Source organism: Triturus cristatus, chromosome 9 (genome assembly GCF_964204655.1).
Source record: "Triturus cristatus chromosome 9, aTriCri1.1, whole genome shotgun sequence".
NCBI lineage: Eukaryota > Metazoa > Chordata > Amphibia > Caudata > Salamandridae > Triturus > Triturus cristatus.
The window spans coordinates 347,364,367-347,652,724 of NC_140592.1; the positions used below are offsets into that span (position 1 = coordinate 347,364,367).

The following is a 288,358-nucleotide window of genomic DNA, read 5'->3' on the forward strand; positions in this document are numbered from 1 at the left end:
TGTTGATTGATGCTGAGGAGATGCTGCATTGGTGCCGAGTGATGCTGTGCTGGTGCTGAGTGATACTGAGGTGGTGCTAAGATGGTGGTGTGGTTGTGCAGAGGTGGTGCTTAGGTGGTGTTGAGTGATACTAAGGTGGTGCTGAGTAATGATTTGGTGGTGCTCAGGTGGTGCCGCACTGGTGCTGAGGTGATGTTGCGCTAATGCTGTGGTGGGGCTTCGCTGGTGCTGAGTTGGTGATGCGCTGGTGCACTGATGCATAGGTGGTGCTGTGGTGTGTTCATTGATGCTGAGGAGATGCTGCATTGGTGCCGAGTGATGCTGTGCTGGTGCTGATGTGCTAATGCTGAAGTGGTGCTGAGTTGCTCTTGAGGTGGTGCTGTGCTGAGATGGGGCTGAGCTGATGCTGTGGTGGGGCTTCGCTGGTGCTGAGTTGGTGATGCGCTGGTGCACTGATGCACAGGTGGTGCTGTGGTGTATTGATTAATGCTGAGGAGATGCTGAGGGAACTAACGCAGCTGTCTGGGAAGGTTTCTGCTAGTAACCAGCCTGACTGCAATACCTTTCAAAGGTTCTTTCTCCAGAAAGTTCAGGATATCATTAAGGATATCACAGCGACCTCAGTCGAGTCTTCGCTGTCCCCTTGTTCGGCTAGTCAAGAATTGTCAGGGACAGTGAGTGATTTCCCCGGCATCAACTTGGAGAGCCTGGCCATGTTAGTTGGCCAAGTTAAGTCAGGGTCCAGTACGGACCCATGTCCCCCGAGGTTCTTCCAAATGGCTTTGCCGGCCTTTCAAACTCAGTTGTTGAGTCTCCTGAATGAGTCATTAAAGGGGGGCTATCTCCCAGTTCAGTTGAAGGAAGCTAGGGTCTCCCCTCTGCTAAAGAAAGCAGGCACAGACACCATGGCCTTAAAGAACTATCGGCCTATCTCACAACTACCTTTTTTGGGTAAAATCCTGGAAAAGCATGTCCTGAATACTTTGGCTAGCCACCTGGAGGATCATGGCTTACTCCACCCTAGGCAGGCGGGCGTTCGACCCCAGCACAGCACCGAGCTAGTAATAGCCGCTGTCACGGATAAGCTGAGAATCAGGGCAGATAATAAACAGCCATGTGCCCTGGTTCTTCTAGACTTGTCAGCAGCCTTCGATACGGTCAGTCACTCCATCTTACTGAACCGTATCGCAAGGCTGGGAATTTCAGGACAAGTGCTTAAATGGCTTGAGTCCTTTCTGACGGATCGCACCCAAAGAGTGCAGTTGGGGGACCAGCTATCCGAGGCATGTGCTGTGACCTGGGGTGTGCCTCAAGGGTCCGCTCTTTCGCCTCTACTCTTTAATATCTATTTACAACCTCTGGTGGAGGAGCTAATGCATAGGAACTGTCAAATCTTCAACTATGCCGATGATACCCAGCTTCTGCTCCAGCTGGAAGACTCAGGGGAAGCACAGGAATCAATCAGGAACCTGCTTCGATCCTGGATGACCAGTAACACGTTGAAAGTAAATGCTGAAAAGACAGAGGTTCTGGTCATCACAAATCATGCAAACCCCTGGTGCGACCTGTTTTGGCCTCCAGAACTTGGTACAACTCCCATTCCGGGTAGGGTGGTGAAAAGTCTAGGACTAAAGATTGACGCTGACCTCTCCATGGCCCCCCAAGTCTCAGCTGTGGTGGGGTCCTGTACGGGGGTGTTGAGGCAACTGCGCAAGTTAGTCCCTATTCTTTCTGCCTCCTCCCTGCAGTCCATTGTGTCTGCCACAGTCGTTTCAAGGCTAGATTATGGCAATGCCCTGTATCTTGGCCTGCCACAGAGGCTGCTGAGGAAACTGCAGGTAGTGCAAAATGATGCTGCCAGGTTAATCTACTCACTACCTCGGAATTCGCATGCCACCCCTCTCTTACGGAAGCTACATTGGCTGCCTGTTAAATCCAGAGTGCAGTTTAAGTGCCTCTGCATAGCTCATAAGGCAATTTTTGGCAAAGCCCCAGATTATATTAAACAGCGTCTGAGGAAGTATACTCCAGCCAGAACCCTGCACTCGGGTACGGCCTCCAACCTCTGTCAACCCCGATTTAAGTTACAATCAAAAGGAGGGAGAGCTTTATCTGTACTCCTTCCGCAATTGTGGAATGAGTTACCAGCTAGCTTGAAGGCAGACCCGCAGCTGCTGTCCTTCAGGAAGAACTTGAAGAGTCACTTGTTTAACAAATAATTTCCTCACCTTATGTAGGACGGCTGGCGGAGTGATTTGGGCGCAGTTGGTTATGTTTCTCTCTGTGTAAGCGCTTAGAGACCGATGGTGATAGGCGCTCTACAAATTGATTATAACATAACATAACATATAACATAACATAACAGATGCTGCATTGGTGCTGAGTGATGCTGTGGTGGCACTCAGTGATGCTGTGCTGGTGCTGACTGATGCTGTGGTGGGGCTGGGCTGGTGCTCAGTTGGTGCTAATGTGATGCTGTGGCTGATGCTGAAGTGGTGCTGTGTTGGTTCTGAGTTGCTAAGGTGGGGCTGCACTGGTGGTGGTGCAATGATGCGGAGGTGGTGATGTGCTGATGCTGTGCTGCATTGGTGCTGAGTGATACTGAAGTGGTGGTGTACTTGTGCAGAGGTGGTGCTCCAGTGTGCGGAGTAATACTGAGATGGCTCTGAGTGATGCTTTGATAGTGTTTAGGTGGTGCTGTGCTGTGATTAGGTGGTGCTATGCTGGTGCTGAGTGATGCTGAGGTGGTGCTGAGTGATGCTGTGGTGGTGGTACAACACTGGTGCTGAGGTGGGGTTGCGCTGGTGCTGAGATTGGTATTGCTGGTGGTGGTGCTGTGCTGAAGTGGTTGTGCGCTGAGGTTGACTTGTGCTGCGCTGATGCTGAGGTGGTGGTGCACTGATTAGGTGGTGCTGTGATGGTGCTCAATTGATGCTGAGAAATTCTGATGTGGTGCTGCACTAGTGCTCAGGTGGTGCTGAGTTGGTGGTGAATTGCTGCTGAGGTGGGGCAGCGCTGGTGCTGAGGTGGGGCTGCACTGGTGCTGCCCTGGAAGTGGTGAACTGATGAGGAGGTGGTCCTGTGCTTATGCTGAGGTGGTGCTGTGCTGGTGCACTGATGCTGTTCTGGTATGGTGGTGGTGCTAAGTGATGCAGAGGTGGTGCTTAGTGATGCATTGGTGGTGCTCAGGTGGTGCTGAGTGATGCTGTACTGGTGCTGAGGTGATGTGCTCATGCAGAAGTGGTTCTCAGTTGCTGCTAGGTGGTGATGTGCTAGTGCTGAGGTGTTGTGCTGGTGCTGTGGTGGGGCTGCGCTGGTGCTGAGTTGGTGAAGCGATGGTGCACTAAAGCGGAGGTGGTGCTGTGCCGATGTTGAGGTGGTGCTGTGGTGTGGCTGTGCTGGGGCTCAGCTGGTGCTCGGGTGGTGCCGAGTCATGCTATGTTGATGCTGCGCTGATGCTGAAGTGGTGCTGCATTGGTTCTGAGTTGCTGCTGAGGTGGGGCTGCACTGGTTGTGGTGCACAGATGCGGCGGAGGTGGTGAAGTGCAGATGCTACACTGGTGCTGCACAGGTGCTGAGTGATACTGAGGTGGTGCTAAGGTGGTTGTGTTCTTGTGCAGAGGTGGTGCTCTTGTGGTGCTAAGTGATACTGAGGTGGCACTGAGTGATGCTTTGGTGGTGCTGCGTTTGTGCTGAGTGATGCTGTGGTGCTGAGTCCTGCTGTGGGGGTGCTGGTACTCCACTGGTGCTGAGGTAGTGCTCAGAGTGCTCAGGTGGTGCTGCATTGGGGATGAGGTGGGGCTGCGCTGGTGCTCAGGTTGGGCTGTGCTGGTGGTAGTGCACTGGTGCAGAGGTGGTGCTGTGTTGATGCTGAGATGGTGGTGCGCTGATGTTGAGGTTTTGCTGCGCTGGTGCTGAGGTGGTGTTGCGATGGTGCACTGATGAGGTGGTGCAGTGCTGTGCTGAGATATGGTGCTGTGCTGATGCTGAGGTGGTGGTGCTGTGCTGATGCAGAGGTGGTACTGAGTGATGCTGTGGTGGTGGTGGTACTGCACTGGTGCTCGGGTGGTGCTAAGTGATCCTGAGTTGGTACTGAATTGCTGATGAGGTAGTGCTGTGCTGGTGGTGGTGCACTGATACGCAGGTGGTGCTGTGCTGATGCTGAGATGGTGTGGTGCTGATGTTGCGCTAATGCTGTGGTGGGGCTTCGCTGGTGCTGAGTTGGTGATGCGCTGCTGCACTGATGCACAGGTGGTGCTGTGGTGTGTTGATTGATGCTGAGGAGATACTGCATTGGTGCCGAGTGATGCTGTGCCGGTGCTGAGGGGGTGCTGCATTGGTGCTGAGTGAGGTGCTGAGTGATACTGCGGTGGTGCTAAGATAGTGGTGTGGTTGTGCTGAGTTGGTGCTCAGGTGATGCTGAGTGATAGTAAGGTTGTGCTGAATGATGCTCAGGTGGTGTACAGGTGCTCAGGTGGTGCTGTACTGATGCGGAGTTGGTGCTGCACTGATGCTGAGGTGGTGCTGCACTGGTGCTCAGGTGGTGCACCGATGCAGAGGTGGTGCTGTGCTGATTTTGAGGTGGTGCTGCCCTGGTGGTGCTGCAATGATGATGAGGAGGTGGTGCTCTGCTGAAGCTAAGATGGTGCTGTGTTGATACTAAGGTGGTACTGTGCTGATGCTGAGATGGTGCAGATGCTGAGGTGGTGCTTTACTGATGCTCAGGTGGTGCTGTGCTGATGCTGAGGTGGTGCTGTGGTGTGGCTGAGTGATGCTGTGCTGGGGCTCAGCTGGTGCTCGGGTGGTGCCGAGTCATGCTATGTTGATGCTGCACTGATGCTGAAGTGGTGCTGCATTGGTTCTGAGTTGCTGCTGAGGTGGGGCTGCGCTGGTTGTGGTGCACAGATGCGGCGGAGGTGGTGAAGTGCAGCTGCTATACTGGTGCTGCACAGGTGCTGAGTGATGCTGAGGTGGGGCTAAGGTGGTTGTGTTCTTGTGCAGAGGTGGTGCTCTTGTGGTGCTAAGTGATACTGAGGTGGCACTGAGTGATGCTTTGGTGGTGCTGCGTTTGTGCTGAGTGATGCTGTGGTGCTGAGTCCTGCTGTGGGGGTGCTGGTACTCCACTGGTGCTGAGGTAGTGCTCAGAGGGCTCAGCTGGTGCTGCATTGGGGATGAGGTGGGGCTGCGCTGGTGCTCAGGTTGGGCTGCGCTGGTGGTAGTGCACTGATGCAAAGTGGTGCTGTGTTGATGCTGAGATGGTGGTGCGCTGATGTTGAGGTTTTGCTGTGCTGGTGCTGTGGTGGTGCTGCGATGGTGCACTGATGAGGTGGTGCAGTGCTGTGCTGATGCTGAGATATGGTGCTGTGCTGATGCTGAGGTGGTGCTCAGGTTCTGAGTGATGCTGAGGTGGTGGTGCTGTGCTGGTGCTCAGGTGATGCTGAGTGATGCTAAGTTGGTGCTGTGCTGATACAGAGGTGGTACTGAGTGATGCTGTGGTGGTGGTACTGCACTGGTGCTCGGGTGGTGCTAAGTGATGCTGAGTTGGTGCTGAATTGCTGATGAGGTAGTGCTGTGCTGGTGGTGGTGCACTGATGCGCAGGTGGTGCTGCACTAATGCTGAGATGGTGTGGTGCTGATGTTGCGTTAATGCTGTGGTGGAGCTTTGCTGCGGCTGAGTTGGTGATGCGCTGCTGCACTGATGCACAGGTGGTGCTGTGGTGTGTTGATTGATGCTGAGGAGATGCTGCATTGGTGCCGAGTGATGCTGAGGTAGTGCTGCATTGGTGCTGAGTGATACTGCGGTGGTGCTAAGATAGTGGTGTGGTTGTGCTGAGGTGAGGTGGTGCTCATTTGATGCTGAGTGATATTAAGGTTGTGCTGAATGATGCTGAGGTGGTGCTGAGTGATGATTTGGTGGTGCTCAGGTGGTGTCCTGGTGCTCAGGTGGTGCTGTACTGATGCTGAGTTGGTGCTGCGCTGATGCTGGGGCTGAGGTGGTGCTGCACTGGTGCTCAGGTGGTGCACCAATGCAGAGGTGGTGCTGTGCTGATGTTGAGGTGGTGCTGCCCTGGTTGTGCTGCAGTGATGATGATGAGGAGGTGGTGCTGTGCTGATGCTAAGATGGTGCTGTGTTGATACTAAGGTGGTACTGTGCTGATGCTGAGGTGGTGCTGTACTGATGCTCAGGTGGTGCTGTGCTGATGCTGAGGTGGTGATGTGCTATGCTGATGCTGTGCTGAGGTGGTCCTGTTACACTGATGCTGTACTACAGCTGAGTGATACTGGGTTGGTGCTGTTCTTGTGCGGAGGTGGTGTAGGGTGATACTGAGGTGGCGCTGAGTGATGCATTGGTGGTGCTCAGGAAGTTGCTGTGCTGGTGCTCAGGTGGTGCTGAGTGATTCTGTGGTGGTGCTGAGTCATGCTGTGCTGGTGGTACTGCACAGGTGCTCAGGTGGTGCTGAGTGATGCTGCGTTGGTGCTGAATTGCTGCTGAGGTGGGGCTGCGCTGGTGCTGAGATTGGGCTTGCTGGTGGTGGTGCACTGATGCGGAGGTGGTGTTGTGCTGATGAGGCGATACTGCGTTGGTGTTGGTGCACCGATGCAGAGATGGGGCTGGGCTGATGTTGAGATGGTGTTGAGGTGGGGCCGCGCTGGTGGTGGTGCACTGATGAGGTGGTGCTGTGCTGAGGTAATGCTGTGCTAGTGGTGGTGCACTGATGATTTGGTGTTGTGCTGATGCTGAGATCTGGTGCTGAGTGATGCTGAGGTGGTGATGCTGCGCTGGTGCTCAGGTGGTGCTGAGTGATGCAGTCGGTGTTGTGCTGAGGTGATGCTGCGCCGATGCTGAGGTGGTGCTAAGTCATGCTGTGGTGGTGGTACTGCACTGGTGCTTAGATGGTGCTGAGTGAGTTGGAGCTGTGCTGAGGTGGTGATGCGCTGATGCTGAATTGGTGCTGAATTGCTAAGGTGGTGTTGAGCTGTTGCTGATGCTGAGGTGGTGCTGCGTGATACTGAGATGGTGGCATGGTTGTGCGAAGGTGGTGCTGAGTGATACTGAGGTGGTGCTAAGTGATGCTGAGGTAGGGTTTAGTGATGCTTTGGTGGTGCTCAGGTGATGCTGTGCTGGTGCCAGGGTTGGATTGGCATCACAAATAGGCCCGGGCACCCTAAAAAAGAAAAATGGCGCACATTTGCGGATTGCCTTACCACAAAACACTGCTCTGGCAAAGTTTTATGAAAAGAAGGGGGGTCTCTGACAGAGGCATGTTTTCTCAACTTCACTTAGATAAAAAAAAAAAGCACAGATTTGTTTACACTGGTGTAGCACACCTGAATACGAATTAGGCCACTTCTGCTCAGGGTCCGTGCCCCTGTTCAATCTGCATATATTAATGGGCTGGCCCAGCGAGAGAAAGGAAGTGACACCTCGACCCGTTGGTAAAAGGGAGGTAATAGAGGCACATCTGCCTCCAGAAAGGCCGCTCAGGCCCACACTGAGCAGATGGCGGCATCCGAACAGCACCGACACCGCCCAAATTGGGCCCCCAGGCTGCCCAAAAAAGCGTCCCACAGCTGGAACTCGGATACCGGTCCCTTGGCCATTGCCAGAGGGCCTGCCTTACCAATCTGCCCCTGGCTGGTGCTCAGGTGGTGCTGAGTTGGTGCTACTCTGGTGCTAAGGTGATGCTGCACTGGTGCTGAGGTGATTTTGCGCTAATGCTGAATTGGTGCTGTGCTGGTTCTGAGTTGGTGATGCGCTGGTGCACTGATGCGGAGGTGGTGCTATACTGAAGCAGAGGTGGTGCTGTGGTGTGTTGAGTGATGCTGATGAGATGCAGCACTGGTGCCGACCAAGTAATGCTGCACTGGTGCAGAGTGATACTGTGCTTGTGCTGAGTGATGCTGTGGTGGGGCTGCGCTGGTGCTCAGGTGGTACTGAGTGATGCTGAGGTGATGCACTGATGCTGAAGTGGTGCTGCATGGGTTCTGAGTTGCTGTTGAGGTGGGGCTATGCTGGTGGTGAACTGATGTGGCGGCAGAGATGGTGCTGTGCTGATGTTGAGATGGTGTTGCTGAGGTGATGTTACGTTGGTGCTGTGCTGATCCTGTGCTGCACTGTCCTGAGTGATACTGAGGTGGTGCTGAGGTGGTGGTGTGCTTGTGCGGAGGTGGTGCTCAGGTGGTCTCCAGTGGTGCTGAGGTGGTGGTACTGCACTAGTGCTCAGGTGGTGCTGGGTTGGTGCTGAATTGCTGCTAAGGTGGGGCTGCGGTGGTGCTAAGATTGGGCTGCACTGGTGGTGGTGCACTGAAGCGGAGATGGTGCTGTGCTGGTAGTGGTGCACTGATGAGGTGGTGCTGGTGCTGAGGTGGTACTGTGCTGATGCTGCCCTGATGTTGAGGTGGTGCTGCGCTAGCAGTGGTGCACTGATGAAGTGGTGTTGTGCTGATGCTAAGGTGATGCTGAGTGATACTGAGGTGGTGCTGAGTGGTGGTACTGCGTGGGCACTCACGTGGTGCTAAGTGATGCAGAGTTGGTGAGCTGCGGTGATGCTGCGTTGATGCTGAGGTGGTGCTGAGTCATGCTGTGGTTGTGGTACTGAACTGGTGCTTAGGTGGTGCTGCGTGAGTTGGTGTGGTGCTGAGATGGTGTGCTGATGCTGAATTGGTGCTGTGTTGGTGCTGAATGACTGCTGAGGTGGGGCTGTGCTGGTGCTGAGGAGAGGCTGCACTAGTGGTGCACGGTTGCAGAGGTGGTGCTGCCCTGGTGGTGCTGCACTAATGCTGAGATGGTGCTGTGCTGAGGTGGTGCTGAGATGGTGTGGGTGTGAAGAGGTTGTGCTGAGTGATGCTAAGGTGGTGCTCAAGTGGTTCTGAGTGAAGCTGAGTTGGTGCTCTGCTGGTGCCGAGGTGATGTTGCGCTAATGTTGAAGTAGTGCCGAGTTGCTGCTGAGGTGGTGCTGTGGTCATTGTTGTAAAGGTATTGCTTGCCAACAAAAAAGGGAGGCCTGAGAAAGTGGATTCACCAATATCTATGTCTTAATGTATATATTTACACAATGAAAAACACCAGCGCTCATGTGACCACTAAAACTTAATATTCATGCACATTTTATTTGTACTACAGCCATATAATAAGTTGTACAATTGCATATTTACTGAACCATGCTAGTAAAATATACCCCATTGTTAAGTTGGCACAACAAACCAAGGATTTCAGAAGGTAGTAGTCGGCTCTTGTTGGTGTTAACTGTATTTCCCTGTCAAAGTCCTCCCACAAGAGGATCCTTGCACCTGTTCTTTAGTGGCTATCAGTTTCATTTTTGCCATATGTTCCCACTTCCATTCACTTGTAGTGAGAAAAAGTGTATAAATATAACAGAAAATATATGGTTGTGTTATGGGGCAAGCGCCAGTCCACTGATATTGCAATGGCCTTGCATTATTTTTGCTTGCTTACTTTTTTCTTTTACTGTTCTTAAGAGTTTTGTGCCGGAAGCACAAGGTTTTGAAGAGTATTCATTTGTGAACAGAAAGCCATGGTAGGTTCCGGAGATGCATGGACATGTACCTGAGATTGAAAGTTGTTGCTTACAAGAGTCACTAAAGTTTGTACCACATGTAACCAATGAGTCAGACTGACAGATATGCCAAGATAAAGGGCATTGCCACAATCAAGATGGGAAGTGAACAATAGACTTAAGAGAAACAAGAAACGAGAAGATTTTCTGTAACATTTTAAGTGTTGAGAAGCAGACGGCAACGACTTGATTTGCTATGAATAGATTACAGTCTAGAAGAACTCCTAGATTTCTTGCAGAGTCAACTAGAACAGGTTTGGGACCCTCGTCTGCTGGCCACCAGGAGGAGGACCAGGTAAAATATAGCCTACAAAACACAAGGACTTCCCTTCTATCACTGTTCAACTTCAGGCAATTCGTTGCAATCCAAGCAGTGATTGACAGCATATGGAAATGGAACTTGGCTTGAGTGTTGGATTACTTATTAGATATGGAGAGGAAAATCAGAGTATCACCAGAATATGAGGTAAACTTAAAGCCAAAATATCTCACAAAGACAGCTAAAGACGAAATGTAAATATAGAAAGAGTAGAACTAAAAGGAGGAGCCATGAGGAACACCACAGGAAACAGGGACTGCTGAGGAACAGAATGGTGGAAGAGGTACTGCTTGTATTCCAGAAGGAAGAACACAGCCATTTTAGGACCGGTTTGCAGATGCCAACATTGAATAGATGAGCAAGTAGGGTAGAGTGAGGTATTGTATCAAAAACCACTGAGATGCAAAGGAGGACCAGGGTAGCAGTCACCGTCCAAGATCAGCCAGAGGTTTTTGGTGGCGGCTAACAGTACTGTTTCAGTATTGAGGGCGGAGTGCAACCTCAACTGGAAAAAGTCTAGAACGTAATTGGACTTTATATAGTGAAATGGTCATTTGTTAACTTCTTTCTCTAAGAGTTTAGTGGGTAAAGAGGAGTGAGAGATTGGGCAGTAATTGAAGGGCGTTAAGTGTCTGTGGATATTTTTATTTTAATCAAGGTATACTCCCAGCAGTCCAGCGCAGAATGCAAAGATCTGTTGAAGTCTTATTGGTGCCAATGAGAATAAAAGGCAAAGAGAAATAAAAGGGAGGAGGGGGATCTAGAGAAGAACCAGACTTGATGGATGTTTCAGTGTGGAGAATGTCAATTCCAAATCGTTGGATGGACTCTGCTATGGATGCACAATTGAGAGTAGATAGGCAGAATCAAGAAAGGATGGCAAGGTTTATCAAAGTCTTTGTGGATCTTTGCAATTTCATATGAAAGTGAGAATGGTTATCGCATAGGTCAAGAAAGGGCTTTATGACATTATTATATGCTTTCCGCTGTATGAAACTATTTACTTTTTTCCAAGAGGAATTTCCGGAGTTGCCTATGGCATCAGTAAAAAAATAGAACAGTGAACTGATCTGATAAAACAGTAATTTCTAGTTGCAGATTTGAGCAACAGTTTGACATTCTCCAAATAGGAGCTTGTCCATCTGTGTTCAAGTGATTTGCAATGGTGTTTGGCAGTCTATAGCTCATCTCAGTAGTATGGAACATAGGAGATGTACGATAAGAAATTTGACACAAATGTGTTCCATAACATCAAAAGCATGGGAAATTCAACTGTTAAGTTTTAAGCTGCTGAGACATCTTAGTTGAGGTCCAAAGGGGTTTCTTTGAAATATTAGAGACGTTTGAGAGACCTAGGGGTGTAATGAGTATGAATTACACCTGTGGGCCTAGTCTGTTAAGTAGGTGCCCCACGAAGGGAGTGGATTCCAAGATAATATGAGCGACAACCAAGCACCTCATGTTCTCAATAGGAGCCAAGGAGTCCAGGTAATGCAAATTTTCTAAGTGGAACTGGAGGTCACCAAAATTAAAGAAATTGGCAGCCTTTAATATAGTTAGCCAGATGGTCTGCTATTCTAAAGCTAAACCAAGTGCCTGAACCCAAGAAAAGCGTGGGAGGATTGGTGAGGAAACCAGAGCTCCTGAGAAGGAAGTTGTGGAATTAGCTCGGAGGATAAATAAAACAAGCATTTGCAATGCAATAGGTCTCGCATTTACGCGAGTTTGAGCTATTGACATTGCAAATAACAATGCCTTTTATTTCTGTTTTCGTTTTTAAAACATAAATAAAAGGCATTGTCATTTACAATGCGAATAGCTTAAACTCGTGTAAAGGTGAGACCTATTGCATTGCAAATGCTTGTTTTGGTATCTTTGTGGGAAAACAATGCAATTTGTTTTGATAACGTAGTGCAAATGAAAACGGATTTATTAAGGAGTTTCCTCACTTGGTAAAATGTAATGTTACATATTTGTATCATGGATTATATTTGATGGAGAAAGTGTTTTATTTTAGGGCAGGGTGATATTGCTGTCCAGGAGGGCAGGATTCCACTCTCACTTCTTCCTGTAAGATCTTACAACTCTGTGCATCTCTCCTCACAGTATGAGCTCCCAGTGACACGTTGAAATGGAGGGCGGGACACTGATGTATACTCACTTTACACCTCGCTTTTGTCTCCACACTCTCTGTAGGCTGCATGCGGTGCACGAGCCAGGGTTGGGAACAAGCAGTGACACAGGGAAGGGCGGGTCACCAGCAGGTGTGTGACTGACCTCACCCCTTCTTCTAAGACTCACACTTATGTTCGGCCCTCTTCAGAGCACAAGCTCCCAGTAACACGTACGGAGCTCACCTTTCAGTAGAGAGAGGAGAGTTAAAAGCTGAAAAAAAATCTTCATTTCTAATATAGTTAATAGCAGATAAAAGTTGAATAAGATGCTATGCGCCTGAACAGGTACTTGAACCCTGGACCCTCAGATTAAAAGTTTGATGCTCTTCTGGCTGAGATATCAGTGCTTCAAGCAACTTTTGTCACGGTCCTAGTTAAGCTTTTTTCACGGGTCAGGACCATTTCATCTGCATGTTATAGATTTCATTCAAAATTGGACCACTTCAATTTGACCCAATTGGGACCTGATCACAGTAAATCACAGTATATTGTGTGAGTATCAGAACAGAGAAAAATTACCAGGTGATTTCTGACCCAGATGGCTTTAAACAGGTGTGATATAAATTTGCAACCTTTCTGCGCCGTGACAGATTAACACAACTAACACAGCCCTTCTATAGCAAACCTACCTGTGCAGTCACCTGTTTTCTGGAAAGTGGGGAAGGAGTTCAAACTGCCATGCACACTCTCATAGACATCACAGGCTCTACAGGCAGTGGTGCAACGAGATGTGCGCACATTCACAAACATCACAGACTCTACAGGTAATGGTACAAACTACCGTGCACACTCTCAGAAACATCACAGGCTCTACAGGCTGTGGTGCAAACAGCTGTGCACAAACTCACATTTACAGCAACACTGGCGCTAGAATGGTAGCCGTGATGTCCCAACAGTGAAAGTGAGACAACAGAACCCTGTGGCTACAGTGGGCATCAAAGAGAGACAGTCGCGGAGAGTGCGCGGGAGTGTGAGACACTGGCACAGGGCAAGACGTGCAAGTAAAGAAATGAGGGTGTTACAGCTGTGTCTAAATGTAACAGATGTAAAGTCTGATGTGTCTACATGGTCCAGCTGCACAGTTTGATGTGTCTTAAGTCGGACTTCCTAATAAGAATTGCATTGTTCTCATGCAGGACAGGAATCCTAGATTCGTTGCACATTCCAGTTCGCCAGTCACAAATGGTTTCTACAGAATCTACTTGCAGGGTGCAGAGCGAAAAACTCTCAGCTATGCAGACACTGGTTACTGATCTGCATTCAGTGAGGTGCTGGTTACCTGTGAAGAGAGACCTCTTATCTGTACTGCTGAGGGTTCAGTGAGAGGCCTATGAGATGTGAACAGAGATCACTTATCCGTGCAGCCGTCAGTAATGTCCATTCAGTAAGAGAAATGATGCTTTTACCATTCAGTTCTAAGATGCACCGCTGTCTCTAGCGCACTGCAGTCTGCGCTCAGCTTATTAAACAAGCACTCGCCATTCCCGCTGTTTATTTTTGCATCGCGCTTTCACTTTAAGTGAAAGTGCGATGCAAAAATAAACACGCGGCGCCCTGTCTCCTTTTGGTACGGCCCATCCGGACTGGATCTCACAGCTTGTTTATATAACAGCCTCATAAAGATAAGAAATGGCTTCACGGCAGCCGTGAAGCAGGCGATCCAGTACGGATGGGCCGGACCAAAAGGCGAAAGGGCAGCGGCTAAAAACCCTAATTTCCAATGGCAGGCCACCGTTTAGCATAAACGGTGACACCAGCCAATGGAAATGAGGGGCGGGGCTTCGAGTCCTTTTCTGAAAACCCCTCATCCACATAATCTCTCGCCGAGCGAGCAGCGCTTTGAGCTGCAACGCACGCGAGACCTAAAAATGCATTCGACCTAGAATGAATGAATGAATGTAGGTCGGTAGCACATTGGAAAAAAAGACCAGGGGATAATTTAAAATTTTCCACCAGGCTTATTGGGATGATAGCAATGCAGCAAAGAACACCGTTCCAGGATAGCCAACGTGATATCTTGGCTAGACGATTTAAGATCTCTGTAAGAAATGGTTGGGTTCTTAAGATGTGATGAAATCTCAGCTGTGTAACGTGTCTTGGCAAGGAACGGACATTAATGGTGTAGGAGCTCAATATTGTCCAAACAGACTAATGATGATTGACCCCACTCAAACGGTAGATACCTTCATAAGCATTATTAGATGTGTAGTATTGAGTATAATTATAAGGTACTTTTCTTATCTCAAGAAAAATCACTTGCCGGACCATGATTTATTGTATGCTATTTGATGCTGTATTGGGTTCTGTGTAACCATTTACCATTTCTCCGAGTAAGGTATGGATCAATCTGCTTTGCTACCCTGAAGATTGTGTGCTAAAGGAGTTTACTTGGTGCTCAGGTTTGGGTCCATTCATAAGGAACAACCCTAAGACACCAGAGAAAAAGGAACCCAATTGACAGAATTGGGAGCCCAGTAACAATTGTGTGCCTTGTGTCCCTAGAACCAGTTCCCACAACCGTCTTTCTGAATCCTGAGCCAACTCCTTAGATTCACATCCAGAACACCCAGGAAGAATGCAATCCCATCCGGTCTTCCACTTCATTTGTTGCAAACAGCCTAATCGCTGCCATCCTCCATTACTTCTTTCCCAAATTAGGAAAAAAGGCAAGCGAAGGTTTAATTTTCCTTCAAGCCCCGCGGGCTTTTTTAAAAAGTTTCCGCTCTTACAGCAGTAAGTCCAGCATCACATGCCAGCCCTCTTCTGCAGCAAGAATGCTTTCTTACTTTTCCCTTGATTCCCTCCTAAAAACAGCCCATCATGGACTTCCTTCTCCATCTAGGCTGTCATTCTTTAGTACAATCGATTGAACAGTCAAGGTGGAAAAGTTGCTGTGCAAAAAAAAAAAAAAGAACATTGAAAGCGGATAAGCACACAAACATTTCCAACTCTCCAGTCTGCCTGTTGAGATCAAATTCACCAAGTCTTTAAGACTAAATATAATTTCACAGCCCAGTGAAAATCAAAACTCCTTAGAGCAAACGTCTCAAACCTATTCAATAGTGAGGGCTAATTCTGATCAACAAATACCATCCTGAGCTACTGTCTAATAAATAAATGTCACGTGTATTTAATGGTCAATCAATTTCATCACTACCCTTACAGTACCCAGCATTCATCGCACAAGAGCTGTTTCTCTCAATTTTTTTTTTTTAAAAACCTTTATTACAATTTCGAAAAGATACAAGTATGGGCATACAACCAACAGGCCGGCCGCTAAACGCAGTGTAAACCTAGGCACGACGTAACATGCACATCAATGAAGCCGCAAAAGAGTTACTAAAGTGCTAATTATCGCAGTCAGCCACAGCCGCAGTCCCTAAACAAACAGGAAAGGTTTCATATTTTTGAAAAACAGAAAACATCAAACTCACAAGGCAGAGGAGGTTAATGGCAGAAACATGTGCTCCTCGTATCGAGGGAGTAAACCAACCCGGGTAGACAGAGGGGGGGGGGAGGGGGGCAAGGCAGAAGCGACAAAGTCGCATGTCGCAGGAGCATACAGGAATGCGGGGGCTAGGGAGACAGAGCGGCATCCATCTCACGCGTCTGGGGCGGGGCGTAAATACCTCCACGATAGGAGTTCCAGGGACCCCACACCTTAATCCACTTCCCAGGCTTGCCTCTCGCCACATACACCGTTTTCTCTCTAAACATACACCAGTCCATGTGTTCCTTTCACTCGGAGACCGTTGGCGGCCTCTGGGAGCCCCACAATTGTGCGATGTCACGCTTCGCTATCATATAGCCTAGAGTCACCCATTGCGTCTGCGTCACATTGTAATCAGTCGGCTCCCAGACATTCAGCAAGCATCTACGTGCCTCCGGCAACAAGGCAACATGCGTGACTTCTTCTAACACCGCATGCACTCTGCACCAAAACCGAGTCACCTCCGGACACTCCCACAAGATATGGAGAAAAGTCCCCAGTAGCCCACAGCCTCGCTTACACAAACCATCCACCGAATACCCCATACGCATCAGGCCAGGCCCCGTGACGTACACTCTATGCAGTATCTTAAGCTGGACGAACCGCAATCGGGCCGGGATAGCCACCTCTTTCGGGGAGGCCACCGCTGACACCCAATCCTCGTCGTCCAGTTCTATACCGTCTGCAATCCATGTCTCCCGCAATGAGGCCAGCAAACCCATTCGATCATTGATAAGCTTTTTATAAATCAACGAAATGGTGCTATCCGGCACATAGCCGTCCAATACTCTGTCTTCCAACGGGGAATGCTCCGGAATAGCCGCCACGTCTGAAAACACGGAACACAAGGCATGATGAACTTGAACATACCGATAGTATTCCCTATCATTCAACTGGTATTCCGTTTTCAGCATGTCGAACGTCTTAAATTTCCCTTTCGTCCAGAGATCCCCTACCGTGCTGATACCAATCGTATCCCACTTCTCGAAGCCTTTCGTAGTATACAGACAACCCAAACGCTGGGACGCGTACAATGGCGTAGCCCGAGTCAAGCGATCCCTCCACCCCATCGCCGCATTTGCTGCATGCCACACCTGCACCGCGACCCGCGTCGGGCCCGTCAACCGCGCATCAAGGGACCCCGAGTATAGTGCTCGATTATAGTCTCCGCCTGGCAGTAGCAATTTGTCCATCTCAAAAGCCGGGTTCAAAGCAGGGCCATACATTCCGTGATTGACGGCAGCCAACTGGGAGGCCCAGTAATATCGCTTAATGTCAGGGAGGGCGACCCCCCAGTCATACCACGGTAGGGTCAGTTTAGCAAGAGCAATCCGCGGCCGCCCATCCCAAAACAATCGACGCTGGAGACACTCCACCTCCCGAAAATAACGGGCCGGCACTACTTCCATAGTGTTCTGCAGGGCGTACAAAAAGCGTGGTAGCGACATCATTTTGAACAATGCTGCCCGGCCGAGCGGCGAGAGCGACAGCCGCCGCCAACCCGCCACATCCGCCCTTAGGCGCTGAAGGGGGGGGGAGAAGATTCCGTTTCTCTCAAATTTAATCTGCAAGTACCCAAGGATCAGTTTTGTCCCTTTGCTCTGTGTGGTAATGTGCATCCTTTGCTATTTTATGTACCTAGTGTAGTGCACTTATTCTTTATTCCACAGAGTATTAGTATGTTGCCCTTTGTTTCCCCAGACCTTTCTGCTGCTGCAGAGAATTCCAAGTTGAATGTATATAGTTAAATATGTGGTATGAAACAGTTGGCTGAGAATTGTTTCTCAGGAGGTGGCTGGAGTTTCCTATGGATGAATAAACCTTATATATTGGACTTCAATAATCCCAAGTAATCCAAGGAGATGATGGAACTTCACATTGGCGACGACAGGGTCATCGACCCACGTTCTTCAGAGGAAACTTCCACACTTATGTTGGTAGTTGTGAGTACCTCCAAATTTATGCTGAGAGAGCATTGAACTTTCATTCATTAAATGCTTATATCTGGAACTCTAAATCCTAGTGTACGCTACTTAAAACATTAACTTTTAACCCTGCTTGCCACCTCTGTGTTTTTCACCTGTATTGTTATTGAATCTACGTAAATCTTTACGAACCCTGAGTCTCCGTGGGACAACGTACTGGCTATTTTTCTGCTACTAAGCAATTTTTTTTCTCTTTGTTTAAAGAGGTGAATTTCAAGGTAAGTGAATTTCCAGTTAAGTTGCCTGGTCGAGCTCTTGTTCGAGACTTAGAACACCTGGCGCTCTGCATTTTCTCTGCGTGGTGTTAACATTTGCATTAGCACGAGCTCTATCCCTTGAGACGCAGAACCGGTGCGTTCTATTTATTTCCGCGCAGTTGCAGCCGTGACATCAGTTCCCATCGGCTGCATCATTATAACATGGACTACGTGGGCCTCAGCTGTCTCGACATGCTGCTTTGGAGGGAAACATAAATTTAGAACTTACCGTCTAGAAATTACTGGTCGTTCTTTTGATGAGTTGTTTTTTATCTCTGTTTGTCGTGCTGACTGTTCACCGGATTAGGGTAATTTGGAATGCTCTTGCAACAACAAAAACAAAATAGAAGAAGGACCTTCTGGTTTCGGGACTGAAGAAGGACCACATTTGGGAATTGCGATTCTCCTATTACCATGACTAGAGAATCTGGATTTCATTAGAGACACGGAGACTGACATTATGCATATTTCTTTTAATGCAGTCCAAGCAGCCGCATACATCACAATATAAGAAGGTTCCAGAACAGAACATTAGAAACATATAAAAGGCATGAGCCATAGACAATCTGCCTCTTTTAAATGCGGCTCGAGCAGATAAGTTGATCTTTACTTCTTACTTATTACTGTTTGTCCTTACAATTTCAAGGTACAGTTTGCGTGGCCTAACACCACCCCCCTTACCCCTGCCTCTCTACCGATCTCCAATTTACAGAGATCTCCTTCTCGCCTTTTCCCCATCTCAACCTTTAACTGCTATCAGGTTAATAGGTTTTTCCATACATCTCGCCGATCATTTAACTTCTGTCTCGCTGATAATACCCTTTATCTTAATTATTATTATGCTCATTGTTTAATTGTCGCTATGCGCTTGCCACATGAAGTGGTGTATGCCAGTTGCTACCGTTTTGATTTGTGCCATTTGTTGACTGCTACCGTTTTGATTTATGCCAACTTTCTCAGATCTTCTTACCGAGTCCGAGGTGCCGGCACTCTCGTGGGCTCGTCTCTCTCCCACACAGGCAACCCGGCTCCAGTGCGGCTCTGCGTGAAGTAAGGGATTAGAGAAAAGTTCCCTGGCAACGGGAATGCTACGTCCTCCCGTTGCAGGAACCCTTCTTCCATGCATTCTCCTCCGGCCTCCAGCCTCCAGCTGATCACATAGTGGATCGCGCTCGAGGCCGGATATTGCCATGACAGTGTAGCCACAGCTGATCGCTCGAGCCTGCACTTCAACGTTAGTTGAATCTCCTCGACGACCAGCTGCTGGCTAACGACTACCGCTTAACGAGTGGAAATACTCGATTACCGCAAGCTACACTCTAATAATTCCTGATTATAAAAAAAGGGGGAAAACAATCCTAGGAAAAAGGAAAATTGCTTTAACTTTTCTTAACCCCTAAGCAGATACACTCTGCACTGCTTAACCCTAAGCAGACACTCTGCTCATACCTTAGCATTGCCTACTCTACTGGCACATGTCTATGCTCTCTACCTGCGCCATGTCTGACACTGAATCACATGACGCTACCGCTCCCACTCCTAATATAAATAATGAAGCCTTTAAAAAAATCCTACATCAAGAAATGAGGTCCTGTATGATGGAAACCTTGAGGCAGGTGATGTCCTCCAAGAGGTTACCCCCCACCGAGGACGAGGTTTCAGAAACCCCGAACGATGATATCACTGAAATAAGGGGTAGAAGACTAAAGAAAAATAAAAACACTGAGAAAGTTACCCCTAAGAGCACAATGGGAGGTCCTAGCACCTCATCTTATCGTGGAGGTCTTAGCACCTCAATTAATAATGGAGGTCTTCGCACCTCGAACTTCCTAGGTGTCCCTAGCGGCACAACTTACTCTGGTGTCCTTGGCGGCACAAAATATCTGGGTGTCCCTAGCGACACAAAATATCATAGTGCTCATCACAATACGGGAGACGAGTTGCTTGATGATGATTCATCAGCGATAGCTGATGAATACGTCCTAGATCTGGACGAAGAAGATCAAGAATTCTATAGTCGGAGGAGCAGTGACTAGGGGAATCCCTCATTGGAGCGCTGAACCTGAAGGTACGTCTGCAAGGCTCTACACCACCCCGGGTCCCCGCTCAGACTTTGCCGACACCTTGGCCACCACAACACCACCTGGGGCTCGACGGCTGGCTTAGTTACTGAATAGAGGTAGGAATAGAGGATCCTACTGACGCTGGCCGGGTTGGCATCTTCTCTGCACCTCCTCATGATGACGAAAGACAAGGACAAGGAATCCAAGCAGTCCCGGCAGGGTAAATTAGATCGCTTCGCCAAAGTAATGCTGGCTGCGCTGGGTGCGGAGGGCGGCCCTGTTACACCCCCGGATACGGCGACCATACTGCAGGCCATTCGCGAGTCCAGGGAAAGTTTAGAGGGGAGAATAGCAGAGGTACGTTCTGAGGTGACACTGTTGCGCCAGGATCTCCCTGAGGTCTCAGAGCGGGTGACCGAAACTGAACACCGCATCTCGGAGCTGGAAGACACCTCCCAGGTCACACGCAAAGACGTTGCAGGTCTTTTGTCAACAGTAGCGGAAATGGGCTGGAGAGTGGATGACGCCGCAAATAGGGCCAGGAGAAACAACCTTAGATTTGTTGGTTTCCTGAAAAAGTGTAAGGGGTGGACCCAGGACAATTTCTTCTGACATTTCTGAAAAATATACTACCACAGGCGCCGTTCTCTACATGTTTTGTTATAGAACGGGCGCACAGAATGCCGAACCTTGCTCCTCCACCAGGGCCCCCCCCCCTCGACCCCTAATAGCATGTTTCCTGAACTTTCACGATAAGAGACTTAATACGGAGGGATATCCGGAAGGGGAGATCCGTTATGAAAATACTAAAGTGATGGTCTTTCCTGACTATTCCCGCGATGTACAAAAGCAGAGGCGGACCTTTGATCAAGTGTACTGCTCGATTTTCCCGGCTCTATTGTGTTGATGGGTGATTAGGGTGACTTCAGTCTCTCTACCATTCAAGCCTAAGGGTTAGAGTAGTGAATGAAGTCTATTTACTAGGCACTTCGACATGATCCTGTGTTCTTCCCCATAGATTAGGGTTTGCACACATATCCTAGGGGATAGATTCGTTAGTATTAGGGATAACCTGCCCTGTAGTGAGGGTATTTCATGGAGCCGTGCTGAATTCAGGCCTCGTAGGCCTCAAACGGGAGAGACTCCATCTTTCTTTCTGCTCCGGCAGCTTGAGATGCTTCTAGGTTAAAGGGGATGTTTTAGTTATGAGGTGTTATTCGCTTGGAGAGAACCGGTTCAGACCGGCCCTTATCGAAGGATTGTATTTTTCTTCATGCCGAAGACGCTACATCAGGCCGGCCGGCTGGGAAAGTGTCCTTGGCACGGGGAGGTACAAGAATTTGGTGGGCGGCAGGTTACGGGCCGGAATTTTCCATGAGGAAATGCACCTCTATATTAGCAAAAGTCTGAAGCAGTTACGAGGCACTTGCTTCAGTCCGTAGGCGGCACCTGGCCGTTAGCAGTAAAGCTACTACTTATTCCAGGGAAGACAGATGACAAACTTGAAGGTGGAGAAAAACCGAGAGACAGATTTTCTTCTAACAGAATAGCCAAAGAGAAGAGAGTAGCCGATGAGGAAGAGGTCCCAGTGACTCGGAGAAAAGAGAAGGGAGTAGATCCGTGACTGCGGAGGTGTGACTTCCAGGCGAAGCCGAGGCACAGACGAGAAGGGAACCTAGATGACCATTGAGTGCAGGCTATATACGACTAAGGTGATGTCGACCCCTTTTTATTAGAGTGTACAACCTAATCTTTCACTTTTTCTTTGCAGGTTATATGTTATAAGGTGATGTTATGTAATCGTGTATGTAATGAATAAATAAAGTATCCAGTTTGTAGTGAACCAACATGTGCTATGTATTCTTGCATGAGAGGGTAGCCTATTCTTCTAGTCAGCTGTGACTTGATATGAACAGATGTTAACCCTGATCAGGTAAGTGGTAGCTGAATAAGGGAGGAAGGAGCCCCTCGAACCAGAGGACAAGTTGTGTTCTAACTGGCAGTTCTTGTGTGATCTGATAAATAGTAACACTGATTCCCTTGTTGTATGTTATGGTAATTATAGGATGAACTCGTGCTAAGGCTGCCGTCTGGGTAGGAAGTCCTGGGTCCATCTAGGACCGCGAGGCTGAGGCTGCCGTCTGGGTAGGAAGTCCTGGGTCCATCTAGGACCGCGAGGCTGAGGCTGCCGTCTGGGTAGGAAGTCCTGGGTCCATCTAGGATCGCGAGGCTGAGGCTGCCGTCTGGGTAGGAAGTCCTGGGTCCATCTAGGACCGCGAGGCTGAGGCTGCCGTCTGGGTAGGAAGTCCTGGGTCCATCTAGGACCGCGAGGCTGAGGCTGCCGTCTGGGTAGGAAGTCCTGGGTCCATCTAGGACCGCGAGGCTGAGGCTGCCGTCTGGGTAGGAAGTCCTGGGTCCATCTAGGATCGCGAGGCTGAGGCTGCCGTCTGGGTAGGAAGTCCTGGGTCCATCTAGGACCGCGAGGCTGAGGCTGCCGTCTGGGTAGGAAGTCCTGGGTCCATCTAGGACCGCGAGGCTGAGGCTGCCGTCTGGGTAGGAAGTCCTGGGTCCATCTAGGATCGCGAGGCTGAGGCTGCCGTCTGGGTAGGAAGTCCTGGGTCCATCTAGGACCGCGAGGCTAAGGCTGCCGTCTGGGTAGGAAGTCCTGGGTCCATCTAGGACCGCGAGGCTGAGGCTGCCGTCTGGGTAGGAAGTCCTGGGTCCATCTAGGACCGCGAAGCTGAGGCTGCCGTCTGGGTAGGAAGTCCTGGGTCCACTTGGGACCGCGAGGCCGCCGATTATAAAAGGTATATGTGTATATATATATATATATATATATATATATTAGGAATTCCCTGTCCTTAGGTGGTATATATACATGTGTTTACTTATTGTGGATAGGCCCTAGGGGGGGGGGGGGGGGGGTAACGTTCTGGCTGGGTTAGAGAGGCTCTGATGAGCGGGTTCTATCTGATCCGAAAACCCAAGCAGAACATTTGGCGTCACGAACCGTTTTCGAAACCTGTGTGCGTCGTGTTGTCTCGTGTTTGTTTTTGGCGTGTGCGTGGTTTTGTTTGTATATTATTTGTGGTATAATTGTGTGTATAGTTTTTCTTTTTCTTTCTTTTCTTCTTTCTTTTTCGCGATGTTTTCTAGAAAGTCAAAATCTACTTTTAAGTTGCCCGTTGATATTCCCGGATGGGATTCAACGCCTTATGAAGCCTTAGCCCGTGAGTGGGCTGATTCTACTGGTTTGAGTGAGAATTGGAATTCTTCTTTGGAGCTGGCGGAGCCGGCTAATGTGATTACTTGTTTACAGAAGGCACCCATCTCGAAGGGTGAGGAGATTCCCATTTTGGGGCGCAGAGGTTGGATCATTCTGTCTGCGTACAGGATTCTGCATGAGAGGTTGTTGAAGCTGCAGATATCTCTTAAGGATGTGGAAGCGCACTTTGTTGAGATTCAGAATTCTCATACTTTGTTGCGGTGTCAAAATAAGTTGCTTGCTGACAAACTTGAGACTTACCAGACTATTGCCGAGAGGGCGGCTGTGCGAATTGCCCGTTATAAATACAAGAATCGGCGCGGTCGGGTTTCGACGCGAAAGGTGCGTCTGGTCGTGGCGAAAGCCGGACTGGATTGGAATCCTGATGAATGGGATGGTAATATCTGGAATTCGAGTGATTCTTGTTCCTCGGGTGAGGAATGTGTCAAGCGCGAGTCCTCCCGCTCCCGCCATGATTGTAAACCTGCTTCTCGCACCCCTGATGGTGCACCCCGTGATTGCGCTCGTCCTTCGAGTGGGGTTGATGCTTCTTCCACTGATTGTTCCTCTACGTGTACTGGTCGAGCTCCTTGTGATGCTCATCCCGCGGTCTCGGTGCATCCAGTTTTTCGTCGGAAATTGCAGCAGTCTCCCGCTGCTCCGCAGGGTGTTTCTTTAGACTCTTTAGAGGATTTTACTCAACAGGAAATTAGTGATATTTTGCAGCGATTTCGGCAGCGAGCTGGTGAGACCTTACTCACATGGATGGTGCGCCTTTATGAACTGGGCGCTGCTGGCATTATGTTAGATAATGGCGATTGTTTGAAGTTTTGTTCCTTGAGTTCGGATTCTACTGTACAGGATCATTTTCGCAACTATAATGGTGGTGGTCAAATTTCTTTACTTCAATTGGCGACTGAGGGTTGTAATATAAAGTACCCTACTGAGTCTGATTGGCCTGTGAATGACAAACAGTGGTATACTTTGCGCGACGCTGCACAACGTCTCAAAGAGGAGGTGATGAAAACGGCAATTTTTCCGGGTACTGCTGACAGGTTGCTTGATGGTTCGTTGACATCTTCTGTGCGGAATCGTATTATTCGTTCTTCCCCTGTTGCTTATAAACAGGTCATGATGACTTTATTGATTAATCAAACTGGTAACGTGTTATCTACAGTACTGGAATCGGTACGCCAACTCGGTGAGTTAGGCGAGTGGTTTAAACCTGAACGTCAGTCCCGGCCTGACACTCGTACTCCTGGTGACAATAAACTTACTAGACGTGATATCTTTTCTGGTCTTCTGGCCGATGGTGTGCGGAGGGAGGACATTGACGGTGAGACTACTGCTCGGTTGTGGGAGTTGTTTCGCAAACGTGGCTTGGATCGGAAGGAGGGTGCCCGGCGTGTTCGGACGACTGAGTGTGATCGTGGTGGTTCTGACGGTAGCGGTGATGACGACCGCCGTGGGCGCTCTGTTCGTCGTGATGACCGACGTTATGTACGTGATATGTCCCCCCGTCGAGAGAGAGACAGAGAGAGAGAAGAGGAAAGAGAGAGGGGAAAAAATGATTATATTTACAGCAGACGTAGAGATGATAGAGATCAATCCCCTGTGTTGAGGAGGAGAGAGGATCGTCATAATTTGGCCGATCGAAACCAGCAGTGTACTGCAGAAGACACGAATCCATTTCGTACTGGGAATGGATATGAACAGGAGGTACCGATACCTAAGAAACGTGAGAGTCTTTATCCTGATTTATCCTGGTACACAGAATGCGGTAAACATGACTAGGAAATAGGTCAAGCTCCAGTACACAGATGGGCTCACAGAGATAATAGACCCTATGTAGATATTGAAATTTATTGGAGACATCGTAATATCCAAAGGGCCCGAGCATTGGTAGATACAGGAGCGGAGGCCACTCTTATTCATGGAAAATCAAAGAAGTTTAAAGGTCAGCCTTTTACAATTACCGGATTAGGTGGAAAGGAAACTCCCGCAGTTCAAACCTTACTTGAAATGAGAATAGGTAGAATCCCTAGAAAAGAATACTCTGTACTAGTGGTGCCTCTCTTGGAATTCATAATTGGAATTGATATTTTGAAAGGAATGACTTTGCATTTAGATGATGGATGTTACCAATTTGGAACTACGCATTATATATCGTCCAGGCCTATACGGGTTGGTTGTTTACGAATGCCCCCCATAAAAGTTCCTCAGGCGACAAAAGTTGTTTGTCAGAAGCAGTATCGTATTCCAGGTGGTCATGAGGAGATTAGTACCACTATTCAGGAGTTGGTGGATGCAGGTGTTATAGCCCCAGTTACTTCTGCTTGGAATAATCCTGTTTGGCCTGTACGTAAGAGTGATAATTCTTGGCGTATGACTGTTGATTATCGAGAATTGAACAAACACACACCCTCTTTGACCGTTGCAGTACCGGATGTTATTACCCTAATTGAAAGAATCCAAAAACATCCAGGTACATGGTATGCGTCAATTGATATTGCTAATGCTTTCTTTTCGATTCCGATTGCCCCTGAGTGTCAGGAACAGTTCAGTTTTACGTGGAATGGGCGTCAGATGACGTTTAGAAGTCTTCCTCAGGGCTATGTACATAGCCCTACGATATGTCACCGGCTGGTGGCAGAGCATTTGGCTGAGGTACCGGTTCATCCGCAAGTTCAGATGTGTCATTATATTGATGATGTTTTGATCCAAGGCGAAACACAAGAGGAAGTTCAGACCCAATTGGACAGAGTCATTGGGTGCCTGCGTGAGAAAGGTTGGGAAATCAATCCAGATAAGCTACAAGGCCCGTCCCAGGCTGTAAAATTTTTGGGTATTAATTGGCATGAAGGGCACCGTGAAGTGATCCCTCAGGTTAAACAGAAAATTCTTGATTTTGCGGTTCCAAGGAATAGGAAAGAAGCCCAAAGTTTCATTGGTTTATTTGGTTTTTGGCGTCAGCATATTCCTCATTTGAGTCAAATATTGGCCCCCTTGTACCGTGTCACCCGTAAAAAGAATGCATTTGATTGGGATAAACCACAGCAAGATGCGTTCAACTTAGCAAAAGAGGCAATTCAACATGCTTTGGATTTATGGCCCGTACGTGATGGTGAGGTAGATTTGAATGTGTCTGTACAGGGCCTTTATGCGAATTGGAGTTTGTGGCAGAAGCAAGGCAGGAGTAGAGTGCCGTTGGGTTTCTGGACCAAAAAGTTACCTGATGCTGGTGAGCGTTATACACCTTTTGAGAAACAGCTACTTGCATGTTATTGGGCTCTGGTGGATACCGAGCAGTTGACTTTGGGACATGATATAGTTTTGCGACCTGAGATTCCTATTATGCAGTGGGTTATGAGTTCGCCGAAAACTCACCGAATTGGACACGCTCAAGAGGCGAGTGTGATTAAATGGAAATGGTATATACAAGACAGGGCACGTGTGGGACACAAAGGAGTTGCATCTTTACATGAGCGGGTGGCGCGAGCGCCATCGACTGAGACTGAGAGTGTATGTTCCGTACCTTTAGTACAGGAGTCTCCTGTCAAGTGGGGTAGACCTTTTGATGATTTGTCCGCGGAGGACAGGAACCATGTCTGGTTTACGGATGGTTCAGCAAGGTTCATAGGGCCGAAACGGCACTGGAAAGCGGTGTCCTATAATCCGATCACGCAAAAACTGCTGAGCACAACTGGTGAAGGTAAGAGCAGTCAATTTGCCGAACTGTATGCTGTTTATCAAGTCCTGAAACAAGAATTACCCGGCACATGTCATATTTTCACTGACTCTTGGTCTACTGCCAATGGACTGGCAGTTTGGTTACCGACTTGGCATTCCCATAATTGGGAATTGCATTCAAAACAGTTGTGGGGAAAAGAATTATGGCAGGAGATTTGGGAGATGCTCCCGCAGAGTACTGTTACAATCTTCCATGTGGATGCTCACACCCCTATAGATTCCCTTGACAAATTTTTTCATAACATTGCAGATGAGAAATCTAAAATTGCTGAGGCAGTGGTGGACAGGCAAGATTCTGATATTGCGGGATTGGCGAAATGGGCCCACCAGAAGGCAGGACATTTTGGAGAGAAAGCCACTAGCAGGTGGGCTGCTGATCGAGGAATTTATATTCCCTTAGATTTGATCAAGAATGTTATTTTACATTGTCCCATTTGTCAGCATATCAGACAGCGCAAAGTGCCCCAAATTGTTAAAGGTCATTTACATCGCGGGAAACTGCCCGCTCAAATTTGGCAAATTGATTACATCGGTCCACTTCCCATGAGTAGGAATTGTCAATATGTTTGCACTATTGTTGATACATACAGTGGCTTGTTGGTAGCCCTTCCCTGTAAGCAAGCTACCCAATTGAATACCATTAAAACATTGGAATTGATTATCATGTATTATGGTGTGCCATTCCAAATTCAATCTGATAATGCATCCCATTTTCGTGGAAGATTGGTACAGGAATTCTGTGTGGAAAACAATATTGACTGGGTGTTTCATGTCCCGTACTATCCACAGGCCTCGGGTCTTGTGGAGAGATTGAATGGTCTGCTGAAGGGGCAGCTGCGTAAATTAACTGATGACAAATATAAGAATTGGCGAGACTTTTTGTCCCAAGCGCTATTAATTTTGAATAATCGTCCTTTTCTAAATGCTGAATCTCCACTTATGCGTTTGTTCCCTCCGAATGTTAATGCTCAGCCAAATGAAATCAGAGAGACTGTGATGTACTGGGAGATTACTCCCAGAGCTTTGGCTCCATGTAGAGCGACCCCAGGGTCGGCAGGTTTAGACTTACATGCCATGGATGACACCGTTATAAAAGGTAAAGATCGGGTCATCATCGCGACCGGTGTTGGTGTTCATATACCACCCGGGAATTTTGGATTAATAGCCCCTAGATCGGGGCTGGCTGTAAAAGGCATTCAGGTACTTGGAGGGGTCATCGACAGTGATTATCAGGGAGAGATTAAGGTGCTCCTGCTAAATAGCAGTGAGGCTGATTTGCTGATCCATCGAACTGACCGAGTGGCTCAATTACTCATAATGCCTGTCTTCAGTGGTGGGATGGTAAAAGGCACTGCCCCAACTTTGCTAACTGTACGAGGCCAGAAAGGTTTTGGCTCCACAGATAACCCTGGGGCCAGGGTTTGGGTGCAGTCGCCTAAAACTCCCCCTGAACAGGCAGAGGTCATCACCACCGGTCATGATAACACCATTTTAGTTATGAGACCAGGGAAAGATAGCTGGGAAGCGGTCCCGGCTGACAAATGTTACTTACGAGAATGATTAATGCCTGTATTTGATTCTCTTTCAGATCATTCTTTGGACTGTTGCTGCAGGATGTGTCGTCGCGGGACTGTTTTCGGGTTGGTTCGACGAGAGAGGAGGACTCCCGTCAACCCCGGATGAGCTACGCGCCCGAGTGTCGCGTTCCCTCGCTGCGTGGGATTAGTCATCGAACTTTTGGACACTACTGGCGAAAAGGGTGACCGATGCCCCTCACTTTTGTTTGACGCCGATGAGATCTGTACACGACATCTTAGCGACCTGTCTGGTTGCTGTCCCTGCTTCGCTGGAAACTCTAACTAATATTTTCAACATTTCAAAGGCCCGCCCCAATGTTCTTCTGGGCGATTTTGCCACCCATACGTATTGCCCCTTATGTACTGAACTACCGGACCAGATACCCCCCGTCCAGTCCCAAATAGTCACCTATAATATCACACAAGGTGATATGTGTTTTTTCCTTACATGTAATCCGAGTGCAATTTCTGAATGTCTACATCTGAAATTGAAAGGTGCTACTTCCTTCACCATTCATGAGCGAACTTTGTGCTTTCAATGGACACCGAAAACATGTGCTTCGGTCATGAACAATATGACTTGCAAGAGTTTGATAGTTACCCCTAGTCATTATCGCACGATGTTGCTACCTGCCGGATGGCTTTTCTCATGTGGTAATACTTCTTGGCCATATGTCCCCGCAAATATTTCTGGTGGCCCCTGTGCCATTACGAGACTCAGCTTACTGATGTTCTCGTCACATCCGAATGCCAATTCTCGTGTGATTCGAGATACAGTGATGTTACAGGAGGATTGTGACTCATCTTTGCATTTATATTCCAGATCTGAATACCTTAGCCTGGCTATTTCAATTATTGGTGTTCCTGCTTTGGCGGTTTATAATGCTAAATCTATTGAGAAAATGGCCTGCTGGATGGTAAAATCCATTAATCATACTTCTACAGTCCTATCTGACATGCTGTTAGACGCCCAGGGTGAACGGAGAGCCATCTTGCAAAATCGAGCGGCCATTGATTATCTTTTGCTTAAGCATGGACATGACTGCTCCGATTTTGAGGGTCTTTGTTGTTTTAACTTGTCTGATCATACACAATCTATTCGCGCCCACATTGACAGGCTACATGATTTGACGGAGAAAGTTAGAAAACACATTGACCAGGGCTGGTTTGACTGGCTCTTTAATTGGTTACCTGACCTGTATCTGTTACGTCGAATATTAGGAGGTATTCTAATTACCATCGCTGTTTTGATTTCTATTTGTTGCTTTATTCAGTGTATTCCTTCACTACTTCAATTTTGCACATTTGGTACTAGACATAGATCAGTTAGCTTTGTTTCATATTATTCCTCCACAGATGTTAGTTCTGTTTAATGAATGTATAATAGACTGAAGTCAAGGGTGAAATGTACTGCTCGATTTTCCCGGCTCTATTGTGTTGATGGGTGATTAGGGTGACTTCAGTCTCTCTACCATTCAAGCCTAAGGGTTAGAGTAGTGAATGAAGTCTATTTACTAGGCACTTCGACATGATCCTGTGTTCTTCCCCATAGATTAGGGTTTGCACACATATCCTAGGGGATAGATTCGTTAGTATTAGGGATAACCTGCCCTGTAGTGAGGGTATTTCATGGAGCCGTGCTGAATTCAGGCCTGGTAGGCCTCAAACGGGAGAGACTCCATCTTTCTTTCTGCTCCGGCAGCTTGAGATGCTTCTAGGTTAAAGGGGATGTTTTAGTTATGAGGTGTTATTCGCTTGGAGAGAACCGGTTCAGACCGGCCCTTATCGAAGGATTGTATTTTTCTTCATGCCGAAGACGCTACATCAGGCCGGCCGGCTGGGAAAGTGTCCTTGGCACGGGGAGGTACAAGAATTTGGTGGGCGGCAGGTTACGGGCCGGAATTTTCCATGAGGAAATGCACCTCTATATTAGCAAAAGTCTGAAGCAGTTACGAGGCACTTGCTTCAGTCCGTAGGCGGCACCTGGCCGTTAGCAGTAAAGCTACTACTTATTCCAGGGAAGACAGATGACAAACTTGAAGGTGGAGAAAAACCGAGAGACAGATTTTCTTCTAACAGAATAGCCAAAGAGAAGAGAGTAGCCGATGAGGAAGAGGTCCCAGTGACTCGGAGAAAAGAGAAGGGAGTAGATCCGTGACTGCGGAGGTGTGACTTCCAGGCGAAGCCGAGGCACAGACGAGAAGGGAACCTAGATGACCATTGAGTGCAGGCTACATACGACTAAGGTGATGTCGACCCCTTTTTATTAGAGTGTACAACCTAATCTTTCACTTTTTCTTTGCAGGTTATATGTTATAAGGTGATGTTATGTAATCGTGTATGTAATGAATAAATAAAGTATCCAGTTTGTAGTGAACCAACATGTGCTATGTATTCTTGCATGAGAGGGTAGCCTATTCTTCTAGTCAGCTGTGACTTGATATGAACAGATGTTAACCCTGATCAGGTAAGTGGTAGCTGAATAAGGGAGGAAGGAGCCCCTCGAACCAGAGGACAAGTTGTGTTCTAACTGGCAGTTCTTGTGTGATCTGATAAATAGTAACACTGATTCCCTTGTTGTATGTTATGGTAATTATAGGATGAACTCGTGCTAAGGCTGCCGTCTGGGTAGGAAGTCCTGGGTCCATCTAGGACCGCGAGGCTGAGGCTGCCGTCTGGGTAGGAAGTCCTGGGTCCATCTAGGACCGCGAGGCTGAGGCTGCCGTCTGGGTAGGAAGTCCTGGGTCCATCTAGGATCGCGAGGCTGAGGCTGCCGTCTGGGTAGGAAGTCCTGGGTCCATCTAGGACCGCGAGGCTGAGGCTGCCGTCTGGGTAGGAAGTCCTGGGTCCATCTAGGACCGCGAGGCTGAGGCTGCCGTCTGGGTAGGAAGTCCTGGGTCCATCTAGGATCGCGAGGCTGAGGCTGCCGTCTGGGTAGGAAGTCCTGGGTCCATCTAGGACCGCGAGGCTGAGGCTGCCGTCTGGGTAGGAAGTCCTGGGTCCATCTAGGACCGCGAGGCTGAGGCTGCCGTCTGGGTAGGAAGTCCTGGGTCCATCTAGGATCGCGAGGCTGAGGCTGCCGTCTGGGTAGGAAGTCCTGGGTCCATCTAGGACCGCGAGGCTAAGGCTGCCGTCTGGGTAGGAAGTCCTGGGTCCATCTAGGACCGCGAGGCTGAGGCTGCCGTCTGGGTAGGAAGTCCTGGGTCCATCTAGGACCGCGAAGCTGAGGCTGCCGTCTGGGTAGGAAGTCCTGGGTCCACTTGGGACCGCGAGGCCGCCGATTATAAAAGGTATATGTATATATATATATATATTAGGAATTCCCTGTCCTTAGGTGGTATATATACATGTGTTTACTTATTGTGGATAGGCCCTAGGGGGGGGGGGGGGGTAACGTTCTGGCTGGGTTAGAGAGGCTCTGATGAGCGGGTTCTATCTGATCCGAAAACCCAAGCAGAACATCAAGTCAAGATCAAACTACGTGCTATGGGTCTCCAATACATGTTGTTATTTCCGGCCAAACTGAAAGTTATTTTTCAAGAGTCCACATTGTTCTTTCACACCCCTGAGGAGGCGAGGACCTGGGTGGAGGAGCGACCGCACTTACGGCGGCCGGCACTGAAAGATCCAACTCCCTCTCCATTAAAGCGAGGAAGCCAATCTCGGGATAGACCCAACGACAAACGTCGGAGGCGAGGATTGCGGGCCAGGACCTCAGCGGGAAATACTCCGGGCAGAACATTGAGATCCAGAGGTACAGACACACTCCTGTCGGAATCTGGAGACGATGTGATTCGTTCGCGATCAGCAGATCCCAGGATCGTGCCGGAAGACACTGGACAAACAGATCTATCTGAACGGGAGGACTCTGACGAGGTACCTAGTGATCACCCGTTACTCAACAGTATCCTGCGACTAGAAGCAACGGATCAAGACCTTCCAGCTCCCGATACGCAGGCCCGGCAGCCACCCGATGAAGGCGAGGGGAAATGAGGGGCGGGGCCCGCTGGCCACAACCGGACAGTAAGACTTTCCCGAGGACTGGTGGACGTCCACTGAACTAGAGCCAAGCCGGGAAAGCATTTTGTGTGCAGTTTTTGTTATAAGTATTGTGTAGGTAATTGGGGGGAGGGGAAGGGGGAGGGTAACAGACCTCTTAGCGGACTATCTGCTCCACAGTTGTCATGTTGAAGTGCTGGGGAGGGGTGGGGATGTCTGAAGAGTATGGGGAGGGGGTAATTACTGTTTTTTTTTGAGTAACGTTTTGAAAGTGTTCGATGGAAACGGAGTTAGTTTGACTCAAGGCCGTGATTACACCGCTGCAAAAAAATGGAGAGGGTGGTGGGGGGGTGGGCTCCCACCTAGAGCAAGCCCTGAAATAGATCCCAAGACTGAGTTACTATGTCAGATGAAGGATACGCAGTAATGACATGGAATGTCAATGGTTTAGGAGATAAAGTGAAGAGGGGGCTGGTAACCCGATACCTCAAGAGGTATAAACCCGACATAGTATTCCTGCAGGAAACGCACCTGCTAGGGTCCACCTGCTCTTTCCTGGGACTGGGTTGCTACACCACTCTGGCCCACGTGGGTTTTACCAAAGGCTCGAGGGGGGTGGCGATCCTTATTAAGAAATCCCCTCCCTTTCATGTCACACAAAAATGGGTGGATTCTGAAGGGACATATGTGGCAGTCCGGGGTGTTTGGAAGCGCAAGACATTCCTTCTAGTCAGCGTTTATGCACCCCATCGGCTCCAACAATACACGCTTGATAGCTTGACCTCGCTCCTTTTGCACTCTGGCCCAGCCATACATATATTGGGGGGAAGACTTCTACGATGTCTTGAGCCCCCTGATGGATCGCTCCCTCTCTCGAAAAGACACCCCCGACACCACACCTTTGGCCCGTTTTTTAGATTCATTGGGACTGTCAGATTTGTGGCGGCACCACCATCCCCATCAGAGGATGTATTCATATTTTTCGGGTGCCCACAGGGTGTTCTCCCGCTTGGATTATCTTTTGGCCCCAGCGGGAGAGATACATAGGGTGAACACTATAGATTACTTGACTAGGGGCATATCGGATCATTCTCCCCTTCTAATGAAGGTGGGTGGTGGAGGTGGTCGTCTCCTGACACAGTGGAGGTTAAATGCATGGGAATTGCAGGATGAGACTGTCGCTAAACAGCTCCGGATTGATTCCGAACTGTACTTCACCGAAAATGAGGGTTCTGTCCCATCAGCGGTCACTTTATGGGAGGCCTACAAAACGGTAATACGTGACAGAGCACAAAACGTACTATCTCACACAAAAACACGCGAGACACAAGAGCTTGAGAAATTGGAACAGACACTATTAGAACTAGAAGGGACTGACCCCGCCACATTGACTGAACATGCTTTGCGTCAACTTGATATAACCAGACAAGAGTATTTAGCATTAGCCACCAATGGGGTGAGAACGCACCAATTGGCAACTCAACATAGGCTCTATGAAACTGGGGACAGGGCGGGGAAGTTGTTGGCGTGGTTGGGACGGAAGGAAGTAGAGTCGAGATGGGTGCTGTCCATCAGGGAGCAAGAGATTACCCACACCAATCCGGAAGCTATTGCTGGAGCCTTTTGCACGATATTACACGACCCTGTATACCGCCCGCACTCAGGTGGGAGACCCACAGATAGGCCAATACCTGCAGACTGTCGACTTACTCTCGCTTACACACGATGACAGAGATAGCCTAGAGGGAGATTTGACGCTGGCAGAAGTGACCGCCAAAAGGCGGGTAAGACCCCGGGCCCTAATGGCCTACCAGGTGAATTCTTCAAAATGAATAGTGCATGGCTGGCTCCACATCTCCTTAGGATGTTTCTGGAATCGAAAGAGCCGGGGACTCTCCCACAGGATATTCGCCTAGCCACGGTAGTAGTTATCCACAAAGAAGGGAAACCCCCAGAGGAATGTGGGTCCTATCGCCCCATTTCCCTTCTTAATCTTGAAACAAAGATCCTGGCCACAATCCTTGCAAGGCGCCTCCTAAATGTGATTCTTCCGCTGGTGCACAGGGATCAGTCTGGCTTAATGCCTAAGCGTGCGACGCGTTTTAATTTGCGCCACCTGGCTAACTGGATGGATACGGATAAAGGCCGGGACAATCCCCACCTGCTTCTTTCGCTAGACGCGGAAAAGGCATTTGACACAATTCACTGGCCCTTCATGTGGCGTACTCTGGGAAAAATGGGCTTCGGCCCGGACTTTCTCGATTGGCTGGCATTGTTATACCACATGCCCGAAGCCCGGGTCAATGGCACTCTCTCCACCAACTGGCCGATACAGAGAGGCACCAGGCAGGGGTGCTTCCTCTCCCCTTTATTGTTTGCCGTTATATTGGAGCCGCTGGCCTGTATGGTTCACACCCGGCCGGATCTAGGTGGCTTCCTCGCTGGTTCATGTCCTTTAGAGGAAGAACGCATATCGTTATATGCAGACGATATTCTGCTTTATGTCACGCAACCTGAGGAAACGCTCCCCCGACTGCTGCGCATCTTTGAGGATTATGGCAACTACGCTGGATATAAAATTAATTGGACTAAATCCACCCTTTATCCATTGAGCGGAGACCCAGAGTCTTACACGTATCCCAGTTGCCTGCGCTGTCCACGGAGGGGTTTCTTTACCTTGGACTCTACATCACCGTTGACTCTGAGGCCTGAATGGAGCGTAATATACGACTGGTGTTGCTACAGTTTCAGGCAGATGTGAGGAGATGGAGGAAGCTTCCTCTGACAATTATGGGAAGGGCTGCCATGTACAAAATGGTGACACTTCCCCAGCTTCTTTACGTTCTGCAGAACACGTATCACAAAATACCGGATGTCATTTTTATTTCCATTAATAGTGAATTGCGCCTCCTCCTGTGGGACGGCGCTCACCCCCGAATAGCGTTGCAGACCTTACAACGGAACCCTTACAATGGATGGTTGGCTGTGCCAGATATCAGAGCTTATGATAGGGCGGCCCACCTCATAATCATTAATGAATGGACCCACGCACCTGGTGATCACCCGACATATAGGCTAGAAAGGCTTCAGTTTCAGGAACGCTCCCAGCTCCACTTCTTATACCGGGACCGCGACCACACGACTCCTCCCTGCTACCCAACGGGTAATAGAGGCATGGAGAAATGCTGGAAAAATGATGAGGTGGGAGGGAAAGCCTACGCGGGAGAGCCCCCTATGGGAAGGTGCTAGTCTTACTGAGATCAGGAAATTAAGGGGCTTCAGGAAATGGGATACTATCGGCATTTCTAAGATAGGAGACCTCTTGGAGAGAGGTGCTCTGGCCTCCTTCAGCTTCCTTCAGTCTAAATACCAACTACATAGTTCCCAAGCCTATGCATATCTGAGACTTAAACATGCCTGGCAAGCAGAAGGGCTAGACGGTATGAAGCTGCCAGAGTATGCTCCCCTTGAGGGCAGGCTCCTGCAGGAAGAGATCCCGACCCAAGTGATATCCCTGACATACAAAACACAAATTAATAACATGCCTGACAATCTTGGTTCGCTTCGCGCGAAGTGGGAGCTCACCACCGGGCCACTGGAAGATATAGACTGGGCCCTCATGCACCCACGTGAAGTGGCGATCAAACTCAGGTTGCGACTAATTCAGTACAAGATCCTCCATAGGGTCTATTTTGACAGGGAACATCTACACAAGATGGGGAGGGTGGAAGACCCTGCATGTCTCAGATGTCGGGCGGAGCACGCCACAAACATTCATACACTATGGGAATGCAGTCACATTCAAACGTATTGGCGCAGATCATGGGTGAACTGAACAAAATGCTAGGGAAGGGCCTAGGGCTGGATGTGAAATTCGTACTTCTAGGTATTCCCACAGATAATGACCTGCCACGTTATGGGCTCTTACTGGCCAATCTTGGGTTGGTGGTGGCCAAAAGGGATATAGCCAAGTATTGTGGGGCACAACACCTTCCTACACTTACGGAGTGGAAATCCAATATGGATCTCTACATTGCTGCGGAGAAAGTGGTTTATAAAGCGAGGGGATGCCCACGTAAATTCCGTAGAGCTGGATCTACCAGACGAAGGGGAAGTCCTCGCTCTGTCTCCGGGGGGGTCAGGATCAGGCCCTTAATAACCACCTTCTTACCCTATATCAGGAGCAAGGAATATGGGGGTTTAGACATATGTACCTGCAGGTTGATAATGATGATGTGAATCTGTGTTTAGTATTGAAAAGTCTGCAACATTACATATGGTCCATTGATGTAACTGTACGCTTGCTATTGATCACACTTCTTGCGTTGACCACTTCTTTTCCCATCTGTAAATTTTGCTTTTCAGTGGAAAAAAATAAATAATATATATATATATATATATATATATATATATATATATAGTTTAAAAAAAAAAAATAATTCTATAGTCCTTAGGAGGAACTCCCATCATCTTCAAAAGACAACATCCATGATCCCTTGGGGGAAGAAATGTTTTCTCCACAAAATATCAAACACCCCAGAAGCTCCGAATGGTGACCCCAAGACCACGTGGCTAAGTTCATTAAAAAATGGCTAAGAAACCTTCTAGAGAGAGACACTCGGAACATACATAGAGCCGAGTGCTCTAGACCTGCAATTAAGGACAAGACCTGCCACACTCCTTACTTGGATCCGAAACTGATTAAATTCCTTTTCGAACTCGGACGGGATCCAAGAAAAGGAATGGAAAGATCCCTAAAGGGTTGCCAGGACAGTCTCCTCGACGTCCTGGGTCCCTTAGCCAGAATCATAGATTCCGTTGAGGAAAGCCACATCAATGGCACATCTCTTAATACTGACTTAATCAGGGGCTGGAGCCAGAGAGCACTAATACTTCTAGGCAATGCCAACGCAAGCCTCAATGCTGAGAGAAGTGTCGTACTGACCAAAATCAACCTTAAACTCAGTGACATGGTGGACAAAGAGCCCTCACAAATCCCCAAAGAGTTACTTTTCAGAGAAGATCTTATTAAATCTCTGGGAAAGTACGTGTCCACATTTACGGCCTTGGATAAGGCCCAGCAAAATATGTGGCGGGTTTTTAACCCTAACCTTTTTGGCCGGGCCGGAAGAAGGGGTCTCTCTTCAGGCCGCTTCAATCAAAGGCCCTTTTCAAGACCCGTGGCTACGGAAGAGGTTACCAGCAGTACAACGCACCTCAATTCTACCCCCAGAGAGGGAGAGGACAACGCAGAGGGTTTAGATCCCACGGAACTTCCAACCCCATCAATCCAACAAGTGAGTACTCTCTCCCCTTCCCTTCCCCTTCTTTCCCCCTAAAAGCGGGAGGCAGACTCAAATACTTTCTTCAGAATTGGAGATTGATCACTACAGACCCTTGGGTTTTAAACACCGTCAAGGGATTTATGATAGATTTTACTCACACACCTACACAAACCTCTTTCCCGAGAGACATGCCTCTCTCTCTAGATAAACAAAAAATAAGAGGAGATCTCCTCCATGCTTCAACAAGCATTGGCATAGCCAATAGGTATTGCTTTTGGAGCCAGAGCTATTGACTTTGCCAAGGTCTTTAAGCTGTGCTGTAGAGAAGTGTGGCTGCTGTGCAGCATGCTGAAAAGTTGTAATTAAAAAGTGTCAGAAGCATTTTGTTACCTTATATATGACCAAGAAGGCATTATGTACAACTGAACGACCATATTAAAAAAAGTATTTACAATAAAAAATGTCCTCAGTTTTCTTTTGTTCTTGCAATGCCGGCAACTTGTTTCTCTGCCTATTCCAATGGTTGTTTGTTAAAGCTTTTTTTTGAGGGGGCATAAACAATCGGAGTATGAAGAGAAAGGCTTGAACATGAAGCACTAACAAAAAATGACATTACGAGCTTATTCTGTAACCGAGGCAACTGCAGTATACAATTTTAAGATTTCAGTGGGTTTTTAAAAAATATTTATATCCCTGAACGTCTTAACTGGGCATAAATATCTGCAATGGCTAAGTGCAGCAAGGACGAAAGGTGAACTTCTACGCCAACACCATCACATTCCATATAGACAGCAACTGAAAGGCTTTTATTTTTCCATTTTATGGTGCATTGTATTTTTCTGCATGAGCACATAGATTTCAATCGAAATGTCCTCATCGCTATCAATGCGATCTATTATGGCGTACGTCATTAATGAATATGGAGTTGCTGCAATACAAAAGATCGCGAATCGATTGCTTTGCCAGGACTAAATCAAATTATGAAAATAAATAAAAAACGAAGGTGTGGGATAGGTCAGGCTATCACATTGATCGCTCACCCGTGACTGAGCATAGATGCTAGGAATTTGAACGTTTGATCTATAAAATAGAATTGCTCTTGTGCCTAAAAACTTTGTGTGGACTGTGACAGCTCTCCGTCTGTTATGTGAGGAAAAGCACTCAAAGACAACTTTGAACACCAGCTATTAAGAGGATATAACGAGGTGAGAGCGCGGTGTACAATGTGTGGGGCGGTGAAGGGAGGTGCTTCTACTTACAAGGACCATCCGTGAATTCAGCCTCATGTCGGTCGCCCGTAGCCGCTATTTTAACGGGTGTCAATTGACCATAATTTTATCACTTCCGGGTCGCATAACAACCAATACCACGACTGAACATACTCTGAAGGTAGGGGAGGGGGTCGTGTTGGAGTAGGCGGTACTGCTACTGTGCAAGATGACCTATGATTGGAGCACTGTAGAACACCTCAGCCAATCCTGGTGCCGTCCATCTAGGAGCAATCTCTTAGGTGAGTTAGTCACGGTGTGTGTAGAGAGCCACAACAAGGTACGAAGAATCAGAGTGAGTACGAAAGCTAGAGGAGGAGCGTTGTATTTATGCATCCTCTAATCCATACGTCCACACAGAGATAATACATTCGAGTGTGAAAACTCAAACGTTTCAGTATAAACGATCCAAGCGCGAGGGAAGGCGCAGTCAAAATGGGAGGGGAAGGCAAAAGAAAATAATAAACAAGCATTGGCTGCGCGGCTGTGAAAGTGAAGCGGCCGCGAAAGTGATCTCATGCTTAATTGAGGAAGAGAGGGGGGGAGGGTTGTGTGTGTAGAGTTAATGAGCCATGACGAACAGATGGCGGCGGCGTGCGTAACCGCAAGCTTGAAGCCAGCAAAAGCGTGTGGTAGCACTTTGAAAACCCACTTACTAAATGTCTCGCAGAGCGGCGCATGCGCTTGCTCAGGCAGGACCAAAAAAGGAGCGATAATAGAGATCCCCTTAGAAGCGTTAAGATTTATAAGCACACTCTTTCTTGTGGAAAAAAAGGACAAGGGTTTGACACCTGTCATAAACTTAAGAGAACTAAACAAAAATTTGGTCTACAGACACTTCAAGATGGAGGGCATCCACCTCCTGAGGGATCTATTAGAGGGAGGCTGGCTAGTCAAATTGGACCTAAAGGATGCTTACTTCACCATTCCTATGGCCGAAACCCACCAACCCTTTCTTCAATTTGTGTGGAAAAACCATCTATACCAATTTCAGGCACTCCCCTTCGGATTCTCTTCTGCCCCTTGGTGTTTCACCAAGGTCATGAGAACTATCGCCTCATCCCTAAGAGTAAGGGGCATTCGTCTAATCATATACCTAGACGACATTCTTATGTCGCTAGACCTTTCACAAGTAGTCCAAGATCTGAAGACTGTGATGGATCTCCTAGAAAGCTTAGGTTTCATCATCAACAAAGAAAAATCAATCTTGACCCCTTCCAGAACTCTGGAGTTCCTAGGTTTCACAGTAGATACATCAAGATGTCTCCTTTTACTCCCTTCCCAAAAAATTGCAAAAATCAGGAAGGAAATAAGACATGCCTTGAAACAAGATTTATCTCGGAGGGAGCTAGCCAGTTTACTGTGTCTCCTCTCCTCCTCCATCCAAGCCATCTTTCCCAGTCCCCTAAACTATCGGGCCCTCCAAAGGGTAAAAATTAGAGCCCTAAGATCTGGATTCTGGTACGGAGATCGGATCACTCTGGATAAGGAAGCCCAATCGGAACTAACCTGGTGGCTTGAGAACCTAGACGCGTGGAATGGCAAAGCGATTTTTGGGTCAAAACCAGAATTGGTTTTAGAGTTAGATGCGAGCCTCCATGGCTGGGGAGCTTGCCTTCGCGATCAGAACACGGGTGGTATCTGCTCGCAAGAGGAATCCTCTCACCACATAATTTACTTGGAACTAACAGCTGGCCTTTACGCCTTGATGAGCTTCAAACACTCTCTGCAAGGCAGGTCAGTCATCCTAAAGGTGGACAACATGTCCGCTGTAGCCTATATAAATCACCTGGGAGGTACCAGATCTGCGGACCTCTCGAACATAGCCAAGAAACTATGGATGTTCTGTCTGGAGCACAAGATCGCTCTCAAAGCGGAATACCTCTCGGGGAAATCGAACATCTCTGCAGACTGGAACTCCAGATTCCTGTTAGACCACAGAGATTGGAAACTCAATGTTTCCATTTTCAGGACCCTAAACAGGATTTGGGGTCCCCTAGAGATATACCTATTTGCGAGCAGACTAACTTTTCAATTGGAGAAATACTTCAGCTGGATGCCCGACCCGGGTGCTCTGGCAGTCAACGCCTTCCTAGTCTTGGATAGGAGTCAAAGCGTACGCCTTCCCTCCCTTTGCCTCCCCAAAACAAACTAGAAGGACCTTCTGGTTTCGGGACTAAAGAAGGACCACATTTGGGAATCTTCAATACCCCATTCAGTACTTAGCCATAAGCAGAGTTCCACTTTGCATTGGATTTTTTCTCAAGACGTGATTATTTTTATTTATACTCTCACGTGTGGCTTATAATTCTCATTTACTGAGCGTGATAGAGTACTTTTACTTAATGGTTATTTCTTGCAGGGGGGAATTCAGATACAATTTCGTGTATCGGTGATTTATTTTTTAGTTTAAGTTTACAAACATATTTTTATATTTCTTAAACTTTCTGTGGGGATTATTTTAGTTATTAACATGCAACACATTACACCTCCTCCACTCTTTCTCTCCTCCCCTGGTGATCCTCCCTTATTGTGGTCTAAATGGCAAAAAGTTTTTCTCAATTATTTGAAAGTCACTGGAGCAAATGTATCTGCTGAAAGGAAAACGTCTTTGTTGGTGCATTGTTTGGAGGCAGAAAGCCAGGGAGTGTGTGAAAATTTACTTGAGCTTGTTGTGGAGGGGATGATGATGGCATAAGTAAATTTGAAACAGCACAGAAAAAAATTACTTGAGCTTGTTGTGGAGGGGATGATGATGGCATAAGTAAATTTGAAACAGCACAGAAAAAAAAATTGGACAAGCATTATTTGTCCAAGGTTTCTAGAATATTCCAAAGGTTTTATTTTGGTCAAAGAAAACAGAATGACGGAGAGCCTGTTGAGGATTTTGTTACAGCTCTAAGAAAACTTTCTACACCAAGTAATTTTGGTGGAAAACACTGAGGAGAGAATTCATGATCAATTTATGTTGGAGTGCAAGAGTGATAAAGTCAGGGAGGAGTTGTGGGGCAAGAGTAATCCTGATCTTACTAAAGTGCTCACCATAGCTAAACAGGTAGAACGCTCTATGGAGTGCACACGTGAACTTCAAAAGTAATGTTTTGGTGGCCATGGACATGCTTTAGCGGTGGCCTGAGGCAGGGGTTACTGAGATAGAAACTTGATGGCAGTATCAATCTGAGGTGTTGGCCAGAGAAGGTAATTCTATATCGATCTTGACAGATAACGGATTGCAATTTACCTCAACGGAAATGAAGAAGTTTCTTTGGGAGAGGGGTATTTTTCACAAAAAGACCGTCCTTTATCACCCAGAAACAAACTGAATGATTGAGAGGTTTGATAGAACTTTGAAGGAAGTGATACAGATTACTAGATACAGTGTGTGGATTGGGTCAAAGCTATTAAGAGACGGGTGGAGGAATGCAGATTCACACCACATTCCACCACGGGTTCTAGTCTATTTGTGTTGCTCAAAAAATGCAGACCTTATACGGTGGTGGATCCTCCTTGGGTGGGGAGTTATTGTAAGAGTGGTATGAATGTGGAAGAAGCCTTGAGAAAAACACAAAGGAGAGAGTTGTGTATGCAGGAAAGGAAAATATATGATGCTTTGCAAAGCTGTCAAGCCTTTGCTGATAAAGGTCAGTAATGTTGTCAAGGAAAGTTGCCAGAGAGTTCAAGGTATTTCTCAGTTCAGTAGATCATTTGTAGTGCCAACAGCATTTCATGGTGCAGCCAAGTTCAATGATGGATGCATCCGGAATCACAATTATCTGGTGGTAGTGAAGATTAATTTGGTTTTGGGTGCTTTAATAGAAAAGGAAAGTGTGTGGTACTGTGCATCCTCTGCTATGTTATGTACCTCTGTGGTGAACTTATTCTTTATGCCACTGAGTATTAGTATGTTGATCTTGGTTTCTTTACACAGACTTTTCCACTGCTGCAGAGAATTCTAAGTGGAATGTAGATAGTTGAATGTATGTAGTAAGGGACAGTTGGCGGAGAATTGTTTCTCAGGAAGTGGCTGAAGTTTCCTATGGATGAATAAACCTTATATTTTTTACTTCTATCTTCTCCTTGGATTACTTGGGATTATTGAACTTCACACTCGGGTTAATGAATGACCTCTGAAAGAGTAGTCGCTCACTGGTGCGTGTGTGATCTCTGTCATGCAATCCCTGGGATGACACTGCTCATAGGAAAGTGAAGACAAAAAAGTATTTCATAACCTGGCTTGCTCACCTTAAGTTCACTACTTGATGTCCAGAAACTGGCACCACAATAATGATTCAATATCAGTAATAACATTTAATGGCGAGAGCAGGGGCAGCCATGGAATTCTTGCTGCCCTAGGAAAAAGATCATATGCTAGAAAATTACTCCGATAGCTTAGAATTGAGTTTCAAACCTGGCCACGGCACATCTAGCCTGATAAACAATTGCTCACCTGTTTGATGCAGCTGATCATGACATTAGTGAGGGGTGGGGTTGAACACAATCTTTTCAATTGATAATTCCAGTGGATCAAAGAACAATGCACGTTATTGCCTGGCCATCAAAAAGAATACCAGTTTGCATATCTGCCAAGGTGAGCACATGGTCATATGAAACAATGCAGAGAGAATGTTTATTATGTGACTAATAAAGAGGTCTGCTGGCTGTGGAAAAGTGGGCAAATTGGCAGACAGCCCGCTGTTGCCTGTGGAAGAGGGCCTGCAGTTAATGAACACCTGCAACCAATGAGAGGCTAGGCAGTCCAGCTAAGATCACAGCCATGAGACATCCCTCCTACCCCCCCCCACCCCCCATCCTGGCAGTAGAGTCAAGGGCAAAGATGCTGCCTTATGGCTCAGGGAATGCAGACGATCAAGAAAGCACAAGACGTGCTTTCCACATGCTACCCAGCAGTCACCCAGAGACATGCCCACATTTGAATGGGCCACTGACGCCAAATCAGTGAAGGTTGATTCCTTGAACGTGAGAGGGGACGCACCAGTGACTTCTGTGGACCAGGTATAGGTGCATAACCTGGGTCTGCTGTGTGTGGCATAGCCAAGGCAATGGTGAACCACGCTAGGCCTGAGAATGAGGAGACAGAGCGAGACAAATTATTTTTCACCTAAGCAATGGCTCATGCTTCACCCGGGCTGCTAATAGTAGATTAGTATTCATGCTGGGTTTGTGGTTCACGTTTTTCCTACCATACCTTCTGCAGTCCGAGTAGTGGAAAAAGATGGCTCGGCTGAATGCAGCCGCCCAAGATAGCACTTATTTCCTGGTACCTATTGACACCCCACTGTCCTGGGAGGGAGGGAATATTTCCTTGCAGGGAGGAGTGTTGGACCTCAGGGCAGTCAAGAAGAAAACTACAAAATTTGCTAATGGCACACAGCTATGACTCAAGATGAAAAAGCCTTGCTACTTTGTATTAACTCCCTTCATAGCAACTTGAAAGAAGAAACAAACAACATTTAAGTTACAGTTAAACACACAGAATGATAACTTGTTTTCAGAGCCTTGGCAATAAAAAAGATGGAAAGAGTGGAGCGGTGGATGGCTACTGGTGCTGGAGGATCCAGATGCAGAGATTGATGGGCTGCTAGTAGAGGCAAAGAGATGAGACCAAGACTCTAAAGGAACTTGTGCAACCTGAAGAAACACAATCGAGACACTAGACCTCCTGTGAATGGGTACACAGCGCTAAGGAAGACTGCTGAGATTTGTGAAGTCCTTCCTGGGAACTCCAACAAGGTCCTTGATCCAGTGAGCCATAATTGATGCATCTCTGGGAAGGTGCCTGGAGTAAGGCGAGGGAAAAATGACTGAAGAGACATTCATGCTAACAAGTTAATCCTGTTTGTGCCCCTTTCTTCAAGCGCCCATTGAGAACCGCTAAATTTATTGAAGGGTTATGCTAAGATGGGAATGATCATTTGTTATTCACGTTACCAATTAATTTGGGGTGCCAAATTCTTGGCGAAAAATGACCTATTGGCTGTATTAGGCAGTTTGCTTTGAGACCTTTCCCAGGAGGATCTTTTAATAAACAAATTAAAACAAAGTCACTGGCAAGGCAAAAATGCTTTGGGAGCCTTCTCCTTCACAAACATTGTGCTGCAACCTAGGCCTTTTGAAATCCATATACTCATTTACTAATCATGGTTAGGATTCTTACAACAATGTTACTAGAACCAATTTCTCGAAATTAAGTGTAGCCCAATAATTTGTGACGTACAGTATGCATGAGATTTCTGCTTTTCTGTTATTCAAGTGACAAACCTGACATCAATGAAAATTATTTGTTTTATTACAAAAGGAGCCTGGGGCACAACTGATAAATTGTACAGAAAGTATGGGTTTTGTTTAAACAATTAAGATTTTAAAAAAACAGGTTTACAAATATTAGATGACGCAACTAAAACTAGACACCCCTCCGCTCAAAACTTTTCCAGAAAAATTCTGTAGTAAATGCAGTTCAGGGGTGACCTCGAACAAAGTAGAATTATAATTTAAAGAACTGTGATAGAAATGTAAAAGCAATTTGCTGTAGCAGTTGGATCGAAACAAATTGAGGGCCGTTCTGAAACCCGACATGAAAAAAGCGGATATAGAGCATCCATACATCGCAACCAAACACTCCACATTTTTATGTGGAGCGGTCCCATGCCTGTTTGAATTTGTAGATAATTGAGATTCAAAGTTACAACCAAGATTGTTCACTGAAAGACGTTCCGTGTGCTACATTTTAAAGTTAATTAGCCCTTAGTTTGTCAACTATCCCGTAGATCACTGCAGTCGGTACACAGCAGGGTACAGAATTACTTACCCTTTGCAGGGGGGCATACAATAAACGTGTGAATAAGTCTGAGGACCATGTACACATGTTGCTCTTATACAGCTCTCCGCAAGGCTCAGTGCCGGTCTAGCTGCAATAGCGGCACGGGAGACATATCTCTTAAGAATACATGGCTGGAAACCTTTTGGCCAGTATATTTTGTGAAAGCCTGGTAGATTCATTTTTAGGTTAATTTAGTACACCATCTGTCGCCTTAAGCTTAGGACACGTTGGAAGAGGCCTAGGCGTGTTCCTAGCGCTCGATCGGCAGTGGTAAATGATAAGCAACTTTATTTTAAAGTCCGGAACCCAAAGGCTGGGTTGCTGAGTGCAATAAAAAAAAAAAACTAAAAAAAAAACCTTGTTCTTTATTCCCCCCGAGTCGCAGTAAAGCGGTCAACGGTATTTCCATAGGATTCCCAATAGTCAATATTATGACTAATTTTCACTGTTTACAGTACGTTATTAGATGTTCATCCTCCCTGTAGTCGCGCCGCTTCCTAGCTGCTCTCCTGCTCGGCGCTCTTGTTCCGTACACTTACACTGCGATTGCCCAGTAGATAGAAACGTAAGGCTTTGGTCGCCCACTCTCCAGCCGAGCTGCCGATCCCTATACGGGTCGCGCTCACTATAGCGGCCTGCGGCTCCTGATCAGATTCCACCCAAGCGTCTGGGTCACTAGTCAGGTCCCTGCGATCGAAGCTTTTGTCTATGGCTAACGCTTGACAGATCTTGGAGGGTCCGTTGCAAAGCTCCCAGTCCCGAATAGGCTTGCAAGCCTCCTTACGGCGTGCACCCCGGGCTTTCCGCATACAGTCCAAGCCCTGCAGCGGTTCAAGTGCCCGCAGCAGCACGGCTGCCCCGTCGCCCTGGCTTGACACGTTCAAGCAGTAGTAAATACCATAGATCTGGTAAACGTACATGGTCCCCGGTGCCATGAACATGGCCACGTTCCTGCCCGTACGCCGTCCACCCGCGGAGTGCGATGCCTTGTCATCCCCGCCCAGATAGGCTTCTGTCTCCACGATTCGGCCGCGCAGCTCCTCTCCACCAGGCAGCCTTCGCGTCAGCACCTGCCCTAACAGGGCTCGAGCCAGGTTGACGCACGGACGATCAAAGAATTCGGGACCGAGTCGCGAAGGCTTGATGACTGGCCTGAGAACAGTATCCCCGTTCTGAGTCAACAAGCAAATGGTATTCGAAGCCGGGACCTGCGACTTTTTTCCTGTATCGGTAAACGCAACAGGTACAGTTTCCGAACGTGCTGCACATCTTCCCCTCCTCGCTGTTAACTTCTGACAAGCAGAGAGGGGCGCGGCCATCTTGTAGAAGAACGTCTCTAATGTCATATATTCATAGAGCTAGAAGAGAGACTATCCGGATCATCTCTTCCAGGCGCTGACATTTGTTAAATAAATTTAACTCCTAACAAAGACCTAAAATAACTGGTAGTGAAGACGGTGCAACAGCGTCGAATATGACGTAGGCTTTAACTTTGGAACACGCAACACGGGAAAATCCGCACCCAATATGAACCCTGCCCAACTGTTGCATCAATCAAATGCCTAGTCAGTTACGAAATTATACAACCCTTTTACATCTCGTCCAACATAGTAGCCATATTGGAATGGGGTGAAAGTAGTGTGTCTTCTCTTTTTATGTTGGCTATCATAGAGATGACAAAGGAAGATAGTGGCCGAACGGAGGAGCCATCTTAGGTTAGTGCAGTGACTGTACTGACCTATCGAGTTGTTTCTACGCAGTATATGCCCCCTGCGCGTTGATTTGTAGCGGGTTTAGCAACGATTTAAAATGCCACAATATTGCGTGGCTGTAAATTGTAGAAATCGCTGTAAATCTAAGTGTCTGGATGCACAGGGGAGGCCCATCACCTTTCATAGGTAAGTTTCAACACTTTTAGCGTCATTTGACGTTACGTCAGTCTTATTAGCCTGCGTCATCCAGCATGAGTAAGTTGAGGGAAGCAAGAATAGTGCAAAAGCAAACGGAATTCATAAGAACAGTTAAAGAAAAGGTATATGGATTTTGACAACATTTGTCCTCACTACTGATGAGCCGGAGGAAATGTGGCTTTTCATAAGGGGGTGGTGGTTTGTTGTTAATGTAGAGATAGTGATCGAAGATTAGTTTATAGGTGTTGTCACTGTCCACATCGTTGTTTGCGTTATTATTAAAGGATTTATGTGTGGCCACTGTAACCTTCGTGGTTGTACCCCACAAGTTACATGCTTATGTGTGTACATAGAATGCCCTGCATCTAAAAGGAGTTATTATTAGTATACATTGTGTAATAAACTGTAGGGCTTTCCAGAGTAATACGTTTGTTTTCAATGTATGCGAAATGCGTACTTATAATTATGTACTGTTTTGGAGTCCAGATATTCTAAATGCTTCAATCTGTTAATTAAATATTCGTGTTTTGGAAGGTAAGTACTGGGATAGTATAGAGGCACTTTTTATCCCTCCCTCTAATGTGGGTTTTATTATTTTGGTTTGAATGTTATTCGACATTTGGGAAAAAAACGAAGTGATCAGATGATGGTGTCACTTTTTGAGCGTGCCATTTTTTTTACATTTATGCATGCCCGTCAACTCACCGCTTTTTATTTGTTCACCTATTTCACAAACAAAATAACCCCCTAGGCTTTAACCGAATCACCAGGGCACAAGTCCTATGAAAAATAGTTCAGGGACCAATTTGTATATGTAATTTACAATGACATTACATGACGTGATATTACAACAAGTAATATCATGCCTTATATTATCCCTCACTTAAAATTGTAAGTTTACAAAACAAGTTAATATAATTGCAAAGAAATGTGAAAAAACGATTTTTAAAGTTTGTTTTACTTTTATAAGTCGTATGTAGATTTTTCATATATCTGTGTGTAATTTACCTTAGAACTGGCTGAATGTAAGACTGTTTTTAAAGAGATGTGTGGGATTAGGTATAACGTAGTTGAACTGCATTTAGAGTATACAAAAATGTGCTGGGTGTATTTTTTTAAAATTGGTGTTGATGCATATTTGTTTTTTTACTCAAAAAAAGGCAGGAATGTTTCTTTCCCATCGCACAGGCTCAAAGCCACTAGTACTTCAAAAAATATCAGTACTCCTCTCAGAGGTTCTACTGCCTAAAACCGCCTAAAGAACATGAATAAACATAAATAGGTGAAAAGCACTCCAATGTCTGATTTAGTCCTACTATTAATCATGATACATGCTGTCAGTCGAAATAGCGAGTGGTACCTTCTTGTTACTGGACCAGGGGGAGAATAATAATAAGGTGAATCTCAAAAGGACAGAAATAATACACATAAAATCTTCAATTGATTCCTTATGAAGTCCTTTTTAAGAGACAAAATGCATTGGCTGGGTTGACCATGTATCTATGGTATGTTTTGAAGAGGAATAAAGAATAACAAGCATTTACAATGCAATGGTCTCGGCAATATTATAGGTAGAGCTATTGGTATTGCTCATTATTTTTTTATCATTTTTGTATCCCTTAATAAATGGCATTGTCATTTCTATTGGCATTAGCTTTTTGTTTGCATATGTGATACCTATTGCATTAGCAGAGAGAGAGTGAGGTAGTGAGAGAGAGAGGTAGATAGAGAGTGAGGTAGTGAGATAGAGAGTGAGGTAGTGAGATAGGGAGAGTGAGGTAGTGAAAGAGTGAGGTAGCGAGGGAGAGGGATGTTGTGAGGTAGTGAGATAGAGAGAGAGGTAGTGAAAGAGAGAGTGAAAGTGAGTTAGTGAGATAGAAACAGTGAGGTAGTGAGATAGAGAGTGATTGAGGTAGTGAGTGAGAGAGAGTGATGTAGATAGTTAGGTAGAGAGAGAGAGTGAGTTAGTGAGAGAGAGTGATTGAGATAGTGAGAGAGAGAGAGAGAGTGAGGTAGTGAGAGAGTGAGGTAGTGAGAGAGTGAGGTAGTGAGAGAGAGAGGTAGAGAGATAGTGAGGTAGTTTTAGAGAGAGAATCAACTACATAGACATATAGACCTAGTCACATAGATGTAGACATACACTATGTCATTGATCTACACATACAGAGCCACCCATACACACATACAGAGCTACTCACACACATATACAGAGCCATACAGATACAGAGCCACATACATACACAGTCACCCACATACAAATACAGAGCCACCCAACATACATTATGAGGCATATGCGGAGCTGCATACAGCTTCAAATTAAACCAGATCATTTACAGGCAACCGTTAACAGCAAAGTGTACCACGGCCCAGCGGGTTCGGCTGTGGTGCGCCGTTGGGAGAGGATGTGATGGAATTCCGGCGATGGGCAATGCCGCCAGACCTGTGAAAAGGCACCTCTGGCATGTCGGCACTGCGCCTGCAGATGCTGAAGCAAGTAATTAATCAGCTTTACAGGCCAGGGCCTTACCACCCTGCATTCGCCTGATCTCGGAGCTAAGCAGGCCTGGTCCTGGCTAGTACCTGGATGGCAGACCTCCAGTTGCTCGAAGCTCGAGTTTTGGTTTTGATATTAAAGTGAGTTAATAAAGAAATGCCTGGGTCTGGATGTGCGTGTGCATGTGTCTGGTGGGGAGCCTCGGCCCGGTTTTTATGCCTCCTGTGGGGAGGGAGTGGCCCTGAGCCAGGCCTGGGAAGGAGCCAGTCCCGATGCTCCCTGGCTGCTTGTACCTGCCCATCGTGAGGTGAGGGCGTGGCGGTTCGGCGCTCGCTGCTGACATCTGCGGTCACTGCAGGTCACACTTCAGGATCAACTCCCAGCCCTCCTCCTGCCGGGGTCAGTATATTGAGCACCATCGCTCTGGGTCATAGTGACACCAGTTGTTCGTAGCACCTAGAAACAGCAGAGGTGCTATACCAGACGCTCTCTGTGTAATTACACAGTCTACGACCGGAAATACATGGCCACAAAAGACGTCTGCATTTCCCAAAAGGTGGCATTGACAGCCCGGGAGGGTTGAAACATTACAGCCCCCTGCTGCTGATAAGGACCGGACGGCCCCGGGTCACCAGGACGCAGTGCTAAGTGATGTTTGTTTACCAGCACTGTGCATTCTGGGAGTTGTGGTTCTGCTGCGTTCGGTTGGATCAATTGAAGTAAGGTCCCTGGATCCAGTGAAAGAAATGCCCGGGTCTGGATGTGCTTGCGCATGTGTCTGGTGGGGAGGTCCCTCTCTCAGATATAAGTCAGGATTTAGTCGTCAACTGTTGGGGGTCACAAAAATAGGAAAGGGGTCCTAGGTACAAAGGTATTCCTTGCTTCCATCCACTCTTCCTGTGTCGTGCATCGGAAGCTCTGGGACGCAATGGCCCAGAATTAAGAGGTGGGCAATCCACTGAAAGTTTGGACCAGGCTCGAGCCTGAAGCTCGGCTCTGGCTCGGCTTGAGGCCCTGTTGGAACCTCGAGACCACGACGACCCGAGCTTTCATGTGCCTTTTGCCACTCCCCTCCTTCTTCCTGGTCCTGGATGTTGCGGTTAGGGCCAGAGCTGCGGACTTCGGAACTTGGCAGCCAGGGTTGAGTCTCGGCAGCGCTCAACATCCTGTGATTCTGGGCAAATCACCTAACCTCCCCATCTCTATAAACAAAGAATGGTGGCCACGTGTAATGTAAGTGTTGGCAATGGAAAGTACCTGCGTTTCGAGTTTTTACAAAATACAAACTACAGCAAAATGCACATAGGTAAAAACAGATCTTTAGCATAAGAGAAGACAAACAGATAGCTATTTACTGGCTGCTTTGTACAACGTGAACCCAGAAAGGGTGGATAAATCGCGGCTTCCCCTCTTAAATTGTGTGAACTTAGGCAAATATTTATTTTCACCAAAACTCTCTTTCCTTCATAATCACCTATTAAAGCACTTTCAAATAGGTGCGTTCAGAGTATGCTATTGTTGCTCTATAATATTCTGGGCCACGTACAGTGTTTATATGACTCATATCCTGCCACTTATTTCAGTAATGGTTCATGTTTAAAAACTATCCCTTTATGTAGTTCTTGGCGCGGTTTCATAATGTGAGGTATCAATGGCAAAGTTTCTACATCTTTAAGAAATGCACTGTTTTAAATTTTGAAGGGACTTGATCACATTTTACATGATGTGTGTTGTACGAGTTACATCGCAGCCATTTTCAGGGCTGGGCTCGTGCACAGGCTCGAAGATCTGAGCCAGAACCTTGACTCGGCTCTGGCTCGGCTCTCCCTGTTCATTTGTTGGCTTGCCCACCTCTTTCCGGAGTGCTCAAGCCTGGCCGGGTCCACGGCTATCGGTGAGTGAGACTCTCGCCTCCTCTCCCCGTTCTGCTGGCTGCCAGCGCTCCCTTTCCCAGACCACGGATGCAAGATTTTTCCAGTACTACGGCCAAGTGTGGTGTGATGGGGACCCCGCTCTTCGGAGTGTATGGTACTCGGGGAGCCCCGCGGATGGGGCAGCTAGCAGGGCGGGGCTCAGGCTGGGAGCGTGAGAGAGGGGACACGGAGTGTGAGAGAAATTAGAAAGAGAGAAAGTCAGGGGGTTCGGTGGGAAGAAGAAGGAAAACAAAGACGCATGAGAGAAATTAGGAAGAGAGATAGTCAGGGGGGATTCGGAGGGAAAAAGAAAAACAGGCAGGCTGGGAGCGTGAGAGAGGAGACACGGAGTGTGAGAGAAATTAGAAAGAGAGAAAGTCAGGGGGTTCGGTGGGAAGAAGAAGGAAAACAAAGACGCGTGAGAGAAATTAGGAAGAGAGAAAGTCAGGGGGGATTCGGAGGGAAAAAGAAAACAAGGAGCCAGAAAAGGCGGGTCATAAAATGCAATAAGTTGGAAATGTTACTCATAGTAAATGACATAAGCCACCTAAATACACGCAGAGAACTTCACATGAGTATAAACAGTGCGTTCTGAAGGTGTTCAGGCTTACTTTTCCCACTTCCCCATGTCAACTTTCTTCTAATCAGCCCTTTCCAAGATGGCTGCAAAAATGACGTCTGCTTTCTGTTTTGATTAGACACAAGCCGGTAGTGTTGGGATGGCTGCATGATTTGTTTCTTCGTGCCTGGAGTCAGCCTGTATCGTTGCAAAAATGGCAGCGCCTGTCGAAGACGGTGTGCATGCACCAATGCCAGGCAGATGTGGTTTCTACGTGGCAAAAAAGAGCAGATTCTGCAAAATGATTGTGTCAGAAGGAAAGAGGTTATGCGGGGATCACGCAACGCACGGAAAGGAAGTATGGAGTATTTTTAGGTTGAGTTTAATATTAATAGACAGTGCAGCTGGTTGTGAAAGACGTATTGTGAATTTACCAGTAATGTAAATAAGCTATGCAGCCCGAGCAAAGTAAAGAGGAACAAGCCGAGGGCACCGGAAGACACCACCGCCTTTCTCCGAGGCAGAGCAGAAATGCCTCGGAGAAACGCAGCGTCCTTTTCGGATTTGGGGGCGTGTTTTGCTGTTATCTCCTCCTTGAGACTTCTTGCAAAAAACACGCCCCCCGATCCGAAAAGGACGGGGCCTGATCTGAATGACTGACCTCTTCTCCAATGGCTGGCCAGCATTCAAGAGGCCAGCCAATGGAGAACAGGGGAGAAGAGGGGCGGGTTCAAGCCCCTCTTCTCCAAGTCATTAAATCTCTCGACTTCCGGTTCTGCCTTCGGCAGACCGGATGGTCCCGAGACCTAAAAATGGACCATAAAATGAATGTCATCTGGGAGGTATTAATGAAGTGAGTTATTTTGTGATCATCATTGTTTTTTTTGTTTAAATTTTTTTATTAGGGTTTTGCATACAACATTCCATAATGGACATCAAATATATCATTGACGAACCACTTTTTACATCATTGTAAGGTATCATTCCTGTTTACAAAGGGTGATTGCATTAGTTGCCGAGTCTCTGGAACCTCTTGACATTACTAAGATCGTAAATCTACTACTGGTTTGTTCCAATAGGCTGTAGTGTACGCCATTGCGACTGTACCGGTGTGTCACGTGTTAGCTAGGGTTAGCTCGTTCTCCCCATTTCTGTCTGTGTAGCTCTTCCCTCATGACGTATGTAATCATCTATTCCGTTTAACTAGTGTATCGGTTTTTGAACTGCCGATGGAATTAACTATGAACTGTGGGGAGGAGAGAAATAACGGTAAACAAAAAATAAAGGAAACACTAAAAGGGGGGAGGGAAATTAATAAGAGGAACATGAGGGGGGGAGTAGATGTAGGGCGGGCAAGGATAAGCTGTCCTGGTGGGCGTTGCGTTGACTGAGTGCAGGCACGTTGGATGTGTCCTGAGGCGATCTAGGGAGAAAGCGGGCCGTTGTAAGGGCAAGCGATAAATTCGGGGGGTTTCGCCCATCTCTCCTAGTTGATTCTTCTACTTGTCTATTGTACCGCTATCGTTATCATTGGGTCCTGAGTGGCGGGGGAAAGGGAGGGAGTGTGGGGTGCGGGCTGCGTCATTTCCTGTGTTTCCCCTTCTGCGCGCTCCTGCTTGAAGTGGATTAGTAGCTGTGCCCATTCCATGGATATTGGATGTTTACGGGTGCCCTTTACCTCTTCCTCTCGTAGTGTCTCTTCCTCTGCTGCACCCCATTTGAGTAGTGCTCCCGCCCAAGCTGCCTCCGAGGGCCCCGCAGGAGCTCTCCAATGCATAGCTATATTCCTTCTCGCTAAGAGAATGGCCAGGGATGCGAACCTCCATTGTACTTCTGCGGTTTTCTTTTTCTGGAATATCCCCAGAGCGCACGTCTCCCACGTGGAAATGTTCAGGAGATTGGTCGTCGATCGGAGTGCATGGTGCACCTTGTCCCAATACCGCTGTATGGATGGGCAGGTCCAAAACATATGTTTGAAGTCTGCTTCTGGTGCTTGGCAGCGGGGGCACCGGAATTGCGTATCGGGGTAAAACCGGTGAAGTTTATCCGGTGTGAGATACGCTCGATGCAGGATATTAAACTGTATGTTTTTGAATCGCGCATTCCTGGATACCTTTTTGTGAAATTTTAGAGCTTGTCGCCATTCTGTGTCATGGAACGCTCGGCCCGTGTCGTCCTCCCACGTCCCCCTGAGCCCATCCAGGGAAACATCCGTCAATTCCCGGATCGCTTTGTAATGCCATGTGATTAGGTGCCCACCTGCCCCCATGCGCAGTATTGTGTGTAACACTGGATGAGTCGGGGGCTCCCCGTCCCGCAGATTCCAGTATTGGCTACCACTATCTAAGATTTGTCTGTGTCGTAAAAACTGTCCATGCGGCCAACTGAGCATAGGTCTTCAGTTGTCCTTCGTGAAACAACGCCTCCGTCTTTGTAATGTCGTGATTGGTCCATACTCGAAAGGCTCCCGCAGTGTAGTACCCACTTTTCCGGGGGAATCCCACCAGGGGGAGCAAGTGGGAGTATAGTGGTCGGCCCCTCGACATACGGTGTATCCGCATCATACATCTGCGGGCTACAAAAACCTGTAGCGGGTGCGTGCGTGCCGGTTTAGTACCTGGCAATAGCATTCGTCTGATCGCGTTGTGATCATCATTGTTGACAGATATTTCAAATATTGGTATTACGCAGGAAGCATTGATAGTAGGACTAAATCAGATATTTGAGTGCTTTTCCCCTATATATATTGTTTATTCACGTTTATTTTCTGCTGTTGTTCTTTATCCAGTACAAATGCCTGCAAATTTGCAGCTTATTAGACCATAGAAGAGTTACCATTGGGCCTCTTTTTCAATGGGATGCTGCCAGTGGGAAGGCAAGGAGGAGGTTTAAATACACCCTAAGGCAATGTTACACGCATGCCCATTTGTAAATGGAAACCGCTGCAGTGCTGGGGCTCAAGAGGACGCCTCTTAGCTTTCTTCAGCATCGGGTAAGGGGAACAGAGTCCTCTCTCTCGGAAAAAAAATAGTGGGAGGGCTCTGTCCACCCTCGTCCCCACTGACTTGTGCCCTGGGAATTATCCATTTTGCAATCTCCCATCAGCGTTTTAAAAAGTTTTCATTCTCCATCAGTCTTAATAGAATCACCCTCTTAAGCACATGCCTTAGCCCACATTTGGGCAGCAAGAGGTCAGATATGTTTATGTGTATGTACTTTGGTTCTGGAGACACGTTTTGTAGCATCCCATTTATTAGGTATTGCCTAAGGACAGCTTTAAGCTGTCTGTTTGGAAAAGACCTCTTGCGGACCTTCCTAAAAACTTTTATAGTAGGCTTAGAGCTCTCCCATTGGTAGGATTTTGTTATCACTTTAATGTGCTTGCTTCTTATTCAATTTCTTCTATTCCTCTCTTCTTGTGTTTGTTCCTTCCCCAGATCACAGCATATTTACCATCCTTTAGATTGGCTTGCATCCTTCCACTACTTACATATATTGTAGTTTCTTTAAGCACTCCATGAGGATACAAGTGTTTTCTTCCCCATCAAAAAATCCTGTGCTCTCCATATTGCTCTCTCCTCCTCCACTTGCTGTCTCCCTTGTGGGATGGGTTTTGTTCCATACCTGACCCCATCCCACATGCTCACTGGTGCTCCTTACTAGACTTTTAAATTTTAGATTTTGTTTGTAATTCTTCCTAATCCCCCCCCCCCTGTCAAGGTTGACCTTTGCTCACTGCACTCAGGTACTATACCCTAATTGTGTCGTTTTACCATCCTTTAACTCCAGGATGGAACCTGATTGATTTATATACATGTAAGACATCGAACCACCACTATTGTTCTACATTCATAAACATAAGGTATTATAACCAATTGAATGCATTGTCATTGATGTAATTAACTGCATTGTCACTGTCTCCTTGGATGAACCGATGTGTAAAGTGTTTCTTCAATTGAATGTAACTTTATTGGAAACACTGTATTGGACATTACACTGACTCTGTATTTGATTACCAGATAAAATGTTAATGTGCCAACTAGAACGCTGGATGTCTAAAAATCACAATTAATGTTATTTTGAAAAGTATATTCACGCCAAGAATTGTTAGTTTTGTTCATGTATAGTACTACACTTTGTTTATGTTCACTAATTGTTGCGTCGTGTCTGACGTTGATTGCTATACCTTTAACAACCCCATGGCCCCTGTCAGGGGTCATGTGATAAAGACCACGGCTGTGGTCAAAACGCGTCTTCTTTCTGCCGAATGAACACCTTTACCGCTGATCAGTGTGTCTGAAGGATCATCTTTTCCTTTGAATCTTAACGTGAAATATATATCTATCTACATATATATATTAAAAAAAGGTTAGTGATGTTATAGTTGGGTGAAAATGTCTGTTTAAATGTAACATTTGAAACTAAAAAATACACTGACATTAACCAGTTATAGTTATTTCAAGTAACTATAACTCACGCCCCCGCCATGCAGAGTGCTGTCGTCAATGATGCCCTTCCAGAAGTCTTATTTATGTTATCAATAATGTGATAGAATGTCATGGGTGATGTAATATGTGAGGTCATAAGCAGTGCGTGGTGAGGGTGTGAGTTATAGTTCCACCCCCTTTTTTTAATTGGTTGCCGAAATCCCCCGGGACACTTGTTGGAGTCAGCATGCTTTCTGCACTACTGTGAGACTCCTGCAGGAGAAGGGGAGCCCTGTTGGCTCAAGCGTGTGTCCTGCAAGATTGCAGCAACCCTAGAAAAGTTTTAAAAATAAATTTGGCCCCATTAGGATCTATCTGGAACCGAGTCTCTGTGTCCTGAAATTGCAGCTGCAACATTTCCCCTCATATTGCAGCCAGCCAATCACAGAGGGAGCTCTCTTGGGACTCGGGGGAGCCTCTCACTCCCACGGGAGTGAGACTGTAGACAAGAAAAAAGCCTCCTTGGCCAATCAAATCACACTTTTATTTGAAGTTGCGTGTCTGTGGGACTCAGGCAGAAGAACCCAATCGTCCAGATATACATACATTTTCACCTTTATTTCTCAAAAAGTACTAATGGATTTATACCAAGAAAAAGCACGCTTTCTGTCAAATTTGGTGCAATTCCGTTCAGCCGTTTTCCCTGATGGCGGTTCAAAAAATTCCTATGAAAACTTCACAGGGAAATTGTGTTTTGGCACCAACTTTTTTTTCTCAGCCCTGGCTTGAAGGTTCCCCCCGAAACCTTCAAGGAAGGAGCTGCGATTAATGTTTTTTTTTCTTCAAAAGTTTTGTGAAGATTCATCAAATGACACCAAAGTTGTTAGTAAACCAAAATTGTGTTTTGGGACCCCTTTTTTTTCCTCAGCCCCTGCTTGAGGGATCACCCTAAAACTTTCAAGGAAGGAGCTGAGATAGATGATTTTTTTTGTGTGGAAAGTTTTGTGACGTTTCGTCAAATGGCGCCATTGTTATTAGCAAGCCAAAAAAGTTTCTTCCTATGGTAACTAGATCCTAACTAGACATACACAGTGGCGATTGCCACACATATATATTAGTTAAAGTTAGGAATATCAGAGATGGGAAGTCCTAGGATTTTTGCTTGCTAATAACTTTGCCACCATTTGACAAATATTCACAAAACTTTAGACCTATTGCTTTTTTAGGTCTCGTCTAGGCATCATGCATGCGCTGTCTCTCCGAGACATCAAGTAATCTGTATCAGGGGTTAAACTCCGCCTATTGCCGGGTAATTTCTCCTGCTGCTTGCCATTTGTAAACTCCGGCATTGCTTTTGTTAGCGGGCTTAATATTGGCTGTGGATCTGATGCGTCACTTCTGTTTAATCCGGAAGCAGCACTGCCTAACTACAGTTTTCGTCCGCTTGTCGTGGTTCGTGTGTCTCCGAGGGGCTGCATCTTTTCATGTAAGGACTACTTCTTTGTTTTGTTTTTAAGCGCCATGTTTACCCGATGCCATGCACATATGTTTAAAATGCACGGGCCTTTCATCATTTGCTTATTTTCTGTGCGTGCGTATACGTGTGTGAAGGACACAGTGTTTGTTCATGTGTATGTTTGTCTGGTGTGTGCGTGTGTGTAGTCACCAGCTCCTCGGATAGTTACATCAACAGCCCTGTGCATGTCTTGTTTTGTTTAACGCTCCCTCCCCCGCCTAAGCTAGAGCTGCTTTGAAGGTCGCTTTATTTGACACTTTATATTTACAAAGTGCTCACTCGCCCCGACTTCGCACTTTAACTTTCATTATGTGTGTTCATTCCTTGTTTAACCGTTGCCAAGCTGTTCACCCCTTCCCTCCCCCTCCTAGGAGCCATGGCATCCCAGGAATGTCAGCCCCTGCTTTGTGTGAGCAGCGGTCATGCGAGGGGCCACTTGCCATTACTCCTAGAACTGGCATCTGTACTTGTTTTCAATTTTTGGTTATCGCTTCTTGTTTATCTTTATTGGTGATGTTTTTGGTGTTGCTGCTTTCCCACTTCCCCTGCAGCAGTCTTCTTTTGGCCCGTTGCCGTTTTCAGTCCCCTTCACATTATAAACCCTCCCACCACCCTCAGAGCGCGCACAGCCCATGCAGCCAGTGACGTGTATGGGGTATGCTCCCCAATGCCAGTCTATCATCAGTTTGAAGTTCAGTTATGACTCCAAGCTCTCCACCTCCCTCTCACACATTTCTTTCCTCTGGCCTTCTGCATCCTGTACCCATGCTTGCTGCGCTCTCTGATAGTCTCCATGATTGTGTGACCTAGTTGCTCAGAGGCTCCTGTACACATACGTGCTATTCTTAGCCAAGTCTGCTACTCGGATGATTTGGTAATTTAATGAATGAGTACCTCAGTCATTGCCTACGGTGTTACTAGTCTAAATTAGCCATCACTGCAGCTCTGTCTCATTTCTGATTTTCCCCGCTTTCTCTCTGCTTTGAAACGTAGCCAGATGTTATAAAAATTTGCTGCAACTAAGTTATGAGTAATTACGAGTCGTTCACAGTGAGCCTTCCCACCTATCTATTTTGTACTGTGTTCACACTTTTGGGATCTCTAATCTTTTTGGGCAGTTTATTTGCTGGAAACTCATGCAACAACAATGGAGTAAGATATGGTTTATTTGTTACTGTGTTTTAGTGACCTCGATCACAGGGCGTGGCATGTCCGTGCGCATTACTTGGCTTCTGACTGGATTTGTCCTTTTTGGACGCGGATGAGTGTAGGTTTGCATAAGTCATTTATGTTTTACATTGTGTTGAATCCTAGACTAAGACAGTGGATCCGAACGAACGGAATCTATGTACCGGAACGCTCTTCCTTGGGGCGAAGAGTGCTGTTACTTAGTTTCCAGTAAACTGAATTAGCTCCTTTTTCGATTATATACAGCAGTAAAGCAGCTTTATTTCTCGTTGCATCAGGCATGGGTGAACTGTTTCTGTCTAGGTTAGTTTCTGAGCTAGCATCTTACTCGGTGTGCTTCTATAAGTATATGGGACTTCAGACCACCCAGATTTTCGAGTGTACAGATACTCGACACCGTCCGATCCTCCACACAAAGCGGAAGCAGTAGGCATTACTTTGCTTTACATAAGCTCAGGGCACACGTCCTAAAACAAGCATTTGCAATGCAATAGGTCTTGCATTTGCGAGAGTTTGAGCTATTGGCATTGTAAATGACCATACCTTTTTTAAATCTGTTTTGAAAACCGGCAAAGGCTGTGTAAACCCACACTTTGTACTTGCAGTCCTTGCTTACGAGAAGCAAGGCTGCTAGTAAAACGGGCTCAGTTACTGCCAGTCTTGCTTCTCGTAAGCAATGACTATAAGTACAAAGTGCTTGTTTGCGCACCGCTTGCAGGTTTTCAAAACACATAAATAAAAAGCATTGTCATTTACAATGCCAATAGCTCAAACTCTCGCAAATGCGAGACCTATTGCATTACAAATGCTTGTCTACATTAGCAGATTGAAAAAAAAAAAAAAAAAACACGTGTCCAGGGATGGCTAATGCGACACATACTTTTTTACACACACCGTGGCATAGGCGTACTCGCCGTCGCCACTACATTGACCACAGTTCCTTGGGGCAACTTGCTGGTGTGACGAGCAGTGTGCGGCCAATTGAACTTGATATATTACGGCTCCCTTGAGCCAACGGGCTGACGAGTCCTGGATCAGCACCTGCGCGCCATGAGAGGTACTCTACCTGTTTTTAATTTTTGGCAGTCCACGCGGCACCCCTCTACACTTACCTGCTCCCTGCTGACGAGAGGCAACTACCTCGAAACACGTGTCCAGGGATGGCTAATGCGACACATACTTTTTTACACACACCGTGGCATAGGCGTACTCGCCGTCGCCACTACATTGACCACAGTTCCTTGGGGCAACTTGCTGGTGTGACGAGCAGTGTGCGGCCAATTGAACTTGATACATTAGCAGATGATGCAAAGTATTGCAGTGATTCATTAAGGGGTGTAAAAGAAATCGAGGGGTCCTCAAACTGCATTTTTCCACCAGTGCATTTTACATAGACTTTTTACTCGGCCATACAGTAAAATGGCTGAACGGATTTTAATGAAAATTGGCAGGAATGTAGCTTGTGTTCTGTAGATGATCCCTTTTGGTAGTATATGTAGTTTTAAAATTGTACGGCATTTAAACGTAGTGATGTATTATGCCACGGTATAACCCAGTATTTTCATTGTATTCTGCGGTACCTGCTGATGACAAAGCAGTATATGAATGGCTAATGACTGTATTTACAAATAAAAAAGGATTAGCTACAACTGTAACTCTAGTGGGACAAATTTAAACCCCTTAGTCTACAATTATACATAAATTATTATTGTACATTACCGTAATTTGTCATTAACTTTGTCATATATACTTTTTTCAAGACACCTTCTACTGTGTTGCTATATACAAATGATTTATTTGTACATACTTCTTCAAATCAAGCGACAAATTCATCCATAAAACTGCAGTCACACTGTCCTCATATAATGTCAAGTTTAGTTTATTAGTCAATTAAAACCATAAACAAAATCACACGGTTAAAAAGTACATAATGAATGAAAAGTAAAATGAATGAAAAAGGGGTAAGTCATACAGCTAGTACAACCTCGACTCTTCACGCTACATACCCTTTGCTTTCTTCAACTTTTCTTCCTGGAAATTTTAGTCAGGATACCAACACTAATCTATGTTAGATAAAAAATGACTAAACATGAATCATTCGTTACCCTGACATCTAAAAAGGCAAGCTTTAAGCACAGATAACTAAAATGTCCCTTAAGTAAATGAATATATATAATTAAAATGCCTATAAGCAGGACTAAGAAAAGGATGAATATGGTGCCAGATGGACTGTGAAACCCACTATTAAAAACAATTATACAAATATTCACACCATTAAGAATATAGAAATAGATAAAATAGTTATCTGAGTCTAACGGGATAGGAACCTACTAGTTTTAGTCCCTAGCAGCCCGCCCTTCACATTTACTGTGCGTGCTCGGTTTACATTAAAAGTTTCTGAGTTATTACAACTTAGAATTACATTCAGGGACCACCTCCAGATTACACATCGCATATCCTATTAACTGACCATTTTCTTAAAACAGGTCAACTGAGTCAGTCTAATGTTCAGCATGGTGTTGATTGGGTCCATGGACTCCACCAGTGCGTGCCTACAGGACCTAATTCCCAGTTCAAGGAGCTCCTGCCTTAATAGAGCTCTTCGTTGAACCATCAAAGCAGGACAAACACAGACAATGTGAAGCAGAGATTCAGGCCCTTGGTGGCATAGACGGCAGGACTGTTCTTCACTTTGACTGGACATCCTCCATTTTGGCATGAGGTCTAGCGTGGGTATTTCTCCAAATCTTAGGGCCAAAAATGACTGTTTGATCTTCCAGTGGTAAGGTGCAGCTAGCAAGGCTGACTCTCTTAGAGTAGAATACGATTTCAACACCAACCACCCGTGGCGACGTTTTGACAGGGTATCTTTGTCTGCTATCCAACTTTGCAGTTTTGTAGATTTATTTACAAGCTTCTTAAAGATTTTCCCAGAGATATTAGAGTTCCAAAGGTCACCCAGATCAAGCGTTGTAATGCTGTTTTCTAAAAAAGTCTTGTAAGCACAGTTGCCCCTTTGCTAGTTAATTTCAGTCCAGACTGGATTAGCCAGAGCATTTTCTGCTGCTGAACGCAAGTTATAACATAACTTTACAAACGCCGCTGGCCTAGCGAGTGTCTGTTTTGTAAGCTGTAATTCTAGCCGGATTTGCGCCGGTGAAGCCAAATTGGGGAGCCTAAAAATGTGTTTATAGGCTCTTATCATCAGTTTTTCCAAAAAAAAGAGGAGCATCGCCCAACATAATCTCCATTCCATATGCAAGGGTTGGCAACAGTTTGGCTTTCAGAACTGATCCTGTGGGCTTTAAATCGTGACCTTTAATAGATCTGGCCAGTGATGAGAAGCCGTAATTAAGGGCCTGCGCTTTCGCCCTAATCGCCTTCTTCTGGGAAACAAAGGAGGAATTTGCATCTATTTTCACTCCTAGGTATACGTAGAGTTTGACCTCCTCAATTTTGTTTCCGTTAATAACCCATTTTCGATTTGTCTTGACGGGACGATAGCACACCATCACACTTGTTTTTGAAAAATGTATTTCCATGCTGTTCTTTTCAGTGTAAGCTCCCAGAGTGTTGAGCAGTCTTTGGAGTCCTATTCGCGTGTTGCTGAACAACACCAGGTCATCTGCATGGAGGATATGTGACAATTGTTTGTCTCCTACAGACGGAGCATGGGCAATCTGTTCGTCAAGCTCCGTGGAAAGGTCTGCCAAAAATAAGTTAAAAAGGAAGGGGGCTAGGACACAGCCCTGTTTTACGCCTAGAGTTGTTTGGACCTTCCTTGATACACAAGAACCATCTCCGATTTTGATTTTGACCCAGGTGTCGGAATATACTAGCCTAATTGCTTGTAGGGTGCTCGATGGAATGCCCCATTGCTGAAGCTTAGCCCATAATTTGTCCCAAGGGACACCATCAAAAGCTGCTTTAAAGTCAACAAAGCATAAGTAAAGGGGTGTCCTGGTTGCTTTCGCTCTGTTTCTGATTAGACTCCGGGCCATAAGGTTGGTTACAGTACCTTGGCCCCTTTGGAAGCCAATTTGATTTAGGGGAATTCTGCCATTGCCATGTGCCCAAAACTCCAGATCGTGGGGTAATAACGTTGAAAAATATTTTAACTCAACATCCATCAGTGCTATTAGCCTATAGTTGTTAGGTGAACAAGCCAGGCCTTTTTTGAAAATGGGATGAAGGATGGTGCTATCGGGAATAACGTTGTTTTCCACAATGAAATTGAACATTGATGCTAGGAAGACAGCCCATTTTTTGGAAAAATGTTTGAATAAAGGCTGTGGTAACCCATTTGGACCAGGGGCACAGTTGGGCCGGGACTTTTTGATGACCATCTCTACTTCAGCTGCTGTAATTTTCCGCTGTACCACAGTGGTTTTATTTGGGCAGAATGCACTAGTCGGATGAATCAAATGGCTCTTGAAATGTGACTCTAAATGATTTACCCAGTCTGTCTCACTGATATTGGCATTATTTGCAGCTGCAGTGCCTTTCTCGTTCCGATTTATAATATACCAAAATCATTTCGCGTCATACGTTTTAGAGGCGTGTTGTAACTGGGCCCATAGTGTTTGTTTTGCTTGTTTGTACTTCCAGATCTCTTTTTTTAGCTGCCGTCTTTCATTACGGAGCTGTTGTAGTAGGTAAGGATCTCCTGGATGTTGGCATACTTGCCGAAAGAGTCTGCCTGTTTCCTTTCTTATGCTCCGAATTTGAATAGGCAGAATTATCAATTTGCCATGATCAAGTCGAGTTCCCTTCTTGTGACTCCTCTCACTTTGGGTTTTAGTCATATTGTTAGCGAAGGTCTACCAAGTCGCTATTGGATTGAGCTCACATTGGGCTAGGTCCTGTAGACTTGTGACCCCATCCTGCGCTAATGACTTGATGGAGCCTGGGCTCCACTTCAGGCGTTTCAGATTTTCTGAGTGTGTTTCTCCCAACAATGTACGAAAAGCCTCAAGTTTGCCCAGGGATGTGTTCACCTTGATTACCTGAGGGTTGTGGTTGCATTCCACACGATGGCATATCCTATAATCACAGACCTGATGGTAAAGGGGCATTGAAACGAGAGTATAGTCTATGATTGAGACCGTGTCGCCACAAACCCTTGACCAGCCAGGTGGAATATCAGATGGTTTTTGGTCATTTAATACCTGCAGACCCAATAGTTCTCAGGTTTTAATGAGTTCCTCACCTGAATTGTCCCTCCGTAAGATTGGTGGCATTGCTTGATCTGGGAGAGGGCCCACTTTGTCACTATGTTCTTCCGGAGGAAAATGAAAAAGGTTGAGGTTAAAGTCGCCGGAAACAAGCCATTGTGCCTTGTTGTGGCTATCTTTTAACTGGGATAGATGAGCTGCTATTCTCTTGGAAGATGTGACTTTCTGCTTTGGATTGATGTACAGATTTACGATGATAAATGAATCTTTATTGTTACTATCCTGACCTTCCAGATTTATTACCAGCATATTTGGGTCGTCCACATACACTAACACCGTTTCAAAAATTATATTTGTATTTATATAAATTGCCAGACTCCCTTTTGCCCTCCCATAGGCACTCTTTCTTTCAGCTAATTTTGTGTATTCCTTGTAGCCAATGAGAGGGGTAGACATCTGCTCCCAAGTTTCCTGGAACATTAGAATATCAAAGGTTCACAGAAAACCTGTGAAACCTGGGTCTGAAAGTTTTGTCTGTAAGCCGTTAATGTTCCAATAGCACACCTCCAGGCTGCTCGAAATTATTTTTGGTGGACTTCCCTCACATCAGTCTTGGCCACTCCCGGTTCGAGACAACGCCTGCGGTAACCAACTCCAAGAGGATTGTTGCTCGTTAGTTGTAACCAATCTTTGTGGCCGCTCAGCAGTTATGTCATTAGTTACTCTAACATACTTTTTTGTGAAATCTGAGTTTGATTTGTGATAGACCGCAGGGGAGGTCCTTCCACCAGCTCCTGTCCGCATATAATTATCTCAATAAACAGAAAGCCCAAAGCATATTTTTCGCCCAATCCGTCACACGATGGTCCACTTTCAATTCAGTATAGTTGTTGCCTAACATTCGCATACTAAACATCCAATGTCATTACGCCGACAGTCTTTGAATCAATCGTCCTTTTTAAATTATCTCCGTGGACTCCTCTCATTATGTAGTCAGCGCGTTTCGGCCCATTGCTTTCGGCCTCTTCTGGACTGTACAATGGATTGTAAAACTGCTTTTTAAATAAATCATTGTACGTAATATACTCAACTTCTTGAAATGTGTATATACATTTATATACACACATGCTTACACCTGTGCATTATGTATAACAAAAAAAATGCATCATATAGACCGCACGTCATGAAATGTGTGCCTTAAACAAATTGCAGCAGAGCCAACCCAACCTTACAAACCAATGTAAAGATATTGAAGATCGTGGTTAAGTCAGAGATGTCGTGCAAACAATGTATCAAACTCTTAAGTTCTCCATGGTGATGTAGAACATTATATGTAAATTTCAAGTGTATGTCCACTAGTAACTAAAAGTGAGCAAGCAACCACGTGCTCCTCTGAGGTTTAAATACACATGCCCTTGAATTGAACCTTAGACTAGTTACCTGGAGTGGCTCTTGGCTGTTAATATTCTTCTCTTTGGGGTGAAGGCATTCACAATCTCTAGCATCAGCTTTCCACGCCAAGATAAAATCTCATGAAGACTATTTTACTTTAATATCTGCAGCGCTGGGCTTCATGCCCTCAGCTTGAAGCAGTTTGAATATAAGTCTCTTGTCACTGACGCTGCCAAGAGCATGTATAGGGAGCAACAGGGTAGGTTGTATGATGCCGGGGACAAGGCGGGTAAACTGATTGCTTGGTTGGACAAGAAGGAGAGAGTGAATCGTGTGGTCCCGGAGCTTTGGGTTTCGGATGGAGTGTGTGTGACTGACCCTGGTGAGATTGTGGAGTGTTTTGCTGACCACCTCCGGGCGGTGTACTCCCCGGTGTCTGATAGAGATGAGGATGACTCTCGTCTCTTGCTGCGGGATATTGCCTTGCCCGGCCTATCCGTCGAGGACCGTGAGCAGATGGATGCCTCCCTGTCTGTCGATGAGATTGCTACCGCGATTCGTTCCCTTCGCTCGGGCAAGGCTATGGGCCCCAACGGACTGCCGATTGAACTGTATAAACTACGCCCGGATAAAATCGCGCCCTTCCTCCGTCGTATGTTTCTGGAGTCGCTCGAGCGGGGTTCCCTTCCCGACGACCAGCGTCTGGCTACTATAGTTGTTATTCCCAAGGACGGTAAGCCACGAGACCGCTGTGCCTCATATAGGCCTATTTCCCTACTAAATGCCGAACCGAAAATCCTTGCCAAGGTTCTCGCTAATCGCTTGCTGGGAGTTATATGTGATTTGATACATCCGGATCAATGCGGCTTTATCCCTCATCGTAATACCGCTCTCAACTTGCGGCGTCTACATGGCGTCCTCGCTAGGGCGGAGTACTTCTCTGAACCGGCCATATTGGTTTCCTTAGACGCCACGATGGCCTTTGATACCATCGAGTGGCCATTCCTTTGGGCCGTATTGGCGAAGTTTGGCTTTGGGGAGGGATTTATTAGTTGGGTGAAGCTCCTCTATGCTGGTCCAATGGCTCAGGTTGTTGTCAATGGGCGGGTTTCTCGGCCCTTCGCTCTCGGGAGGGGTACTAGGCAGGGGTGCCCGTTGTCCCCTCTGCTCTTTGCTCTCGCCTTGGAGCCGCTCGCTGCCTGGCTCCGCTGGGAGCCCTCGATCAGAGGGATCCGGTGGGCCCCGGGCTTCGAGGATCGGGTCTCGTTGTACGCGGATGATATTCTTCTGTACCTCACCTCGCCGTGGAAGTCGCTCAATGTGCTTTTTGATGTCCTTACTTCCTTCGGGAGAAATTCGGGTTTGATAATTAACTGGTCCAAATCTTGCGTGTATCCTATCTCCGGTGGCCTTCCTCTCTTGCCGCCTCGGCTTCCGATCCAAACATCTCAATCCGGCTTTAAATACTTGGGGGTATACGTTTCGTTGGATCCGACGGTCCGCTACGAGCAGAATCTCCTGTCTCCCCTCCGGCGTTTGAGGGCGGACACGGCTCGGTGGTGTAAGTTGCCCTTGTCTCCACTTGGTCGCGCAGCACTGTTTAAAATGATGTCCCTTCCCAGATTTCTTTACGCACTCCAGAACTCCTTCGATATCATTCCGGCGGCCTACTTTAGGGAAGTGGAGAGTTTGCAGAGGAGACTGGTTTGGGACGGTCGTGCGCGTTTCGCTTTGGCAAAGCTGACTCTTCCCTGGTATGACGGGGGCATTGCGCTTCCTGACATTAGAAGGTACTATTGGGCCTCCCAGCTGTCTGCCATTAACCATGCTACGTACGCTCCTGGCTCGAACCCGGCATATGAGATGGATAAATTCCTGCTTCCCGGCGGTAACTATAACAGAGCGCTTTACTCTCGATCTGCCGGAAGGACCCTCACGAGCCCTACTAGGATTGCGGTACGTGTGTGGAAGGCGGCGAATGTAGCTGTGGGCTGGAGTGAGCGGTTAACGTGTGCTACTCCTCTATTCGCCTCAGAGCGCTTGGGAAGCCTCTGGACAACGAAAGGCTTTGAGCACTGGGATACGATCGGCATCAGCAGAGTGGGGGACCTATGGGTTAAAGGCGCGGTTAAATCCTTCGCGGCGCTTCAGAGCAAGTACGAGCTTAGTGAAAGGGAGTTCTTCCGCTATGCCCAGGTTCGGCACGCCCTACTCTCGGTCTTTGGGGAGGGGACCACGGTCCCCGTTTCTTCGCCTCTCGAGGACCGTATACTCGACGGACACGTCCCCGACAGTACTATCTCCCTGATTTATAAAAAACTAATAAATAATCGGGCTGATCTCTTGGTGCGTCTTCGGGAGGCATGGACGGGAGATGGGGTGGAGTTGGACGACGAGGACTGGCAGTCTGCGCTGTCATCCCCTAAGGAGGTTGCCATCCCGGACCGTCTCCGTCTGGTCCAGCTTAAGATTCTCCATCGTGTCTATGTGACGGGTCCCCGTTTGGTCTCGATGGGGTTTTCCGACGACGGGCTCTGTAAGCGTGGCTGCGGGCTCAGTGCCACCTTTCTCCACATCCTCTGGGAGTGCCGCGAGGTGGCGGAATATTGGCGCCAGGTGCATGATGTTATGAAACGAGTCACTGGGGTCGCTCTGCTGCCGGAGGTGCGCCGATGTGTTCTGAATGTGTGGGAGCCCAATGACTATAATGCGGCCCGGGCTCGGTGGGCGGCCCTTGGGAACATGATCGCAAAGAGAGATATTGCGCAGCTTTGGGGTTCCCAACGGCCTCCCACCGTGTCCGTATGGAAGGAGAACATGGACTGGTGCATGTTCAGGGAGAAGACGGTGTATGTGGCTCGTGGTAAACCGGGGGCGTGGGGTAGAATCTGGGGTCAGTGGAATGTGTATCGAGGGACTATCTGTTCTCCCCCCCTGGTGGATACGTCTGAGGTTGCCTTGTCCCCCTGATCCTTGAGGGTTCCTTGCTTAATTTGTTCATCTGAGTATAGATTTGGTTTTCCCGTGGCCCCCCCCTCCCTCTCAGACCCCCTTTTTATTGACCACCCTAGGGTGGTCCTATGTGGAGTTCCTCTGCTGTGGTTAGACGCCCTTTCAATGTTTTTCGCCTTGTTTTTTGTTTTTCTTTACTTTTGTTGATATTTATGTAAAAAGGGTGTATCCTGACTTCCCTTATGTGCAGCCTGATCTCCTGTCATTTAGCGGAGCCCCTGCGGGCCAGTCATTGCTTTTGAACTGCTTGATCATTTCTGACTACTAGCGGCCGGCCCAGGAGGTTGTAGGCCCGTGCTTGTACCCTTTTTCTCTGCACAATAAAAAAAAAAAAAAAAAATATCTGCAGCGCAAAGAAAATCGTAAACCCTTGTTACTAAGCATCAGAAAGTAGTATGTTAGAACACCACAGTGGGTAAACAATAATTTGACAGAGATTCTAAATTTGGTGACCGGTCAATGTGTCACCGTGGCATCCAATTACAATATTAGGAAGAAATGCTGTGCTAGTTACAGTGAATCAAATTCGAGTTTGAAAGGAGACTGTGTAGGAGCACAGGCAGTTTCGAGTCTCAGCATCTCACCAGTATATCTACTGGCCGCTTAGCTCCGTACAAAAACTATCACGTGTCCCTGGAAGTAAACCCAACTTCTATCTGTGGCTCAATGGAAACATGTGGTCTTGAATTTCACAAATAAAACTGTCCATTTCATATAATTTTCTGTGTATCCCATAGATTCAAAGTGTTGTACCAGTGGGGCCCACGGTGTTTTGCATCTAATACGTGACCTGTGTTGTAATATCCAGTTCTTGACTGGAGCCAATGTATGGTTTGTAATATGGACAAAAGATACAATAAACTAAATTTTTGGTGTTACAGTTAGAGAATATTTGTTGGTATAAGGTGTGTCCGTTAACTGCCATTTCTTTAGTATTGGTTGTGAAGTTGCAAGCCATACAGTTCTCACATTTATAATGCCCTGGTATTGATGGTAATCATAACATTGCATTAAGTCTTTAGCTTCCATCTTTCTGGCTGGTTTAACCAGATGCTGCTACAAAGATTTATCCCTTTTAAAGTAAAACAGAGGCTTTGGAATAGTAAGAGGACTCAATATTTCCCAATTGGTTCTTATTATTTTTATATTTTATTTGCAGTGGGCAAAAAGGTCTAAAAACAAGTTAAAAGCATAGTCTTTTATCCTTCTTTGGGGGAACAACAAGCTTTCCCAGGGCGTAAAGCATGCCCCTTCATAGCATTCCTGACTAATCTTTTGAGGTACCCTCTATTCATGAGCTTCCTACAAAGCATCTCTCTATTAGTGAAATAGTCCTCCTTATGGGAACAGTTCCTACAAATTCTCACGTAAGGCAGATCTTCTTTAAGGTATCTAGAATGGCTACTGTCAAAGTGAAGCAGTGTATTCCTATCAGTCGGTTTGGTGAACAGATTTATAATCAACCTTTATTCATCTACTGCAATCCAAAGATCTAAAAAATGAGTCTTTTTCTACTTGATGACATCATGAAGTGTAGGTCTGATTAGCTAGCATTTAGCCATTCCTGCAATTCAATCAAAGTGGTGTCAGAGCCTCGCCATATGAGAAAACTGTCATTATTATATCAATACAATGTAGCTATTTGGTTTTTGTACATATTGTCATCTACATAAATCCATTTATCTTCCAAATAGGACATGAACATATTCACTATTTTGGATGCAAAGGCACAGCCCACAGCTACTCCCTTTACCTGCAGCAAGAGTTAATTTTTAAAGGAAAAGAAATTCTTCTTCAGGCATAGGGTAGCCAGTTCTAATAAATAAATCAGTGGGAACCATGTCTGGATGAGCTCTCTTATTTAGGATGTGTCTCATGACTGGAAGAGTTTTGTACTGCTGAATATTGGTATATCAGGACTCAATGTCCAATGATACCAATATTTCTTTATGGTCAAAATATTTTGCTTCATATTTCAAAATAAAATCCATGGAATCTTTTTTTTTTTTTAAATTCTTTTTATTTGCATTTTTAAACAACAGAAAACAATACAATCCACTGCAGTGTACATATAACATGTTATGGACTAGACTGCCGCCCACCACTTCACCACTAGTAATACTATACATATGCTCCCTCACAAAAGCGTTCGAGCCCCATGCGCTTGACCCAACCATCCGCCCACCCCCTCCCGCCGTACTGTCTCCAGACCCATCTAAGTGTTCTAGCGTATCCTGCACGCCATCTGATCCGCATCCGTCCCCCAGCAATAGCAGGGAATGAACTTGAAAATTACAGTTCTTGACGCGTTGTCTGCGCCAACCAGTGAGTAAAGGGTTCCCAAATGTCCTTTGGCCTGGAGCGCAACGGCATCATCTCCCAGTATAGCGCCAGCTGCGACTGGCAATATGCTACGCTTCGCACCCATTCCCTGATATTAGGCGCTGTAGCCACCCCCCAGTGCATTGCAACTTGGCGTTTGGCTAGTAGGATAAGCATCGCTGGCAATTTCTGGTGTTTGGGCTTGACCATAGGCAATATACCTAGCAGTGTAGCCTGCGGGGTGCATGGGATCTGCAGACCAGTGATCGTTCCCACTATGTTTAACACTTTGACCCAGAATGCCGCCAGCGGGGGACAGTCCCATGCCATATGTATGAAGGTCGCCCCACCTGCGCGACATCGCCAGCAAGCATCGGAGTCTCTCAGTCCCATGCGGTGGAGCCGGTGAGGGGTACGATATACCATATGAATATATTTAAAGTGTATCAGGCGAAGTCGGTAATTAGGGGATAGGACCTCAAAGAGCCTGCAGCAGAGATCCCAGTGTTCATCAGAAATGTCGGAACCCAATTCCGCAGACCACAGCTCACGGGCCGCAGGGATCACCACAGGATGGCTAGCTTGCATACGTTGGTACAATCTAGATATAAGCTTGCGCCCCGAGTCCACCGCCAGCACGTTCTCCAGGGCTGGCAACTCTGGCGGAGGAGCCGGAAACGTGGGAAACCGTGTTTGACCTGTGTGGCGTAACTGGTAGTAAAGTAGCGTGTCTAACAGCCTCGGAGCCTCATCGCCACACATCTGCTCCAGCGTGATGAAGGAACCCCCCGGGAACAAGTTACCCACCGTGCGAAGGCCGTGCGCCGCAGCCCGCTCGCCAGTGCGCATAGTCTGCAGCGGGGCCCACATCGGGTTATGTCGCAGCGGCATCGATCCAGCATACAAGAGGTCCAGTCCAACCCTGCGTCGCATCCCATCCCAGGCCCATCTAAGTGCGTGCACCGGGTCTATGTCAGCGCATCGCCGTTTGTGCGGCGCATATAGAGCCACGGCAAGTGGCAACGGTGCCGCTCTATCTGTTTCTATCGCCACATGTGGCTGGAACGGCGTTGGGTGGACCCAGTGGTGTAAAAATTGTGCCTGCGCGCAGTAGGCGTAGAGCGGGAAATCCGGCGCCGCCAGGCCTCCCTGTCTCTGCGGGAGAGTGAGGGTCTCCCACGCTACCCTCGGCTGCCTACCGCCCCACGCCAGCTCCACCATCTGCGAGCGCAATTGGCGCAAAAAACTAGCAGTCAGGGGCAGCGGAATGTTCCCGAAGAGATACAAGAATTTCGGTAGGATGACCATCTTGGCCACCGCAATCCTTCCCGCCAGTGAAAGGGGCAAATGTTTCCAGCGGCCGACCCGCTCCTCGACCCAGCCCAGTGCACGCCCATAATTCTCCGACCATATTTGCTGCATATCAGTGCTGATCCAGACCCCCAAGTATCGCACCGGTCCGTCCGCCCATCTCAGCGGGCAACTCGGGGAAAAGCGAGTCGTCCCGGCCGTCAAAGGCAGAATAACCGACTTCTCCCAATTTATGGTTACACCTGATAGCAAGCCATACTTTATCAATTCTCCTGTCATGGGCGAAAGGTTTTCCCGCGGGTCGGTTACATACAAAGTGATATCATCCGCGTACAGAGACACGGTCAGTGCCCTCGACGAAAAGCCTATACCCCGGTTTGCGTGGTGCTGTCGGATGCGAGCCGCCAAGGGCTCTGTGGCGATGGCAAATAGCAGGGGCGATAAGGGGCAGCCCTGTCTCGTACCCCTCCCGATGGTGAAGGGCGCAGAGACTAGCCCGTTAACCCGTACCCGGGCAGTGATGTTGGTATACAACAAACGAATATAGCCAATGAATGCCTCACTCACACCCATTCGCTGCAGCAAGGGAAACAGGAATCCCCACTCCAGGGAGTCGAACGCTTTTGTGGCGTCCAACAGCACCGCTACGGCTTGTACATGCGGGGCTAAGTAGTGCAGCACCCCAAATAAAGTTCGAAGATTGTGAGACGTAGAGCGGCCCGGCACAAAGCCCGACTGGTCAGGCCGTATCATGAGCGGCAGTACCGGTTGCAACCGCATTGCTAGCATTTTCGCGAAAATCTTAGCATCCGTGTTAATTAAGGACAGCGGCCTATAGGAATCGCAGTGCTGCGCGTCTTTATCCGGTTTTAAGAGTGCGATAATGACCGCCTCTCTCATCGATTCAGGGAGCACACCCGCTTCGGCGGCCTCAGTATAGACTGCCAGTAGCTTGGGGGCCAGCAGATCCGCATATTCCTTATAGAATTGTGCCGGTAACCCGTCCGGTCCCGGCGCCTTCCCGGCTGCCAATGCGCCTATCGCCTCTTTAACGTCGTCTATCTCAAAGGGGCGATCAAAGTACCCCTTTTGGTGTGCATTGAACCAGATGAGCTGGATCGTATCAAAGTATCCCGCCAGCTCCGGCAGCGGCGGCGCACCCCGGGTGCGGTACAGGTCTTTATAAAAAGTCCGAAACGTATCTAGAATTGTTGGAGGAGTATACGCATGCCCGCCCTCCGGTGTCGCCACCGAGGAGATGAAGGGGGATGGCCGCTGCGAACGCAGCAGTAGAGCTAGCGTCTTGCCCGGTCTGTCCCCCTCGCCATATCTGCGGGCCACCGCCCGTTTAGTCAGAAACTTAAGCTCCCTATCGGCTTCAGCCTGGTACTCCGTGAGCTTGGTGCGTGTTTCCGCCAGAGTCGACGCCGACGGGTCCGAACAGTACTGCACCTCTAGAGCATGCAGACCGTCTTCCAGTCGATTCAGCGTTGCCCTGATGGTCTTCAGCACCGCGGCCTGTCCCGCGATGCAGTGACCGCGTATTACCACCTTGAAAGCGTCCCACAGGGTGCCTTCCGACGCAACAGAGCCAGTGTTCTGTTCAAAATATTCCGTAATGCGTTGGTATATGTCTTCACGAAACACCGGATCGGTCAGGGCCTGCGCTGGTAAGCGCCACGCGAAGGGCGTCACATATGGCTGCAGCACGCGTAGCATCAGTTCCACTGGCGAGTGGTCAGAAAGGGTGCGCGCCCTGTGCGCGACGTCCGACACCCATGCGTGGACCTGTGGGGTTAAAAGCCAAAAATCCAACCTGGACCAAGCTCCCCTGTGTGGGGTGAAGCAAGTGCCCTCCCGCAGCTCGGGGTGCAGAACGCGCCACGAATCTAATAGCTGATAGTCCGTCATTAGGCCACGGAGGAGGTCAGCCACATGCGGGTGATGCACGCGGGCCGCTCCCTCCCTGTCTAGTTCCTGCGAGATTACCGCATTGAAGTCGCCGCCCCACATGCATGCGCCCTCTCCCAGCGACTGTGTCTTGTGCCAGACGTGTCGGAAGAAATCAGGGTCGTCCGAGTTTGGGCCATATATGTTGACTAGCGTCATTGGCATGTGAAAAAGCTTCCCCTGCAATATTATGTAGCGCCCTTCAGTGTCGGCATGCACCCGATATGTTTGCCAGGGTAGGCCTCGTCGCATTAAAATGGCCACTCCCCGGGAGTAGCTGGAGTAGCCAGCCGTGTGTATTTCGCCCCACCTAGCATGTCGAAGTCTCACCCCGGCTACCTGGGGCAAATGCGTTTCCTGAAGGAAACAGATGTCAACTTGGTGTCGTGTCAGATATGCATGGGTCAACCTGATCTTGCGATGGTCATTCAGACCACGAATATTCCAAGTAAAACAACGCAGCGCGGTCAGGTATGTGTGCGGTGGTGTTTCCCATGCAGCAATGGGTGCAGTAGCGGCAGCGCGCATGTGGTCCGCAGGTAGAGGTCTCGCTTTGAATTTCGTAACAACAAAAAGGACATGGCAGCGGTCAGCGGCAGGGCCACAACATCCTGTAGCATTACATACAAATGGTGCAGTGTAAGAAAACCAAACAACATTACCCAACCCCCCTCACCACCCACACCAACCCCCCAATCAGGTTGAGACCCTCGCCCCCCCCCCCCCACCTCACCCAACAACTATATTGCATCAGTCAAATTATGGGAATCATCCCTGTGAGGGCGTGGGTCACCGGCATACTCCCCTGTCCAAAAGGCGACAGGGTGGCCGAACATTACCGCCCATTACCGTATAAATTATCTGTCCGCGGCGGGGTAGGCCCAACACCGATCCCCACACAAGTTCACAGTCAATGTACAAGAGTAATCACCGAACCTCGCATCCCTTGACCTCTCCTCACGGCAGCCACGGAACTCCATAAGGTCAGAGACACTGTTATAAAGCAATAAGTGAGACGGTACAACCAAGCTGTCCGGTGTCTCTAAACGTTTCAGTTCAACGGGTACATAAAATATAGGCATAGTTACTCAACGTCGCTAAGCTGGTCGCGCGGCGGTGTCCCCTGCCCGGAACGTGTGTCTCTCAGCGTCCGCTCCGCCTGTCTCGCAAATTTGAGTGCTTCCGTCGCAGCCGTGAAGACCATCGGTTTCCCCCCGTGGTGGACCCTTAACTTAGCAGGATATAACATCGCATATTTTGTCCCCACTTTCTGGAAAGATCCGCTTCGCCGGGAGGAATTCACGCCTGGCGGCCTGCACAGCCTGAGTGAAGTCGGGAAACAGTGATATTGCCATGTTTTGGAATTTTAGCTCACCTCTCTCACCTCTCTCCCGTGCCAGCCGTAGGATCGTGTCTCTGTCTCGATAGTTGAGGATCCTGGCAAGGATCGGGCGCGGAACCAGGAACATGGCCGACAGGGCCTCACCAAACAGGTCGCGGAACATCCCTTCAACGAAGTGTTCCATAGTGCCAACGTTCGTTGATTCCGCAATACCAATAATTCTCACGTTATTTCTGCGAGAGCGGGCTTCCAAATCTTCGTTGAGACTCTTTATCACCTCCAGGACCTTGTCCATGCGCAGCAGCTGCTCCCGGGTATCACCGCCACTCTCTTCACAGTCGGCAACCCGCGCCTCTACCGCCGCCAGTCGTTCTTCATGTTGATCCACCTTGTGCGAAATACCATCAAGTCGCCTGGCCATGGAGTCCAATTTGCCGTCTATCTCTTTTAGGCAGCCCTTCAACTCCCGAAACATGCTCTTGACATCCTCGGCGCCCTGCGTCGGCTCTAGCTGCGTTTCAGGGACCACCGTCTGGGACGCCGGGACAGTTTCAGTGTCCTGAGCCATGTGTTTCCCAAACTGGAGCTTCCTCTGCTTAGCATCCGTCTTCCCCATGGTGCAGCAAAGGGGTCACACCATCAGTCGCAGCGGGAGGGTGGGTAGGAAGAATGGGCCCAACAGAGTATTCACAGGCCTTCGAGTCCGGACAAAGTCACGGGCCCACCGTGCCCAATCTGCTCCCTCCCAAGACCGCCCGGCCGTCTTCGTCGCCAGCGGGAGTCTACAGCGTACAGTCGGGCCCAGCAGGCCTGCAGCTCACACCACGTGCGGGTCCGAGGCCGGGACAGACCCTCCAAATGGGCACACCGCTAGTGACTCGCAGTTGGGGCGGCCGCCCAGCGGACACACACTCCGCAGTCCTTGGATCCACCGTAGTTCGATAGTTATGCACCGGGCGGAGGCTGATGGAAGGCGCACTCCACCACCCGGGCCACCGTCGAGGGTAGCAGGATTGGCGTCGCTCCCGGGCCGTCTCGTCAGTGCTCACGTAGAATGTCAGGAGGCGGGGAGATCGCCGCAGAATAGGGCCCCCCGGGCCATCCGGGGCGCCAGGGACAGCAGGATTCGTCCCCCCTCCGGCAGCCGCGGCCTGCGCACGTCGTGTTCTGGCCCGCGACACGGGACATGCGTAGCTGGGATCACCGGCCGGGAGACAGGCGAGCCACTGCCTGGGCTTCAAGGGATCACCGCTCCGGATCGCCGCAACCGATTTTAATTCGGACTGCAGGGATCGGTGCCGCTACGTCCGGGCACCCTCCGCCTCAGCTTTTTCGGGCCAGGATGTCGGCGTAAAACGGATGAACTGACGGATTTAGGCGTTCGGCCGGCAGAGCCCCGTTACACGGCGGCCATCTTGCAGCTCGGCTCGGCCACGCCCCTCAAATCCATGGAATCTTTGATAAATGTTTTAGTCTCTGCTACAAAGGGTTTTAGAAAAAAGTCAATATATTTTGCCAATAGTTCTAATATCGAACCGTATCCTGAAATGATTAGACATCCCAACAGATCTTGTGTGCTCTTATGGATCTTAGGCAACACATAGAATACCGGTATGTGGGGTTCTGTTTTTTATTTAGAAATACAAATTCTTTGTTATGGGTTCATTGATGATCCACTGCTATCTTAGTGATGTCTAGAATTTAGTGCCTTAATTCTACTGTAGGATCGTTGGTTGTCCTACGGCAATGTTCTTTGTAATTTAAGTTGTCTCAAAACTTCACTGTCATATTTGACACCGTCTAACACTACTATTTCTCCAACTTTGTCTGCCGGCTTGATCACGATATTTGGATTAGTACTCAAGGACTGTAAAGCTAATTGTTCATCACCCGAGAGGTATTGTTGTACAAAATGGTATCTCTGATACAAAGAATCAGCCTCTCAGAGAATAGTTCCCTCAAAGATAATCATCTCCAGAGGCACGGCCGTTGTATGGTGGCAGTAATTAGATTTATTCTTAAATCCCGTTATGCTCGGTAGATTCCTATCTTCGCTATTTGTGAAGTAAATCTGGAGTCATAGTTCTCGCAAAAATTGTTATAATTCTATTTTATGATCTTGGAGCATAGCCGGTACAAATGACAAACCTTTACAACAGTGTATTTTCAATATTTACTCATTTATTTATTTTAATTTACGGAGGGCCGCGATATAACATAGAAAGTACTGCGGTACTTACAAAAATGTAAAAGTAAATTAACTTTGTAAAATAATTAAAATACATTGCACTATACTATATTTTGCAAATATAGTGTACTACAAGTGTATTTTTAGTTATTTACATATCTACATTTTTTCCCAGTAACTGCCACTGTAATTTCTAGGTACTAGCGCAGTACAACGTAAACTTCACAAAAATATATTCAGTAATAGAACTACTTTTCCTTACCTTTGCATACTTACCTAAACTGCTTAATTTCTTCCTATGCACTTATACAAAGAGCTTCACTGTTGTTTGTCAGAAAGGTAGGGAGCAGACTCGTCTGACAGTTCATTTTACCATCAGGTAGCAAGTGTCTGATAAAGTTTTTCTTCAAGAAAAGTTATCCATGGGATACAAATGGAATCCCCAGATGTGAGCGGACTGAGCTCTGCACCACCAGTTTGAGCACAGACTCGATGATCTGTGTAACAAGTGCTGGGCAAATCCAGTAGTTCTCCACTCCAAAAGGCCACGCTGTTGGCATTGTGTAGGAAAGTACCTCTTTCTGACATGGTCACCTCCACTTTTTGCCTGGTACATTATGTGATTTTGACTGGAAGTGTACTGGGTTCCTGCTAAACCGGTCCCCAGTGCCAGATCTGTTTCCCAAAACTAAATTGTTCCCCCAATTGGCAATACCTTTAGCACCCTCTATAAGTCCCTAGTAAGATGGTACCCTTGGTACCCAAGGCCTGAGGTAGTAAAGAGGATCCCCCAAGGGATGCAGCAGGAATTGTGCCACCCTAAGGGACCCCTCACCAAACGCATGTAGGGCTGCAATCGCAGGCTGCGTGTTTTGGTGAAGACAAAAGTGAAAACATGACATGCCACTCATCCCTGTGTGCCATGTCCTCTAACACTTACAGGCCTAAGGCAGGTTGCTTTATATTACATGTGAGGGCATACCTGCATGAGAAGATATGCCCCTGTGATGGTCAGTCTATTACTGCCTGTACAAGTGAACAGGTAATCCATTTAGAACATGTACTGGACACTGGTGAATCAAACATCTCATATTTACAAACCCACCCTGATTCCAATGGTGGATTTGTGATTACATGCACACAGAGGGCAACTTAGAAGTGCCCCCTGAACACCTGCCAGCTTCTGGTGTGTTGGCTGACTGGTCTCTGCCAGCCTGCCACCCGAGACAGATTTCTGTCCTCCCAGGGTGAGGCATCTGGTCTCAGGAGGTCAGAAAAGAAAAGCCTGCGCTGGAAGAGGGTGTTCGTACCCTCGCCCTCAGGATGACCTGTTGATTAGCATTCCAAGGCAGGGGCGCTTCAAAGAAGCGACTGCCTTTGAAATGCAAATATGACTCCCCTCACAGGAGAGGAGGCCAACCCCCTTTGTCCAGAGCCTTTTGGCACCCGAACAGGTGGGACATTAGCTAGTCAGGTAGGCGTGCCCACCCCCAGGGTGGGACATTAGCTAGTCAGGTAGGCGTGCCCACCCTCAGGCTAGTACCACCCCTAAGGTGGCCTAACATGATGTGGGTGCGACTTTTCAGAAGTGGCCATCTGTGTGTTGGCTCACTGAGGAACTCTGGGGCAGGGTTATGCCCACTTCCCACAGGAAGTAGTCATGTAGGGGGCGTAGTGGCTACTACCCTAAACTCCCCTATTGCCCCATAATTCAGTATTTAGGGGAGCCCCTGACACCAGAAAATCAGATCCTGCTGACCTGTAAGACGAAGAAGAAGGTGAAGAGTCACATCCAGCAAGAACTGAAGACCCAGCAACTGACTTGGCGCCAACCCTGTCGGCCTACCTGATGACTTCTATCCACCCTTTCACTCATCCTTCCATCCTTCCATTCACCCTTTCACTCATCCATCCAGCCTTCCTCCCTTTCAGTCATCTATTCTTACATCCATCCTTTCATGCATTCATCCATGCATCTATCCACTCAACCTTTCACTCACCCAACCATTTCACTTACACATCCATCCATCCACTGTTTTCACTCATCCATCCATCCACCCTTTCATCCAGCGATCCAGCTATCCTCTCTTTCAATCACCCATCCATTATTTCACTCATCCATCCTTACATCCATCCTTTTACTCATCCATAGATCTATCCATCCATCCTTTCACTCATTCATCCATCAACCCTTTCAATCCATCCAGCCAACCTTTCACTTCATCTATCCACTCATCCACCATCCATTTACCCTTCCACTCATCATCCATCCTTTCACTCGCTCATCCATCCATCTTTTCTCTCATCATCCACCCATCCTTCATCCCTTTCACTCATCCATCCTTACTCTCATCCTTTTACTCATTCATCCATGCATCTATCGCCCCCTTGAATCAGCCACCCATCCGTCCATCTATTCTTTCACTCACTCACATTTCCACCCCTTTGCGTTAATTGTGAGCCTTTGTCTGCCGAGTTGCAGGCAGAAAAGGCCCATCAAAACCCCGCCTGCTGTATCTCCTAAAGCGGGGTGTTGACGATGCCTCTATTTGATAGATTGGTTATGTGATGCTATGTATGATAGTTTAGTTATGGCAAGTTAGGTATGGTAGGCATAGGAGGTATGGTAGTTATGGCAGATATGGTTGATTACGTATGATAGGTGAGGTTTGGCAGGTATGTAGGACATAATAGGTTGGGTATGACAGAGAGGTAGGACAAGTTAGGTATAAAATGATCATGTGTCTCTAGTGATGAAATTGCCCAAGACGTTAAGAAGAAATCCTCTACACGTTCATCTGTAACGAATCTGGTGCTCATGTAAAGCGGTCTGATACCTGATACCTTTGGGTCGAGTTTGCGCAGTATAAAGCTCTAAAAAAACAACATGTGTACTCACAGACATTTTCACAGGGGCCACACAGTTGGTTTGTGATGTGACAGAGGGCTGCATTGATACTAGCAGGGGGGTGGTGGCAGTATGGCGGGTGTAGGGTAAGAGGAGCATATACATTTAGTGTCTCAAGTGCAAAATGTGAAACCTGGGATTAATCCCGGCTTCCCCACGTTACCAAATTGTGTGATCCTAGGCAATTGTTTTATTTCAGTTTCCCACCTTTTTGTTCATTATTGTATATAAGAAAACCTCAGAATGCATGACTTTAGGATGTGCACTGTCCAAACCCTCCTATGTTTTACTTAATACACTATAATGTTATTCATGCATAATAGGAACCCAGGCCATCCAAAGAGTGCACATAATATCTGACTTGCCTCTTTGTTCACTACTGGCATTGTTTTAAGGGTGTTGGGAAGAATGGATGTTTCTGAATTTATGTTTGAAAACTATCACTTAAAAAGAAATTACTTCTCAATGCAATGATTTAATCTGATGTACTAAGATAAAATGGCTCTGCATGTTAATGAAATACTTATTTTTTTATTTTTAAAGAGCTCTTATCGTATTTGTACACTTTTGCTGCAATATGTCCTTAAAAATAAAGTTGTTCTTAAAGTTAATGGTGCAGGACAACCTAGTTACTTCCTTTCTTTAACATCAATTAATGTTTACATAAAGACTTGCCTGTTTATCTAACATCTTTTTAGGTCTCGGCTGGCGATAGCAGCGCTGCTCTCGGCATTTGAGAGCTTCTTGAAATCAATACAGTCGAGGAAGGGGACTTGAAGCCCCGCCCCCTCTTCCCATTGGCTTGCGTCATAGCTTAGGCTAAACGCAGGCTTCTCATTGGAAAGGAGGCTTCTTAGTTCTTCCTTGTTGCCGCCTTGTCTCCTTTTGGCCCCGCCCACCGGGATTGGATCGTTTACTGGCAGCGTGTTACCATCTCCTTTAATTACAGGGTGAGGACTTTTTAGGTCTCGCCTAAGACAGCGCTTTAGCGCTGCTCTCGCGAGAGCTTTTGTAAATGGGGGATCTGGAAGTGCAAACGAGTGCTTTCAGGCCTCCAAATACAGTGCATGTGCGCCGGCCGGGCGCGCGCACCATTTGGAGGCCTGAAAGCACTCGTTTGCTTTCACTTTCGCGGGCCGCACGGCAGTAAAGATCGGCAGTAAAGATTGCAATCTCTTTGTTCCCAGCATCACTGATATGCAAATGAACAAACAGCGTGAGGCCAAAGGTCTTATTTTTTTTAAAACAAACCAGGTCACTGCTACAGTGAAAGGAACAAAAAGCATTTACAATGCAATAGGTCTCGCATTTACGCGAGTTTGAGCTATTCACATTGCAAATAACAATGCCTTTTATTTGTGTTTTCGTTTTTCAAACATAAATAAAAGGCATCGTCATTTACAATGCCAGTAGCTTAAACTCGCGTAAATGCGAGACCTATTGCATTGCAAATGCTTGTTTTGTCATTCCGGCTGGAGCGAGGTGCACGCTGTGTACTTATTGTCATTTCAGCACATGATTTCTTTGAAGCGTGTTCTAATACGTGTTGTTCTGTCCAACCTTAAGTTTGCAGCCCGACTTTGTGCGCACATGTTTAAAGTCCTTTAATAGCCCCTACGGAGTTATTTGTGATGGCGCGGCTTGTTTTTTAAGCCTGCCCTGTTTGCCTCTTTCAGGTCGCTGGAGCCGTGATTGTGGTGAAGTAAGCTAAGTACACCTACGTACCAGATGTATAACCAAAGTATGTTATTTAGAAGTGGGTAACGAAATTCTATCCATTGCATTTGCCCCTTTTCCTGACATGATTTCTCTGAAGCGTGTTCTAATACGTGTTGTTCTGTCCAACCTTAAGTGTGCAGCCCGACTTTGCACGCACACGTTTAAAGTCCGAAAGGTGAACACTGTCTATTGAGACGTTTGCTCCTGCAGAGCGGCCTTTAGCAAGCATGCGGGCACCGTTAATGACACAGCTATGGCGAGGCAGAGGCTGGCTGCAAGGAAACGAGAGGCTGTTCAACCTCTCCAGGGGCTTAAAGCTAAGTTTTAGACCATAGCAAAGCAGAAGAGAGGCGCTGGAATTCCAAATTACAAAGCAAGGACAAAATACTCAACAGGGCCATCAGGTTATAAGACTGCAGTTCTCTGCATTATTCTGTGACGCACTTCAGTGCCGTAAATCAGAAATGCAGGGCGGTTTGTCACGGACCTCATTACCATTTGAGCAGTTTGTCCTTCACTTTTTCCAGCTGTACGCCTGCTCATCCCAATCGTCAACATACTCCCACTACAGGAAACATGAGAGACTGAAGGTGGCAAGGGTGGGTAATGGTGAAGAAACTGCAACCACAATCAAACGTAAATCACGCAAGATTTGTTTTGGTATTTAAAAAACAACCATTGTTACATGCAAGATTCAATTCTCCCATAAATGCAATGTGAAAATGCGTAGTGTTGTAGCAAAGTTGTACTCACTACGTTCGTAAGCCTCGGCTTCCACATTGGCAACACTAACTTCCTTCTGCACTTCACCTTTGTCGAGCATAACGGGAGCACCTGCTTTCTAGCACACCAAGGAAAAAGACTTTAAAACCACGCTTTCAAGGTGAGGAAAACTGTGCGATAAAAGCATATTCCACACACCAGGTTATGACGCACATCCGCTCTTAGAACCCAGGCACACCTCCAATCTCTGGAGCAGTGTATTGCTGCCTTTGACCCTGTACAGCGCCCTGCAGCCTTTCGGCTAACTATGTGCTATACAGTTGCTGCATATATAGACACAGTCAACAACAAAGACTGCACCAAATACCCACCACAGAAAAGGTTATATTATCCACCACCTGCTGCCAGACCCCCACCCCTCACCCGTGTTTGGTACTGGCCATCTTCCTGCTCCAGTGAGTTTTTTTACTCTTGTACAATTGCACTGCTGTGTTGTAGGTTTGCACGATTTAATACCATATACACATACACACTATATTGCCAGAACTCTAACGTTCTGAAACAACGGGAAGGTTTATAGTCTGTCATATGAAAAATAAAAGCCTTTCCTTTGGCCTAAGGGTGTGGATGTAGGTACATTTTATCCAATAAATCATACTTTTTATCTTGAGGGTGTTTATTGATTACATGCCTTTATTGCGTTCAGCTGAAAGTGGTTTTAACGGTTTTGTTGAGTATATAAAACTTAAGATGATGGCATTTAAAGACAGTTTTCCAGTGCTTGGAGGGTCTTAATACAGGGCGGAAAGCTAGAGGCAGACACTGTGCTTTGAGAACAGTAGGTCTGTAATTATGCTGAAATCGAATTGGAATTGAAACACAAATTATTCAAGCAGAAGAGGTCTGAGAAGGACTGTCAATCAACTTTTGAGTAAAGGTGCGACAACCAGTGGATATTTTATTTACAGGGTGTGCACACAATGAGCTACAAACCCCTGCAGAGAGCCGGTCTCCAGCTCATTGTTTCGAGGCTCGGTGCCGACGACAGGAGGTGTGAGATCTTCCCAGGAAGGGGGTAGTGCGAGGGTGTGATGAATTTAACGTGCCCCAGGCTGTGATATGCACACAGCCCCGCCACCTCCTCCTCCAAAGGTGATAGTTTTGCACAAGTTGGCATGCCTGAAAGGGCAGACTGACTCACCCGGGTTTGAGGCTAGCTCCGAACCTGAGGGGTGCGCTGATTGAAGCAAAGCACTGTTCACCGGTCACCATGGCTGTTCGGGCCAGAGCTGCCAGCTCTGGAGCTAGGGAACCTGGCTCGAGTCTCGGCATCTACTCAACATCCTGTGATCAGGGGCAAATCACTTAATCTCCCCGCGCCTAAAAAAAGGAATGTGTCCTTGTGTAATGTAACTGGTGCTCATTTAAAGCACAACAGACCTTCAGGTCGAGTTCGTGCTACGCTAAATAAAATTACAACAAAAACAAAACAAGCATTAAAAATGCACTAGGTCTCGCCTATTATTAAGTTAAAGCCATTTGCTTTGCTATACAATACAATTTATCTTACTCAAAGGCGAGACCTATTGCATTTTCAATGCTTGTTAATCATACTGCTAACTCAGAGTAAACAGCAGCCCAGTCCTCCTGTTGACCAGGGACCGCATGTAAAGGTCAAGAGGGATGCATGCGGCCCCTGAGCCGTACTTGGAGTATCACTGCTCTACAAGATAGCTAAAATGTGTTCAGAAAAGGACAGTGGGATGTTGGTCTGCTTCTGCTGAAACACCGAAACAAGTAATACTTGCAGTTTAAAGTATAAACCCTTTCCAGTTACTGGGATTCCGAAATATTAGGATCTTATTAATTGAAACAGTATTTCCACTCCGGGGCGGCTGGTGACATTTGAAAGTGGAGAGGCGTAAACTTTCTGTTGGAGAGCACCTTGGCCAGCGAGCGCAGCGAGCGTGCATGAACATCCTAAGAGGGGTTCGGGGGGATAACCCACCCGAGAAAATGTTGAAAAAAGAGTGGGCAAAGGGTGCATTTTCAAGCAAATTTGAGAAGCACAGTGACTAGAGCTACAAACACACACAAAGCCTGTTGCAGCACTGTGACTAGGACTGGTGCCACACACAGAGCCAGCTGCAGCACAGAGCAGTAGATAAGTGGGAGAACTAGAAACAAATAGAAGGACCATACATACACTAAAGAGAACACGCTTTCAAATAACAGACACCCCAAACAAAGGATGCTCCATACCCAGATGAGCGCAATGGGCAATTGAAAATCAAAATAAAGGGCACACGGAGTATACACATGGGAACAGAAATACCGGAAATACCACACACACACTCGGCAGCAAGCAGAACGTGGACATCAAATACAAACAAAAGGCAGGCCCAAATACAGAAATCGTCACAGTCACTGACACTCCGAAACTCTAAATGTCACATACATATTAAATGGCATAAAGGACAACTGGCACAAACATACACACACACGTACCATCTAGAATATAAAGATAAGCAGCAAACACAATAAATGCTATGCGTACAAACGAAACGGAACTCATCCACCCAAATGACAACACCCACGCACCAAAAACTCAAACGTACATAATACCAAAGAGGAGACGGAAACTAGTTAACAGATATACAAATACAAGTAAATTAAATAAACTCCAAATAGCACAAAACAAGTGAAATACATACAAACCAAAAGGCACACAAGCGACACAATTAGCAAATGGACCTACCAACAGAGATTTGTTAAAAGTCGCCTAAATGCACATTACATGTACATATCAAATGGTACACGAATGCAGCTAAAATGCCCACCCCGATCATTAATCTGTGAATGAAGCACAAGTGATGAAACGCACAGGGGCTGGATAAGTATCTTCCCACCAGCGCTTATTAACCGGAGACAAATATTGCTGTGAAACGATTACTTCTTTCCAGGCAGAAGGGATAATTCAGTTTTCAATGTGAAACAAGACCCCAATTCTATTCCTCTTCGAAAAGCGCACAAAAAGGATCACAATGCCAACCAATGTACAGAATAGAACACGTGGCCAGCTCTGTCACAACTTTACAAAGCAAAAATCTGTTTCTCATTGGAACACAAATGCAAGTAAAATTCCTGATGTCGAGAATATTTTCCTACTGGGCTGGACCTGCCCACTTCCTTCCCGCACCATTTCACACTTCTGTTTCTGCGAAGAGCTTGATAAATCCTCTTTCCCATTGGTGATGGAAAAACGTAACACCCCAAAATATTGATTTACACATGCAAATGTTTGAAAATGTGCTGCTGTGCTGCAAAAACCAAACTATGTCCTGAGACGGCGGAGCCAATGTGGCAAAAAAACATGTCTGCAAGAACCAAACATACCCATGGGCCGCTTGAAGTCACATTACTATGTCAGTCACATGATTCACATCATAGCGCTGCACTGAGAAGTCCTTAGTAAAAGTAATAGTTTTGAAACAAACGATCAGTCCGTGCACTAAGGCAAGAGATGTCAAAGCTTCAGGTCAGGGCGGGTCTGGCCCCCAGCGTAAATGTTCACTCAACGACATAATGCATGACGTATTACATTTGGTTAATCTGCTTGAAAATGATTAATAAGACTACAGCCACCGTCTGCTTAATTAACAAACCTGTTTCCATTTTAGAACCGTGTATACATCAGTCAATTCTGTTATGACTTTAACAGGCCGCATTCAACAATGCACACGTTTTCCTCGTTATTTAGGATAAATAGTACCTTTCAACATGATTGTGTTTCCCATCTGGGTTTTTTCTGCTCCCTCCCTCGTCTCCTCTTCTCTCATGAACTGCAAGATTAATTGCACTACCTCAAAAGTCTGATAAAAGTGGAAATAAACACACTTATTCTGTTAAACAGGCTGCATCTGGGTATGGAGTCTTAGCAATGCAGTCGCCATGTGTTTTTTCCTAGAAAGCAAAAATTCAGCAATGTGCCTCACATGAAGCGAAAAAAAAGACCCATTAGTTTCTGGGTCACTTGCATATAAAATTCTTAATCGAGTAAACCCTTCAACCATGCCTGCAGTACTCGACCTTAGAGAGAGTTTTAATGCGCTTTTCTCAGCCTTATGAGCGTAGACGTTGCCTATCCACGACTTCGTTTTGTCCTGTTTGATTTTCGAAATGTCCTGGCGTAGTTGTTTCTTGTCTGAATTCACTTAGAACAGCTGGTCGGAAGCAGCAATTCTAAATGTGTCTTCTGGGCAGGCGGCCATCGGGGGACCATACTCCCTCGCCCCACTTCATTGGCACTGCACGTCGATTGTTTGAGCCCTGAACCCCCTGACGCTCAAAGTATATTTTTAGGACGAGACTTCACTATGCCTGCCAGCGGGGGAAACCCGTGTGGGCAAAAGCACATGATTTTTGGTTTCTCCGCTGACAGCAGGGGTCCGTGACAGCTGCTGGCCCGGGCAGAGCCGCGTGTCCACATTTAAAGACACTTATCCTGTTTGGTACAAAGCAGCTGTAGGGAGATTTCTATATCTAATTTCGAGCACGGGCACATTTCAAAAGGCCATTGATGAATCCTGTGTGTGAGTGAGACCTCATGAAAGGCAGTTGTAGAAGGCCGGGAGTGGGGGTGACACCCTTCGGGGCTATACACTCCAACCAGTGAGACTGGATCAGTGGACCTTTAGAATGCAGGTTTCAAGACGCCTATTTTTTTGTGTGTTTTCGGTACATAAGTCGGCACCCATACCCTTTTTGTACACATCTGATTTTGCTTCTCAACTTTTGCACTTTTTGAGTGGAGATAAAAAGAGGTGTTCCTTTAATTTTAAAGTGTATGCAATAACAGAAATCTTTCCTGCATTCATAGTTGGGATGTTCAGGCTATTCCACTTTGAGTTTTCTGGATGTGTCATTTCAGTAATGTAGGGGAGTTCAATAGCTCGGGGTCGAGAAATAATGGTAATTTGGGTAGTGCTAATTTAAATACTATTAAGCACTGTTTTTAATGACGTACATCTGCATGAAATCAATTCTCATAATGCTATTTCTACTTATTACTGGCAGCGATCATATGTTTCTATTGTGTACGTTTTATGTTTCAGTGATACAAAATTATGTTAGCTGTTTTAAATGTCTACTACAATATAATACTTTTAAGACCCTTCGTTTCAGTTCCTTTGTTTCATTGGTTTCACTTTAGTTCATTGCTTCTGCATCCCCATTGGAGTATATGCTTGGAATTTCTAGCAGCTGTTTCTTTTACTTTAGCGATGGTAGGCAAATCCTTCATTTTTCTGTTCTAGATTCCCAAATGATCCCGATAGAAGGCAGCAATGGATAGCAGCAGTTTGCCGGACTGGCGATGAAGAGAAGCCTTGGAAACCCACAGCGTGTAGCTGTGTCTGCTCTGTGCATTTCACCGAAAGCTGCTTTGATACAAGTGGAAAAGCTGTTCGAATTCGAAAGGATGCTGTTCCGACTATTTTTGACTTCCCAAAAACAGATGAGGTTAGTGATGAATAAAAGTCCAATAAACGTGTCCCTTGTTACACATAGCTAATAATTGCCTTCACTATATCTGGCTCCATCATTTACACCAGGGGTCTCCAACCTTTTCTTTAATAAGAGGTACTTATGTTCAATTGAACTCATCAAGAACTAGTAATATTGTTAGTGTTGTAATACTGACTACATCAGACAAGAATACATAAGTGGGCACCATATGCAAAATTTCTACCAGCGATCGCCTCCGTGCATCAGACATGGTGGCAAACAGAAATGTATAGAACGCTTTGTCAATATGGAATGCCTCTACATGGGTAGTACATAACAACCATAGCTGTGATGACTCTGGCACCAAGGAAATAAGATTTGGAAAAGATCTTCCCAATGCCACATTATTTATCACTCAAATATCAGCTTTAAATATATTTTGGAAATTCAGCCATTCTTCTTTAAATATCAGCTTATGAGTTCTGAAAATAAGAACATTTTACTCAACTATATACTCTAAATGTTGGCATACATATATTCACCCAAGTAATAGCTTAACATTTAAGTAGTCTGGGTTGCATCCAGGGGAGCTAATTAGAGGTAACTGGAGAGCTATCAGTAGCTCACAAGCACACCTAAGAGGTGCAAGAAGTTTATGTTGGTATGGTAGTGCTTAATTTGTAGAAAATTAAGTGCCATGGCCCTCATCAGGAGGCACTTCAGTCTACACCACCCATTGCCCCTGCCAGCGCTGCCAATGACAGTACCAAAGCTACTAACCATCACACTCTTACAAGTGTGACAATTCAGACTATTACAGGTCCCCATAGCTATAAGATTAGTATGGGGGCAGGTAATAGTCATTTAAAGGTATATTGAATTAGTAAACAACTGTTGTACTCACTCTAAATCAGACAAACAGCTCACCATGTGGCAGACTGTCATAAGTGCCTGTGCTGAGCACAGGAAACCACAGGCTCAAATTAAGCACTGTGGTATGGACTGGGATTATGTTCTGCCTTCAGTCTGCTCTGTCACATGATTGAACAGTAATCACATGAATATTTGATGAAGCTGCAAACGAATGGTACGGGCAGCTCTGAAGGTTGAGTTGCCATTGAGGATGGCATATTTGTAACTCTCCCTGTAACTTTACACCACCTACTGTGGAGTTCAAAGATAGCAGATGTATCATCAGGAAGTGCACAGTGTAAGTCTGCAGTACTTACGTAGAGTTTTTTCCTGCCTTAAGAATGCCACTGGGCTGAAAACCTTACCCATGGCACATTTTATTTGTCGATGTATTTTTAAGTAAGAAACAGTGCCACTCATTATAACAGCATTACTCTTGGTCGATTCATTGAATTCGCTAGGCATGATACAATGCACTTGAAGACCCTCTAATATTAGTAACATGAGTGAGTCCACCCGCCTCCTACCCCCCCCACCCCCACCAGAACGTAGAGAGATCAACATTGCATCGTTGAAGCAAGTACCTTCGTTTAAATCAATACATTATGTCAATATGAACGCTTATCCTCCTAGGTTTTTCGCATCGTCTGCCAATTAGTTCCACTGCTCTCCATCTAGAGAGACATGCGAAATGCGAGGCCCCATTCCTCAGAGCATCCGGTTGTGGTCTCCTTTTAACTTCGAAATTCAAATGTGTACGGTCAACATTACTTATTAAGCATTCCAGTACCAAGATTGACCCTAGTCTATAGTACCACAGTGATACTTCAGTCACCATAGTAGGGGCATATTATGTGGCATTTTCGTGACGTAGATGTAGTGCAGGGGGATCTGTTCCGTGGTAGCCAGCGCTCCAGCCAGTAGGCAGGGTCATCCACGAGGTCATACATCCAGTCATTCAGAATCAGAAGATGGGATGTTATGTAACAGGACCTACGTCTACTATTGCTGGGCCACCACCATACATTACCTTGAAGCAATTTGGAAATTCCACCCCGGTGGGCCCCCGTCCCATATGACTATAGTGAATAATTTAGTGAAATAAGCTAAAACCGTCTCTGGGATATATGTCGGGTGATTCTGCAGCTGATCAAAGCTTTTGGGAAGGACAATCGCCTTAATTAGAGCCACCCATCCCATCAACGAGATGGGTAGAGTAGACCATCGTTGCATATCCTGTTGGATGGTGGTGAGTAAGGTGTAATGTTAACTGTTTGTGTGCTAGCTGTGGTATCTGTGATATGTACCCCTACATAGCAAAATCTAGTACGTGCAACAGTCGTGCTAAAGTCCATTTTGAGTGTCCTATCTTGAACAGTCTTGTCTTTCTCCAGTTAACCCCGAGGCCCGATAATTCGCCCAAAGGTGTCTAGGATCTCCATGATTATCAGCCCGTAAACATCTGGCCCTCCGATGTATATGTGGAGGTCATCGACATAGAGGGAGACCCTGTCTTCGTGAGTATCTAACCGCTGAAAGTCCTTCAGCTGTTTGCCATTTCCGAGCAGATGTGCCAAAGGGCCTACCGCCAGAGCGAATAGCAAATTAACATAGGAAAGTTATGTGGGACCGAATCCAAGGTGCTCCAGTAGAGAAAATAAGTAAGGCCATGATAACGTATTAAGTGCCTTTTCAAACTCAGTCGCTAATACGGCTAGAGGATAGCACGATTGGATGGCCATCGAGGTAGCATTGTGCAGTCTATGGATGTTATGCCTGATATAGCGGCATGCTACGAATCCATTCTGGTCTATGTGTAGCAGGTCTGTCACAATGGTGACTAGTCTCATGGCCAGAAATGTGGCCAATATATTAGCCTTGCTATTAATTAGCGAGATCAGTCTGTACAATGTACAGTGGGGTTCTGGTTTACTTGGCTTCAATATAAGCACAATATGTGATTTGTTGCCCGTCCGTGCTGAAGATACGTCCCTCTGAACTGGTGTTTTTCACTACATAATAACTGCGGTTGTTGCTTACTTACTTGATTGGATTATAATTATAACAGTGCTCATAATGGGACGTCTGGCTGTTCTAATTTGATTTTAGTTTTTATCAGATGGGCATAAGTTTCCTGCAAGGGAATCCCAGAATCAAAATATACTTTATGGAGAGAGTCTTACTCCACCTATATTTATTGCCCTGAAGAAGTCCCACAAGGGGACGAAACGCATCGGCTGTTCTGTGTGTTGAATGCTGCATCTCAGCAACGTGATATGAAAAAGAAACGATAAAAGAGAAAGAAAAAAAGAATAAATTCAAGAACTTTCTTTCTTTGATATGGACACTAAAATTATCTTCTTTGGCAAAAGTTTTTTTGAGTGGTGCACCTAAGCTTTGGTTTTGAATTGCACAATATGTGATTCCTCCAGATTGTGAGGGAGGTAGCCAGCTTCTCTAGCTGAAGTATAAAGTTCTAGGAGGAGGTATAGGAAAGCCCGGGCCCGGGGTTTTACCTGTCGCAAGAAGCAAAATAACTTGCGTTATGTAATCAGCTATTAGGGGCTCATCTTGTGCCATACGCTAGTCTGGCTTGAGTGTTAGGCAGTTAATGGTGGATATATATTTGCAAATGGTGTCTGGTGTTGCTGAGAAGGAGTTAGTGTACAGGGACGGATAGTAATTGGCAAATGCCTCTGCCCTTGCTTCAGGGGTATTAAGAAGGACCCCATTCATGCCTTCTATATGTGCAATGTGCTTATATCTAGTTTCTCTCTGGCTACAACAGTGCAGCAGTTTCCCAGTCTTGTTGCCATGCTCTTAGAACATACTTTACAAAGCCTGCCAAAGTTTCTTTGCTTCGTCAAGTTGGGTATGCTTCAGGTCTAACGTGTCACTGTAAAGTTTGTGAAGGGTTGATTGAGAATGCTACTGTAGATAATCACATTCAACTCCTGCCACCGCTCCCTAAATGAATGCAGCTTTTCGTGTTTGTGAAATGGTATTTTGGAGATTATGTCTCCCCTCAACGCTGCTCCATAGCCTACCCAAATTCCTGGCGACTCTACTGAGCCGCTTTATGCTGGAAGTATTAGGTTGATGTTGCAGAAGTGCTTCTTTAAAGAATTTTTTTTTAGTCACCATTCGCTCAATTTCTAAGATGGGGGGAGTGAGGGCTGTCTCTAATAACTCGGAGCTCTGGTGCGGTGTGGTCCGAGAGACCCCAAGCATGGAATATAATTGTTATTTGAGGAAGGTACGTGAGGGGACAATGAAGAATTCAAGCTTTGAAAGGGATTTATGTACCCTGGAGAAGAAGTTGTATCCACCCATGGTCAGGTTGTAGTGTCGCCAAATTTTACATAAACCCGGGCTTCTCATATAGGACTCTAGCAGGCCTCATTCTGGTGGTATTGAAAGCCATGGTCCCGCCCAATCTAGATCTGCATTGATGAGGCAGTTTAAATTTCCTCTGATTATTGTGTGTCCCACTGGCCAGGGAGTGGACGTGGCCCCAAGGCTCAGTGAACCCATTCAATCATGAAGCATTGAGCGAATACCTGTCTCAAAATTAGAGATTGCAGCCATTCTGATAAGAAACGTACAGGGTCATTTTCTTGACTCTTTCAGGGAAATCTATAAAACAGAGATTTTTCCTGTGATACACCCCTCTGCATCTTCAGCTTGCATGGCCAGGTCTTGGGATTTAGATGTGAGCTGTGTCACTGTAGATTTAAGTTCTCCTACTGTGTCTTCCATTTCGGAGATTCGCTCCTCTGCCTCGCCTACTCTCTCAACAGCGCCCACCTTCCCTATATTTGCCTCAACGACTGCCTTAGAATCATGAATGGCATTTAGGATCTGCAGTTTCAAGGCTTGCAAGCTAATCTGTTGTCTATCCTCCTGCGCCATGGCCACTCCGGAGTCCGTCTCAGCTGAGGGAAAAATCAGTGGCTGAGTATTTTTGTCTCTCTTTCTGTGCTTGGGGGCCGTGCCTGTCCAGTTTTTAACAGGTGACATAGGCGGCAACAGTCCAAGTTCCCTCAGACATTTCTAAAGGTTTTAGAGAAGGCTCCTGCTTGCCTCGTGTCCTAGTTTGATCTATCCCTCAGTGGGTTCCATACTGCTTTGAGGTTCTCAGCTGCAATAGTATCTCCTCTTGTGAAGCCCTCTACAACAGGCCTCGAAAAATCATAAAAATGTTACCAGTTCTGCAGGTCTAGTGACTTGAATAATCTACTCGCTCTAACTGTAATGCTCTTGACCCATAAACTGGTTTCAAATTCAGCAGTCTTAAGCAAATGTTTGATTTCACAAGCCACCTTTCTCTTCTCACGCATGAGAGCACCTTTGAATATGTGGTCTTTTACTCCCTGTATAATCTTGTGAACACCCAACTATCCGTTACCGAATCGGAAATGCAGGCAAACACTAGGCCAGCCAAGTGGTTCATTGTAGTTGTGCAATTGGTATCCATTACCTGACTGACTAATATGCCTTGATTGGCACGCTCAGAAAATGTAGAGTGGCTCTACATCTAAGAAAATCCTTTTCCTTATAAGATCCTGATAGCCCTTGCTTAACCCAGAGGGCTGCTATGAATGACTCCATGGGTACCACACATGTCTTTGACTCTGTCTGTGTGCCTACCCTGATAGGACTGCTTTCCTGTCTTTGATTTCCAGATTGCTGACTGAGGCTGACACATCTAAAATAGTGATTGGGAGCCCCATACTTGAACCTCAACATGATGGCTCTCTACAATAAGGTCAATGCCAATCATTTGGCATTGTTTCCTAATGTTAGTGGGGCAATTATCATCAATTCTCGTGGTGACTGGTCTTCTGTACAGATAGACTTCGCCTTTGTATTCTTGTTCATGGCTTGTATTCATGGATCAACTATTTTGTTGTTCTCTGGCAATGTATTCCCTATCAAGTCTCTTTGTTCTGTTCTTAAAGGGGGCATCTCCAAACAGTCACCTGTAGTGATGGGACTTGATCTGGGCCATGTCACTGCTCCGTCAGAGAGGAGGAGAATAAATCTATCCACATTCGAATTGGATTCTAAGAAGGATGCTTTGAATGGCAATCAGAATACTTTTCTAGACTTTAATAGACTATCTAATTAGCTTAGACTTCATAGGCTGCGGGAAAGCTACACTACAGGGTTGCATGATGGTAGAGCTTGCTATTCTGAGAAGTAATCTTCAATTGGAACAAATTAACCTAGAGGATGGCATTGAGAACTGACTGGCCATTATAATAAAAATGGCTCATTTGCTGCGTGGCAGTCACTGAGGAAAAACAAATGCTACCTTAATTCCCTTTTTATCTGCAGGACGGAGTACACCCTATTGTATGTCCTTATTGTTGAAGTAGCAACACTATGAAGGAGGTGAGATAGCAAACATCTCTTGGCAGTCAGCTAAAATATTGGGAGGCACAGTCTGTGATCCCATCAATCTTTCTTGACCAAGCATATTTACCAATCACTCACCCTTCGGATATCACCAACACTTTTGCATCCTCTTTTCTACCACTCTGCACAGACTGCAGCTCTAGCTGCAGATTAAGTGTTCTTCAGAATCATAATGTTACCTACCTTGACATCCAAAGGTAAACATTTGTGAATGGTGAATAAGTACCGGAGAGATATTGAAGTCTTCTCCTTCATGAAAACATTTAACACAGCAGACAGCAGTGACATTCCTGGCGAATTCTACAAAATCATTAACTTAATTGACACAGCCCTACTCTACACTGCCTTTAAACAAGCCAAAACGATTGGATCCGTACCACCTAAAATGTAATAGTGCCATTGTCCGTTTTCTATTGAAACCTGGGTAAGATCTGAAATTGTATGTCCGCTATCACCCTACATCTCTAATAAATGAAGTTTTTAAGACCTTGGCAAAAGTGCTGGTGAATCAGGTGAGTAAGGTAATTCCTAACCTTATTCATTATTACCAGGTTAGATTAATTCCCAGTCAGTCATCTAGAAACCATGTAAGTACTCTGTTTAACATATTGTGGCAGGTGAAAGATGACCTCGGTGATGGAGTGGGCTATCTCACTCTACGTGGCTTACTTTGTTGATTCTAGGTTTATCTTCATGGCCTTAGAAATAGGGCCTTCGCAATGATTTCATATCCAAAGTACAGTGACTTTAACTAATTATTTTCAAAGCTTTCGTATCTGACATATTTGAAATCTTCAGTAGGTAGTAATAGGCAAGGTTTTCCCCTTTCTCCACAGCAATTTCTTCTTGCTTTGCAATCTCTCTTGGCTGCTAACCGATAATTTAGAGATATTAAGAGTGTGGATACTCCAACAGGGGCATTCAAGAGCGTGCTATATGCAGATGGCATCCTGCTCGCTTTAGCTTGTTCCTGGATAATCTCTTCCTCAATTGATGTTTGTCATTGATAGCATTGCCTCTATCTCACAACATAAAGTCACTTAGGGGAAGACCTAAGTATTGCTGTTGTCAAGGGGAGCAAGTAGAGCTTTCGTTGTTGGATATAATTACCTATATCTGTATGACTCCTTCACCCATTTCTCCTACTGCTGAACAGGACTTGGACAGTTCCACCAACATTTTCCAGCAAACAGCTACATAACAAATTACCCTTCTCAGCACAAATATAGAAGATCCCTGACTGCTGATATTGGTGTCATCATTTCCCAACTCTAAACGTTCAAATAGGATTCACTTGCTATGCCTTTCACGGGTTCTCCTCCTACTTGAAGTTCAACCACCCCAAGCATTATTTCTGCAGGAACAAGCAGTAACTTGTCCAAAACTGTCTCATCACACTGAATATGTACAGATTCCAGCCCCAGTTTTATCACCAATTGCAAGCCACTGGGATTGATTCCAGACAGCAGCCTCATTACCATGGAGCATATCTTCAAGACAATGAAGACTGCTAACAGTACTAAAGAAAGTGAAGCTATTCCTCTCAGTAAGTGCCTTCTAAAGTACCATTCAGTCCTCATACTCTTATGGATGGTGGCTACAGCGTGTTCCATAACCTGAGCACTACACACTAAATCCCCCCGGCACCCCCTGTTAAGGTCACCCTGACTATATTGATTACCAGCTACATCTACAAAACTATCACAACTGGCACCCCTGTGTATCAAGCCGATGTAAACTTGCTCCAGTTTAGGAAAGAGAAGAGGACACAATTTTTTAAAGAAAACTACATCACAACAAAGTAACATTTCACGTCCACTCTCAGAACCCAGCTACTGATCAATCAGTCGTTGACTGTATCATTGCCATTTATCCTGCAAACCACTCTTCTGCCTTTAGGCTAGTTGCATGCTATAAAAACGCTGCATACATATGTACCTGATGGAATAGTTTTGCCCTGTCTAACTCTTAATAAAAGCTTGCACAAGCATACAGAAATGTTATTGGGAATATGATGATTAGCCCTCAGATGATAGAGTGTGTAATTTCCAGATTTTCACCGATGTGTTTGACCGTGCTGAGCTAAGAGAGGCAAACTCTACTCCTAAACTTCGATTGATTGGCCAAAAATGTAAAAGCCAGTTATGTGCCAGCAACTACTGTGCCCGCAGGCTAAACAACAGTTGCTGCATAATATGGGTACCAAAACTGCTTTGACGGTTTATATCACTCCTGCAGAAGATACTAGTAACCATTTAGGTTCTTTTGTAACCTGTGGAGGAAATTCCTCTTACAGACTTTTATTTCATGTTGGACTTTTTTTCTTCATATAAGTATGCAGTGCCAGGTCATAGGAAAGAAAGCACATTCATGTGCATTGCATAGTGTAGCTATGTATCCAAATAGGGGTTATGCTATATATAATTTCTGCAGGAACCTTTTTCTGGGCATGAGTACACGGTTCAAGGACACACACCGCTCGGACAGGCAGTCCTATAATACATTTTTACCTGTTTCCTGCTGCCTACTTCTCAGCTTATAATTATTTAATGCATGTGAAAGGGAGGAGGCATGAAGTAAAAGTAAGAATTACATTCTAATCTACAAGGATATTTACTGTATTCCAGGTCAAATGTCATATCAATTTAAAATCGGCAATCCGCAATCGATTTACTGCTGCAGTTACAGCCTACTCAACTAGTTGTGATTGTTTAAATAACTATAACTAGGCTGAGGACAGTCACATATTTCTTCTCTTCATTTCGTCTCTTAACATGTTTTTTTATTCTGGTGCAATTGTAATCTTGCAGTTTCGGAAGCAGCAGAAGCATAAGCTAGGTCAATGGCCTCCTTTACCTCACTGAAGTCCTAAATTATACTTGTTTGGAAAAAAAAGCAGGCAAATTCCAGGACAAAATAAGTATCTAAAAACAAACTAATTTCTAAGTACTTGAACTCGTCGACTAAGACTAGTGCATCTACTCTAATATTTACTTGGGGAAATTAAGGACGTCAAATATACAAACAGGAAACAAGGCGTTTAGTAGTATGGAAAAGATACTCGACCATAGGTTCCAAATTTAGTTAAGAATAATTAAATTCTAGTTAGTGTGTTATTTCATAAAATTCGCCCTGTATCTCAGAATGGTACTTCACTACAGATAAAGTAACATTTAAAAAAAATGCTTATCAGAGACAGCAACATAAGTTGGTCCTTCTACATGATTATATTGATCCAAGATTGTAAATTGAATATTTGCTCTTTCAGTGCTGATTTATTTAGTTGTAAATGTATATTGTAGTGAATTTTAGTGTCCTGAGAAGTAGAGAGGAGTGGATAGAGGAGGAGCTCTCACTTATCCACATTCCAGTTCTGTTGCCCAAAAACTGGATACAGTGTCTGCCTTAGTGTAGAGAGATGTCAACAAACACCTAAGGAGACATGAAATGTTCACAAGTGGTGCCAGTTTGCTGCGTAGTTTAAAGCCCCCAACATACACAATATCGCTCTGTATAAAAATTCATAAGTATGTTGTTTTGGAAAGATCGGGCAAATGTAGAGTTTAGTTCCCTCCTAAACCAGTAGTGTTCTTCCTTTTGTCATAGAGCTGATGGCAGTGTATTTTAGGTAGGATTTCACAGTTTGCTATCACCACATTTCTCATTTCTGATTCGGATCTCAGGTTGTGGGTCTGTTAGCAATAATGCAAAGGTTTGGTAACGTACCATAGGCCCAACAGTAAGATGTAGGCAATGTAGAGTATCTCGAGGATTAACTGGTGCCAGCAAAAGTCAAGGAGGACTGGTGTAACTTCTTACCAACAACTAGTCTTGCGGTGCAGTCGTGAAGGGTGTGGATTTTTTTTTATTGATTCTCTGAGACTTGATTTATGTGTTTTTATGGTAGTCAAAGTGTAACTGGAGTAATTTACGGACAAGTGTAATAGAATGTTTGCACTGGTGTGACTTTGCTAAGCAACCTGAAGTGGAAGTGTGCACTCTGTCATGCCCTTTTAGCACCGTAAGGTGGCTAACCCGGATTTAGCTTGCCAAAGAGTATAATTTCGGCCTTTGAGCAATTGACATTTTTATTTTTGGGAGTGAGTAAGTCAGGTAGCAATTCCCTAACTTTCATGCTAAATCACTATATGATACAACCGTGATTCCCTGGCTTTGGTGCTAAATCGCTATATGAGACAACCTGTATGAGTGGCTATAGGAGCTCCCTGTGCTGTTCTGCTGATTCATTTTTTTAAACTCCTTCAGTAACCTAGAGCTTGGAGATGGTAGATCTAGGCACGTTCTTTTCTCCTGTCTAGACATGTACTCTCCAGGTGTAGTCTAAAGAATGCAGCAAAAGAGGGCTGAGTCAGGCATTTTTTGGGAGAGATCATCTCTACCCAATGAACATTATTAATGGGAGACTGCAGTTGGGTTTGTGGTTGGGTTTATAACCCTTTTCATGTTAACCTCCTGATATAACAGTTTGTGGAAGGCCAGGTGGTTGGATATGCTTCTGCTGATTTGAGAGGAAAGCCATTTGTTGATGTAAGACCATTTTAATGTTTCTAGATAGAGAGAAATGGTAGTGTTAGCTTCCCTAATTTGACATTTCAAGCATGTGTTCACTAGTATGAGAGCTCATGCATGATTATAAATAATCCTCATGCACTGGAGCTAGCCTGCTACATATATGTGGTAGCAAAGTTGAGTCAGTAGTCTTCAGCACTATATAAGAAGTACACTGAAACTGTTAAGAGTATGGTGTTGTGAGCTTATGGTAGTCTTCCAAGGACAGTAAGAAAGTTCAAAGAAAACCATGTAAGAAGGGCCTATCAGTAGCCGAAGAAGAAATCTTACACACAACTATTGTGACAGCCACTAGAAGTAGAATGTTACCAATATGTGACCTATAAGATCACCGATGGGCAATAAAAGTTTTATAACTAGTTATTCTTTCCATTCCTAATAGTTTACATGCTATTAGAGAATAATAGACTAGTGATACGTTCATTAGCAGTAATTAAATTGCTGACAAATGTATTAAGGAATTCTTCTATGAAGAACAGTACATCACAATCTATTAACCGCCCATAACCCTCCTACCTCTTCTATCACTCTTTAACTTTATGCTTTTGTTCGACCCTGTATAGCTCTCATGTGCCTTTTGGCTAGGTTCACATCATAGAAATACGATCTACATGTATACATACGTACATACATAATACAAATACACATACAATCATCCTTCTCCACCAGAGAGGGATTTTGGAGGAAAATTGATAGGACATGGTAGTCAACTGATATCCAGCAAATGGTTGCGACCTGATACTGTCCATCACCCTCCACAAGGTAAGTAGCTAAAAGGAAAAAGTGCGGGAATTTGAATGCCCAAAGCGTCCACTGATAATACTTAATATGCATTTCTACTGACTTTTGACAGAAATGAGACCCAGCAAACTATTCACACCCGCTGGTCCAAAATAAAATAAAAAGGTACATTCCCAATGCTGAAGATTATGCCCCATGCTGGCGGTCTTTTCTAAACATGGTGACACCCTAATAGCGATACAAGACTATCATCTACAGCGATATACTGAGTTCTTTGTGTGGTTTTGGCTCCATGCTCAGTTGTACTCCTTAATTTCTGTCAATGTAATTAGGACTGCGTTGTGTGGTTAATCAGGAATACAAACATTCACTCACAGATCTAAAGTCCGACAGTCGCTTCTGGCAGATGCAGTATCTACCCAAAGTGAGAGTAACATATCTTCCTTGTGTCTGCTTTTATTTATATACCTTTATCACAATACAAATGTTTATGACTAGTTACTTTTTAACCGTAACTGTTCTTTTTAATTTTTATATTCGTCAAAAGGAGCAAGTTACTAAATTGTCGACTTTATTTTCGAGTACCTCTGTTCTAGCGCAAATGTCATCCAATTTTGACTCTAGGGCTGTACATTTCTCTGAGATTACCTTCTGATTCCGAGCAATTTCGAAAATAGGTCTTCACGGAGGGAGAAAAGAAGATTCTTCAACTGATTGTCACCCCTGGGATGTTCCCCACTTGGGGATTTCTCTGCTATCTCACTACCGCTGCTACATATATTGTCTTCGCAAGCGTCAGATTCCAAGACCCCGTCTGGGTATCCTCCAGTGTCTAAATTCACTGGTGTATTGCACAAGCTCTCAAAGTCACTCGGATACCATCTCTGTCTTACAGATGCAGAATCGGGCTCTACAAGCCGACATCGAAAGATTAGAGATTCATGCCAGAAGGAATAATCTGAAATTTTTGAAAATCCCAGAAGGAATAGAGAATGGTGATGTGAAGTCCCTGATATGTAAATTGTTGAGAGAGGGGGTGCTAAAAGATAGATATCGACCTGGAAAAAGAGATCCAGCGAGCCCACAGAGATCCATTTAGACAACATCCGGACAGGAAGGCTCCAAGGAAGATTCTGGTTAATTTCCTCTCGTTCTCAATAAAGGAGTTGATTTTAGGGCGAGCTTTGAAAGATACATCATTGCACATCAACTCCATTAAATATTTAATACGTTCTAATGTGGGCAGCGGTACGGCCCAAAGACAGTGGGAATTGGGCTCTCGGATGTCCGACTTAAGAAGTCTGGGAGCACAGGTGATGATGAAATTCCCCGCTTCTTTAAGAGTGGTATGGAGAAATAAGACGCACAACTTCTCCTCCGTTCAGGAGGTTGACACTTTTATATCTCACATGAAGGAGGTTTAATAGAGACTATCCTACTAACAGTGACAATAGCGATACATCATAAAAACACTAACTTAAGACACACGCAGAGTCTGTGGGGAAAAAAAAGATAAAACACAAAATAAATTAAAGGAAAAAGAAAAAAAAAAATTAAAACAATATAATATAAACAAAAAAAAAAAATGTGTGTGTAGATATAAGGGATTACATAAATGGTAACAAGGTTATTGGGTCACTGGCTACGTAAAATATACACAATTGTGAGTGGTGGGTTCCGTATGGAGAACGGGGCCTTTCAAATAGGCGGGTTTTTTTATCGCCAAGGTTTTTGTGGGGGAGTTCCTCAGGGTGGGTGGTGGTGGTGGTGGTGGTGGTGGTGGAGGGGGGGGATAAGGTGGGAGGAAAAAGAAAAATCTTTTTCTCATAGAGCCAGCAGTATGAGTTGTAGCAAACCATTCAATACACCCTTAGTATATAAGTTGGACCTGGATAGGTTCCTCAATGGATATCGTTTGGTGTATAGAAAAACCTATTCCCCGGTATGATGAATTCCCTAAGTAAAACTAAAATAATCAGCTGGAATGTGAATGGATTGAGAGATGGGAGGAAACTTAACAGAGTCTGTGAATTCTTGAAAAAATCAGGCGCCCATATATGCCTTCTACAAGAGACCCACCTGGAGTTTCAAGAATGCAAGATTGGGAGGAGCCAAGATGGCGACCGGAGCAGTCGCTTGAGCGCCCGGCTCCGTCGGCCCTTGGCCTCGGACTATCATCCTGATTCCTATCCTTGCCGATTTTCGAGGTCCAACGCGTGCGACGACGCGCTGACTGCGCCGCCGCTTTCCCGAAGTCTTAGCCCGCCCGGATGCCGGAGTTCTTGGTGCCTTTGTTCCCCGCACTGGACCCCTGCTCTACTGTGGCCTCGGCCGGCCCCCTGGAAGCGTCGCAGTCACCGGACCCGCTGGTGCAAATCTGAGCCCCGAGGTCCCGATCCCGCCTCACGCCACGGACGGTCGCCGGGGGAGCCGGGGGAGAGGCGCCCGGACACCTCCTGCACCCTGCACCTGACGGGCTGGAGCTAGAGGGTAAGCCCCGGCGTGACGGGTCTCCTGCCCCGCTCTGTGGACCACGCTGTGGAAGGCTGCAGACCCCCTTCTTCTATGGTCTAGTCGGCTGCAAGAGAGCCCGAGGGAGGGGAAGCGACTGTTGGCTTTCACCTGTTGCGGCGCAGACCTGTTGGGAATTGCCTCCTTGTCACGATCCCCCCCCTGGCCACGGTACCGTTCAGCGGTAAAACATGGCGCTGATTGCCTGCTCGCTGCTGGGGGGTGATGCTCCGGTCTCGCCCGCTTCGCCCTCCCTCTACCAGACTCCAGCTCCCCAGTGCCGTCCCGGATTGCTGCCGCTGTGGGGGCGCAGCTTCCGCTGACATACGGCTCCGTTCTGGCTGCCCTGCGGGACTTTCGTCTGCAATTGTGTGTCGGCTTGCAAACGCTGAGTGAGCGGTTCGACTCTACACTGTCTGCTGCGGGTCGTGAGCGCCCCGTTTGTGATCAACAAGACGTGAGTCTGCCAGTGCTGTGGTCCTCCTGCGGGGAAGTAACGACTGGGTGTAGCGGTGCTCCACTGGTGTCTGCGTTTGGCTTTCCCGGCGCTCAGGATCAATCGCTCTCCTGCTCAATGGCGGATACTTTGTTTCCCCGGTCATTGCTGCCTGCTTTGTTGTTGCCTGCCTCACCGTGCCCGCAGGACCTTCCAGCTGAACTACACCTGACGACCTCGAGGAACCGTTCACGGTGGCCTACGGCTCCTTTTATGTGGAACTCATGTACTTTACAAGCCAGGTCTGGATTTTATATGGTGTGCAAGGGGACCTCAATAGATGATCGGCGGCCATTTTGTGACTCTACTTCTCCATCTTCTTCCAAGCGGCCATATTGTCTTTGTCTGTTCGGGATGCGGGGCATTCACGAGGGGGCGGGTCTAATCGTAAGCCCGCGATCGGGCCAGGGCTAGATTACTTTCTATCATCATAGTTTCACGGACGGGCTGGACTGGGACTGGAATTGTTTGCATATGTTGTGCGCACTCGTCGCGATCTGTCTGCCTTCATTTCCTTGTTGTTACATGCTATCTTCACACGACCGCCTTTGGGTGTAGTGGGGTTTCAGTGTGTGGAGGCTTGGTTGGCCGGTGGTGTCGGGCGCTCCGAGGATACGTGGGCTCCTCCCCGCCTCCTTTCTTCTTTCTTCTCTTAGTTTCTTTACTCTATTCCTACTTTCTCTCTCGTCTATATTTCGGGTTCATTGGGCGACAGGCACTATGCTGGGGGGGGGGGCAGGCCATAGCCTCCGCATTGGTGTAGGGTGGGGGGGTAATTTACTGTTTCTTTTTAGTTCTATGGGCCTCTTTCTTTCATGTCTCTGCGCTATACTTGTTTCGATTCGGGGTCCGGGTGTGGGGTGGATTGAGTGGGGGCGGCTTTTAGGGGGTGCGTATTTACTACTGTGATGATCCTGTTATCTAACTGCATCGCCTTACTGTATGAGATTTTCTATGGCTGTTTTAATGATGCTGCTGCTCTCCAGTGTATGAAGCCGACTCGCGGACTCGAATCTCCTTGTTTCTATCCTTTACTGATTTCTTTCTCGATAAAATTTTTTTTTGAAAACCTTAAAATTAACCTTCACTTCTCCTTCCCCTGGTGTCAAGGATCCCTCCAGTGTATGAATCCTGAATCATTGCTAATCTTGACCTTGACGCACAGGGGATGTACTGTTTGTCTCTGTGCTCAACCGTATTGTGGCCGGCCTGATGGTTGTAGGCCCGTATTTGTTCTTTTACTATGCACAAATAAAGGTTTTTAAAAAAAAAAAGAAAAAAAAAAAAAGAATGCAAGATTGCCTTTGAGAAACAAAGCTGGGTTCAGGATCTCATGTGCTCCCGCCAAAGTGGAAGCACAAGGGGTCGCGATATTAATTCGGGTAAATAGTAAAATTAGAATAGAGAATCATGTTACGGATACGTCAGGCAGATGCCTGTCCGCTCTGTTAAAAGTAGATAGTCTTCCCCTGTCATGTGCCGTCTATTATGGTCCTAATCAGGATTGTCCGGAACATTTGGCCAACTTAAAATCATCTCTTCTCAATCTAAATGCCCCCATTATTTTGGGGGGTGACTTCAACTTGGTTTTCGATAAAATCTTGGATAGGACCTCTAGAGCCACTGTCGCCTCCCTACCCAAAACGAAATTAGAACTTAAGAACGTAATGAAAGACTTCAATCTACTTGATATTTGGAGGACTAGAAATACTAATGGTAGAGATTATTCTTTCTATAGCCATAGATACAGACATCATTCCCGGATTGATTTTTTTCTGATAGATCAGATGCTTCTCCCCCAAGTAGTTTCTTCCACTTACATTCCTGCTCTGCTCTCTGATCACTCGTCAGTAGAATTAACAGTCAATCTCGTAAAAGAAATACAATCGAGAAGGTGGACCCTTGATAGGTCACTATTACAAATAGATGAAGTAAAATCACAATTATCCACACAGTTGGAAGAATATTTTAGGTTCAACTGTGGTTCAGCGGGTGCCCAGACTGTATGGGAGGCCTTTAAGCCCTTCTTGAGGGCAATAGTAACTACACTCACGATTAAGAGAAACAGGGATAAAAGGAAAGCTGAAGCAGATTTTCTTATAAAAATTAAGTTGAAAGAACAACAATTTCAACTCGCTTCCCTAAAGCAATATCCTAATGCTGATATATTATTGAACGAGTTAAACTCCTTAAAGGCAGAATATCAGGCTCTCCTTGATAAAGCCATTAAGGAAAGATGGAACGCGAGCAGATTACGTAATTTCTCTTATGGGGAGAAGTGTGGTCGTTTCTTGGCTTGGAAGTCCAGAACAGATCGAGCTAAGAACCAAATTGTGAGTTTAATTCTACAAGACACAGGGATCCTGACCTATAACAACCATGAGATATCAAAAGAAGTCCACAATTATATGTCGAGGATGTATGCAGAGCGAGGGTATTTCTCTTCGGAGAATGCTGAAAAGTGGCTTAGCCAACTAGTCTTACCACACCTCACAGAAGCAGATAGGGTCCTTTTAAGCTCACCAATTAAAGAGGGTGAAGTTTACAACCAACTAAAGAGCATGGCAAAAGGCAAAGCAGCGGGACCTGACGGCCTCCCAGTAGAGGTATATCAAATTAATCCAGAATCAATTGTACCAATCCTTACAACTTTATTCAATAAAATACATCTCTCTGGTGAGGCTGTGCCACAAACATGGTCTGAAGCAACAGTGACTCTAATATTAAAACCTAATAAGGACCCTCAGACCGTAGAATCCTATCGGCCAATCTCGCTGTTGAATACTGACTAAAAAATTTTCGCAGGCGTATTGGCAGCGAGATTGGCCAAGCTCATTAAATCAGTGGTCCACAGTGATCAAAGAGGCTTTATGCCGGGTAGGCAGCTGAACGAACTTACATTTCAGGCCATTGCTGCCATAGATGTAGCGACCAATGAAAAGTCTCCCCTGACCATTGTGGCCATTGATGCCGCAAAGGCTTTCGACCAAGTCAGTTGGTCCTATCTCTGGGAAACATTAGCCGCATTTGGTATGCCAACGAACTTGATAGCCTCTATTCGATCCTTATACTCTAGTCCCAAAGCCAAAATCTTAGTAAATGGTTTTCTTACCGATTGGCTACACATATTTCGTGGCACTAGACAGGGATGTCCCCTTTCTCCTCTTTTGTTTAATTTGTATATCGAGCCTTTTGTTATTAAGTTGAGATCAGATTCGACCTTCAAACCTTTTAAGATCGCGAGTTTGGAGCTGAAGTTTGCTCTTTATGCCGACGATCTCTTAATGTTTACGTTGAACCCAGAAGAGGCCGTCCCTAGACTCTTTGCGTGGGCAGAAGACTTTGGGGCAATCTCTGGCTATAAAATAAATAGAGATAAAACCGAGTTTATGCAGTGGAACCCGGTTAAGGAATATCCGGCTGTTAAACCTAAGATGAGATATTTGGGAATCCATCTAGTTCAAGATATAAATCAGACAACTAAAATAAATTTTGATAGAGTCTATAAGGAAATTTGCCATCTCCTACAACGTTGGTCTGGTCTCCCGCTTAACATATTCGGCAGAGTGAACCTCATAAAAATGACTATTTTACGGAAAATCACCTTTTTATTTAACTCTATTCCGTTAATTTTTGACCCAAAAGACAGCTAAATTGCAGGGAAAAATAGGTTCATTTATTTGGAACACTAAGTCGCCGAGAATATCATGGAAAAAATTGACGAGGAAATTAAAAATTGGGGGTCTTGCCCTTCCAGATTTACTTATCTACTGTCATTCGTTCCAACTAAAAAACTTCAGACGAATGGCAGATAAGGCAGACACTACTGTTTTAGGCTCCCTATTTCAGGCTTTGTTACATAGTCTACCCCAGGGCCAGGAATATTTTCTGTTTAAATTTGGAGATCCCAGGTTTTAAAAAAAAGTCAGATTAAAGATTCTGATAGCTGCCCAAAACAATTGGTTTTTTTTCAGGAAAAAGCTGGGAATTTCCTATTATGCTCCTCAGGCCCCGATCTGGGACTCACCAGGGACCCCGAGTGTTTAAAGGATCAGTTAGCTCGCCCTTTGAGGTTGGCCGGTATTACACACTGGGGAGATCTTCTAAAGGATACACAGCTTATTGACTGGGATTCTCTTTATACTTTGACGGAGGGTTCACTCACCAGGTTTAAGTATTATCAACTATCAGGTTGGTGGGCTACTCTCGCGCCGGCGTCCTGTGCATCTAATCCAAGTTTCGACCTAGTAAATAGGAAAGGGACCTGGAAAAGAGAGCTGGCATTTTGGTACTGGGCTATGATGGGAGAAGAAGACGTTCCGGAGATCGAACTCCTAAAAATATGGGGTGAGCAGGTTGACTTAGATCACAATAATCTTCGGGAGTTGTGGGTGGATTCCTTCACAATGCTACATACTGTGGTTAAGCCAGCTACACTTAAAAGGAATCATCTGTTTACCCTGTATAGAGTATATATCTCGCCCAAGAAACTTGTAAGAATCACCAACCTAGAACATCGATGCCCTCGTTGTAGGTTTCTCGCCGCTGATGACATACATATGTTTGTGGATTGTCCTTTTTTGGCGCGCTATTGGGCTAGACTAGGCGAATTTATTGCAGCAGTATTAAATGTACAATTCACCATAACTACAAAGACAATTCTGTTTGGGTTAGTTAACGATTATCAACTTTGTGCCATCGATTCTAAATTTATTTTCTATGTAATGTTGCTAGCTAGGCGAGAAATATGTAGGGCGTGGAAAAACGAGAAGGCACCTACTTTTTCAGATTGCTTGAAACACATTATTTTTACATGTGAGTCAGATATTGCCTGTGATCCCTCAAGTAAAGTAAAGGTATGGGCACCCTTAATGGCCTGGCGGAACAGATGATGAAAGTATTCCGATGATTTCACCTGGGCACTGTCGGGGCTCAATCTCTAACATCGTCAAGGGACCTATCAGTGAGTAAACGTTGGAGTGGACAGAGCAAACAGTAAAATAGTAAAATGCTAGAGGGGTTAGACTCTTCTCTCTCTCCCCCAGGGTCTTAACATCGGAATCGCATCTTATCTATTGGGGGTAGAGAGGAGGGGACTTCCTCATCTAGATCGCCCTTCCCATCTGGTGGCATATGAGGAATACAAAAAAAAAAAAAAAGGAGCAAGTTACAAAGAAGAAAACATAAATAAACATTACACAAATGAGCAAATAAGAAGTAACTTTTATTTTCATATCTATTAATATCAACATCGGTGACTAGAAACTTTGTGGTTTGTCTCTGTTGAATAATGGTTCGGAGCTGACATAGGGCAGTTGTGATCCAAGTGCTTTATAACTTCCAAGTACTCAGTGTCAAGGTGCCCATTCTGTTAACATCGCCATAACAAGTGGTATTATCTGTCACCCTTGTTTGGGTTTCCTGTGTTACTGTGAACACACATTGGACCAAGAGATTGCACTATTTGAAGCTCAGAAATGTCATTTATGGTCCATGCCCTATCATGTCTTAAAATCTCTGTGCCACTGAAACAGTAAGGGCTATAAACAAATGTACAGTAGTTCAAGAATCAAGGTGATTAGCTTAAGCCAATGAATGCTACCCCTAAGCTCCTCTGGCGCTGGAAACAAGCACAAACAGGTTCTCGCAAAGTCAGATAGTAGGTGGGCGCTCGATGCTGACTTTCCACATGCCTCATCCAATGTCTCTAGATATGCAGACTTTTTTTGAATTGTTTCAGTTGCTAGATCTTTTGGGCTCCTTTATGGCTCAGTTCCTCAAGGCATCGTTGAACAAGCATTTGCTATGCAATAGGTCTAGCATTTACGCGAGTTTGAGCTATTGGCATTGTAAATAACAATGCCTTTTATTTATGTTTTGTTTTTTAAAACATAAATTAAAGGCATTGTCATTTACAATGCTAATAACTTAAACTCTCGCAAATACGAGACCGAAGTCAGGCGTAGTACTTAAACCCTGGAGCTGGCCTGGCCTGGCTGCTCAGCTGCTGCCTCTTTGCCCGGGCGCCGTCCAGGCTTCGCGGCTCCTTCTTCCAGCCCGCTCTGCTGCTGCTAATGCCCACTGCTACCATCCGTGATTTCACCCAAAGCAAAGAGTCCCAGCAACATCCTAAAAAAATCACATGGTTATTTTACGATGTTTCTGGGAGCGATGCCGCCAACACTTTGGTTTGGGTGAAATCATGGTGGGGAGAAAGGCATCTGATTGCCATGATTTTATGTTAAAATAAAAAAAAATTGTTGGATTAGCTGCGCACAACAAAATGTGCAGGCTCCATGATTTAATGTAACAAATAAATAAAAAACGAGTTAAGCGAGCTGCACGCCCATCCCACGAGTGGTGGGTGTGGCCCCATTGTGCTCTGCAAACACAAACAAAAAGCAACCCCTATTGCTAAAGCTCACGTCCCACCAGTGGAGTTTACATTATTAAGCAAAGAGTTTTTGCCAAGGGCTCATACAAGCTATACAATAAGGACACAGTAAAAGGTTGAATCCTGATGAGAGGTTACAAATGATGATAAGGCTGTACTAAGGAGGGACTAACAAGCCTATTAACGAAGTGGAAGCAAGCGTTTATGAAGGACAATGACACAAGCCAATACAAAATATGGGCGGAGAGTGGGCGGGGCTTCAAATCCAATACAGCATGCCTCACAGAGCAGCGCATGCGCTGCCCAGGCTCGACCTAAAAAGGTGTTTGACAGCTATCCTTGCTTCTGGATCTTCGTAGTCAGTGGACTGCCACTTTTCACACAGAGTAGTACTTTTTCTCCTTGTTGTACATAGCCTTGAGGAAAACAGCAAGCAGCATGGTCTTGCATCTGTCATGTATCTTTCTTGCCTGATTGAACACACTCTCTTTGCAAAATTCAGGTGAAGTACAACTGCTGGGTAGATCGGGCCAACACTAAGTTATCAGGCTCCTTATTAATTTTCTATCATTTCTCTACATGGGAATATACTTTATAAGTGGGAGAGTGTAGGGAAAGTGAGAACGTTTAATTGTTATAGTTTTCTAATATGATTTTATCAATGATGCGATAGAGAATATGTGTTACCAAGTAGTTTTCTTTGTGTTTACTCCATGTGCAGTAGAAATTTGAAAAATAGCTTGAACGAGGGCAGATTCCAGCTTTTCGAGTTTAACAATTCTGGGGGAAGGCAAAGAGAACAGCTAATATCAGCAGTCAAGTCTTTGTGTATTGACTGTGACTGCCGCCAGAGAACATATGTTAAACGCATCAGGTTCATAGCGACACCAGGTAAGACACAGTTTGGTGTTGGGGGAGTGAAACTCAGGTAATCTGGCAGGCAGATAATGGGTTGGTAGGCTGCAGATTGAAGTTCATTAAGCTCACTGGGCACCTAGTTTAGACATACAGGAACCGTTTACATCTAATTAGTGATGTACACAGGAAGATGAAGGACACACAGTCTCCCTTTCTCATAGCAACACCACTTGCCACATGCAATGTGTAGAAAGGTAGGACTCCAGTTTTTGTGAAAGTATAGACTGTCTAGGGGAGAGGCCAGTAGACTCTTTCACCTCTAGGAACACATATACAAATGCCTGTGCAGTTGGGATTGAAATTAGCTGCCACCAACCATCAGTAGTCCATAAATTCTGTGGAAGGGGGAGTAAGCCACCCTTAACCAAAGGTTGGGGGGGGGTACACTTTGAGTGCACCCCTTTTGGCAGCAGAGCTTGAGCTCTCCTGTTGAATGAAGATGGATCTCTTGCAGTGGGTTGTCTGGCTGCAGAGGGCAAAACACAGGGCGGGCCAGCAAAATGTAGAAGCACAGTTTTACCAAGCCGTATGGATGCTTTTGTTCTTGTAGGCTGCATGGAGGACTTGTGTTTTCAGTTCCATCAGCATGAATCTCAGTGTGGGCTATCATGATCATATCACAACTAAACTTACATGGCTGCACCTACTCCGCATTGCAGAGAGGGCTTAGTACAGGCTTTAGCTACTGTGATTCTGGCATGTATCCTAGTTAGAACATCAATATTTGGGAAGAAATATTTCCTGCAGATTCTTTGGATCTATAGAAGCACATTAGGAGGTAAAATGTTGCAGGTAGATGGTTCAGAATGTGAATAAAAGTTTTGGGAGGAGTTAAAAAGAGATGAGGTATTCCACTTTAAGATGAATCTAAAGTCCTCTCTGTTTAACTGCCATAGAAGTATAGGTACAGCGCTTTGATACTTGTAAGATTTTGGCGCTACAAAAATAGAATGGACTGGACTTTTGCACCTTTTTTGACATTCCTCACAAAGTCATCCATATTAGAACATTTTCAGAATGAAGGAAAGTCCTTGGAATAAGATCTTGTCTTTCAGTGATAATAATACTTGCTTTTCAGTGTTTTCTCTAGGTTTTACTCTGTGTTCAGCAAGCATTGCCACGTGTTTCCATGAATTTTCCAGCATTTGGTGATGATTTCTTGAATTAATGTTTTTTTTCTCTCACAGAATATTATTCGTTCACCTAAAGCTGAACAAGATTCAATAGAGGTGGCTATAGAGTCATTTACCAACTTAAGTACCAGTGGAGAAGCTGCAACAACAAGACGATATTCAGAAAAAACGTCTGGCAAAGTTTTAAAGGTGAATCCTTCCTTAATTCTTCAATACAAGAGTATATTTTGAATTGACATACCATGAGTGGTGTTTGGTCATTATTGGATCATTGCTTTGCAGGTGGTAACCCATTTCTCCTCAATTGCCCTATTCTCACCTACAAAATTATCTGTATTATACACCGTTTTGAAGAGTGGTGGGGAGGATTGCGCTCAAATAATATGTTGTTACGATGACTTGGATTTTCCCTGAGCAATGGGAGTATTATGTTAAAGGTCCCCTTTTCTGTGTTACAACAAAATGTAATAAAAAGGTGTTATAACAAGAAAAGGTGCAAAGTGAAGTCCATTTACCCCAATCCTGGAATTGTAGGAAAGTGCCCCTTTTTGACATGGTCATCCCCACTTTTTGCCTAGTATTTGATGCAATTTTGACTGAAGTGCACTGGGTTCCTGCTAACCAGGTCCCCAGTGCCAGTGTTCTTTCCCTAAAACAAGGTAATTGCTCAATTGTTCCCAATTGGCAAGACCGTTCGCACCTCTGTAAGTCCCTAGTAAATGGTATCCTTGGTACCTAGGGCATGGGTACTAAAGAGGGACCCACCACCAAACTCATGCAGACCGCCATTGCAGGCTGTTGGAAATGGTGCAAACAAATGTGAAAACAGGTCATGGCACACACCCTGTGTTCCATGCCCACAGCCACTGCGTGCAGTATATGTAAGTCACCCCTACAGCAGGCTTTATAGCCCTAAGGCAGGGTGCAGTATATTGCATGTGAGGACATATCTGCATGAGCAGATACGCCTCTGTGCTGTCTAGTTCAATTACTACATCGTAAAAGTGAATAGGGAAGCCATCTTCAGTATGGGTACTTAAGGGCGGCTGGTGACATTTGAAAGGCGTAAACGTTTGAGGTGAGAGCCCGGTGGCGAGTGAGCCTAGCGTACGAGCCTGACCGCCATAAGGAGGTCCTTATCATAGTTTTTGTGATCGCTCTGACAACCCCCAGAACTCAGCTAACCCCGGCCTATCAGTATTTAGATACTGATGCAGTCGCTGTGTAATAGCTGAAAAAACTCCCGGTGACAATGGCGAACACTGCACAGAGATGGTATCCTGACCACCGAAGCGCACACAGTAATGGACAGGCACACAATGCATGCACACGCGAGGTAACTAGCCAGGGCGGGTAACAACAAAATATATACTTCACCGCCTGAAAGCAAGTGACATATCCTGGGAAGAAGCCCCAAGACATACTATGTGACCCAAGAATACCACCCACCATGGATGCAATGATAAAGGAGTAGGCAGACAAAATGAATGGCATATAAAGAGAGGAGTGCTTGAATAAACAAAAATATGGAATAAACACATTCATGAATGAAATTAATGAATTTACCACGCAGCAAAGACACACTAAAATGCTAATTTAAAGTGTGTGACTTCATACCATCCCAGCTCCTCTCAGAACATTTCAATACAAGTGACATCACACAGCTGGGCCCCCACCAATGCTACACATCCACCCTTTATAATACAATAATCTGCATAAACCAGAATCACTGAGGCAAAACCGGTATTTTAGATCAAGCCCTTGCACACACGGTTGTGTAACTGTGGAGTGTGGATTATATTCCACTCGCACCAGAAATGGAGGTTCTCATGCACTTAATTTCCTCACACCAGCGGCATCCATACTGTTCAGACAGCGCAGTGATGTGGAATTTCTATAGCCGGATGCCCAGGACATATTGTTTGGGGTCAAGGGCAACAAGTTTTCATGTGCATTTTGTCCTTGGGACAAGTAGGCCCAACCCCCTGCAGCACAAACCCTTTGGCTGCCAGTTTGCAGTACCACATTATGGATTTGGGAAGGGCACTGTCTAGAGTTAAGGTCATATTTGTATCCATATATTAATGCTGTTCAAACTTGTATTTATGGATCACTAATTGAAAGCCTTTATTATTAGGGTGAGCACTCTGACTGCACTATTGACAATTGTTCCAGTTTAAAAATGCGTACACACGTTGCAAAGTTTAGCAATAGGGGGCTATGTATAATGCTCCTAGAATGCTCTGATTAGATGCAAATATTTGCAGAAGCTTGAAAGCAAGATTGATGATTCTTTACTTTCAAAATAAAATGTTCATAAAAAATGAAGTAGGAAAAAAACATTTAGCTAAACTACTGCAAATTTTAGGTATAATTTCTTTGCAGCATCATTTAGTAAAATGTGTTGATGTATGCTAGTATTTCCCCAAAATAGTCATAATGGAAAATCAGTGTAACCAGTTTCAATAAAATTATGGGAAACATAAAAATGAACAAGCATTGGCAAAGCAAGAATATCTGAAATTGGGGTCAGCTTTTTAGTTTTGTCAATGAGTGACTTGTTTTGGCATGGATTTTGTAAAACCTTATTGGTGTGAGAGCTGCTGTGCCCTCACCATTATACCAAACATTGGCAAAAGCAAAATGTGTATTTAGTTTCAAAAAGCACACACTGCCACAGTAGTTACTGGCAGTGAACAAAACTACTTTGTGCCGATATTACTCCTTTTGAAAGTGCAGAATGCGGTCACACATTGTGAAGCGAGACGATACAGAGAGAGAGATATAATTTTAAGAAACACAAAAGGTCATGGTTAACACCAGACCAAATTTAGGGGCCCAATCATTAAAGAAAAACTCAGAAGTGCACACATGGTATGTAGCCTTGCATTAAGTGCAGCTATTAAGGCTTTCATGAATTCACTAGACTTTACAGAATTTGGGCAAGAAATAGTACTCCTAGAAAATATTTGTGAACTGCATTTTAGCACGAGCAAATGGGCATGTGCAGATTTGCTCATGCGAAAATCTGAGTGTTTGCACGTTCTTTCCCTCCAACCACTTTTTTCCAACTCTGAAAGAAGATTTACGTCTGCCATTGTCAGGAGTAATTTTCCAACATTGCTCAGTATGAGAAAAGATTAGAGAAGAGTTGTTGAAAACCCTTAAAACATGCAAGTTAATAGATTTGCACAGACTTAAAAGGGCATTTCAACCCTGGAACCTTTGCTCACTACTGCCTTCAGCCCCAGTATGAAGATGTGCGGAAACGTGGCAACATAAGGGGATTGCTAGTATTCAAACAATACTATGGTATGAGCCCTAGCATAATCTCAGAGAGGCTATATCAGAGCTCTTATATAAGGAGATTGCTGCCATAATTTGTCGCCACACAACATGGCACCAAAGGGACAGGTGGATTTTGTTATAGGGCAAGTAGATTTATGAAGCAACCTGCCCCATGGACAAGTAGATATTGTTTTAATTCCACACCCCTGCAGCAGCTGCCATCAGCAGACGTCCACTTTTCTATTCCTAGTCCTGTCAGAATCACAGTTGTTTCCATGGTCTGCCGTTTCCCTTTCACCAGCTTGCCGCTTGTCTGGAACCCACTGAAAAGTTCCAATTTTCAGACTCGTTTATAATTAGAGTCACATACCAGCACTAGCGTGCCAGAATTCACTTTTGCCATTTTTAACACTCTCCTACTTCAGCCTGATTACACTTAAGATGCTCATCATTCAAATGCACAGACCTCCATCTCTAGAGACATAGAAACAAGAAAAAAGAACAATACTCATAAATGCTGTCCCTCAGAGGAAGTCTACAAAGGCTAGATAACAAGAAGCAACAAATGTACGCATATATAACTTGATAGGACCAACGTGGTTTACCGCAGCACTAGAGGCTGGAAACGCCTTGCAAACGCTGGCAAAAAAGGCCATGCTGCATGTGGCTCCATTAAAACTGAGAGCGCGTCCCATGTGTCATCTTAAGAATATTAGCCATGGCCGGCCTGGCTCCCGACAACCATGGTGGTCTCATGGGTCATCTCCTGTGTCCATCTGTTTATGTGATGCCTGAGCAAGCCAGCCTTGGTCTCTGGTGTTTTTTCAGGCCCGCTCCTGTTGCACTGGAAACCGTGCAAGGTCAGAGTCCACAAATGCCACCCTAAAATAGCCATGAACAATTCCGGAGCCCATTGGCCGAGAGGCGGTTCTACCTCGCTTCGAGGTTGCTGGCTCTGGTTTAGGTGGATGAAACTTCTGTTTGCTCGAACTCAAACCTAACCAATCCTGCAGCTTCTCTCATGCTGTTCTCTTTCAGCATGAGAGAAGCTGCAGGATTGAACAGAGCAGGCTAACCGAGCACTCCGTTTGAAACTAGGAACCTGCCTGTGCAACCCCAGGCTGTTTAATACAGCTGCTAGAGGTGCCGGCAGAAGTACACATGTTGGGTAGGCCGGTGCAAGAGGGCCGGCCAAACCAACATGTGCACTCTGCAGTTAGGTGTCATCTCTGCTGCTTATGTCAATCAGCAGTAATTAAACCCGCCCCCACACTTGCTGGTAGGCGGTAGCAAGACCATTTTAAAAATGTTGATGTATTATTCTTCCCTTAGGGTGGAGGAGCCACACAGAAGGTGAGGCGACACTCTTCTCCCCTAAAGGAGGCACCACCGCTGTATGGACTGAGCACGGCTCATTACGAGTTCCCCCAGCTGCATGATGGCTTTACTGAAAACTATGGTGTTTGGTATCAAACACCTCATCTTAATAAATCCATACTGATGCCAGTGGTGGATTAATTAAGATATGCACCTAGGGGGCACCTTAGAGATGCCCCCTGAAAACCTACCAGCTTCTTAGTGTGCTGGATGACTGGTATCTCCCAGCCTACCACCACAGACTAGTTTCTGATCCCCTGAAGGTGAGAGCCCACGCTCTCAGAGATCAGAAACCGTGCCTGGTCTAGCAGTAGGTGTTTACACCTCCAGCAGGATGGCTAGTGAATCTGCATACCAAGGTCAGGGGCTTCAAAGCCTCTGCCGCCTTTGATATGTGACCCCGGCTCCCACAGACCTGGGAGATGCCAACTCCCGTCCTGAGGCCCATTTGGCACCAGGACAGGTGGGAAATTAGATATGCATGTAGGTGTGTTGCACCACCAGGCTAGTAACACCCCTAAGGTGGACTGCCTGATGTACTTCACCAAGGAAGGATTCAACCATTTTGATTCTGGTGGAATTAAGAACTCTGTGACAGTGTTATGCCCACTCCCCACAGGAGGTAGTTATATAGAAGGTGTTGTGCCTCCAAGGGTAAGTAAGCCATTGCGAATTTCTTGGTGTGAAAAAAATATTTAAAAATACATTATATTTTTCTAAATTTGTCTCAAGTGTCTTTTTGAGTGTGTGTCTCATTTATTGACTGTGTGTAAAACAAATGCTTAACACTTGTAACACCCACTGTAGGAAGCTGGCTCTTTATATAGCATACTAAAAAGAGGTATACTGTGCAAAGAGTCCAGGTATTCCCTTATAAGTGGACAGGGGCTTGCTCTAGCAATCCCAAGGTGACATTTTATGGAGTAGTGAGCTCGAGCAGCCTTAAGCTTATCAGAGCGGAGTGTTAGACATCTGCAATACACACACAGTCAATTAATGATGCACATGACCCAATAAGGAGCTCCACACCATTTATAAAACTAACTCTTATCGTTATATACATTTTGGCACCAGGATCATCAAAATCTGGTAACTACGTTTCAAGATAGACATACTTTTAGGTTTCAAAAGTCGACAGTGCAATTTTCACAGGCGGCAATGTTATCCTATGGAGGTAAAACATACACTGCATTCAGGTACTGTACTGCGACTTATGGGACCAATCACCTGGACTTCAGGTAAGTATGTGGCAAGGTCCAAGGCAGCACCAACAGGGCACCCCGGGAGGGTCTGGGGCGTCTGGGTGCAGAGGTGTGTTTCAGCTACGGATTCCCAAAGTTACCCTATGGGGGAAAAACAGGTACTACATTTGTGCAATTCAAAGTGACTTATGGGACCAATCTCCTGGACTTAAATTGAGTATGGGGCTAGGTCCAAGGCCGCACCAACGGATCACCCCGGGAGGCTCTGGGGCATCTGGGTGCAGAGGTGTATTATGGCGCCGAGTGCCCAATGTGGATCAGTTTGGTTGGAAAGAGGTTGCAGGTTTGGACTCTGATACCAGTCAGGCCGAACCAACTAGGGGTCTCAGGTCTCCTGATGCTCGAGGACACCTTTCGTCCACTTCCACTCGGGCCAAGGGTGATGGGTGCAAAGGTGCCGTGAGGCTTCGGGGTTTTCACAGACTAGTAACTCGCAGTCAAGGGGGGGGCTGCACAAAGAGGCCGCATGCCGTTTCAAGAAGCCCCCTCCTGGCAAACACCTGATGTGCTTCTGGAGGTCTGGGGGAACCACACTGGTAAACCAAAAATGGGCTTCTTCTCTGGAGGGCCAGGGGGCCACACTGCCACTGTTGGCCCACTTCAATTTGGGCTTGAAGAAACCGGTGCAGTGGTGCTGACCAGTGTCAGGTTTACGCAGTCCGGAGTCCTTACAGTTCTTTCTTTGGTACCTGCAGGGTGCAGGGAAGCAGCTCTGTTGCCCCACGGGAGTTCTAGAGTCTTGGCAGAAGCACTGGTAGTCATTCCAGGCTTTTGGAGGCACAGCAGCTTACAGGATGAGTGGACTTTGGCTCAATCATCGGGAACAGCGAGCAGACTGGCAGGGTTGGTGCGGAGTTGGTTGCTTCTTCTACAGTTTTTGTTTTTCACGGCTCTTCAGTCCTGTTTATTCTTTTAGGTTGGCCGGATCTGATTTCCTGGTGCCAGGGCTCCCCTAAATACTAGATTTAAGGGTGTTAGGGGAGTTAAGGGTAGTAGCCATTGGGCTACTGACCCCTGGGGTCACTATGCCCCCTATATGACCACCTCCTGTGGAAGTGGGCATAACCCTGTCCCAGAGTTCCTAAGTTTGCCATCACAAAGATGGCAGACTTCTGATTTTCATGTTCACTTCAGGTAGCCCACCTTAGGGTTGGAACTAGTCTGAAGGTGAACATGCGTCTCTGACTACTCATTTTCCTGCTTTCCAGGTGCCAAATGGGCCATGGATGGAGGGGGGTGAGGGACGGGGGGGAGAGGGGGGGGGAGGTTAGACTTCCTCTCTTGTGAGGGAAGCCAGATTTGCATACCAAAGGTGATGGGCTCTTTAAAGCCCCCTGCCTTGTAATGCTAATTCGTAGGTTGTCCTGTAGGCGGAGGTGTAAATACCCTCTGCCTGAACAGTCTTTGTTCCTGACCTCCTGACAGCAAAGGCCCTCACCCCTAGGGGTCAGAAACAAATCTGTGGTGGCAGGCTGGCTAGACCAGTCAGTCAGCACCCCAGTAGTTGGTAGGTTTCAGGGGGTACCTCTAAGGTGCCCTGTGGGTGCATGTATTAATAAATCCATCACTGGAATCGGTGTGGGTTTATTAATACGAGATGTTTGATACCAAACATCCCTAGTTTCAGTGAAGCCATCATGTAGCTGGGGAACTCGTTTTTACTAGCGTCCAGCACATGTCTTTTAAAATGGCTTCCCTGGTCACTTGTATTGGCAGTAATAGGACTGGTCAATATAGGAGCATATCTGCTCGTGCAGTTATGCCGACACATGCAGTTAGGGCTGTAAGGCCTGCTGTAGGGGTGACTTCCCTATACGATATGCAGTGTCTGCAGGCATAACAAACAGGGCTGTGTGCCATGTTGTGTTTTCACTTTTGTCTGCACCAATACACAGCCTGCAATGGCAGTCTGCATGAGTGTTGTGAGGGGTCCCTTGGGGTGGCACAATGCATGCTGCAGACCTCATGGACCCTCTTTAGTACCCGAGGCCCTAGATACTAGGAGTACCATTTACTAGGGACTTACTAAGGGTGCTAAAGGTACTGACAATTAGGGAAACAATTGTAAAGTTTAGGGAAAGAGATATGGCACTGGGGACATGGTTAGCAGGAACCCAGGTCACTTCCAGTCAATCAATCAAACACACTTTATTCGGTTTCTGCATAAAACCATAAAAGTATTCTAAAACCATACATAGTATAAAAAGTGAACTGATGCAATGTATTTGTACAAGAATCGCATAAATAACAAGTTTCACCTAAAAATCTCATACAATACATAAAAAATATATTATAAAGTGCATATACAGTAAATCATTGGAAATAAAGAGCAGAAAGGAGAATGAACACAAGGATCCCTAGCTAAACTGTGTGTGTCACCGGGATACCTAATAGGGGACTATACCTTTGTTTAAGAGCCACTAACAATTAATCACTAAAGGCTCTAAGCTTTACTGCTGATTTCAGAGCGTTGAGAACAAATAGGGTAGTGTCACCAGACAACAATTGTAAATAAATAAAAGCTGGTCGCACCTGCTTAAATGCCAACCTCTTTAAAATAGGGTTGATAAAAGTTTTCCGAGGAGTCACATAATACTTACAAAACATTAAAAAATGAAACATGTCCTGTGGAGACTCATCATTGCAGCCACAGGACTCTAAGATCTGGTCAGTAAGAAACTTTCATTGGTGCTAAAAGGCCCTAGGAGGTATGGCTCAATCAATCAATCAATCAATCAATCAGTCATTTGTAGAGCGCACTAATCGCCTGTGCGGGTCTCAAGGCACTGTGGGGGGTAGGGGGTGCAGCTAATGTTAGAACAGCCAGGTTTTGAGGAGTCTCCTGAAGGTCAGCAGGTCCTGGGTCTGACACACTGTGTGGGTAGGGTGTTCCATGTCTTGGCGGCGAGGTAGGAGAAGGATCTGACGCCTGTGGGGGTCCTGTGGATGCGTGGGACGGCGGCGAGGGTGAGGTTGGCGGAGCGAAGCTGGCGGTTCGGAGTGTAGAAGGTGAGACGTTTGTTGAGGTATGCTGGTCCGGCATTGTGGAGAGCTTTGTGAGCGTGGGTGAGGAGTTTGAAGGTGAGCCTTTTGTTGACTGGGAGCCAGTGCAGGTTCTTCAGGTGGGCGGTGATGTGGGTGCGGCGGGGGATGTCGAGGATGAGGCGAGCGGAGGCATTCTGTATGCGCTGGAGTCTTTTCTGAAGTTTGGCTGTGGTTCCTGCGTAGAGGGCGTTGCCGTAGTCCAGTCTGCTGCTGACGAGGGCCTAGGTGACCATCCTTCTGGTTCCGGTGGGGATCCACCTGTAGATCTTGCGGCGCATGCGGAGGGTGTTGAAACAGGAGGAGGAGACGGTGTTGACTTGCTGGGTCATTGAGAGCGATGAGTCCAGGATGAACCCCAGGTTGCGTGTGTGGTTGGTAGGTGTGGGAAAAGCAGCTCCCAGGGTGGCTGGCCACCAGGAGTCGTCCCTGGCGGAGGGGGTGGAGCCCAGGATGAGGACCTCTGTCTTGTCTGAGTTGAGTTTTAGGCGGCTGTTCTGCAACCAGTGGATGACGGCCTTCATTGCTTCGTGGCGGTTGGTTTTGGCGGTGGCGGGGTTCTTGGTGATAGAGAGGATCAGCTGAGTGTTGTTGGCATAGGAAACGATGTTGAGGTTGTGCGAGCGGACGATGTTGGCGAGCGGTGCCATGTAGACGTTGAAGTGGGTCGGGCTGAGGGATGATCCTTGGGCTATGCCGCAGATTATCTTGGTGGCTTCGGAACGGAATGGAGGGAGGCGAACCCTCTGGGTCCTGTCGGTGAGGAAGGAGGTGGTCCAGTCCAGAGCTTTGTCGTGTTTTCCCGCGTCGTGTAGGCGTGTGTGTAGGGTGTGGTGGCAGACTGTGTCGAAGACTCCGAGAGGTCCAGGAGGATGATGGCCGCGGTATCGCCGTTGTCCATTAGGGTCCTGATGTGGCAGCGATGAGGGCGGTTTCGGTGCTGTGATTGCTGCGGAATCCAGATTGGGACGGGTCTAGGATGTTGTTTTCCTCGAGGAAGTGAATCAGTTGCTTGTTGACGATTTTTTCGCTGACTTTTGCCAGGTACATGCATAGTTTTCAAAATAATGAATTTACGGACACTAGGTTTCCTCAGTTCGCTGTCTTCCCTATCTAGTCTCCTCAAATTACAAAAAGACTCCTGCACCCAGCCCAGGTCTTTCTTAATCACTGTCTGGGTTAGTGAATAATTCAACTCTTCCCAATCTTTCAAAACACCGCTTTATATGGTTAAGTCACAGAATGTGATGAGCATAATCAAGAGCTATACACTCCTTCAAGATCATTATACTTAAGGACGATCCTTGGTTCAGCCAGGTCTTCAACCAAAATGATAAAGGACGACGAGCCAACAGGTCGGAAAGATAGGATACCCCCAGTTCTTCATGTACTATCATATTAGACATTCCCTGGGCGACACCTAAAAGACGTTTCAAGAAGATATTCTCAGCCACTTGTAACTTGCCCATATCAACATGACTCCATATTTCACTACCATAGGTAGCTTTATTAACGCATTTAGCCTGATATAGCTGCAGGAGTGCTGCAGTTGGTGGTCTACCTAATCTGGTGGCAAAATTAAGAACAGCCATATTTGCGCGCACTAAGTCTCCCCTTTTTCTCTGTTTTAGTGGTTCCCATTTCATCTTTTCATCTATTAGGAACCCTAGATACGAAAAGATGTCTGTGCAGGGAACCTGAGCAAATCCAACCATAAATCGGCAAAAATCTCTAGGGCAAGGTCCCACCTGCATCACGTAGGATTTTTAATCATTTATTGACGGGTCCAAATCCACCATAAAGGAGGAAAAGGAGTTGAGCAATAATTGAAACCCTCATGCGGTCCTAGACATGAGGACCGCGTCATCCGCATATAATAAAACAGGCAGGCCACGCCGACCCACTGGGGGTAATCTACCTTGGACTCCCAAAAACTTTTTCCACATTATTAATATACAAATTGAACAAGAAAGGAGCTAAAATACACCCTTGACGTACTCCTCTTTTTATTGACAACTGGGGTAAATCCTAAGGTCTTGGAGAAATCTAACCTCAGACTTTGTTGCTTCGTGGAGTTCCTCCATGGAATAAACAATATTGCCATCCACCCCAATGGCCAACATGGTCTGCCAAAGTTTAGCTCTAGTCACGCGATCAAACGTGGATGACAGATCCATGAAGGCCAAATAGATGGTGTGTGGGCAGGCAACCGTATATTTATTGAGAATCATGTTTAAGTTAAGGCACTGGGCTACGATAGACCGCCCAGGATGGAACGTCGGTTAGAATATCGTGGTCCTCTGCCCAGCTAGTCAGTCTATCTAGAAGAACTCTGCCCATCACCTTAACCACAGAGTCCAACAATAATATTGGTCTATAGCAATGAGTGCTATCTTGGTTACCCTTTTAAAAAACTGCCATTATGGTGGAAGTGGCCCAAGATTCAGGGGGGCCAGTCAAAATTGCATTGAATACCAGGCAAAAAGTGGGGGTGACCATGTAAAAAAGGGCACTTTCCTACACCAAAACTACCACAGAGTATTTGGGATTATTAATTTAAGCCATGTAAGCCAATAAAGGTCGTCTAGACTTTTTTACACAGTGTACCTCATTTTGGTAAATTACATTAAAAAACTGCTTCCTACAGATTATAGTCATGGATTTGATTCTGCACCAAAAGTAGCAACCACCTAATCTCACTGTGCCTCAATGTTTTAAATTTGACAAATGTAGTGTGGTTGTGTAATTCAAAAGTCCGAATTGATTTAGACGATCTTGGTTTTTCTCTTAATCTCCAATCTATACACAGCCTTACTTTAATCTCCTGGTAGTATTGCTGTTTATAAATGCCATGCATATGAGCTAGTAGTGTGCTGTTCAAGGACAGCAGCTTACCTGAGAAACAATACAAATTCTATCATCAGGGGCATAGCCACGCAAGACGGCCGACAGGACGCATCCTTGAGTGGCTCTCCACCAGCCCGGTGGTGGCGCAGGGTGAGGTGCGGGCACATCTGGGGGGCTCCTCTGCCTTCCTTCTGTCCCCTCCTGTTGCCTGGCCACACAGAGAGAGCTGCTGGGGGAGTGGTGTGCCGAGTGGTGAGGGCGCTCAGTGATTCTGGAGTGTCTCTCCATCCTGTGTCTGCCCGGGAGAAGTGTTCACAGCCAAAGAAGTGGCAGGCGGCCTTGGGGACCTATGCAGACCGGATCCTGGGGGTCCCCAGTGAGCTGGACTTGGGGTCCTGTGTGGAGGTGTGGCGCAGTTGGCCGGTGGAGTGCCCCTTGGTTCTCGGCTCCCTGCATCCTGGACGCTTTCTGAGGCGGTAGGAGGAGGGCCAGGACATCCGTGAACTACGGGGTGCAAGCGAGTCCGGTGACCCCCTGCCTCTCTCTTATTCCTCCCTGCCCCCCACCCTCCGACCAAACGCAGAGTTGCAAGGAGGGGTGGTGGACTGGCTGATTGGGCACCATGTGGTCCGAGGCGTTTACTCTTTATTGAGGCCAGGTGGGGCTGTCCTGGAGCTGCGTTGCAGAGTGGTGCTGGAAGACCAGGGGGCCTGAGGTGTAGGTGAGTGGACCCGCCCCCATATCTGCATTGGGCCACCATAGAAGCAAGAACTTATGAGGTGGGACACCCGTGGATCTTGGCTCCCTCCTGGGACTGGAGCGCCTGACTTGGGGACATTGATGTGCTCCAGTGGGAACACTTGCATTGCTTCTCTGCCCAGCCTGCCATTAGACACTGGTGCATCTTGGACTCAGCGGAGTCGACCATGGGAGGGGGGGGGGGGCTGACCTGGACAGAGAGCTGCAGGTGCGGCGCACTGGCATTAAGGCCCTATAAGAACTGCGGGCCTTCTGGGCTGACTGTGCCTGGCCACGGTCCCTGTGGGCCAGATGTTCAGGGCTGGCGCTGATGGACAGAGGTGCAGGGGCCAGTCATCCGGTGACTTGGAGATTATCCACTTGAGTAGCAGCAGGTGAAGAAACCAGCGGCAGCAAAGAGCCCCAAGAAGCTTTGTTCGATTGATGTTGCACTTTAAGTTCAACACTTTTCCTGCTGTTGCACTGACTGGAGTTGGAATAGTAAATTATACTATTCCAACTCCAGCGCTTCCCCTAAGCAAGTCATTGTAACCACTTGTGTGGTATCGGAATGCATTGTAAAGATGTATTCATTGTTCGGACCGTGTTATTTTTTCCCCAAAACTTTATGTAAGGTTTTACATATAACATAACACAGGTGTGCATTTCGATTTCTGCAAGAAAAGATCATATAATCATGCATTTCGGTAATTACAGTCCATGACTTTTGGGCCATTCACGGTTCCCTCCCCCTGCTCCTAAGTCTATGGCCAAGTGTTAAGGCATTTACCGGACCACGTTATTAAGGCAGGCGTGTTTGACGCCTATGTGGTTCCCACATACAACTGAAAATGAGGGCTGCTAAACTTTCAAGAGTGGAAGTATGCTGCCTGATGTATGAAAAACCTTTCTCCCTTGCAGTCTGCATTGCACATATTGGCTTGTTGTGTGAAAGGCTAAAAAAATTACAATCAGATATTGCAAGTTGCAAATGTCTTCACGTCTCATATTACCAACATTGTCATTCATTGCCAGTTGTGAGAAAAAGGAGCCTGCAAAGATGCATTGCCCTTTCTTGTGATTCTCCTGGAAATGTCTCATTTGTGTGTGACTGCTTCTGTAGTCACAAAGCATTGAAAGGGTACCTACTGCCCTTGGTAACTGGTAAGATTTAAACTGTCCATGGCATCAATGTTCACTCTGAGAATGATAGCAGTGGCCATTGCATTGGGTAGAGGGTCCATGAACCAGTGCATGCTCCTTCAGTGTCTTTTTCATAGTATCCACCTTTTTTGTCATCGTAACACCTTTTTCTTTAAATGAGAGGGTTTGCAATGCTGTCACTTTTAGAATTGAGCAATGTATTTCTTTTGTCCATGTTGTGCCATTTGTGCATCTGCAGCTGATGGCAATGATTCTCAGACTGATATCTCACTTGTGAATATTCTGCAATACTTCCAGCCATCCTTCCTGCTCTGTGCTAGATTGATTCAACAGACCTTTGCAAAGACTTGGTCGGGCCGCATCACTGCACATCACAGACACTGCAAACACAGCGCAGCGATGCAAACTGACCAATTATATATTTTGCATGTGCTTTTAACAACATCCGTGTTTGCTTATTAAATTGTACGAGTGCCTAACATCATGTATAGAGTGTAAAGCATTCACAAAGGCATTTCGGGGTTCAAAGTCATAGCCGTGCGAGTGGTTATTTTTACCATTAAGTTTTACTTTGTGATATGGCTGTATATCTTGCTCCGAGTTGTACTGTGCAGGCTCAAAATATCTTCAGGTCCGACAAACTGCAAACTTTGAACTTCTCCGGTAAGGTAACTGCTTCTTCTCTGGTGCCTCTATATATATTTTTTTACGTGTTTATTAGGTTTTACAACATAGGAAATAGAAGCAACCAGATTTACCTTCTGTCATGACTTGCCTTATAAGCATTCAAATTGGTTACATAGTCATGTAAAAAAACTTGAAGTTGTTACAGGACTTCTATTCCAATAACCACTCTACTTGCAGCTGAGGCCAGGTGAATGTTACCGACGTACAGTTGCAAAGGGGTCAACGAGGGGTGAAGTGGAGGACTAAGGAGAAATAGGGGCGACAATGGGATGAGGTGGCAACAGGCTGGCTCATTTGGGGTTGGGGCTTGTGAATGTATGTGTGTAGGCTTGTCGAGCGGAGGCCATTAGGCAGGTGGTATCATGGCCTATGGGCAAGCGTGGTCATGAGACTGGTTTACGTCCAAGGAGCCCCCCAACCAGATATGCAATTAGGGGGGAGCAGAGCTTATTGGCCAATGTCGGAATACCAGATGGGATGTCCCTCCAAATGCGCAATCCGGGTATAGCACGTGTGGATGGCCTGTGGGGCTTATGGTGGGAGATCATCATTCCCCCACATGTTGCAGAAATTGAGTGAAAATTGTAGTCCATTGTTGAGATATAGGTCACTTGCGCAGGTGTTGGACCTCTTCATAATGATGGGCCTCCTCTTCTGCCCTCCCCCATTTGCGTATTGCTCCCTGCCAAGCTGCCACTGGTGGTGCCGTCGCAGATCTCCAATACAGTATGAGCACATGTTTGGCAAGGAGAAGAGCCAGGGCAGCAAAGTGGGAGCGCACTTAATGCAGTTTCTTACGTTTAAAGATGCCTAAAGCACATGCTTCCCATGTATGAATATCTGACAGTTCTGTGACCACCCGCAGTGTGGTGTGTATCAACTGCCAGTAGCTCTGCAGGGCCGGGCAGGACCATGCATTATGGTCAAGATCTGCATCTGTTGTGTGACAGACTGGGCAGCTAAGCTGTGCTTCAGGAAAATAACAATTTAACTGGGCAGGGTTCAGATAAGCCTGTTGTAACATAAAGAATTGTATATTTTTGAAGCAAAGGTTTCGAGAAACAAGCTGGGGGAAATCGCTTGCTCCTATTCTTTGTTGTGGAGTTCCATCCCAAAATTATTTTCCCACTTGTTTCGTAGCACTGTTAGCCAGCTACTCACCGATGGCGTTGTATAGCCAAGTGATAAGGTGGCGTCACTCGCCCATTGTAATTATGGTATGCAACACTGGATATGTGGTGGGTTCTGCTTCCGGCATGCCCCAGAGGCTCCGACAGATAGTATGAAGCTGCCTGTGGATGGGGAATTGTGCTGGCGAGAGACCATGGTCTACGGTAAGTTGTTCGAGGGTGAGGAGATGTCTGTCACTGAATAGATCCCCCACAGTGACCAGCGATTGCTCTGTCCAGGCCCTTAGTTCTCTGGATGAATAAAAGCCCGGAAAGAGAGGGAGACCTATCAGAGGGAGCGCCGGAGCATATGTGGGTGTATCACGCGTGAGGCGATGCAATTGGACCATAAAGGTGCGGGATACTGCCACCTGCAATGGCCAGGGGATGGGGGTAAACCTTGGGAAGGAGGAGGCCTTGTACCATGGTCGGTGGCAGGAGACCCCACCCATTACACTTTTCTCCTATATCGCGCTCAGCGGTCCAGTGCAACAATTAGTGTAGTTATGCTGGCAGAAAATACCCCTCGAATGGGGGAGGGCGGTTCAGTCCACCTTGTCCTTTCGGAAGTTGCAATTTTTCAGAGCGATTTGACGATGTTTGTTACCCCAGTTGAGGACACAGAGTAGGGAATCTAGCTCACTGAAGAATGCCTGCGACGGGTTAATGGGAAGGTTCGCAAAATGGTATAGGAAAGCGTGAAATTCCTGCGACTTGGAAAGGGGCAGATATTATTTCAGTATGTGAGAAAGGAGACTCTTCCAGTCCCTCTAATAATATGGGTCCTATAAGCCCAATAGATATCTTGCAAAAATTATTCGCAAGGCTGGTGCTAGACAAACTGCAAACTTGGATGGATGACAATAGGATTTTGTCATCTGTACAAGCAGGCATTCGTGCCAAAACCAGTACCTGCGATCAGGTTATTAGGTTTATGTTTCTGTATTGGAAATATGCGCTGCTCAAAAATCAAAAATTGTATGTTGCATTTGTAGACTTGAGAGCAGCATTTGATCTTGTGCTCTGTGAAAAATTGTGGGAAGTCTTAATCAAAATGGGATCCCCTTTGAGTCTGGTGAATCTGATAGCCAGACTTCATGTGGATAATTACGCTCAAGTCAGATGGGTGAAACAAGGAGAACTAACTAGCAGAATTCATATCCAACGTGGTGTACGATAAGGGATGTAGTCGCTCCTACCTTGTTTTCTTTGACATCAACGACATGGTTAGGGAACTCGAGGACTGCATCACTGACTCCGTACTGCATGGGAAAAAAATTCCAATACTGCTCTTTGCTGATGACTCATTACTCATCTTGAAGACTGTGATAGGTCTCCAGAATCTGGTAGATACGTTTTTGTCTTTCTGTGCTTCCCGTGGGATTAGACCTTAACACATCCAAAACAACATGTTCAAGGCATATGAGCTGTAGATCATATACTGTGCATAGATCGCCATCTGGTGTTGGGCTCGGATATTTGCAGTTTGTTTTTGTTCGAAGAAGTCTTTGTAGTCACGAGATAGGTGACTCCTCCTTACGATAATAGTGTGCATGGGCATTGACTCCATCCCACAGATTGTTTTGTTCTGCTATCGGGTTCGGATGCGATTTGCTGCGCTCCGGGTCGGTATCATCTTCGTACCCCCTTCGACGTGCAATCCTTCACCGCTCGACGGTATTGTTCTCGATCGCGTTCCCCTTTCGACGCGCATCCTCCAACTTCAAATAATCTTCAACCAACAGCTTCGACGCGGGCCGTAGGGCCTACCCGCTCCGACCACGATGGCCGTCGATGGAACGTACCCCGTTTAAAAAATGCCCCAGGTGTGGTGCTAAATTCCCACACACAGACTTACACGAAGTGTGGAACCTCTGCCTCTCCCCCCGAGCACGAGGAAAGGCACTGCGAGGCCTGCACACCGTTCTGGTAGAAGAAAACCATCCGTGATCGTCGAGCTCGATGACACGAAATGTCCAGCGGCAGCAGCTCGATTCCAGACATCTTCGGAGCCGGTTCGAACGTCCATCCAGAACTCCAACCTGCAGAAAAGGATATCTCCATCTCCGAAGCAGACGATTCCGAGGAAGATGAGCAGACTGTCACCCCGGCTCAGCGGACAGTGAGTACTACCACCCAGCCTGCCACCAAACCCAAAACTAAGGCTCCGGTAAAACCTTCGCCCTCGGGCTCAGGTCAACACGTGAACATATTTCAGACGTCCCACCCTCGGGCCGGCTATGAAACCGAAGTCGAGTCGACCCCATTCTGGCACTGAACATATACCTTTGGCACTGAAACCTAAAACCAAGCCGGTATCCCACACTTCATTGCCGGCACCACAGACACCTTCGACGCCGAAAACCTCGACACCGAAGCCACCAAAAGACAAAGCTTGAGAGCTGAAACAAGACAAACCGAAAGCTTCGGAGCCAAAACAGGACAAACCGAAAGCTTCCGAGCCGAAGAAAATCTCGGATCAGAAAACTCCTTCACCAAAGATTTCGGATTCCAAAACACCTGCAAAACTTTCACAGCTTAAGCCCATTAAGGAATACTCTACAGCCAAGCTTCTGGCGCCGAAACAAGACACACCACTCAAAGACCTTTCTTTTCTAGAATCTTCAGATCCAAAGCAGAAAACACTGCATATTGACCCCAAAACTGGCAAACCTCTCACCAAACCTCCCAAGAAATGGAAACTACACCTTCCAAGATCCAGATCTACACAACAACCCTGATCTGTATCCCTCCAGGCCATCACCACCTGATGATAACATTGGTTTTGCACAACTTATTAATAGGGCTGCTCACTACCATGGGGTAGAACTACACACTGATCCCCTAGAAGAGGATTTCTTAGTGGAAACATTCGCACCCTCACAGAAATCCACCCATACCTTGCCTATGTTAAAAGGCATATTAAAATATGCAACAGAAGTATTCAAAGACCCTGTTAGAGCCCGAATACTTACACCAGGGGTGGATAAAAATATAAAGCAGCTCCCACAGACCCAGTGTATATCAAAGGCCAGGTACCTTTAGACTATCTTGTTGGGTCTAACGCATGCAAGAGGGCTAATGCCCAAGCTACAGGTGACGCTCCCTCCTCCTGACAAGGAGTGAAAGCTTATAGATGCTTCAGGAAAAAGAATTGCGTTACAGGCTGCTAACCATTGGCGCATTGCCAATGCCCAAGCTCCCCTAGTGCGCTATGACAGAGCGCTCTATGATGAGCTGGAAAAACTAATGCAGTACTTACCAGATGAACACAAAAACAAGGCCAATGAACTCATTCAAGAGGGCAAACTAATAACTACCACGTCCATAAAATGTGCCCTAGATGCGGCTCATACAGCATCTCGTGCTGTTAACACAAGCATATTACTGCGTAGGCACGCTTGACTTCGAATCTCCGGATTTGAGCAAGAAGTTCAAACCACCATACTCAATCAGCCCTTCGATCAAGGACATCTTTTTAGACTTAGTCGATACTTCATTAGAGAAAATGAAAAAAGATACTGAGACTGCGAAGTCCATCGGGGCCTTGCTACTCCCTTCCAACAGGGGTTCGTTTTGCCACTCTTTTTACAGGGGTGGCTCCAAAACAATGGCATCAGAGAATCCCTCCTCATCTTACAAAAGCCCCAATCAATCTACCTCCAATGGATATTTTTGGGGAGGATACAGAGGGAACAATAATAGGGGAAGAGCCTGAGGTAACAACACCCGCAATTCCCCTAACACCAAGCAGTGACTTCCCCTCACCCCCGACCATTCAACTCCTGTCGGAGGATGTCTCTCACAGTTCCTACCTGTCTGGAACTCCATCACAACAGACAAGTGGGTAAGACAAATTATCCAGTATGGTTATTGCCTAGAACTCACCTCCACTCCCCAAAATATCCCTCCCAGACAACGTCTAATGTCCTCACAACATCTGACTCTCCTAAAACAAGGGGTTCTCTCCCTGTTACAAAAATATGCAATAGAACCAATCCCCTTGGCTTATCAGGGCACAGGGGTTTACTCCCTATATTTCCTCATTCCAAAAAAGGATGGCTCTCTCAGGCCAATACTGGACCTCAGACCACGAAACCTCTATATTCAGTCAGATCACTTCCACATGGTCACCCTCCAACAGGTGCTCCCATTGCTTCAACAAGGCGACTTTCTTTCCACTCTGGATTTAAAGGACGCCGACTTCCATATTCCCATTTATCCAGCTCACAGAAAATGTCTCAGGTTCGTGGTGGACGACCATCACTCCCAGTTCAAAGTCCTCCCGTTTGGAGTGCCCACAGCACCCAGAGTCTTCACCAAGTGCCTCGCAGTAGTTGCGGCTCACTTAAGAAGACAACACATTCACGTGTTCCCATATCTGGACGACTGGCTCATAAAAGCCAAGTCACAAAGCAGCTGCGTTCACCACACCGGAAAAACAATTCAATTGCTTCACGACTTGGGATTCACCATAAAATTCACCAAGTCCCACCTTCAAGGAGCTACAATAGACACTTCCAAAGCTCTAGCATACCCCAACCCAGTCAGAATACGCAACATACAGGCTCTAATATCACAATTTCAGCCTCAACACTCATTACCAGCTCGAGTGTTCATGCAATTAATCGGGATGATGGCTTCTTGCATTCTAATAGTCCCTTATGCAAGACTCCACCTGCGTCCTCTACAGGAATGCTTAGCATGTCAGTGAAACCAGGCTCAAGGTCAGCTAACAGATCTAGTGTTGGTGGACAGCCGCACATATCGCTCTCTGCACTGTTGGAACACACAAAACCTTTCCAAGGGGCGGCCGTTCCTCGACCCGGTTCTACAGATAGTGCTAACAACAGACGCATCGCTCACCGGCTGGGGAGCGCATTTCCAAAACCTTACCATTCAAGGTATATGGACTACAAAGCAAAAACAATTCCACATAAACCACCTGAAATTACTGCCAATATTTCTGGCATTGAAATACTTTCAACTCCATCTAGTGGGCAAAGCTGTCTTAGTTTGTACAGACAACATGACAGCAATGTACTACATACAAAAGCAGGGAGGAACACATTCTCTACAACTTTCACACTTAGCTCAACGCATATGGAAATGGGCCATTCCACAAAACATATATCTCCTAGCAGAACACCTCCCAGGAGTACACAATCAAATTCGCGTATCTGCTCAGTGGTCAACAACAACAGATCCACGAATGGGGAATTCATCCTCAAGTTCTTTTCCATTCTTTCAAATGTGGGGCCACACAGAAATTGATCTGTTCACCACACACCAAAACGCAAAATGGCCAACCTTCGCGTCCAGGTATCCACACCCGTTGTCCAAAGGCAATGCGATATGGATGAACTGGTCAGGGAAATTTCCTTACGCTTTTCCGCCTCTCCCACTCATTCCATAAGTGGTTCGAAAGCTCAAACAGCATTCCCTCACACTAATCCTGGTTGCTCCCACATGGGCTCGACAGCACTATTGAAAATGTCAGTAGTTCCTCATCAAAAACTGCACCTCTCTCCCAAGCTTCTCACTCAGAACCATGGAGAGATAAGTCATCCAGATCCTAATCAACTCAACCTTGCGATCTGGCACCTGAAGTCTTAGAGTTTGACTACTTTAATCTCCCGCCAGACTGCATGAACGTCATTAAATAGGGTAGACATCCTACTACCAGAGCATGCTACTCAGCAAAGTGGAAATTATTTGTAATTTACTGTACAACCAATAAAATCAATCCACTAGACGCTTCCACTCAAAACATTATTTGCTACCTATTACACGTACAACGCTGTAACCTAGCATACACATCTATTAGACTACACCTAGCTGCAATAGCAGCTTATCTACAAAACAGACAACACTTGTCATTGTTTCGAGTACCCGCTATTAAAGCTTTTATGGAAGGACTTAAAAGAATAATTTCCCCTAGAGTTCCGCCCTCTCCAGTAAGGAATCTTAATATCGTTCTAAACAAGGCTCATGGGCCCTCCATTTGAACCTCTGCACAAATGTGAATTACAATTCCTCACTAGGAAAGTAGCCTTCCCTTTAGCCATCACATCTCTCAGAAGAGTGAGTGAGCTCCAGGCACTAACCATACAAGAACCATTTTTGCAAATTCATCACAACAAAGGGGTTCTCAGAAATAATCCAAAACTTTTACCTAAAGTTGTGTCTGCCTTTCATTTTAACCAGTCTGTTGAGCTACCAGTTTTTTTTCCCTCAACCAGACTCAGTGGCAGAAAGGGCTCTTCACACGCTAGACGTTAAAAGAGCACTACTCTATTACATTGAACGAACAAAGTCCTTTAGAAAGACTAAACAACTTTTTGTTGCTTTTTCCCCACCTCATAAAGGGAATCCCATTTCAAAAGCAAGCATTGCACGTGGATTGTTAAGTGCATCCAAATATGCTTCCTTAAAGCCAAACGTACATTTACAATTCCCCCTAGGGCTCATTATACGTGCAAACTAGGGGCTTCTATGGCATTCTTAGGGAACATTCCCGTAGACATCTGCAAAGCTGCCATTTGGTCTACACCACACATTTACAAAACACTATTGTGTAGATGTGCAAGCAAAGCAACAAGCTAGTGTGGGCCAGGCTGTCTTAAGAACACTCTTTCAAACCACTGCAACAGATACAGGTTAGCCACCGCCACAAAGAAAACTGCTGTATAGTCTATGTACAGTATATGATCTACAGCTCATATGCCTCGAACGGAAAATGCTACTTACCAGTATGCATCTGTTCTTGGCATGTAGAGCTGTAGATTCATATACGCCCACCCGCCTCCCCGGGTACCTTTATCTGTTGCAGTGCTATCTTACTTAGCTACATCACACATGGACATCTCTTTCTATTTCTTACTAGCTCCATCATCACCCTTTATGGCGAAAACAATCTAGGGATGGAGTCGATGCCCATGCGCACTATCATCGTAAGGAGGAGTCACCTATCTGGTGACTACAAAGACTTCTTCGAACAAAAATAAACTGCAAACATCCGAGCCCAACAACAGATGGCGATCTATGCACAGTATATAAGTCTACAGCTCCACATGCCAAGAACAGATGCATACTGGTAAGTAGCATTTTCCTTATGATATTTGGGAAGGGTGCATCTTGAGCCAGTACTGTTAAAGTTGCTGAAGAGCCTCTTGAGAGGGTGCATAGCTTTGATTATTTGGGCATTAGACTGACGTACTGTTTACTGGGAATCGCAGCTCTGTAAAAGCTATTTGCTTACAGTCCAAAGATCAAAAGTTATGCTCTATAGGCAGAATCGGTTACATTCATTAACCCCAGCATTGGAGCACAACGTGCTGCACTGTTTGGTGTGGAAATCTGGGCCTATGTCAACACCCACAGATTGGCAGTAGGTGAGAACACATTTATGAGATCCCTCATTTCAGTCCCAGTTAGTACACCTTTCGTCCGTTTGTTTTTTGACTAGGGGACAAAAAGAATATCAGATTTGGCAATTTTTTTTTTTTTATAAGCAAATTTTTATTTTGCAAATAAACAAACGAAAATACATGGACAACCGTCCAAACAAACTGGCATCAAAAGACATTGGATACATTCAGGGACCATCAGCAGCACGACCCCCCGCCCCCTCCCCAACCACGCCGCTCCCCCCACCCTCGTTGACACCCTTAAATTATACCCCCCAGCCACTTCCCCCACACTCTGCGAAACTTCTTGGGGCAGCCCCGCGCCGAGTACATCGTGCATTCCTGCGTCGCGCACCAGTCCACCCCCCTCCTCCACGCAGCACATGGGGAGGGTCAGACCGCTTCCAGGCGGCAGCAATATCTCGCTTCGCTACCACTAAAGCCGTAGTGAGGAAAAATTTCTCATGACGGGAACCGTCCAGATCATCCGTTATCCCCAGCAGAGCCATTCGGGGGTCATGGGGAACCTCCCACCCCAGTATTTCAGTGAGTTCAGCCTCAATCTCGCCCCAATAGGGTCCCAGGCGCGGGCAGGTCCACACCATGTGGAAGAAGTCCGCCGGGTTCGTCCCGCATCGCGCGCATGAAGTGTCTGGGGAGAGACCCGCACGGTGAAGGCGTTCCGGGGTCAGATAGGCAGTGTGCAAATAGTACAGTTGGATAAGCCGCAATTTGGCCGAGGAGGTGATCAACCGAGGTGCCATAAGGGCGTCTCTCCAGTCGGCCTCATCCAGTGGCCCCACCCAGGCCTCCCAGCGCGCCTTCGTGGCCTCGCAGTCCGTTGGGGTGTTGTTGACCAGGGCCCGATAAATGCGGGAGATACCCCCCCCTACCCAGAAACCCCAACATCACCTGCGCTTCCAGCGGGCTGTGGTCAGGGATCCGCGTATCCAGCGGGACATGGGACCGAACCGCGTGGCGCAGCTGAAGATATTTGTAAAACTGTGAGGGGCACAACGAGAAGCGAGCCTGAAGCTCCTGGAAGGAGCACATACGACTCCCCCGCCACAAATCATCTAAGCAGGAGATCCCAAGGAGGTCCCACGCTCGAAAGCCCTCCAGGCCCGCAACCTCCTGCAGCCAGGTCCCATGCCAGAGTGGCGTAACACGGGTCAGTTTCCCCGACCATCGGGTATGCCGTAGAGCCGCACGCCAGGCCAAAAAGGGGGCCCGCACAACATCCGGAAGCGATCGCGGAAGCCGCGCCCCGTAGAGCATGTTTTGAATGGAGGAGAATCCCAGTATCTGTACCTCCAGCCTGTAGGCAGGGTTGCCCCAGCCGCCCCAGAACCAGTCATGGACCACCAGGAGCCGAGTCGCAAGGTAGTATAAGTAGAGGTCAGTCATACTCATACCTCGATCATGTGATGGAATCCGGCACAGGCCGAGGGCCAGACAGGCCCTACCGCCACCCCATAGGAACTTGGTCGCCATACTGTCCAAGTCCCGGAACCACGGGCGAGGGAAAGAGCAGGGCGTGTTTTGCAGCATGTACAAGAATTTGGGAAGGATCATCATCTTATAGAGGGCAATCCTCCCCAACGGATTCAATGGGAGCGAGTGCCATCTCGCCAGGTCAGATCTGGCCTTGTTGACCCCCGGAGCCACGTTAAGGGCCCAGCAGAGCTCCGGTAGAAGGGCAATCCAGATACCCAGGTATTTGAAAGATAGCCTCCGGAGGGGAATATCGGACTGCCAGTCGAAGCAATCCCTGGCCGGGTGCAACGGAACCAAGACCGATTTCCTGGGGTTGAGACGGAGACCCGACGCCTGACCAAACCGGCGAAGAATCCCACGCACGATGGGGCCCGATGTGGCGGGGTCGGAGAGGTAAAGGTGGACGTCGTCGGCATACAGAGCTATTTTATCAGGGACCATGCCCGGCCAGTCCCACCCACGAAGCGCAGGGTCGGAGCGGACCAGGACAGCCAAAGGCTCCATCGCCAAGGCAAAGAGGAGGGGCGAGAGCGGGCAGCCCTGACGCGTCCCTCTCCCGATAGAAAATGGGCGAGAGCGAGCCCCATTCACCAACACCCTGGCCCGCGGAGCCGCGTACAAGATCCGGACCATGGCTCGGAATTGAGGACCGAACGCCATCCTTTCCAACACCTCCTCCAAGTAGACCCACCCCACCGAGTCAAAGGCTTTTTCAAAGTCGACCAACAACAAAGCCAGATACGGAGAGAGGCGCTCGCGGTGGGCCATGGCGAGATGCAGGCGCCGCAAGCAATGTCGAGTTCCCCGGTTCGGCATAAACCCACACTGATCCTGGTGGATAAGCGAGTCGAGGTAAGGACGCAGCCGCTGCACCAAGATGGTAGCGTAGATTTTGATCTCAGTGTTGATGAGAGAGATCGGCCGGTAGTCCGAGCAGGACCGCGACGGAGGCTGCGTCTTAGGGAGAACGACTATCGTGGCCATGTCCGTCTCCGGAGGGAACGAGCCCCCCTCTATCACTTCCGCATAAAGGCCCAAAAGCTGCGGAGCAAGGGTCTCACGGTAGTGGGCGTAGTACTCCTGTGGGAAGCCGTCTGGACCCGGAGTTTTCCCGGGAGCCAGGTGACTGATGGCGTCGTCAATTTCTTGTAGGGTCACGGGCGAGTCGAGGGTCTCCCTAGCCTCCCGCCCCAAGCACTGCAGCTCCGCACCACCTGATCCCAACAGCTCCCCAAGGGGGACCCCGGGCTCCCGAGCACGGTACAGCGTGGAATAATAGTCAGCAAAGGATTGGGCCACCGCCACGGAGGCTGTGTGAATCTCACCGGAGGGGCCCGCGATCGCCGGAATAATCCTGCTGGACCGGGGGTACGTGGCCAACCGGTGAAGAAGAGCCCCGTTCTTGTCTCCCCACCCATACACCCGTGCGACCGAAGAGCGCCATAAAGTTTTTGCCGCCTCCAGGGAGTGCAAGCGAATTTCGTCCCGTAGGAAGGCCAGTCGTCGCGCCCGCCCGGCGTCCCCCAGGGCCTCCGGATCACGCTCGAGCTCCAGGGCCTGCGCCTCGCACTCCGTAAGTCGCTGGAGATGCGTCCGGCGCTGTTGCTGCACTAGACCCCTAGCCGCTCCCCTGACAGTCGCCTTCCCAGCCTCCCAGAGGACAGCCGCGGAGGAGACAGATCCCACATTATGGTGATAGTAATTAGAGATCTCGGTGCCAACCGACTTACGGAAGGCCTTCTCCTAGAGGAACCAAGCGTTCAGGCGCCACACAGGGCGAGCGAAGAAGGGAGGTGGGCCGAGGGCCAGAAGCAGCGGAGAATGGTCCGAGAGACCCCTGGGAAGAATGCGGACGTCTTGCACCCCCGCGCACTCCGTAGACGGGACAAAGAGTAAATCAATCCGGGCGTGCGAATGGTGCGCCGCCGAGGTGTGGGTGTACTGGCGGGCCCGCGGGTGCCAGACCCTCCACACATCGCACAAACCCTGAGCCTCAGCCCAGCCCGATAGTAGCTTCGACCGGGTGGCCCTGGCAAGGGAGACCGGGCCCGTCGCATCAGCACTAGGCGTATATACCGCGTTGAAATCCCCCCCCAAGACAAGCGCGCCCGCCGGGAGCGTGGGACGCAAGTGTGCCGCATGCGAGAGGACGGGCTGCAACTGGGACGGGGCCGCATACAAGGAGACAAAGGTCAGGGGACGCCCCTCAAGGGCCCCAGAAACCGCAACCACCATGCCCTGGGAGTCGGAGTGAACCTGGGCAAGAACGAAGGGAAAAGTCCGCCGAAGCAGGATAGCCACTCCCCGGGAACCCCTCACGAAGCCGGAGTGCCACACCCTGTCGTACCCGTAGCAAGCAAGAAAGGGACAGTTGTTGCCAAGAAGGTGGGTCTCCTGCAAAAGAAGGACATCAATCCCCAGACGCTGCGCGTATTTGAGGACCGCCGTGCGCTTAAAGCGGTCCAAAAGACCATTGACGTTCCAAGACAAAATGCGCATCGCGGCCTTGGGTATGTTAATGTCAGCCATCACCCCAGAGCGGAGCGTCTAGTGTAAGCAGAGGAGGGACGCCCCCGGAGCACGAGCCCAGCAGGGCGGCCGGGGGGGGGCGCAGGCGCAGGGGTACCCCCGGGGGGGAGAGCCCGGGAAGGCAGGCCAGCAGGAAGGGCAGGAATGCGATGATGCCATAAAACAAAAACACAGAGAAGGATCTCTCCAACCAACAAAGTCCTCCATAGGAGAAAGAAACCACCCCAAACCACCCCACCCCCCACCCTATACTTCGAGAACGGAAGCATCTGTCGCCCGAACTGTAAAGTACAACAACCAAGCTAAAACGCTCGGGCTTGAGCACCTAGTGGACCCCCAGATAACCGGATGGTGACCAAATCCCCCGCCCTGGCCGACAGCAATCTCTAAAATGGAGCACAGAAGTCCAAGTCCCAACAGTGGCAGCCCGGTAAACCACCCCCCAGACCCCCGACCATCAAATAAGCCACCTGCAGCAAGAACGAGTCAAATAACTGGACTGCAAGAGAGGTCTGAGGTGTCCACTGGTCCAGCGGGTGGGGCCACAGAGCCCGACCGCCCCGGGGATCCAGCCTGGCGGTCCGCAGCAACAGGGCTGGAAGGGGCGACCGAAGAGGCAGGGGAGGCCCCAGAGGCCCGACGCGGCCATCCCATGGAGCGGGTGACCACCACCTCACCCTCCGCACGGCCCCGGGGCACGGTGCGCCTCCGACGGCGGGTCCTGGACGGCCTGGATGTAGTGGGTCCCCTGCGACCACCCGGGGATGAGTCCCCTCCAGGGCGATGCAGCGGATGTTCCTCCGTCAGCCAGGTCCACGCGGCCCGGGGCGTCTCAAAGAAGATGGCCTTGTTCTGAAAGATGACCCAAAGGCGGGCCGGGAACTGTAGCTGGTATTGGAGACCCAGGGATCGCATCCTCGTTTTCACCTCTGCATAGGATTGCCGCTGCTCCTGTACCTCCCGAGTGTAATCCGTAAAGACCATGATTTTATGGTTTTGAAAGTGGAGAGAGTCGGCACGCCTGGCCTCGCAGAGAATGGCATCCCTGTCCCTGAAGTTGAGGATCTTAAGAATGAAGGGGCGGGGGGGTGCACCCGGAGGCCTCGGGGCCAAGGAGCGGTGGGCCCTCTCAATCACAAACCAGGCCGAGAGGCTGTCCGCCGGCATCCAGGATCGGAACCAGCCCTCCAAGAAGTCGTCGGCCCGGCCCGACTCGGCCCCCTCCGGAAATCCCACCAAGCGGAGGTTACTACGACGCGCCCGGTTTTCGGCATCCTCGGCCCGGCGGTGGAGCTCCCTAGAGTGGGTGGTGAGCTCTCGAACCTGATCCTGCAGTTGACGGATGTCATCCTCCGCCGTCGAGATTCGTGATTCGGCCTCCGAAATACGGGCAGTAGCATTGCGCAGATCCTGGCGGAGAAGGGCAACGTCCACCTTGACCTCACCCACCATGCCCTCCAGGGAGGAACGGGACGCATGGATGGCCTGCAGGATGGCCGTCAGATCCGTGGCCGACGCCGCCTCCCCCGTCGAGCCTGGCCCCCTCCCCGAGGACGTGAATTGGTCAATTTTGGTTTGGGTGGCCGCCGGCGCCGGCTTGGAGGCCCTGTCCTTCCCCATGGTGGCCTCAGGCAGTCCGTGGGGGGCACCCACGCCCACTGGTGGGCCCCGCAGAGGATCCCAGCAAGTCCAGGGGGACTGAGGGCCAGGGCGGCCGGAGGAGGAACGGGCAGACAGAGCGTCCACTCACCCGGGCGGCCGGTAAATCCAGGCTCCGCAAGTCGTCTCCCGGGGCGCTGCCCGAAATAACAGCCGAGCCCCCGCCAGGGACCGCCGCCGCTCCGCGGCTCGTCGGGGTCCAAAGCGACATGCCACTACCTCACTCCGCCCGCAGCCGATGCGGTCACCGCCCGCAGGGCTCCGCACTTCTGCACTCCACACCAGCGAGTCAGCAGGGCAGGGCGGGCCTACGGGCCCGGTGGGGGGGAGGATGGAGGGAGGAGAGATGAGGGAACCGGGCTCCTCGACCGCCGATCGCGACCCGACACTCAGGGATGGCCCCAGGCTCCACGACGCCGCCACACAGAGCCAGACGTGCGATCCAGGAGGGGCTGCATCCAGTGGGGGGGGCGGAGGAGGGGGAGGCAGCCAAGGATCGCCGATTCCCAAGCCAGAGCTATCACAGAAGCCCCCACACCGCCTCCACGGCGTCGCCGTCCACGCCGATGCCGCCGCAGTCACCGGCCTTCACCAGGCGTCCGGCCGCCCCCCCCCGAGGCAGCTCCACGCCCCAACCGGCAAGAAGGATCCAGAGAGCTGCGGCCGGTAATGAGGAGGGGGGGGGGGGGGGTTGAGAAGTTGCTGCCCCCGTGCCCCCGGAGGCCCGGGGCCTGGAGACCTCGTGGGCGCCGCGGGCTCCCGCAGCCCTCACAGCCGGACCTCGCACCAGGTGCTCCGCGTCCACGTCCCGGCCCCGCTTCAGTCGCGGCTGGCGGCGCCCGGGAAGGACCGGAGCGCGTCAAAGTTTGCCCCCAGGCTGCGGGGCTGTGTTGCCGTGAAACACGCCCCTCTGCTCCCGGCCAGGGCGTCTGGGAGCGGATCGTTCAGCAGTGGAAGGGACCGGGCGCTCGGAGCCGCTTCGTTAAGCGGCCATTTGGGTCCGGCGCCCCCTGGTGTCTCCCAGATTTGGCAATTTTAAAACCATTGATGTACTGGTTACACTTATGATCCACACTCCAAGCTAAATGGCTATCTTGAGGCATTAAGTGAACTCTTGAAGACAAATACTACCATCATAACCCAATGGCTGAAACACATTGCAAATTAGTGTAGGACACTTGAGTTGCCCAGACTATGGTACCACCTGGAGGACATCTTTAAGGCAGATGTAGTCGCTTTAAAAATCAAGTATCGGGCATTTGTGTACGACCAATATGCCACAAACCCTACCCCTGGACGTCTAACTGATCAGTTTCTGAGTTTTAAGCCATGTTCTTAGTTTGAATCTTTCCTAGATCTGATCTCCGCATCCCCAGCGAGACGTTTGTATGTGTGATTTCATTGGGCTGTTTACCATTAAGGAGCTTTGGCAACTATGTTAGAGACCAGGTCTTGGACGAGTGGCCTGACTTCGGAGACAGAAGAACATGTGGTGTTCTTCTGTACTGAGTATCATCATCCCCGTAGAAGGTGGAAATGCCCTGTTTGTCTGAATTTAAGAGTCACACGTTATTTGGTCACAACAGAATTTTAAAAACTCATACTTCGGGCCCAGTAGTTTTGAAGTCAGTAATTTTTTATTTAAACATGTTCTTCAAATGCTTCAAGATTACATACCGATAGTACTGGCAGTAATGAAGTGCAATAGCCAGGGAAATTGGACAGTTTTAGTCTTTGCTTACTGTAGATACTACTTGATTGACCATATATTATTGAGATGAATTTAGTCCTTTTTATTGTCTTTTCTTCTTATATTGCATATATCATCGTACACTAATCATATGCCGGTCACTCAAGGCCTTTTCTAATGTATTTATACGCTCATCTGCTGCAAACTGTATCAGTGAGTTCCTAGCTGTATATCATGTGATCAATTGTAAATATACCTAGTAAAAATTATTATTTTATGTTGTATCGTTTAAATGTATACTTGATGGTTTGTGTACTTTGATTGTCTTTTTAAACCGAATAAAGTTTTATGTAGGAGGTGAGGGAGGATAACCATCTTTGCCAGTGATATCGTGCCTATTGAGGATAGAGGCAAATTCTTCCAAAAGCGTACTTGCAATTTGATGTTAGCCAAAGCGGTTCAAAGATTCCCCTCGTAGAGATTCAGCAGGGGATGGTAAAGGCGGATCCCTAGGAAGCAAATTGCTTCCTTGCACCAGCGAAGTTGTGCCTCACCGAGGTATATTTTTCATGGTAGCTGGTCAAGGCAAAGCGGATAATCTGATGATTTCAACCAGTTCACCCGAATCCCTGTGTGGATGGGCAAAAATAAACTTCAGTGGGTGATCTGAGCCAGTTCAGCCGAGGCAATGATTACTTACTTCCCCAACTCATCTACTTCTGATGCTCCCTTATTTTTGAAACAACATGCCATAACTGATTGACAGTTTTCATTCCCTGTGGGGGGGGGGGGGGGGGAAGATGCCAGAAGAAAATCTGCATTATTAGGAGCATGAATGTGAGCTCTCTTTCTGGCTTTTGATTCAAGATACGTTCTTCCCTCTCGCCATTCCTTTGCATAGTACTGGCCTCTGCCAAGGTTTATTGATCTATAAAAACATGAACGTATTGGTATACCTATGCATAATAAAGACCTGTCTGTTCTTCTGTATTTTTTACACCACTTACAAAGAGTGCGTTTGACAGTATAAGCTACTAATGGAACACAGCTTTTCAGGCCTTTTACCTTCCTGTTTGATGGTCTTCGCTTGCAACATTTGAAGTTCTCAGTGATTGCCCCTGTTGTGCCACGTAAGTGATTTGCAGAGTAAAGTAGTATCTCCTGAGCAAGCAGGTGTTCTGCCAGCATAATTTCCTAATCCCAACTTTTTAAATTAAGAGTGGTAGTATTCAGTTTAAATACTTTATTTCGATCAGCAATCACAAAAGCAATACAAAATAGAAAGCACAATGAGATATTAGTCAAGTGAATACAAGATAAATATTTTCCAGGTAAAAGGACCATAATGTAAAATTTTATATAAAATAAAATCTCTGCATAACATCAAATAAAAATTTTTTAGAACACGATTTTAAAAACAGAACTGCATTAAAAAAATCATTTTGTTATAAAATGTAAAGGTTTCTTGGCAGGTTATATTTAATAGTCTCGTGGGTGAGGATGTACAGTGCCAACTATCATGATTGTACTCAGTGTTTGAATTCTAAAGTTTGCTTAATTGTGAGTAGCAGCATTCAATTTCACTGCACTTGCAGTATGCTGCAGCACAATCACAGGATCACAACCTAAAGAATATAATGCGCTCAACGCTAGCAAAATATACTCCTTGTATGTCATGGTCTAATAGAGCTCCGCTTTCTGTGCCAACCAAATAGTTTCATGAGAGTTTGTATTTTTGCAGAACATCCTATCAGCACAGCTTCTGAACATCACACATTTTATATGAAGTATCTCATAAGTGTTATTTGCAATGTATTAAATAGTTACATTTCGTTTTAGGAGCACAATTATTATTGTGCAAGCAGTTCCAAATCTCTGAAACTAGCCTTGGACAAATCCATGGAAATGGAACAAAAGCTGTGGAACAAGTTAGGAAATTTGGTAAAGCTCCAGAAACGTCTTACGAAGCGTGTTTCCCAGCTTCTACTGCAGTTGGGAAAGGAAGGACTAAGTGATGGACCAGCTAATCTACAGCAACTCTACTCTGGTAATGTATATATTTTCATAGCATATGCAGATGTTTGCTGTCTCAAGACAAAATTCTTATATTTATGGGGTCTGTGTGTTCAACCTATTTTATCCCAATTTTAAGTGAAACCCACCTAGCACAAAATATAAATATTGTTGTTTACCGTATTTCTTTAAATGACGGAAGAAACAAAAAACGACATAACTAATCAATAGTAGTTTAAATAAAGAAGGGATTTTTCCATAAACTGGAACTAATACAATATCAAATCGCCATTAACAATGATAAGAATAGCTCCAATAATATAATCTACATTTATTTGAAATGTACCTTATTTTATACACAAGCCCATGAAGCAAGAACAGTGCCTGAAATACCTGTGGAAGAGTTTAATTCAGTGAAATGTTCTTGTTATATCAGCTCTCCATGTCTGCACTGTTCACCCACTCCAGCCTAGTAAAATAAAAAGTGTGAAGGATCTAAAACTTACATAAGTAGGCCATCTGAAAAGTACCTGTGCAGCTAAATATTCTAAGACTTCAGACAGTACATAGCAAAACTGTGTTGAAACGCATAGCAGTAGAATGCTTTTCTTCCCTTGTAATGTGTAGCTCTACAAATGCTTCTTGGTCTCCAGGGGACATAATAGACAAATGGTATAAAGAACAAAATCAGTGTCCTGAGCAACGCTCCTATATTAATGCCAACAATAAGTCCACACAGTAGTCTTCACTAGTGTTCTTCCTGGTAGTTTATTATGCCAGATCTTGTCAGGTATGTACTTCAGTTCTTATTTACTTTCGGACAACAGATAGCCACAAAGCCAACACATGTTTCATCTTTCACCCAAGACTTCATCAAGGCGCAAACAAAAATCTCCATAAGTTGGTAAATGTATAGTCTCTCTATCTGAGATGATAAGATGTTGTCCTCAAAGTAAAAAGTGCCCAATCCATACGCAAGTCATGAGGATCGGCACTGTGTTTCCAATATAAAAATACTCTTATTAAAGAATGGAAACGGAGTACTCCGTACTCAGCACCAAAAACCGGCGTGTTGCAACACGCCGGTTTTTGGTGCGGAGTACTCTCCGTTTCAGAATTTGACTCTTCGAACAGAACGAATTTCCATTCTGTAATAAGAATATTTTTATATTGGAAACACAGTGCTGATCCTCGTGACTTGCGTATAGATTGGGCACTTTTTGCTTAGAGGACAACATCTTATCATCTCAGATAGAGAGACTATACATTTACCAACTTATGGAGATTTTTGTTCGCACCCTGATGAAGTTTTGGGTGAATGCCTTAAGACAAAACACATGTTGGCTTTGTGGCTATCTGTTGTCCAAAAGAAAATAAGAACTGAAGTACACACCTGACAAGATCTGGCATAATAAACTACCAGGAAGAACACTGGAGAAGACTACTGTGTGGACTTATTGTTGGCATTAATATATGATCGTTGCTCAGGACATTGATTTTGTTCTTTATACCATATGTGTGTAGACGGTTTCTGCACTCATCTAACAACGCAGGGTGGTCGCTGTTCAGTGCCCTTCGAGCACTCTCATACATGATTGAATTGAAAAAACTGTTTTGATACATCTAGTTTCATTAATTTGTGCAGTCTATACCCCACCACCCGTTATTATTCTATGTATAATACACAAATGGCGCACTTTATCTATCTGATAGAGACTTCTAGCTGCAGATTCCTTACCTTTGAATTTCCCAGATGTCAGGCGGGATACGAAAACTTTTGCTGAGCAATACTCCTTGCACCCGGAGTCGGGTGGCTCCATTCAGCCCCGTGTGACGTTGTCTGCGTCTGTAGCGTCGGTAATGACATTGCAGTGCCTACATAGGCACCACGCAGGCACGCGGACGTCAGTGCTTTTCGTATTTTCCACGCCAGAAGGGCAGAGCTACGAAGTAACTGATGTAGTAATGTGCAAAAACTAGGGCCCTGAAAGGGTAAACAACCCTAGTCTGACTACATCAGTCCGCAAAGCGGGGAAGCATGGGTGGAGCTGTAAGGAATCTGCAGCTAGATAGAGTCTCTAACAGATAATGCGTTTCCGAAGGTAAGTAACTTGTTCATCTGATAGAGACTTCTAGCTGCAGATGCCTTAACTTTGAATCAGATACCCGAGCCATACCATCCCAGCGGTGGGTTGCGGACCCATGATCTAGACTGAGAAGTCTTGCAGAACTGAACGGGCAAAGTGCCCATCCCTGCACACTTGGCCATCAAGGTAATAATGTTTTGCGAATGTGTGCAATGATGCCCACTTTGCTGCCTGACTGATGTCTTGGACTCGGACGCCCCGAGCCAAGGCCCTAGTCGCAGCCTTTTCCCTGGTGGAGTGGGCCCTTAATCCCTCATTGGGCTGCTTCTTCACCAAGGCATAACCGATTTTAATGCAGAGAATGACCCAGCGAGACATGGTCCTTTTCTGCATCGCCCTTCCCTTCTTCGCTCCCACATACCCCACACAGAGTTGGTCATCCACCCAGAACTTTTTTATGCGGTCAAGGTAGAAATACAACGCTCTTTTTGGGTCCAGTCGATGGAGACGCTCCTCTTCCTTGGATGTGGGGGAGCTAAGAAGGTGGGCAAAGTGATGGACAGACCCAGATGGAATGAGGTCACAACCTCTGGCAAAGAAAATGCACTGGTGCGAAGCACCACCTTGTCTAGAAAGGGCATAAGATAAGGAGGCGATTCACTCACACTCTGGGTCGATGTAATCGCCACCAAGAAGGCTGTTTTGATGGTCAACAGCTGGAGGGGACAATTGTACAAAGGCTCGAAAGGAGCGCACATCAGGTAAGTGAGGACCAAATTAAGGTCCGATTGAGGCATAACAAAGGGTGTTGGTGGAAATAAATGGCCCAGCCTTTTCAGAAATCTATTTACAATAGGAGATGTAAAGAGAGAAGGCTGGTCTGGCATCCGCAAAAAAGCAGACAGAGCAGAGAGGTAACACTCGAGAGTTCCCAAGGCAGAGCCCTGCTCGGCAAGTCAGTATGAATAAAAGGACAGTAGATAGAGAAGAAGAAAGAGGGTCAATGGATCTTTCTGTACAGTATAATACAAATTTCTGCCAACGGCATGCGTATACGTCTTAGTGGAGGGCCGCCTGGTCGCCAGAATAACATTACAGACTTCGGTAGGAAGGTCAAAAGCTATCAACTGTTGCCGCTCAATCTCCATGCATGGAGGCGCAGAGTTGACAGGTTCGGGTGGAGAACTCTCCCCTGGTGCTGCGACAGAAGATCGTCCCGAAGGGGCAGCCTGATCGGAGGATCGACACTTGTGCTCAGAAGCTCTGGATACCGGAGTCTCCTTGACCAGTCCAGTGCCACAAGAATGACTTGGGCCCTGTTGCTCCTGATCTTCTTCAGGACCCTGGTCAGGAGTGGTGTGGGTGGAAAGGCTTACAACAGGCCTGAGCTCCACTCGCGACGAAACGCGTTGCCGAGTGGTAGCTGCCATGGAAACTCCAGGGCGCAGTACTGCTGACATTGCGCGTTCTCTTCAGAAGCGAACAAATCTAACCAAGGTTCTCCCCACTGCTGAAAGAGACCTTGCGCCACCTCCGACTGGAGATGCCATTCGTGATCCTGAAGGCATCGACGGCTGAGAGCGTCCCCCCTGGCGGTCAGAGAACCTGCCAGGTGTTGAACCACCAGGGTTATGGCCTGCTGTTCCAGCTATATCCAGAGACTCAGGGCCTCTCAACAAATTGTCCACGACCCCACCCCGCTTGTTGCAGTACTACATGGCGGTGGTGTTGTCCATGAACACCTGCACCAGCTTCCCCTTGACAGAGGAAAGAAATGCTTTAAATGCCAACTGACTCGTTCGGAGCTCCAACAAGTTTATGTGGAGTCCCGTCTCCATCGGAGACCAGTGACCCTTGATCTCCACCTCTCCAATGTGGCTGCCCCATCCCAGAAGTGATGCATCTGTCACGACTGTGAAATCTGGTGTGGGAAAGGAGAGCGGTCTGCCGCTGACCCAATCGCGGTTCGCTAACCACCACTTCAGATCCTTCACACTTCCATAAGAGATCTGAACCATGCCGGTGAGATTTCCCTGATGCTGTGCTCATTGGAACTTTAAGTCCCACTGCAGAGCCCGCATACGCCACCTGGTGTGTCTTACCAACAGGATGCAGAAGGCCATGAAACTCAACCGCCTCAGAGTCAACCTCACTGAAATCCAGGATACAGGCTGAAATATCGGAATCATAATCTGAATATCCTGGACTCGCTGCTCGGGAGGATAAGCCAGAAACTGCAGTGTCCAGAACAGCTCAGATGAAAGGGAGCATCTGAGAAGGAGTCAGGTGTCACTTCGGCACGTTTTATAGAGAACCCCAGCGAATGCAGAAGGTTTGCCATAGTCTGAAGGTGGGAGACGACTGCCTGGGGTGAGGACGCCTTTAACAGCCAGTCGTCGAGGTAGGGTGAAGACTGACACCCCTAACATGCGCAGATGAGCTGCAACCACCACCATCACCTTGGTGAACACCCGAGGGGCACTGGTAAGGCTGATGGGGAGTACGGTAAGTGCTTGCGGCCTACCTTGAACCGCAGGTAACGCCTGCGGCCCGGCAGGATGGGAATGTGAAAATACGCATCCTGCAGGTCCAACGCCATCATCTAGTCTTCTTGGTCTAGGGCAGACAAGACCTGAGCCAGAGTGAGCATTTAGAATTTTTCCTTTTTGAGGAAGAGATTGACGGTCCGAAGATACAAAATGAGCTGAAGCCCCTTGTTCTTCTTCGGAATCAGAAAGTAGAGGGAATAACAGCCACTGCGTACTTCTGAAGTTGGGACCCTTTCTGCAGCTCCTTTGGCCAAAAGAGCTGTGACTTCCTCTTGGCCGTTCCTGACTTGGCGGAATAGGAGGAGGAAAAGAAATGAAAGGAAGAGAATAGCCCTCCTGGATGATCTGCAAGACCCACTTGTCTGTTGTTATAGATCTCCAGTGGGGGAGATGATTGCGAATTCTCCCACTCACTGGAGTAGTGTGGTCCCGCATAATCAGCCTAGGAGTGCTTGGAGGCTGCGACTGCTGTGGGCAGTGTGGTAGACGATTTCTGGCCTCCATTCTGAGGATGGAATGTACGGCGTCCACGCACGGCTTGGGTAGACTGAGCGGGACTGTAGCTAGGATAGGGCTGACGCGTCTAGAAACCCCTTCCGTTGCCACGAAAGGAAGACTAGCCTTGAGGAGTGGAGGGGAGGCCCAAGGATCTGGCCGTAGCTCAAGAGTCCTTTAACCTGACCAGGGCCGAGTCTACCTTTTCCCCAAAAAGGCGGGTTCCATCAAAGGTCATGTCCATCAAATTGGCTTGGACATCACCCGAGAAGCCAGTTGTACGAAGCCAGGCATTGCGTCTCAAGGCCACCATCGTTGAAATTGACCTGCCCAGCGAATCGGTTGTATCTAATCTACACCGTATGGTGAATTTTGCTGCATCTCTCCTGTCCATGACAGCTTGGGAGAGCACAGCCCGGGGCTCCTCCGGGACTTTTGGCAGCACCTACGCAACCATTTCCCAAAGAGAGTGGTTGAAATAGCCCAATAAGCACGTGGTATTCACCGACCGCAATGCCAGACTGTAGGAAGAAATCATCTTCTTCCCAAATGAGTCCAGTCTCTTGGATTCCCTATCTGGAGGGGCGGAAGGGAATGCGCCCGGGGACGTAGAGGCCTGCACCACCAAACTTTCTGGGGTGGGGTGTTGGCTGAGGAACCTTTGGTCACCCGGAGCTGGGCGATGGCGGCGTGCATTCATCCTATTCACAGGAGCCCCTGTGCTAGGCTTGGACCATGTTCCTAAAAGAACGTCCGTAAGTGCCTCATTAAAGGGCAATAGGGGTTCAGAAGTGGAAGCCCCAGGCTGAAGGACTTCAGTCAGGAGATTAGTCCTGACCTGCACTGAGGGCAGCTTCAGCCTAGGACCTGAGCTTCCCTCTTAACCACTATGGCATAGGATGCCCCCTCCTCCGTTGCTGCTGTAGGCGGAGAGAGCATGCCAGTGTCTGGGGAAGTATCCAGACCACTGGCTTCCCCAAGTTTCCCATACCAGTCCATTGTCTCCTCAGATACATCCTGGTCCTCAAGAGGGTCTCCAGATTCCTCCCATTCCTCTCCTGAGCCCAGCACGTCCATAAAGTGCTCAGGTGACAACGTTCTGTTGACGTTCTGGCTCCATGTCGTCGGGGATGAGGATGGGGTTTGCGCCACCGACAGGCATTGGCGACGTCGTAGGCACCGACTTCGGGTTCGACGCCGGGGAAGGTCGCATTGGCATGACCGGCGTCGACCCGGATCAGATCCCTGAGACCCCACCGGCGCCGTGGCCGAAGCCAGCCTGTGTCGAACCCAGTGGGGCACCATCCAACACCGCAGGGCCCAAGGGCTCACCAACGGGGTTGTTCCGCTCAAATACGCGGCACATGGCCTCATCAAACTCTTTAATTTAACTGGAGTTGCTCCGGCTCCCGGAAAGGGTGGAAGGCACAAAGTCGTCTCAGGCTATTGCTCCGCAGAACCGTGCCTAGAGCGTCGGTGCTCCTTACCATTCTCAACTATGGACGTCAGTTGAGGCGAAGACGAAGGCCTTCTTCTTCTTCTTGTGCCTCTTCCCCGAGTGTCCAGAAGACCTCAAATGGGAGGAAGAGTAATTAGGCCTCCGTGAGCGGTCCCACGACCTCCTCCTCCTCTTCTTCGAACGGGACTGTGACCTGCTCGGAGTCTCCCTTGACGGTGCCAACTGCCGGGCCGCAAGCAACTTCATCGCTCCCTCCCTCAAGGTCTTCGGGGCCATCGCCCGACAGTCTGAACACTACTTTGAATCGTGGTCGCGTTCAAGACACCACAGACATACGCAGTGGGGATGGGTGACCGACATCATGCGGGAACAAGTCCTGCATGATTTGAAACCTGTCATTCTCTAAGAAAACCCTCGCACACGAAGTTGAATCCAAAGATATAGACAGAAGTCGAGAAAAAGCCTGCCAAAAAGCATCAGAGGGGTAGCTCTACCCGGATCAGCCCTTAACTGGCGCGGAAAGAAATTAACTGACGTCCGTGTTCCTGAGTGGCACCTGTAAAAGCACCGCGACGTCATAACCGATGCTGCCGACGACGTCATGCCGAGCCGAATGGAGCCACCCAAGGGGTATTGCTCAGCAAAAGTTTCCGGATCCAGCCTGACACCTGAGAAATTCAAAGGTAAGGAATCTGCAGCTAGATAGTCTCTACCGCATAATGCATTACCGAAGGTAAGTAACTTGTTCGTTTGCGCCACAGCACACCTTTTATGGCGATTACGCTGCCCTCAGGGTAGCCGTGAGGTCGCACAGCCCTGGGGCAGCACATTCAAGTGAAATATGGAAAGGCTGCTTCAATCAGCTTCTCCATGGTTTCACTGTACAGGTGGCACCTGTATGCACTTTCAAGAGGGGAGAGAGATCCCCTTGCAGGCGGGTGCAGTGAGTGACTGCACCCTCCTGAAGGAGGATGTCTGGGTGGTCCATGGGTCCCCCTTTCACCTCTCGAGAGGGAAAGCTTGAGAAGGCGCACTGACTGCGTGCAACCTTTTTGTGGTGCACCTTCAGTGCGCCGTCTGTGAGCCTCCCGACGGCATGTTTGCCAACCCAGGCAAACAAGGCAAAGAGATTCTCTCATTTGCATGGGCCCACGCCCCCATACAAATGAGGGAATGCACTTTTGAGATAGCACTGGTGCTTCATGTGCGCCATAGCTATCCGTATTACAGAAGGGGCCGCACACGTGTCTGCGGCCACTTCTGTAATGACAGAGTGCCCTGGAGGAGCACAAACCATGCGCACACGCCCATTGCCCCCCCCCCCCCCATGGCACTTTGTGTAATATGCTTCAGGTGTAATTTCCCAGTATTATACCCAGTTGGTGTGCCTCAAGTTTCAATACTAGATCACTCGTACTTGCCATGAACACTAATGCACGGGATGATACTGTCTTAGTGATCTTTTATTGGTGGAATTGTATTCTCTTTAAAGTTTTTCATATCATCTATAAGGAGTGGGTACTCTGATCTTCTTGTTCCATTCCTAAATATGCCTCTTCGCCAAACTAATATTTCTACGTTCAGCAGTTAGATTTGGGGTGGCCCCCTGCACGCTAATGCTCTGATATAATTACCAATATTACCAATATTACCAATTTCCCTTGCCACAACTGCCTTCATCTCCCCTATTGTATTTTCTGAATAATTTATTAAATGATTAAACTTGCACTAGTTACTTTGTAGGCTATTGATGCTTGTTACTGTGTGGTGTCATTACAGCTTTTTACTGATTGGGCCTTTAATACGTATTCTTGTGTGGTGGCATACATCACTTTTTGGTTACTTCAGTGCGACGCACTAAGTGTGACTTGTAAGAGGAGCCTAGCGCGCATCCAAGATGGCCGTGTAGGTGCGAGGCTCCCGAGGACCTCCACGACCTCCTGAATTAATCCTGGCTATATCCTGTCCTTGTTGAGGGGACTGCATCGGTGAACCCGAGCTGAGGCGCCACCCGTTTTTCGTTTTCGAATCGGACCCCGGACACCGGTGGGAGCACCGATTGAAGGTTGCGGCCTTCTCCGCGCTGGCCCCCCGGACTGGAGTAGTGGGGCGATCCGGTGACAAAGCGAACAACAGCGGCGGGCAGGGCTGGGCGACTCGCGTATCCCGCGCTTTCACTTTCGCTTTTGCGCTCTCCTTGCCCTCAAGCGAGGCAGGGTTGCGGAGCGGGGTGCGGTGGTGTGGCCTTGTCCAGGTGCCCGGCTGACCCGCCTGCTGTGAGTCGTCCTGCGGTCCAGTGGTCGCCCTCCCCCCCCCGGAACCCGTGAACTGGTTTATCGGCCTTTTCGAGGAGATTGGCACGGCGGTGGGAGAGCAGACATGTCCACCAAACAAGATGGCGACCGGGCGAAGGTGAAGACGACCCGCCGTGGCCCGGCGCCTCAATCCAATAGTATGGACCGCTACACCCTCCAGAAGGGATCTCCGGAGGCATCGCGCACACCCCCTGCGGGCCCGACGGAGGCATCTGCTCAACCGGTGGATCTGACCCTCCGGGACGTCATGGGCGCCATCGCAGAGATGAAGGCCTCGGTGGACCAGCGCTTCGACACCCTAGCGCAAAAGATAGACTCGGTCCTTGTGGATGTTAGCCTCGTGAGGGCTGACTTATCCAAAACCAACGACCGGGTCGATTCCCTGGCCCACACCACAACGAGCCTCACGACGGACGTGGTGGCCCTCCAAAAGGAGGTGCGCCGGCTTGGCCAGGCGAGCGCCCTGATGGACCGGCGACTGGAGGATTCCGAGGGTCGGGCCCGGAGGAATAACGTTCGCATTGTGGGGGTGCCGGAGGGACGAGAGGCGGAGGCGGCAGATCTTTTTGTGGAAGAATTGATCCTTACCCATCTCCAGCCCCGGGGGCTGAGTAAGCTTTTTGCGGTGGAACGTGCTCACCGGGTCCCTGGGGGCAGACCTAAGACCGGTGCCCCGCCGCGGCCTCTCATTGCCCGGATTTTTAACTTTCGGGACAGAGACGCTATCCTGCAGACCTCCAGGCAACAGGGACCGGTCAAGCTTGATAACATGGATGTGCATTTCTACCCAGACTTTACTCCGGCGGTCCAAAAACAGAGACTGAGTTTTCTCGGAGTTAAACGTCGCCTACGGGACCTGAACCTTAAGTACTCAATGCTTTTTCCAGCTAAGCTAAGGGTGGAGGTGGATGGTCGCACGCACTTTTTTGACCGGCCCGAGGCGGCTGGGGACTGGTTGGACACTCTGCCTGGAGATCGGGGCCGAGGGGGTGGGGGGGGTGCGGTTGGCGGGGAGGGCCCGCCGGATCAGAACTGAGGGGTGGATAATAGGCCTTGCTCTGGACAACATTCCTTTACCGTTTACTGATCGTGTATGTTCCCCTCCTATGGAGGTCGTGCGGGGTCTGTTGGGGGCTTCCCTCCTCCTCTGGGGGACTAGTTAGTTTTTCATCTATGGGGCGACAGGCACACTGCACTTTGGGGGGGCTGTCTGGGCTCATGCAGGGGTGCAGGGAGGGGGGAGTTCTGTTGGGATGGGGGGGTGGGGGGGGTGTGTTGTTTGTTTGCACCGCAAGGCAAGCCCTTTACTGTATTGTTGCTCTCGAGATGCTCTGTGGGGGACGACTGATTGCTTCTACGTATGATGGGCGGTAGGGATTTGACTGTGTTGTCATGGAATGTTAACGGCCTGGGGGACAGGATTAAGCGTGGTGTGGTCTTACAGTACCTGAAACGTATTTCACCAGATGTTATCTTCCTGCAGGAGACACACCTTATAGGGAACTCCTTTCATGCAATGAATCGGCGAGGCTATCGTTTGGTGGCCCACTCGGGCTTCACCTCGGGCTCGCGGGGGGTGGGTATCATGATCAAGAACTCGCTCCCGTTGGAGATTGATGAGGTGCGCCATGATGAGAGGGGACGCTACACTGTTCTGGTGGGTAGAATGGAGGGTAGAGTGTTTGTTTTTATATCAGTGTACGTCCCGCCTGGGTTACAATCTACTACATTTGCGGACCTGGGGCGCCTCCTCCTAGACCTCCCGGGTGGCCTGCTGGTGGTTGGGGGGGACTTCAATGCGGTAGTTTCTGGGTCTATGGATCGTCATCCCCCCAGGGACCTCCCCCGGGCACAGGCCTGGCTGTCCGGCCTTTTAGATACATTGGGCCTGGTGGATTGCTGGCGACTAAAGCATCCCGCACAGCGGCAATACACCTTCCACTCGGGTGCCCATGGTAGCCTCTCGCGGCTCGATTACATCCTTGTCCCGGCGGCCTATGCTGGGAGGGTGGGAGAGGTGTGCCATCTGGCGCGGGGCATTTCAGATCACTCCCCATTACTGTTACATTTCGATGTCTTTCCGAGGGGGGAGGGCAGGGTGGCTCCAATCAATGCTTGGTACTTGCGCGACCCCACTATTCGTGCCGACTTGATCAAATCCTTACAGCGATACTTTGATGAGAATGTGGGGTCTGTCCCTTCGGCCATCTCCCTGTGGGAGGCTTTTAAGGTAGTTCTCAGAGGGGAGGCCCTCTCCTTTATCTCCCATGCCCGGAGGCGCGAGCGGGAGGAGGTAACCCGGGTGGAGGCCGAAATTGCGGAACTAGAGGGTGACCTGGGGAGCGGGGTAACAGACGCCAAGTTGCATGTTCTGCACCTCAAGCAGGCGGCCTATAGGGCCCTCGTCACGGAGGCGGCCAGGGGCCTCAGTAGAGAGCAACAGGGGCGATTGTATGACGTGGGTGATAAGGCTGGTAAATTGATTGCGTGGTTGGACAAGAGGGAGAGAGCGAGTCGTGTGGTTCCTTTGATTGAGGGGATGGATGGTGTGCGTGTCACCGAGCCGGAAGCCATTGTCTCCTGCTTCGCGGATTACTTCCGCGAGGTGTACTCCCCGGTTTCTCCCTGCTCGGAGGAAGATTCCCATGCCCTGCTTCGGGACATCGCGCTGCCCTCCCTTACGGTGGAGGACAGGGATTTGCTGGACGCTCCTCCCACCTCGGACGAAATTGCCCTGGCTATTCGCTCGGTCTCATCCGGCAAGGCCATGGGCCCCAATGGTCTCCCCATCGAGCTTTACAAGCTGCGACCGGATGTACTGGCGCCCCACCTGCGCGCGATGTTCCTGGCGGCCCACTCGCAGGGTTCCCTCCCGCCGGACCAGCGTCTGGCCACAATCGTGGTGATCCATAAGGAGGGGAGACCCCGTGAGCGGGTTACATCCTATAGGCCTATCTCGCTCTTGAACGCGGAGCCCAAAATCCTCGCCAAGGTGTTGGCCAACCGGCTGGTCGGCGTGGTGGGCGATTTGGTCCACCAGGACCAATCTGGCTTTATACCCCATCGCAACACGGCTCTTAATCTGCGACGCTTGCACGGGGTGCTCACGCGTGTCCCGTTTGTGCGGGAGTCGGCCATCTTGGCGTCCTTAGACGCCACCATGGCGTTTGACACGCTTGAATGGCCATACATCTGGGCGATGCTGGCGAAATTTGGATTTGGACCGGGATTCATTAGCTGGGTCAAATTGTTGTATTCGGGCCCATTGGCGCAGGTGGTGGTGAATGGGCGAGTCTCGGCCCCCTTCGCGCTGGGGCGGGGCACGCGTCAGGGTTGCCCCTTGTCGCCGCTCCTGTTTGCATTGGCCTTGGAGCCCTTGGCGGAGTGGCTGCGGTGGCACCCCTCTATCCGTGGTCTCCGCTGGACCCCCGAGCAGGAGGACCGCGTGTCCCTCTACGCCGATGATATCCTTTTGTATCTCGCCTCCCCGCGTAACTCGCTGATTGTCCTGGTTGATGTTTTGCGCTCCTTCGGTCGTAACTCAGGCCTTGTCATCAAGTGGGCGAAATCCTGCGTATATGTGCTTTCCAGGGAGGCTCCGGCCCTACCACGGGACTGCCCGATCCAGATTGCCTCCCAGGGGTTCCGGTACCTGGGTATATATATTACTCTAGACCCGGAGGCCCGCTACGAGCGGAACTTGCTACCCCCCCTCCAGCGCTTGAGGGAGGACGTTGCGCGTTGGCGGCGTCTTCCGCTTTCGCCGCTTGGCCGAGCGGCCTTGTTTAAGATGATGTCCTTGCCGCGCTTTCTGTACGCGCTTCAGAACACTATGGACTTGGTTCCGGCGCGCTACTTCCGTGAGGTGGAGAGCCTGCAGCGGCGCCTGTTCTGGGACGGGAGGCCGCGTATTGCTCTGGCGAAATTGACGCTCCCGTGGTACGATGGGGGGGGTTGCCCTCCTGGACATTAAACGGTATTACTGGGCCTCCCAGCTAGCTGCGATTAATCATGGCCTTTACGGGCCCGCCCTGAACCCGGCATTTGAAATGGACAAGATGCTCCTGCCCGGTGGCGATTACAATCGAGCGCTCTACTCTGGCGCGCCCGACTCCCGTCTGACGGGACCGACGCGTGTCATGGTGCGTGTCTGGCACGCGGCTAATGCAGCTATGGGGTGGAAGGACCGTTTGACCCGGGCGTCACCGTTATATGCGTCTGAGAGGTTGGGCTCCCTGTGGACATCGAAGGGCTTCGAGAAGTGGGACACGATCGGAATCAGCACAGTGGGAGATCTCTGGACGAGGGGGGGATTCAAAACTTTTGAGACGCTGCAGACGGAATTTCAGCTGCAAGGCAGTGAGTACTTTCGGTACTTACAAGTCCGCCACGCGCTGGGCTCCGTCTTCCCTGATGTCGCGTCCATTCCGGAGTCTTCCCCCCTGGAGGACAGAGTGCTGGATGGTCATGTCCCAGACAGCACGATCTCCCTTATATATAAAAAACTGATCAACGACAGATCGTGCCTGCTGACTAGTCTCCGCGAGGCCTGGGTTGCCGACGGACTGGAACTGGACGACGAGGACTGGATTTCCGCGGTGGCCTCTCCGAAGGAGGTGGCCATCCCGGCTCGCCTTCGCTTCGTCCAGCTTAAGATCCTCCACCGGGTTTACGTGACGGGGCCAAGGCTTCTACGTATGGGCTTTGCTGGTGACGGATTGTGTAAGCGTGGCTGTGGTGCCCTGGCAACTTTCATGCATATTCTGTGGGAATGCCCAAAGGTGGAGCGATTCTGGCGTGGTGTGCATGAGGTCCTGCGTGTGGTGACGCGTGTCGCGCTGTTGCCTGAAGCGAGGAGATGCTTGCTGAATGTGTGGGAACCAAATGACTATTCGGTCCCGCAGACGCGGTGGGTGACTCTGGGATACATGATAGCTAAGCGTGACATTGCTCAATTGTGGGGATCCCAGAGGCCCCCGGCGGTGTTGGCCTGGAAAGAACATATGGATTGGTGTATGTTTCGTGAAAAGGTAGTGTATGTGGCGAGGGGTAAGCCTGGGGCGTGGGTGAAAATCTGGGGCCCCTGGAACGCCTATCGCGGGGGTATTTGTGAGCCGCCACTGCTACCGGCTGCCTCACCAGCTCCGTCCCCCTAGCCGACCCCCTCCCTCAGCCACGGGCATGTGGTTCCCCAGTCCCTGATCTATTCCCATTCCCCTCTTCAGAGTTTGGCTGCTGGTTGGGATCCCCCACTTAAGGAGCACGTGCCGTCACTTTGGATGCTGGGTTGCCTTGCGGGTGTGGTTTTTTTGTGTTGTTCTGTTTTGAAAAAAGGAAACCGTATTGTGGGCTTGGAGTTATGTGGCCTGCACTATTGATATCTCCTGATTTACCAATCTGCACCGCCAAGAGACTCTTACTGTAGGTATGTCATATGCTTCTGCCACTCTAGCGGCCGGCCGGATGGTTGTAGGCCCATACTTGTAACCTTTTTAAAATGTAATAAACGATTTAAAAAAAAAAAAAAAAAAAAAAAGTGTGACTTGTATGCCCAGACTTGGGTGTTGTGCTCACTTTGTCGCTGGAAACATACTGCACCCCAATGAAGAGCCCCGACAAGGGGGAAACTGGTCTGTGTTGCTTATGTCCCTTTTCATGAGGCCCTGGTTTGGCAGTTCAGGTTGGACTGCTCCTATTGGAGCAGGGTCAAGACTGATTTGCATATAGCTGGGTGCAAACTGGGGAGGCACGGTGTGCAAAATAATGACGGCTTGAGATGCGGCCCGAGTGATTGCTGGTGACTGAGGTTATTTCAAGCATTCTGTCCATCACTGTTTTGTATACTTTTTAGGTTGCCCTAAGTAGGACAAGTATGCCCACAAGTAGGTCCCATGCACACTGTGTCACTGGGACCAAGCTGTACCCTGCTGATGAGCCCATACGTAGAGCGAAACCGTTCCTGGGTTGCTTGCTTTCCGGTTCATGGAGTACCTGACTTGGCAGTTTGAGCTGGATTGTTCCATTTGGAGCAGGGTCAAGTCTGATTTGCATATAGCTGGGTCCAAACTGAGGTGGTATGGGGTGCAACTAAACAGTGGCTTGGGATGCAGCCTGAGTGATGACTAGTGGCTGAAATTAATTCAGTTATTTCATCCATCACTGTTTGTATACTTATTGTGGCGCCCAAAGTGAAACAGGTATGCCCAGACGTGGGTCCATGCACACTGTCATTGGAACCAAGCTGTACCGGGCTGATGAGCCCACAACTAGGGGAGTCCAGGATCAAGGTGAATTTGCATGAGGCAGTACCTGTTCTGAGGTAGCAGTTTGGGCAAAAGAATGATGGACTGGGATGTGGCCAGAGTAATTAACAGTGGCTGATATTATTTCAAGCTCCCCACCCATCAGTTTTTGATTACTTCCGTTCAATTTTTAAAAAGGGGGATCAGGAAAATCCCGCCTGCTACCGCCCGATATCTTTATTAGATTCTCTCATGAAGGTGTCCGGAAGGATTGTTCTAGATCGGCTGCAATCATGGGCAGAAGAAAACAATATTTTAAGTGATGTACAGTATAGTTTTAGATTTGGTCTCGGAATCAACGAGCAGGCTCTTAATCTTAGTATTCTAATTGGTATATGCAGGCTAAATCGGAGGAATTTTATTTGGCATTTGTCGACCTTACAGCCGCTTTTGACTGTGTTATACACAGCAAATTGTGGGGTATTCTCAGTGATCTTAAGGTCGATCCAACATTAATTCTGTTTTTAAGACAGCGGTACTCTGGTGCAACAGCCAAAGTCCGTTATGGACTTAAGGGAGAATGTACTTCATCGTTCAAAGTGGAGAGGGGAGTGATGCAAGGGTACGTTTTGGCATGACTCCTTTTTACTCTTTATACCAACGCCCTGGAACAGGAGCTGGTGTCAAATGCTAGGGACCCGCCATATGTAAACAAGCGCCCGATAGTCTCCCTTCTTTACGCGGACGATGCGGTACTTATGGCATGTACTCAGATTGGTTTACAAAGAGCTCTCACTTTTTACACTATTTATATGGACAATTTGGGCTTAAAAATGAATGCAAAGAGAAGCTTTATAATGACTTGTGGTAGAGGGAAACACAAGTATAGAAGCTTTGAAGCTGAGGGAAGCAGGGTAGAACCTATCAATTCCTTCACATATTTGGGCCCCTTATTTAACCGTATTGGGCTCAGGCAATTAAGACTAGAAGCCTCCTGTTCATGAAGTCTACTGCGGCCTTAATTAATTTCACCCAAAAACTGGGCAAAAGGCCCCCTGAAATTCTCATGAAAATCTCTCAGGCTAAATGCGTGAGCATAGCTACCTTTGGGGCAGGTATATGGGGAATTCAGGACTGTGCACCAATTCAACATGTTGAAAACGCCTTTTTAAGATTTATCCTGGCAGTCCCTCCTAGCACCCCAGTTTTTAATTGCCACAGCGAGCTAGGAGTATCATACATTTCAGATTTAATTAAGGTACAACCAGTACTGCTCTAGCATAGAATATGTACCTCTACCAGCACAGGGCTAAAGAAGGAAATCCTAACCGATGCAATGAAACTAGATCATGCCAGTAAGATTACTTGGTTAAAATATGTAAAAAACTTACTGCGTGATATTGGGCATTCAGATTATTTTTCCACGCCTGAAGTAATGAATTCCATACATCGGAAGGAATTCAAAAAAGTTTGTATGATCTTTTTGGAGTAGAACAGGTTGGCACTGGAAATTAATAAACCTACTGTGGTCCAGCATCAAATGACAATTACCATATTCAATATCCAACCGTACCTACTGTACTGTACAGGGCGATACGATAGGTACGTGCTAACACGTTTTAGATTTGGGATTTTCCACCGCTTGATTAGCCACCCAGGCACGAACAACTGGTCAAGGGAACTATGTCTGTGTCCCTGTGATAACAACTATCCACGCAATCTTATTCTGCAAATTCTACACAAAAGAGCGAAGTAGATGGATTGTACCTCTATTAAAACAGGGGGGATGGAGGCAATGCTGCCCTGCTTTTCTGTACTTACAGATGATGAATAATGTTTATTGTATTGGAACCATGGTGGGTTTCCTAAAAAGCATACTGAGAGCAAGAAAAATTCTAAATGCTTAGATCTCTGAGAGTATTACACTGGAAATGTTGAATTTAAGATGGATTATTTTTTAGTATAGATCCCAAATGTTCCTTAATATTTTTTAATATGATACATCGGAAACAGTTAAAGTAAAATGAATTGATTTATGTACCTGCATATTTTTATGTATATCTATGTTTTTTTTTTTAGAAGTGTGAGGTGTTTTTGAATTGTCTGCTTTTATGATTTTATATGCCTAAAATCGAATAAGGCTCGTTTGATTGATTTGATTGATTGATTACTTCTGTGTGACGCCCTAAGTACGACGTGTATGCCCAGATGTGGTTCCTGTACCTACTTTCCCACTGGAACCAAGCTGCACCCAACTGAAGAACCCCAACCAGGGCAAAACCAGTTTTGGGTTGCTTGTGTTCCGGTTCAAAGAGGACCTAGCTTGGCAGTTAGGGCTGGACTTTAAATATTGGAGCAGGGTCAAGTTTGATGTGCGTATGGCTTGGTCTAATATGACGTGGCATTGTTGGGGTAAAGAACACTGGACTGAGATGTGGCTGAGAGTAATTCAAGCACCCACCCATCACTTTTTTTGTTTTCTTTCAGTGTTCTCGTGTGGGGTCATTAATATATGTTAACTGCCACGTAGATAATACCTGAGGCCATTGATGCATAAACCGCATAGAACCTCTAATGTATTTAGGTTCTAGGACCTTTGGTGCATGTTATTGCTTTTTCCATTAATTCATGTTATCAGGGGCCCTAACATATTACTCTCTTGTAAAATTCATGCTCATTACCATATGTGGTACTGTACACATGCTGCATATTGATGGGGCGTATTTCTCCTCCAATTCCGTCTGAGAGGAGAGGGACTGGTGCAAGTGAACATAAGATGTGTATGCTGGTGTACATGCTTAATACAAAAAGAACAATTGATGTACAGAATGCTGAACAATGTCATGCATTCACTCCAGTACAGAGATCTGGGCCAAAATCCATTGTGTACATGGTTAGCCACTCTTGCTGCGAAACCGAGGGTGGATAAGTCTTTATTCGATGCATAGAATTTGTAGGGCAGGTGGGGCAAGGTCAAACCTTTGCATGTATATGCACTTGTTCTCGTTTTTAGTAACTAGTCTTATACGAGCCACCCTAGAAGTTTTTCATTCTAATTGGTTTAGTGTTTGGTGGATGGATTCTTCATCACAAATGTGATGGATATCCTGTCCACCTTATTACAAGTGCATTTGGACATAATGCACTTGTAATAAGGTGTATGGGATATCCGCTGCGCTAGTGACTGGATTGCCATCTGCAAACCTCTAAAACTGGCTTAGTTGTTATTAACATTTAAAATGTTAACGACCATATACATTAAAAGAGAGCTTTGCACAACAAATAAACAGACAAACATTGTACATTAGGCTACACCAGTAGCAGTTAGTTAATAGGAGTGTCAGGTCACATGTTGTAAACAGATACACTGGGCATGTCTCATTCAAACTGAACCATCTGCAGTGTGTAGGTGTTCAACTTATTGTATGGGCACATACCCTAGTGCAAATTGTGCCTCCGTCCCATGTTTTGTTTGGCATATCTATTGTCAGCCCTAGCTTAAAGTGGCCTACAACACTGCAGGACTAAACCTACCTGTGACATGTTGTAGCCCTGCTAACAGAACACAGCCTGGGAGCATCAGGATTCAGCCCTGTGCTTCCAGATCCAGAGATTGTGTGTCAGTCAGCAAGCATGCACCTTACCCAACTCATCACAAGTAGACTGGGAACTTCAACCCTCACTGACTTCCCTTTACCCAGTGACGAGTTGGGAAAGGGTGGGGTTCACACAAGACTGAAGGCCTGCCACTGTTTATTAGGAAAAATGGATTGTGAACGGAGGTTTATGTTACCTGGTGTCATCAGTGACATAAGGTCACATGTAGTAAACAAATACACTGGACATGTTTCATGTAAACTGAACCATGTACAGAGTGTCTGTTGGTGCTCCGGATGGGTAGGCCGCCCTATTAAAAATGCCATACATAGCATTTAAGAAATTAGCCGAATCCGTACCTGGGGCCGGGAACTGAGGCAAAGGAACCTCTTGTGGGGCCTCCGGCACCGGCTCCGCAGTATCCTCCACTGGAGCCTCAGAATCTTCAGGTACTGGAACAGACTCTTCGTGCTCCTCATGCATAGAAGCATCCGACTCCACACGAACCGGAGTCGACGTCTTAGATGGAGCCGAAGACCTCGTCGGAGACTGAATCGGAGTCTGCTTCCTCGAAGGAGAACCTTCCGGTGACCTCGTAGGTGAAGGAGAAGGAGACAAACCTCTACTCCGACGTCGATGAGACGAAGCCGACCTCGACCTCGACTTCGATTTCTTAGACTTCGAGGATCGACGTCTAGAATGTTTACTTTTTTTATGGTGTTTCTTCGACCTCGACGACCTCGAAGTCGATGACTCTCTCTTCGATCTCTCCTTCTTCCTCCCTCTTTTCTCCTCACCAATCTTCTTCATGAAGAGCTTGGTCTTCCTTTCCTTGAGAGCCTTCGGGTTCATGCTTTTACAGCATCCGCACTCCTCCATATCATGTTCCGAGGAGAGGCACCATAAACAATTCTGGTGTGGATCCGTTATCGACATCAGGCCTCCACACTCCCTACAGGGCTTAAAGCCCGACTTCCTAGTCGAAGACATAGCCGAATAAACAGAGATACACGACCAAACTACAAAGTAGCACTGGAGAAAAACCGTTGCGCGTCGAAGGCGCGGAAAAAAGGGAACTGACGTCATCACGCCGACGTGGGCTTCTTATGGCTCCGGTGACGTCGATCGGAGTCGCGAGCGGAGCCGATGTATTATGACGTTGCCCACGTCGACGTGGAATGCTGGGGAAGAAAAGTTCAGTGGAATGCTGGCGCAGGGGATATTCACAAGGTGAGGAATCCACAGGCAGATACTGTATCCACCAGAAAAAGCGTTACCGAAGGTAAGTAACTTGTTCGTTACCTGGTGTCATCAGTGACATAAGGTCACATGTAGTAAACAAATACACTGGACATGTTTCATGTAAACTGAACCATGTACAGAGTGTCTGTTCAGCTCACTAGTTGGTGTGTTACAGTGCTGGTCATAGAGCAGAGTCTGAGCTCATTGTCACCACTCCGTCTACCAAGACTTGGTGTGTCAGCACCCAGCTTTTTTGGAGCTGGAAATCATATCTGGTGTCAAAAGCTAGAGTGGCAGTCATCCCCACAGAAAATATCACAGTCCTTTTCTGCATGACAGAGCTGAAGAAAATGGCTGCCTCTTGCAAAAAGGTATATTCCTGCTCGTCTCCCAAATTGCAGAGATCGAAATTACCAAACAGTCAGAGACGGCCTTTCCAGTGGCAGAGAAGTAGGTAATTGTCAAGGAAGGCCTGAACCCCCTCCTAGAGTTTTGGAGCAGTGTAACTTTAGATGTATTTGTCACTCACCAGAACCGCAAATGTGACCAGTTTGCCTCTTGGATAGCTTGGGGCAGAGATCCCTAGGAGACTGCCTTATGGCAAATTAAATGTCATGTACTGCTTTATACTGCTTTATAGAAATTCCTCGGATTTGGAGGTTCCTCTAGAAAACCCAAAAGGGCCCAGTGTGCTCTGCTATCCTTGTGGTTCCACCTTGGCTTCTCAGCGTCTAGTTCCCTAACATGTTCCATATGCTTCAGAGGGACTACATTTACCTCCATCAGAAGAAAGACCTCCTAACTATGGAGGAAGTGAGCCAGGGAGAAGATAGTACCCGTCCGTACCATTGCTGAGCCTCAGCCCATGGTTTCTGAGGGGCTTATGTTGCCCACCTAGGTGTCTTTTCATAGAGCTAAAAGATCCTTGCAACTATCAGAAAGTCATCTACCAAGACTTTGCACAGTAGCAACAACAAACAAGCATTTGCAAAGCAATGGGTCTCGCATTTACGCGAGTTTGAGCTATTGACATTGCAAATAACAATGCCTTTTATTTTTGTTTTCGTTTTTAAAACATAAATAAAAGGCATTGTCATTTACAATCCCAATAGCTTAAACTCACTTAAATACGAGACCTATTACATTGCAAATGCTTGTTTTTCCAGACTACGTGGCAAGTGTTTTCATGTCATGCATGATGACAACCGATGTGCAGTTATCACGTTATTGGGAAATTGCGACGGACAGTTTGATGGGTGAGGGTATGTAAGAGACAGGCACACAAGCTGTAAGAACTAAAATATATAAGCAGTTAGACTACACCAGCCTATCCATAGGAGCAGAAGGATGCTGTGAGTATGCATCAAAAAAGCGTGTTAATCAGAAAATCTATATGGTAACATGTACCAGACACAGATGGTGCTGAACAAGTAAAATGATGCCAAGAAGGACAAGGATAGGAATTGGTGACACGATCAGTAGACATACGGCGTTATTTGTTTTTATTTTTAAAGCAGGGAAGGGCACCGCTTACTCCTAAATAAATGCACCCTATGAACAAGGAAGGAAGTGGAAAAGCAATCAAGGCTCACACCTGAGCATAAATGACATCTTTAAAATGCTCAGATTCCAGCTACTGCTAGGCTGAAGGAACCTTACATTTTGGAGCTGGTATGTATGCCCCAAACCCCTCCCAAGCTCCAGAAGACTCCCAAAGCCAGGTACACCCTAGTTGGGTCATGGCTCAGACCCTAGGCAGGCTGGCATCGCGCGTGTGCGAGCATGAGAGGTGACACGCCTGGTAGGTTGCTTTCCCGAAAGGGAAGAGCAAATCGGCAACCTGTACCGAGAACGAAGGAGACGCGTCACCCCACCAGATGTGGCCTGTGGCAGAAACCCAAGCAAAAATGCCCGAGCTAACAATGTAGCATCAGTCCAGAACATGTACACACCACAGAGGAAGCTCAAAGAACTACAGCCAACAGGAGCCAAACAGTGGTTCAAAGCGTTCTGATCACAAAAACAAACAGAATTGCTCACTGTCGCACACTATTCCATGAGGACCCCATTCAAAACAGCAGCTGCAGGATTTCGAGTTGCAGGTCCTCATCGAAGGTGGGCACAATATTGTCTGTTTACTACCGTCACTCCAAGTGTATATAATAATACACTACTCCCCACGAGAGGCAATGCACTCTGCTCAGCAAGACGTATCAACATACAGCTCTTCCAGTGGAGAAACCCAACTCAACACACACTGCACACCGAATCAGGGATACACCTAGATAAAATAGCACATGCACACACGGCAGGGCACAGGACAGGCATTTTGCAGAACAAGCAGGCACCTCCTTGAAGTATTCCAATGCTTGCAAAAAAAGGTCAATGGCAGTGCTAAAGGATTTATAGTCAATCCATTTTGAACACTGCAACACTATTTTACGTACTATAACTAATTGCTAGACACTCGATTTTTCCATAATGCTATCCAATGAGTCAGTACTAGGGTCAACTCAGTAAACCTCGGACGTTTAGGGCCTTTCAACCAGTGAAGAGTTCACTGAGGCTGCAATGAGATATGTGCCAGACATAAATCAAACCATGGCAGCAACCTTGCTAGGATATTTCTAGGTGAGTCTGGCGAAAGCATGCTGAAGCCTCAATTGCTCAATTTTCATTCACTAAAGTAAACAAGGTGTGAGGCAGTTCAAAATAAACATGGCAGGAGGGGTGACAGAAGCGGATGGCAAAATAATTAATGACGGGACGAAAGCATAAAAAACAAGCGCGGGCACCTCGCGCTGAAAGAAACAAAAAAAACCAAGGAATGCGCGTGAGAGAGTGGGGGAGCAAGAGGTGAGCCCGGGAGTGCTGCGTGCGTGCGCACACAGTCTGCTCATTTTCAAGCACTGCACTCTTGCTTGTGGCGCGCCGCTGCGCGCTCCCGCAAGGTGGAGGCCGCCACAAGCACGAGTGTGTGCTTGAAAATGACCAGAGCGACGGCTAAAGGTCCTCCTATGCAGTGCATGTGCGCTGCATAGGCGAGACCGAAAAAACATCTGTGGGCTCACCTGCTTGGTGAAAGATGTTATGACATTCTTGCCTCATCTGGATTAGATAAGGGGTGCAGGTGGACAACCATAAGACATACTTTAGTCCATTAAAGGCATACTGCTACAGACATGATGAGTACGTCTATGGCCAATGATGCAATCAAAAGGCAATGGCAAGTGATGGTCCTAATGCATCAGCTCATCATATGTAAGCCTGAGACCTCAACTTGGCCCCAAACAGGCTTAAGGATAAATGTTAGTGATTATCGGCAAATGCCTTAAAGCTTCTTATTCAGAAGAACAGCCAAATCCTCAGCCAGGAAAACAAGTCGGCTGCAAGCCTTTTGGGCAGTGGGGCTTTTCCTGCGATTCTAAATGAACATAGTGGTTCTCAGGACTCATCCCTTCTTGCTTTAAAAGATACTATAGGATTTCCATCTGAGCATGAAGATTGTTCTTTGAACTTTTTGTGTTTGTTTTATGCTTTCTTAGTTTAGATGCCATGCAATCTAGACTTCAAGCACACCCTGCATGTATTATGTTGACAGAATCAGGAGTTTGTGTTCTACTGAACAACACTTTGTAACGTTTAAAGGAAATACTGCTGGCACAACTGATGCTAAGTTCACCATTGCCAGAAGAATACTGATATGCATTGTCCATTGTTATACTTTGTCTGGAAAACAGCAGCGGTAGTGGCATTCTTATGGCATGTCATGATACTGTGCTGTTATGGATTTCTTCTAGAATTATACAACATTTAATCGGGTAGATCCCTGCATTCTGTTTGCCTGGGTCTTACCTGTCTGACACCCTCTACAAATTCTCCTATTATTTGCTGTAGAATCTATGCAAATCGTGAATGCAAAAGAGCCAGGATGTTGGAATACGATAAAGTTGCCCTCATGGCGACACTATTACCTAATAGGCAGTTTCTAAACATTCACACTCACACTACACCTGTCAGTCTTTGACCTAAAACACACCAATTGATTTATTTTTTCAATAAGGCTTTGTCATTAGCACCCGTGCATAGAACGAGTGGTGCTATTAAAGACGCACATAATCCTGTGAGGTGTCATTGAGCAAAACATTGAAATTAACAGCTATAGAAGCAATTTCTGGTTGCAACAGTATGCAGCAGCTAAAAGTAACTTTTATTCTTTCATCACCACAATTTCAGTAATGTGAATGCGCAACTAAATAAGCAACTAGTCCATTTATAAATAGAAACCTGGTACCCATCTTCCATAGGATCTTATGCCAGTGTTTGTGGCCCTTTCGAAACAAAACCACTTGGCCTGAGCATATGTCCTCCCTCTCCTGCACTATTTCCAACATAAATTAGGAAATGTTGGGAATTCTGTCCTTGGTATAATATCATCTACTTAGGACTTTAAATCCTACTCTTGATGCCTGAGGGGTCTCAGATTCCTTTTTTCATTCTTACGAAGTTCATATTTCACAATGTTTTTGGCCGTTACCTTTCCAGATCACTTTCTAGTCCACTGCTCCTTTGGCTTGTCTTCCCAGTCATTGATAACATGGGGCTAGATGTATTGTTTATTGGTCACAAAATACTGGTCAAAATTGTTTACCAGTATTTTTTGTCACCAGTTAAGGGTTTTAAGAACCAATCTACAAGCTAATCATAGTGGGTTGCAATCTGAACTACCTAATACATATTATTGAGGCTGCTTCCAAATTGAGATTTGCTACGATTGGTGGCTATCACAGGGATGGTGGTCTGCTGGTGTCAACAGACCACCATGTCTGTGATTGCCTCTAAATAAAGTAAACTATTTGTTTATGGTTTAATTTGTGAGAGTTTGCAGTAGTCCCGTCGACCACTGCCTACACCCAAGCAATGTTTTTTTTAACATTCACAAAGTAGAAGGGGTCGCAAAGGGATTTCTTTACTTTTGGGAATGCGTTACCACCCAAACTTGGTGGTCGGTAACTTTCCAAAGTTTTACAACTTCTATTTCGGTCCTAAATCATTGGTACATGTGGATGGGAATCGTTATTTGAGAGGAGAATATAGAATACGTCCCTTTAAAATAGTGATTCTTTATTCATTTCTAAACCCATTTTAGCAGTTGATAAAATATTACCATCTCCTAAAATAGGTCAAGTACAATAGTAAAAGAAGTTTTTGTCCCAAACTCCGAATCGGAGCGTTTGCGACTGAACTACTGCTTTGTGAATTGGATAGGCAGGGAACTTCTCGAGCTTTACATCCCGCAGCTAGCGCTGCCCTACAAGCTATTGTATCTGATGGGCATTTGGTGGATATCTGGCGCGTAAGGAACCCGTCGCTCAGGGAGGGCACTTGCATATCGGATCATCACAGCGCATGGTCCCAACTGGACTTCTGGCTGATGTCCCGTGATGTGGCTTCCTGGTCCTTAGATATACTGCACATGCCGCGCACATTATCGGATCACGCCCCTTGTTTGCTGAAATTACTTCTACCTGGCTCCATCCCTCGGGCTTTCACCTGGCGACTCCCCCCGCATGCTCTGCTAGACGAAGCGTTTAGAGAAGAGATCAGAACTGATATAAAAGACTATTTTGACTTAAACGCGGGATCTGTTCAGACGGTGGCCTCTCTCTGGGAAGCATTTAAGGTGGTGATCAGGGGTAGTTGTATCGCTCTACAGGCAGGGGTGTTGAAGGCGCTTAGGGGTACGCTGGCCTCCTTAGAGACCCAAATCAGAGAGCTCGAGGGGAAATTCTATTCCAGTCCGGACCCAGAAACGGCTGGCCTCCTGAAGACCAAGCTAATTGAATACTCTGAGGCGGCACACAGGGAGGTCAGGTTTCTTGGGAAATATGCGGAGGTTAGACGCTACGGGGAGGGCGATAGGCCGGGACGCACGCTGGCGGGCATGATTAGACCTTCAAGGTCCACCACATTCGTTCACGAAATACAAACCGCGCCGGACGCAGTGGTCAGGGGACAGGAAGACATCTTAAAAGTGTTCTTCGAGTTTTATTCTGGATTACATACTGCTACCCAGGGCACGTGCCCCGAGGGGATGCAGTCCTTAATGGACTCGATTGCCCTTGTCTGGTTTCATAATGACCATAGGAAATATATGGATCTCCCATTCACCGTAGAGGATGTTGCCAAGGTAATTAAAAGTATGCCACTCGACAAGGCCCCTGGCCCTGACGGTCTGACTACCTCATTTTACAAGGCCTACGCTGATGAACTGGCACCTAGGTTGCTGGAGGTCTATGAGGAAGCTTTGGAGGTGGGGGTATTGCCTAAGTCAATGAGGGAAGACATAATAATCACGTTACTGAAACCTGGGAAGTCTGAAACTGAGGTGCATTCCTATCGCCCATTGTCGCTAATAAATGTTGATGCTAAAATATTGGCTAAAATGCTCGCCACTCGCATACAACCACTGATCCCCATGGTTGCACTACCGGATCAATCAGGGTTTATTCCAGGGAGGTCCACATCTCATAATTTGCGTACTATGTTTTCCATTTTACACTACCTGCACCCTGATGTGCGCGCTGCTGTGGTTTTCCTGGATGCAACCAAGGCTTTTGATACCCTTGAATGGCCGTATTTGTTTGCCATACTTGGTCGCATTGGGTTTCAGCCCCCTCCTAATTAATTGGATAAGGTTATTGTATACCTCACCTGGAGCCCGAATAAGAGTGAATGGAATGCTGTCTGACCCCTTCCCCATTTCGCGCCGCACAAGGCAGGGATGCCCTCTGTCCCCGTTGCTGTTCGCAATCGCGATGGAGCCATTGGCGGCTCGGGTCCGGCAGCACCACACGGCGAGAGGCATAGGGCTCAGCTCCAGAAGTCTATTAATATCACTATATGCCGATGATGTGACTCTATATCTGATCAACCCAGAGGACAATCTTGATCCAATTTTGAGGGAATTCATTCGATTCGGGGGGATCTCCGGGATCTCTATCAACTGGGCAAAATCAGTGATATTTCCGTTAACAGACAGCACGCAGCAGGTGCACTCTGAATACCCCTTAAAATGGGAGGCGGACGAGGTCCAGTATTTGGGCATATGGATAAGTCTGGAAACGCAGGCCATATGGAACTTAAATTAAGGGCGGGCTGTGGTATGGCTGGAGGAAAGTGTTAAGATCTGGCCCAGGCTTCCGCTCTCGGTGGCTGGGAGGATAGCACTGGCCAAGATGGCCATTCCACCCAAATTCTTATATCTCTTCGTGAATATCCCGATCCCATTAACGACCCGCTTCTTTAATGTTCTTAAATCGCACCTAATTTCGTTGACTTGGGCGGGTGGACAGGCGCGGGTATCCTGGGACATGCTCACACTCCCGTTGCGGCAGGGTGGATTGGGGGCCCCGGACATGCACCTCTACGCATTATGTGCCCAGGCCCAGTTTCTGCACTTCTGGGTGCAACCCAGACCATTCCAGCCACATGTTGCGGTGGAGATGGACGGTTGCACCGGTCCCGTTGCGAGTTGCCATCTATAAACCGGCACGGCGCCCACATGGAGACATAGATACTGCTGGCACGCTGCGATGGGCCTGGGAAGAGTTGCGAAGGCGGGCGAAGATCCCGTTGCTGTATGCCCCCTCCATCCCCTTAGCACAAAATCCTATGATGCCCTGTCTTGAAGACGGAGTTGGTAGGTGCCTAGCGCAGGGGCTGAAGCTGAGCACCTTTGATGATCTATTCCCTGATAATGAATTCAGACAGCCGCCGACGGCGGAGGAGGGCCGGGCAGTACCCTTCGCTGAGCTGTTTTTATATCACAAGTTGCGAGCAGCATGTTGGGCGATGTCTAGGGAGTTCCCGTCGGCCCCCCCACAACTTCATGCACTGGAAAACATATTGAAATTCCCATCCCCACGTAAACTGATCACGCGTTTATATACCCATATGCAGAACACAGCTCCGGTGGTAGTGTCCAAATCATTTCAGCATTGGAACACAGATCTTCCCACCCCGGTAACCGAGGCACAGTGGGATTTTTGTTGCAGGCAGCTGTCCGAGCTTTCCCCTAACTACAGACTTCGTCTGATCCATTTTAAATATTTAAATTGATTTTATAGAACACCCATAAGTCTGCATCGAATGGGGTTGAGGGAAGATGACAGTTGTTGGCGCTGCAGACATTCCCCTGCTACTTTTTTGCACATGGCCTGGGATTGCCCGAGGCTTGCGGAATACTGGTCGGGGGTGTTCACCTCAATTGGTCAGATTGTTTGGGTGCCTGCGGACCCATCGCCTCTGCTAGGCCTGTTGGGCTATGTTAAAGACACCCCGCCCAAGCAGCGCAAATTACACGCCTTACTTTTACTTTACGCAAAAAGACAGGTGGCGATGTACTGGGGGAGGAGGAGGGTACCATCACTCAAGGGGTGGATTGCAGATGTAACCTATGGTAATGTGCAGTTGAGTACATTTTGGGAGTTGATGCCAACTACCTCACGGCCTCGTGACATCTGGGACCCCTTCTTGGCGTGGTTAAGGGTACAAGATGAAGCAGCTGGTGAAGCCCTGGGTGTGAATGCATGTCATAACCATTAGCCGGGTTTATCTTGGGGCAAAGCACTGTGGGTCAGGTCCCTTCAACCCCTGCAACATGTGTAGTGAATACTTTGGGGACCATATGCCTGGAGAAATGGCAGAATTGTTACATGAAGTACTAGATGAACTGGTCAGTTTGTTCTTGCAGAATTCCATCGTGAAATTTACACGTGTGAGGACTTGGGCACTGTTACAAACTTCAGGCACGTGCTTGACGGGATTGGGCAAGGGACTGCTTTATCATGTATAAATTGTCATTGAGCTATCATGCTTTATGTAGTACCGATGGGCTGGATTGTTCGGGTGTGTTACCGTTCTTGTATTTTGAAAATGCCAATAAAAATAAATAAAAAAAAAGAACAACTGCTTTGTACATCTGACCCATAGTTCTACAAATTTGACATATGATACCTTCCCATCCCTTGTGCAGCCAGGAGAATCTTGGAAGGGGTTATGTCTTGAAGTAGGAGTTCAAAGATCTTCTGTTTAACGCACATGCTTTTGAATTTAGTTAGAGGTTCCAGAAGGAACTAAAGCAAACTCTTCTTAGTCTTGGTAATGTGACTTCAGTTGCTAAGGCCTACTGGCAATAGTACTAGGCATTTTATGCCATTTGTATTCTTGTCACGTCTTTTAAGTGTTTTGATACAATGCATTTATATTGTCAGTAGTCCTAGTCAGATGGAACTTGTTATTTTAAAGAACAGAATTAAACTTTAGCCTTTAGATTACTTTAGGGAACTTTTCTTTAGTAGTAACAGCTGTCCAGCATTTCAAATTTTGGTATAAATCAGTCTAATTTGGTGCTTCGCATATTTGCTAAATATATGTTAAGAGGGTAGTCATTACTGAGGTACTCCACATGTTAGAGGTTTAGGTGTGTAGACCGAAACTAGCCTATTGTGATGGCTTTCCCTTTAACTCTGGGGATGTCCTTGAGATGCTAGGAACTGATCAGATCATCCAGTGTGTCAAAGAGTGCTCAGGGGTTAAGCGTAACATTTCAAGATTATCAGCAAAGATAGATGGATTTAGCTAGCTGATTTGTAGTATTGGTTAACCGATCACCTGCGTGGTGGAGAAAACTGATAAGCCCATTGCCTGCTCTCTTCCCTAATGTCTAAAAACTTTCTAGCACAATAGGTGCATGACCTTTTCTGTACTTTCGTGGATATTTCACTAAATTCTTGCCAGATCATGTATGTAAAAGATGCATGGGTGACAAACATGGAGCACAGGGGACAAGAACAGGAGGCTTGTTATTGGTATTATCAGTAAATATGTTACAAAATCTTCAGCATTTTTCATTTATTTTATTTTAATAGTTTTTATAGCACAAACGTGGCCTTTGCAGGTATCGAAGTGCATTACAAATTGAGAGAGCAGAGCAGTAATAATAATATCATATTTGAGCAGAAATTCAGGAGAGGGTAGTACACATAAAAGGGAGGGTACGCTTTACAATGATCAGAGAGCAGGGGGGATGAACCAATATAACCAACAAAATATCATAGTCCAGACAACCGCAATTAATAGGCAGTGTTGAGAAGAGGGATGGTAATGTAAGTACTGATAAATCGAAAGCACTAAGGTAGCCAGTGAGATATAGTCAGGCCTGTGATTGGGGAAATCAGTATCTTGGGATCTAGCGAAGAAATTTGTTCATAAGGAGTAGTGTGAATTCTTTCTTTAAGGATACAATTGAGGGATTCATCCTGACTTCAAGAGGTAATGTGTTCCAAATTCTCGGGCCAATCCCAGAGAAATATCGGTTGTATGTTTTTTTCTTGTGGAATCTCTAAGGTTTCGGAAGTAAGGAGATGGAGCTCTGGATGATCTGGAGCCAGCAGAGTTTTTGAGCTTCTCAGCAAGATATCTAGGGGTTTTGAAATGGAGGACTTTATGCGTCATGCATGCAATTTTTACCTGTATTATTGCTTTGTAAGGGCCCCAGTTGAGGGATTTCAGATCAGGGTGATGTGGTTGTTTCTTTTTGAGCCGATGATGAGCCTTGCCGTAGAGTTGAGCAGGGCCTTTAGTGGAGCCAGCCTGGATCTGGGTAGCCCAGAGAGCATTGCATTTCCATAGTCCAACCTTGGAATCACTAGAGCTTGCACTGCATGCTTGAAGTAGTTGGCGAGTGGCGGTTTAATTTTCTTAGAATGGTCATTTTGTGATTTGCTCCTTTGGTGGCGGCACTGATGTGCTTATGCATGTTCAGTTGCTTGTCAAGAGTTAATCCCAGTAAACTTGTGGAGTCGATGATTTGTGATATGCAGTTTAGGGCTGTTAGATGTTTCAACCATTCTTTGATGACCGGCGACTGGTTGGGTGAGGCGATTAGGAGGAATTAGTTTTCTTTAGTTCTTAGTTTGAGGTGATTGGTTGCTAGCAAATTTTTAGTTCTCTGTAGAGTTGTGTTGAGGGAACTGATGTCTTCTGGGGCGGAGACTTTTAGTTATAGTTGGGTAGTGCCAGCGTACATGTGGCAGTGGATGTTGGCTGAGCTCAGAATTTCCGTTAGAGGCTCCATGAACAGGTTGAAAATAGTGGGTGAAAGAGATAAGCCCTGTGGGACCCCTAATGTGACCTGATTGGTCTGCGATAATGAGTGATTAACCTGGACTCTTTGAGTCCTTTTTTGTAGATAGGCGGAGAACCAATAAGGACTGATCCAGTTTGGCCCATACAGTGTTCCAAAAGGTCTAGTAGGTTGTCATGCTTTACCATATCAAATGCTGGCGATAGGTCAAGGAGGATTAAAATACAAGCTTGGTTTTGATCCGGCATCTTTAGTGCATCGTCCACTATGTGTGTGATAGTACATTCAGTGCTGTACCCTGCATGGAAGCCAGATTGAAATTGGTCTAATAGTTTGAATTGATCGATTTAGTTAGGGAGTTGGATGTAAACACTTTTTTCAAGGAGCTTTGCCAGGGTAGGAATATTGGAAATAGGTCATACATTATTTAGGTCAGTTTGATCGACTTTGTTATTTTTTAGGATGGGGGTAACCAGACCGAACTTTGGGCAGTGATGGATAGTGCCTTGAAGGTGGGAGGCATTAACAATCTTGGTCCAAATTGTCAGTATCGCGTGTATGATCTCCTTGAAGAAGTTAGAAGAAAGAGGGCCATTGAAGTGGTTTGAGGGTTTCAGCATAGTTAGGATGTTATGAATCAAACTTTCCTCAAAGGTTCTGAAAGAGTTCCATGAGATGTTGTTTTAAGGGAAGTGCCCGGGAGGACACACAGGAACAGTAGTCTAGGAGGCCGAGGTGCTGGTTTGAGGGGGAAAAGGACATTGTTTCAAGGTTGTCTGAAGAACAGTTTTCATGGTTTCTGTCTTCTGCAGATGGAAGGAGGCGAATTCCTCGCAGTTTGGTAAGGGACTAGATCCAGCAAGTGACGGATTGGGTTCGCTGTTTGATTGTGCTTTTATGAGTGCAAAAAGGTTTTGGGGTTGTTTACTGGCTTGATCTAGCTGGTTGCTGAAGAAATTTGCTTTTAATATTCTGATGCTTTTTTAGAATCTGTTCCTCGATCTCAGGTGCTTGAGGTGCTTGAGGTGCTCAAGGGACAGGGCCGAACTCCACTGACATTCAGCTAGTCTTAAATTGCATCTTTCTGTATTGAAACTACAATTGTACCTAGAATTTTTAGTGGACAATCTTTTTAGTTGTAATGGTGCGATCGAGTCAAGAGCAGTCTCCATGGAGCGAGTTTAGTGATTTGTAAGATCGTGAACATCTGACTTCTCTCCTGGGGAGGGCAGGATGTTGTGGCCGAGAGAAGACAGATCAGTATGGTTGATGTTGTGCATGTTCCTTTTCCAGATTCTGGGCTTGGATAGTTGAGCTGTGTTGGTTATCACAATGGTTTCCATGATTTGTTCAATGAAACCCAGATTGTCTCCTGAAGGGTGGTATATTGTGTGTAGTTTGCATAGAGGTCTGCTGTTGCATGAGATATCAAGACGTAGGTATTCGCAGGTGAATAAAGCAGGAGTTTGTGCATGTTTGACTGACCGGTTGAGGCTGTGAATGCAGGCGATGCCTCCACCAGGTCTACTGGGTCTATCCAGTCTGGTAATGCCATGGTTAGGAGGGACTAGAATGTCAGTGATAGGAGCAGAACTGTAATTTAGCCAGGTTTCAGTCAGTATTAGGTCAAGATCATGTGTGACGGTCAGGTAAGAAAAATCTCCTGCAGGTCTTGAAGCGAATCTGCGGTTGATTAGCATGCTTTTCATTTGGGGTTTGTGGTGTGCTGAGGTAGACTGTGTGAGGATAACTTGTTGTCTGAGGTTGTGCTTGTTGACAGCTCTGTGGTTGAGCCTAGTAGCTCTATGAAGGTTCATCATGATGGAATGGATTATTTCCTGATTATCAGTGTTATCAGGGTGTGAATAGTTGTATGTCAGGAGGAGGGTTTGGATATTGTTATCAGATAGTGGGACTTTCCATCTAGTTGGTCGCAAGAGCGCGTTGGGATAGGGTCTCATTCTCCAAATCCATTGTGAGGGCAGTGTGGAAGAAATGGTCAGGTTGGAAGGGAGGTGTGTTGGAGATATGACGGGGTGGCTGGAGGGTTGGTCATGTGTGAGAGTGTGCATACTGAGGTTCGTATTAGGCCCCTAAGGGTTAGTCATCTCTGTTGTGATGTGAATGAGTCTATGTAGGTCTGCTTTGAGGTCTTGCAAGTTTTTTGTAATCTCATCCAGTCTGGATTCTAGTGAGGTATGGGGGCGGATTGACAGGTCTTGAGGCAGTGGGCATGGGAGCAAAGTGGTGAGGATGGAACTAGGGTGTTGATATATTGAGGGAGAATGCATAGGAGATGGAGGAGTGGGGGTGAAGTAAGGTCAACTTTAAAAAGGGGAGAGCTCGAGAGATGGAAGTGAGGGAGTGCTAATGGTATATCATTGGGTGGTATAGGAGGAGCCATAAGTTAAGGCAAGTGGGGTATAGTCTGGTGAGGGAGGGGGTAGCTTGGCTATGTCAATCTGGAGTAGTTGCACTGAGATGAGCCAGCAATCTAGTGTGGGGGGCAGTTAGAGATCTTACATATACCATGCTTCTCCTCTTTATAAGAGTTCCTTTGAAAACATGTCAGATTTATTCATAAATTCATTAAAGAGGGTAACAAAGGATATTTATTATTGTATGTTATATATAATTTTTAAAATGTGAGTAACCTGCTTTGAGGGTTGGACTTCACTGCAGTGTTCGAAAGGTGTGAATATACTCTTATTAAAAACCGGTTGGTTTCAGCAAACTGATTATAATTCCAACAGCTTTTGAATAATTGTCAAGTGTTTAAATAGTCATAAATTGCCTCCATCACACTAGAGAATAGTACACAAAAAAGATCATTTAGGCAGTGTGTACACTAAGCAGATTGCCTCTATCACAATATAGAACATAACTGAAACAGACCATTTAGCAGTGGGTATTTCGAATGTCTGTATTGTTTGTGATCTTTTGGAGGGAAAAAGATCCTAATGGGAAACATCCTTTACCACGCAACCATTACAACGCGGTATGGTTACATCGTGGTTTTAACAACGCAAGTCGTTACACCGACTTGCACTGGAGGGCGCTGTAGGCTAAGGAATAGTGTGAATTACTTTCCAACACCTTCCCTACTGTACGTAGACTGGAGTTGGAATAGTAATTCACACTATTCCTATGTCCAGCGCCCTCCAACGCAAGTCGATGTAACGACTTGCGTTGTTAAAACCGCGATGTAACATACCGCGTTGTAATGGTACGTGTTGTTACATCATATATCCAATCCTAATTCATCAAATGTGCATATGTTGTTTTTGAAAATTAATAGAAGAATTGTGTGTTTTGTAACTTCTCTGCAGCTCTGACTATAGTTTATAAGATTTTCTTAATCTGATCATGAACTTATATATGAATATTATTTTTATCCCACAGAGCGAACACAAGGGTACGGAGATATGGATACTAGTGACACTGCTAGTCCTGTTGAATTGGATTTTGGTGAGATCTCCGGGAAAGATGGGGAGGCCTTCTCCTATTTGGAGCTTGAAAAACCCAACAGGCAAAGTGGCAAATTCCAAAGAAAGTCTAGAAACACTGCTGAAAATGTAATCAATCCATCTGTAAAAGATGAAAAAAGTGCTCACAAAACAATACCATCAATAAAGCAACCAGTTATACACAAAGAAGAAAACACGGACACTTGCACTGAATGTGGCAATAATATTATCAGTAATCAGAGGACCGGAACTGGAAGGCAAATAAATCCATGTATTGAAAGCAGGTACAATTCCAGACAGTCAGGAACTATACCAAGAAGACAATGGATACCTACAAAAGAAAAACTCTATGTATGTGGCGAATGTGGAAAAGGTTTCAGCATGCTTGCAAGCTTGATTGTACATCAGCGTGTACATATAAAGGAAAAGCAATATCCATGCATGAAATGTGGGCAGACCTTCAGCCAAAGCTCAAATCTTACCAGACATGAGACTGTTTCTTTGGTAAAAGAAGAAGACTTGGAGTCAAGTCAGATGGATCATCCTGTCTCAGAAGGAGCATGTAGCAGCGGTCCGGACCCAGGGCTTGCTCGAATCACACCTAAAGTTTCATTCAGCATTAATCAAGAAGGTGTGAACTATTTGATGGATCTTCATGAATTTGAAGATAGAGAATCTATTAGAAGTCTTACAGATCATCCAGTTGTGGCAGCTGTGTTTCTGGTTAGTGTAAATCAGCAAGGTGAAGCCACATTTATAGAACTGGAGCCTCAGTGTTTAGGAGACTTGGCAGAAGCTGCATGTGGGGATCTAAGTGTCACACCCATTTTGCCCCCAAGTCTAAATTTAGAGACAGAGACAAACTTTATTGGTGAGATGGAATCTCAAGGAGCCTCCTTGTGTGATAGAGCCACACAAAGTGTAGATGGATTATCTGTGAAAGGTGTCAAAAGAATAATAAACAAACAAGGAAGAATGTTGGATAAGCCTCCTTCTGGAGAGCCACGATTAAAGGTGCTCCTCAGCTCTTCTGAGGGAATTGATGACAGAAGCCTGCAATGGGAACAAAGTGATTTTTTGAATGCAGAACAGTTTAATTTAGATCAGGAAATCCCGGAAGGACGACAATCTGATAAAAGTGATAATTATGCCTGCAATGTAAATAATGTAAAATGCCATTCACCAAAGTCAAACATGCTGAAAAATCTGAAATTATACTCATGTATTGAGTGTGAAAAAATCTTCACAAAAAAGACAATTCTTACGGTCCACCATAGAAAACATTTGGGAAATAAACCATATCAGTGCACTGAATGTCAGAAAAGTTTCTGGAAGAAGTCTTTTCTTACTGGGCATCTACGGACACATTTCACAGAAAGGGCTTATCACTGCACTGTATGTGATAAAAGATTTTGGAGGAAGTCAATTTTTGCTGGACATCTAAGAATACATACAGGAGAGAGCATTAATTATAAAAAAGGTTGCTGGCAAAATTCCGATCTTGTTCACAATAGAAGACATACATCAGAAAGTAATTGGTGCTCTGAATGCAATAAAGGCTTCATTCGCAAGTCACAACTGGTCAGACATCAGAAAACCCATACCGGAGAGATGTTGATCTGCACGGTATGTAAGAAATGCTTCAGTCATAGGGGTCACCTCATTGTGCATCAGAGAAAATATCATAGTATGAGAAGAAACAAAACTATTAAAGCTATAAACCCACGATGATTGCAAAAGGAACCCTCAACTAATCATTGCACTAACATTTCTTTGACTGGTTGTAACCATGTCAGACCTTTTGCTAAGATGTTTGACAATGGGGAGCCTCTTAATAACCCATAAACAGCAACCAGTGAAGAAAATTCACAAGCCAGTTCTTGGAGCAGGAATGAATTAAGTGAACATTTGGTAGTAGAGAGGTTTGGTGTTCTGTTGTAGTCCTGCATAAAGTTGTTATCATATGCACCTTCTGAACTATGATGTTCTTTTGTGCCATCAGGTTTATGTAACAATGTAACCTTATTTAAAAGACTGACACAGAATGGACATGTGAATACAATCTATATATGCAAAAAGTTTTACTTTTTATGCATCTGAGTAGAAGTCTGGTAAATAAATAATATAAATACAGATTGTATAAATTAAAGTAAATTTGAATAACAAATACAAAAGCAGCATGACTTGAGCTTTTAATGAAAATAGTATTGCAGAGATACAGCACTAAAACGGTAAGGAAGTAAATCAAATACCTCCAAACTGCAAAAGAATGTAAACATGATTCTTGATAGTACCAAAGGTAGAAAATCAGAAGATGGTATGAGAACGAAAAAGAAAAATGTGGAACAGTATGTGTTTTGGGATACAGGTAGAAAAATGGTAAACCTGAATACACTGAAGTAATGATAGAACAAAGACATTGAGAACAAATAGTGTGGCATGTATAATTTCACTACAAATTCATTGTCTAATAATAAAATGTGATGTTAGCAAATATTTGAATGCCAAACTCATCAAGAGCTAGTTAGTTAATCTAGTTGAGAAGAGAGGCGCCAACCATTGAGGTTTCTAGGAAAATGTTAATACATACTCAAAAGAGTGAGAGCATCTTAAATGTCATGTTGGTACCGTCCGGAAATAGCTCGCGGCAAGAAAAAAAACATGTTCTGACAACATGGCATCTTTAGCATAGATAAACAGAAATTTAAAAAAAAGACAATTTGAGTTTCGTAAGTCCTTTTACCTTGACTCTCATTACTGTGCAGGACCCTGGTCCTGGTAGCAGGCTTTAAGAGGACTATTAGAGAGTAGGTGGAGTCACTTCTTTGCTCTAAATTGCACTTATAATGGCATTGTGCAAAGTTCAAGAACAACTGATAGCCAGGCAGATTTTGGAATTTTCTAAATCTCGTCAGCATTTGATGAGGATCAGTTGGGGCTTTGGCCAGGGTTAGGGAGTGAACTATCCTGGTGTCATCTTGGGTGACGTGATGTGACAGCAGGCGTTCTGTTGGACTTGTATTCAGCTTTTAATCCAGTGGGGAATGCTTTACCAGTCCTAAGACTAGCCAACATTAGATTTAAAGATGCCATATAGAAATGACTCCATTCCATCTTGTAAAGGCTCATCTCAATTTTATCCCATCTGTTTTTTAAGTCTGAGTGGATGGCAGAGCAATGAGGTGTCCCTCCTAATTCCTCTGCGTCATGTATGTTGTTTAGCATGTATATTCTTCCACTTTGCCAGTTGATCAGCACCTTTGGCTGCAGGGCCCTGTTGTATGCCAGTGACACACATCATATTACCCAACTTGACAAACATGCTGTTTCCTACTGTGGAATTAAGGGTGTTCTTCTGCCTTCCAGCTATGGGTGGGCCATACCGTTCTCAAATTAAATGCAAGTAAGACTAAGCTGTTGAATGCAAGAAGGCCTTCTGGAATTGTACCCTGTTACCCACCATTTAGAGTTCCCCTTCTTCTCCAGTGCAGAAAGTGTAGTGCCTTATGGTCATTCTGAATTAAGTTCTTTCCATGATGAGCCAGATCATTGCAGTGTCCACTTCTTGCTTGCCTCTCTTCAGTCTTATTAGGAATGTCCTATATTTTATTCCAAAGTACCGACATTCCACAGTGGTTGACACAAGCATACCTTTGCACCTAGAATATTGCAACACCTTTTATGGGGGCCTGCTGAAGGGCACACCAGCCAAGCTACAATGGGTGCAAACCTTTGCAGATTGCGAAATTTGATTGTGTTTCAGAATCTTGTGGAGGCATGCACTGGTTGGCTGTAGAAAAAATGGATGCAATTGATACAAATGTCTTCTCTTCGAGTACTTTTATGGAAAGGAAGTTTCAGACCTGGCCAGCCACATCAAGCACTATCTTTCTGATGTGTCTTCTGTGCTCAGTGAGGTCCTTATCTTACGTTTTTCCTTTTATCAACAGTGCCAGCTGCAGTGTGCACCATTTGATTTATCTGCATACCCATCTGTGGAAAACTATTCCCCTGGAACCTGGATAGATACTGAATACAGTTGACTTTTAGGAAGGCTTTAAAAATTAACTTGTTTGGCTAGCAAGCTCAACTGAACTAAGGCTTTCTCTTTTGGGCCTGACGTTTCAGTCAAGTCAAGTCAGATTCAATTTTTTTATGTCCAGCACCTAGAAGCCACCGAGTGTTGTACACTGCACTCTATACATAGTGCAAACAATTCAAATCAAAATCCAACCCTTTTAGACTACAGATACTTCAGGTATTTCATTACTGCTAGAAAGAATATTTCTGAGACCGTCGCAAATGCCAGAATCCCTGCATAAATCACAATGAAGACACATAAGAGAAGAAAATAAGTGACAGATGGGCGAATGCAGTGTATTGACATTTGCAAACGCAAGTAAATCAGCCGTGAACACTTTCCATCAGTCTGTTTTCACCTCCAGGATTAGTGTGCAAGGCCTATACTACTTTATCTCTTTCCTGCCCGCCAGACTCCATTTGGTCCTGTTCAAATCCTCCAGTACCTGTGATGTAACATTTATTAGGGCGGTTTCTTAAGTGCTATAATTTTCAACCCATACATATTGCCCCTGCAGGTCCTCATACTAACTAACATTTGACCATTCAATGATGAAGCATCAAGTATTTGTAGCTAAAAGTGTCATCTGCAAACAACATCATTACTCTGAGGTCATTCTGTTCCCTTGCATAAATCATGGATGTAAACTATATTTCTCAATATGAACCCTACCAAAGCAATGTTGTGTTAACACCAACACCTACAGACTATACGATACACTTTTTGCTGTCAGGCGTGGCACTCACATCTTGTGCCAAATCTCTTGACTTTCAAATTTTTCTAGAATGTAAAGACCTACAGACGTCTGAAACATGATACATGGTCTAGTATTATCACATCACAATGGAGGTGAAACTCTAGGCGCTCATTACAAGTGATACAGAAAATGGCCCAGATTCCACTGCTCACAAAGCCCCCCCCCTCCCCGCCCCCTCCTTGAAGTTACTGATACTGGGCTTAGGTATTTTGCCTTTCCTGAATGGTCGCCCTGTATTTTTTGCCTTTTGCTGGACTCCATATTTTTTCAGCGTTAGATCTCTGTGCATTTTAACATGGCTGAACAATGGTAAAGTGCCTTGCTCCCCCTTTAAACATAGTTGAATTGGTATATTGCTAATTTGTGTTTTTAACGTATGTGTAAGTCCCTAGTATATGGTACAAAATGCACCCAAGGCCTGCAAGTTAAATGCTATTAGTGGACTGTAGTACCTATTATGCTATCCACTACAGTGACTGTGTAAAACATGGCTTCAGGCCTACCAGTGTAGCCAGGCTGTATAAGTTTAAAAACTGCAATTTGACCTGTCAAAATAAACCGTTGTGACAGGTCAAAACCTCCCTTTTAAATATTAATAAGTTACCCCTATGTAGGCCTTGTAGTCCACTAAGCAGGGTGCATGGTATTTAAAGGTAGGACATGTAGAAATATAATGTTCTTACAGTGACTAGCACCCAAAAGCTATTTTTTCTCTGTGGGAAGGTTAGTTGTCCTACGTAAAAAAAAAACAGATGACAGTATCTCTGGAATGGGACTAGATAGAAAAATAATTAAGCAACTATTTTTTTAATAGTTCTTAAAAATCCAAATCAATGGTAAAGTTGATATTTTCCCCCATTTCTTTATTGATGATTTTCAAGTAAAAATAAAACAAGACCACAATAACACTGCTTGCGAGCACATCTCAAAGATTTCAATAATCATATTAAAAGCGTGGAAACATAGTCAACAGAAAGATACAATAAATATGTATGAAAAAGAACGTGAGTAGCCATGCCAATAGATTCAAAATTATGACAGGACAGAAATGCAAAACACAAGGAAAGGGCTGTACTGTAACGCAAGTGGGAGAAAGGACACTAAGGCACGGTGTTGGAGTTTCGCGTATGAAGATAATCAAGCAATGGCCCTCAGATATCCTTGGACAAGAAGAGGGGGCTGTAGTCCTTGCTGACAGTTTTGCAATATGCAATGCTTTTAAACCAGGCAGTGAAAGAGGGGGCAAGGGTGCCGCCCAGTGTAGCGCTATCTCGCTCTTAGCTAAGAGGAAGCACATGGAAACAAAATGATGTAGGGAGCGCAGCATGTCACTGGTGTATCCCAAAAGTGCAAGGAGAGGGTCTTGGGAGAGCGCTATACCAGTCATGGCAGTGACGTGCACAATAAACGAGGTCCAGTATGCAGAGATCGCTTGACAGTTCCAGGTTAGATACGCAAAATCAGCACCAGAGGCTTAACATTTAACACACTCATCCGATCTGGTAGGGTCGAATATCTGATGGCGAGAGATAAATGCAGTGAATACATTTAAAATGTAACAGTTCTGTAGTTGCTCTAAATGTTTTTGATTCGTGAACAACAATATGACAAGATTTTATCCGTGAGGGAGATATGCAGTTCCTCTGCCCACACTTCCCTCACCCTTGCGGTGGTGTCAGGTTTGAGGGAGATGCACATTCAGTACAGACGAGAGACTAGACGGTGGCCATCTCCGTCGGTTGCAAAGATCGTCAAGGGAGGGAAATCTTCAGGGGGTATTGAGAAGGTAGGAATCAAAGATCGCAATGTGTTATGGAGTCTCCAGATGATAAAATTATCCATGAAGGATAAGTCATGCATGGGAGGGTCTGCAGTCGGCTTTATAACATAGCTGTCCTGTAATGGATCCCCGATTATGATGTCAAAGTACATGCTGTACGAGCTTTTCACCTGTGAGCGTGAGCTAGGGATTATCATGTAGAGGAATATACAAGGCCCCACTCAACGTCTGCTGCAGCCTAGGTCAGGCCCAACAGGTTGTGGATACTGTATGGATGTCGGTGGCATCCGGCTGGATGCTCTTTGGCAAAAGCATGTGGGAGATCACCTAATTGAGCCCACTCTGGTTTCAAGTAGGGGATGCGAACAGCTAGGTGGTACCAGCGACAGGAGTACTGGCATTGGGCAACAAGATAATACAAATAGAGGTCAGGGACCCCAAGTCTGCTGCGCTCATAAGGGAGAGTGAGAGTGTCCCAACTGACACCCACCAGCCTATACGGTGCACAGAAGGAGACCACGCAAGGAGCTGAAAAAAGTCTGGGATAGTGGGATAGAAATGTTCGAAAAATATAGTAAGCAAAGGAGTATGACCACTTTTATGATGGATACACGACCAGTCAAGTTGCAGAAGCGGACAACCTCCTGCACCAGGAGTGATACGTTCTCTGACAGGTGGTGAATAAAAAGCAAAATGTCTGCATATAAGGAGAGTAGAAGCGGGCCATGGGTGAGCTGGAGACCACGATGCAGGTGGCAATCCTTCACATAGCAGACCAATGGGTCCATAACGATGATAACAAGAAGGGGAGAGGGGGGACAGCCCTGCCTGGTCACTCGCAAGATAGGGAACTATTCAGAAAGTGAACCGTTGATGCAGGGACGGGCCACCGGGTGGGTATATAAAAGCATAATCTGGGAGATGAAGATTGGAGAAATTCCCATTGTACAAAGGACTGCCCTCAAAAAGGGCAACTCGAGAGAGTCAAATGCTTTTTCAGCATCCAACAGGGCCACGACTGCGGAATGGAGGATAATATCTTATTGAAAACTGCAAATATGGTGCGTAAATTGAGGGAGGTGGAATGATGTGGAACAATGCGGATTGCATAGGTGAAATGATGTGCTCCATTAGAAGGGACAGCCTAGTTCTGAGAACCTTAGCCAAGATTTTATGGTTGAGGTTCAAGAGAGATAGAGGGCGATATGAAGAACAAGAGAGAGGGTCCTTTTCCAGTTTCAAAAATACAAGAATAGCCATGAGTAAATATGGGGGCAGGGCACCTGCGGCCAGTGATTCGTTGTATAACACCAGAAGATGAGGGGCCAACGATGGTTTAAAGGACTTCTAGAAAGCCCCAATTATCCCATCCGATCCATATGGGGGCAGGGCACCTGCGGCCAGTGATTCGTTGTATAACATCAGAAGATGAGGGGCCAACGATGGTTTAAAGGACTTCTAGAAAGCCCCAATTATCCCATCCGATCCAGGTGCCTTTGAGCCATCACATTTATCAATGGCCAATACAATTACCTCGATAGTGATGGGCTCGGCCGGAAACTGGCGTTGGCCATCTGTCAGCCAGACCATCGCCACCTCTTCGAAGTAGGAAGGTCAGGTACATGTGAGGAGAGTAAACTCGGATAACACTGATGGAGTTCAGCCACGACTCCCTCGCCCCAGTCACTCCCTGTACGGATTCCGATCGCAGCTCCGTGATATATTTGTGTAAGTGGTTAGGCCTCAGAAGTCAGGCAAGAGTGAGGCCTGGGCGCTTTCCCTCTCCGTAACAGCGTGCCCTGGCATATTTCCCCATAAATGCAACCTCTCTGTCAGCAACGTCGGGGAAACTGTCAACAAAGTTGATCTTTGATATAAACAGGGGTCCTCAACCGCGGCAGTTGTCTCATCAATGTTGCGTAGAGCAGACTCAATACCCTGCAGTTGTGTGCGTATGCCACGTAAGATTCAGGTCTGTTTGGAAATGCACACTCCGCGGACAGAAGCCTTGAAGGCTTCCCAGAGCGTGGCCTGTGTCCCAACCGACCCCGCATTCAACTACAAATATTCAGTAATGGCAGCAACATGGAACACAGGGTCTCGAAAAGACTCACTATGGAATCTCCAAGTCTGCTCCGTACTGCAGCCATATGGGACCTGCAAGCGTAGAGTAACAGGACTGTGATCAGACTGTGTGCAGAAAAACCACAACCTCTCGCATCCAGGAATCCACATTAGCCGAAAGGAGGCTATAGTCCACTCTGGTCCAGACAGAGTGGAGGGCAGAATAAAAAGTCAATCCCGGGGTAGTGGGATAGTGGGAGCGCCATTCGTCATTAAGCACATAGGTATGCACAAGGTGCCAAAACGCATTCTGTACCCGGGGCTTCCTGATGGGGTGTGTGCTGGAGGAGTCAGCTTGGATGCTCACCGTTGTGACAGAGTAACCCATTCATCAACATTTAAATCAGGCCCTAAGCCAGAAGGTAAAATCTTTGAAAAGGGCAAACCTAGTTGGTGTATCCGCCACATACTCCATCATGGTCAGCCTCATATTGCACCTGGGTCCCGGTCTTCAGTGATCATTGACTATCATTTGCACTTTTTGCTTCAGTGCAATGCTATTCATACATAGAACTTTAAAAGTTCACATCTCCAGTTCACCTTATTGGAAGATTTTGGTTTAATTTTGTTTGCTGTTTTATTAAATATTACTCTCTTTTTCTAATTGGGATTTTTATTATTTTGCATTTTGACTTTATTACTGTTTTGGTACTGTATAAATACTTTACACTGTGCTCTAAATTAAACCTGTCTGTTCTTTCTGTACCACAGCTGTCAGGGGGCTGAGCTCAGTTTAACTTAGTGACTTTAAGGGTTCTTCCTGACAAAGGTTTAGATTATTACTTGATGTGGGTAGTCACCCATCCTAATTAATAATCCAGGTACTTAAACCGGAGTCTCTATAACTGGGTTTGGGGAGAATATGGGTTATTAGAAATGGGACTCTGAGAACTCCCTTAGAAAAGAGGAATTATGGAAGGAATCTGTTATTCCAGATCTGATTTCCCCCAATAATTTCTCATTTCAGTAGCCAAAATCTCTGTGTGAAAATAAACATAATTCTGACGGGTCAGTAACAGACCCATTGGAATTAAGAGGCTACTCATCGTGAGAGCCAACAGATTTACCAGAAACATCTCCTACCTACCAAGGCTGTGCTGAAGAGGGCAGCCCCTCTAATAAAAGCTGAATGATAGTCTAAGTACATCTCCACCATTGTGGTTACTCTTCATAGACTCCTGCTTGCTGCATTTTCTAAAACACCCTGACCACCAAAAAACCTAAGTTGACTGATGGAAACACTGATCTCACTCGGTGTAAGCTGCACCAAAAGGGGCAAATTCCTATCGGGACTCTGATTAATCAATTTAAGAAAGTAGACAGCCAAGTGAGGGACCGTCTTCTCTTCAGTACTTATCTTCGGGAAATTACACCAATCCTGTGTGTTTTTGGGATATTTACTAACAAAAAGCTGATACCTTTGAACTCCCACCTGCAACCCATTTTAGCACTGGATGATCGTCACCCTGGCACCCCAAATTGTATCACCTATTCACTGTGTACTATTTCTGTTTCTTTTATATTTGGGTTTCTTTCCATCCAGCGTTGCAATCCTTCTCAAAGAGAGGTATATGCTTAATTCTTAATGAGAGTAAACCTTATGATGGTGATGATTATGATGATGATAATAATGGCCACAAATGTCTTCCCAGAACCGAATAGACCATTTAATTTTTTTAATGAAGAAATCACACTCACATTATCAACGCCAAGGACAAAAGCTGAGAACAGAAAGTTCTACAAACCCTTATATATAAAAATACGGAATTTAAAATACAAATGAAACCTTACGAGTTGAAACTGTATTCACAGAAAAGTACCTTCCGGAGAAGAAAGAAGGGAAGTTTAATTCTGTAGTAGGGGATCTCTGTGTATAGTCATAATCTATGAATAGTCCCGCCCATGTGCGGGGACCCCGGAGCAATCAAAAATATCTCTTAAGCTGTCCTGCATTTGCAAACCTGCAAAGACACTTAAGAGACAGACAAAATAATACAGCCTAATAACAATATGGCTGCACTGGCCAGCACTTCCTCTGAAGTGAACACAAAAGCCAAAATAAAGTTTAAATGTCATTTTTATTCACATCTGACATGTTCCTTTATTATATCACACTCCCTTCACCAAAATCCCTTTAAACAATAGAGAGGAAGGGGTGGACAGACAAGCCCTCTAGGCTGTCATTATGTGTCTGCTAAAGGGATACCGTGCCTTTAAGGAACTCTCCAGAGACCCCCGGTATCCCAGGATGCACAGCCAAAGCAAGTTACTTTCAGTTCTTTTTTCCGGCTCCTGCTAGCAGGACCCAGGAGCATTGAGCTCTACCCTTTTGGGTGGTTTTTGTGACTAAAATTGGTTTTTACTTGATAAAAGTTTGTTCATTCGAGGTCTAAAGCCTTTCTCTGCTGCTTGGTGCAGTTTGACCCACTCTCTTTTCAGCAGCATGGCTTTATTTGATAAATGTAAAATGGACTGAGAGCGACCCCTCGTACAATAAAGGGAAAGGGGTACCAAATAACAAGTATCAACAAGGCAATCCCAATATTACCACCCAATGGTACAGTACTATTAAAATATCACACTAATATAACACAAGTTCCGGAATTATATCACATTTATTAAAAGAAGAATTTTAACAATAAAAAATCCTAAATCCATCAATACAGTACATATTAAAAACAATCAATTTATATCAACATTCATTTTGTACATTTTTAAAATTACAAAACACAAACTGTTATGAGCCCGCATAACAGAAAAACAGACAGTAGACTTTGTCATCTAAAACACATCTAAAATGACCGATATTTTACACCGTGATTTGGGATATATTTGAAACTGCTATCTCCAGTCCTCTACGGCGGTCCCTTAGATTGTGTATAGCTTTGGCGTCGACGCGTTTCGATGGTTTGATTTTTATAGGACCATCTTTATCAAGACAAATTTATAGGCTTAAATTACTTCTGGCTTGATTTCAACCTAGAAAGACATAAGTACTATTAGTAGGAAAAAATAGAATAGAAGTCTGGCTAGAGAGATAACAATGCTTATAACCTTAAGGGCCTCTTGGTTAGCAAGATATTATACTTAACCATCACCCCTATACTATCAAATCTATATAGGCAATCATGTGTGTCCTCCGCTAGTCATCGTCGATAGTGCTTTCTATAACTTAAATATCCTGCTACTTTGATATGGGGTTATACGGTAGTTATTATATTTAAGTATTGAAACTTCACCTTAACCTATGGGCCACGTTCCTGCCCCCCGTACTGTGTGATGCTTACATTATTATTTCCTCACCTTTGGAAATTCTGCCTATTGCTATGTGCTCGCTTCCTGAAATAATTGAAGGCGGAAGGCTAGCGTTCTGGTTTCCGTAATCGAACTTCAATTCCCAGAAGTACACAGACTTCAGTTGCTGTAGGGTAACATAACGATATCAATTACTGTTAGAAAGACCTTTAATCGATTTAATCAGGCAGAACAGGATGCGCTTACCGGTATCTGTAGATGCGCTTGTATAATGTACCACAGCGTATTTCTTGGTAGCGTAATCCTTGATAAAAAATCGATTTGCTTTTATCAGAGACTGGGGTCCAACTATCTTACCCTTTTAGCACGTCTCGTATTGGTTCCTAAAAAATACAAGGGAACCATGTCATACTGCGTGTCCCAACTCTTCTCGCTCGTAGATAAATATACTACAATTACTTCGAGACCTCGCTATCTCGCCGATTATCCCTGATACTCGAAAAACCCGGTCTTACCTTACGGCTCTCAACTAGTTACGCCGGTATGGAGTCTTCTTGCTCCGTCTGTTCTCGGATAGTCTAACCTATACGGCTATTTGTTAGAAAGGCTAGGCTCTAGTGATTGGCTCAATTGGTCACATGTCCATGCTTACGTGTGAGATTTTTTTTCCCAAAGTCCAATCGCATAGCTTCTATTAGGATTGAAACTCTACTCTAATTGATGCGTTTTTTTTAAACTTTATTTTGTTGGATTCTACATATCGATCACAATTTCATACGAAACGTTTGTTAACGTATGAAATAAAACTATTTTCACACGCCCACGTATTTAGGCAAATTAACCGCTGTTATATTTTTTTAAAATACATCCCTCTTGAGGCTGTCTGTTTAGCCTAGGTTTAAATCCCTTAGCGTTCCAACTTTATTGTTCCTGCTTGTAACCTCTAAACAAAAATTACAACACCTGATGCAGTGCGGATTGTAAAAACTAATTGATAACCACAATGCCAAACATCATTGTATAACCTCCTCAGCGGCATATAAACCAAAAAACATGGTCAGATTAGCCAACATTATGTTACGGATATAATATGCGAGATTTTGTCTGCTTAGTATCCTAAAGCTAGTATGCAAGATATAAACATGCGGAACAAGCTTCTAAAATTGTCCTCTATTAACCACAATATTGAATACAAAAATTGTATGGGAAACTACCTTTAGCGACAATTTGTGAACTATCTATGGGCATTAAGCGGTCATTCGAATATTTAATACAATTTATAAAACATTTTTAAAATGCTTATTCTTCACATCAATACTGGCATATATAACATGACCTCCTTGATGGCATATAATATAAAAAACATCATCAAATTAACCGTCATTGTGATACGCATATAACATCAACAATTATATCGGCTTGACATCACAAAGCTTATAAACCTGATATCATCATACGGACAAAGTTTTTACAAATTACTTTCCATTGGCCCTGCTGTTACATACATCAATTTGTATCGGTACAACCCACTCGGCAGAAAAATAGGTTATAACCTATTACAATCTTCATATTTTTACAGACAAAGAACTGTCTGTAAAAATATGAAGATTGTAATAGGTTATAACCTATTTTTCTGCCGAGTGGGTTGTACCGATACAAATTGATGTATGTAACAGCAGGGCCAATGGAAAGTAATTTGTAAAAACTTTGTCCGTATGATGATATCAGGTTTATAAGCTTTGTGATGTCAAGCCGATATAATTGTTGATGTTATATGCGTATCACAATGACGGTTAATTTGATGATGTTTTTTATATTATATGCCATCAAGGAGGTCATGTTATATATGCCAGTATTGATGTGAAGAATAAGCATTTTAAAAATGTTTTATAAATTGTATTAAATATTCGAATGACCGCTTAATGCCCATAGATAGTTCACAAATTGTCGCTAAAGGTAGTTTCCTATACAATTTTTGTATTCAATATTGTGGTTAATAGAGGACAATTTTAGAAGCTTGTTCCGCATGTTTATATCTTGCATACTAGCTTTAGGATACTAAGCAGACAAAATCTCGCATATTATATCCGTAACATAATGTTGGCTAATCTGACTATGTTTTTTGGTTTATATGCCGCTGAGGAGGTTATACAATGATGTTTGGCATTGTGGTTATCAATTAGTTTTTACAATCCGCACTGCATCAGGTGTTGTAATTTTTGTTTAGAGGTTACAAGCAGGAACAATAAAGTTGGAACGCTAAGGGATTTAAACCTAGGCTAAACAGACAGCCTCAAGAGGGATGTATTTTAAAAAAATATAACAGCGGTTAATTTGCCTAAATACGTGGGCGTGTGAAAATAGTTTTATTTCATACGTTAACAAACGTTTCGTATGAAATTGTGATCGATATGTAGAATCCAACAAAATAAAGTTTAAAAAAAACGCATCATTTAGAGTAGAGTTTCAATCCTAATAGAAGCTATGCGATTGGACTTTGGGAAAAAAAATCTCACACGTAAGCATGGACATGTGACCAATTGAGCCAATCACTAGAGCCTAGCCTTTCTAACAAATAGCCGTATAGGTTAGACTATCCGAGAACAGACGGAGCAAGAAGACTCCATACCGGCGTAACTAGTTGAGAGCCGTAAGGTAAGACCGGGTTTTTCGAGTATCAGGGATAATCGGCGAGATAGCGAGGTCTCGAAGTAATTGTAGTATATTTATCTACGAGCGAGAAGAGTTGGGACACGCAGTATGACATGGTTCCCTTGTATTTTTTAGGAACCAATACGAGACGTGCTAAAAGGGTAAGATAGTTGGACCCCAGTCTCTGATAAAAGCAAATCGATTTTTTATCAAGGATTACGCTACCAAGAAATACGCTGTGGTACATTATACAAGCGCATCTACAGATACCGGTAAGCGCATCCTGTTCTGCCTGATTAAATCGATTAAAGGTCTTTCTAACAGTAATTGATATCGTTATGTTACCCTACAGCAACTGAAGTCTGTGTACTTCTGGGAATTGAAGTTCGATTACGGAAACCAGAACGCTAGCCTTCCGCCTTCAATTATTTCAGGAAGCGAGCACATAGCAATAGGCAGAATTTCCAAAGGTGAGGAAATAATAATGTAAGCATCACACAGTACGGGGGGCAGGAACGTGGCCCATAGGTTAAGGTGAAGTTTCAATACTTAAATATAATAACTACCGTATAACCCCATATCAAAGTAGCAGGATATTTAAGTTATAGAAAGCACTATCGACGATGACTAGCGGAGGACACACATGATTGCCTATATAGATTTGATAGTATAGGGGTGATGGTTAAGTATAATATCTTGCTAACCAAGAGGCCCTTCAGGTTATAAGCATTGTTATCTCTCTAGCCAGACTTCTATTCTATTTTTTCCTACTAATAGTACTTATGTCTTTCTAGGTTGAAATCAAGCCAGAAGTAATTTAAGCCTATAAATTTGTCTTGATAAAGATGGTCCTATAAAAATCAAACCATCGAAACGCGTCGACGCCAAAGCTATACACAATCTAAGGGACCGCCGTAGAGGACTGGAGATAGCAGTTTCAAATATATCCCAAATCACGGTGTAAAATATCGGTCATTTTAGATGTGTTTTAGATGACAAAGTCTACTGTCTGTTTTTCTGTTATGCGGGCTCATAACAGTTTGTGTTTTGTAATTTTAACCCCTTCAGCGCTGGGCGAATTCCGCCGCGGTGCTGAAGGGTTCGAGCGCGGGCGGGCTCATGACGGAACGGTTCCGTCATGAGCACAGCTCAACCGTGGCTCATGACGGAACCGTTCCGTCATGAGCATGGAAGGGGTTAAAAATGTACAAAATGAATGTTGATATAAATTGATTGTTTTTAATATGTACTGTATTGATGGATTTAGGATTTTTTATTGTTAAAATTCTTCTTTTAATAAATGTGATATAATTCCGGAACTTGTGTTATATTAGTGTGATATTTTAATAGTACTGTACCATTGGGTGGTAATATTGGGATTGCCTTGTTGATATTTATTTGATAAATGCCCTGAGTGTGGGAGGAAAATGGCCAAGACGGACCCACATGATGTCTGTATTCTCTGCTTATCATCTTCACATGTCCCTGCTACATGTGACATCTGCAAGACCTTCTCCAAGAGGACCCTGAGAGACAGAGAGAAGATTCGCCTTCAGGGACAGGAGAAGCCGAGAACAGGTGGGACTTCTGGGCATGGAGGATCTCATTCCCCTTCCTCTGCCCATGCTTCAGCCCCTGGAGGGACCTCCGGGCAGAAAAAGGAGCAGAAACGACACCTACCGGCTGGTAGATCGCGTTCGACGTCGAAGGCGACGACGTCGACGGCAAGAGGTAAAGCACCGGTGTGTTCGCCGTCGATCCAGGGCTCTGGATCTCGGCGTTCTCGACGTTCGACGTTGAGAGAGGAGCCGGCGAGACCTAGGACTAGGTCGCCGTCGAGGATTTCACAGTCGACGTCGACACACCACCGACGTCGTACCGAGCCCCACAGACAGCGCAGCTCGCCGTCGAGGCGAACCCGCTCGTCTCCTTCGCCGTCGGCTCATGGATCGACGCCGACGACATCGACGCCGAGACACCGGCGAAGGCCGTCGAGGCGAAGGAGATCGCCGTCAAGGCGAAGGAGATCGCCGTCGCGGCAAAGATCGCCGTCGAGGCAAAGATCGCCGTCGAGGCACAGATCGCCGTCGAGGCACAGATCGCCGTCGAGGCGAAGGAGATCGCCGTCGAGGCGACATCGCTCACCGTCGACGTCGAGAGGCTCTCCGTCCACCCGCCGTTCGCCGTCGAGGGGCCACCGTTCGACGCCGAGGGGACGCCGTTTGCGGTCAACGGCGAGGAGAAGCCGTACGAGGTCGACGCTAAGTTCGACGTCGAGGACATCTGGTAACACTTCTTCGGTGATTGCGATATCCAGTCGTGGATCTAAGAGAAGAGGACGCTCCCCTCGTTTACTTCAGCACGGGATAGACCCGCCAAGAAGAGAAGGGTGGACGGAAGTCCCGACAGTGCTGGTCCGGGTTCTCCTGCAAGGAGTGATGGAGCTCCGCAGCCTCTCCCTCAGCCGCTGCCTGAGAAGCCTCCTACGCCTCCTCCACCTCCTCCTCCTCCTCCTCCTCCTCCTCAGCGACCTACGCCACCGCCGCCTCCAGTGCCACAGCTCCCGCCGTCTCCTCGGCTACCGGTGGTTCCTAAGACCCCACGCAGACTGAGATCACGCTCTCGATCTCGCCGGAGGTCACGGAGCAGACACAGATCGTCCACTCACACAAGGCATGGACGACGGAGGTATAGATCTTGTTCCAGAGGCACGAGGTATACGGACTCTTCTGGCAATGGACGGCTTTCCCCCACGTTGTCGGAAACACCGCCTACTAGAATCTCGCCGGTGGATGATATTGCCACTTTCCAGGATGTACTGATGAGGGGGGCGGCGAAATTGGGAATCTCAGTGGCAGTACCGGTTCCCACTACCTCTGTGATATTTGAGACATTGCACAAGGCTCACCTATCACGCCCCCTCCTTCCTTTGGTTCCAGGTTTGGAGGAACCAGCCATGGAGGTCTTCTTGACACCAGCCGTGGTGAAGTCTGCTCCCTCACGGTTGCAGAAAAAGTACAGGGCCCCGGATTCGGACCCGGCGTTCCTCAGGGTGGACCCTCCCCCGGACTCTGTAATTGTGGTTGCGGCTCGGAAACAGCACTCCACGACGCCCTCTTCAACGGCTCCTCCGGATAAGGAGAGTCGCAAGATGGACTCCTTGGGGAGGAGAATGTGCTCTACGTCGGCCACGACTATGAAGGCTGCTAGCGCCTCCGCTCTGCTGGGTCGCTATGACCGATCGCTTTGGGACTCCCTGCAACAGTTTGCTGCCTCCCTACCTAGGGATAAACGGGAGGACTTCCAGGAGGTGTTGAATGAGAGCATGATGGTCTCCAACCAGATCATCAGTGCAGCGGGGGATGTATCGTTGCTGGCGGCCCATGGGTACTGTCATGGAGTACACATGAGGAGACATTCCTGGCTGAGACTTACCTCTGTAAAGCCTGAAGCGCAGCAAAAGATTGCTAACTTGCCTTTCTCTGGCACGACGTTGTTCGGGTCTCATGCGGATGACGAAATGGCCCGCATGAAGGCCGAAGCAGAAACCCTGAAGGCCGTAGGGTTGGAGAAACCCAAGGAACAGAAGAGACCATTCCGTTCCTATGGTAGGCGTTATTCTAAACAACGCGGACAAGGGCGTCAGTCTGGTCACCAACAGCAGCACCAGCAACAACAACAGTTCCTGAGGCAGTCCTTTCAAAAGTGCCAGAGGGGCAGAGGGCAACATCAATCCTCGTCGGGGACCAAGGGCCCGGCCGGGTCGAAGCCCTGAAAGGTCACTTCCCCCTCATCCGTTACCCGCTCCGGTGGGGGGAAGTATTCAATACTACCTGGCAGAGTGGAGAACAATAACTCAGGACAAGTGGGAGCTGAATATTGTTTGCAATGGGTACAGTCTTTGTTTCACCAGCCCGCCTCCACAGATTCCACCAGTGCGCTCTCCCTACATGGTACGAGAGCTCCAGCGGGAGGCGGACATTCTGTTAAAGAAGAAGGCGATACAGGCTGTTCCTTTGAGGCAAAAAGGAAAAGGTCTTTACTCAAGGTTCTTTCTCGTCAGAAAAAAGGACAAGAACGAGTTCAGGCCTATTCTGGATCTGCGTCAAGCAAACAAGTGGATCCGCAGAGAAAAGTTCCGTATGTTGTCCCTGCATCAGATTTACCCTCAGTTGCATCGAGGAGACTGGCTGTGCGCCATAGATCTGCAGGACGCTTACTTTCATGTGCCGATCGCACAAAAGCATCGCAAGTTCCTGAGGTTTCTGGTAGGCAACAACCATTACCAGTATACAGTACTCCCGTTTGGTCTGAAGTCTGCACCAAGGACGTTCTCCAAGTGCATGGCAGTGGTGGAAGCACACTTGCGGAAGAACAAAGTGTTTGTGTATCCATACCTGGACGATTGGCTGATCAAAGCTTCCACGTACCAGGAAGCCCAGGGTCATTTCAACAGGACAGCTGCCTTGCTTCATCGCCTGGGACTGCACATCAACATGTCGAAGTCAGTGCCGATCCCTGTGCAGTGTCTCCAGTACTTGGGGGCCTAAGTCAATACTTTGAACGCAAGCGTGTGGCCTTCGGAGGAGAGACGCTTATCTATACGTGGGAAGGCCCTGCACCTCCTCTCAGCCCACTCTCCTACAGTGAGGACGGTGTCCTCTTTACTGGGGTCGATGGCTTCATGCATCTTTCTCACCCCCATTGCACGTCTGCATATGAGGCCTCTGCAGGAATGTCTGGAGGATCAATGGGACCAGAGGCGGGGGCGTTGGGAGGACAAGATTCTTCTGTCCCAACACGCTCTACAGTCTCTGAAATGGTGGTGCTCCTCAGAGAATGTCTGCAAGGGGACTCCCTTTCACAAGGATATTCCGGTCCAGACCATAGTGACCGATGCGTCTCTCCAGGGTTGGGGAGCGCATTCGGGCCCTCTTCAGATTCAGGGGATATGGTCGCAGACGGAGATGACTTACCACATCAACTTTTTGGAACTCAGAGCAGTACACTTGGCCCTGAAGGCGTTCCATCCTTCCTTCAAGACGAACTCCCTGCTAGTTCAGACGGACAATACTACTACCATGTATTACCTCAACAAGCAGGGGGGCTCCCGTTCACGCACGCTGTCTCGGGAGGCACAGACGATCTGGAATTGGCTGGTGGCCAGGAACCTGACGATCACGGCAACCCATCTGCCGGGAGTGCAGAATGCCCAAGCCGATGCGCTCAGCAGGCTCGTTCAAGAAAATCACGAGTGGGTGCTAAACGACGACGTGCTAAGAGACGTCTTCGCAGAGTGGGGCACTCCGGATATCGATCTGTTCGCTACGGCAGAAAACAGCAAATGCCGCGACTTCGCGTCCAGGTACTACCAACCAGGGACGCTGGGGAATGCCCTATGGATCAGCTGGTCGAATAGCTTTCACTACGCCTTTCCACCCATTCCCCTGATTCCGGCGGTGCTGATCAAGCTGTCGCAATCCAGAGCCAGAATGATCCTGATTGCTCCGGAATGGCCGAGGCAATGGTGGTTCACCGACCTTCTTCACCGGTCTGTTCTACCACACCGGGGCCTGCCGTGTCGGCCGGACCTTCTCACGAAATTCAGGGGACAGATGGTTCACCCCGATCTCTCGTCCTTGAGTTTGGCAGCATGGCTCCTGAGCTAGTACAGTATGGACACTTGAACCTACCTCAGGACTGTATGGAGATCTTGAAAGAGTCGAAGAGACCGTCTACGAGGACTTCTTACGCCTATAAGTGGAAGAGATTCTGCTTATGGTGCACGGCAAAGGACATTGACCCTACATCCTGTAAAGAAGATGTTATTCTGCCTTATCTGCTGCAGTTAGCTCAATCTGGGCTTAATTTTCAGTCTATTAAAGTTCATCTCGCAGCTTTGACTGCGTATAGAAAGGGCCCTTCCCAAACCTCATTTTTTCAAATCCCTGTGATTAAAGATTTTTTGGAGGGTTTGCGTAAGGTGTTTCCCCCTGTTAGACGACCTTCTCCACCATGGGAATTGAACGTGGTGTTGTCCAGATTAATGAGGGAGCCTTTTGAGCCTATTCATAAGGCTTCTTTGCAGCATTTGTCCTGGAAGGCTGCCTTCCTTGTGGCCATTACATCGGCCAGGAGGGTAAGTGAGATTCAGGCTCTGTGTTGTCAAGAGCCGTATACTGTATTCCATGCTTCTAAAGTAGTAATGCGTACTCATCCTAAATTTTTACCTAAAGTGATATCTGATTTCCATGTAAATCAAATGATAACTTTGCCTACATTTTTTCAGCATCCCTCCTCTCCGGCGGAGAGGTCTCTGCATTTACTAGATGTGCGTAGGGTGTTGAAATTCTATCTAGATAAGACAAAAGACATCCGCAGGTCGGATCAACTGTTTGTAAATTATGGTTCAGTAAGAACTGGTCTAGCTACCTCAAAACAGTCCATCTCCAGATGGATTGTGTCCTGTATTCAGCTTTGTTATCAGAAAGCTAATAAGACGTTAGGGGGTAAGCCTACAGCGCATTCGACTAGGGGCAAAGCAGCGACTACAGCTTTGCTTAGGACTGTTCCAATTGCTGACATTTGTAAGGCTGCCACCTGGAAGTCGGTCCATACGTTTACAAAGCATTACTGCCTGGATTCTGATGCTAGGGTAGATGCGCAGGATGGACAGGCTTCGCTGAGGAATTTGTTTGCACAGTAATTTGTTGGTGTTTGGTTTTTTACTCCACCGCTGTTTGTTGGTTGGGATGGGCTTGCCATTCTATTCATAGATTATGACTATACACAGAGATCCCCTACTACAGAAGGAGTAGTTTCTTACCTGTAACTCCAGTTCTGTAGTAGGGGTATCTCTGTTATAGTCATAAGCGACCCTCCCTCCTCCCCGGTGGAGTAAACTGGCAGTATCAGGCCTGCTGTTATACACCTTCAAAAAGAACTGAAAGTAACTTGCTTTGGCTGTGCATCCTGGGATACCGGGGGTCTCTGGAGAGTTCCTTAAAGGCACGGTATCCCTTTAGCAGACACATAATGACAGCCTATAGGGCTTGTCTGTCCACCCCTTCCTCTCTATTGTTTAAAGGGATTTTGGTGAAGGGAGTGTGATATAATAAAAGAACATGTCAGATGTGAATAAAAATGACATTTAAACTTTATTTTGGCTTTTGTGTTCACTTCAGAGGAAGTGCTGGCCAGTGCAGCCATATTGTTATTAGGCTGTATTATTTTGTCTGTCTCTTAAGTGTCTTTGCAGGTTTGCAAATGCAGGACAGCTTAAGAGATATTTTTGATTGCTCCGGGGTCCCCGCACATGGGCGGGACTATTCATAGATTATGACTATAACAGAGATACCCCTACTACAGAACTGGAGTTACAGGTAAGAAACTACTCCATATAGGGAACAAACCAATCTCTAAATGGCTTTATTTACTCTTATAGTAACTTCAAGATGTCTGCCAAAGCTTTTGAACTGAGAATTGGGTTCATTCTGTGCACAGTCTGCTTCAGTTTGTCTTGTATCTTCTGGTTTGAAGCCTCTTGTAACTAAGGTGTGTTTATTATATTTTGGGGTAATTATTTAGCACTGTCTTACCCTGGCAGGCAGCAGACTCAAGTCATATGTGATAACTTTAGTAATTGTGAAGATGTGTGAAAATAGCCATTTGTAGAGCCACCACATCCTCTACAAATGGCAATCAAAGCAAGAATGTCAGGGATGTGAGGAACATCTGATCTTTCTATCTTCATTCACATTACCTGACTGACACTTTCTTTTTCTGACTCAACCCCTGTCCCTTTACAGGAGGTGCAGTTGTAAATCAAATGTTTTCCTTATAGAAAAAGAGAAGCTATTAGTAAGTGTTCACTAAGTTAACCAAGAAGTGGGTGAAATACTGTTGGATATTTCCAGAGGGCCTATTGTCCATATGGAAGAAGGAAGAAATCACAGTCACCTCAGTCAAAGCCGCCATGGCCTGTTGGGGTCCTGTAAGATAACAATGATCTGTAACAACCTGAGCATAGTGGTGACTCATGGGAACATTGCTATAGGAATCAAAGACATTTCAGTGTGAAATGTCAGCGGCAGTCCAGCAAGATGAAGCCTCATAGTACTAGGCCTCTCAGGGCAACCACAGCCTGAGACTGTGTCATGATCCATGTCCCACACTTACCTCCTCACTCTGGGTATGCATGGAAGCGCAATACTGCAACCTGCCTGATGGTGAACACTTTCAAAAACATTCAAAAGCAGTAAAGGCTAGCAGTGTTGGTGTCTCTTGGAGAGAGGTGTCATATCTTCATTGAATGCACTACGCAAATCGCAGTTCAGTCAAGGAAACTACAGGTCCCACGAAGCCACTGGACTCTCACAAGATCTCCAAGTGGTTTTGGGCATTTTGAAGTTGTATAATACAAGTTATGCCTGGTCCAATGCGTCCTTGCCAGGCAATTGAGATACATTTAACTAACAAACAGTACCAGAACGATTGTGATATAATTCTGCCGCATTCCATATAGTTCCCACAAACAGTAGGTGCTTACTCTTAGTGCCAATTGGCCAAAACACCCCCAAATTAACAAAATGTAATACAAAAGTGAGAACCACACTCATATATATGAGTCCAAAGTAAAGAATTCTCATACTGGAAAGATATCCCTCCAAAAAGTAAACATAGTTACAAAAACATTACAGCACAGGAACTAGACACCACACAACATTGGACTGTTTCTGAAAATTCAACCTTTATTTTCCTTTCAAGCACTTTAAAAGCAGGGACAAGGACACAGCCATATTTTCTCATCTTTAAGCACAGGGACTTCTTCAGGGCAGACATTTTTTATTAGGTCTCGCCTGACGAAAGCAGCGCATGTGTTGGTCTCGAAATGGAGAGGACCTTTTGGAATTGATACAGCCAAAGCTGAATGCATGCGTGTCCAAATGGACAAAGATGGCTGCTCTCGCCATCCGCAATGCTAAACATGCACGCGTAGGGACAAAACAATGCACGCGCATGTGGACAGCCCGACGCCATCTTGTGCACACACGCGTGCATTTTTTTGTCCCTACGCGTGCATGGCTGCGTGCGCTAGCGCAGCCACCGCTGGACCCCAGGAGCTGGCGCGAGGCTTTCCGCGGGCGTTGCTTGTTGTATTTGCATTTAGGGATCAGAGCTGCTATTTTGGCCCATTATCAGATCAAACTACAAGTACCAGAGGGTAGAGTAAAAAACATTGACTGACATAGCTATTCAAAGCATGGAGCTGGGAAAATATGCGACCTCTGTATAAACCCCCAAAACATAAATAAAACGTTTGCGAGGGCTTGCCTTCCTCCCTGGGATGTTGTTCTGAGGGCCTTACCTCTCCGTCATCACGGTTACTAATCGCTGTGCTGCCTCGCCCAGTTAGTAGGCCACTGCTGGCCGCGCGGGACTTTCCTCTGTAGTTCCCTCATGTGCCGTCTCCGCACCGCCCCCTCTGGTGGCGGTAAATATTCCCCGTTCTCCCGTCCAGCCCCCACTTCGCCGCGCTCAATAGGTCTTTAATTACAGCCGGACTCAGCGCCGAAGTCCCAGGGGCCAGTGCGCACTCGCGTCGCTGTTCAGTCACCTCCTCGCGGCAGTCGTCAATCACCGCCTATCGCGGCCTGCCAACATTTCAATTACAAGATATGTACTGTAATGGGGCGACGGAGTGCAGCTGAGATGGGAAGGTGTGGTGGGGGCTGGGCCATACCAGGCAAAGTTACGTCGCGTTTGGGGACGGGAAGAACCATTGGGCAAATAAGGGGCTTAGAGGCCCGTGCCGAAGAGGTAGGAGAGATGGGAAAGATGAAGGGTAATTTTTAGTTAAGGTGACCATGCCAGGTGGACCAGATGACCCCATGTCACCGTGACGTCATTTTTCCATTTCGGGATTTTGCTGTTACATATCATTGTTATCAGGTGTGCTGGTCCAAAGGCTCAGTTAAAATGAACCAAGACCACAACCCCCAGATTGCACTATTACGTAAACGCAAAGTTTAGAAGTGCAAAAGTTGTATCTGGGAGACATGGAACCATTTGGTCAGGATAACCATGCCAAAAACTATATTCTTGTTTATCCCATTATAAAACTGACACTGCACAGGATACAGTGCTGCGGCCCAGGGAGTTGGACAGCCTAGTGTTTCTGTTGTGAAATCAACCGATTTAAAATAACGGACTACGATGGTCTGTAAAAGAAAGACCCCCCCAACTGAAACGCTGTGTCCTTGGTACCAAGCGGATATGTGAGACCTTGTGTATTCCGGTTGGAATTGTTTAGCACAGCACTAAAAGGCTACTACAAGAGAGATGTTGTCAAAGGGAGCAAACTGCCAACCCCCCCCCCCCCCCCCGCTCTCCCCATGCTCGACGACATATTCGGCTAGCCCTGCTTTCCAGCCAACATGCTTCTCATCCAAAAACTTAGTGGGTAGACTGGAGTAAAATGACTTCAGTGATGCTCGATTGGGCTGCAGCATAAATGTTCAATACAATCGGAGCATCGAGTTTCCCAGCTCCATGTGTGAGGAGCTTATTCAGGCCAGGTGTCTGCTTTGCATCCTTGTATTTGTCGTCCCGATTTAGAATAGGATAACAGAGGACTCCAGGTCCCAGAGTGCTCATCAAAACACCTGGCGTGGATAAGCTCTTTATGCATTGACTTGGGAAACATGCGAGCTCTGTACAATAAACTCATGGAACAGTGGCATCATAATGACGGCATCATTGCAAAATAGCTGCAGCACCCTCTTCTTCTCACAGTAACCTATGTACACAAATCGTCTGACACTCTCAGCACTTAACTAACTGAACCTTAGTATGACGTGAGTGCCAGGTTGCTTGTGCAGTAGTGGTGTCATGACACGGTGCTGGCAGTGCATACTGCTCACCGTGCAGTGCGGCACAAGGATACACGGTTGAGAACTTAATTAAAATATCTATGATAAACAAAGCTGTCCTCAGAAACTAAGCAATGGTCCACCATATGGTGACACAGGCCTCTTTACTAAAGGGATTCGAATTCTCCATTTTATGTGCCAGACCATCTGGGCACAGTGGCACATGTGGAGAGTTATACAGCAGGAGCTTCAAAGCAGGGTTGCAGCCGCATTCTGCCAGGGCTGTCGTTGGCATGCCAGTCCATCCCTGGCCATTGTTTACAGGGGGGAAACTTGAAGTCCTGAAATGAATGGCTGCACTAGATAAAAAGTCGGACTGGCTGGAGGTGTTACACACAATATGGAATCGCTTAGCAGCCAGTGGCGTAGCTAGAGCTTGTGGCGCCCGGGGCTATCCCTCAGATTGCCGCCCCGGTGCGGGGGGGGGGGGGGTTGGGGGGGGGAGAAAGGACAGCACGCACTTGAAAGAGGTCCGAGAGACACGTAGCATCGCCGCTAATAGTTACCTCGATCATGCAAGTTACATGCACATACATGACACGGTCCAGGGCTACACAGTTGAATACACCAGTGACCGGCAGTACAAAGGAGGACACACAGACTGCATGATCTATCTGGGGACTCAGAAAAACCACATGCGACATCTATCAGAAAGCTGCGTGAACGATTACCTGGTAATCACCTCAGCACAATGTAAACATGCACATACATGACACTGTTCGGGGATCCGTCATTTACAGCTGACAATAAATGACCAAACATCATGGTCCCCCCCATTAAAGCAGTGGGGACGTGCACAAACGTGATGTGCTCTGAGGACCCAGAGCCAACTTAACAGTGTCGAAGCCTGTAATTCTTTATCTTTCAAAAACAGCAAATTAATTATTCACAGGGAATGACTCACTGTGTGCCCTTAGAACTAAACTCAGCACAAAGGGGTCAGTCAGCTCCACAACCTTGCCAACACAGACCAGATACAAAGCCCGCTCTGGTGGCCCAATGGCAACAACCAGGGATCACGCCCTGTCATTACTTCTAAGCAGCAGCAACCAACTCCCTGGGACCCAAAGCCAGCTTGTAATAGTGCATCTCTCCTTAAGAGCAACCTCAGCACACACATGGTGCACAGCCTACTCAGGGGGCCCAAAGCTAAAATATAGGGAGTGGAGACACATTGTCATCACAATCCTTAAACACAGCTGTGGGGGCCATGGGAATATGTTCAACCCTATCCAGGGACTCCGTGAATAATCAGAAGAAACAAGAAACATTACATTTTTCTGCAATTTTGTTTTCACATTACTTTCATGGTAACCAACAGTGTTAAAAGTCTGCAAAAACAGTAAAATCATAATAACGTGTCTAGTATGGAACGCCAAGGCTGTGTAACACACGTCCCTGTAACACACGTCTTCAGCTGCCTCCCAGACCCGAATGTAGGCATGGCAGAACCAAGGTCTGGAGAAAAATAACCACTTAAAAGAAGTCCGAATATGAAGTAAGTTATGTGTGCTTTTACGCATGTGTGTTTCAAAATGTCCACGGCTCAATCATTGGACAGTGGTAGCTTGCTACTACTGGTATCGCTCTACTCACAGACATCCAGGAATAAAGCCCTTCATCAGATCCCTTACGCATTTCAAAAGGTTCATAACCTTAGTGGACACAGACCTGGATGCGCCTAGACAACTGCTGACTAACTGGAGCAATCACACTGGCAACCTGCGATCACAACTGGAGCTCTCGTAACCTAGGCCCTGGTGCCCTGGGATCAGAGAATACCAGGTTCTTCTCTTGTATCTTGTATCTCAATCTTTTGTGTTCCTTTCCTCTCACAAGCCAAAATGCTTAAGGTAAATAGCTCACACAACATTCAACTCTCTCTAGAACTCTAGGCTCTACAGATGAATGCATTATTTAGGAAGAGAGAGTAGAAAGGCTTGCCTGTGCTCGCAGGTAAATGTATCAATGAGAGAATGGAAGCAGAGAGGTCAGTTTATCCCTGCTGTTTCCTGAGGAGAATTACAAGAAGACATCAACATAAGGGCAGGGTACAGACTGACATTTACCCAGAGACAGGTGCAATAGCCCACATGTCTAACTGGCGCTAACAGCACAGCCACCACTAGCTCAGATGAAGACTTATTCCACACTCAGCGCTTATAGTACAAGTATCACTCATATGTCACAGATAGCAAAAGTACTACTTACGTGCCACAGTGACCACAGCTATCATCACATGTCAAAGGCAGCTGATTAGTACCATTCATCTGATCAATCCCTTGCTCTTCTGGTTAATTTCTTACTCAGTACAAACAGCAAATCTATCCTTTAAGTTTTTTGTCAGCAGAGCTACTCTCACCAGACAACAGAGCATTCCCAAACAAGTTACAGGGAGCAAAGCTATGCCTTAATAGCAGCTGAGCTATCCCTGAATAGGCGATTGTCCTTCTGACAATCTGTCTGCACGGTGTCTAAGCAACTAGGGAACAGGGAACCAGTGAACAAGAGGGGTTCGGGAACTAATGCTTTCAGGATGGCGTTTGGAGAAAGAGAGCCTCTCATACTTTAGTGGGACAGGTAAAACAAAGGAACCGGGAGACGCAATAGATAGGCCTTGGAGACAGAGATACCTTAATATTGAGCAGCTTTAGGCTGGGAAACATCAGGCAGAGTAGAAATGGAAGGCTAGAACAAGACAACAGAAACATTGAAAGCAAGAGACAGGCCAGTTCCAACTACAAGGATGCAGGCAAATAAGAACCTAGGGTGGAATGTTTGAATTTGAACCTAGATGAGGAACAATGCATACCAAAGGAGAAACATAAAATCCACAAATATTGCACTAGAATGACTCTTGCATCAACCACCTGTGTCATTTAAAAGGGCACATGGCATTACTTTCAAACAACACTACCATAGCTGACACTAATTAGGGGGAAGGATTCAAGGCCCTAACCTCCACTGTGAACCACCATGCAGAACCCCCAAACACACTCAACATTAACACAGGTTAGGCTGGAAAGTGTCAAGAGTCTCTCCTCCCCCCCCCCCACTCCCTTTATAGAACAGCTCTATGAGGATAACCAATGTCTTCCAAGCCAGCCACCCACATTAATGTGATTCAGTTCCTCTACTGGAAAACCTCTGATGGATGAATCACAATGTCTGCATAAAGTGCCGAGGCCAAGTAATTGGCTATCTCTGAACCATATCTGGCAGGTCAACATAACAGAACTGCTGCTACACATGCTAAACAATGCTCTGTGTGTTTGGAAACGTTGCATACCAGCTGTCCATACTGTCCCTATGCTGTGTGTGAATTAGCGAAGCTTTAAGAGACCGTTCCACTTAAAAAAAAAAAAAGAAATCAAAATGACTGTCCTTGTTAATTTTTTTTATATTTAGCTGCTTACAATTGTGTTTCCATTATTTTTTTTGAAAATTTCCCAAATTAAGCTTGAATATTGACGTTCAAACAGTTTGAATCAAACTTCTATGTAGGTACACCAGGAATACACTGTTGTATGTTTCAAGTCTGCATCACCTAGGGCTGTAAGGGCACAGCCTGTCACCATTTCACATAATTATATTAAAAAGTAACGAAGTGTGCAAGGATAAACATTCCCTGTCTCTGTCCCCATTTCTCTCACAAGAGGAACCTAATAGACAAGAACTGCGCCGGGGCTTACCTGAATGAAGCTCCCCTCACGCTACATTCCACAAACAGTGCTCCAGGTTTAATTGTCTCGTCCTCGCAAGCACCAGGAGACCCCAAGCCTAGGCACCCCAAGCTCCTCTGCACAGTGCCGTCCACAGGAAGCGAAAGCACTATTTTGTGTCCCGACCCGGACCAGACCCCAGGCGGCGCGCACAATGAACCCGGACGCCTCCGCCCAGCGTGCAGTCAACCTTGCAGAAGCTCGTGCGACGTCACGGGCCTATGCTAGGTGGTGGTGGCGGCGTGCGTACGCTGCAGGCAGCAGTTGCAAGCAGCAGGTGGCAGTGCGCAAGCGCTCGTACTTCAAACAGGGCCGCGCGCGTGGCACTGGTGGCCCATTGCAGTGGCCTTTATAATTTATTTGGGAACACTGACACTACTGTAACAGTAGTGTCAGATTCCCCAAATAAATTATAAAGGCCGCCGCAACGGGCCACCAGTGCTGCGCGACCGCCAACCCAAAAATAGTGCCGCCTGGGGCGGACCGCCCCCCTCTTAGCTACGCCCCTGGAATCAGGTGAGTGAGATGGGGCGTGAGAAGATGGGATGAAATGGGAAAAGGGAGGGTGGGGAAGGGAGATGCAATGGTGACTGAAGTGTAATGGATGGAATGTAAGTGGATGGAAAGAGATGGGAGAGTGGTGGGATGGAATGCAATGGGATAGGGGATGAGAAAGTAAAAGGGATGGGGTGGTCTTTGGGATGGGCTATGATGCGAGGTGATGTGATGAGATGAGGAGAGGGTAGGTGGGGTTGGGGTTTGATCTTGTAGCGTTCAGATGGGATGGATTGAGAAGATGGTGAGGTAGGATTTGATGCAAATGGGATGGGGTGGGGTGAGATGTGAGGGAAGAAATGAGATGTGAGGGAAAGGGGTGAGATGGGCATGGTGGGGGTTTGGTTTGATGGGACAGGGTAGAGTTGTGGTATAGGGTGGGACAGGAAGGAGTGGGCCAGGGTGGAATGAGGTGTGATGAGAAGGCAGGGTACAGTGCTGCATGGTAATTGTTACTTCAATGCTGCACACTGGAGAACTGAATGTCAGCCTTGGATACATGGAGAATGTATGTGAGAAAGGACAATTGTAAGAGCACTTTTCAAAAACTTCAAATAAATAAGAGTTATTGGCACCTGAAGCATTACTACAATAAAAGTAAATTGGATTTTTTTCCAAATTAAATAACATATGCTATAATTACTCACAGAGTGCTCTGGTTATCAACCTTGAAAGGATGAAAGGCTAAGATCCACTTTACTGCGATTCAAACTTCTGACCTGCAGGTAAAACTAGAGGTCTTAACTTGCTGGGCCTTCTTGCTGGCTGCTGACGTATTACCACTCCTCCACCCACTCCTTCGGCATCGTAGTGCAGTGTGTGCACATTTTGAAACATAACTAATCAGTCCAGAAAGAAGTGCGGAGGAGCTATTCAGTTTCACAGTCCCGCAGGTTTTATATTACTAAAGAGAGAGAACGCACATATTAGCCCCACCTTCAGGGGCTGGAGCCTACTTCTGCTGCTAAATTAGCTGGGGTAAGGCTGATTTTGGATATTCGCGCTGAAGAGGAGAGAAAGAGTTGCTTTGCTGCAGAAGACGCAGGGCCTGCGCCACTAAAACATTTTAGAAATGCAGTGATCCAACCTCACGAGTGGGCGGTGGGAGGGCAAAAGTTTAAGCATTATCAAAATTTCACAGGCACTTTTGTAAAATGCGAGGCATTTTTACAAAAGTGTTGATATTGTGATTTTTTTTGCAATCATGACATCCTGAAGGGTTTGATTTACACCTTAAACAATAAGCATGCTAAATCTATTCATCGGTTTCTATGAAATGGTAAATGCAGTTCATCCCGAAAGTTTCCAACAGTCAGTTTATGTGGCATTTAACCGTTTTTCTATGAAATCACGTACAACCCTGTGGAGCAGGTAGGCACAGACTATGGCTGGTGCTTTGAAGAGACAGCCATTGTCACTTGGTGCTGTGTATCTGTGAAAGCATGCAGAACTTCCACAGATCAGACCCAGTGATGGCTCTCTGTGATCTCACTTCCAAGCAATCACCTGCTCGCACACAATCACCTGCTCACTCGCACGCAATCACCAGGCCTCGGGTCATCTACTGCATGCATTAGCTAGGCTGTGAAACAGTGGCGGTCTGTAGCCAATCAGTTCATGGACTGTCCAGTGCATCACACGTGAAAAACTATTTCAAGATGTTATGCACCTACCATATGTTTACTGCAGAATGTGTAACGTCATGCATATGGTTGCTAGATATCACAGCTGAACACTGACACACAGGCTCACCATAAACCCATGGCAAGTTTAATTCAAGAAACTAAAGAAGCTATAAACATATCACAAACACACCCTCCTTCACCCCCACTCAGTGGAGTGTGAACACGGAAGCACATTGGAGCAACTGTGCTTATAGCAGAACTCACAAAACTTGTGTACTTTGACATTTTTTTTTTTTTGCATATTTATATAGCGCAAACTCGACCCGAAGGTATTAGAGCCAGGGCCGGCTTAAGTGCTGGTGGCGCCCTGTGCGACGTTTGTTGGCGCCCCCCCAATGACCACCTCCACCACCACAGGTATCTCTCGCTAGCACCCTTTAACAGTGACCAAGTCTCCATAACCACACTCTCTCAGATGCACTGAATTAGTTATAGCGCCACTCATACCAGTGTAGGGTGTCCGAGCACTTTGCATCACACACACATTACACAGAGACAATCAATCATACGCGTGTAAATCAGTGTATAGGAAATGTTACATAAGCCAAAGGACTAAAAGTGTAGGAGTCACATGTCATCCATACTGATAGGCAGTATAGTTTAAGAGTGCTTGGTGTGGAGAAGCACAAACTCTGAGGCGAAAATGAAACCGCGTAGTTGGGAGTTTTCTTTAATAATAAGAATCGATTTCAAGCCAAATTAACCCTTTTTGCAACATTAATTAATGTTATAATAATGTATACTCTGCAGTCTGTATGCAGTTCCAGGATGAAAGTTAATAGCTCACTATACTATATTAGGACTTTAAGTTATAAATTGCAAGTAACAAAAGGATGTCTCTTTTGATAGCAGTAACCTGCTGATCTGTTTGCATCATACGCACTCTGTAATCTACTTGGTACATGTTCTTTGCAGCAGGAATATTAACCCTCCTCACTAACTTCACCTAAATCAAAACCTCAACTATACAAAATGCTGATCTCTCGCCAGGAAGGTAATTAATCACACGGTGACATTTATGTAAGGCCTGGTAATTGGGGGGAATGGGGAGGGGGGGGGGCGGAGAAACGCTGCAGCAGGTGCTTCAAAAGCATAATAAAACTTTCAAACACGGCGCCGCCAGGAAGCCAGCACCTGGTGTGGTGACCTCGAGGCTCGAACTCTCGTTTCCAGCACCAAAGGCGGCAGTTTAGGCCGGCCGAGGGACCACATCCTCTCCCCTTCATCTAAAATCACTTACTTGCGCCCGGCGTTCTCAAAAAGTGCCGTGGAGGGTCCTCTGGTCTCTGCCCTGCCTGGCTGTAGTCCACGTCCCCGAACAATTAACTGCTTCGAGCCTAGACTCGCAGATTTGTATTGTATCTATCTATCTTCTCTCTGCCTGCAGCTCCGTAGGCCTGCCACCACCTCCGCCCGGATTGCTGTCAACCTTGCAGAAGCTCGTGTCCTGCGACGTCACGGGCCTATGCTAGGTGGTGGCGGGCGGTGCGCATGCGCTTACATTTCAAACAGGGCCGCGCGCGCGGCACTTGTTGCCCGTTGCGGCGGCCTTTATAATTTATTTTGGGACACTGACTGACACTACTGTAACAGTAGTGTCAGTGTCCCCAAATAAATTATAAAGGCCGCCGTAACGGGCAACAAGTGCCGCGCCCGCGCGGCTGCCGCCCTAAAAATAGTGCCGCCTGGGGCGGACCGCCCCCACCGCCCCCCCCTAGCTACGCGCCTGTTAGCAGCTAAGTCGATGCAGTTATTATGCTTCAGTGTAGATGAGGAAACTGCTGAGTACTTGCTTCTCCTTCACTTCAGCACCCCCACACCCATTTACCTGTAAGCATTTTCTTTTACTTTCACTCTGCCAATATTTTAACAGCTTTGTACCTCCTTTATGCACTTTCACACATAGTCACAATCAGTAGTAGCAGCTGGTGTCAGGGAGATGTGGTGGAGCAACACGTGGGGGGGGGGGGGTGGGGGGGGGGTAACAAAACAAACAATAAACAAGCATTGAAAATGCAATAGGTCTCGCCTTTGATTAAGTTAAAGCCATTTACTTTGCTATACAATACCATTAGCAAAGCAAATGGTTTTAACTTAATCAAAGGCGAGACCTATTGCATTTTCAATGCTTGTTCTGATGTAGTGTCCAAAAGATAAGAAGGGGTGATGACACTTCCCTGTAATTTTCCAAAACGTATCCTGCGTAACATGTATTCTTAATCGAAAGCTAACCTTTTCAAGTAAATCAGTCCGATCTCGCGTATCCTTATCTAGTTGCGAGTCCCAGCATGATTGCCATGCGAAGACTCACTATTCTTCACCGTACACGTAAGATGTACACTTTCAAAAAAATATTCAAAAGCAGTAAAGGCTGGCAGTGTTGGTGTTTCTTGAAGAGAGATGTCATATCTTCATTGGATGCACTATGCAAATCGCAGTTAAGTCAAGGAAACTACAGGTCCCCTGAAGCCACTGGACTCTCACAAGATCTCCAAGCGGTAGTGGGCATTTTGAAGTTGCATAATGCACGTTATGCCTGGTCCAATGCGTCCTTGCCAGGCAATCAAGATACATTTAACTCAAAAACTACCAGAACAATTGTGATATAGTTCTGACGCACTCGGTATAGTTAGGTATACCTTAGGTGTACGCTGAAGAATAGTGAGTCCTCGCATGGCAATCATGATGAGACTAAAGACTTGATAAGGATACATGAGATTGGGCTGAATTTTGATATGTTTTTTAGGTCTCGCCTACGCAGCGCGCATGCGCTGCATAGGAAAAAGACCTTTAGTCATCGGGCAAAAACGTGCACGCGTTGCATTGATTCCAATGGCACCGCATGCACGTCTGGCGATTCCCTTTCGGGAGCGAGCTTTTTCGCCATGTGTTATCAATTATCTCTCCTGCGCTGCTCGCTCCCCCAAGGGAAACGCTACCTGCTCTCGGCCGCACTCCCTCCCACTTGTGTGAGGCGCGCACGCGCTTGTTATTTTAAAAGCGTTGATGGGTTCCACCTGTGGACGTCCTGCTGGTCGTTATATGAAGGGGCTAGGAAGACGTCGCCCCCCCCCCCTTTACCTGTTTGGCATGGGATGTGTAACCCAGCAGGGGCTGTCTGAGGAGCAGTTTCGTTCATTTAATGTCTGGTGTTGGGATTATTCAGTTTAAGAGCTGTGGGCCGCCTTTCTTGAATGACACGCATGATCCTGCATGAGAAGGGAGTGTCCGTTGTCTCACTGAATTTAAGGGCTGTTTGACCGGCGCCCTCAAGGTCCTCGTAGATTCTCTCTGGCCCCCTAATCCGCCCCCCCTCGTGATTTCAGAAGTGAGACGAAGTGTTCTCCGGAATGTAAATAGTTCTAAACTGTATTTATACGTGTGGGTAACGCGGCCAGCTTTTCTCCGCTCGAGTTCCTGCTTTGGGTTCAGAAAGTAAACCCTTAGTTGGCGAGACTTGGATTCCTCTTTCTCTGCGGAAAAGATGGATTACCGAGGTGTTGAAGTCTTTCTTTTCTGCCTGTCCTCCATCTCGCTGCTCTCGCACTCCCTCCCTCTGTGCAGCAGAGTAGGGGCAGGCCGGGGCTTTTTGGGCATAGAAGGTATGCTCTATTAGGACGGCTTTATTTCACTGGTGTGCCTATGTGTACTAACAGCGAGTGCCAAGTGCGCGCCTTGTAATACATTAGCGCTGCCGGAACATCAGGGCGCCGTCGTCAGAATGATTTTACACTCCGAGGCATAGATTTCCGACAGTGAGTGAGGAAAAGGTTTCTTCCTAAAAACAGTCCCCAAAATACTTTGAAACTGTGCAGCAGAGGCGGCCTTCCGGCTAGGAATTTCTCCTGAATTCTAATCTCAGCTCCGCTACTGACATACAGTGCGATCCTGGATGTTAGGTCATGTAATTCATATATCTAAAATGTAAAAACAAATGGCAACGCACCTCATTTCAATATTATTCTCTTAGGAAAAAGACTAAACATTGTCTCAAATATAGCGCTATATAAAAAGTATTGCCATATCATATAGGCGCTGAAAATAGTTTCCATTCATGAAAACATGAAAGGTGCAATCCCTATGAGTCTAGTTGGCAAAGCAGAGCCCCCTCGGAGAGGCACACCTCCAAACTCCATCATCGTCAACCTTCCCTTCTAATCTGCACCTGTTGTGTAAAGATGTTTTGCACAGTCAAGCAAACCCCTGCCCGCTCTCTAGCAACAGAAGACACTTCCATTCGAGTTGAAACATATTTATTTTCAGCTGTTCGCCCAGACCACCCACAAAAAAAAGACACTTGAGGACAAGTCTAGACACACAATCACTCGAGTAACATAACCGTGACATGTAGCAGGAGGCAGGGGTGTCTGAAATATTAAACATGTGAAAGCAAACAGCCAAAACATAACATTGTTGTTCTCTTCCGGGTATGATGCCATTGACAGTCTGTGGGTAGTGCCAACTAAATTCAGAATAACAGTGTTCAAGGAATGTTACCTCCTCTGCCACCAGAACCCACGCCTTTTATTTTTTTTCACTTCGATTGCCTTTATTGTTTTTAAAGAGTGCCCTGTAAATAAATGAAAGTAATGTAACTGGCGAAAGGAAAGCACGAGCTTACACAGCACAAGATCCTCGTGTCCCTGCCCCCTCCCCTCCTTAGAATGCGATAACCATGACCTGGGAAACAACATTTGTTTAACTTCCTTTCTTGTCACGCTTTTGGAATTATGGACAGTCTTTCCTTGACTTTGGGAAGCCAAACGTTTAGAGGTCTGTGTGGATGGGACTCACCAATGACTACATTTCTGACTCTCAGTTCCGGAAATGTACTAACAAATCCTGGCTTCCCCTCTTAACTACATTGTGTGATTCTGGGGAAATGAATTTATTGCACCATGAATCTGTTTCCAGCGCTTAAAAATCGGCTAAATTGCTGCACGAAACGCTATATAAATAACTGGACATTGCATATAAGAAAATATACTGCAAGAACTGACAAGTATAGTGAGTTTTAAAACAAAACAAACAAGCATTGGCATAGCCAATAGGTCTCGCCTTTGGGACCTTATAAGTGTTTAGTTATCCAGCACAATATCCTTGGTGCAACAACATCAACTGTTGTCTGGCTTACCTGAAGCTGCCGGCTGCATCGCTCCTCGCGCCTTGGTGTTCTGCTGTGCTTCTTCCTGGTCCCAGCAGGCGCTGGGGCAGTATCAGACAATCCCCGTGCTGCTCTCATTCTATGCTGCTCAGGACAGAGAGTCTGTGCTGTTTCTTCAGCTAGCTGTGCAATACAGCCAGGTTAGAGAAACCTAAGTGCGCAAGTGTATTTGGCCAGCCTGGCACAGCCGGCGATACACACATGCGCACTTAGAAGTGCACATACCACTCAGGCCCGGCTCCAGGAATTTTTCTTTGGGCGGGCCAAGGATGCATTTGGGTGGGCCACTGCGGGCTCGATTTGTCGCATATATGTCTGGTCAGGCCTGCTTCAGGGCCCTCCTTTATCTCTTCTTAGTCTTACAAGGCCCAGTAAAACGCACTCTGTTCCAAATCTCTTTCTAAATATTATCACTCTCAAAAGTGTTTTTTCTATGTAATGTTCCTTTGATGGGAAGAGGAGGTTTCTGAGGTGGGAGTAGCAGGAAAGTGACACTTCTCGGGCTCCCTCTGTGCGAGCTTTCAAGGAGAATTCCTCTTCATTACTACCTCCACCTGACCCCGGACTCTGCAAGCATATAACAGGCTATCATGATTGAAAGTTTGGGTGAGGTTTCCACTTCGTGGTCTCGTGTTTAATACACGATGCTGACTTTATATTCAGCCAACTGTAATCCTATTTTTTTGGCTTCACTTGATCGTTCAGGTTGGCACCCTCAGGATTCTGCTGCGAAAATTCCCCAATTTACCAGGACTGATGTTGAAAAAAAGTAAGTTTTTTTTTTTAGCAATTAGTCGTCAAGACCAAATGGAAGCTCCTTTTTAGATATTCACTGAGACACATACGTAGGACTCTGTTGCCACCTAGTGGGCATCTTGAAATTAGCTCAAGCATTTTCGAGGCAACAACATACTCAATGCATTCGGGTCCTTTACTCTGTGTAAAGAAATGTCCGTGTGACTGATTTCAGGGTCTGCACTCTGCATTAGCGCTGTTGGCGTCCATTGCGAAATTAATTTTTGGCGCCCCGCGACCTCCTCCTCGGAAGCCCTCGCTACCACTAGACAAAAGTGCCCCTCATCTTTCCGTAGCCCCTCTCTAACATATATTTCATTGGTTTAAAAGCATTGGTAAAGGCTGGCTTACTAATACGAATGTATATCTACCCAAACAAACCCCTTTCAGCAACATTAGGACTAGATAATTAAAGACTGGGGAAAAAAGATAACTGCCTATCCTATTTCACGCAGTTTGCATACAGCTCTTTGATGACAGTTCGTAACAGTCACTGTTCCATATTAGGGACGTATCTTATAAGCTGCGCTGCGGTGACAAAAGGATCTCTGTGACTAAAGGAAGTAATCCACTCAGCTAGCCACATAAAATACAGATCTGTGATCTACACTGTACGTGATCTTTGCAGCAGGCATATTAACCCTCTGTGCTATTTTATGCTGAGTCAAAACTGCCTCTAGACAAAACTCTGATCTCTCTCTCTAGCAGGAACATTAATCACAAGAGCTATCTTGACATTTTCAATGCTGCCTGAAAACTGAACGAACAAGGAACTCTGCCGCAGTTTTCTTTTTAAATCGTAAGGTATTGCTAAACAAAGTGCCCCGCTCCACAGATCAGTGCCCAGTGCTGCCACACTGATCGCTCTGCCCTAAAGCCGGCCCTGACTGATTTGTTCTTTGCTAAGTTACTTAGGTGTGCCTTACTCTTGAATTTCTGAGAGAAACCTCTCTGACAGGAAAGGAGTTCAAATCAGCGAATTCAATAAAGTTAGGTCAAAAGTTTCAGAACTCATAAGGGCTACTTAGAAGGAAGTTGAACATTGGGGGGCACATTTACTAATTTTTTACTCAGGGCAGCAAGCAAAGAATTTCTGCTGCCTTCTAGCGTTGACGTGCTGTGTGGTCTGCCCAGGGCCAACGCAGGCACCCTTGCACAATTGTGAAAGGGTGCCTGGGATAAAGGCTGGATTGTTTTTGTTCAGGAAAGGATACCTCCCGACACAAAAACAATCCTTAGAGGTATTTTCTTCTTTCTATGTGTGCTGCACAATACAGCACATGTGGACAGAGGATATAACGAAATAAAGCTGTTACTTGTTACGTTTCACTGGGGGAAAGGGTAACATTTTAACACATGGAGTTTTCACCAAAATTCCAGGGTAAAGAAAGATTCCCTGTGATTCCAGATTGTCACAAAAACATCTTTGAGCTAGTGAGATCAGAACAAGTGCCATCATGTGACCTGTGAGACCCCATGACGTCACAGGAAATGATATTGTCTGACCTAGAAATTCCAATTTCTCATAAAAGAATCCTATCATATGCAAATATCTGAAGGAATAATACTTTCTGAATAATAGAAACGTTGATCTCTGCTCTGAATTGCAGGTCGCACGTTAGAATCCCTGTAGGGCCAACTCCTATTTCCACCCCATGGAGTTCAGGGCACTAAGTGCTCTTAAACTGAGTTATCGCAACTCCTGCTGTATACAGCTGTTAGGAAAACAGATGAAGTGCGTTCTGAATTGCTATATGAAAATATATTGTTATTATGTGTTAACGCTCTATGGTATTAGTGCAAAGTTGAGCGACATAAGTACTCTAGAACAGACATAGCACATCACAGCACAGTTTATGGTTGTTGAAGTACTGCGAGTGTACAGAAATATCCCTGCGACTAGAGATTTTTTTGTGACATGACTTGTTAGTACAGGGATCCTCAAAGTACAGCCCGGGGCCGGGGGCTGCTTACTGCCCTCCTCACCTTTTCAAGTGGCCAACTGTTGAACAGCAGCGCTGAGCTGCTGTTTAGTTTACAGAGCATTGTTAAAAGGGCAACCATTTATTTACATGTTATCCAAAGTAAAAGAAAAGAAGCAATGGAGGTGTCTTGCATCACTTATCTTTAGGAACCCGTTAATTTGTAGAGACATTGTGCACCAAACATGTAAAAATAAGATTAACCTTTCAAAATATTTTTTTTAACTTCATTAGTACTTCATTAACATGCAGAAGTGTTTCATCAGATTATGTCACTGCGTTTAGAGACATTTGTTAGATGTGATATTTTTCAAATATAAACTAGGAAAAATTCAAGTATCCCACAACCTGACCATAATGTAATTAGTGAACCAAGAGGCAAATAATTTGTCCTGTGAATCTTCTGAGTGACCTAGGTTTTTATTATACTTAGAAAAACATTATAGTTTATTAAATCAAACCCAAGAGAAGGTTTTGTACAGTGCATATCCAGAACTCATGTATTTCAAGGTGCTCTCAAAAGTGATATCGAAGAAAAAGGAGACAATGTAATGTAAAATAATTGCCAAAGATTGCATAATGTGGGTAAGTATGTAACCCATGATTGGTCCTATGTTCTCTGGTTTTACATTATGCAATTCAGCTACTAGATGAGTATCTCTTTCTCTGCCATGTTTTACCTTAAAAGTTAAAGCTTTGTTTTTAATTCTTGGCTCATGAGGTTAGAATATGGGTGGCAGACAGAAGCCATGTGAAGGCTCGGTTTGGTTTGGGCTCGAGGATTCAAGAGAACCTTGAGCTGAGTCAGAGTCAGGCATCTGGTTTAAGCTTGGCTCGAGCCTTTTTCGGCTCACCCACTTCTATCACATAATGGCAATTAGGGGACAAAGTTGTAGTAAGGATATGATTTGACCCGCAAAATAACTCCACAATTCACTGTCCACACCATGTACATGCTTCGCTTCCCCTACGCCCACCTTACACCACTCAAACCTTGCCCTGCAGGCATCAATGTGGCCCTCGGTCAGGCCACCGACCATCCTTTTCGGCCCCTGTGAAAATGTTTGTGAGTAACCATGTATTCCTCCTCCTCATGTTCACAGCTCCGGAAATCAGGTTACTGCAGTACTCGTGTTCATAAAACCAAAGTCTCGTGTTGCAACAGGTGCTTACCTTCCCCACATTTCGAACACCAGAACAGTAGAAAACACTGGCAACAGAGGACTTCTCTTGCCCAACTTCACACCACTATTAACCAAGACACAGAGATCTTGTATATAACTCCAAAAACACATATAAAAAACTGCACTTGCCCAAGTTGCCAAAAACATTTGCATATTTTATCAACAATTAATGGATATTCCCCTCCCCAGGCCACATAAAGCTTACAAGGAATAACCTTTTCCAACCTGAATCACAGATACATAACATGATTAAAGAAATACAAGATATATAAGCATTCCCAGGCTGGTGCATTTGAGCAAATATCAAAATGCAAAACAACATGTAAACATACCCATTGCCATTAGTTCTATTCAAGTGCAAGTAATGCTGCCCTGAAGAGATGGGCTAAGTGCTATATACAGTGAATATATACTTCTTATATTCATAAGAAGAATGAAAATCTTCAAAAACAGTTCTATTATTGCCTCATTAAAAGTATAGAAGACTGGCAGAGGAGTGCAGATGGTGAGGTATTGAATCTATAGCAGCCTTCTGGAGAAGGACAGAAGCGTTTCTTTTGAATGTATTGTAGCCCTGGTGAGATGTGTAATGCTGGCTGGGTATGAAGATATGACGCCCATCTTTGCAGTAGGCACATTGATTTCCACAAATATGGGCCTCATTATGATGTTGGGTGGAAAGCAATCCGACAGCTCATTGGAGGGATCCTGCCCGACATCAGAGGCTTCCGCCTGACCGCTGTAGTACAATGCTGGAGGTCGGAGGGAAAACCTGTGGGAATTACGTGCTGCTTCCGACAGGAGCCTGTCGGGGCATTGGTCAGACAGATAATCCCCAAATGGCAGTGGTGCCTGCTCGGGCACCGCCGTCAGGACTGTGATGTCAGTTTCCAACAGCCTTTCCAGGTTGGCCTTTCCGACATGGTAAGGCTGTCGAAGAGTGAGTTTGGGGACCGGTTGCAGGGCCCCGTCCCCCTATGCCCACTGCTATGAGGCCTTGAGGGCACCTACGGTGCCCCACCAAACATCCATGCCCTGTGTGGCAGGCACTTCATGGTGCCTGCCACACGGTGAATGGATGTTTTAAAAGTGTATTTTTTCTATTGAGGCTTGTGCTGCAGCCCTCAGCACAAGCCGCAATAGAAAACATACACTTTACGACCGCTGTGGAGGCAGTCGCATCATATTATGGTAACAGGACCATGACTCTTTGTTGGGTAGTCCCGTTTCTGCTACAATGTCAGATGGACGCTCGTCCGACCGACATCGTAATCGGCCCCTATGTTTTTAAAACAGAGAATCTTCAGACTAAACATAGGCAGTGATGGGCATGCTATAGATTACACTGGGCAATCCTCCACAGGGGCCTTGGGGGCAGTCTTTGCCTGCCAGAATCTGCTGCCATTACTGCCTCCAGCCTTCACTACACTGTAGCTGGTGCTGCGCCTCCATGCCATACTCTAATACAGGGTTGATATTTGGGCCCAATAGGTCCTACCTTGCAGGAACACTTTATGTGTGATGCTGATCGCGCCATAAACACGATGACTGGGAACTGCCTGCGCAGAGTTTTCTATTGGGGAGGTAAAGGAGCCGTGAGTAGCGCCTGTGCATGAAAGCAATCCTAGCTGAAGGTCAGAAAAAAAAATCTTTTGTGTGTTTGCGTATGTGAGTGTGTGTGTGTGTGTGTGTGGTCCAATGGCGTAACTTAAACTTATGGGCTGCCCCTGCAGAATGTGAAGAGGGGCCCGAGTCTCCCATATCTCACAGCTATTCATTTTTCCTTTGCTGAATGTTGCTCCCTCAAGGGTTGAGCCCCCCCCCCCGCTCCACAGAGGCTTGCGTTACACCCCTGACCCTGGCATATTGGTGGTACTTCATGATATGTTGGAGTCATTTCTGAACTAAGCAAGTCTTTTTCTGGCAATAATCAGGGCATTTGGTTCCATTCATAGCATGAAGAATACTCACCTATGGGAAAATGCAAGACTTTTGTGAGCCATACGTGGCAACATGGTGATCCTTAGTCTTTGCCAAAACGCAGGCCTTTAGGTTGCCACTTTAAGGTTAAGGCGCAGAATGACCGAGACCCAGACAGGACTTCAGTTGAGGCAATTGTGTCTTTTTTTAGATTTTCTGTAATCTAGCGTAAGCGGCTGTGATATTCAAACTAGGATTTATGTCACCTTTGAACAGATAAATATGTTGGTAGATCAAAAGCAACGAGTGCCTGTGCCGAACCATATTTTCTAAAAATGATGATATCAGATCCAAAGAAATGGTGAAAAAATGCTTTGAGTACTGGCGACCATGAAGTCCCTCTACCAGCCCTAATAATTTCAAAAGCCTGTGGCTTTGTCCTTTTTAACAAAAAACTAAACTATTTAGGAACAGATCACAGGCAAATAAGAAGAAGGATAGTTAGTTGGATCAGGACCATCAGAGTGGTCTGTAGATAACCTTAGTTGCCACTGACCATGCAGCCAGAATCTGCTGGTGGTACATGCAGCACTCTCCTGCAGTTATCCACTTGGATCATGGAGATGAGTTGTGGGTGGGATTTCAGAGTGAGGGCTAAATGCCGTACAAGTGGCAGTCCATTAGACTTTATCGCCCAGAGACGAGCTCTACGTGGTTTTATGAAAAAAAATCATGTTTTAACAATTGGATTTATTGATTTTAATCAGTTGTGAGATAGAATTGATGATGAGTCAAATGTTCTTGATTTCTGTATACAGTCATTGATTTGTGATTGAGAAGACACAGAGCCAATAGATAGTGATGCTGGCATATTATTATATAGAGCAAGTACGCTGGTCCAAGAGAATGCAGCAAATGCACCAGACGCCATCTTGGAGAGAGTTCCAAAGCATTGTTCCTTCACTCCAAAAATATAAAAGGGAAAAAGGGTAAGGAGGTTTGAGGATAAAAGGAGGTGAATGGGAGGGAGGAGGTGAGCAGATGATGAAATAGTCTGTAAAGTGAAACGACATTTCCCTATTTTTCTCAAACATTTCTGGGAAGGAGAGCCCCAGCCAAATCTTCCACAAGATATCAGATATTCTCAAGATTGTCAGGGGATGCTAAATGTTAACATTGCAATGACCTTCTCGTCTCTTTCAGATTTAAGATGAACAGAATCCAGTGGTGCATTTCAGACAACAAGGCTGAGTTCGCGCTGAACCCAGTGAACTCAGCAAAATTCACCGCCACTGGCGGGCAGTAATATTTAGAATTGGAGAGGCGCCGGAGCGGAGTGGATGTTAACCCAGTAACAGGTACTGTGATAAGTGCCTTTAGTCTCGATGCAAAAGCTCTCAATCGTGGCTCATTTGATTTTATAATGGGCCGTAATTGAGAGCTCTGAACTTGAGGCTGAAGGCAGTGCGAGATTCTCAGTGGGTAAAAAAAAAAGAAATAATAATAAAATAAAAATAATTACTTACTCACGTGTCCTCTGTGTTGTCTTTGGCAGTCCCAGCACGAGTCCTGGTGCCTCAGCACTCCAGATGTTGTTCTCATGCTGCTGATAATGTTAAGCAGCATGAGAGAAGCACCAGGATTGGTTGGAACGGGCTGGCTTGATGCTCTTTTAGGGACTGGAGACCTATGCCTTCTCTCCACCATGCTGTCTAAGACAGCTTGGGTTGGAGAGGTTTAAAGTGTGCATATCATAGTGCCAGTATCGGCCACACTCACCAGCCCTCCTACAGCAACATACAGGTAGCATAAATAAGCAGATAAGACAACTTTTGGTGGAGAAAATTGCTGCAGGTTTATTAGCATACCAATATGCCAACATGGTGGGTTATCTTACAGGCGATCCAAAGGCAAGCCGCCCCTCGCGGCCTACCACCTGATGGGCCAACTTGCATCGTGGTCTTAGCCAATCGGTGCTTACCAGTTGTGGTGAGGAGATAGCCCCTCCCACTTCCGGTGAACCATTGGTCCACCATATAAGGCGTCAGGGCGAGGGGACAAAGAGGCCGCCAGGTGGGCGGGGGAGGAATTTATACCTCTCCCCAACCCCGGCAGGAAGTGACGCGCGGGACCCCCAAGGGGTCTCTGGACACTAGGCTGCCCAGTGTGCCATCTTGTGGCACTAAAGGGGCCGCCCTCTTATGAGGGTCCCCTGCGGAGACTATGTCGGTCAGCCCGCAGACTGGCCGTCGAAAGACAGCCGGCCAAAGTGACATGCGCATTTAAACAGGAGTGGGCACCACTCTTCACCTGCTGCAAATGAGCAGCAGTGGAGCCGCCCTGACTCTTGGCTCGGGCTAATAGCAGCAGTGAAAAATAAAATGATAATACATTAATTTTATTACCATTTTATTTTTCACCTCTGATGCTCTTGCAGCAGAGGGGCAGCTGCTGGCCACTGGCCGCGTTCACTCCAAGAGCTTCATCAAGCCCTCTGAACAATGGAACCAGTACAACATCCAACTTTCCAGTCGAATTCTGCCCAACAGCATTTATCAACGACTACATTGAAAACCAGACCTAAATGTGGCCTGGTTGCTGAACACTTTCCTCTAGCAAGACATAAACAGGGCACGCACCTTTGAACCTTGCTTAGGGGGCCCTCAACAGGCAATGACAACCACTTGGTTCAGGGTTCTCTCTGTTTTATATTTGGCTCCAATCCATGGTGTGAATGGACTCAACATCCCACATCAGGACCTACACAAACCCCATTGTCCACTGCTCTGCACCAATATCTGAAGCCCACAGAAACACACTCTCACAGATTCCCCTCTCACTCTCTCCACCTTAATTCTTTGCCTGTCCCCTCTCTGTATCATTCATTTCTAGAGGAAACACCCATTTGAAACATCTTCACCTGCTTTAAACTTTGCAAGAGAAACTCATCCCAGACACTGGGGCACCCCACAACCCCTGAAGACTGTGTTCATGCTTCACCTAAACTGGTTACTTTGACCCTTACAGGACAAACAACTAAAACAACACATGACCAGGATGTTACATTAAAAATATACGATGTGAACAATAACTTCCTGGATACTGTTTGTTTTCAAACCATTAGATGCAGTCAAATAAAGGCAAGGACAGGGGTAACATCTTATACAATCTATACAAGTGTACAAACACCAGCACAGGACGTGTATTCAAAGTACTAACCATCCACTTAGGTGGGGGAGTGGGGAAGGAGTAAAATACACTTTATTGTCATTATTGCATTATCAGGCTTAATCAGAAGAATATCAAAGGCCCATCTGTAGACAGAATTATTTAGTGGATTGTTTTGAAGTTCTACACACACATTAGTTTTGTGAGTACCACTACCAGAATGAATTGTGTATTTATTGTTCTAAATCAAGACTTCATGTACAAAAGAAATGGTTAGTGTAGGAGAGTAGGGTCTGCTATCTTATGGTCACCCCAAATTTTTGCTTTTGCTTCACTGGTTTTATGACTTAGTGTGGCTGTGGGCCTGCTAATCAGACCCCCAGCCCTGCTGCTCTCTCCCTAAATTAATGCCAATGCACACTAGGTGCATTATCAATTGGAACTGGTTCACCTTATTGGACCCTGTAACAGTGTACCCCAGGTACCCAGGGCATAGGTGTATCCAAGGCCTACCAGTGGCTGCAGCATGTATTATGCCACCCCTGGCCTGGCCTCACTATTTGACACAACTGGCTGATCACTCCGTAACCTATCAGTCACTCCTATGGCAGGCCTTAACAATCCTGGAGGCAGAGTGCTTGGTCTCATGTGAGATGGTGCTCTGGCATGAGCTGAGCCTGTCTGCAGCTTTCGGAACAACGTCCTTTAGCTGTTTCATGATATTGCCATACCATATACTCTTAAGTGCATTATGTACCTCGCGGTCAAATGCTAACTTTGGTTTGGCTTTATCAAAACATGTCGAGTAAGGTGTCATACGATTTGGAATACTACCCCCTCGCCAATTCTGGTGATGGGGGTAGCATTCCACCCTTCTAGAGGGACACGACATGTACCTAACCTGAAACCCGGGTAAAGTTAGACAGAGCCTCAGCATCACAAAATGGATGCTGCCACCACAGACACAAGTCTGCCCTCCTGCTTCTGGGAGTCCTTCCAGCTTGGGAAGTGTGGACAAAGGGTTTCCTGTCAGGAGAGGTGCTTGCACCACCCCAGACAGGATTTTGTGTAGTGGGTTAGGGAGGGCTGAATAGATTGAGACATGCCTGGGGCACACAAGGTGTTCCTGCGCATATGCCAGTTCAAACCGGAGCTGGGGCTCTCCAGCCCCAGTCCTGGCGCGAAACTGGACAAAGGAAAGGGGGTGAAACCACCCCCCTTCCTGGTCCCACCCAGAGGAGGGACCTAGCAGGTAATCCGGCCCCTAGATTTGGAATAAGAGTAGGAGCTGTGTCCCAAGACTTGAGATCATCCTGAAACTCGACTTTCATAAGAAGAACTACTGGACTTCGACGTTCTGCTGCACAGAAGACTGAAGAGAATCTCCCTTGTGGCCAAGGAGTGACCACCCTGTGAATACAGGCACCATCCAGCAACTCAGCAACTGCTTTGCCGCCGCCTCCCGCCGGAGACCGAGCCCAGAACCCAACAAGACCCAGACTCCCAGACATCTCTGAGCCAGATCCACAGTCCCTGCAAAGAAGAGACCCGTAGAGGCACCGAGAGACGTGGGACCGGCCATCTTGAAACGTCCACGACAAGCTGACTGCGCAGCACCTGAGGCATCCTCAATGCTGTGCTTTGGGCCCTGAGAAGCCCCAACACCGAGCAGCATTTGCGCTAAAGACCAGCCTTCCAGCATCCATGAGATCTGAGTGGGGCCCTTTTGCTTTTTGCCACTCGACGCGTCATCCCGGTTACTGGCCCGTTGGCTAGTGGCCATCTTGGCGACGAAAACTACAACTAACACCACTGGTCTGGTTGCTCCAGACTGGCCCTTGCTCCTGTGAAAAGGAGCAGCCCCTTTGACCTTGCTGGCCAGAGCACCAAGCTTTCCTCGATTCCTGCGTGGCTTGCATTAGCCAAGGCCTGTTTGCTCCGGTCAAGAAGCCGACACCGCCATCAGCTAGAACCTTTGTGGGACAGCTTGTAGGTGACTCCTGGACATCGTCGACCTCTTCACTTTCACGTGGCTGCAGAGACAAGCTTCCTTTCTTCACCTGTTGGCACCCGACATCGCCTGGTTCCTTCCTGGTTCCACGCCTGTCACTGGCTAGTGACTTTGAACATTGTCCCCTCTGCTTACAGATTGTCTACTCTTCAGATCCATCCTTGGATCCACCCGAGCTCTTCCTGCCTGGCCGCCTGCAGCATCTTCATCCTCAGGCTCCATAGACCGGCACGACGAAACCCGACGCACTTTGACCCCTATGCACCCGCTTCCTGTGGGTGAGGTAACGCTGGCACTCCAGTGCTCCTGGGTAGAAAAGCATCTCTAGTGTCTAGGTTTCAAGTTGTTAGGTTCTGGTCCATCCGGAAGACTTCTTTTTCTTTAACTCTGTGACTTTTACGCACCCAATGAAATCAATAGGTGCACGCGTGTAATTTTAACACTGCACACGCATCCTGTGGGCCTCCTGGTCACTAACTACAGTTAGCTCCTTGTCGTCCCAGCGATTCCCAAGGCCCTAGGCCTTCCTTCCTTTCTATTCGTGATTCTTATACCACTATTTTAGTATATGGTTTAGCTGGCCACCTGGCCCATCCATAATTGTGCAACCTTTGTATATTTAAACACTGCCTTGTTTTAAACGAATGTGCTTCTGTGCTCATAAAGAGTATAGGGGATACTTTTAAGTAAATAAATACATATATATTTTGAATATATATCTGTGTGGTGTCCTTTCATTTGGTATTCAAGGAGGTTCCATATGGTAAAACAGCTGGCTTCACATGCCCTCAAGAGTTTAGCCTGCAGACTGCACTGTCCACGCTACCACTAGGATAGCTGGTCTATCAAGGTTGACTTCAACCACCACCATAAGGGTTGTTTGGCATGGTACAAGGTGATCACTAGAATTAGTGAGCAGCATATACCAGGCCAACTTCTCACATTGGTGAGCAGCGGTTGGGATTTGAGCTTGCTGTGTTTTACCAATTGTAATCTTTGAAAATATAATTTGAAAGATCACACAGGTACCTTTAGGTACATATAAAAACAAGACTAGTATACATAAGTTCTACTGAACTTAGTTGTTGTAGAGCAAAGGGAGTAGCACACCCTGACTACAACTAACTAGAAAAGGTACAGTAGGAAAACACCAGTGTAGGTAGATTGCAACACATCCACCTCACTAAGAGAATGGCTGGAGCAGCAGGAGCCACTGGGCTCCCAGTTTTTGAGAGTGACCCTCAAAAGGCACCATCCAATTATTCTATGTTAAACTATCAGGAGTTAAGACAGCTGTGTAATACCAGAGGTCTTAAGCAGGGTCAAAACCCTACTATAGCCCAACTCCTAGAGCTATTAGATAACTCTGATACTCTAAGTGCCCCTGACTCAGTCCCTACAGGGTCTGGAGATGGAGGTCACCCATCTGAAGATGATAATACGAATGCCCCTATCACTCCAGAGGGAGATGATGTAGATGAGAAGGAGGCAGATTCAGATGATGAGAGAAATAGCCAGGTGCCAGTCAGGAGACTTAGCCAGGCTAACTTAAGCTTACATGGGACTGGAAATGGGATACCTCCATACAGACCCCCAAGCAGGCTTAACCAGAGACAGAGGGATAGAAGATCCAGTTCGAGTGGGTCTGACCATTCCACTGGCTCTAAAGGCCCCAATGCCCCTGCTCAGAGGAGGATGACTTCCCCTCAGAAAAGAGAGCATGAAGCCAAGATGAGAGAGGCTGAACTTAGGATTCAAAGGCAAGAACTAGAAGTTGCCTTAGCTAAGGAGAAAGTTGTTAGAGCAAGACAGTCTAGAGAGAGTGGATTAGATTCCACTGCTGGCAGCAATATCCCTAAGGATAAAGACAGGTCCTATGATCACAGAAACCTGAGTAAGATTGTGCCCCCCTACAAAACTGGGGATGACATCCACAAGTGGATAATTGCCCTTGAGAGGGCCTGCAGAGTACAGCAGGTCCCTCAGGAGCAGTGGGCAGCAATCTTGTGGCTCTCCTTTGAAGGTAGAGGCAGAGACAAGCTCCTCACAGTTAGTGATGAGGATGCTAGAAACTACCTGGTCCTGAAGAGTGTTCTGATTGATGGGTTAGGCTTAACCACTGAACAGTACAGGTTAATGTTCAGAGACACCCAGAAGACACAGACTCAGGACTGGTCTGAATTTGTTGAATGTGCCACCAAGGCTCTGGAGGGCTGGTTGCTGGGAAGTAAGGTTGCAGATTACACAGGATTGTATAATCTAATTATGAGAGAGCAAATCTTAAAAAAATGTCAGAACCAGCAGTTGCATCAACACCTGATTGACTCAGATCTGACCTCTCCCCAAGAATTGGGAAAGAAGGCAGACAAATGGGTTAGAACCAGGGTTAAGCAAAAGAACCAGAACCAGGGTGGTGACCAGAAGAAGGCAGACCAAAAGGGTGGGGAACAGAAACCCAAAGACCCGAAGTCTTCACCAGGCCCCCAACAGAATAATGAGGGTGGGTCCCAAACTTCCAAGAAGAAGAAGAAAGAAGGTCAGAAAAAGCCATAGTGTAATGTCTGTAAAAACACCTCTCACTGGACCAGTGATTGTAAGAAAACTGGAGCCCCCAACACTGCAGCCCCTAAGGCACCTGCAACCCCTAGTACAGTTGGCAGTGTTGGTCCTCAGGCTAAGGGAGTAGTGAGGTTAACCTTGGGTACTGAAGGGGATTCTGGCCTAGTCAGAACTCCTACACAGGCTGTTCTGATTTGTGAGGTGGACATGGATTTGTCCACTACTGTGAGTCCTAGTAATCTAGGCAAGTACAGACAGACACCTCTAATAAACAATAAAGTGGCTCAAGCATACAGGGACATTTGTGCCAGTGTCACCATGGTGACACCTGGCTTTGTGGACCCTGGACAGATAATACTAGGTGATAATTACCTAGTGACCAACGCCAGCAATGTCTCTACTACACATAGTGTGGCAATTGTTAACTTCTCCTGGGGAGGGGTAACTGGCCTCAAAAAGGTTGTGGTAAGTGCAGACCTCCCAGTTGAATGTCTGTTGGTCAATGACCTAGAATCCTCTCTATGGTCAGAAGTGGAGTACAGGACTCATGCAGAGATGTTGGGGATTTCATCACATGTCCTTGCTGTGACCAGGTCACAGGCCAAAAAGTGCCTCACTGAACCTCAGGTCTTGGAGCCTGGAACAATGGACCAATCACCTACCAAGAAGAAGAACAGAAGGGTCAAGGCTGTGCCTTCCCTCCTGCCTGAAAGTTAAGATCAGTCTTCTCAGGAAACTGATTTTGAGACCCCTGAAGGAACTGTCCCTGAAGAGCTTGAACCTGACCAGGTTGAGTTTCTGGGGGCAGGAGGACCTTCTAGGGCGGACTTAAGGCAGGCTCAGTTAGACTGTCCTTCCCTTGAACCCCTCAGACAGCAGGCTGCTGCTGAGGCTGCTGGGAATGCTCAAGGTACCCATAAAGTATATTGGGATGATGGGCTCCTTTATTCAGAGGCTAGAGACCCAAAACCTGGTGCAACCAGGAGGTTGGTTATACCTCTGCAATTTAGGGGCTTCCTTCTTACCTTGGCCCATGATATTCCTCTAGCAGGACACTTAGGCCAGAACAAGACTTGGGAAAGGCTTGTCCCTCACTTTCACTGGTCTCACATGAATGAAGATACCAATGAGTTTTGTCGCTCCTGTGTAACCTGTCAAGCCAGTGGCAAATCAGGTGGCACAACAAAGGCCCCCCTAATACCACTACCTGTGGTGGGGGTTCCCTTTGAAAGAGTGGGGATTGATATTGTGGGTCTCATGGATCCCCCCACTGCATCTGGGCACAGATTTATACTGGTGGTAGTGGAACATGCCACCAGGTATCCAGAGGCAATTCCCCTTAGGACCACAACAGCTCCTGTTGTGGCCAGGGCCTTACTTGGAGTTTTCTCCAGAGTAGGGTTTCCTAAGGAGGTAGTATCTGACAGAGGTGCCAACTTCATGTCAGGATACTTGACAGCTATGTGGAAGGAATGTGGTGTCAACTACAAGTTCACCACTCCTTACCATCCACAATGCAATGGGCTTGTTGAGAGATTCAACAAGACCCTAAAGGGTATGATCAAAGGATTACCTGAAAAGCTCAGGCGAAGATGGGACATCCTTCTACCCAGCCTTCTGTTTGCTTACAGAGAGGTCCCACAAAAAGGAGTTGGCTACAGCCCCTTTGAATTGTTATTTGGGCACCCGGTAAGAGGACCCCTATGTCTGGTGAGGGAAGGATGGGAGTTACCTCTCAAAAAGCCTAAGCAAGACATAGTGGACTATGTACTTGGTCTCCGCTCCCGGATGGCTGAATACATGGAGAAGGCATCTAAAAACCTGGAGGCAAGCCAAGAATTACAGAAAGCTTGGCATGACCAAAAGGCTGTTTTGACTGAGTACCAGCCAGGACAGAAGGTATGGGTGTTGGAGCCAGTGGCCCCTGCAGCACTCCAAGACAAATGGTCTGGACCCCATACAGTTGTTGAGAAGAAGGGAGAGGTTACCTACTTGGTGGACCTAGGAACTCCCAGGAGCCCCCGCAGGGTGCTCCATGTCAACAGACTCAAGGCATCTGTTGACAGGGCAGACATGGGCTTGCTCATGGCTACAGATGAGGGGCAGGAGGAAGAGAGTGACCCTCTCCCAGACCTGTTGTCTCAGAACCCTGAAGATGGCTCAGTTGATGGTGTGGCCTTAGGTGGCAGCCTCAATGAACATCAGCAAAATGACTGCAGACAAGTTTTACAGTCATATAGACATATGTTCTCCTTGACACCCAGTCAGACTAACTGGTGTACCCATGTGGTGGACACTGGTGACAGTCTTCCTGTGAAAAGCAAGATTTACAGGCAACCTGACCATGTCAGGGACTGTATAAAGACTGAGGTGCAGAAAATGCTGGAGTTAGGTGTCATTGAGCCTTCAGAGAGCCCCTGGGCTAGCCCAGTGGTTCTGGTCCCCAAACCTCACACACAAGATGGAAAGAAAGAAATGAGGTTCTGTGTGGATTACAGAGGACTCAATGCTGTCACCAGGACAGATGCACACCCAATTCCAAGGGCAGATGAGCTCATAGATAGACTGGCTTCTGCCAAGTTTTTGAACACATTTGATTTGACAGCTGGCTATTGGCAAATCAGGTTAGCTGAGGAGTCTAAGGCCAAAACAGCATTCTCAACCCCAGGAGGTCATTAACAATTTGTGGTGATGCCCTTTGGTCTGAAGAATGCACCTGCCACTTTTCAAAGGTTGGTGAACCAAGTCCTCACTGGGTTGGATGACTTCTGTGCAGCATATCTAGATGATATTGCTGTCTTTAGCTCCACCTGGGAGGATCACCTGATCCACCTGACAAAAGTACTAGAGGCCCTGCAAAAGGCAGGCCTCACTATCAAGGCTACTAAGTAAAGTTGTATACTTGGGCCACCTTGTAGGTGGAGGCCAGGTTCAACCACTGGAGAGTAAGATCCAGACCATCAAGGACTGGTCCCCTCCAACTACCCAGACTCAGGTCAGAGCTTTCTTGGGCCTGACTGGGTACTACAGGAAGTTTGTTAACAACTATGGGTCCATAGTGACTCCTCTTAATGATCTGACATCCAAGAAGATGCCCAAAAATGTTCAGTGGACAGTAAACTGTCAAAAGGCATTTGAAGACCTGAAGAAGGCCCTGTGCTCTGCACCTATCCTGAAGAGTCGTGACTACTCCAAAGAGTTTATTGTCCAAACAGCTGCTTCTGAGTTGGGGGTGGGAGCTGTGCTTTCACAACTTAATGTAGATGGTCAAGACCAGCCCATTGCTTTTATTAGCAGCAGGCTGACCCCTAGAGAGAAATGTTGGTCAGCTATTGAGAGGGAGGCCTTTGCTGTGGTGTGGGCCCTGAAGAAGTTGAGACCATACTTGTTTGGAACTCACTTCAAGATTCAGACCGACCATAAGCCCCTCTTATGGCTAAATCAGATGAAGGGTGAAAACCCCAAACTACTCAGGTGGTCCATTTCCCTACAGGGGATGGACTTTACAGTGGAGCACCGCCCAGGGACTGACCATGGTAATGCAGATGGTCTCTCCTGGTACTTCCACTTAGAACATGAAGACACAACTGGTCAAGGTTAGTCTAATGTCCCTGCGTTTGGGGGGGGGGGTTGTGTAAGAGAGTAGGGTCTGCTATCCTATGGTCACCCCAAATTTTTGCTTTTGCTTCACTGTTTATATGACTTAGTGTGGCTGTGGGCCTGCTAATCAGACCCCCAGCCCTGCTGCTCTCTCCCTAAATTAATGCCAATGCACACTAGGTGCATTATCAATTGGAACTGGTTCACCTTATTGGACCCTGTAACAGTGTACCCCAGGTACCCAGGGCATAGGTGTATCCAAGGCCTACCAGGGGCTGCAGCATGTATTATGCCACCCCTGGCCTGGCCTCACTATTTGACACAACTGTCTGATCACTCGGCTGGGGTAAGTTGGTGTAATCACCTCTTAGTTAGATATAGTATATCTATATCTAACATATATGGACACATGGTAACCTATCAGTCACTCCTATGGCAGGCCTTAACAATCCTGGAGGCAGAGTGCTTGGTTTCATGTGAGATGGTGCTCTGGCATGAGCTGAGCCTGTCTGCAGCTTTCGGAACAACGTCCTTTAGCTGTTTCATGATATTGCCATACCGTATACTCTTAAGTGCATTATGTACCTCGCGGTCAAATGCTAACTTTGGTTTGGCTTTATCAAAACATGTCGAGTAAGGTGTCATACGATTTGGAATACTACCCCTTCGCCAATTCTGGCGACGGGGGTAGCATTCCACCCTTCTAGAGGGACACAACATGTACCTAACCTGAAACCCGGGTAAAGTTAGACAGAGCCTTAGCATCACAAAATGGATGCTGCCACCACAGACACAAGTCTGCCCTCCTGCTGCTGGGAGTCCTTCCAGCTTGGGAGGTGTGGACAAAGGGTTTCCTGTCAGGGGAGGTGCTTGCACCACCCCAGACAGGATTTTGTGTAGTGGGTTAGGGAGGGCTGAATAGATTGAGACATGCCTGGGGCACACAAGGTGTCCCTGTGCATATGCCAGTTCAAACCGGAGCTGGGGCTTTCCAGCCCCAGTCCTGGCGCGAAACTGGACAAAGGAAAGGGGGTGTAACCACCCCCCTTCCTGGTCCCACCCAGAGGAGGGACCTAGCAGGTAATCCGGCCCCTAGATTTGGAATAAGAGTAGGAGCTGTGTCCCAAGACTTCAGATCATCCTGAAACTCGACTTTAATAAGAAGAACTACTGGACTTCGATGTTCTGCTGCACAGAAGACTGAAGAGAAACTTATGCCTCATTAAAAATCTTAGCCCTAAGGAAATTATGGTTCCTTCGGACATATTGGCTCACAAGGAAAATATCGAAACCAACGAACAAGCCCCTCTCGAAGACTCCGTTGTCGAGGTCAGTACAGAGGATGAGGATGAGGCCACGTCAGAAGATGACTTAGTGGGAAAACCAATGGATGGGCTCTATGACCCCAAGATAAAACCTCGAGGAGGGAAAGCCCACAAACTTAAAAACAAAGCTCGAGCCAAAAGAGGTCGTAGAACAGTCCTATTAACACGCCCCTTCTTAAATACTCTGGATCAAAAAAAGGCTTTCGTGGACAAAAGCCCCCTAAGAAAATGGATCGTAGCAAAGGGTTTAGTCAAAAATCTGTCGCAGAGGCTATCAGGTGCTAGCCTAATGGAAACCTTTGAGTCTTCAGATCTGTCTATTTCACTAGCCATGCCTCCTCTCTCGGACACCCTTTGCTCTGTGGAGAACAATGCTCTACCTGCTTCACCTAAATCCCCATCACTAGCAGGGCCGGCATGTCAAGAACCTACTACGACCTCCTATGAGTGTTCTCCTGATACTATCATCTATGCCCCTTCTCTATCTCATCAAAAAGAACACTCAGGCGCCTCTCCCAAAAGTGCGCTTGTTCCAGAGCTAACCTCAACAGATCCTGCTTCAATAGACACTATACTACAGATTCTGAGAGACCAACGCGCCGAAGCTAAAGAACATTATATCCAACTGAGGGAGGATAACAGCAAAATGCATACTTCATTACAAGATCTTGCCTCCAAACTGGGTGGGATTACCCAAGACATCGTGGGATTACAACAACGTGTGGTTGAGATCGAGGCGGCAAATCTTAATGCAACTACAGTAACAGAAAGACACGACACTCAACTGCTGACACTACAATCCAAAGTTGAGGATTTGGAGAACCGACAGAGACGATCCAACCTGAGACTTTTTGGGATTCCGGAGAGGTCTGAGGGGGCCGACCCGAGGTCTTATTTAGTGGGGTTGTTTCAAAGGGCCTTTCCAGACTTAGCAGACTGGGATTGGGACTCGCAAATCCAGCGTGCCCATCGTCTTCCCCTAGCTATGAGAAACAGAAAGAGAGAGAATCAGCTCCCACGGCCTCTTATAATTTTTTTGGCAACTTTCTTTTACGCCAAGCTGTCTGGCAGAGAGCTCGTCCTAATGCCCCAGTAACTGTAGGGGAGATATCTTTTTTTGTTCGATCAGACCTGTGCAAGGAAACGATGGACAGGCGCTGGTCGTTACGCAAACTGATAGACCCCATTAAATCTGGGGGGGGCCAGGCTTTCCTGCAGGAGCCGGCCCGTCTCAAGGTCATTAAAAATGGTCGTACTGTGGAAATGTGGATTTTCCTGATCAGTTATGTCCCCTATCTTGGACCCCAACGGTTCTATATGCATGTTACAAGTACATGTATGTTCCCTCCAGTTCCAGTTTCTAAGACGCAAACATATGTGTGTCTACCGTCAACATGTTCTCTGTCAGATCCGCCATCAATGGGCTGGATATTCGATTCCTAAGTATAAAAGGCCACCGACTTTATATGGCTAAGTTACTTCATCTTTACAGTTCAGGCGAGTAGGCCCGATTCTGTCCTCAAAGCCTTTCCCTGCTCTCTGTCTTTGACAGCTTCAGCTTGAGCTCGCATCTGTATCCATGAACTTTGTCCTACTCCCTGTGCAGCTAACGGTGCCTGCCTCGGCTAGTTTTCACCTGTCTGCCAAGAAGTTGTATTTCACCTTCGAATTATCTATTTTGCTCTTCAGCCGATGCATTCCTGTCCAGTGATTTAGGTAAACATTTCCTTTAGCTCACAAGCAAAGGACTCAGCCTTTCCGTCCTCCTGCAAGTGATTCATAGCCCTGTTGCCATGGAAAGTTTTCTGCCCCTCGCATCTCATATAGACACTTAGACGCTTGTACACGCACACAGTCAGTATAGAATAGATTCTGTCCGAGAGTCTCTTCCTTGTGGATAACATAGTTCTTTAAACATAGGATGTTAGATATGATTTGGGATTAGGATGACTTGACCCCAGACTTCTCGTCTCCACATGTAGAGCTAAATGTCAAGTCCCCTTCACCCCCTAGTTGCACGTCAATTACACGTCATGCTGCCGCGCGCGCATCTATGCCAAGTATTATCTTATAGATCCACCTATGTCTGATAATTCTAACCAATCATGTTTCTTTTATTCCTTATTACGCCTAGTTTCGATTATGTCACTGTCACGTCATTTTTCTTATCAAATGTTACGCCTTCTACATTCGTTTCATTGTAATGTACTTATTATAAAAATACATGTCTGTTAATAAATTATTGTACTTCACTTCCTGAACCTTCGTGGTGACGGAACCTGAGGGCCGCGACTCGAGTCGGCCATTTTGAATGGAATAAAGCCCATTAGAAACCTCTTATACCACGGATTCTGCCTCTCGTTATTTTGAGCTATTTTACTTTAATTTAAGATTCCGCATGAAATTCAGTCCGGTAATATTTATTTTATTTACCACATAATGGCGCCCGAACAGGGACACTTTCTCATCTCACGCGCCGGCGGTGCGTTGCAGGCCCGGTCTCCTGCCACAGCTGGACGGACCATAAACGCGTACCAGCAGGATTTCCTGTAAGCTCCCTCCGGTCAAGCGGGGGCGACTGAGGCTGCGATCAACCCAGACGAGGCGGTGAGAAGTGCGAAGTATCCCGACCAGAGCCTAGCTGAGAGAGCAAGATCCGAGGTATACAGAGGCCCACCAGGTTTTCCGAAATTCCGACGTCCAGAGGGTCCGATGTCCGCAGTTATCGAGTCCTGTCCATTCTCTGAGGCCTTCCGTTTCAAGGAGCTACTCGGTGAGTACCATCGCCGGGGAGGCGTGTTGACGCGCACATAGGTTGTGCCGGTCAAGACGGATTTGGGTACACAAATCCGGTCTGCACTGTTTAGCAGTGTATATGTACTGTTTAGCAGTATATCAAGTATTCCGAAGTATTCAGTTATTGTCAAGAATTCAGCGTGGTGATTAGTTAGGCAGACTGTCATCATTGTCGATCATTGTTATAATGTTTAATGTTTAATGTTTAAAGTATTCAGAAAATGTCTTGCATATTGTGGTATGAATGACTGTTCATTGTTCACTGTTCATTATTGTGTTTCTCGTATTAAGCAAGTTCAAGAGTAAGTATCAGGTCAGTTGTCAATATGCCGCTCTTCTCGAAGTTAAGACAGATTACTACCAGAAAAGGGGTGCTTGAAGAAGCAGTTCCTATTCCTCCTAGAGACACTCCAGGACATTTCATGTACCATAAACATGGCTTAGATGCCATATTGTTTCTTGATCTATGGGCAGATTATACCAAAGGATTACCGGAAAGTCAAAGGTGGCCCATAGCGGGAACCTGGGATGCAGAGTGCATCATGAAAGTGGAGGAAGAGTTATGGAAAAGAAAGGTCAGACAGTCACAGAAAGACGCTGTTGAGTTATGGCGTAAAGAATCTCATAGACGAACAGAAAAAGCACGTAGACAAGAAGAGAGGAGTAAAGAAAGTTCAAATAAAGTTCAAGAAAATCTATTAATTGAGGAAGGTATCCGAGTGAAATCAGAACAAGTAAATAGACAAAGAAATGCTCTTATGAATGGTATGTATCCCCTTCTAGCCGAAGGACTACCTAAGGCTGTTACGGAGGTGCCAAAAGACTTGCCACCCCCATTATTTCCAATTAAGGTACATCCAAAGGGGCATCCCAGAACCGCAGAAGATGTTTTTCTTTCCTCATATCTAGACGATGCAGCCCCCGAGTATGCTAACGCCACACCACATAGAACGTCTGGCGGAGGGGTTCAACGTCAGGATCAGGTATCTGTCCCCGTGCAACAGCAAGTCCCGACGCAAGCTTCGGCAAGCACATCTGTTTCCGCATCTGTCTCCGCAGTCGACTCTACAGGGGTATCGACGCCCATAGTTGCTGTATCACGTTCGACGAACCCTTTCACACCCGACGCCCCAGATGGGGCCACGGGAGGTGCTAGCAGTATTTTTACACCACCTAGAATAAATAAACTTGTTTTTCAAGAGTCAGCACATTCACGTACACCTAAGTTCGTAAATGAACGTACGCTTAAGGAACTTCTTGTAAATTGTAGATATGACCCGGTGGTTGGTAAAGAGGACGAAATGGTCCTGGCATCATTACGTGTCAGACGAGCCGCAGAGTATTTAGCAAGGTTACCAGGGATGGCTACGCATCTAGATAACATATATCATTTTGTTCAAACAGGACGAGATCCAGGATGTATTAACAGAGCTATGGAATTCCAGAAGGTAGAGATACAAGGGGAACTGTTACGTTTCCTCATAAACTGTGTGATCAGAAATCAAGATCGTCCGGGGGTAGACCGGAATGCAATGCTTATTCTTACAAGATGGAGTCAGAATATATCAGAAGGGAGACACGATAAGCAAAATTGTATAATAGCCATGTGCCGAAAAATACGTAAAGAAATAGAGCGTATTCATGAAGAGAGATTGGGAACAGACGAGTTTGAGCAAGATGAAGTGTCCGAATCAGGGGACTCTGCAAGACAGTCAGAGACCATAGCCTATGTAGGCAGAGGAAGATCTTGTGAAAATACTAGATGTTTTTCTGATCCAATACACTCTGTATGTCCAAATAATAGCAGAACGTATCCGACGCCTGTAATAAATCTGAAATCTCCTGAACATTCGTTTCAAGCCGCAGATAAAATACTACGAGAACGAAGGGGTTATCACCTCCTCGATTCCATGGATGAGCAAGAATTAGCCAGATCAGCCGTTCACTGGATTGTTAGTCCTGAAAAATACGGTGATGAGACCGTAGCACACACGTTTCTCAACCTCAGTACAGATGAACAACGTTTAGCTGGAATCTATATGATTCAGCAACTCCTCATATTATATAAGAGCCAACATGCTGACCCTGGTCCTTTACCTGATATATTAACGGAACTACTTACGTACAGATGGAGAGGTTCTAGTAACAAGCTAATTAAAGAGATATTAGTGTCACGTAAGCAGTACGTCCTTTTTGTAAATCCAGATTCTCTCTCCCTGCCCCCCAGAGAAAGAGCACCGTACTACATGGATAGACAAAATCCTTTACGGGAAGTGCACCCAATAAAAGGCGAAGACAATGAGTTTCACCGTGTATTTGTTTACACACCCATATCAAAAATGGAATTATTAGAAATGAAGAAAGTAGTACCTAGTCATGACAAAGACCCAGCGGGTTTCCACCGAGAAATTAAAGACATGTTACTGATGGGAGAGTACACCTTTCCTGATATTATGACGATTTTAAAAGTGCTTTTACCTGCTGGCATATATGAAAAACTGAAAGAAAAAGAGTGGGAAGTGGGAGACCAAAAGATAGACTGGACAGCATTAGCAGAGGAAGAAAGGGGCCGAGCCGCAGGTTCAGGGCTCGGAGATAAAGTTAAACTATTACCAGGTTTACTAGTACAGGTACTGCCACGTTTATTAACTACAAAAAAGGAAGATTGGGGTGCAATCACAGCCTGTAAACAAAAGCAAGATGAAGACACAAGCGATTATTATGCTCGATTTGAAAAATGTTTTGGTATAAATAGTGGTATAAAAGCAAGTAGTGACTCATATCCACATTTATTTGTGACAAAATTAGTGGAAAATGCATTGCCTCCAGTGAAGAATAGAATATTGAAATTCGAGAGTACCTGGCAAAGTAACACTCCGTCGCAAATGCTACAAATGTTACAGTATCATCACAATAGAATTAGGGATGAACAAGAACACGAGCATAGACGCATGAAGGATACAAAAATGAAAATGCTAGTTTCTCAGACAGTACCAGCAGATGGTCACAAAAAGGGTGTGACACATTCTGGTGATTCTGCAGTTCCTGTAAAAGGAACCTGCAATTACTGTAAACAACTAGGCCATTATGTACATGATTGTCAAGTCCTGAAACGAAATATAGCTATAGGTATTGCAAAAGAGAGACCACGATTAGTTAGACAAGATCAGGATGAAAAAGGAGCTATGCAGCATGGACAGTCCGTGCCAGTTCAGCAACAGTCTATGCCAGCCTCACAGCAACCCATACAGTTTGTGCCAGCTGCACCACCGTTGCCTGCTACTGCCACACAAACCACAACACAACAAATGTATCAGACTGCACAGTATGAATACCCTGAGTATCAGCGTTACACATGAACCAGCCTAGAGAGGGAAGTTGACTTACCGCTTATCGAGATTCCGGTAGATCAAGAAGGACCTTATGTACATAGTGAATTATTAGGTCAAGATAGAAAATTCTTACTCGATACAGGGGCAAGTCGAACAACCATAAAACGTAGTGAAGTTCCAGGGGCACCCCTCTCAGGCTCTCAAAATGTTTCCCTTGGTTTTTCAGGAAAACCTATTGTTAATGAAGTATCACAGCCTCTACCACTTACGATAGGACCTTTGACACGAATTACAGATTTATTGCTTACTAAATCATGCCCAGAAAATTTGTTAGGAATTAAAACTCTGAAAGCACTAGGAGCCATAATATGTTGTTCTCCGGAAGGAGTAAGGTTGTTTTTGCGTGATTTTAAAGGTCACTATGTGTCTAGAGACATGGATCCCCGACTACAGATTTTACCAGCACATCTATGGGCACAAGGCCCTACGGATGTTGGCTGCATGAACATTACACCCTATCGAGTTACATTGAAAGCAGGAGTGGTACTACCACGAATGCGACAATACAAGTTACCGCATGATGCTGTAGTGGCTTTGTTGAAAATCATTGATGAACTAATTGCCCAGGGAGTAGTTGTAGAAACAGACTCCAATGTATGTAATTCACCGATAATTCCGATTCTTAAACGAACTGATCCTACTGCTCCGCCAGTATACCGATTGGTTATTGATTTGCGTGAACTAAACAAGTGTATTGTACCACAATTCCCTGTGGTCCCTGATATATCATCATTGTTGACAGCAATTGATTCCGAAGCAACATTCTTTACTGTAATTGATCTCAAGAATGCCTTTTTCAGCGTCCCAATAGATCCGGAAAGCCAATACTTGTTCGGATTCAGTTTAAATGGGCGCAGCTTTAAATTCTCACGCGCTCCCCAAGGATTTACAGAAAGCCCCAGCATCTACAGCCAAGCACTGAAACGAGAACTTGACAGTATACACATGCCAGTCAATACTGCACTGCTTCAATATGTCGATGATCTGCTGATCACCGCGAGAAGCGAGCCAGAATGTGAAAAAGCTTCTCTGACAGTTTTACATTTCCTAGCCGACAAGGGGCACAAGGTGTCCCCTTCTAAGCTGCAATTCTGTGTTCAGCGAGTTATTTATCTTGGTCACTCGCTGTCCAAGGAGGGAAGGCAGCTTACACCAGATCGTATCCAGTTAATTGCTAACATGTCAATACCCCAGACACAGAAGGAGGTGCGGGCTTTCATAGGCCTCACTTCATATTGTAGGCAGTGGATCCCTCAGTACGCATTTCTAGCAAAACCACTCATTCAGTTAACCACACAGGAGGCAGCCACATCGACTGTTCTCCCTTGGACTCAGGAACATACACAAGCTTTTGAAAGCCTAAAGGAAGCTTTATGTCAAGCACCTGTTTTAGCAACACCATGTTATAGCAAACCTTTTACACTCTTTGTTACAGAACGCGAAGGTACTGCCTTGTCAGTACTCACTCAGGATCAAGCAGGATCACGCAAGCCATGTGCTTATTTTTCCAGTACATTAGATCCCGTAGCTCAGGCTTTGCCTGCATGCCTGAAATCAGTGGCAGCGACAGCTTTAGCAATCAGACAAAGCGATGCCATAGTATTGGGACACCCATTGACAGTTCAAGTACCACATGCAGTAGAGGTTCTTGTGAACCGAACACAAACGCAACACTTGACCATAGCAAGACTTACCGGTTATGAACTGACATTGTTTCAACCACACATAGAGATCCGACGGTGTAATACATTGAATCCTGCTACACTATTACCTGTAATTGGAACAGACCCACTAGCTCATGATTGTGTTGAAATCATTGAAATAAAGACGAAACCTAGACAAGACTTGACAGACGTTCCATTGTTAGATCCAGACCTGACGTTGTATGTAGACGGATCATGCATGAGAGCAAGTACAGGAGATTTAGTGGCCGCGTATGCAGTCACAACAGACACTGAAGTTATTGAGACACATTGTATAGATATTCTGTCAGCCCAAGCAGCAGAACTTATTGCTCTAACGCAAGCCTGTATTCAAGCCACAAATAAGAAAGTTAATGTATACACTGACTCACGTTATGCATTCGGAGTTGTACACGACTTCAGTGTGCTGTGGCGAGAGAGAGGTTATCTAACGTCCCATGGTGCCCATATTCAGCACGGACCCCTCATTCATGCCTTGTTAGACGCAATACATCTACCCACTGCTATATCGATTATGAAATGTAAAGCACACACGAAGGTTACTGATACCATTTCTCAAGGCAATGATTTAGCTGACAGAACAGCTAAACAGACTGCTCAGAATCGCACATTAGACATGACAAAGCCAATAGTTCAGACACCAACACAGTGTATGACAATTAAGGATCCCACACTTGACGTAATTGACATACAGACACATGCCACAGCAGAAGAAATAAAGAAATGGACTGAACTAGGAGGGATCCAGACAGATCAAGGATGGATGACGAAGGAGAAATCTGTATGGTTTCTCCCCGATTCCATGGTTCAAGCCATTATAGCTACAGTTCACAGTCCAGCACATTTAGGAGAGAAGGCTATGCTAGACAGCATTCAGCACATTTGGTTCAACAAACATTTACGAGCAGCAGCTAAACAAAAAGTTCGTACCTGTATGATATGTTGTCAGTTTAATCCAGGAAAGAGTGTTCCCGTAGAGCAGGGTGGATTTCAGCCTCCTGACCATCCTTTTGAAGTCCTCCAGATGGATTATATTCAGATGGAACGTTGTCGAGGATTCAAATATGTCCTCGTAGTTGTCTGCGCTCTCTCCCGTTGGACAGAGGCGTATCCCGTATCAGATTACACTGCCTCGACTACTGCCAAGCAGCTAGTTCGAGAATTCTTCCCACGGTACGGTTTACCACGTGTTGTATATTCAGATAACGGTCAGCCTTTTTCATCCGAATTAATGAAACATGTCTCACTCCTGTTGGGATATCAGTGGAAATTCCACTGTGTCCGACACCCCGAAGCAGCAGGTCTCGTAGAAAGACATAACCAGACACTGAAAATCAGACTGTCCAAAATATGTAGAGAGAAAGGTGTCGACTGGATAGTAGCATTACCAGTTGCACTCTTTTACATGAGAATGGTAGCACACTCTAGAACAGGGCTATCCCCGTATGAGGTGATCTTTGGTAGACCGCCGAATATGTAGGGGACGCCTATACCACGTAAAATAACTGATGTTGACTGTAATATGCTGACAGATTACCTGGCTTCCTTGATGTCTGCACTACAATCTTCTCGTTCACAGGTAGCTGCAGCCTTTCCCGACAACACTGAGGCGAAACCCCATGACGTTGTTCCGGGTAATCTTGTCTTTGTGAGAAATTTCGACAGGAAGAGTCAATTGGAGCCCCGGTGGAAAGCACCCAAGTTGGTCCTGTTGACCACAAGAACAGCCGTGAAGATCGAGGGACGAAAAGGGTGGATTCATTCCAGTCACGTAAAAAAATTTCATGGACTTCCTCCTGACACAGACAGTACTGCCCGTGTGTCTTCCCCCATAGACTCAAAGCTACCTTTGGCTGAGGCCAGTAGCACCGAACTCTATAAACAGAAACTCAGGTCCAGATCTAAACTGTCGGACGATTTGATTGTTTAAGTCCTCTCCAAGGTGAAGCGGTTGAATCTGTCCCGACATGTACCCCTTAGGTCTGAATCATGTAGAGTCCAGAATCATAATGAAACGACATGCTTATTGTAAATTACTGCGTAACCACTGTATTGTGACATTATTAATTTTGTTTTTATTGAGTTTTTTAATAGTTACTGCAAGTATATTGTTGCATATGTATTATCCTGTTTCTAAACGTGTTTTCAATATAACTGATGAACATTCTTTTAGTGACCTACCGCCACATGAATTATCCTATAGACTTGCGCTGCGCAATAACACATTCATTAGTATGTTACATCATTCCCATCAGACTAGTAATGCGACCAATTGTTGGGTGTGTGGCCGACTCCCTCCCTATCAGAATAACAAAGGAGTTCTGCCTTTCTTTCCACATCCGTTCACACACAATGGCTCCTGTGGAGCATGGTTTAGTTTATTAAATTCCATAGACCCAGACACAGCAGTTTATCAACAACATTGGATATGGGGAAATCTGAATCTAGTCTTATTCAAAGTCTGTCACCCTAATAAGGAGGGTCACCTCAGTAGAACAGGAACTGATCTAGAAAATGAAGTGTATAAATTAGGTAATTTTACACCTAATCTTATGATTTTGAATGTCAAATCCGAAGTTGAACTAATTCTGCCCACTATGTCAGTATTTCCAGTTAAGGGTGAATTATGTGTTAGAAAAGTTGGTTCCAAACACATGGGCCATAGCCAATGCGTTACTACAGTAGAATATAGTGATCAAGGTAAATCTTCATTTAGAGCTTCTCGCCATTCCTACTTCATATGTGGTCAGACTGCATATATGCGTCTGCCTCTAGATTGGGATGGTACCTGTTACATAGCATTCCTTTTGCCACCTGTTTTCCTAGCTCCCCCTGATTATTATCGAAATGTTCATTTAGTACACAATAGAGAGCAAAGAGATCTCCCAGTTGTCGATTATACTGAGACATCATGGGACAAGTATGTAGATTTCAATAAAGGTATCTTTCCCTATATAGGTACTATATCAAATAGTAAGCTGATACGCAGACTCACCAAGACTCTTGAAGCTGTAGTAAACGAGACTATAGCCGCCCTAGGCAATCTGACAGAGGAACAATCAGTGATGAGAATTGTTGTTCTCCAGAATCGTCTTGTCCTTGACGTCATCCTGGCCGATAGGGGCGGAGCTTGCAGGGTCATCGGATCCAGCTGCTGCATATTCATACCAGAAAATTCGCCATCTGTATATAAAGCTATAACACGCCTTCATAAGATTGTAAGCCAGATACACGAGAATCCAGGCACTTGGACGTGGTCCGGGTGGTTTAGGAGTGTGATATCAGCCTGGGGATGGAGAGTTCTATCCTTCCTAGGTATTGGCCTTCTTATGCTCTTCAGTTGTTGTCTATGCCTACAATGTGGACCAGCGATTTGTGGTCTGTGTGCCACATCGTGTATCCCACATCAAGGTTTTCGCTCAAGATCCCGGAAGAAGAAAGAAGAAGAAATGATGCTCCATGAGCAAATCAATGGAATGATGAAGATTGATGTCTCGTGAAGGGCAAGAAGGGGACAAGGAGGGAATGTGGAAATGTGGATTTTCCTGATCAGTTATGTCCCCTATCTTGGACCCCAACGGTTCTATATGCATGTTACAAGTACATGTATGTTCCCTCCAGTTCCAGTTTCTAAGACGCAAACATATGTGTGTCTACCGTCAACATGTTCTCTGTCAGATCCGCCATCAATGGGCTGGATATTCGATTCCTAAGTATAAAAGGCCACCGACTTTATATGGCTAAGTTACTTCATCTTTACAGTTCAGGCGAGTAGGCCCGATTCTGTCCTCAAAGCCTTTCCCTGCTCTCTGTCTTTGACAGCTTCAGCTTGAGCTCGCATCTGTATCCATGAACTTTGTCCTACTCCCTGTGCAGCTAACGGTGCCTGCCTCGGCTAGTTTTCACCTGTCTGCCAAGAAGTTGTATTTCACCTTCGAATTATCTATTTTGCTCTTCAGCCGATGCATTCCTGTCCAGTGATTTAGGTAAACATTTCCTTTAGCTCACAAGCAAAGGACTCAGCCTTTCCGTCCTCCTGCAAGTGATTCATAGCCCTGTTGCCATGGAAAGTTTTCTGCCCCTCGCATCTCATATAGACACTTAGACGCTTGTACACGCACACAGTCAGTATAGAATAGATTCTGTCCGAGAGTCTCTTCCTTGTGGATAACATAGTTCTTTAAACATAGGATGTTAGATATGATTTGGGATTAGGATGACTTGACCCCAGACTTCTCGTCTCCACATGTAGAGCTAAATGTCAAGTCCCCTTCACCCCCTAGTTGCACGTCAATTACACGTCATGCTGCCGCGCGCGCATCTATGCCAAGTATTATCTTATAGATCCACCTATGTCTGATAATTCTAACCAATCATGTTTCTTTTATTCCTTATTACGCCTAGTTTCGATTATGTCACTGTCACGTCATTTTTCTTATCAAATGTTACGCCTTCTACATTCGTTTCATTGTAATGTACTTATTATAAAAATACATGTCTGTTAATAAATTATTGTACTTCACTTCCTGAACCTTCGTGGTGACGGAACCTGAGGGCCGCGACTCGAGTCGGCCATTTTGAATGGAATAAAGCCCATTAGAAACCTCTTATACCACGGATTCTGCCTCTCGTTATTTTGAGCTATTTTACTTTAATTTAAGATTCCGCATGAAATTCAGTCCGGTAATATTTATTTTATTTACCACAGTACTCAATTTTTCAATGACGCCAAAGAAGTGGAAGCATACATCTCTAGCTTCGGCACGATTTAGATCCTATAAGGTCTCAGCAAAAATCTTTTTTCTTTTGTCTTTTCTTTTGTAGGATCGTTTTTTTTTTTTTTTTTTTGTAGAGATTCGCTAGGCTTTATGGCGAGCATTGGCGGAGAGGGATTGCGGGGTGGGGGGGGGCACTCCTGGTTGTCCTGCTTTGCGCGCTGCCCTTTCAGCGGCAGCTGTTACTTAAGGGTGGTTCTTCCCCCTTGGGGGCGAGAATCAGGGTGGGGTGGGTGGTGGGGGGGTTTTGGTGGGCTAAAACTAATAAAAATATGCTTCAGGCTGTTGTGGAAAAATGTTCTGAGGATAAATCAGTGCCGTCCTTTCGATCATTATATATGACCTCATATATCAGCAATAACGCATACCCAACGTTACCCGTTTTTAGACTAGAAAAATCAATCATTTACCTATGTATGAAATAAAGATAATGGCTTGGAACGTAGCAGGGCTCAACAGTAAGAACAAGAGAATGCTAATTTCAGAAGAACTTAAGCTACACAACCCTCATCTTGTCTTACTTTCAGAAACACACATTGCCGGCAAAGATAAAAAGTTACTTAAACAACTGGGCTACCAAATTCTGGTCTGTTCCACCTTTGGGCTCTCTACAAGAGGTGTGGCTATCCTCACAGATAAAAGATTCAAATCTGAAACACTGCAGACCTTTCACAGTCAAGACGGAAGACTGGCGATGGTCCAACTCCGCTTTGATAATCATACGTATGTTCTTTGTGTAGTATATGGCTCTAACACGGATGACCCAAGTACCTTTGATTTATTGAATATAAAACTCTTAGGTTGGGACGGAGAACCCATTATTATGGGGGATTTTAATTGTATAATGAATTACAAAATAGACACAACTTATTCAGGAAGCTCTCACAGGATGCATAAAACCAGGTCATCCATACTCGATATCTGTCGCATCCATAATATCAAGGATGCTTGGCGATATTTAAATCCGATTATACCAGGATACACTCATTATTCGGCACCACACAGATCTTGCTCTAGGCTGGATATGGCATTAATTAGTGACAATCTGCTAAAACAAAGTACGATGATTCTATGCCCTCGAATTTCTTCAGACCACAACGCAATAATCCTAGCAATCACAATATTACACATCAGGGCTCCTCCTAGACCTTTTTCCTTTCCCAGGAACTTACTCTCAGACGCACAATATCTGTCACAGCTTAAATCACATCTGACCGAATTTCTCCATGTCAACATTGAGACTACCTCTTGTTTCATAGTCTGGGATGCATGCAAGGCGTCTATCAGGGGCTTTACCCAAGCTCATATAATCAGGAAAAACACTGAACATAGGGAGCACAAGGCACAGATTATTTCTGAAATCGCATCCCAAGAAGCAATCTTGGCTTCTGCACTTCGACTAAATCTGCCTGGGATTACAGAGATCAGCCTCAAACTCTGCTCACTCAAGAATGAGGCTAAAAAGAAATTTATTCAAAAGAGCAGCGCTAACATGCATAAGTACAAGATCTCACAATATGAAAGCGGAGACAAGATTGGCAAAATTCTCGCCTATAAGGTTGCTGAGGATAGAGCGCAGACACGGATCACAAGTATCCGGGGCAGTAACGGTAAAATCTTCAACCAACAGAGAGAAATCGTAGAACAATTTGCTGATTACTATAGCACACTATATACCCCAGAAAGCACTCCCAAAGTGGATGCAATCCAGGATTATGTTGACAAATTCCTAACCAACCCAGAGTCTAACACTATGCAAGAATCGATGTCAGACATTATCACAGAAGCTGAATTACATCAGGCAATAGAACTATTACCAGCAGGGAAGGCTGCAGGGGAGGATACAATCCCTTTGGAGATCTACAAAATTTGCATAGCTGAATTGGGGCCTTTGCTACTGGAGGTTATACAATCAGTTGGGCGCATTGGAAAGGCACCAAAATCATGGAATAGGGCAAAAATAATATTTTTCCCAAAGAAGAACAAACCAAAAGAGGAGAGAGGGTCATACCGACCCATATCTTTGATCAATACCGATGCTAAAATATTCGCTAAAATACTAGCTATAAGACTGTCTCCCTTCCTGCCCTTAATTGTTAACCCCCAACAACACGGGTTTATAATAGGGAGGGACACAACAGCACACGTAAATATGGCTATCACGGCATTTGACGTAGCAGAGACAGAATCCACCCCACTCGGCATGATCCTATTAGATGCCGAGAAGGCTTTTGACCGAGTGGGCTGGGACTACCTCTGGTGTGTCTTATCTAAGTTGGGCTTTGGGGGGCAATTCCTACGAGCTATACAGGCTCTGTATGACAACCCAATAGCCTATACATCTTATGGGGGTCTGTCATCCAAAGAGTTTCTAATCTTACGAGGCACTCGCCAGGGCTGCCCTCTCTCGCCTCTTCTATTTGCCCTTTCACTGGAACCATTCCTGCACGCTCTCCAGTTACAAACCCAAATCGTTCCTTTCAGGTCCGGCAACCAAACACTAAAAATAACCGCATATGCCGACGATATCGCGGTTTACTCACAGGACATTGTGGCAGCACTCCAAGGCATAGTTACTGAGGCCGAAAAATTTGGGATTGTTTCCGGCTATAGGCTTAACTTACAGAAGACTCAAATTATATCCAACTATACCCCCGCTGTCCCGGTTCCGGAGATCTGTAAAAATGCTACTTACTTAGGCGTCAAGTTAACGGCTAAAATCCAAGAAATTAACAACATTAATTACAATGAACTAGTTAAATCTACCATCTCACTTTTAAAAAAATGGCACAGACTACCATTGAATATCATCGGCAGAATTAACTTAATCAAGATGAAGGTGCTGCCCAAATTCATGTACCTATTTCGCTCAATTCCGTTGGCCCTAAACAACCTGTTTTTTAAACAACTAGACGGAGCATTCAGTAGCTTTATATGGGGCTATAAAAAAGCGAGGAGGTCACTGAATTCTTTGAAAAATCACATAAATACGGGAGGGCTTAATTTTCCTGATCTTAAATTATATTTTTGGTCTGCTTTTGTTTTCCGCTTTCGTTCGTTATTAAACCAAGGTGGAACATTTTTTTTTCACTCCTTTATGCTAAAGCAAGACGCTAACCTATTCCTATTACGAGTGAACGACCCCAACTACTTCAAAAGAGTTAAATTCAAGACCGCAAGAGACATTGCAAAGATATGGGCTAACATTCTTATTTTTTGTAAAACGACTTTCTACCACTCAAAACTGTTGTTGTGGGGGAATCCGGGTCTTCCGGAAATTTTCAATGAACATAGTGCTCAAAGCTGGTCTAGACGGGGCATTAGGCTTTTAGGGGATCTATATGGCACGCAAGGCTTTCTGGATTTTAATACACTTAAATTGCTTTATGGCCTCTCGGAATCTATGAGATATAAGCACAGACAGATACACGACTACCTGGTGAATAAAAAACGAATATCCAAAACTACAGACTCCGATATCTGGACCCACTTCCACTCCTCAACAATCAAATCAGCAATAAGTGATACTTATAGCTTTTTAACCAACTTTAAACAAAATGATTGCTCTAAATTAGCCGCCAAATGGAGCAGGGTCTTAGACACAAATGTCACTCCGAAAGACATAGAACGCTCCCTATTTAATATTAACAGCAGTGTTCACTCTTCCAGCTTGAGGCTACAGCAATTTAGAACGACTTGCATGCTATATTACACACCAGAAGTTATCTCCAGGTGGTCCCCTAACAACGCCACGAATGATCATACTAAATGCCCCAAATGCTCGGCCCACGCAGTTGATTTGGCACACATGCTGTTCTCTTGTCCCACTCTTAAGGACTACTGGTCAGACATCCGTAAAGTTCTTGGAACTAGATCAATCCAGCTCCCCTCACTCTCTGCATCCTTCGTCCTATTAGATATCTATCCCACCCCTTTCTCTCAGGATGCTCTGGCTTCAATCCTCATGTCTTGTGCTAAACTAACTCTTGCCAGAGCTTGGATCCGCCCCGATCCACCATCGGTGTGGGATTGGTGGTCACTAGTAATCGAGATCTATTCAATGGAGGCTTCATTAGCTAATCTTAGGGGGACCCGCTCCTTGATGAAATTTGAAAAGATTTGGGGTGAATTTATGGACTAGTGTTGCTTTTTTTCTTTTTTTTTTCTCTTTTTTTTCTGAGTTTAATTGCGCTTATTTGTCTGGATTTTTTCTTCCCTCTCTGTGAACAAACATATGTATTATTGTACGTTTTTCTCATCAGCCTGTTCAATAAAAAATTTAAAAAAAAAAAAAAAAAAAAAAGAAGACTGAAGAGAATTTCCCTTGTGGTCAAGGAGTGACCACCCTGTGAATACAGGCACCATCCAGCAACTCAACGACTGCTTTGCCGCCGCCTCCCGCCGGAGACCGAGCCCAGAGCCTGACAAGACCCAGACTCCCAGACATCTCTGAGCCAGATCCACAGTCCCTGCAAAGAAGAGACCCGTGGAGGCACCGAGAGACGTGGGACCGGCCATCTTGAAACGTCCACGACAAGCTGACTGCGCAGCACCTGAGGCATCCTCAATGCTGTGCTTTGGGCCATGAGAAGCCCCAACACCGAGCAGCATTTGCACCAAAGACCAGCCCTCCAGTGTCCACGAGATCTGCGTGGGGCCCTTTTGCTTTTTGCCACTCGACACGTCATCCCGGTTACTGGCCCGTTGGCTAGTGGCCATCTTGGCGACGAAAACTACATTTAACACTGCTGGTCTGGTTGCTCCAGACTGGCCCTTGCTCCTGTGAAAAGGAGCAGCCCCTCTGACCTTGCTGGCCAGAGCACCAAGCTTTCCACGATTCCTGCGTGGCTTGCATTAGCCAAGGCCTGTTTGCTCCGATCAAGAAGCCGACACCGCCATCAGCTAGAGCCTTCGTGGGACAGGTCGTGAGTGACTCCTGGACGTCGACTGGAAATTTAGTTCGTAACTGAACATTATCTGCGCCATCTTGTCTCTCTCCAGCGCCGTACGCAGAAACACACGGCGGACATTTTAGGCACCATGGCCCCTCTCCCCGCTCATTGCGGATCGCCAGCGCGTCCCTCTGGTGCTGCGAACACCCCCCGCGCGCTGACCACCCCCGCTCTCTCATGCATGGGCCATAAAACCTCTCCTTCTGCGCGACCCTGCCATGGAACCACATCCCGAGACTGACCAACACCTCCCTTCATCCCTTACATGGTCACACATCCCTTTGATAACCCCCCTTCCTCTGCGCCCGATTGTCCGAGCCGATCCCAGGCCATCACCTAGCCCTGCGGATGCAGTTTATTGCCCCTACTGTAAGAGAAACACCTCACATCAAAGGGATTACAGTAGATCAAGGCCCCCACCCCCTGAGACCCGACCAGTCGCACACACCCCCGGGAATTGGCAGAATGTCCAGCTGTGTGATAGCCATCTCCTACTGCGGGTGGGGTGGGGACTTCTACTGTAGCTATGTGTGGGAGCGGATCTGAGCCAGGGATTCTGAGGATGTTCTTTCATGTATCAAAGCGATCTCGAGAATGTGCCATGTATGATAAACCTGCAATAAAGTCATAAACGTGTGTATAAGAGACCAGGTCTCAGAGATGCAGTTAGAGCACCTCGAGACGATACCTTGCTGTCCGATCTGACGTGTTCTGCTCCGACGGAATAAAACTTTGTTTCCTGCCTTCCAGTCTCCGGAGCCTGCCTCTTTTGTTGGTTAATCATCGAATGGTATAAGAGGCGATTACCGCTGGGCAATACTTGAAAGGTTATCGACTGAAACTGCCGCTACCATTTAACAATTGGCGCCCAACGTGGGGCCCATCAGCGACACGTGGATCCAAAGGGAGAGGTCCCGACGACAGAGTGAACGACTGCAACGATCGGGAAGAGCTCCTGCCCGATAGACCCTCGTCTGGCAGCCGATCATCTGAACTTCACTGGTTCCGAGCAAACCTCTCTCGAGTGATCTACGGTCCTGACTGGGAACCATCAGGAGTGCCGCGACAAATACGGAGAGTAGAGGACGATCGGGCGCTGGAGGCGGAAGACGAGAAACTGTCCATGCGGTCCGGGTAAGGTCGTGTAACACGACAAATTGCGAAACGATTGATTGATTGATTGAAAATACCAGTATTGCTCATTTGATTGTTCTTTTTGAGATATTCGCTGCCTACAAACGGGGAAGAGTAGAAATACTCTCTCTCCCTTTGCAGATAGTGAAGGGTAGGTAACGCGGACTTTTGTCCCCCTTTGTAATCTGTCGTGCCTATTTTTCTCCCCACTGATTGATTGTCCGAACATTGATTGTTTTTGACGAATAGTGCTTTTTGAGATATTCTCTGTTTGCAAATAACGTAGAATAGAAATATTCTGTCTAGTCTTTGCAGATAGTGAAGGGTAGGTAACGCGGACTTTTGTCCCCCGTTGTAACCCGTCGTGCCTATCTCTTTCTCACCATTTGATTGATTGATTGTCCGAACACTGGTTGTTCGATATTGGTTCTTTGGAGGTATTCTCTGCTTACAAATAACGTGGAATAGAGATAATCTGTCTAGTCTTTGCAAGCAGTGAAAAGATAGGTAGTGCAGACTTTTGTCCCCGTTGTAACCCGTCATGCCTATCTTCTCCCCACTGATTAGTAGTTGGTTCTGCCCGGACCGCTTATTAGAGATGAACCATCCGGCTCCACTGGAAGGCACCCCTAATAAGGACATGTTTACTAAATATGGACTAGTCGCTGTAGCTTATAGCAAACTATGGCATAAATATACAAAGAAGGACTCCGAAAGTCAGTGGCCACTGATGGGATCCTTTGATGACCATAAAATAGAAACGCTAGAAATAGCTCTACGTAGCAATAAAACGACGCCCACTATGCTCGATAGTATCGGCATGTGGCGCAAAGAAGCAACGCAACGGAAAAAGAGAGAAGAAGTAAAGGCAGAAAAAGAACTACGAAAGGCAGTTCACCTTGTCGCTAGAAAGTTAGAGGAAGAAATAAAGGAGAGAAAGGAAGCTAAACAAAAACAAGAATCTGAAACGTCAGGCCAGTGCCCTGTTAGGACCCCCTCCACGCTCTACCCTGAGTTGCCTTCCAAGCAACGGGCGAACGATGAATTGCTATTAGGTCCTCCGATCATCTACATGCCCCCTCCATACGCTCCCTCCCAACCTATAGTGCAGCACCCACAACCCCCGAACGCAAGCGAAAGCAGTACCAGGGCCTCGGTCCTCACGGCCTCCGCGCCTGCCGAGCCTCTTGTACTGAACACAACGTTAGCAATAACGTTAGATGACCCCGAGACGAGAAAGAAAGGTTCCGCCAGAATGAATCGGCTAACAAAGGGTGAACGAGCCGGAATCGATAAGGTAGTGAGAACACTAGTGGAACGGAAGGAAAGTGAGGAATATGTGACAGATATGTATAACTCGTATGCCGACATTCACAGACGACACTTAGTCGTACGACTTTGTTATCACACTCTGAATGCCTATGAGGATAGGTACCAGGATAGAGGTCCCGAAGGCTTAGCAACCTTGTATAGAAAGGTTGATATTGGGGAAGAGGGAGAGGGCGATGTGACGGACCTCTTCGCACGTACACTCGAAGTCTTCCGACATCTTAAAGAACACAGGCAGACGACCAAGACAGAAACCCCCATAGCGACTGAACCCCAGGCAGGAAAAGCTGATACCATGATGCCCATCAAGGAAGCCGCTCCTTACTGGGTCCCCCCACGAGGTCAGGGAACACACGATGACATCAACCACCAAGATGCGAAGGGAAGGGTTGTATATAACTGGGTCTATCAGCCATGGGACCGACAAGACATCCTGACCTTTAGAAAAACCCTACCCGACTTAAGAAAGAACCCGACTGCCTTTTACACAGAACTAGGTACGGCCTTAGGTTCAACTATAATGACCTTGGCGGATATCGATTTGTTCTTCGGGTTATGTCTGCCGGCTGATGTGTGGAAGCAAATCCGGAAAGTCGACCACGCTGAGCCGTTCGGATATACCTGGGTACAACTCAATACCATAGACAAGCAGCGAGAACCTGGACAGAAACCTCTAAAGGCCATATTGGAACTCCCAGACAAGATTGTTCAGAAATTAAAGACCCTAATCCCAGAAAGGAAGGTAGACTGGTCGATAGTGACGGCTTGCCGCCAGAAACCCCAGGAGGATGTATCCGAATACTTCTCTCGATTCGAGACAGTGTTTTCCGATTATAGTGGCCAGGACATGACCACTGCAACCGGACATCACCTCTTTGTCCAGAATTATGTGAAGGGTCTGTCACAGGAAGTCTCCCAGAAGTTACAGACCAGCGAGAGTAGTTGGGCAGCCTCCAAACCCGCGGCTATCCTCCAGATGGCCCAGTACTACGAACACCAAAAGAATGAGAACGATAGGGCGTCCGAGAGAAAGAAAAAGGAGCTGAAGGAAAGGGTAATGATCGCACAGTTGCAAGGGGTGACCATAGGAAGGGAACCCCCCAAGGGAAACTACCAACCGACTGCTCCTAGAAAACTACCCCCTGGAGACCATGCACCCACACCCTACGCTGGACGCAGGGACTTAGATGAGAATCAGTGTGCGTTCTGTAAAAGGTTCGGACACTGGAAATCCCAGTGCCCGGTCCTTCTGGATATGAACAAGAATAGGGACACAAGAGACATAGCAAACAGCCCCAGAAATAGAGGACAGGGACGAGGGTACACGAACGACACCACCAACGACAGGCCAGGCAGACCAAACACCTTCGACCGCCCCCGACAGAACCAGTGCCAGCAGTCCGACTACGAAAACACCCATGACTTTGCATAGGACCGCCAGGGGCAAGGGAGGGATCCAGTCGAACTCCGTGTTGACCAGCAAGGTCCTTACGTCACTGCTAACGTCCTGGGCACAAAGTCTCCATTTTTGGTAGATACTGGGGCGACACGTAGTGCGCTATCTAAACGGCTGATCCCAAGGGCACCCTTGTCTGGCTCACATGTAACCTCAATAGGCTTTGATGGAACGCCCTCCACTAATCCCTTGTCCGCACCAATCTCCTTTGACTTGGAAAATAACACCACTGACACGACATTTCTGCTCTCCTCCAACACCCCCGACGCCATTATGGGTCTTGATTTACTAAAACATTTCCGGGCTACCATCAGATGTTCCCCAGATGGAGTTCGAGTCATACTGCACGATAACCCAGATCTGTTCAGGCCTTGTCTCGCACGACGTATGTTCTCCATAACCGATGCTGACCTGTCCCTACTTGACACGTTACCCACACATCTATGGGCTAAAACCGACTCAGACGTAGGACGCATGGTGATCGACCCTGTACACATAACTGTCCGACCGGACGCAGTGCTTCCAAAGCTTCCACAGTATCGGATATCGCCCGAAGGCGAGAAGGCGTTGGTGGAAATCATCCAGTCCCTAGTCGATGCAGGAGTGGTAGAAGAAGTAGTTAGTAATGTTTGCAACAGCCCTATCCTACCCATTGTTAAGAAGCAAGGCGAGGGAGATGAGAAAGCATACCGCTTCATTGTCGACTTACGAGAGGTTAACAAAGTAGTCATACCTCAGTACCCCGTAGTCTCAGATATCACCACCATCCTCACCCTGATTCCGTCCACTGCCACTACCTTTACCGTGATTGATCTCAAGAACGCATTCTTTTCCATCCCCATCCACCCAGACAGCCGCTACCTTTTCGGCTTCACCTTAAAAGCCCGTTCGTACAGATTTTGTAGGGCACCACAAGGCTACACTGAGAGTCCCAGCATATATAGCCAAGCCCTCAAGAGACAACTGGATGCAGTTCAACTACCGGACGGAGTGGTGTTAATACAGTACGTCGATGATATTCTTTTGGCGGCCGACACCACTCCGCTTGCAGTCACAGCCACCATCCACCTCCTCCACTTCCTCGCGGAGAACGGTCACAAGGTCTCCAGGAAGAAGTTGCAATTCTGCTAACCCCAAGTGACATACCTAGGCCACCTCCTATCCAAAGATGGGAGGAAGCTTACACCTGACTGAATTCAGACCATCCTAGAAACCCCTGTTCCCAAAACTCAGAAGCAAGTGCGGTCTCTGGTAGGCCTCACCTCCTTCTGTCAACAGTGGTTGCCAAACTTCAGTCTTATTGTAAAACCTCTGCTTTCCCTGTTGGCTAAAGATGTCCCCTTCCCCCTCCCCTGGACACCCGAATGCCAATCCTCCTTCAAAGAATTACGAGATGCCCTTTGCTCAGCACCAGTCCTAGGAACCCCAGACTACACTAAACCTTTCTCCCTCTTCACCCACGAAAGGGAGGGATGCGCGTTGTCTGTTCTAACCCAGTCCATAGGTCCCAAGCAACGCCCTTGTGCCTACTTCTCTGCCACTCTTGACCCTGTAGCCAGAGCTTTGCCCGCCTGCCTTCGAGCGGTAGCCGCCGCTGCTGTCTCTATCCGACAAAGTGAGGGGATCGTGCTTTCAAACCCACTCACCGTGCTAGTACCCCATGCAGTTGACACCCTCCTGAACCAGACTAAGACTCAACACCTGACTAGAGCACGACTGACTGGTTATGAACTGACTCTTCTTGCACCCCACATCACGTTGAAACGATGCACCACTCTGAACCCAGCCACTCTGCTACCTCTCCCTGACAATGACCCCAATGCATCCCCTAAACATGACTGTGTGACCCTCACCGACGAACAGACCAAGAGTAGGGTTGACCTCCGAGATACTGCCTTCCCAGATCCTGACGGAGAGCTGTGGGTAGATGGCTCATGCATCAAGCTCCCCGACGGCACCACTTCAGCCGCCTATGCAGTCACCACGGCCCGAACAGTTGTTGAGACAGCCCGCATCACACAGCGATCCACACAGGCGGCTGAACTGATTGCTCTCACACGAGCATGCATCCTAGCAGCGGGGACAACCGCAAACATTTACACCGACAGCCAGTACGCCTTCGGGGTGGTTCACCACTTTGGGCTCCTATGGAAGGAGAGGGGATTCCTGACTTCCCATGGCACACCCATCCTACATGGAGATCTAGTCTCCGCTCTGACCGAAGCAGTCCTCCTCCCCACACGGCTAGCTGTGATCAAATGCCAGGCACACAAAAAGGTGACGGACATTATAGGACAGGGAAATGCGTTGGCTGACATCACTGCCCGAACCACAGCCGAGAATAGGTCAACAACACGCATGTACGTGACCAGGTCACAAACTGAAAAATGGAAGGATGCTAGGGAAACCATTAGAGACATACAATTAGCCAGCTCACCACACGAATTGACTGAATGGGCAAGGGTGGGATTGAAAGACGATGAAGGCTGCTGGCGAACTAGAGACACGAACAAATGGTTGCTACCTGACTCATACCTGATTCCCATGCTGACCATGACACACTCCCCCGCACACATAGGGTCTGCCCCCATGATTGAACTCATCTCCAAAGTCTGGCACAACGACAAAATCCCAGACTCAGCTAAACGCCTAGTCCAACAATGTCTGATATGCCTCCAACACAACCCTGGTAAAGGAACTGCTGTACCCCGGGGAGGGTTTGGGGTTCCTAGTCACCCCTTTGAGGTCCTACAGATGGACTACATTCAGCTAGAAAGGTGCCAAACCCTGAAGTACGTGCTTGTCGTTGTGTGCGCCTTCAGCAAATGGGTGGAAGCCTACCCAACCCGCGACAACACTGCTATGACTACCGCAAAAGTACTACTGAAAGAATTCTTCCCCCGTTACGGCCTTTGTCGAATTTTGTGGAGCGACAACGGCCCCCACTTCGTAGCCGAAGTTATCCAACTCATCTTAAAAGGGTTGGGTGTAAAACAGAAGTTTCATGCGGTCTTCCACCCCCAATCTGCAGGCTTGGTTGAGCGACATAATGCCACATTGAAACTCAAACTAGCCAAAATAGTTGCCACCACAGGACTGAAATGGCCAGACGCCCTCCCACTAGCATTGCTATCAATGCGTTCCACTCCTACCAAACACCACTTAACCCCCTACGAGGTCGTCTTCGGGCGACCCATGAACCTTTGGACTGCACCAAAACCAGCATCCATTCACGACGTCCCGGACGTCCTCTTGTCTGACTATCTGTACAATCTAACTAAAACGTTGTCTGTTATCCATCAGCAGGTGCTGCAAGCCATTCCCGATGCTTCCAGGGGCCCCGGACACGACATCCAACCCGGCGACTTTGTCCTAGTGCGCAACTTCCAGCGCACCAAGAGTCTGGAGCCCCGGTGGACGGGCCCCCTGCAAGTCCTGATCACCACCCGAACAGCTCTTCGAGTGGAGGGGAAACGTAATTGGCTGCATGCACACCACTGCAAGAAGGTATCATCGACCCTGACGACCACTGACAACATCGCCGCCCAAGAGGAACTTCTGGACAAAGACCGACCATCCCTGAGCTGCTACCTGAATACAGAGGCACTTGAATTGACTGAATATCCCGATCCCAGTGTGCCATCCAAAGAAGGGTATAACCTACGACGAAAGGAGGGAACTTCGGCTAAGCAGACCACGAACTAAGTTGAAATCTCAGAGCGGTAGCCTAGTCACCTCAAAGGCCTCCAGGAGAGAAACTAAACAAAGTCTGTGGTTCTGCCCGCTACCGAGTCCCTTGAAGGTGATGGAAGCGCCCGACATGAAGATGATGGAAGCAACCGGACGTCCGAAGATCCACTACAAGAACCCAAAGACTGATAAAATGCACAGCTCAAAGACTATTGCACTTTTTATTACCCTTCTCCTTTGCCTCCTTCTCATGGTCACTTTCTGGATCAGGGAAGACAACGCACCCGCTCATAAGACATTGCTGACCACTGCTCAACCCACCACCATGAAAGAACACCATCTGATTTCACTTTCACCCCAACTCCGAGAAAGACGTAAGGAGTTCTGGAATAACTCCTTTGTGCAACTGCTCCACCAACACAATCTTGCCGCCAATGCCACTAACTGCTGGATCTGTGGATTGCTACCACATGCCACTGGACATTCTATCCCTTTCATCCCTTCGCCCTTCTCTGTCCATGGCTCCTGCCTCGCTTGGCTAATCCTCCTGCAAGAAAGTTACAAGGACAATGCCGCTTCCGGCAAAACTGTGTCGCACTTCTATCATGGGTTCTGGCTGAACCAAACTGGAAAAACCTCTGCCCCCTTTTGTCCTCTGAGATCAAACACCTCTTTCCATATGGACTTCACTGCCAAGGAGCGAGTTGAAATGCAGGTGTTCAACAACCCAGCCAGACCCACCTTTTCTTACCTCCAGAAACGAACGGCCGCCACCCTAACAGTGGCCCTATCCGCCGTCAACATCACAGGACTGGTGTGCCTCGAAGGCCTAGGAACACAGCCGGTAGGCCACATTTCCTGTCTCATCACCCGAACATTGGACTCAGTTGACCCACCCTCCTTTGTTACGTCCCCAAATATGTACTTCGTCTGTGGTACTAAGGCCTACACCTGGCTTCCGAAAGGTTGGGGAGGCACCTGCTACATCGCTTTTATCCTTCCTCCAACATATGTGGCTCCAGCAAACCATCACCGGCAGAAACGTGCAAAGGACATTGTACAAGCCGACTCCACTGGAGCACAGTTCATGGGTGCAGTAAAGGGACTTGTTCCACTGTGGGGTCCAATGGCAAATAGCCGTGCCATCCGGCACCTAACCCAGGCAGTCGAAACCACAATGAACATTACAGCCGGCATCCTCAGCAACAACATCGCTGAGCTTCAGGCCATCCGCCTGGTAGCTCTTCAGAACCGCCTCGTTCTAGACGTGGTTCTGGCTGACCGTGGAGGAGCATGCCGCATCATTGGATCCAGCTGTTGTACTTACGTACCGGATAACTCACCCTCAGTCTACAAGGCGATCGAACACCTCCACAGACTTTCCTCAGAGGTTCATCAAGAACAAGAAGGATGGTCGCTTGGGAGTTGGTTCTGGGACACAATAAAGGACTGGGGGTGGAGGTTGTTTACGTTTATCCTAATACCGATTGTGGTACTGTGTGGATGTTGCCTGGGGATTCAATGCTTGCCACCTCTATGTTCACTTTTCACGAACTGCATCTGCCCTAAGACTCTGAACTTTGAAGCAGAACATATGAAAGCTCTGTACGAGGTAGAAGTACATAGTATTATGGGGATAGATCCGAACTAAACAAGCTGGCGAGATATGTTAAAAGGGAGGACTGTGGAAATTTAGTTCGTAACTGAACATTATCTGCGCCATCTTGTCTCTCTCCAGCGCCGCACGCAGAAACACACGGCGGCCATTTTAGGCACCATGGCCCCTCTCCCCGCTCATTGCCGATCGCCAGCGCGTCCCTCTGGCGCTGCGAACACCCCCCGCGCCCTGACCACCCCCGCTCTCTCATGCATGGGCCATAAAACCTCTCCTTCTGCGCGACCCTGCCATGGAACCACATCCCGCGCCTGACCAACACCTCCATTCATCCCTTACATGGTCACACATCCCTTTGATAACCCCCCTTCCTCTGCGCCCGATTGTCCGAGCCGATCCCAGGCTATCACCTAGCCCTGCGGATGCAGTTTATTGCCCCTACTGTAAGGGAAACACCTCACATCAAAGGGATTACAGTAGATCAAGGCCCCCACCCCCTGAGACCCGACCAGTCGCACACACCCCCGGGAATTGGCGGAATGTCCAGCTGTGTGATAGCCATCTCCTACTGCGGGTGGGGTGGGGACTTCTACTGTAGCTATGTGTGGGAGCGGATCTGGGCCGGGGATTCTGAGGATGTTCTTTCATGTATCAAAGCGATCTCGAGAATGTGCCATGTATGATAAACCTGCAATAAAGTCATAAACGTGTGTATAAGAGACCAGGTCTCAGAGATGCAGTTAGAGCACCTCGAGACGATACCTTGCTGTCCGATCTGACGTGTTCTGCTCCGACGGAATAAAACTTTGTTTCCTGCCTTCCACTCTCCGGCGCCTGCCTCTTTTGTTGGTTAATCATCGAATGGTATAAGAGGCGATTACCGTTGGTCAATACTTGAAAGGTTATCGACTGAAACTGCCGCTACCATTTAACACGGCGACCTCTTCACTTTCACGTGGCTGCAGAGACAAGCTTCCTTGCTTCACCTGTTGGCACCCGACATCGCCTGGTTCCTTCCTGGTTCCAGGCCGGTCACTGGCTAGTGACTTTGAACATTGTCCCCTCTGCTTACAGGTCGTCTACTCTTCAGATCCATCCTTGGATCCACCCGAACTCTTCCTGCCTGGCCGCCTGCAGCATCTTCATCCTCAGGCTCCATAGACCTGCACGACGAAACCCGACGCACTTTGACCCCTATGCACCCGCTTCCTGTGGGTGAGGTAACGCTGGCACTCCGGTGCTCCTGGGTAGAGAAACATCTCTAGAGTCTAGGTTTCAAGTTGTTAGGTTCTGGTCCATCCGGAAGACTCCTTTTTCTTTAACTCTGTGACTTTTACGCACCCATTGAAATCAATAGGTGCACGCGTGTAACTTTTAACACTGCACACGCATCCTGTGGGCCTCCTGGTCACTAACTACAGTTAGCTCCTTGTCGTCCCAGCGATTCCCAAGGCCCTAGGCCTTCCTTCCTTTCTATTCGTGGTTCTTATACCACTATTTTAGTATATGGTTTAGCTGGCCACCTGGCCCATCCATAATTGTGCAACTTTTGTATATTTAAACACTGCCTTGTTTTAAACGAATGTGCTTCTGTGCTCATAAAGAGTATAGGGGATACTTTTAAGTAAATAAATACATATATATTTTGAATATATATCTGTATGGTGTCCTTTCATTTGGTATTCAAGGAGGTTACATATGGTAAAACAGCTGGCTTCACATGCCCTCAAGAGTTTAGCCTGCAGACTGCACTGTCCACGCTACCACTAGGATAGCTGGTCTATCAAGGTTGACTTCAACCACCACCATAAGGGTTGTTTGGCATGGTACAAGGTGATCACTAGAATTAGTGAGCAGCATATACCAGGCCAACTTCTCACAGTTAGTAATTTGTTATTTTCGAAAAATAAAAAATTGCAATTTGGGGATTGCCGTTTGATATGTAAGTGTGTAGCTATCTTTAAAACATATGCAGTTATATTTACAAATTACTGATTTGCGATTTTACGATCTGTAAAATTAAAATAAAATAAAAGTTTTTATTGATTTTAAAGGCACAAAACTCAAACATACAGAACAGAAGGACATCGAGCTGTTGAGATCTTACACCCCCAACTCTTTTGACATCTTCCCCTAGGTGTCAGGGTTACACAACCCAAATATAATTCATGTACTTCTCTCTACCTTTCTCCCCTCAGTAGTCGGGATAGCGAACTCAGTCCCCAAAGTGTCTTCGCTCACTCGTAGTGGCTCAAGTCCATGGTAAGTTCTGCACACCTTTTCAAACATCCTGTGGCACCCCTGCTAAAATTCGCAAATTTGACTGTTGTAGAGTTGGGCGGTGATGACATCATAAGAATTAGAAAACACCCTGGTTGAAGAATCCTGCTGTTCTGGAGGTCAGAGGATAGCAGGACTGAATATCAGTAAGCCAAGACGAAAGGAAGTGATCCAGCGCAAGACCGGGGAAAAAGAAGTAAAGTATACAAATATACTCCCTGCGTCGCAGACCCGACATCACACTAGCTCATTCAAACACGCAGTCATTGGTGGGGCCCATTAACACCAACACTTATACGTTTCCTCTCTTGAGTCTGCACACAGGAGGGATGATAGGTAAGTGCTGGACATGTGGTGGGAACACCTTATAACCTATAGGGAGAGAAAAGTTATTTTACAAAATATACATTAACATTCATCACCTATAGATCCGTAATCCTAAACATCAAGGCACTCCACTCACTTGGTCGAAGGACCAATTAGTTGGATTGGTTGATGGTGATTTAGAACCATCTAAAACACATTTAAGACTTAGAATCCTTTATTCTCTTTAACGAAGAACCACAAACTCATAATTTATGTTAATCAATATTGGTTTATCTAAAATTTCATTGTAATTAATATTAGCATTTGTTTCACCAAAGTTTAGAATTTTTAGATCAATTTATTTAAATTACATAACATCGTATTTACCTATTGTGGCTATCTGGGGTTTCTCTAATTCATTAGCTCTGCATAACCCAATTTTGTCATCAATTGTTCGAATAAAGCCAGTCAAGGCTCAAAGTCCGAAAATCCTCTGTTCAGCACGTTACAGGCCCAAAGATCGCCAAAGGACCAGAAGTCATGCCAGCATCAGTCATCGCCTGTGGGGTCAAAGAGGGTGCGCAGTCATAGTAACCACCGAATGCATCCCACCCCTCCCTATTCTACTATTCCTTTATAATAAATTTCGGGATAACATGAAACACTTTTGGGCGGAGAAAGATTTCAATTGGTTGGTGGCAAACGTCCGATTTTTGGTCAGTTCAGGTTCACATGGATTTTGCTGATACGTTTTCCGGTGATGATATAATAGTGATGTTGCAAAGTTTTGACTTCTAGTTGTAAGAATCCATTGTTCATTTATACCAGCTTCTAGTTTTCGGGGTCTTGGCAATCCACCAATAACCTATCCTTGACAGGAACAGAGTGTACAGAGGTCGGTAGGAAGTTCACGGAGCCATCCGAGTCTGCGCAGTAGACTTCGCGCTTCACGAGACGCTGGCCACTTCTGAACTCGGTTTCTGCTGCCATATTGTGTTAGGCCCGAATGTCAACTTAAGCGAAACAAACACAAAAGAGTAATTAATACAAAGAAATGATGCTTCTAATGTTATACCCTTACTAATCCCTTTATGTATTAGTATTTTCCTAGCATATTGCGACATTTAAAGCATATATTCACCTTTACGGTCCTCCACGAAGATGCAAACGTCACAAAAGCAACATAAATCATGCAATATCTAAATACCACATATACCAATATTAATATGCGTACGTATTTTAGTTATTAGAGTTATTTTGCCATGCAAATAGCAAGTTCCCGCGTGTAATTTGTGAATGCAAATAGTTCGTTTTTAATATATCACAACACACAATTAGTAAATTATAATAAGTAGGGTATTCAATTAATACTTTCATGCAAAATAGAGGAGGTATACAACATTTTGCCCTACCTGCTCCACCAATCCCCCCTTTGGTGATTTTTAACATCACCATGCTACCTAAAATTTTGTAAAATTGTCTGTTAAAGAAATGAATTCAATTATCCCAAATGTTGTTAGATCACATTACTGTTTCACCTGTCTCTTCTTCTCTGACCTTTCTATACATACTCTCTTTCCACTCTTCTAATTCTACCTCTTCAAATTCCCTTCCTTTTCTTTCTTTCTCTTTGTTTCTTACAGTTTCTCTTCTTATGTGTTTTTGTAATTTTCTTTTCTTGCTACATAAACATCCTAGTCTTAGAATTAATACTAAAATAATCACACATGTTACTGGAAATAATACTTTACCAATAAAGGTACTACCCAACTTTAGTAAAAAGTTCTTAATAGTAGAAAACTTTTTCCCAATCTTTTCCCAAATACCTTCAACCTCCAGTGGAACAATTTCTTCATGCAAGTCAGTTATATTTTTAATGTATGTTTTCAAATCTTGACTTTCGTCAGGAATGTAAGTACAACAATGTTGAACTTTCAGCATTTCACAGACTCCACCCTCTTTTGCCAAAATTATATCAAGGGCAAGTCGATTTTGCATTACCATGGCACGCATGGCAACCATTTCTGTATTTACCAATAAAAATCCTCCGGCGGCGCTTGTTGACAAGCGATCCACTACTGTTGATAGTTTTCTAATTTTGTGTGCATTCAGAGATATTCCCACTGCTGGTATCAACACTCCAAAAATGTCTCCTACAATTTCTGACCAAGATTCTCTTTTTTTACGTGTTAGTTGACTACCTAACTCATGTGCACCATCTTTTCCTCTTGCCACATGGAATATCTTTGGGAAAACCAGACCTAGATAACATATGCCATACCAGTGATCTGGTAATCGATAAAAAGCTTTGTTCCCGCAGATAAAATATAATCCAGGAAATACCGGATCATTTCCACCTTTAATCCCCATCCACCCATGATTCTATAAGTATCATGGTAATCACTGTTACCTCCAAAATAGTTGTCATATACAGTTTGATTCCTTCTAATACACAACTTTCCTTTCTGAGGCCAATCTAAAGCCATTGTTGGACTAGCGTCTCCTTTCAAATGTTTTTCTCTTTCAACATCCCAGACTGTCTTTTCTTCCATTCCTTCAGGTACTTTCTTTTGCATTTTCAATCTTCTCTCTTCTACCATATCTAAGAAAGTCTTCTCTTCTTTTTTCAGACTACAAGTTAGATTATTTCTAAATATTGACTCCAATGTTAGTTCTTTAGTTTCTAAGAAAATTTCACCTAATAACTTAGCAGGTTTTACTTTATTCAATTTGTTGACTACAGGTACTTGTGAAAATATGTTGTTTACATCTGAAAAATAATATTCTAATCTCCCTATTTTGTAAAACAAATTTGCTAGTACGCTACATGTTATTCCATATGTTACTGGGAGGTGATGATAGGTCACTCCCTCAGATACAGATGCAGGCAACTGCATGCAGACGTAGCAGTCCCTCACGTCCATTGTCTTTACATACTCGTATAATAATTTTGAAAATACATTGTTAGAAAAATCATTTATAGATCTATCTTTATGTAAATAATATCTATCTATCATAGTCGGATTTATCTTTTGAATCTTTTCTGCATTAGTCTTATTTCCACTATGTCCTTCTATTGTTTCTAATGTAACCTTAAATGAGACCATTATTGCTAACACACTCCACAGAAGCATTAGTAATCCTGTACAACAACAACACATTTTGAACCATCTCCTAAGGAACACACATTTAGATTTTCTACTTTCTGTGTTTGCCATTTCGAAAAATGATCAGTGTCTTTTGACTTAGCCTCTCCTACTTCACAACTAGTTTTGACTAACCCAAGGCTCTAAGCACCTACTTGGTTCTTTTCAGTTTATGTCTCTTCTGGTAATCTAGTGTTTCATCATTTAGAACACTTTTGACCTTTTCAGTTTGGCATCTGATCGTCTTTCACTCTTCTTTCGTAATCTTGATGCAGAATTTCCTGAACATCCGTCTCTTCTCCGATATTGGACAAGATAACTCTCAGGATTTCTGATTCTTCGTCTTCTTCAACCACTTCCGGTACAGTCACCTCTAGATCCCCTCGGCTGTCCGCCTCTTCTTTTATTTCAGGCAGTGCCACATATGACCATTCCGGCGACTTATACTTCTGTTTAGGTTTTCTTGTTCTCTTATTTTCTTCTGCTGTTGTTTGTTCCACGTCTTTCAATTTCTCTTGGCTAGACAATTCATTCACCTGTTCAGCTCTAGATGAATTTACTTGTGTCAATCTGTATCTTAATCTCTTTATTTTGTTTGGCCAAATTTCATCTCTTGCTGATCTTTTCAATTTACTTCCTCTTTCATTTTTCTCAGTTCTCCATGCTCTCTTTCGCAGGACTCGACCTTCTGGTACTTCTTCATCACTGTCCTCTGATTCAGTTCCAACTTTACTTTTACTTTCAGCTGGTCTTCTTTCCACCACTTCTTTTTTATTACCTACTTCTGCCCCTCCTCGTGGTTCTTCCACACGATCTTCCTGCTGACTAATCGTCCCTTCCTCTAACTGGATGTGTGTGTTTCCTACAACTCCTCGGGGGTCTTCCACAAAAATCTTTCCCTCACTCTCTGTATCTGGTACCTTACCATCTAATTTTATTACTTCAGGTGAAATTTCTCTTGAACTTTCACTCGGAATTTCTTTACCAAGGATTTCTTGGACAGTTTCTTCACCATTTGTCTTTCTACTCCCGTGTGCTTGTACTGGTTCGGTGTCTGATTCTGAGCTGGTATCAGAAATCTGCAATTTTCTTCTTAACCCCTTCAATGCCCATGACGAGCTGGACTCGTCATGGGCTGCGGTGGCGCTGTGCCCATGACGAGTCCAGCTCGTCATGAACTCCGCCCGCTAATGAAAGGCGGGGCACTGGGCGGGGAAAGGGGCGGGCATGCAAGGGGTTAAAGGAAGATTTTCTGGAGCAATAACTGGATTTTGTTCTGTTTCCCCCCTTTCAGGAGTTTGTTTTGTTCGTGTTTCTTCAGTATCGGATTCAGAACTTGTATCTGATTCTTCGAAGTATTCTCCCTCCTTGTTATCCACTGGGTTTGGATTTCGCAAGGTGTGACTAGCATGAATCCAGTTCTTCACTCCTGCACATTTTACTGCTGTTGTTGTGGTCAAGACCACCTGACGTGGTTTTCCCCAATGTGGGACCAAACAGTTTCGTCTTCTGTGCACTTTAATTCTCACCCAGTCCCCTGGGCTCAAATCATGAGCTTGCTTCTTTTCAAGAGTGGTGGCATCCGATCCAACCTGATGAAACACAGAATGAACGGAATCAGCCAACCCCTTGCAATAATCTAACACCAAGTCATCAGATATAGGCAACAGCTTGTTGACTGGTATGAAAACATGTCACATTGCTCTTCCCATGACAATTTCATGGGGACTCAGACCTGTATTCCTATCTGGAATATATCTAATAGTCATGAGTACCAGAGGCAAGACATCAGGCCATTTCAAACCTGTGGCTAAACACATTTTTCCCAATCTGTTTTTAATGGTGCCATTTACTTGTTCCACCACACCAGAAGCCTCTGGGCGATAGGCACAATGTAGTTTCTGTTGTACATTCAATGCTTCACAAATTAACTTCATGATTTCATTATGGAAATGTTTTCCTCTATCTGACTCAATCGTGACTGGAAAACCAAATCTAGGAATAAACTCTCTCAATAGAAGTTTGGCTACTGTAATTCCATCACTTTTTCTCATTGGGTATGCTTCCACCCATCTAGAGAACAGGTAAACCATCACTAAAACATACCTCAACCTGTTACAGGGGGGCATTTCAATGAAATCAATCTGCATTCTGGTGAAAGGCCCTCCTTCTTGACCAATCGTTCCTAGACTTACCACTGTTTTTCTTCCAGGATTGAACTGCTGAAATATAAGACATCTCTGACAAAGACTTTCAGCTACAAATCTAAATTTTGCATTATACCATGTCTGTTTAAAAAGTCTGATCATTGCATCTCTTCCTACATGTGCTTGTCCATGATACATACGTGCCATGACAGACACCATGCTATCAGGCATAACTGGTCTTTCATCCCGATAAACCCAGACATGGTCTGTTTCCCTTGGTGCACATCCTGCTTTCACCCATTGTCTCATTTCCTCATCTCCTGCTTCTTCCTGCAACTGTCTCACTTCTTCCCATGTATTCACAGGTGCCGATCACGATCCGGTAAAAAATTCCCCCGTGCGACTCGTATCGGGTCTTTTTACCGTACGAATCGTCCAAGTGCTGTACGAACTGGCAATCACGATTCGCATGGTAAAAAGTCCATACGACCCGCACCGGGAATCATTCCCCACACGTCCTCGGGTCGGAAAATGTGTCCGACACGTCCTCGGACGATTTACCTTACAAACGTAAAAATCCAAGTCCGACCGAGGAATCACGATCCATCCCGTGCGTCCGAGCCTACAACCGTATGGAAAAAACACCGTCCGCACCGAACACCAATAGCAACCATGGAGACATGTGCCCGCATACGCGCCCAACACTCCCCCCAGCCCCCGTACGTCCGACACGTACCCCCCGTATATGTATACCCCCACCCGTCTATGTACACCCCAGTACGTTCCAGTCGTACCCCCACCCCAGTACGTGTCGTACCACCGTCTATGTACACCCCCCCACCCCTGTACGTGTCGTACCACCGTCTATGTACACCCCCCCACCCCTGTACGTGTCGTACCACCGTCTATGAACACCCCAGTACGTTCCAGTCGTACCCCCACCCCAGTACGTGTCGTACCACCGTCAATGTACACCCCCCACCCCTGTACGTGTCGTACCACCGTCTATGTACACCCCCCCACCCCTGTACGTGTCGTACCACCGCCCATGTACACCCCAGTACGTTCCAGTCGTACCCCCACCCCAGTACGTGTCGTACCACCGTCTATGAACACCCCAGTACGTTCCAGTCGTACCCCCACCCCAGTACGTGTTGTACCACCGTCAATGTACACCCCCCACCCCTGTACGTGTCGTACCACCGTCTATGTACACCCCCCCACCCCTGTACGTGTCGTACCACCGCCCATGTACACCCCAGTACGTTCCAGTCGTACCCCCACCCCAGTACGTGTCGTACCACCGTCTATGAACACCCCAGTACGTTCCAGTCGTACCCCCACCCCAGTACGTGTCGTACCACCGTCAATGTACACCCCCCACCCCTGTACGTGTCGTACCACCGTCCATGTACACCCCCCCACCCCTGTACGTGTCGTACCACCGCCCATGTACACCCCAGTACGTTCCAGTCGTACCCCCACCCCAGTACGTGTCGTACCACCGTCTATGAACACCCCAGTACGTTCCAGTCGTACCCCCACCCCAGTACGTGTCGTACCACCGTCAATGTACACCCCCCCACCCCTGTACGTGTCGTACCACCGTCTATGAACACCCCAGTACGTTCCAGTCGTACCCCCACCCCAGTACGTGTCGTACCACCGTCAATGTACACCCCCCACCCCTGTACGTGTCGTACCACCGTCTATGTACACCCCCCCACCCCTGTACGTGTCGTACCACCGTCTATGTACACCCCCCCACCCCTGTACGTGTCGTACCACCGTCTATGAACACCCCAGTACGTTCCAGTCGTACCCCCACCCCAGTACGTGTCGTACCACCGTCAATGTACACCCCCCACCCCTGTACGTGTCGTACCACCGTCAATGTACACCCCCCACCCCTGTACGTGTCGTACCACCGCCCATGTACACCCCAGTACGTTCCAGTCGTACCCCCACCCCAGTACGTGTCGTACCACCGTCAATGAACACCCCCCACCCCTGTACGTGTCGTACCACCGTCCATGTACACCCCCCCACCCCTGTACGTGTCGTACCACCGCCCATGTACACCCCAGTACGTTCCAGTCGTACCCCCACCCCAGTACGTGTCGTACCACCGTCTATGAACACCCCAGTACGTTCCAGTCGTACCCCCACCCCAGTACGTGTCGTACCACCGTCTATGAACACCCCAGTACGTTCCAGTCGTACCCCCACCCCAGTACGTGTCGTACCACCGCCCATGTACACCCCAGTACGTTCCAGTCGTACCCCCACCCCAGTACGTTCCTGGCGCACCCCCAACACAACCTTCTAAGTACGGAGCGCACCCCATGCCCCAACATCACAACCGCATGTACGAGTCGTACAAAGCCACACACAAGGACCAAATCGTACAACCAAATGGCCCATGTACACACCGTACACACGCTCAAAACGCACGTACACAACAAGGACAAAACAAAACAACTCAACAATACACCATTCGCAAGGCACACAGCCACTAAACATGGCCAACAACCACTAAAATAACACAATCACTGACCTGCAACTGTCAAAAACAAACAGAGGCCCAATACACCACCACTCCTTATAACACACCCACCCAAAATTCAAACACTGCCACACCCACCCATGGACCAATAAAAAGGGCCCACACACACAAACCATGAGCCTTTGCAACAGACCCACTGCTGCCAGACACCACAGAACCAGACTACAAGCGACACCACATCTTACACTTGCACACCTTCACACGACCACCCTCACAAACACCCTCTCATCACATTCACACACACACACAACCATCCACACCCCCCCCCAACATCCACACACCCCCCACACCCACACCATCCCCACCCACACCCCTCACCATGCCCACTACCAAGAATCCAAAGTTCAGTCACCGAGAGTTGGAGGTCCTTGTTGATCAAATCCTCAGAGTCGAGCCACAGATCTTTGGAACATTGGTCAGAAGCACCAGCCAGGCAGCCAAAACAGCCATGTGGCAGACCATCGTCGATGCTGTGAATGCTGTTGCGGACACCAGGAGGACCAAGCAGGATTGCCAGAACAGGTGGTACGATCTGCGGAGGAGGGTCAGAGCCAAGAGACAGGAGGAACACGACCAGGCCAACGCCACCGGAGGAGGGCCCTCCCGCAGACCCGTACAGTACCATCCCTGGGAGGAGAGGGTGATGGCCATACTGCCGGTGGAGGCAGTTGAAGGAGTAGAAGGACTCCGAGACCCGGGTGAGTACACAAACAACGCACCTCACATGGGGGGAACTGCAACCACAACCAAAATTAATAACAGGCACGCAAACACCACAAGCCATCGCATTACTCAACCACACTCCATGAGCAGGCACATGCCACTGCTGCCACCATGCCCCATGCACCCAGCTGGACAATGTCAAGTCACAGGCCACAGAAGACAACAACACATGACACGGTAACCCGGATGGCGGGAGTGTGGGCACCAAGAATCACATAGTGCGACTCCAAAGCAGACAACAATGCCCTCTGCCCATATGGCCTAGGTCACAGCCAGACAAACACTGTGTCCCAACACAGGAATGACTTGCCAGCAAATGGCGGATGCCTTGCATCAACACATGGGGGTGAAGGCACTGTTTTGCACATGCCAGCAGCTAATGAACAGCCAACAGTGTGAAAGAGTGGCAGCACACACCACCACAGCAGCAGCGCACAGACACACAGCAGACAAAATGGGTGCCTGGAGATCAGAAACAAACTCACATCAACAGGCCAAGGGCCACTCAAAGATCTGCTAACAGTGTGTGCCCAGGAAGCTGGGCCAAGGTGACAGAGGGTGACACACGGAGGGAGGGAGAGGGGGACACAGAGGGAGGGAGAGGGGGACTGAGAGGGAGGGAGACACAGGAAGATGGACAGAGGGAGGAGGCTGACACACAGAGGGAGGGAGAGGGGGACAGAGAGGGAGGGAGAGGGGGACACAGAGGGAGGGAGAGGGGGACACAGAGGGAGGGAGAGGGGGACAGAGAGGGAGGGAGAGGGGGACAGAGAAGGAGGGAGACACAGGGAGAGCAAATCAGTCCTTTGGTGTGTGGGAATGTCTGCTCGTCAGCAGGTGGACTGCGTGCATGTAGACAAGGGTGCCCAGTGCCAGAACCCCCCCTCTTCATCATGGCAAAACGCAGGGCCATGTCACAACCTGTACACGAGCACAAGGACAGCCACCTGCATCATATGAGTGTGTGGATCCACTCCATGTGCACATGTACAGTGCTACAAGGAAGGCGCAAACGCATAGCTCGGCACACATGCACACTCCACTGCTGACTGCAGTCACACTTGACGCAGCAAGTAAGACTGTGCCACACATAGTTAAAGGGGCCAAATTGGTGCCCAAGGGACACACACATGCACAAGTGCACTGTGAGTGGAATGCAAGACAGATCCTAATTCCAAGAGGAAATGTGCCAACTTTGTAACGGATGAAACATGGATGTTGCATGGATCCAAAGTAACATTGTCTCTCTCACACACAGGTCAACGTCGTGCTGCACCCCCCAACACTGGGGGGGAACACTCACAGGACCCGGATCTGCAGGAGACCGATCCCACCGGCAGCGACCACTCTCACCACTCTGCGGACGACCCCGACCGACCTGGCCCCTCTGGTGTCCAACCACCTGCAGCACCTGCGTCAGGTACAACCGTGCCAACCACCACCCCCACTCCTGCCACATCCCAGGAGACACCCAGGATCCCTGCCCCAACACCACAATGCAGCCAGGCTCGCCAGGAGGGACACGGTGTCCCGGGCACCCAGGAGGAGGCAGGCGACAACGCCAATGCCACCCCTCAGGGGTCCCGGAGACCCCATGTGCCCACAAGTGCAGGCCAGACGCAAGTGGGCAGGGGTGGTGGGAGTGGAGAGCGGCGGAGGCGCGAGCCTGACCAGTTGGCTGGGGATCCGGTATTTTCACATGTCCGTAACATCCTGGACTCATACCGGCAGGACACCACGGGCATGGCCCAGGTTGTGTCCGTCCTCGAGGGGATCAAGGTCCAGCAGGCCCAGCAACATGCGGAGCTAATAGCCTGTCTACAGCTACACCAACGGAGGATGGAGGACAGACAGGCTGAGCAAGTGACGGCGTCCCAGGGGATTCACGCTGAACTCCGTCGGATGGCCGACACCATGGCCGACCCTCCCTGTGCCAGAAGGCGGAGAACATCACCACCCACAGGGAGGGATCATGAGGAGGAGGAGGAAACATCCGACGGAGCATCCCAGACGTCGTCACGGCCTGCTGCTGAGGTTCCCCGCAGGAAGCCGGGTCGTCCACGGAAAGGACCGTGAGGGTGGCTGCTACATCACCATCTCCCAGGACACCTGGCCTGGCACCTGGCCCACTGGAGCAACAGCATCACAGCATCAAGAGACATTCTCTGACACATGGCCCTGCTGGTCACTGGCTGACCAATGTTGACAAAGACTGTGGCATGGACTCTGAGGATTTCCAATGGCAAGGACACCAACTCCCCTACTGAACTTTGGATTCCCTAATCCCGGAAAGGCCCTCACTTGGCCCCCCCCCCCCAATAATAAATCACACTATTATGAGTTGATGCCTGCTGGTAGCATTATTACCTAACATGTGTCTTGTACAGTCTAAACATGCCTGAGTCATCTGTTCACTTCAACCATCCACACCCTGGGGCCTGAGTCTGGCACAGGACACATGGGTCACAGTTTACTAGGCAAGACAGACATGGAGCACCATACACACCCGTGATGGTCAGAACCAGCTGAGGGGGTGGCCGAACAACCGTGCTGACAGACACATTGAGTACAGCAACAGTCATGCGCAGAGGTCAGGGATCCTGGCCCGTGTCCTGGGGGGCACCCAGGTACGTGTAGACAGGTGGCAGAACCATGTCCTGCAAGCTTGAGTCCGGTGGATGCAGAGAATGGGGTCATGGACAACGTTGGATGCATGGGGATGGCACATGTCACAATACCCACACAGTCATGGACATAATGCCCATTACACAGTCTCAGCACACACACACAGCTTGCATCTTGCCACTCGACACATTGACACATAGCCACAATCAGGGAATACCATGCCAGACATGCAGGATGCACCGTGCCAACACACCAGCATTGACTGAGAAGAGGCACCTTGGAGGCATAGGGACATCTTTAATAGTCATGTGTTTGGGATTGCAGAGGCAACTTGAAGTACACATGAACACATCATGTGGAGTAACATGTGGCTCCAACACTGGCACCCCACTCTGCAGCACTAATGCGTGATAGCCATGGAACTGGCACACAAGTGTCGGATAATAGCTAAATACCCACAGCTGCTCACGGAGAGCCTGCCATACACCATACATCCGCTGATGTGGAAGTCCCACGCCATGTCAAGACAATGTTAACCGTATGTGTCCGAGGGCAGTGTCACACACATTGATGCCTTCATCACAATCCACCATCCCATCACTGATGACTGACAACCAGGCAGCCCATCTATTCAGGTGTACCCAGCTGCATGTCGTGTCCCATGGGGATGCCACATGTCTGCAGAGGACCCAAACCCCGACCGGGGCAGTGTGCACACATCGTGAACAACTGCCACACCCAATACACCCCAGATGCATCCCTTACCCCATGGAGACTTCCAAACGTGTCCGTGCCTGTAACGCTGAGTCAGCCCACGATGCCATGTCCATGAGGAATAGCAGTGCCACAACAATGCAACCAGCAAACGGCATGCGCAGGTACCTGGGGAAGAGAGACACACAAGAAGTCAGCCACAAGAAGCACAGCCACTTGCATGTGCATGTACTCGACACATGTATGTATGACAACATGCTAGGTCACAATTATGTCTGGGGAAATACTACCATCACTGCCACCATCACTCCAGTGACACACCCACACACACCTCTGACCCACGTGCCATACATGCAGGTGGAGACACACATCACAACGCATGCCACACGTGGACCAATGCGTGCACACTCAGACCCTGGTACTCACCACTAAGCAAAGAAGTCGCGTATGAGCCGAGTCCGGATGTCCTCTTGAGGCTCCACATCCTCCACATCACTAGCCCCATTGCCAAGCCCTTCGTCCTCCACGGGTGGATGGTCCTCGTCATCTTGATCCAGGATGAGGGGCACAGCTCTTTCAACTGCCATGTTGTGCAGCATGCAGCAGACCATGAAGATCTTGCAGACCTTCGCCGGGGCATATGGGAGTGCGCCGCCGGTCTTGTGGAGGCACCGGAATCGGCTCTTCAGCATGCCAAACGTCCTCTCTATCACTCGCCTTGTCCGGCCATGGGCGGTGTTGTAGCGGAGCTGGGCCGGCGTGATGGGGTTGCGGAGAGGTGTCAGCAGCCAAGGCATGTTGGGATAGCCAGCGTCCCCTAAATGGAAAGCACATGGACATCGTTAGAACTGGCGAAGCGGTAGTGCTGCTCGGCCAAACAGAATACAGGACAGACAGACTGTACCCACCAACAACACATGCACGTTCGTTGCGCAGCTGCATCATCATATCAGGCATCCCGCTACGCCTCATGATGTAGGCATCGTGTGCTGATCCTGGAAAACGAGCACAGACATGTGAAATCACCATGTTGGACAGACACACCACAAGGGCATTGATGGAGTGGTAGTGCTTCCGATTGCGGTACGCCACCTCCCGTGCGTGTGGTGGTACCAAACCTACATGTGTCCCATCTATGGACCCAATGACATGGGGCATCCCTCCCAGGGCATAGAAACCACGTTTGACCTCAGTCATCTGTTCAGGGGTTGGGAACTTGATGAAGTCATCCAGGTGAATCAACATGGCCTCCAAGAAATCATGCAGCACACCGCTGAACATGCTCTGGGACATGCCACCAACATGGGCTATGGTATATTGGAAGGTACCCGTGGCAAGGAAATGTAGGGCAGCCATTACCTTCAGCTGGGGTGTCAGTGCCGTAGGATACCTGTGCTGCGGTTGCAGGTGTGGTGCCAGTCTCGCCGTCAGCTCCAGAATCAACGGTTGGGTGAAGCGGTAGAGCCGGATCCTGTCATTCTCCTGCATGGTGGCCAAGTCTGGAATTCTTCGGGCAACAGGAGGCGCTCTGCAGTAATTTGGAAGTGACAAGGAAGAGTGAGTGCACTACGAGAACAACTCATGTCTACTGAGCACATGTAAATCTGCCAATACACACATGCCACATAGGGAGTCAGGCATGTGCTACATGCCCAGGACACGTATGGATGCAAGGTGACACTCCTTCCAAGACCCAGCTACACACGGTGATTGAGAACCTCCCCATGCCACGCCATGGGAATAGCTGTGTCCCAGTGCAAGTGAACAGCCCGACGCAAGACAGAAGTGACATACACACACACATCAGCAGAAGTAGGATGCCGATTGTAGAGACTGGTAGCGGAACACCGGAGCCACAGGTCACATGACATTACACTAGGCCTGCCCACACACCTTGCCATGAAGGTGCACATGTCATGACTCACCACACATTCCTTGTGAGGATGCTGACATGGCCTTGTCACGCTACTCCGTGTCCCATGCATACATGTGCACCTCACATCAGATACCACATGTGGCATGGTGTGCGGAACAGTGTGCAATGACAATCTACACACAGACACATGTTGGTTGCTGCAACGGCTGCAGCTTTTGAGGGTGCTACAACATCAACCTGATGTAAATCCCGGACACATAAATGACATAGTCACATTGTGCACTGTGGGTAGTGACAAGTCAGGTGTCATGACCCCTGTACCGGGCATCATGGGACACTTCCGTGTGTTGGTGTCCGTGCCATGCCAGTGACGCTCACCCCAAGTGCGCAGTACGACATGCACACATGTCAAAGGAGTCAAGGGCATGCCTGGCACACATTGCACCCTCACACAGTACACCTGTACACATCTCATCATACATCTGGTGCCTCCTCCACTCAGGAGGCATGTTCCACATCACAGCCTGTCACACCTGTGCCCCACACATGTAGTAATGCACAGACGATGCCTTGATGTCCATTCCTGGACAAGTATGTCCATCCATGGACAAGTATGTCCGCCCTATTCCTACCTGTGTGTCGACTATCACCACAGTGATGTGTACAAACCGGCGTACTGCTGCTAAGAGGGCCTGTGTATGTTCCCCAATCACTGTGGGAGTGCTGCCGTATGTGTACCCATCGTGATGGCGAGCGTACAGGCATTTGTACGGTCCGTACCACTACGTGTACGCATACGCGTGCAGAACCATAGTGATAGTGAGCGTACAGGCATTCGTACGGTCCGTACCACTACGTGTACGCATACGCGTGCAGACCCATAGTGATAGTGAGCGTACATGCGAGTGTACGGCCCTCTCACTATGGGTCTGCACGCGTATGCGTACTCGTTGTGGTACGGACCGTACACTCGCATCTACGCTCACTATCACTATGGGTCTGCACGCGTATGCGTACACGTAGTGGTACGGACCGTACAAATGCCTGTGCGCTCACTATCACTATGGGTCTGCACGCGTATGCGTACTCGTTGTGGTACGGACCGTACAAATGCCTGTACGCTCACTATCACTATGGTTCTGCACGCGTATGCGTACACGTAGTGGTACGGACCGCACACTCGCATCTACGCTCACTATCACTATGGTTCTGCACGCGTATGCGTACACGTAGTGGTACGGACCGTACACTCGCATGTACGCTCACTATCACTACGGGTACACAGACCCATAGTGATAGTGAGCGTACAGGCATTTGTACGTCCGTACCACGACGAGTACGCATACGCGTGCAGACCCATAGTGATAGTGAGCGTACATGCGTGTGTACGGTCCGTACCACTACGTGTACGCATACGCGTGCAGACCCATAGTGATTTTGAACGTCGGCATGCATGTACGGGCCGTTGCCATGCATTTGGGGTGCCCTAGGGCCCGGAAACGCACCGTACCTGTGTGTGATTCTCCTAATTACATAGGGGACAAGTATTAAGGCCTACATGCATGCTGGTTGTCATGGCGACCAGGTTCAAATTTCGATTTTGTTCTGGAAGGTGCACAGCAGAAGTCAGTTGGAATTCTTCTACTTTGTTGCAATGTGTTTGTGGGGCTGACATCATGCAGGAGAATGAAACCGATAGAGAACCCACAGACTGCTAGGTTTGAAGGGATTGGTGGAAACATAGGATGCAAATGTGAGTGACCAATCACTCTGTACTCCTGTGCATGAGACTGGGCAGAAGGCCACATATAAGGCAGCCAGGTCCCATGAGGGATTACTTGCCTGCACATCTTTGCATTTGTCGACCAAGCTGCTGCTACTGATTCCCTGGAACCATGTCAAGGGCTGTGGAGAGGACACAGCCATTCACCCTGGAGGAGAACATGGCTCTGCTGGATGTGATCCTCCCACAGTACCCCATGCTGTATGGGCGACCAGGGTATCAGGTGAGTGCATAGGCCACTGCCACAGACTGTCCCTATGTTGTGACTGTGTCTTCAGGCATTGTGACCCGGTGTGACACACATGCCATGTACTGTCGGGGGGGTACCGGGGGGGGGTGCCTGATGTCTCCCAGCAGTGCCCTGAGACAGGAGGGGTGTGTGCAGAGTCCTCCCAGCAGTGCCCTGAGACAGGAGGGGTGGGGACCTATCACTAACATCAGTGCCCTGAGACAGGAGGGGTGGGTGTGGAGTCCTCCCAGCAGTGCCCTGAGACAGGAGGGGTGGGTGTGGAGTCCTCCCAGCAGTGCCCTGAGACAGGAGGGGTGGGGACCTATCACTAACAGCAGTGCCCTGAGACAGGAGGGGTGGGTGTGATGCACAGTGTGAGCCTAGATCATTGATTGTGACATTGCCATCATTCCACCTGAGTACCCACTATGGCACGTACTGCCTTTTCCCTCACCAGAGGATGATGTCCCTATGACAGAGGTGCAATGCGTTGTCTGCATTACATGCCATGTAGTAACCAGCTATTATGTTCACATATGTCTCTCTGTGACATGTGGCTGGTGTATTGATGTGGTGTCACTTGTACTTCCTCACAGGTAGGCGCCTCTGCCAAGGAGCAGATCTGGCTGACCGCCGTCAGTGCCGTGAGGCGTGTGGATGGTCGGAGGCGGAGCCTGTCCCAGGTGAGGAAACGCTGGCAGGATATCCGGTGCTGGACGCGGAGGATTGCACGGCTCCTGCTGGGGGACTCACCTGAGAGCCACAAGAACCGCGGCCGCCGCCGTCTGACCCACCTCCACAGGCGTGTGCTGCCGGTGGTCTTTCCAGACCTGGAGAGGCGCTTACAGGCGATGCAGCAGGCGGAAGGGGGTAGGTACATGTGCGTTTGTTGTGTGTCACCGGCATTTGTAAGGGCACAGTGGCATTAATTCACTGGCAGGGTTTAAAGGTGCTGTGCCCATCCAGTTTGCCCAAGTGTAGCGCTGCGCCCCTGCCACCCTTCCCCTCCTTGCAATGTGTTCCCTGGTCTGTGTGTAGTCACTCCTTCACATGGTAATGTAGGCTGGCGCTTTGTCCACGAGAACAATGACTGTAGCATCATGGGTGGTGGTGGTGGGTAACAGGTTGTGGGACCTTGCCTGTGAACTGTCAAGTTCACTGCATGTGGGTTCCATGTCAGTTGGCACTGATGCTGGCTCCAGACATGGGAGTTGGTCTCTCATGTGTCATGCCTTACAGCGCGCATGTCCTATGTAGTGGCCTGTGACATGATGTGCATGAGTGTGCGCTACGCATAGTGCAGGGATGGTGACGTGTGTAGCAGTCATTCCCATTCAGCCATTCAGTAGCATGTAGTTGCGTGCCCAATACTGTCCCCTGGGGCACCTTATCCTCAGTGTTGTTTGTGTCATCATCAACGTGGACACTCTCACTGTCTACAGCGTAGGTTGTGCTCTGTGCCACTGTCCCCTGTCACCATGTATATAGACGTGCTATTATGTACAGGTGTCCACTGTGCAGCCTGACCTGATTGTCCCTCTTCATACTCACAGTTGCCAGTGCCTGTGTGTCTTGTTATACTCATCTGAGGATGGGCACTGGTACCTCATTATTTGTACAGGCGCACCTTTGCTGTTTTGCGTCCAATCTAGCCTTTTGCCTGCCACTGTGTTTATCACCCAGACTATGAGATGTTGGTGCCACCTGTGTCTCAGCAATTAGCATCGTGTGGGGGTTGCTTGGGGCGGGCAATGCCTATGTGTCAAATCCTGATTCCTAATTGCTGGGTCTGGACAGTGTGTGATGTTACTGGACACACACGCAAGGTGCAGTGACCGAGTTATGTTGGGCATGTTTGCAGCATTACCTATGCAGCATGTGTCTCAAGTTCATGGATATTGTCCCTGGTCATAGGTATTTTCACAAACGCTGTGTGGTGCAGAGGCAGTGCAGGATTGTCCCCAGGGCCTGGGTGCTATGTCAGACTCCGTTTCCTGTCATCAGCTATTGTCTCATGCTCACCATGGTATTTCAGTGGCATGGTGGCTCAACCAACTGTGTTTCATGCCCTACATCGGTACCTTGTTTTGCAGATGTTAGGGATCTGCCTCTTCAGGCTATGCAATGTTGACTATGTAGATTGGACTCATGTGACAGATGTGTACAGGTGTCTGATTAATTTCTGTCTCTCCACCCTGCCCACAGCATCGTCGGGGGACACAGAGGGAGACATGGACACGGACCAGGCGGAGGGACCGAGCACCAGTGGCAGCCGTGACATTGGGGCTGGCACATCGAGTGGGACAGAGGCGGAGGATAGTGTGGCCGAGGACCTGTCGACTGGCACATCAGACTACGAAGCTGACAGGTCCGAGGAGGATGTCTCAGGGTTGGCGGAGGCTGCACCAGCAGCTGACAGTGGAACAACACCTGCCACCGCCCCCTCAGTTCCCACCAACCGCCTCCCACTTGCTCGTGTCCCTTCCCAGCGTGCCCGGTCACCGCATGTCTCCTTCCTGCCAGGCACCGCACCCCCTGCCCCTGTCTCCACTGCTGCCGCCAATGCTGAGTCTATGGACATCCAGCGGCAAATGCAGGTTGGTCAGGCTGCGATCCTGAATGTCCTCCATTCCCACGGGAAAACCCTCACCAACATCGAGGCATTCTTGGAGGGCATTCATTCTTTGCAGGCTGACCAACGCAACTTGCTGAGGTCCCTAGACTCCACACTGACTGCAGCAGTGGGTCTCCTGCAGCGCGACCTCCCCCCACCTACCCCTGCCCCATCCACACTTCCCACTTCCATGCCTGTCCCACGTACACCCAGACGTCGGCATGCACCCACCACAACAGACACAGGCACCACACCAGCAGGGAAGGTCCACCGCACTCCTCCTGACACGCACACACAGGGTGAGATAGGCACACCCACTGGGTCGGGGGGCAAACGTGTGACACGCAGCCAGAGTGGGAGTCCGCATTCCACACAATCCACTCCCTCCAAATCCCCTCCCCTCAGCTCTCCTGGCCACATCTCCCCCAAGGACTCCTTCATGGCCGCTCTGTCCCTGAGCCCCACAGTTACGCCACCACGCAAGCGGTCAAGGAAGTCCTCGGTCAGGGTGGTTGAGTCTCCCCCCCTGTCTCCACCCTCCCCCGGTGGCGCTGCAACCCATCCCTCTGAACCCCCCCCCTCCTTGGGGCCTGAGGTCACTTCGGGTGCAGGGGACTCCCTGGAGGACCTTGCTAAGGTGTGTAGTGCCATCCTGGCCTCCGCCTTTGGCCATGACACACCCCCTGTGGTTGAGTCCTCCATCCCTGCACCCACAACGCCGCCCCTTTGCCCTGATGTCCCTGCGGTGCCTGTTGCTTCCCCCCCCCCTGATGCCCTCACCAGTATGGAAGACGATGGCATTTGACTGTGCAGGCAAGGTAGGGGACACACATCCCACTGTGTCCCCCATGCAGCTGGGAATAATTGACTGCCCTATGGCCTTTGTTGACTTTGAACTGCCGTTGATCCACGGACATTGTGCTCATGCTGATTAAAGCTTATTTTTTTTTTCATTATCACACTCCTGCTATGGTGGTATTGGTGTTGGTGGGGCTGCTACATTGTTTTGGGTGGTGTTTAAGGCTTTGGGTGTGTGGGATTTGTAGTAGTGTTCTGCTCTTTGGGGCCACCCTAGGATCTGTGTGCCATCACAAGGTGTTGGCTAACTTCCTTAGGTCATGTCAGCAGTTACTGCATGGTTCAATTGTCCCAGGGTGTATTCCTTCCTCTGTGTACCCAGTTTCTTCCCTGCAGGGTGTTCCCAATGTTTAGCGCAGAGCTGTGTGTACATGAGCTGTGTGTGTGACGGAGCCCTTCTACTTTGGCCATGCATGCATGGCCATGTCTCCACCTGCAACAATCGTGGCATCCTTGGTGATCACTGTACTTGTGTGTGGAGTCAGTTGACATGAGTTCATGGGGACATGTTCCCTTGTAGGCAGTATGGATGTGGGTAATTGTGGCATCACACACATGTGTTACACCCCTCCTGGGTGTGGACACTGCTGGGAGGACTCTGCACCCACCCCTCCTGGGTCTGGACACTGCTGGGAGGACTCTGCACACACCCCTCCTGTCTCAGGGCACTGCTGGGAGGTCTCTGCACCCACCCCTCCTGTCTCTGGGCACTGCTGGGAGGACTCACCACCCACCCCTCCTGGGTCTGGACACTGCTGGGAGGACTCTGCACACACCCCTCCTGTCTCTGGGCACTGCTGGGAGGTGTCTGCACCCACCCCTCCTGGGTCTGGACACTGCTGGGAGGACTCTGCACCCACCCCTCCTGTCTCTGGGCACTGCTGGGAGGACTCACCACCCACCCCTCCTGGGTCTGGACACTGCTGGGAGGTCTCTGCACCCACCCCTCCTGTCTCTGGGCACTGCTGGGTGGACTCACCACCCACCCCTCCTGTCTCAGGGCACTGCTGGGTGGACTCTGCACACACACCTCCGATTTCTGGATATGTGCGCTTGGCACATACACGGTGGGGTTACGCACACTGCATTAGAGGTGAGGGTACGTGTCTACTGACACTGGTGTGGTGGGGGTACGCTCCGTACGTCCGCGGGTGTGGGTACGGGTCGTACTTACACTGTTGGGCAGGGGGGTACGCTCCTTGCATTCGTGGGTGGGGGTTCGAGTCGTACTTACACTGTTGGCATGGGGGGTACGCTCCATGCATACGCGGGTGGGGGTACGGGTCGTACTTACACTGTTGGGCAGGGGGGTACGCTCCTTGCATTCGCGGGTGGGGGTACGGGTCGTACTTACACTGTTGGGCTGGGGGTACGCTCCGTACGTCCGCGGGTGGGGGTACGGGTCGTACTTCCACTGTTGGGCTGGGGGTACGCTCCGTGCGTCCGCGGGTGGGGGTACGGGTCGTACTTACACTGTTGGGCTGGGGGTACGCTCCGTACGTCCGCGGGTGGGGGTACGGGCCGTACTTACACTGTTGGGCTGGGGGTACGCTCCGTACGTCCGCGGGTGGGGGTACGGGTCGTACTTACACTGTTGGGCTGGGGGTACGCTCCGTACGTCCGCGGGTGGGGGTACGGGTCGTACTTACACTGTTGGGCAGGGGGGTACGCTCCTTGCATTCGCGGGTGGGGGTACGGGTCGTACTTACACTGTTGGGCTGGGGGTACGCTCCGTACGTCCGCGGGTGGGGGTACGGGTCGTACTTCCACTGTTGGGCTGGGGGTACGCTCCGTACGTCCGCGGGTGGGGGTACGGGTCGTACTTACACTGTTGGGCTGGGGGTACGCTCCGTACGTCCGCGGGTGGGGGTACGGGTCGTACTTACACTGTTGGGCAGGGGGGTACGCTCCTTGCATTCGCGGGTGGGGGTACGGGTCGTACTTACACTGTTGGGCTGGGGGTAAGCTCCGTACGTCCGCGGGTGGGGGTACGGGTCGTACTTACACTGTTGGGCTGGGGGTACGCTCCGTACGTCCGCGGGTGGGGGTACGGGTCGTACTTACACTGTTGGGCAGGGGGGTACGCTCCTTGCATTCGCGGGTGGGGGTACGGGTCGTACTTACACTGTTGGGCTGGGGGTACGCTCCGTACGTCCGCGGGTGGGGGTACGGGTCGTACTTACACTGTTGGGCTGGGGGTACGCTCCGTACGTCCGCGGGTGGGGGTACGGGTCGTACTTGCACTGTTGGGCTGGGGGGTACGCTCCTTGCATACGGGGTGGGGGTAGGGTCCGTACATATCCGTCCCCACGCTATGTGATGTTTGTGCGGCCCGTACCCAGGCCTTTGCCACGTGGGTGCGATCCGTCCCGCCATTGTTGGGGTGACGTGTGTGGGCGTGGTCCGACTCGTACCCACGCTCTTCAGGCGTGGGTACGGGACGTACCTGTCTGGTTGTGTTGCCGGTTCGCGTGGTGACGGACTTCCGTTGTGGCGGTCGCTGGATTATCAGGACACGCCCCCACCCCCTCGTGGTGACCAGGGCATGGGAGTCAGGTATGTCCAGGCCATGTGTAGTGTGTCACTCATGTGGTTGTTTTGTGGCCTGCCCTGGTAGTGCCACCCCCACCCCACCCCACTTTCCCCCCTCCCTTAGTTATTCTGACCTTCTGCGGCGTCTGCGTCGTAACCTGTAGAGGAGGTGTACTGCTATGAGGGCAGGGATGACTCGTAGGTTCGGGTCCATGTCTGTCCGTCGCGTACTGGTACTCCTTGCTCGCGTCGTCCTGTCGCGTACGGGTCCTCCTTGATCGCGTCGTCCTGTCGCGTACGGGTCCTCCTTGGTGGCGTCGTCCTGTGTGTCCGTCACGTACTGGTCCTCCTTGTTCGCGTCGCCGTCTGTCCGTCGCGTACTGGTGGTCCTTGTTCGCGTCGTCCTGATTTTCCGGCAGTTTTTGGGTGCCGCAAAATATTCACCGTGCGGGGTGACGTCGGTGCGAATCGTGATTCCTGGGTCGTGAATGGCTGGCTGCGTGCGTCCCGACGTCAGGTCGGCGCTTTCCCGGATCGCATTGGTAGGTGTTTTTTGTTCGGTCGGTCTTTTTTACGATTCGTACGGTAATGGTGTACCCGTGCGAATCGTAATTCCATGTTTGTATATTTTGACGACCGGGTACGCGTCGGACGGAGAATATGCTCCGTCCGACGGTTCGTACCCGGTTTTTACCGGATTGTGATCGGCACCACAGTGTTAGTAAACAACAAGGGACATTAATTCATTTCTCTTTCTCTTCCCCGATTAATTGAATTCTGATTTTGTGCACAATATTGAGCCATATCATTGGCAAACTGATTGCCAGCTGATACGTAATCGTTGGACTTTGTGTGGGCTGCACACGTCACAACAGCCAACTGCTTAGGCAGCTGTATCGCCTCAAGCAATTTTCCAACCACTTCAGCATTCCTTATAGGAGTTCCACTCGATGTCAAAAATCCTCTTTGGGACCAAATTTGGCCAAAGTCATGCACTACACTGAAGCCATATTGACTATCGGTTATCACAGTCACTCTCACGTTCTTTCCCAACTTACATGCTCTTGTTAAGGCAAATAGCTCAGCAACTTGGGCTGATTTTACTCCTTTCCGGCATGATGCTTCCAATACTGCTGCTACTGTGCATACTGCATATGCTGCACTCAGAATTCCCTCATCTGTTCGTAAACATGATCCATCCACAAACATCACATAGTAACTTTCTGTCAAAGGTACATCTTTTATATCAGGTCGGGGTTTGGTACAAAAATCAAGCACTTTCAAACAGTCATGATCCACATCGTCTCTGACTTCCACATTTTCAGCATTAGGCAACAACGTTGACGGATTTACATTCAGACATCTCACAAGGCTCACATTTGTTGCACCTAAGATGACTTTCTCATATTTAGTCAGACGACTATGCGTCATGAACTGAGTACGGCTCCTTGTTAAAAGGATTGCCACATCATGAGGTACAAACACTCGCACAGGATATCCCATCACAATTCCTTCACTTTGTTCCAAGCTCTTACAAGTAGCCAACACAGCCTTCAGACAACCTGGCAATGCTACAGCTACAGGATCCAATATGGCTGAGAAATATGCGATTGGCCTTCACAGTTTTCCATGTTTCTGTATTAACACAGAAAGTGCACATCCATTCCTTTCGCTGCAATGGAGCTCAAATTCCTTCTCATAGTCAGGCATACCAACTGCTGATGCTTCACACAAACTGTCTCTCAATTGTTTAAAAGCCATCAACTCTTCTTTATTCAATTCAATAGGATCTTTTACATCACTTCTCATCAAGCGTACCAAAGGATTTGCAATCAGGGAAAAGTTACTTGTCCACTGACGACAATATCCAACCATTTCAAGAAACATTCTCACTTATCTTTGCGTCACTGGGGCTCTCATTCCTTTTATTATCTTGATCCTATCTGCAGTTACTTTTCTCAGTCCCTTTTCAATTTTGTGGCCTAAATATTGTACTTCTTTCTGACAGAATTGCAATTTCGACAGAGATACTTTAAGTCCTCCATCTGCCAAATGATTTAGCAATGCTATGGTATCCACTACACAAGCTTCTCGAGTTTTCGATGCCACAAGCAGGTCGTCAATATATTGAACCAGTACTGAGCTTTCAGGCATTTTTAGATCTTCTAAGGACTTTTTCAATATCTGGTTAAATATTTAGGGGCACTCTGTATACCCCTGTGGGATTCGGCACCATGCCAAAATACGTTCACCAAATCGGAACGCAAAAATGTGTTGACTGTTAGGATGCAATGGGATGGAAAAGAAAGCATGACATAGGTCAATTACTGTGTACCATTCTGCATCATGAGGAATCTGATAAAAAAATCACAGATGG

General features: G+C 47.0%; 2 protein-coding genes across 2 annotated transcripts; one reads left to right on the forward strand and one right to left on the reverse strand.

The window, feature by feature from the left end:
* Positions 1-45,299: 45,299 nt before the first annotated feature.
* On the reverse strand, positions 45,300-47,194 carry MPG (N-methylpurine DNA glycosylase). Its single transcript, XM_085625120.1, has one exon. It carries the CDS (start codon positions 47,192-47,194, stop codon positions 46,346-46,348), a length of 849 nt encoding a protein of 282 aa, XP_085481246.1. The 3' UTR covers positions 45,300-46,345.
* Positions 47,195-47,362: 168 nt separating this feature from the next.
* Positions 47,363-182,241, forward strand: LOC146797907 (uncharacterized). Its single transcript, XM_085625119.1, has 5 exons — positions 47,363-47,746; positions 89,212-89,416; positions 112,572-112,706; positions 144,715-144,922; positions 179,426-182,241. Exons 1-5 carry the CDS (start codon positions 47,658-47,660, stop codon positions 181,219-181,221), a joined length of 2,433 nt encoding a protein of 810 aa, XP_085481245.1. The 5' UTR covers positions 47,363-47,657; the 3' UTR covers positions 181,222-182,241.
* The last annotated feature ends 106,117 nt before the right edge of the window (positions 182,242-288,358 follow it).

Coding starts and splice junctions, on each gene's coding strand:
- MPG (XM_085625120.1), bottom strand. CDS start 47,194: ATGACATTAGAGACGTTCTTCTACAAGATGGCCGCGCCCCTCTCTGCT.
- LOC146797907 (XM_085625119.1), top strand. CDS start 47,658: ATGCCACAATATTGCGTGGCTGTAAATTGTAGAAATCGCTGTAAATCT. Junction 47,747..89,211: donor AGGCCCATCACCTTTCATAG/GTAAGTTTCAAC, acceptor TTTCTGTTCTAG/ATTCCCAAATGATCCCGATA. Junction 112,707..144,714: donor CGTCTGGCAAAGTTTTAAAG/GTGAATCCTTCC, acceptor ATTTCGTTTTAG/GAGCACAATTATTATTGTGC.